The 282,755-nt window shown below is 38.8% G+C and overlaps 1 protein-coding gene across 1 annotated transcript; it reads right to left on the bottom strand.

Annotated features, from left to right (window-relative positions):
• Positions 1-143,203: 143,203 nt before the first annotated feature.
• Positions 143,204-275,786, bottom strand: ADGB (androglobin). Its single transcript, XM_067294750.1, has 35 exons — positions 275,768-275,786; positions 256,449-256,605; positions 253,388-253,480; positions 249,478-249,549; positions 248,234-248,422; positions 243,531-243,670; positions 240,972-241,058; positions 239,077-239,288; positions 237,026-237,154; positions 231,220-231,314; positions 228,517-228,691; positions 227,593-227,683; positions 223,890-224,034; positions 218,903-218,948; positions 211,268-211,436; positions 208,596-208,659; positions 206,778-206,880; positions 205,821-205,962; positions 203,160-203,274; positions 201,495-201,662; positions 199,263-199,401; positions 192,194-192,328; positions 188,808-188,901; positions 183,165-183,299; positions 182,805-182,958; positions 174,836-175,023; positions 172,919-173,103; positions 164,040-164,239; positions 162,726-162,837; positions 153,916-154,094; positions 152,211-152,366; positions 149,696-149,810; positions 146,659-146,761; positions 145,110-145,293; positions 143,204-143,395 (listed from the first exon to the last, which is right to left on the bottom strand). Exons 2-35 carry the CDS (start codon positions 256,596-256,598, stop codon positions 143,204-143,206), a joined length of 4,656 nt encoding a protein of 1,551 aa, XP_067150851.1. The 5' UTR covers positions 256,599-256,605; positions 275,768-275,786.
• Positions 275,787-282,755: the final 6,969 nt, after the last annotated feature.

The following is a 282,755-nucleotide window of genomic DNA, read 5'->3' as shown; positions in this document are numbered from 1 at the left end:
CTTAATGAAGGAAACTTGCTGAATTTCTATAAATGCTTGCCTTACGACAGATATCCAGAGTTACATAAGACTGCCATTCATGCAATCGGCTTTGGCAATATTTATATTTGTATTCAAATCTTCTCCCTTGTGAAAATGAATAAATCAAAACCTTGTAATTGCCCATCAGACAATTACCTGCATTTTGCAATGCATATGGCTACCTCAAAGGTAAGAACAGACTTCAAAAGCTGCTTTCAGGTTTTCAGAGCTGGTCTAACCCACAATGCTTTTCTTCCTGCTGTCTTCAAAGCAGATGTTGCCTTTGTCTTTAATGAAACAATGCAGATGCATCATAAATTTATATAACTGTAATGAAAATTTAAAAAGTGGATTTAGATACATTCTTGTCTGTGTGGCTATGTGGCAGGTACAGATGTACTCACACTCCTTTTGCCTGTACTCCAAGTTCTCTGGAAACCATGTAGCCATGTTAGCATGGCATTGTACCCAAGCTATGAATCTCTGCTAAAAAGAAGCATATGTTAGCCTGAGCACATGTTCCATGTTAACATTAGCATACTGCTTCTGCTCTGCATCTCCACATTCAGCCTTCTGGGAGCACCTCCTGCTAATCTCTCTTCCTCTTCTGAAGGTAGATGGGAAGCAAAATTGGCAGCCGGTCCCCATTTTAATTGCTCCATAATGACAGTACATGGTATGTCAGCAGAATCAGTTAGCTACTCTTATATTGGGTGATGCCCAAAACTATCTACAGTGGAAGCTCATGCATGTTATGCTATTGCAAGGCAACCGTTTATGCCCTAATATATTAATTTTTACATGATCATTTTTTATGTCCTGTGTGCCTTTAAAAACTGAGTCTTAGAAATGACTGTCTGCACTACCACAAATGTTCTTTGAGGTGGCAGGAGACATGGGGTCTTATTTTTAGGATATTTTGAAACGATTGCTTATCTGAGTGGGGTAGCACCTCTCCACTAAGCTGCCTGATTCCTGATGGATTTTAGCAAGCACCATGCTGGTTAGGCTCCCATGCAGTGCACAGGAGCGGTTACTGCCTAGTTTGCCAAGCAGGGAGCTGTCATCTGCATTACATATTAATTGATCAGTACTTCCCTATTGATCTCAAATCTAAAAGTCTACAAACATTATATAAAACTTACGAAAGCTAGGGCACATGCAAAACTCATAAGTCTCCTTGACTGTGAGGTGATGGGTGAGAGCTGTGACAGAGGTGAAGTCTGTCAGCCTAAGCCTCAAAGAATGAAGCTGAAGCAAGAATTTTTACCATACAGTAACACTCACTAGAAGCAAATGCAGGAACAGCTACAGAAGAGTAATTTGTAATACTGTAGCAAAATCAGATGGTATGCCTGAGCCCTTAGTAGCCTGTGTCCAGCAGTTGAATTCCTCTTGCCTTACACGTGATATTTTGCAGAGGTGCGCTGTGCTACCTGTACCTCTCAGCCATGTTTTGATGAGTGCCATACTGCCTTTCCACCCACTGGCAGCCCACAACCAGGCCTTTTCTAAAAGGATCTTAAAATATTATCAGCTTAGCTACCCAGTTACACAGAAATCATGCCAAGGTTATTCACAGCCAAATGTTTATTTAGTATACGTTAAGCTAACCTATGCTTTGAGACAATAACAGCTTTGATTCAGTAGCATCCTAAAGTGCCTCTCAGCTGCTCTTAACTGCATTAATGCTCTTTCTCTGCTGTTTCTGCCCAGTGCAAAACTCTCTTAGCTGAGATTGCTGCCTTACTGCAAGCACTCTACCATGTTGCTCCTCTGGTCTATCCCAGTGCAAAATGGGACAAGTAGCGTTCACCCTAGAAGAGAGCACAGTAAGCACTTCCATAGGCAGGGAAAGACCTTTCCTGGAAAGTGCAGGGCTTGAGCTTTTTTTATGGCATCTCGGATGAGACTGCTGCCTCAGTTGTGAATATTTCTCCTTCACTCCATTTCAGGGCAAAGTACCAGTGATTTAAAACAAGCCTTTGAGGGCACAGCCCTCAACAACAATGGCCTGTTGCGTTAGGAGACGATTTAAGAAGTTGCTCAACTATTAGTTACTGGCTCCTGGGTGAGAACTCTTAAAAGACAATGTGAGTATTTCTAGTCCTTGAAGCTGGCTTTGCCTTGAACAGACTGGGTTAGTGAGGCAGTTAGGTGGAGAATAACAGTAAGCAGAGAGGCAGTAAACAGCATAATCCTAAACATCTCTCAGCTGCACTTCTCCAAATTACAGTTTTACTCCTCCCTTTCAGCATCCCCATGGCAAGACACATGTTCTTGGGGCAAGTGTTGGTACATCTGCTTATTTATGGTGTTTGCCCGCACTCCTACTCAGAGATACATGGCACTGGTGTGTTGTCCTGTCAGTTCTCTGAGTGTCAGGCCTCAGAATGAGGCTTTGTGCCAAACTACCAGGGTATGGGACATACTACAGGCATCAGATATGACCTGAAAAACAATCCAAACCTGTCTCCCGACTAGCTTAAGATCCTTTAGCATCTTCAGGGCTAAGGCTCTGAGCAGTTTGTGAACTGGGAGGTGGAAGCAGCATTTAGGCTGCTAGCAGATGCCAGCAGATGGAGAAAAAGGATATGTCCATAGTGCAAAAGGGAGCATGGTCCATAGTCTAGCCGTGTCTGTACAGTGCCATTCAAAGCTCATTAGCCCTGCTGAGATACACAGCTTATTAGTTCATGCACATTGGCTTCCTATCACAACCAGACTGCTTCCTGAGGCTAAACTAGCATGTTGGCACATGTGCTACACCATATTGTCATACTAGCTCAGTTGACAGAAGTTTGGACAGCTATATACTCCTTCTCTCATGCACTGTAGCTCTACTCTTAGGCACCTAATGAGGGTAACTAGTGACTGAGCTGTGCCTTTGAAAGTGTCACTAGTACTTGCATGATACTGGTAGGCATCTATGAGCCTGCCTCTCTTTAAAAATCTAGTCCTAGATGTCTGTATGTTTCTAGAGTTGATGGATTGCTGATAATAGCCTGATAACTGCAGGAATAGTCATTTCTTCAGCACAAGATGAACAGATTCTCGTAGGCACACTGGTATAGCTTCGTTTACAAGCTGTGAGTCACTCTTTCCCAGCTCACATTAATGCTCTCAGTATAAAGGTGTGAGTGTGTATATCTAGATAGTGTGACCTTCCATTGACACCTGTCTTAATGAAAGAACCATGGTACAATTAGTCTCAGGAGAATGGGCATTTTTAGCACAAATTCTGGAACTTCTTTTTAGCCTTGTTTGTGTTTAGACTTAATTATGCTCAAGCGCCTTCATTTTTTTTAGACACCACCGTCTATAGAAATATCCCAGCAGCTGCGACTTTAGCAGCCAACTGCTTGATAACTCTCCTTTTAGGACCTATATGAAATACCTGCCTCTAGCTATAGCTGATGTTCTTTCTACTGTAAAAAGTCGAATTGGAGTGTGCTGTTCTTCAAAGACCAAGAGCCAAATAAATAAAATACATAGAGTCAAAAAGCCACATACTGGGCCACTAGATACTTTCCCATGTTTCCCACAGACTGTCCTTTCAGTTCCCCTCTACACCCTTCAAAACTTCCTACCTTCAGCCGTAATAGCCACACTCCCACCATCTGTTTCCCCCATTCTCCTCACATCAGCTCCATGCAGCTCAGGAGATGCCATTTTGCTACCCTAAAATTGAGTGTTATAATTTCAAAGTTTTATTACTTGCTGCTACTGAAGGTCAAGAGTTTTGAACCACGAATACGGTCAGTTATATATTACGATTGCATGTGGATCATAACCATAAGCATTAGGCCATGTAACTCTTTCCATTTATTTTGTTTGTTTTTGTTTTCCTCTTTTGTTCTCATTACTTGGTCTCTTCTGTCTTTCCTCCTCTCATGTAAAAGAAAAAAGGAGATTGCCTCAGAATTTTTAGAAAACTATTCCAAAAAAATCTTCTGTACTGTTAATTTCACATCTGCAAAAACAGATACCAAGAACCTCTACCACCCGCCTTTGGTCAATAAACACTGTTACTGAAAACAAGCATGAATTGTAGAAGCTGAACAAATCAAGATGCGCTTTTGACAGGTTCCTTTGGCAGTGTAGGAGGATATTCTACAATTCTAAAAATACATTCTATTTTCACAGACATTTTGAGATGTCTCTGTAAGTTCTCTTAGAGAAGATGGCCCAGAGCCCATATGGTACAAGTCAATCTGACAGATGTTATATAATAATCTTCCTTGACTAAACTAGTACAAGACATTCTCTTCTCACCAACCAAACAACAAGCAAGAAAAAAACCCATCCACTCGGAAATAAAACACTGCCAACTGGGCAGAAATGATGTAGTGAGAGACCTTGTTATAAAGAATGCTATGGCACTCCTTTGGGAAACCCTTGGCCCATGTCATGGGAAGAGTCCATTATCAGATGAGGTAAAGTAACAAACAGGACTTATTAGTTCTAGAGTTTTTATCTGTGTTTTTATTTTGAAAGCAAAAATAGGGATATAGAACAATATACACTGAAATGATTCTTTAAAGGGAAAGCAATGGGGACAGAGGAACATATTATTTGTTATAAATACCAGCACTGACAATAGTGTAATTACTTTGCACAGAAACACTGATGGCAACTCAGTTACAGAGAAAATTTGCATAATATTTTGTGGGAAAAGAAACGGTCTTCAAAGATTCTGTATCAGACATTACAGGATTCATTTGGAATAGGAATATGCTGTTACTTTTTGACTACATGTATACATACTGAGAGCATATTGGAATATTTCCCCAAAGGAGTCTACTGGAGTGCCCTTAGGCATGTAGCATCTTCTAGGATTTGTTGCAATGGCTTTAAACATTTAGATGTATTTTATGTTTGTAACATGTATTTTATGTGTGTAGAGCTCCACCATATTGTGCTATGACTTGGACCTTATTTTGCAAGCCTACTTTTTTGTTATTTTATTTATGTTAGCAGTCATATGGACATGATTATAGTTCGTTACTCACATGAATAAATCTTTACAGAATTGCATCTTTGGTCTAGATCCAATAAGACTAAAATTAATGGACATTTATACCATAATGCTTTTGTGGATCTAGAACTTGGTTACTTTTTAGGAATTTCTTTCCCTCCTTTTCCCTCTCAGAACAGTTAAAATACTGGTAAATCATGCATTTTCACAGAATCACAGAACCATTGAGGCTGGAAGGGAACTTTAAAGATCATCTAGTCCAACTCCTCTGCTTAAACAGGGTCACCTAGAGCAGGCTGCCCAGGACCCTGTCCAGATGGCTTTTGAATATCTCCAAGGATGGAGACTCTGCAGTCTCTCTGGGCAACCTGTTCCAGTGCTCAGTCACCCTCACAGCAAAAAAGCTTTTCCTTAGATTCAGACAGAATTTCCTGTGTTTCGGTACATGCCTGTAGCCTCTCATCCTATCACTGGGCACCACTGAAAAGAGTCTGGCCCCATCCTCTTAACACCCTCTCTTCAGACACTTATACACTTTGATCAGATTCCCCCTCAGCTTTCTCCTCCCCAGGCTGAACAGTCCCAGCTCTCTCAGCCAGAGTTTTGCCAGGAGCATCTTGTTCATCCATGCAGGTCTCCTGCCCCCTTAACTGCCTGCTCATTATGACGGACCATTCTTGAGCTTGGAGGAGGTAATCCCTATGACCCTATCATATGGGATACTTCCAAACAGGTCCCTGAAGCGGCCAAAGTCTGCCCTTCTGAAGTCCAGGGTTGTAATCTACTTTTTGCCCTGCTCCCTCCTCACAGGATCCTGAACTCCATCATCTTCTGGGCACTGCAGCCAAAGCTGCCTCCAACCTTCACATCTCCAGCCAGCCCTTCCTTGTTTCTAAGTACAAGGTCCAGCAGAGCACCTCTCCTCATTGACTTCTCTCTCACCTGTATCAGGAAGTTGTCACAGATGCTCTCCAGGAACCTCCTGATTGCTTGTGCCCCACTGTGTTGTCCCTCCAATAGATATCCGGCTGGTTAAAATCCCCCATTAGGACCAGGGCCTGCAAACAAGAGGCTGCTTCCAGCTGTCTGTAAAGGCCTCATCTACTTCCTCTTCCTGACCAGATGGCCTGTAGTAAACACCCACAACAACCCATATTAATCTGCCCCTTAATCCTTACCCATAAGCTCTCAACCAGCTCATCATCCACCCCTAGGCAGAGCTCCATACATTCTGCTGCTCTCTTACGTAAAGGGCGACTCTCTCTCCTCACCTTCCTGGCCTGTCCTTCCTAAAGAGCATCTAGCCATCCATGGCAGCACTCCAGTCATGCAAGCTATCCCACCATGTCTCTGTAATGGCAATGAGATCATAGCCCTGCAACTGCACACAGATCTCTAAGTCTTCCTGTTTATTCCCCATGCTGCGTGCATTTGCGTATAGGCACTTCAGAATGGTGCTTAAGTGTGCTGGTTTCTCAGAAAGGGTGCAAGAGGTTTCCCCATAGTGTTGTTTTGTTCCTTGCCTGCATGAAGATGCTTGAGGTGCCCCCACTTAAGCTCTGTTTTGTTGATTGCATGCTTCCTGTAACTCTCTCGTTTTATAAGCATAAAACCTCATGCTGCTGTTTAATTGCTCAAAAGTGTGTGTTTATAAGACAACATCAGAGGCTCAAGATAGGACCCCCCCCCCCGCCTTGTTTAGTGATGTAGTGCTATATCTTATTCAGTGCTGTTGCTCTTCATTCTCAATTTCATGTTCTTTCTTCTGATGTAAAGGCATGTAAATATGCAGGAAGACTCCCATTTATTTTATTGCTCTCAGGATCCTTTCCTAAGTCTCAACTAAAACAATGATCTGCTGTTCATCTTATTGTACCAAAACTCCTGGGAAGTAATCACAAGTCTACTTTTATGACAAAACAAGCATATTAAAAGTTTACAAACTGGGCATGTGTTTACTTTCCTTAGCTCACATATTGTACTCTGGAGTATTGTTCATATATGTAAACAACATGGCAAATAGAAATTGCCAAAGTGGCTTCCCTGTTGTCTGAAACAGCTGTTCAATGTGGCAGTTACTTCATCTGTCTTTAAAAACAAATATTAACCCCCCGAAACAGAATATTCTCTTTCAAGTGAGTAGTGCAGTAGCATACTGTAGTAATTATTTTTTTCATTGAAAATTTTTAGATTTGAAAGTAAGTCTCCGTTCATGAAATGAATGCTATACTCACATTAATTCAGCAAAATAAAACAGGGGCCTAAATTAAAGCACTCAAGGGGGTGCACTCATATGCTTAATACTAAGCATGTGTTTTAGTATCTTGATAACAGTCTAATGCATCAGCTTCTCCTGTCTAGATGATTATGCGCTTCCTTATGAACAGATGAATATAAATTTAATTCTTTGTTCTTACACTCTATGTTTTGAACCTTGAGGTACACTTTTGTCACACTTTGGAAGGCTTTTTGTTTTGTCTTTGGGAGTTTTTCAAACGCAAGGATGAGGTATGTTTTCATTTACTGAAATATAGAGAAAGTCACATGTTATCTGGTAATTCCAGGAGACTGGATTTAAAATAAACACCAGATACTATGAGACTCGTGATAAAAATATGATTTGCAGAAGCAGGGAAGGGTGCCACTGCTAAAATGCAGACAAGGAGAGAAACAGTTGTACAGATACTCATATATGTATGTGTGACTAGCGTATGCACAACACACTGGGTGCACTAGTAAGGGACAACTTCCCTGATAAATCTGTATGTCTCTGGGAACACTCAAAGTCAGCAACTACTTTCACCTACTGCACTGTTTGAGGACATAGAGAACAGTGGTGGAGAATGCAGACAGTATGTAAGAACCATCAGAAAACAACAGCAGGAGAAAATTAAGATTGAAGAACTCTTATCCAGTATGATTAATCTCAAAAATTAACCTTGGCATTCTCCATACTAATTCTGTGGTAAGAATGAATATCTGTCCATTTTTTGCATACCAGTTTGGACAGGAGTAGTTTTTACCTAAATAGGAATTTCAGAGTTGAAGCCACTGAAAATTAAACATCTTACCACAAAGAGATGATTGAATAGATGTTAATGGATACATATTTGGTGATAGAGTAGTCCAGTGTATACTGTAGGTACTATGACATCTATACCTTGTTCCAAGCAATCTGGAAAACCTCAAGTACTTTAGAACAAGTAGCATTATCATTAAAATATTAGAAGGATTAACTAGCACAGTTGAGCAAGGTCTTGCCCTTGATATGGAGGGTGTGGTAGATATATTTAAACAGGCACTCCTTAAAAACAGTCCCAATTGTAATCGTAGTGAGCAAACAGGCTTGACTCACCATATTTGTCAAACTTTAAAAAACTATGTCAATAGTAGCACGCATGTTGTACCTGATTTTGTCAGGAAAAGAATTAATAAATAGTCATCATCAGTATTACTTTTCTTGGTTATTGTTGCCTACAAAAATCTTTCCACCGACTTAGAAAGCTCAGATCAAGCCCAGTAAGAGAAATACATAATCAAAGCTCCTGTATTTTCAAAAAGTTGTTAGAAGGTGATCCAAACAGTGAACAATGGCTGAACTCAATCTAGCCTACATAAGGCTTCTGCCTACCCTGTCATCTTTTCTGCCACAGACTTAAAACAGATGAGGAGAAGGCCATCATCCGAATTCCTACTGCTCTGTGTAGGCTCTGGGAGCAGCAAGGCACGGCCAAGAGGCTTCCAGAAACAGTCTCTGGTTTCCAGCATGGAAAAGCAACCTGCACCAGTCTGCTCCCTGACTAATGCTAGGAAGTGCTATTATTGTGCTTCCTCGGTGTCAGAGCTATAAACAGAAGGAGTCTGTCTGTCTGTAAGAAAGGGGATCTCAAAATGGAATACACATGTAGCTTGTACACAGCAGGTTCTCTGTCCTGTTTTCTGTCATGAGTGTTAAACTACTGTTGTTTCTGATTCTTTTTCTGGCAACATTTGTTTTCAATTTTAATGACTTCAGTTCAGAGCACAGCCTAGCTTTCTTCCTGAGGAAGGGCTGTGCTGTCATATAAGTTTGAACAGACCCTAGAGTGTTGGGGCCTCCTTGATTTGGCCTCTATTTTGTACCATAGCATATATCTATGGTGTACGTAAATAAAATGAGCAATAATAATCATACAAAAATAAAATCATATCGTCAAAAGTGTATCAGTATTTTGTATTATTCATAATATTAATAACACTACAAATAAGATAATACAGCAACACACAACTTTTAATGTAATATTTTAAAGTTAATATTATAAATAGACTGCATTGTGTACATATTAGTGAAGAAATTTACATTAATGCACAGAAAACTATAGAAAGAGAACTGATGGAGCTGTACAGTGATCTGAATATATCATTTGAAAGCTATGATTATAAGAAAAACCTTGATGAATGTGTAATTTTACCCAGAAATCCACAGACCTTTTTTAAAAATATGTTTTAATGCCCTCTGGGGGAAAATATAATATCAGACAATAAAATAAATGCATATTTATATTGTTCATATGTATGATTCCTAAAATCCAAGAATATGTTCAAGAATAATTATCTTCTGCACAGCAGAGATGACTCCAATATTTCAGCCCTCCCCTCACATAAGAAGCAAAAACCGTGATCAGACACTTCTGAAAACTGCCAAGAATATTCTCAAGCACACATCATTTCACTGCTTTGCTCTGGAACAACTTCATTTCATGTTATTTCCAGACCCATTGTCTACATTCCTTTGTAGTTTCGGCTGCAGAGGTTGTTTTCACTTCCCCTCATAAAAATGCTACGGCTTAGTACTGTTGACACCATGTAGAGTGCTGCTAGTGGGGGAAGATGGTTGTACTCCAGATGTTGCTGAGTGGCACTTGTAAGTGAAGGACCCTGTACAGACTCTGTACAGATGCCTACACAGACTCACCTTTTTCAGAATAGAAAGCCTCAGTGTATACAAATCATTTTCAGCAGCTAATTATGTGGCCAGACTGGGGAAAATAAGCAGTATACTCAGAAGGATTTCTCAAGAAGAATCATTTCCCTTCTAAATTATAGCAACTTATGACCACTTATTTTAAAGTCTGATATATTGAAATATTAATATGTTTTAATACAATATAAGCGGCTTCTGTTTGCTTTCCCCTTTCACTCAAAAATGATGGCCTCCCCTATGCTCTAATTTTGAGGAGTAGGAGAAGACAGAGAACATAATTTTGACAGAGACGGAGCCTTAAAGATTTCAGACTGAAAGATTTCAGAAAGTGAAAAGTAAATAAACACTTGGGTCACAGTGGAAGTTATTTTTTACAGCGCTGCACTGCCTGAACATATTGAAAACGACCAGGAATGACTTACAACCTCTCCTGCTAAAAGAGGAAGTACTGTTACCCCCAAAAGAAGGAATGCACAGATTAGTTGCAATGATGTGCCCAGAACATTTGGGTAGAATGAAGTTTGAAACTAAGACCTGGCAACACTGCCCTTGCACAGTCATATACTTCCCTCAGAGAGTCAGTGGCTAGCATGCAATGAGATGTTCACTGGGAACTGAACTGATTATTTGGAGTCTTAGGCCATAAAAATACAAAACTTTTAGACTCAGATATCCAAAAGAGCAAGAACTCCTTTAAAAATAAAAGTGGGACCAGGCATTTAAAAATCAAGGAAAATTTGGTAGCAACGGGAAATCACCTATGTGTCATATATCCCACAACAGATATTTTGCAATGGTGAAAAGAATGGAAATCTTCTGATGCTCTTTGAGGTTTGCAAGTTTTTAACATACTTTTTTTTTAACATTTAAAAAAATCAGCTTTTCCTACTGTGCATAAAGTGCTAATAGAAGGCCAGACTGCATATTTATCTTCTTGTACCAGGGGCTGTTTCACATAGACATCCAGGAAAGTAGAAGTGGGATAAGGTGGTGGTGTTATGAACTACTGTAGTTACTCTCTAGAAGAAAACAAAAAGCTTATTTTGTTTCTTTTTTTAAGGGTGTCAAGTTTATGCATTCTTAGTCTAAGGCTAATGGAGGTAAACTGAGGAGGACTCAATTTTGGGTAGAGAGATAAATCTTACAATTAAAGTTCTTGTAGAGAGGCTGATGTGAAAACATTGGATAGTAAAACAGTAAACGCTAAACAGATTTTTCTTCTTTCACTCAAGGCTTCCTTAAATAGAATTTCTTCTAGGGTTCTGCAAGCAGTATTTGGTTTGCTACACTGATTACTTTTTTAAGTAAAATCTGTAGAGGTTTACTGGGATTAGAGTGTGAAGTTTTTGAAACAAAAATATTGCTCATTTTTAAATAGAAGTTCTGTTTTAATTTAGAACTTCTTACTCATAATTACCTCAGGTTTTCAAAAACCTTTCCTGAGAATGTCCCTCACATGTTATTTCTCTCTAATTTCTGAAAGAGTTGCCTCAGAGTACTTTACTGTGGCACTGACTTGGATAGCAGTGATATGTTATTTTCCTCAGGAGTTTCTGAAATGGAGTTTGGTCCTAATTCAGTGTCAGACTGCACATTTTCTCTTGTGAGACCTAAATCTAATTGGAGTGCATGCAGTTCAATCCATGGAACTGATTAGAATTTGATTTCTTGAAACAAAACCAGAGGTATAAAAAATCTGAGCAGAGAAAAGCAGATTAGTTCAAGTTTATCACCACCAAGGATTCAGCTCTGGATGAGACCATAGGGGAAGTAAGACAATAACCTTCAGTGTAGAGGTCACTGAGTCATCCCCAAACAAGGACATTTCTGTAATAATACCATGCTGTTTGGGTGTACCAGTCTGAGTCTGATTTATTCACATGGCTCCACAGCTAAGCTAACAAGCATGCCCAAGCTAATGAGTGCAAAAAGGACATGAAGGACATTGAGGTACTGGAGCAAGTTCAATGGAGGGCTACCAGGATAATTAGGGGCTGCGGCACATGGTGTATGAGGAGAGCCTGAGAGAACCGGGCTTAAGCTGAGAAGGCTCAGGGGACACCTTTTTTCTGTCTACAACTAGAAGTTGACTCTTCTTGGAGAAGCACAGTAGAAGGATGAGAAACAATAGACACAAGGAGGAACATGGTGGAACATGGGAAATTCTGATTCAATATAAGGAAAAAAATTATTACCGTGAGGGTGGTCAAACAGTGGAATAGGTTGCCCAGAGAGGCTGTGGACTCTCCATCCTTGCAGATATTCAAAGCTCAACTGGACAAAGCCTGAGCAACCTGCTTTAATTGTCCCTTTGAAGAGGAGGTTGGATTAGATGACCTCTGAAGGTCATGTCCAACCTATGTGATCCTGAGATTCCCTGGCCTCAAGGTGTAGAATTGTGAACATGTCTATCCTGCTTCAGGTCCTGAGCTGTCTTGAGTACTTTCCTCAGTTTTTGGACCTAAATTGCTTTTCACTGAAAAGTACTTTTCACTGAGTGATTACCTTTCAAAGACATCAGTTAGCAGCAGCGTGCATTTGGGGGTTTGTTGCTTTCTAAATGATCAGTATTTGTTATGCTATTGGAGCAGAGGAATAGTGTGATCAGAAGCTTTATGCAAATATGTCTGTAGTGCCTGTGCGCTTTACAACTATCACATAAGAATTGAATGGTGCGGGAGGGAGGGGGAGGAAAAGAGGGAAAGAACTTGATGGGCCAGCATTAGGCCCAAGAGATGAGGACAGACAAATGGAGCTAGGATTTCAGCTCTTACAAGTGGGGAATTGACTGAAAGAGAGCACTCCAAGTATAGACTTTGAGGCCACAGAATGATACTTTCTGGCTGAGGGAGCCCTCATAACCATCTAGTAAGTATCCAAAAAGAGAGCTCACCAGTCTGTGTGACAGTGAAGTGCCTGGCATAATGAGGCCCTCATCTTGGTCACTATGAATGTGATTCCTTTCACTTAGATGTGTGAAAAATAGATGGCTACATCTGAATTGGTCATCTAGACTCTTTAGACTCAATGAAGGGAAACAAGCTCTTGTAGGGCATGAATATTTGGGGTATCTGTTTTAGAACGAGATGAAGGCTCCTACTCCTCCCGAAGACTTGCAGCTGAAGAACAGGTTTAGTGCCCTCCAGGATGAGGAGGAGATTGGCATGGCTGCAAGGGAAGTACCTGGGAAAACAGACCCTGTGCCTTGCCGGAACACCCGGAAGAAGTGGCAGGTGATTGTTGTGGGGGACTCCCTGCTGCAGGGGATGGAGTCACCTGTCTGCCGACCTGACCTCATGTCTAGAGAGGTTTGTGGCCTGCCGAGGGCTCGTGTGAGAGATGTCGTGGAAAGACTGCCAAGGCTCGTCCATGCTTCGGACTATTACCCATTGCTGCTCTTCCATGTGGGCGCTAATAACACCAAGGGCAAACTGGAGACCATCAAGCAGGATTTCAGAGCTCTGGGGATGGTGGTCAAGGGTCTGGGAGCCCAGGTCATCTTCTCCTCAATCCTGCCAGTGAGGGGGGTGGATGAGAGGAGGAGGAGACGGACTTTCCAAGTTAACGACTGGCTGCGCCGCTGGTGTTGGCAACGGGGTTTTGGTTTCTACGACTATGGGACCCTGTTTGAAGATCGACAACTGATGGCGAGAGATGGGATCCACCTCACAAGGCGGGGCATGCGGGTCTTTGCCAACAGATTGGCCAACCTGGTAAGGAGGGCTTTAAACTAGGAAAGATGGGGGAAGGGGAGAGTTATAGTGCCAGGGTAGCTGGCAAAAGACAGCTCAAGTCAGGATGCCTCCAGCAGGTGAATGCAGCCGGGGAAGTGCGCATGGGATGTGGCTATCGAGGATCCTCTTGCATCCCTCCTGGGAAACCTGCATGCTCGATCACCTCCCTGAAATGCCTGTGCACCAATGCACGCAGCTTGGGGAACAAACAGGAAGAACTAGAGATGTGTGTGCGGTCACAGGGCCATGATCTCATTGCAGTTACAGAGACATGGTGGGATAGCTCACATGACTGGAGTGCTGTCATGGATGGCTACGTGCTTTTTAGGAAAGACAGGCCAGGAAAGCGAGGTGGTGGAGTTGCTCTTTATGTGAGAGAGCAACTGGAATGTATTGAGCTGTGCCTAGGGGTGGATGAAGAGCGAGTCGAGAGCTTATGGGTAAGGATTAAAGGGCAGGCTAGCATGGGTGACACTGTTGTGGGTGTTTACTACAGGCCACCTGATCAGGAAGAGGAAGTCGATGAGGCCTTCTACAGACAGCTGGAAGTAGCCTCACGATCCCAGGCCCTGGTTCTCATGGGGGACTTCAACCACCCCGATATCTGCTGGAAAGACAACACAGCTAGGCACAAACAGTCCTGGAGGTTCCTGCAGGGCATTGGTGACAACTTCTTGACACAGGTGGTGGAGGAGCCAACGAGGAGAGGTGTGCTGCTGGACCTTGTACTAACAAACAAAGAAGGACTGGTGGAAGATGTGAAGGTCGGGGGCAGCCTTGGCTGCAGTGCCCATGAGATGGTGGAGTTCGGGATCCTGCGAGGAGGCAGCAGGGCACTAAGTAGGATCGCAACCCTGGACTTCAGGAGAGCAAACTTTGGCCTCTTCAGGGACCTACTTGGAGGAATCCCATGGGTTCCGGCCCTAGAAGGAAGGGGTGTTCAAGAGAGCTGGTTAATATTCAAACATCACTTCCTCCAGGCTCAAGAGCGGTGCATCCCTATGAGTAGGAAGTCAAGCAAAGGAGGCAGGAGACCTGCATGGATGAGCAAGGAGCTCCTGGCAAAACTCAACCAGAAGAAGGAAGTATACAGAAAGTGGAAAGGGGGACAGGCCACTTGGGAGGAATATAGGAACGTTGTCAGAGTATGCAGGGATGCGATGAGGAAGGCCAAGGCCCATTTGGAATTAAATCTGGCAAGAGATGTCAAGGACAGCAAGAAGGGCTTCTTCAAATACATCAGCAGCAAGAGGAAGACTAGGGAAAATGTGGGCCCTTTGCTGAATGGGGTGGGTGTCCTGGTGACGAAGGATGCAGAGAAGGCAGAGTTACTGAATGCCTTCTTTGCTTCAGTCTTTACTGCTCAGGCCAGCCCTCAGGAACCCCAGACCCTGGAGGCAAGAGAGAAAGTCTGGAGAAAGGGAGACTTTCCCTTGGTGGAGGAGGATTGGGTTAAAGATCATTTCAGCAAACTTGACACCCACAAATCCATGGGCCCTGATGGGATGCACCCACGAGTGCTGAGGGAGCTGGTGGACGTTATTGCTAAGCCACTCTCCATCATCTTGGAAAGCTCATGGAGAACAGGAGAGGTGCCTGAGGACTGGAAGAAAGCCAACGTCACTGCAGTCTTCAAAAAGGGCAAGAAGGAGGACCCAGGGAACTACAGGCCAGTCAGCCTCACCTGCATCCCTGGAAAGATGATGGAGCAGCTCATCCTGGAGGCCATCTCCAAGCATGTGGAGGACAAGAAGGTGATCAGGAGTAGTCAGCATGGCTTCACCAAGGGGAAATCATGCTTAACCAATCTGATAGCCTTCTCTGATGGAATGACTGGCTGGGTAGATGAGGGGAGAGCAGTGGATGTTTTCTACCTAGACTTCAGCAAGGCTTTTGACACTGTCTCCCATAACATCCTCATAGACAAGCTCAGGAAGTGTGGGCTAGATGAGTGGACAGTGAGGTGGATTGAGAACTGGCTGAAAGGCAGAGCTCAGAGGGTTGTGATCAGTGGCACAGAGTCTAGCTGGAGGCCTGTAGCTAGCGGTGTCCCCCAGGGGTCAGTACTGGGTCCAGTCTTGTTCAACTTCTTCATCAATGACCTGGATGAAGGGACAGAGTGCACCCTCAGCAGGTTTGCCGACGATACAAAACTGGGAGGAGTGGCTGATACGCCAGAGGGCTGTGCTGCCATTCAGAGAGACCTGGACAGGCTGGAGAGGTGGGCGGAGAGGAACCTCATGAAGTTCAACAAAGGCAAGTGCAGGGTCCTGCACCTAGGGAGGAATAACCCCATGCACCAGTACAGGTTGGGGTCTGACCTGCTGGAAAGCAGCTCTGCGGAGAAGGACCTGGGAGTGCTGGTGGACACCAAGTTAAGCATGAGGCAGCAATGTGCCCTTGTGGCCAAGAAGGCCAATGGTATCCTGGGGTGCATCAGGAAGAGTGTTGCCAGCAGGTCGAGGGAGGTGATCCTCCCCCTCTACTCAGCCCTGGTGAGGCCACATCTGGAGTACTGTGCCCAGTTCTGGGCTCCCCAGGACAAGAGGGATGTGGCACTACTGGAGCAAGTCCAGCGAAGGGCTACAAAGATGATTAGGGGACTGGAGCATCTCTCTTATGAGGAAAGGCTGAGAGAGCTGGGCCTGTTTAGCCTGGAGAAGAGAAGGCTGAGAGGAGATCTTATCAATGTGTACAAGTATCTGAAGGGAGGGTGTCGAGAGGATGGAGCCAGACTCTTTTCAGCGGTGCCGAGCGACAGGACGCGAGGCAATGGGCACAAACTGAAACACAGACACTTCCATCTGAACATGAGGAAAAACTTTTTCACTGTGAGGGTGACAGAGCACTGGAACAGGTTGCCCCGAGAGGTGGTGGAGTCTCCTTCTCTGGAGATATTCAAAACACGCCTGGATGCAATCCTGTGCAATGTGCTCTAGGTGACCCTGCTTGAGCAGGGGGGTTGGACTAGATGATCTCCAGAGGTCCCTTCCAACCTCAGTGATTCTGTGATTCTGTGGTTCTGTGAATCATGCCCTGGAAATGCTATTTTCTCTCCATTGATTATAATAGAATTTAATGAAGCTGCAGATAGATTAGATAGAGATTTTTAAGCCTAAAATTGAAAACAGTAGTGTGCATAACTCTAAACACTGGCTACTGCAACTCATGCTGTGGAACTAACTCTCAGATGACCAAAGCATAAGTCTCAGAGCTCCAGGGCTGATGCAAAGGCCCATTGTCACCTTTGGAGTGAAACCAGCGGTCTGTGCTCCAAAGAAACAAGCAGAGGGAAAGGACCTCTTTTATACCCCTTTCTGTGTTCTTCATGCTTGTAGGGATCAGTCAGGACCTATTCTTAACATGGATAGTCTGCTGGGCATTTGACTTTATATTGCTCTATGCTCTTGATGAGCTATAAACTGCTGCAAGGAAAGAACTATCAACAGTATGGTCATACATACAAATCAAATGTAAAAAAGATTTAAATAATTTCAGGAATTTTTTAAAAGATCTGGGGAAATCACAGAACATGACACATTTGCACAACATTTTAGCTTGTCTAACATTTTAGAGAGGCTGCTCCTGGAAAAGACTCTTATTCTATAAGTCTTTTTCAGTTAGAGCCAATCAAGCCCTGGAACTACAAAAACTGTCCTTTAAAGATGATTTTCTCTCCCTTAGTTACTTATGCTGTTATGGGGGAGGTGCAAGTTCTATATTTTCAAACACAAAAATACCTGAAAATACATTGGCAGAAGACTTACTATTTATGTATAACAACCTCTGTATGAAATCTCACTTCAAAACACCTTTTCAACTCTACCTTGCCTACTTTATGTGCTCCAAGTTCAGGCACTGTTGTTTAAAAAGTGTGATTCAAATCAGCATTAGCATTAAAATATTCGGTTACAGGGATAGACTTTTTTTTTTCCCCAAACCAGTTCTATCATTCTCTGAAGGCAATGTTTTTCCAAGAATGAAATACTGCTATGGTGTGATCAAGGGTATTCAAGAGGATCACAGGAATGTGTTTCATTGGAAGGAAAAATGAATGATGAAAAGACCCCTCTTTCCATCTTCTCCCACAGAAAAAAATTAAGACTGTTTTCAGTAATGGGAAATATACAGTGGTTCTTTTTTTGTTGTTGTTCCCTTATTGTGCTATCTTAGATTCTATTCATCTCCCTCAAATCTAGCTCTTACTGTGCCATCCCCATGTATATCTGCTACCATGCTCTGTAATTTGCCTAGAGGCAAATGCTCTTCAAATCAATCAATAGGGTTTAAATGCTGTTATGAATTCAGGCTCATCTCCATTTTGAATCCCATTTGCGTTACTCCAATCACAAAAGGAAAAATGAGAACTCCCATTTTATCAGCAGTTTGAATTTTTACTGCTATTAGGGATTCCTCAAGCAGTGTGGAGCTGCTATTGGTGCCTCCCAGACCATACATTCACACCTCTCCCATTTTTTCAGACACATCTGATTCAGTAGGGGTAGGACCAGAATACCTGCAGTCTAACAAATACCAGCTGATGTCTAAATTTGATACAGTTCCAAGGAATTCAGAAACTACTCCCCAATCTGTTACTGGTAGAGCAAGCAAGCAAAAAATATTCCTTTAAAAGAGAGTCCTAAATAGTACTGTTCTCCCTTGCCCCTTAAGCCTTCACCAACTAAAGGTGCCGTTCAAATCTATAAAAAGAAGGAAACCAGAATTTCAGAGTTATTTAGACCTCCAGATGAGGGGGATTTTTAAAAGTATCTAAGTGATCATGTGAACTTATAGATTTCCCTGGTGCCTCGCTGTAGATGATCCAGAAGATCCAGTAAATCTGAGTCTAGGAAACCAACTTGCCTATTAAGCAATAGTAATAGCAGTCATTCAGATGACTGTGTGATTAAAATTTCATTATTACTTACTTTATTTCTCATTAAGGTTATATTTTCATTCAACCTTCATGTAAGCTACCTACTTAACTGCGGACAGAATATGTATGAACAAGTCCTATAATAAAGCATGTGTTCTGGATTACTTCTTATGCAGACACAGTGATAGCAATAAGAAGAGGTAGTAGTGCCACGAATTAGGGTATGAAAGACGTTTGAACTGACTGGCTCAGCAAATGGTGCTAAAATTTTTTCTCATTAGGTGGCAAATATTTTCAAAAAGAACTCAGCAGAAATCAAGTAGTATCTTTATTGCATTTTAAAATTGCGTATGTGTTTATCCAGCATGTTTCAAAGCATATTCTTAACATAATAGCTCTTCTCAGTTACTACTACCCTGATTTAATCTTTGGACCAACTGCTCTGCTACCTCACCTAAGTTACATGACTGCAGAACGTTCTCTCCAAGCTGGTAGTCTGAAATATAGAATTAGAAATAGATCTTGCATGTTATTCTATTACTAAAAAAATATGCTGTCAGTTGGACAGCTCTGAACTACAAATCTGAAGCATAAATAAAACTCAAACACCCCCGTCTCCTCTTTATTTCAACATCTCTCACACACACATCATCTTGACCTTACTAACATTATGAAATAATGGGTGTTGAGCTGGGCTTATAGTGTGGGGGTTCTATAGTGTGAAATTAATGAGCTGGATGGGATCCCTTATATTTGGGAGGCAGAAGGAAGTTCTGTGGGGAGGTGTGAAGTCTACTCATGTCAGTGGAAATGTGTTGTGTGGGCACTGAGGTGCCTTTAAGAGGAGTTCCGTAATCTGACATTTTCTTGCTTTCAGGAGTTTTCTCTGCATGGATGTCATATTTGCCCAGCATTAATTGATTCTAAAGAAAGTTTTTCTCTATGGAAGTTTTAACAGTGAGTAAGGAAGACTCAAAGTGAGGCTGGTAAAACTAGTCGTAGATTCTGACGCCACAGGAAGCTAAATTCGTCATTGATGTGAGCAAGCCTCAAATGTACTGACTTAAACCTAGTCCGAATTTGGAGTAGAAATATTCCATTAGTCGTCATTTGGACACAATATATTCACCGACTGCTACCTGGCAGTGTAGCACAAGTGGAACTAGAGGTGTTCCAAAACCATCATGATCATCTGGAATTACGTAAAGTTCACCTACTAGGGCATTTTTTGGTGTCTGTTTTCTTACGGTCTTGAACGTCAACTGTACGTCAGCATAAAGTTCACAGCACTTCAGAGTAAATGTGGGCCCAGTAAGGGTATGTGTGTATGTCAGCAGCATGACTGTGTGGGTCTGTTGATAAGTCAGTTTATGCCTTCTGGATGGAATTTTACTTGGAATTTTTAAATTTATCTTATTTTAATTGCTAAACTTTGATGCAGACTTTTTTCAGGTAGTTTATGAATACAACATAAAGAAACAGCTGGCACAAACCCCCATAATTCAAGGGAGATTAGCACCACTGTAGTAGGTACATTCCTCATCCCCCATCTCTCAATATTCACCTTTCCTTTCATCCCAGAAAGGAATATCATAGCCCAATATGTATTTGAAATTAAAATACAACTGGGTAGGTATCAAAATAATTTAGCCTTGTTAGGCTTTTACGTAACTACTAAAATAGGAGAATTGAAGAACTTTTGTGATTTTGTGCATTTTAATTCACCGTCTGCAGATAAGTATTGAATAGGTGGATACTGCAATTTTGGGGATGTTTTTGTGCAGATGCTTACAGGATGGGTTACCCTTACTGCTAAGGATTTTAGTAACTTTTAATACTGTGTTACGATTATACTTTGATAAAACCTTACATTTACTTCTGCTTCTTTTTCCAGTTAGCACAGACCTTAGTTACTCTCACCTTATACTAGCCTGTTATTTAATACACCTCCAGCAAAAGCTTTGGTTGAAGAAGCATAATGATTTCCCTTTTTATTCAGTTTTTCTCAAACTCTGAAAAATTCAACTCTTGGCTGGAGTATTACTTGCTTGGTTTCTACTCAAAAAGGATTTTAAAAATGTTTGATCAGAAATGCGTTTCAGAGTGTGAGCATGGGAAAATAGACAGACATTTCTCATTATAAAAAAGGTGCTGGTGTTATTTTGAACATCTGTACAACTGTAATGGAGAGATGTTAAAAGCTGAAATTGAGTGAAAAATTGTTTTGATTTGCTTGAGCTTTGGCTTTTGAAAACAGGACTCTGTGCTTGGTCAAAGCAATTTTTTTTTTCACTGTGTTCATAACATAGCATGCTGTGATGCTTTTATGGGCTAATATGCTAAAGAGCCAGGGGCTGGTGGAGCATTTCTGAACATTTTCAGCTGGAGCTGACAATAAAAAATCTGCAAAATGGAAAATGGCTTTTCAACAAAAATAATTTGCCCTTCACAGAAAATGTTCATTGAAATAAAACCAAATCCAAATGCAATAATTTTGATTCTTGAATTAAAAAAGAGGTTTCTTTTTGTTATTGTTGTTGGCAAACATCTGAATAACTCTTAAGGGAAAAAAGGATAAACCTCAAAATGGAATGGGACTTCTGTCCTAGTTGTAATGTTCCAGGAATCCAAGAAACAGTACTGTTACAATCAATTCTTTCTGTTTACTGAAGGTGTGCACAGTTAGATCTTCCCGTAATGCTGGGTATTATTTAGGAACATGGGTTTGGTGAAACTAGAGCAGATCTGAGGTATATTTCACACAAGCTTCCCTCTGTCAGCTGAGGCGAAGAAACACCAGAACAGGCAATTCTGAGGCATCTCAGGAAAATTCTTCCAGGCTTAAGTAACTACAGGTTATGCCTAAGGGTATGCAATTTAAGATTAGATGTAGGTTGTATAGCTCTTACTTCTGCTGAATTTATTGAGATGTTTGCCTTGCAAAAAAAGGAAACAGGAAAATTTTGATATAACAAGTTAGCTTGGCGTAAGTAAATTAATTTTACTCAAAAGAGGCAAGAGTCGATTAGTGGAACAGAGCATAATATATGAAAATTTGGGGTCAGAATGTATGAACTGGTAACAGAACTGTTTTGATACCTGGAATTTTAATACGTCAGCTGCGAAGTAATACCGTACTAATAATATGAAAACATAATTTTGTGATAGGTGCTGGCTTCAGTTTGCTGTAATTCAAAGTCACTAATTTGCATAGCCAGTCAGGTTCAGGCATTGTAAGTGGGGCTAAGATACATACAGGACATAAATGTGCAAAGTAGATAGAGTAACAAAGTATAAGCATATTGAAGAGAAGTAATCATACCTGGAGGGGTTAGCTTTCTATATTAACGTTAGGCTGCCCTCTTAAATAAAATGCATGAGCAAGGTTTTGAGCATGGAAATATATAACAACCTGCCAACAGATTTATATGGATGCTTTGATGGGAGATAACTGTTGATATTATTACATGAGTTGACAGTGAGGTGGACTGAGAACTGGCTGAATGGCAGAGCTCAGAGGGTTGTGATCAACAGCGCAGAGTCTAGTTGGAGGCCTGTAGCTAGCGGTGTCCCCCAGGGGTCAGTACTGGGTCCAGTCTTGTTCAACTTCTTCATCAATGACCTGGATGAAGGGACAGAGTGCACCCTCAGCAAGTTTGCTGACGATACAAAACTGGGAGGAGTGGCGGATACGCCAGAGGGCTGTGCTGCCATTCAGAGAGACCTGGACAGGCTGGAGAGGTGGGCGGAGAGGAACCTCATGAAGTTCAACAAAGGCAAGTGCAGGGTCCTGCACCTAGGGAGGAATAACCCCATGCACCAGTACAGGTTGGGGTCTGACCTGCTGGAAAGCAGCTCTGCGGAGAAGGACCTGGGAGTGCTGGTGGACACCAAGTTAAGCATGAGGCAGCAATGTGCCCTTGTGGCCAAGAAGGCCAATGGTATCCTGGGGTGCATCAGGAAGAGTGTTGCCAGCAGGTCGAGGGAGGTGATCCTCCCCCTCTACTCAGCCCTGGTGAGGCCACATCTGGAGTACTGCGTCCAGTTCTGGGCTCCCCAGTACAAGAGGGATGTGGCACTACTGGAGCAAGTCCAGCGGAGGGCCACAAAGATGATTAGGGGACTGGAGCATCTCTCTTATGAGGAAAGACCGAGAGAGCTGGGCCTGTTTAGCCTGGAGAAGAGAAGGCTGAGAGGAGATCTTATCAATGTGTACAAGTATCTGAAGGGACGGTGTCAAGAGGATGGAGCCAGACTCTTTTCAGTGGTGCCCAGCGACAGGACGCGAGGCAATGGGCACAAACTGAAACACAGACACTTCCATCTGAACATGAGGAAAAACTTCTTCAGTGTGAGGGTGACAGAGCACTGGAACAGGTTGCCCAGAGAGGCTGTGGAGTCTCCTTCTCTGGAGATATTCAAAACACACCTGGACACAATCCTGTGCAATGTGCTCTAGGTGACCCTGCTTGAGCAGGGGGATTGGACTAGATGATCTCCAGAGGTCCCTTCCAACCTCAGCGATTCTGTGATTCTGTGATTCGCAGTGTAAACCAACATTACCAAAATTTCTCTGAAGCAAACCTAAGAACTTGTAATTATTTCAGTGATATTTAGAGACTAATTAACAGAAAGTAAGAAATATTAAGTTCCATCAATTTCTGTTTATAATGGTGCACAACTAAAAGCTTTTTAAAATTCAAAATAAATACTTTTTTTTAAATTTCCTTGGCTTCTGACCTCTGTAAAACTGTGGAAAGCAATTCCTTTGGCTTTGTTTTGTGCAAGAAAATTCCACAGGTGAGATAGATCTGATTATACAATGGCATTATATTATTTTCTATATCATTTTCCATCCCCTTTTGAATACAATTTTAACATTTGTTTCATTTTAAATGCACACAGAGTACAGATTTTCATTGATTAATAATTTGTTGTTGATAATATATTGAAGCAAAAGGAGTTTCCCATGGAACTTTGATAAATGCCTCTCTTTCTATCATGTAACCATTTACAGTGATTAAAAAGACCAGTTTATTTTTACCCTTTTCTTACTCTCATAACATTTTTTCCATAATAATGTATTGACTTATTGCAACTTAACTATTTACCTTCTTTGCAGACCCAGGCACATTATATAGTACCACTGCTTATTTCTTGTTTATTTTTAAACATAGATGACTGGCTAATAATAATGGAGTTATTTTGCCTCTCTGAGTCATGGTATCTCTTATTGCAGTAAAAGAATGTTTGACAGATAGTGAGATCTCTTCCTTCATTTAAATCCAAATAAACTATTAATAATTTGTCTGAAAGCACTTTGCTTCTTATTTTTGGATAAAGTTACTTAGTGTTCAGCACTGTAAGAATACCTTCCAACTCTCTCACCTATAACTGCAGAAATAAAACCAAAACTATTGGCTTGTTTCCATAGGGCCTTTAATTGCTTAGCTGCTCAGTGCATGAGGGGTTCATTCATTTTTTTAAAACACAGCACTTCTGGAAGTAGAAGAATACCTGGGAAGGGGGTCAGAAACTTTCAAGGTGATATGAAAGTTCAAAGTGATGCAAAGTGTTGCAACCTTTGAAGTTTCAGAGTTTGTTTTCATCCTGCACTGAAACAAACATAAAACATTTGGGATATTTTTGCAAAATGGAATTGTGCACAAATGATTTTGTATTGAAAGGAACACTGTCTGATTTGGGGGATATAGCAAAAGATTCTGGCTTAGAGACTTCAAAGTTTTTGATGAGAACTTGAGATATCTATTTGAAATGTTAAAGTTTTGACCAAAATGCCAAGCATAGCTTAATCAAAATTTCAGATTTTGTCTGCTTTCATTTTAATGTGGCTTCTAGTGCACAAATGAGCAATAAAATGCTTAAAGGAGGTGAAAGGGCTGGTTTTCAGTTGTCTTTCAATATTTTCAGGCATGACTTTGGCACAAAAGGTAGGAGAATGCTGATGAGATCTGCTGATTCCATGAAAATAGAAGGCATCAAACATATAAAAGAGGCTTAGAATATCACTCCTAGAAGGACTGCATGACCTTGAAGCCTAGCTGGAAAGAAATATGATGAACTTCAGTATTAAAAATGCATACTCATTTAATTAGGGATTAGTAACATGAGTTTTTTTTCCTGAGTTAGGAACTCTGGTTGGAAATAAGTGAAGAGTGACTAGAACAGGGTGTGTGAGTTGATTTAGCCTTACCTCTGTCATGAAAGGAGGAAGGTACGATACGCAAATTTTGGCAAGATTTCGTCTGAAATACTGCATGCAATCCTGATTACCCATCCTGAAGAAAAGCTGAACCAAAGTCTGAAGAGGTACAGAGAAGGACGGCAAAGATGTTCAATTAAACTGGAAGCTGACTGATGTGAGACTAGAAGAACTTGGTTTTCTTAGCCTAGAAAAATTAAGACTGGGAAGGAAAGTGATTGTAGTTTAGGGTACTATCAGGTAAGCTAATAAATGGTAAGTATCAGGAAAATGCCAGAGAAAAGCACTACTTTAGCTACAGGTTAATATTGTGGGAGTCTGGAGATGATAGTATGGGACTCACTTTTACACTACACAAAAAACACAAAGGAAAAGAAAATCAAGGTCATGAATTGTTTGTTTATAGATGTTTCCCTGAACTAAATGAAACCATAAGCTTTATATGGACATGTTTGAAAATGACTGATTCATGTGTATGGTAATCAACTTAGTTTTATATCATTCCATACTGTACATCCTTAAGAAAATCAAAACACTATTGACTAACCAGTTTCAGAGGGTGCAGATACCATAAAGTGCTATGATGATTTTTCAGACTTCAGATCTCAGACAGGAATTCTACATGACGATAAAAAGCCTTTATATGGTAGCATTGTTCTTTTATTTACCCCATGTAGTATGGCAACTGCTAGAAGTTTAATCTTCCCAATCATGTACAAAGCATGCTCATTAATCTTTAGGATGATTCTGTCGTCATTTAAAGAACTACACTTGGAGGGTCACTAACACCACTGGATTTACAGATATGAAATGAAATTAGGTTCCACATCAAAACTGAACATGAACATTCACTGGAATTCCAAAATTCCCCTCATCTACTTTAAAAATGCACAGCTGCTTTATGAATTTTTAATTTGCCCCTTTTTATTTCAGGCTTTATTATTGTTCTGACGTTAGCCAAAATACTATACAAACAGCAATAGATTACTGCAATATACTCAGCTTATCTTTAATTAGTTCATTCTGGAGATGGGAGATTTTCCAAATAAACCTGCACCATTGCAAATGTGATGAAACTCACATTTACTGCACTGACATAAAGGAAAGGAAACTACGAATTTCCTCAAACCAAAAAACCCCCATCCCTTTTAGGTCATGGGAAATTACTAGACCTCAATCTTTCATTTAAAATAGACCCTTCTGCCTGTGCAGAATGCAACTGTTTTTCTTGGGACCCTTTATGCCTGTATCTCTGTCTGATTCTCAGTGTGAATAAAGGCTAAAACGTATATTATTGCTGAATAGCTACAAGTATGAAGGTTACTTGAGGAAAAGATTTCGTTTAGTGTTAATTACCTGAAAGTAAGTGTGGATTGAAATATGGTTGTGGCTAAAACCTGATGGCAGTTCAAGAAGTGCAAGTGTTCCAAGATTTCTGCTTGCAGAAATGTGTCATGTAATTTGCTACTTATTGCTACCATCTGCTTGCCTCTATTAGAAAAGGGACCAAAGTCTATTCATCAAGGAGAACAAGATTCTTAGATACTACTGTTGGGAGCACACAGGGAGACAAAAATTCCTAATAATACAGTAAAATCTAAATCACATATAGCAGATGTTTTCATACACGCTTGTGTGTGCACGTGTAGGGGGTGGTAGTGCCTTTTACCTTTAGAGCTGCTGCGTACTGTGGATTAAAGACTGTTTTCTCAGATACTTAGAATTTTGCCATACTTAGCCACTTACATGACAATTTGCAATTAAAAGGTCTATTTCCTGCTGAATTTGGGGGGAAAGTTAAAGTAAGATGGGCCCATCAAAGTGGGAGTTAAGGGAAGTTATTGTTTTACTGATGTTAAACTATTCCTAATGATTTCATGTTGACAAGTTAACCCCAAATCTCCTTGTGTGACCCCATAAACACTGTACGGGAGAAACAGTAGGATAAAATGCTCTAATATCTCACACTGTGAGGTTCTTTGGAAGAGCAGAGAATATACTTGTCAAGGCATTTTGGGGAAGAATGGGTGACCTTTGAATGGGCTCAATCTATCCCACAAGTAAATTGTATTTCTTTAACAGTCAATAGAAATAAAAGCTCTTTGGAACTAAAAATGAGCACCTTCCAAAGAGACGAAAAGAGTCCAAGGACGAACAGACCTGGGCCTCCACTCTTTCTTTGTAATCTTTCCTTAGAAAAAGGAAGTGATGAGACAGTACAGTAATTTCTAGGGTTAACACTGAGAAATGATTTAGTGAGTAATGACCTACCCAATGCCAATTTAGTGAGACTGGTGATTTGCCTTCTTCCTTGGGAGAGGCATTAGTGAGCTTCATTCATAAGCAGTCCCTGTCTCCAATGACTTTAATCAGAGTAAGGCACATGGAGTCCCTGCTCACAGATGATAGACTGCATCATTTCAGATGCAGCCAAGTCTCCACAGGTGGAAGAGGATGAGAAAGAAATCTGTCCCCTTTGGCACCAGTGAGTTGTGTAGTGTGGTTTCTTCTTTGTGTCGTCATGGATATCTTTTGGAAGAAATTGGATTATCTCCAGTTTGGTTGATTTCTTTTGGAATAGTAACTGAAAATTTTCTAAGAGAGAAACAACACTGTCAATAAATCAAGGTAGCTGAGTTAATTAGATTGCTGCCAGTCCAGACCTTTTCTCCTGGTACGGGTTTCCTGGGTATTAAGCTGGGTTGCTCCTTCACATGTCTTCTCTACGCTATGGTGACCTGCAAGTACTGTGCAAGATCAGGAAATGAGGAGCTTTATCAGTTACCTCTTCCCCTAAAATTGCAGTGCCCAAAATATGAGCATCAGAGCGCTCTGATGGCAAATCCCACAACACTTTCTAGACCTCACTAGGTTTGATCTTTCCCTTGAAAAGGTATATAAAAGGTCTTCGATCTCAGACAGATTTTGCTATCAGTTGGGAGAATGCATATTCTTATTATATTGTTGTGTAGAAAACTATTCCCACTGTTGTCTCCTTATCTGGATTCAGAGCACGAACTGAATTACTATTATGGATTTTGTTACATGTCCTGGATGATAATGACTGTATTAGCTCCTGAACCAATATAGTAGACATTCTCTGTGTATAAAGTAAAGGCATGAACAATGAAAAAGCAGGTAAGCTGGTAACAGAGTCAAGAGGGCATCATGGAGAATAACAGGATATTACTAAAATTTCCAAATTCAGTGAGTTATCCTGAACTCACTTGTTGGTTAGGCACAATGAGTGGAATCCCCTCTTGTGAATATACAGCCCCTAGAATTGAGAGCAGGTGCCGTAAGCTAGACATTTCTCTTCCCTTCTTCTCACTCACCCAGAAGCACACAGAGTTGGTTGAAACTGAAATTAAAATAGGATTTAGCAAATAAACCTGCTGATCCCATCAAAACTTGCAAAGTGGTCTGCATGAGCTAACTGGTGTCATGATTAGTTCTGCTTTTGAACACTGGTGAGGACTAACCATAAGGTTGAGAACATTATTTAGAAGGCAAGCTACACGTAGTATAACACTAATTACATTCTAGGAAGATTTTTCCAAGGCATTAGTGGGCTTTACCTCCAAATCTTTCTGACTTGTGATGAGAGGACACCTAAATCCCATTTGTTTCTTTTGCAGTCTTCCTGTAGCTGGCTTGAGCTACCCCTTATTCATAAGACTGATCTGACATTGCTGAAGAGGTTTTGCACTGAATTTACAAATTATGATTGTTCTATTCCTCTTTAAAGTAAAATGTGCCAAGGATTTGTGTTTATATATATATATACAACACAATGCACAATAATTATTTCACTGATTAGAGCACTGGATACATTGGCATGGATTCTCAGTGCCCATATGCATTGTTACTCTATTAATCACATGCACTACAAAAGAGTGTTTACTGTCTGCCAACTCTAATTTTTTTGAATAAAGAAGAGCTTCTCTCTTCTAAAATTTACTATTTTAAAACATGTTAAAAACAAACAGTTATCTGTGAGAACTGGCTTGTTTGATTCTTTTTTTTAAGTAAGGCCATTTTTGAGATGGCTGAGTGCAAAAGCAGCACACCAGAAATTTCACTAATGAAAATCATTTTTCCTATACTGAACTCACTCAGGAAAATGGCCAAATGGAATTTTACCAAATTTCATGAAGCATTCACCTTTGAGCTGAGAAATGTCAGCACAAAAGAATATTTTTCTTCCCTAAAAATTATAAGCCCTTAATGGTAGGGATTTTAATGAAGATGTCTCATCAACCATAACATGTTTTAATTGACAATCTGCTTAACGAAGCCTGAAGCCAGAGAACATAGAAAGAACATTAAATTGAGGAAGGGTCCCTAATGATTTTCAGTCTTGCAATCCCCATCTGAAGTTGTGACTCAGAAGAGGGATGACCTTTGTTCCTTGGAAAAAGGGTCCTCAAAAAGCAGTTTGCATAGCTTTCCTCTGAGAAGAGAGATAAAGATGGTGATTAAAAAAAAAAAAAAGTGTGATCTCTTGAAGCAGACAAGGACTCTTCCTGCTAACTGCGTATTTGTTCTGGTCACATGTGTTGCGATAGAAACTTGTCTAATTACAAGTAAATTACTTCCTCCTGTAAAATCTTTGGTTAGACTGGCAAGCTAAAAATGTCAAGACTGAATTTGGGAATGGATGGAAAGAAGATTATATTTGATTGACTATGATTCTATTAGTCTTGAATAGTTTTATTACTTGTGTCTAGGAATGGTAATTGTCATTTGGAGGACTAGAAATCTCATTTCCATTTGAGCATATGAGATGAGCTAACCCAAAATATTGTTTCTTGGTTGGGACATCCTGCTTACTTTTGTGGTTATTTATGACACACTTGTGATCAATGGCAATGATTTCTCTTTGAAGAAAATGAATACTTTCAATATCTTCTCTGTTTCTTGTTTTGGAAGATATGGATTGAATGATACAAAGGAAAAGAGGAATATTGAAATACAGAGAGGTGAGAGAAGAAAGTGAAAGAAAAACAAGGAAAGAAGGAAAGAAGTTTAGATCTATAGGAAGGGGAAAGATCAAAGGAAGGGGAAAAGAACCCTAGGGAGGTCCATTTAGAAAAAGAAGAGCTTGAGATAACAAATAGAAAGAAAATCATGAGAAAAATGAGAGTAAGGAGAATATTCATATTGTATAAGGCTTCTTAGATATGAAATGGTGCATTCGCAGCAGCTGAATGGTGAAGAAATTTGTATATCCTGAACTGCATTATTTCCATAACAGATTTGCCTTCCTCCTACGTAAAACAAAAGACCTGCGTTTTATGAATGCCCAACTCAATATGTCATAAAACAACACCTTAATTTCATGTTGATTAACCCACTTCAACAACTGGCAATTCTTTTGTACAGGTTTTTAAGCAATCCTCTAGTTTAAGGCTTGGGATGTGATAATTAACTACTCATTCAAAATATAATGAAATTCAATGTATGGCTCAGGACATTCAGATTTTGAAAACAGTGGGCCAGCTAGGATAAACTGGTACATTCTGAAGACACAGTAGTTTTGCCAAATTGTACAAGCCAAGGATTTGGTCTATAGAAAGGAATAAAGTTGTTTTGTTGACTGCTCATTGTTTTATGTTGTTTTAAAAGTGGTGGGTTTGGGGTTTTCTTAGTATAATTGTGTGTTCTATGAGAACAGCATGGTTTCTCCCAAAGTAGGGCTTTTAAAATTAATTTCCGAAGATTTACATAAATTCTCTGAGGGCAAATCATTTTAATTTGAAGAAAGAACCCTACCCAGCTGTGCTGCAGATTTTAAGTAAATACAGTTTTTCCAGGGGTAGTAAACAAAACAGATCCATAACAAAATTGCAAAATTAACACCATAAACAAATACCATTTCTGAGCACTCTGATAAGGCCCCGGTCCCTATTACTTCAGATAGAAATCTTACAAGTCATTATAACTTCAACTGTGTTTGATCAAAAGTAGGAGAGACTTGCCTACAGAGTGGGAAAATCATTGAATCTGGAGAGCTTGATAAACAAATCCCTCTATAGATAATTATGCAGATTTAATACACATCACAATATTAAACATATACAGCGACTAGTGCTGTGCAAAAAATAAGGTCAGGAAGAGCTAAACTATATCAAGACCTAACCTCCTAATAAACTGAGCTATTCTGAGAGTAGTTCATGATTAACACAGGCCTTGATCCAGCAAACTGTAAAGTACATACTTAAGTATGCGAGTAGGCCTTTTGAAGTACATGTTCCTGTAGTTAAAGTTAAGAACACACTTAAATAGTCTGTTGGCTCAATGTCATTAGTAATCCCTCGTGTTCCTTGTAAGCCGGTGATGTAGACTGAAAGGTTCACCAAGGGGCAAAAAAAGAAACTCTAATTTACAGGTTAGGTGATTCCTACCTTCAGAAAACTCTGTTCTTTTCCCATCTTTTATTTTCCTTTGCATCCTTCTCTATAAGCCCAGTATTAGGTACCCCTCACCTGAATGGCTAACCTGTCTTTCTCAGCTTCCCATACAGTTAAGGCAGAGAGAAGCTCCTTCACAGGGCAATTTGCAGCAGGAGCTTTGTCTAGGCAGTTTAGCCTTTGGGAACAAAGATTTCCTCCCTCTTGTTTACAAAGGTTTAGGGAGATTACCAGCTAACAAAGATGCCTATATTTGAGTAGCGTAAGTGTGCCCTCAACACAGCTTGAAACCCCAAAGAAAACTGTGAACTACTGAAAAAAAGAAAAAGAAAAAGTCAGCCCTCAGCAATAAGAGAATGGAACTTTATAAGTCACTGACTTGTGTAATAGGGGTTTTATGGAGTTTTCTACAATGCATAACCCTGTGTGAGCATAACAGGACCTTCACATTCAGTGAATTTGTATAACCAAATGGCTTTTATTTTTAAATCCAGTGACAGTTTTGCTAGATTAAGTTTGCTTTCTAAACATATTTTTTGATTTTGAGCATGTGTGCATGTACTGACAATTTGAGTAGTATGATTTTCCTACATTTGTGTAATATTTGCAGAGATCCACATTGTATTTTTGTATTTTGCAGTGCCTGACACCAAGGGTACATCATATTCCCAAAAGGAGACAGAATGTTTTTCCAGAATAAGTTACACTTTGGCTATTTGCAGTAATTCTGCCTTTGGGATAATAAGGGAGGGTTTGAAGGCTGCTTCCCCCCTGCCCCAAGCAGATCAGCCAGAATGTGTTGCTGCTTTTAGCAGTCCTCTGTACCCTTCTGCTTGCCTCCATCACAGCACATCACACTGACACCAGATTTTACTCTCTCCCTTCTTTTTTTCATCACTATGGAGATATAGTGCAAGATGCCATGAACTGTGATAAAGACCTCAGTCTTTTCCATACCTTGACCCTCCATGACAAACACGCACAGTTATGAGTCCTTTCCCTTCATCTCTAGCCCTGAAAAAGTAGGATGGCCAGGACCTCCCTAGGGCATATGATGCTAACCCATACGGAGAACCCACGTTTGTCTTAATCTGATAGGGTAGAAATACACACTCTTTTTGCTCTTGTTACTTCAGCTAACACAAGGACTACCTCAAAGTTTTAGCAACTGTTTAAACATAGAAGAGTATTCCCTTGCTGGCTTGTGCTGCTACAACAGGAAATTTGAAAATCAGCTATTAACCATCAACTAGTTGGATGGCTCCTTTGTTTTAGTTCATGCACTTTTGTCGCCATGAGGATCCCATCTCTTTCAGCTGGTATGTTCTTATGGCCAATGCTGTGGTATCTTCTAAGTCTTTGTCTCTAGTTTACTGCCTCAGGATTTTTTCTGTCCCAAGTATGCTGGATTTGTGGCAGAAGTGTATTTTTCTGGACCTCCAGCAAGTAAAAGTCTTCATACCTGGAGGAGAGGACCAGACCAGGGAGGTGTATGCTTTTAGATTAATATAATTTCCAACTGATAGACACAGCCCATCTCTTCCCCTTCATACTCTAATTTCTTCGAGGGTCTCCGTGACTTAAGGCTTAAGAAAAGCTGGATCTGAATAGCATGTCACCGATATGTACTTTCGCACAAGCTCACTCCTCATTTCTTTACCTTTATCAAGTAGACTTTCTCCTCATTCCTTCCAGAATCCTAGAGATCCCAACCTGCTTGCTCACACTTATAGTATGTACAGGGCTAGCTGAAAAAAATCGCTAAATCAATAAAATTGCTATCCTAGAGAAGAGCAAAGAAAAAAAAATTGTTCTGGGAAAGCAAGCAATATTAGAGCTGGTCAGAAACACATATAGAATATTTTGGAAAGTCTTGCTTGATGCAACTCTTCTTCAGCTGAGTCCTGTACCAGAAACAGAAATGAATTGTTTTCAGGGTATGTCAGAATATATCTCTGAATACTTTAGTTTGCAGACTGATATAGAATGGAGGTCCTATAGTAGACATAAAATTTTTAGATAGCAAGTGCCTTGACTCTCCAAACCCAAACTTGCTTACTGAATGCAAACACCAAATATTTAGCCATTAACCCAGATGACCATTTGTCTGGCAGTAATACGCAAAGGATATTTTTAACCACCAATAAATATGAAATTATTGGCCTGGTTTGCAAATATCTTTAATGCCCCCCAAAAAGCCTAATACAATTCATCCATGAATCAGCATATATCCTTTGACCAGATCTACTTACTATCTAGATGATAACCATCTCCAAAATTATGTGAATGACACAATAGTTTGCAGCATATGATGAAGTTTCCTTGTAACATGATTTTGCTTTCTCTTGAAAAAAACAAGGCCCAGAAGAGAACTTGCTGATTTGGCTAGTGTGGCCACTCGTGATTACCTGCACTTCACCATGCTAAGATTAGTGGAAAGAACAATTTTTCTGAAACAAAATATAATATACTGCTCACACAGTGAGATTCATATGGTCTGAACTTACTTAAAATGCTACAAAGGCCATTACCATATAGATGGCTTTCAAACAATTGCAATGAAATCACATAGATGGATGTGACCTTTTATATTAAAAGCTCACACTTCTTGCATGAGAACAGGACATCCATAGTTTGGAATTGTTTTCAAATAGTCTGTTGCCAAACCACAGTGCTAGTGAAAATCATGGCAGAACACCAGAAAGTCAGTATTTCTGCCATTCTGTAAGGTGACTTACAATGTCAATACTTCTGGGATTAATATTAAAAATATGCACCTGAGAATCGATACAAATGTACAAATGTCACTTGTCTTTCAGTGTCTTGAGGCTCAATTCATATTGGCTCCTGGGGAGCACTTCCATCTTCCTATAATCCCTCTGTGGCCCTTTATATGGGCCAATTCCATATTGACCTTATAAAGGCAAACCCAAATATAACCATATGCGTTAACATGAACATCCACCTGGCAAATGGGCTAGAAGGAAGGTGCTCTGACCACATCAAGTGCTTGGATGGTTGGGGTTCAAGGAGAGCTGCAGAGTGCTCCCACCTCTCAGTTAGATGCTACTAAAACCATGCTGCTTCTCAGGATGGCATTCACCTCTCTGTTGAAAGGATAGCTCAAACAAGTAAAGGGAGTAGCAAATTGAATTTGGAGCAAAACATACAAGTGTATTGCACTCAGCCTAACAGAAGCATCTCTGGTCAGCTTTAAATTGAGAACTTCTTGTAGGATCCTGTGTGCTTTGGGATCCTGAGGGCTTGCAGGGGGTGAAGGCCCATAGCATCTTCTGAAAACACAGAGGGCACCCATCAGAGTATCACATTTGGTCTTTGGCTCTGGAAGAGCTCAATGTATTTTTATTTGTATAGGAGAAGGACGGCAAGTTTTTCTCAAGTTATTTCAAAAAGAAAACATGGCATGTCTTGGAAAACATTCATGGACTGAGATTATCAAAGTAACAGTGGAGCTTGCCTCTCCCTTAGGTTTGTGCAAACGAAAAATGAAAAATCTACATAAGAAAAAGAAAGATATGATTTTTTTCAAGATGGTTTGACTTTTCTGTTGTGAATAAACTTCCCAAATTCAGTGTTTTCTCTCTCTCCAATGGATGTTAAGTTTGTAAACTCAGCATTATCATTAATGTCACTTGTGAAACATTAACTTAGTCTTCATGGTTAATGTCATCCTCAGCCCAGGCCATCTTTGCTCCTGTCTCCTATCAGCTTACCCTCATCTGTCATTTACACTCCCTTCCTATACATTTGGATCAGGTCACTTTCTTTCCCTCTGTACTGTCTGGACACGAAAGCAGAGACAGCTGCTTTCAGTCCCTTGTCTTCCCATGCCTCCCGTCTTCACATGACTCATGCCAGAGCATTTCACAACTCAAAATGAGCAAGTGCAGACATTCTACTTATCATGAAGCATCCTGAACTGGATTATGCTCAATGTGACAAAATGCTATGGGTGTTTTAGCTGAAAGCCTTGAAGAAATTTCCATGGAACGTGCACATTTTGAAAGGCTTTTAACATCTATTTGAGCAAACTTTTCCTGAGGGACAGCTCCTTTGCTCCTGAGTTGGCCTCCTTGTCAAAGAGGTGGTATCTGAGTTTCTTAATTAAATGATTGAAAATGTATTTTTAAAACTGTAGAGCATCATATTTTCCTTTAGTTTCAAGCTCAGAAATAGCTGACCTTTTTTCCCCCACTAAACATTCATTTAAAAGCAGACACCCACATTATAAAATTATAGTATCATGGTAAAAATTTGGCACATCCATAAAAACTTAAAAGGACGGCCCTGTGCTGGAAAGTATTGGGCAATCTTCACTTAGAGATTGCTGGTAGCCTCACTTGTTATATATATTTCCTGCCCAGCATTTATTATGTAAACCCATGCTTTTCTCTAAAGCTTGGAAACATTTTTAAAAGAAAGCATATCCTCAGCAGTATATATTTTAAGCTTAGTGCTCTTAATTCAGTGAAAAAACAGGCAAAATATTCATGTTCAGTTAATGTCTTGCTTTTATCTGTTTTCTGCTAGGTATTATAGTTGCAATTTAATTTTAGTTGCAATTTTAATTTTTCGTATAGACTAAAATAGCAAAAAATGCTATTTCATGGTCCTCCAAGGTTCTTATTGTGTGAATAGACCCAGTGATTCACCTGGGCTGCTCATTGATATGAGGATGCAGAACAGTTCAGAATTAGCTATGCAGCTTATATACATGTGCTATCACAGCTTAATACGCATCTGTTAGGAAGTGGTAAGACTGCTGGACTGATCCTCATATATTCAATGCCAGTATTCTTTAATACTTTTATAGAACACCAAATTAAATGTCAATAAATAATTAATGATAGTATTGCATGCTGAAGAAAATAGCAATAGAATTTCAATCATAGCAAACATTTTGTCTTCAAGGAAGAGAGACAAGAAGTCTTCAGGAAGAGAAAAGGCATCCTTGTCTCAGAATTTATGGGTCTCATAGACAGAGGTAGAGTTTTACTACTTTGGTAGTGTAAAAGAAATGAGGGGGAATACAGGCCCTATGTGGAAAGACAGATATGTTTGAGGAGGTGTCATTGTTATGTAACTTTACTGACAGAGCGCGTCATAATGTGTGACATGTAGCAGCAGAACAGCTTTAAATAGCTCTCACAATCTTTTCTCCTCCTGAATTTTTGAGGAAAATTTGGTTTTCTGAGTAATGTTTTTTTCTTTTGAAAATCACCTGATAATATGGATGAAACACCACTAGCGCACTGCCAGTACATCCCTCTGGATTGCTGGAGAGTTTGGGGGTAGGATGAGAATCTTGCTCTTTTGAGTTCCGATGTTAAGACCATATACCTGCTAATGTGGAATAAATACACTTTAATCAATCCCAATGTTAAAATCAACCAATGTTCCCTCATGACGTCCTCTATAACAGAAGCCAAGGGCCTGAATAAATTCCTGCTTGCACTAAGGCTGTTATTAGAAAAATGTCCAACAATGACTATAAATTTTCCAATGATAAAGGATCCATTACAAAAGACATATATTTTTTACAGTTAATTACTTTTTCTACTAAAAATTTGAACTTTATGTCTGAAGGTTCAGGAATTTGTCTGGATTCATCATTCACTCAGGATTTTGTTATTCATTTGTCTGCTAGACTACAGAGCCTTTATTACCACATTTCTGTTCTTCATTCACTTATTACAGACTGTGACCAAGTCACTGTTTATCTTTGTAAGCTAGATATATTGAGTTTCTTCAATCTTTCTCTCCAGGAGTTGTTTCCCAATGATCCTTATTGCTCCGATCTCTCTCTAATTTTTCTGTGAAGTTTTTGATCTCTAACACCAGATTTGGACAAAGTATTCCAGTAGTGGCTGTGCAAATAACAAACATGGTGGAAACATAATCTCAGTAATGGTTCTTCGTATTCCCCTTTTACTCTTCCCAGAACTGCATTAGCCATTCTGGCTATACTTACACATGCTGAGGCCTCATGTTCAGTTCATTGGTGCCTCGAGTCCTTTTCAGAGTCACAGCTTCCTGGGACCTCCTTCCTGTAAGCATGGCCTTCAGTTTTTGTTTCTAGTTGAATGACTTTGCATCTGACAGTTTTAAAATGCACACATTAAAATGCCTATGCCTAAGAAATCTGTGTTCCACTTACCCATGCCCTTTGTTATTGACTGCACCCTAGATTTTGGTGTGAACTCAAAGTTTCTGTAAGTTGAGGTTGGCTTCCCTCTTGCTGTGCAGAAACAGCCAATAACCTCCCCAACTTCTGCTGGAAAACCCCGAAGCTCTTGGGATTCAGCCTAGATCCCCTTTTTGTCTGGAGATTCCTGCCCTCTGAACTGTGCTCTTCCTTCAGGAAGAAAACACCCTTTGTCCAACACACTGCTTCTCCAGATCTTGTCCTGAACCACATTCACATCAAAGATCAACTTTTATTACAGATCCTCAGTGGGAAATCTTCCTTTTATCTCAGAGCGAGCTTTTTCAGCTGGCCTGCCAGGCCTTCTGAGACATGACCCTGTGAAAGATGCCTCACTGCTGATTAGACCCATTCAGAGTTAATGGTTTGCAAGTAGAGGCCTTCTTATAATGAAACCGATTGTGCTGAGATTTAGTCCTTCCCCACTATTTCAACCCTGGGTATCAGGACACGTGGCACAATTTGGATTTCTGATCCATGTGCAGCACTTCACGTCACCACGTGGAGGACAGGGCATCTGTTGTGCCTGTCAGCAGTCTCTGCACACCAGAGCCGGGGAGGGCCCAGAAGCGCACTGATGATGCTTGGGGTTTAGGGCTGAAGGCGGGAGGGTAGAAGCCAGCCTGGAGGAGTCTGCTGATTTACAAGCTGTGGCTCTGTAGGCAACAGGGTTGTGTGGGATACTCCTAATGAGGCTGTGGACAGTAACTAAGAAGAGAAGGGCAACTGCTGCATGGGTGACAACCATCTCGAATGAAAATATTTTGGGGAACAAATCAGGAATTAGTCACTGCAAACTCAGAACAGAGATCGAGTCAGCTATAGAGCCTTGATGAGCCTGAGCTCCCACCCTCCCTCCTTTTCTCTTATTTCCCTTCTTGTCTAACTCAACATATGCAACTTTGTCTCCAGGCGCTCCTTGCAGACAGCATCAAAGCTGTGCAAGCAGAAGGAAAAGGACTTCTGGAAAACAGCCTGTGGCTAAATTACCCTGGAAAAATAAGTATATTTTCTCTGTGTTGCTCCAGTCATTCAGCTACTTAGGGATCTTATTTGTCTATTTCTGACTCTTTCCTCCCTTTCCCCTAAGACTGGCTTCAATGCAACACCACTGTCTTTTATAGCAAACATGAAATGTAAGAAATACAGCAATGAAAAAAGAAGGCAATATCTTGTTTGCTTCCAACTCTTCCTACCACTGCCCCCCAGCTTTATTTGCCATGCAGCAGCAGTCTCTTTGTAAAACTTCTCTTAATACACTGCCAAGTGAATAAGCATTAATTAAAAGAATAATAATAAGATGGAGATCCATGTTGATTTATAGACAGAAGGCAGGGAGAAGACAGAAGACTGAATGGATAAATAGTTCTGAAATTAAATCTAGATCTAGAAAGCGCTTGAAAAGAAAAGAATGAAATATCTGTCAGGGCCTTGGAGCGGAGAAACGCCACATTCTGTTTGGACCCAGGACCGGCAAACTCTAGTGAAAGGACAGGATCTGCAGGATCCTGGTGATGATGACAAGGAGGATGGGGGTACATCAGGAGCAGTCAGTCTCTTCCCTGGGCTATGTTTTATACCTCAAATTAAGAAAACTTTTCCCTCCCAAAGGTATCGTGCAGTCTGCAAAGGGCTCCCGGTGATTTCCAAAATGCATTCCTTATAAGAGCTTTTTCTCCACCTCTGCCTCTATAGGTCCCTTCTTCCAAACATTGAAAGAATTCTTATTTCCAATATTCCCTTCTCATCAAAAAAATATAATCTTGAGCTGATTCCTTCCAACTTTTCCACCCATTTCTTTTCCTCTGTAATCCTTAGTAGAAAATTGACTTCAGAATATGACACGCTTCCACTATGGTATATGAATGTCATACAGAGGGCAGTGCTGCGTCTCCACAGGCTCTCCTGCTTCCAAATGTTACACTGCTCCTTATGTTATCTTTTTAGCAGGATTTGCTACTTTTTAATCCAAAGAGGGATCCACTGCAGGAATAAATTTACAGTAGCCTGATGCCACCTCATCTTGAGTATCGAGACACTGAGTTTAATATTTTTGAGACAAACTGTAATGTGCTATAGGCAGTATGTAGCTTAACTTCTAAGGGAGAAGAGAAGGTGTTTGAATGAGGATAGTTTAATGGTATTTAAAAGGCAAAGACATAGACCAGCTAAAACAAAAATACCCCCTCTTAAAATGCAGTGGAAAAGATTTGCCTTTTGCTTTGCAGAAAAGAGTTTTTCAATGGCAAACTGGGCTGAATTCTGATTCTCAGTCACAAAGCTCATGATTTGCACCAGTGTTTGGAGCTTGAACATCCATGAAGTAATGACTGAGTAGGCATAGCAGTAAGTTTCCATAACTCTCTTAATGTTATATAGTGCAGTTTCTCCAAGGGAAATAAGAATTTGCACTGTGAGAGATCCCCCAGCCACTTCAAGTACAGGTCCCTGGAGGCCCCATTAAATTGTCATTACAATGAAACTTGGGCTGTGCTGTTCCCTCCCCCGGCTCTCGTGTGTTTTGTGGCTCCTCAGCAGGCTCCCTCATTATTGTGGAGGGAAATGCAGTCAACAGATTGAAGATCAAAAAGGAGTCAAAAGCAAGATATGAAATATCAGCCCAGTCAGAATCAAACAAATCGCTTTTGATTTTCTCTGCAGAGGAAGCAGTCTAGCAACAAACATACAGCTGTGCCTACTGTTTGGCACATATTGGGACGTGTTTGATCACTTTGGTTGCCTACTTGCCCATCAGCTGTTAGATTTATTTTCAGGGCAAGGATAGGGGAGCGTGAGGGGAAGGTCAGAGTCACCCTGAGCTGTTTCAGAGAAAGTACAAGAGATAGGCAGAGAATTTCCCTGTCTGCTGGCTGTAATTGGTTTCCTCTATTCAAAGCTGGAGTCACAACCCTCCTTTTCCTTTCTTATATCTCCAATTGCTATCACATTATGTTCCTGTGTGCCAGTTTTGCTGGACTGTAAAATAGATGTTCTGGCCTGAAGTCAGACAAACAAGGAAGGTGCAACCTGCTCCACAGTTTCAGTCACAGCAGAACTGGCCCTGGAACAGGTCTTCCAGGGATATGCAGTGACCATAAGCAAGCAAGTAAATAAGTAAGCCCTACCTCGGCTCTTTGTCCAACCAACACCACCTTTATGGTTTTCCAGGAGCCCCTTATGAGTGCTGAGGGAGCTGGTGGATGTCATTGCTAAGCCACTCTCCATCATCTTTGAAAGCTCATGGAGAACAGGAGAGGTGCCTGAGGACTGGAAGAAAGCCAATGTCACCCCAGTCTTCAAAAAGGGCAAGAAGGAGGACCCAGGGAACTACAGGCCAGGCAGCCTCACCTGCATCCCTGGAAAGGTGATGGAGCAGCTCATCCTGGAGGCCATCTCCAAGCATGTGGAGGACAAGAAGGTGATCAGGAGTAGTCAGCATGGCTTCACCAAGGGGAAATCATGCCTAACCAATCTGATAGCCTTCTATGATGGGATGACTAGCTGAGTAGATGAGGGGAGAGCAGTGGATGTTGTCTACCTTGACTTCAGCAAGGTTTGACACTGTCTCCCATAACATCCTCATAGACAAGCTCAGGAAGTGTGGGCTAGATGAGTGGACAGTGAGGTGGATTGAGAACTGGCTGAATGGCAGAGCTCAGAGAGTTGTGATCAACAGCGCAGAGTCTAGTTGGAGGCCTGTAGCTAGCGGTGTCCCCCAGGGGTCAGTACTGGGTCCAGTCTTGTTCAACTTCTTCATCAATGACCCGGATGAAGGGACAGAGTGCACCCTCAGCAAGTTTGCTGACGATACAAAACTGGGAGGAGTGGCTGATACGCCAGAGGGCTGTGCTGCCATTCAGAGAGACCTGGACAGGCTGGAGAGGTGGGCAGAGAGGAACCTCATGAAGTTCAACAAAGGCAAGTGCAGGGTCCTGCACCTGGGGAGGAATAACCCCATGCACTAGTACAGGTTGGGGGTTGACCTGCTAGAAAGCAGCTCTGCGGAGAAGGACCTGGGAGTGCTGGTGGACACCAAGTTAAGCATGAGGCAGCAATGTGCCCTTGTGGCCAAGAAGGCCAATGGTATCCTGGGGTGCATCAGGAAGAGTGTTGCCAGCAGGTCGAGGGAGGTGATCCTCCCCCTCTACTCAGCCCTGGTGAGGCCACATCTGGAGTACTGTGCCCAGTTCTGGGCTCCCCAGGACAAGAGGGATGTGGCACTACTGGAGCAAGTCCAGCGAAGGGCTACAAAGATGATTAGGGGACTGGAGCATCTCTCTTATGAGGAAAGGCTGAGAGAGCTGGGCCTGTTTAGCCTGGAGAAGAGAAGGCTGAGAGGAGATCTTATCAATGTGTACAAGTATCTGAAGGGAGGGTGTCGAGAGGATGGAGCCAGACTCTTTTCAGCGGTGCCGAGCGACAGGACGCGAGGCAATGGGCACAAACTGAAACACAGACACTTCCATCTGAACATGAGGAAAAACTTCTTCACTGTGAGGGTGACAGAGCACTGGAACAGGTTGCCCAGAGAGGTTGTGGAGTCTCCTTCTCTGGAGATATTCAAAACACGCCTGGATGCAATCCTGTGCAATGTGCTCTAGGTGACCCTGCTTGAGCAGGGGGGTTGGACTAGATGATCTCCAGAGGTCCCTTCCAACCTCAGCGATTCTGTGATTCTGTGATTCTGTGACAGGAGCTCTGATAGCTGAAGGTGAGCTGACTACAGAGCTGTGGTGACAGGACAAGAGACAGTGGGCACAAACTGAAATACTGAAAACTCCCTTCAGGCTTCAGAAAAAACTTTTTTCACCATGAGGGTGGTTGAACACTGGCGCAGGTTGCCAATGAGGTTATGGAGTCTCCATCCTTGGAGATATTCAAAACCTGACTGGACACGGTCCTGGGCAACCTGCTGTAGCTGACCCTGCTTGAGCAGGGGGGTTGGGCCAGACAGTCTCCACAGGTCCCTTCCAACCTCAACTGTTCTGTTTTTCCGTGTCCTGAAAGAGAAGTCAGACCAGGTGGGATTTACTGTACTCAACAGTCTTGAACTGATTTCCAGCTTTGGTAAGTGCTGCTACCAGTGTTTCTGTAGGCACAAGTAAAGAAAAACTAAGTGTAGAATCAACACTTCAGGATTTTTAACAGGCTTTCCCATTTAGTAATATAAGCATTTAATTTTTCTGCTTGGCAGCTTTGTACAAACAGGTGGAGAAAAAGGCTCTGGGCTGGATTTACTAGTGTTTTTTGACACAGCCAAGTGTCAACATTCAGAAGCGTGCCATCTGAATGGCTCCAGTTTTGAGGAAGTTTGCACAGATACAGATTTTACAGATGGCTTCTATCTTTATAATGAGCTATTAAAGGCCTTGGGGCTGAACATTGCTGAACTTCAGTAAAGTCTGGAGCTGCACACTTCAGACTGAACTCATCTGAAAATTTATGGACAAGGGAAAAAAAGCAGTAGTTGCTCCCAAATACAAAAATAGCCTTTCCTTGCACTGAAAACTGATGTTATCCTAATAGTCAGCTGTTCTTACAATAATGTACATACTAAAATGTCTGGCAGAGCAGGAAAAAGCCATTCAGGTGTGTCAAACACAACCTACAATAAACAAAAGGGAAGATGTCATTCCACCTTCTAGCTAGTAAAGGTTCACTGAACACTAGTGATGGATTTTGAAGCCTTTGGATGAGGTCATGAGCAGTGCAAGTGAAAAACAATTATAGCAATAACAAAATAGCGCTCCCTGAACAGTCTCATGAGCAACACAGAAGACAAAAGGAAGAATATGAGCTACAATTTTTGAATTGCCTGAATCAGGCAATTCAGAAGCTGAGAAAAAAATCTAGTTGCCAAAATCCACTAGTTTCCCCTGCACGAGCCTTATGTACAATAGTCTAATGTGAATTAGCTTTTGTGGAATTCCCTGTGCCTTGAGGCCATGCACATTAACAGCGGATTTTGCGTATGGCAAAAAAGAGTTACTGAGCTATGCTCCCACACTAAAGACTCATTTGAACACAGGGTTAGTTTCATTCCAGTATGTAGGTTTGTAAAGGGATAGAGGTAAAGTAACACATCTACATGCTAGGACACATATGCCCACAACCAAATGATAGGGATGCAGTTACACAGTTAAGTTAATAATAGCTTTTTATAGGCCAGGAGTTGTACTGACCTTACCATCAGTAAATAAACTCATTTCTTGACCCTAAATACATATTCTTCTGTAAGAAGATCAGTGCTGAGATACTGGAAATGAACAGCTAGGGAGAAAGGCTGGATCACACAATCCAGATGTTAGAGTGCGCAGTCCAGATTCAGCTCCCCGATCCTGTAAGTCCCTGTGCTAACCCCAAATTGTTTTGCACAAAATCATCAGGAGTATAAAGGTGCATGTCTCCTACTGATTTCAGGTGGTGTTAGCAGGAATTAAGTATCTAAATATGTAGTTCTTAGCTTTTGAATACATCATTTTCTCCACTAATAAATAAGAGTAGCAGCATTATATGTCCTCACGGCACAGTTAGAGAGTAATTGTGCTAAAGCTTATGAGCTTCTGAGATGGAGGTGATGGACACTGCACATGTATCACACACTGAAAAATCTAATGGGATATTATTGCAACCACTTCTTACCCACACCCTGAGGGGACTATTCACAGAGGCAGCATGTCAGTTATGTTAAACCAATCAATTGCAAAATCTGCCCAGACAAATCAAAATACTTCCTCCTGGGGTTCAGGGGTACAAGAATTGTTTTCCTTTAGTTCTTCATGTTGAAAAATCACAACACTGAAGAGAAGGTAGCTTGGTAAAATCTGAGTCCTGACACCCAATAGCATTATTTTGGGGTTTTTTTTGCCCCCCCCCCCCCAAAAAAAAAGAAAAAACCTCCACCATATTGCCAGCTGTGAAAGTCTGTGTGGCTGTAGTCACATGAAGAATTCTTCTTCCTTTCTACTGGTCAAAAGCTGGTGATCATCGGCTTACGGTTTGTCAATCTTTTTATTTGCAAGTTATTTCAGCACCTTAGAATGCCTCTGAATAAGGACATCCTGTAGGCAGCTTGGATACATCCATTCTGGCTCAGTGATGCCCATTTAATTATCACATTTCCTGGCCTGCAGGCCACCCTGCTTCCATCATGACAGCCAGAAACTGAACACTCCTTTGGTCTCTTCTTGGCAAAGTTTCCAGCTTTTCATTTAGGATCCTGTGCCATTGACCTATACATCTATAGAGATGGCAATTCACTGTCTTAAACAAATCAGGCCTAACACATATTTGTAACCTGAATGAAGTACTTTAGAGGACCATACATTAGCTTTTAATCATGCTGACTATACTTTGTACAATCACTACCATAGGATAAAAAATTCTGGTGGCTAAAAACTGTGAGATATGACAAGCCCTCCTATGTGTCAACAAATAAAGCAATTCTTTCTGTAATGCATAAATACAGAAAGTTAAAAAAACAGAGAGATTATCCTTCTAAACTATTTCTAAATTTCTAATAGCAACTTCATTTTAGCCAGCATATCTGACCTCCCTTGTTTCCATCTCATTCATTCATCTGATCAATCATTTCTTACACATAGAGTTGCTAAAAAGAAAATCCTCACTGTAGTTAGGGGGGACATAATGCATTTGAGAGTGAGGACACTGGTACAGGAAGCATAAGAAACCTATGTTCCCAGCTTGGATATTTTTGCATAGCTTCCCTCAATCCCTATTGCTACTTTATACTTACAAATAAGCCATTAGACTGATTCTTATTATGAGGAATAGACCCATTTTCATTATAACTAACCTAGTTCCTCATTTTATAATAAAAGTGGATCAGTGTAAATATGTTAATCTGAGGCATGCATTTCAAGAAAAGATAACTGAGGTGTGATGTACATTTTGAGTCCAGAGCTTCCTGTTTCAAAGTGTGCACAGATTTCTATTTTTATAAAGCAAAGAAAAAACTGATGAGCTTTAGACATAAAACATTTGGTCCCATAATGCAGCTGTTGTATGCCAGAAATGCTGACAAACCGGTTTCAATGTCTGCAAGAACCACATGACACAGTATGATTCACGTTCATGTTGACCTTTGTCGTGTTTGTGATTGAAAACAATTAAAATTACCAGAGTCAACAGAGTGCAAACTATGTAGAGTAATTGGGTTTAGCTATCTTTGCCTTTAACTGTGTTTCTATGTTTCATCATTCTGGCTTTCATGTACACAGAAGCTACTGAACCATTCATGCATGCTCATGTGGAGATGTGGATTCAGTGTGTTTGACAGCTCAGGAAAGTCATAAAGTGATGTTGTCAAACAATCGCACAGAAGATGCAAGAGGCATTAGCTAAACTGTCAATAAGCTACAACATTAATGTAAATTATCAAATCAAATTTGTCAAGCTATCCCAGTGTAAACATGCATTTATCTTAATGGAACAGCATTTGGATATTTGATGATTAAGTTCTCTTCCAAGACAGCAGGCTAGAAGTATAAATCATATTAATATTTCCCTTATTAACTCAGTGCCTTTAAATATTTCTTCAGGCATTATTTGCCTAGGACACCTTATTTTTAAGTAATACCTTGACCACATGCCAATTTCTTGCTTGCTCACACGATTTCCTCATCTCAGGTGTCCAACACAAACACACAGTGAGGTGTCCCAGTGCCACTGGAAGGGTGATGACAGCCCCTAAGCAGGATAAAAACAGCTGGCATTTTTGCCAAGAGGGAACAACAGAGTTAAGGTGTACATCAATGTACATAAGCTAGAACAAGTTGATGGTGTTCAGGTGGCCCCAGTCACCTGAACACCATCAACACCTGGCCCATTTTTCTATATTTGCATGATAGAAGGTCTGGGGACCTATTTCATGACTAGGACTTCACAAACTTTCACAGTACAACATATTATTAAGAATAACTACTCATAGTCCTTCAAGTAGACATTTATCTTCTTATTAACAATGTTTTCAAGATTCAGATAGTCTGTGTACAGGTAGTTTTTCTTTAAATGAGAACTCAAAGACCTTTTCTTAATTTCATCTATTACATAATATGAAAAATGCAAGAAACAGCAAGTCTAGGTCTTGTGCTTCCCTGAGCAGTGACGCTGCATTTTCCTGAGGTGAGTTCAGTGCCGGAGTTTGCTGCCATTGGCCAAGGGTGAGCAAGTATACAGGCAGTCTACAGTCTTCAGATATTGTACCTTTGAATGCCTCCCTACGGTGTCAGGAATCTCAAAAGCAAAATTTGGTGCTATTACAATTATCTAGAAAATAAATAACACTGTCCAAAGTAATTTATTTCAGTGTAAAGGGGTTTTGTTACCACTTCTTGATAGCGGGTTATTGGATTATGTGGCGTAGCCAAAAACAACACCTCTAGCTCAGGAAGTCCCTAAGCTCTTCTTAGCTTGTGATATAACCCTTCCAAAGACGTTACACATGACTAGGTTACAGGCACACACTAGGTAGTCTAGCCAAACAAGAGACTTTGCACCAGGTCAGAAACTTCATGTTAAGAAAACCTAAAATAAAATCAGAGCATAAGGAAGATTACTGACATGAAAAAGTTCAAGATTCCTTAGTACATCTGAAAGTATTGTAAGGGAAAGTAGCCTTATAGATTTCTTTCTTTTTTAATTATTTGTTTTTTCTTTGGTTTCATTGTTCTATGGAAAAGACATTTCTTCATGTTTGAGAACTCTTCTGAATGTGGAATAAATTTGTAGTTAATCTCTCTCTAGTTTCTATTAAATAATACTACAGTGTCTGGATTATTAACTGTAAAATAGTTACATCCTCCTACTAATACTGGCTTTAAATATAGCTCTTCAGCTTTGACCTAGAATATTTTTCATGGCAATCCTGTCTTTCGTTTGTTATTTGTTTATGTCCTTTTCTTTTAAGGATGTCTCCACACATGCTGACATTTTGCATTTGTCATCCCTTAGACCCAGTAGTCTCTTTATTTGGTTCCTAGTGCCATGTGATTCATTTATATAGGCATTTCTTTCTGTTGCTATACATTCCTTACACTTTTCCATCATGTTTCTCCCTGTAGCATTTTAATCACTTACAGAAGAAAGTAAAATCTTCATTTTTACAAGAATGTCTAAGCCATCATCGCCTCAGGTACTTTTCTTCTTTCCTGCAGGAACTAGCAATGACTATTCATGTCATGAGTATAGTTTTATCTTCCACTTACTGAACTTATCTAGGTTAATATCACTGTCTCCTTGCTAGTACTTCCACTGCTTTGTCTGTAAGTAGTGTCCAGCTTATTTCCTAATCTCCGTTCCAAAGTCACTGACCCTTTCTGTTCTTTGCTTCTTGAGCTTTTTCCTAGTAAATGAGGAAGAGGCAAAAGAAGGAAATGTATGATAAAACAGAGGATTTTTCTTTTTTTTCCCCTTTTAGTTCTCCCTTCTTTAAAAATCTGCAAAGCCAGAATTATAGTTATGCATACAATAATTTACAGGAAGGATTGTTTTTCCTGTGAGAAGCTGAGTACCATTAGACCTTTATGCTTCAGGATATAAGCCAGTGATGAACTGACAGGATTAAAGAAACTTTTTACCTTTAGTTTTTAACAAGATTTTCCTCTAAGAGTTTTTCTAATATTCCCTTGAAGCAGCCGGTAGATTTTACGGGGCAAGACAAACTATTAATCTGATATGAAGGGGGATTTCCTTGAGAATATAAGATGGAAATGTACAATGGGAAATCCCAGCACAAAAGTCAATCATGCCAGCTTCTTTAAGATTTTAGCATGAAAATGTCCTAGAACATGTCACTTCTTAATCCAAGCTCCCAAAGTGCTGTTCATTAGTAGACACCTACGGGTAGGGAGTACAAGTCATCGTTTGGAATACTATCAAACTTTGGTGCCTTATTCATGGACAAGGATCCATTGCCCTTGGCACTGTGGAAATGGGGAACACAAGATACATCATCTCTGCTGTCACAGTAATTATATTAACATCATGCATTTTTTCATTGTTAGTACTTTAATAAAATAACTGCCTTTTTATGAATAGGTATTAATCACTACCTCTCTCTAAACTGAGAAGGTATCACTCCACCATGTACCTTCACTGCGTACAACTAATGTTACCAGAATACGTATGAGAGTGTATTTTCTATATATATGCAAATATACATATATAAAAATACATTTTCAAGTGTTAATGGTATCTGAATAAAAGTACATCAACAGATCCTTGTTGAGGAATCCCACTACCTGAGCACATCCGTCCTATTGTATAAACTCCAGTTCCCTCATTAGGTCTTAGAAGTATCAGGTCAGATTCCCTCTTCAGTCCAGATTTATAATGAATGGCTATCTCAAATTTTTCTATTTGTGCAAATGCAAGGGTCAGTGAATGACAGAGACTGGCAACTGCGCTGATACAAGAAAAAGATCAGGAAGTGTTCTGATAAAAAAGCAAATGTCTCTTGGAAATGGTCCTATTTTCAAACTTGTGAAATAAAATAATTTTAATGATATAACAGATTTCCTTATTCTCCCTCCTCCTATATAAGATAAATAAAGGGGCATTCTGTAGCCTGCACAATCAAGTAAAAAAGGCTGGGGTTTTGTTTTGCAAATCTTTAAAGGTACATCCATTCAAAGGACAACTAAATCAAAATACTCTGTGTACAATGTTCTGCTTAAAATTATACTGTATATAAAATATGCAGTATTCTCACTTATGCCTTAATAGAAGCCATCATAAAAACTGTAAGGGAAAGGGGAAAAAAAAGACTCCTTAGGTGGCATTTACCACCATAATATGATCTTTGTTTATAGAAAGGTATGAAATACTGTAAAATAGTATCAGTATTCAGGAGCAATAATTTACTAAATATATCAACATCTGATATTATTCACCTCAACAAAACAGGTTTTGTTTTTTAAAGTATTTTTTAAATGGAGCAACAGAAAAGACTTATTTTCATAGACAAAGAAAAAAATTCCTTTTCATGTTTTATTAACTAAAACTTGGCAAGCAATACTGAGGTCTAGAAACCCACAGAGACAAATTTAGCAGAGGAAGATAATTTTCAGCTTCGATAATGCATTATTCTGAAATCAGCAGGGTCTGTGAAATATGATGCTTAAGAAAATATCGCCCCAAAACTGCAAGCAGTTCTTTTGTTTCTCGACTTTCAAAATTGCAAGATGTTGCAAGTGACTAGAAGAACTCTACTAAAGGTAGAACATTTTTAGCTATAAGACCTGAAGAGTAAAGTACACTCCAGCTCCTGCAGACTAAGTACGTAGTTAACTCTGAAGTTATGATCTGTGCTAGAGATTTTGATGGGACTATTCAGGGGAATAAAGTTAAGTATATGCCCAAACACTGGCAACACGGGAGTGAAAGAGATCTCAGCATTCTCTAGAACAAAATTTCCACAATTTAAGAAAATCTGAGTTTGCCTTTTCTAACGGTATTTCCCATAACCTTTAGGTTTTTTGCCATGGTTTCAGAACCTATGAGGGAAATGGAGGATTAAGAAATTCTGGTATACTCATTTTGTTTTAAAACGCTGATATAGATGTTAAGACATATAGTTAGACATATATTTTGATAAATTTGGAACTGTTGTCTTTCCCATGCTGTTTCTCAGATGACACTCATATTGCTTTCAGAAAGTACGCAGTCATCAACTGCAACATGAATTGTCCTTAAAAACCTGAGAAAGTTTGTGACAAAGATCCTGTACAGACAGTATTTCTGCAGCACTGAATTTCCTGGAAAAAGAGTCTGCAGCCTCAGCATGTGTAAAGTATGTATAATAGTGTGCCCTTACTGACTTCAATGGGGCTGGTGAGCCTTGCACCAGGTAACGAACTGGCCAACTCTAACTGCTTTGGGCTGGGGAGGAACAAATGGAAAGACTGGAGAAGAAATACATTTTAAAAATGCACGTGTGGAGGGGAAGATGAGTATTGTCATGAGGCGGAGGTGCTGAGTCAAACCTTAATGGTATCAATTAGCTTACTTCTATGTAAGCCTGGACAAATCACTGTTTCCTCAGCTCCGGAGGTTTGTTATGGTAACACTCCTTTCCCTCCCACATCCATCCAGCTTGTCTATTTTAATTGGGGCCCTTTGGGGCAGAGGCTCTCTCAGGCGTTTGAACAGTGTCCAACTTGACGGGGCTGATGCTCTTGTTGGGACTCCAGGGACCAGCCTAATAAGCCATTAGTGTGCTACTCACCAGTCAAATTGAGCTTTGTCCACCCCTGCTCTGAAACAGGCAGTGAATTGGGGATGAGAGCTTTAAGAAAACTGTAGCTGAGAATTACAGTTGACAAAACAAAGACAGTCATGAGCCACGTCTCTTCTCTTCCACTGGAGGATGTCAGGGTTAACTCAGTTAAACATAACTGCATTACACTGAAGCAAAGGAATGGAAAATCTGGCCTGGCATATGCAAAAATGAATGTTTGGCAGAGGAGCAGGAACCCAGACCATGTCCAAATGGAACATTTCTGGGGAGGTAGCAGCAAAGTAGTTTGAGATGGGATGTTAAGTGTGAGACGAAGGTCAGACTGAATCAGAGTATTTTTAGGGAGACCATTAAATATGAATGAAGGGGCAAGGTGAGGACAATGCAGATTAGTCTGTGGAGGCAGAACTGATTATACTATTTCATCCATCTTAAAGGGACACTAGACTGGTAGGATAGGTACAAGATGGTTTCTTTACACTACCAAAAAACAGAAAAGTCCAACACATCCATGCTAAGCAGTGTATAAATGCTAACAGGTTTATAGCCACACATCATAGAGCTCATTTTCATGGTATCACTTCTTTAGTTTATGGGTTCTTTTTAATAGAAAACACTTCCCGTATAGATGTGCAGATATTCTCTCCTTCCAAAATGGCTTTTGAATGACACGGTTTCACTCAGCTCTGAGTTCACTCATTATCATAAAAAGTTTATTTAAAAAATATATTTCCAAAGCTATGAGTGCCTCATGGAGATTTGAAAAGCACCCAGTTCAGAAGTGTTCTTGTGTACCACACCGTCCAGCCCACCTCCCCTCAGCAAGTCGCATGCCTGCTTCTGCCCATGGTGGCGTCAGGGCCGAGTCGTGCCCTGGGTTATCACAGCATGTGTGCTGCTTCTCAAATACCCCGACACAGCTTCTCAGACAGACCTGGTCTTCTTGTAGGAGAGCACATGGAAGGTGAAGGGGGTCTGCTGAGGGACCTCAGCCGTGGGTCCTCTGTGTGCTCGGGGCAGATGCTGCCGAGTGGTGTAACCAACCCGGCGATTCCCCATCCTGGGGGGAACCCGGCCTGCTTGGGGCACCGTGTGGGGAAGGACTAGAGCTGATTGTTCCAGCTGGTCTTATGGGCTTGAATAGGCCATGGAAGAAAGACTGCCTTTTCATTTGTGAAATGTTTTTTTTGAAAGGCAGCTATCTCACAAGTAAAGTTTGTTCTTTTGCTCTTCTCTTTCCCCTTCCAAGTAGAAATACTTCTTAGTGCCGAGCTGCTGTCTAAAGGTATCTATGCAAACCCCATCCCAAACATACACAGTGCTTGTGACTCAGTGACATTACACATGCCAAATACCGTGAAGGACTCCTTCATCAATAGCTTTCCTCTGACCCTCTCCATTATGCCTGAACCTTCATGTCTGTGCTCGCTAGATGTTTTCATATAAAACACGAATTTGTTCTGTGTCAGCTATTTTAACGCAGATTATGGTGGTTGTCATAGGTGCTAATATATTGCCAGTCCTACAAGTGCAGAACTCATTCTCCAAAACTTACGTAGTAACATATTATTTGTACTATTGTATTGAGGCAGCTGTCAGAAACTCACCCAGCAAGAGGGCCTCATCCTACAAGGTAGAGTACATGTATAGGAATTTAAAACTTTTAAAGTGTAAGATGAGCAATGAAAAATGTCTGCTGAAACCTTGGTTTCAGAAGAGAAAGATAATGATGACTGAATTCTAGCCAGCCTGAAACAAAGTAACCCCAGCTTGTCTGCAGCCTAATTTTTAACAAGCATGTGTTTTTTGCCAACATTAAGACAAAAGAGAGTTTCAAAGGATGGAAACTTCTGGAGATCTCTTCTTATGTGAGATGAAAGTATAAAAGCTCAGCTGAATACCTAAGAAGCAAGTGATAAAGACTGGTATTTGCAAAATCTGCTCAAAAGCAGATAGAAGGTGATAGTTTGGACAGGTATTTTATAGTGGAGAAATGGAGAGAAAGGTGCTGTAGAGGACCATGGCTCAACTGACCATCAATGCTGTGATAACTTTTTTTTAGATGCACTGTTCATTCTTCCAGTGAATGCAACCTCTCTGCCCTCCTCAAGACAGTACTGCCAAGCTAGGAAGGAAAAAGATCATTGCAGCAGCCTTCTTAATAGTCATGGCAGGAGAATAAGAAATTTATCTGTGAGGGCAGAGAGGAGAGGTAGCTGATTTTTGAAAGGTTTTGCAGGAGATAAGGAATAAACTTTAGACCTGATGCAGCTTTAGGATCAAGGAGAGAACCTTTGTAAAGAAAAGACTGACCAAGAAGATGGAGCAGTTTCTGCAAAAGAAAAAAATGGTCTTGGGAGGGAAAGATTAGGAGTCTGCTTTGTGCCTGTAGGTGACAGGACATCCATGAAGAGAGTAAGAGGCAAAGGCTGGCATTAAGACATGATGAAATAAACAGTAATTTCAGGTAACCAAGGCAAGAAAAAGAGATTACACAAACTAGGTATGTGCCCAGTTTCAAGGCTGCAAGTGATTTGAAGTGATATAAACAAGAATATTGCTGCAGTTCATCTGCTCCATGCCTAATTTGTCAACTGCGGTCATTACTCTCCATGGCATCATCACAACCTCCACAGCAAATGACTTCAATTTTACAGACTGAAACTTATACGAGGAATAAGCAGCAGGAAAAGATTAATCCATCATTAGCAATCTTCTTTTTTGGAGTGAATATCCCTTGAAATAAAAAATTTCTATTCACTGAATACATACACAAAAAATGTCTTTACATGCAGTATGTTTTATCTTTTCAGGAAGGCATTGTTCATTTTCTTAAGGATGTTAGTGAAGAGTTTTATCTTTACTGTCTCTCACTGACTTCTGTCTGACTGTACTCTGTCAGCCCAGCCAACATGAGCTCTAGCACAAAGTAAATTGTGTCATCTGCAGCAATAAGGACCATCAGCTGACATACAGATAACTGCTCTCTATGGATTACAGTAGAGCTCAGCTCACTTTTCCACAATGTGTTGGTTTCACAAATGAGAAAGTTAGTAAGAGCTTTTTAGGCAGGGAAGATATGCCAATGGAGAAGAATCATTCAGTGAGAATTATGTACAAGCAGCACCAATCACTTTCCTGACCATAAATATATTCTGTGCTGTACATATGATCAGTACAAACACAAACAAAAGATGCAATGCTAGACTTACAAAATGAAAGTTCTGCCCTGAAAGACTTCAAATGCCGCATTAATTCCACCATCTGAGCAGGCAAAAGTTTTAAAGACTGTGAAGGAAGTAAACTCTTTTTCAGGAGAAATTTCATAACTTTTCAAAGTCTGAAAAGCAGTTTCTATTTTTTCTGTGGCAAATTATTTCTTTGGAAATAATTTCTGTTTGTGATTTTTTATGCTTTTCAGTTTTGGTCCGCCTATCCAGTTATCAAAGAGGAAATGAATTAAAATGTCTTACAATTAGCAAATCAATTCTTTTAAAGAGCTGCAAAGCTGATTTTGTTCTGTGTATTCTCCAGTTAGTGAAGGAGCCAACTTTCAAAGTTAGGTATACCTTTCTGCAGAGGAGCTGCAGATTAAGATGTGTGCAGGCTCTTACTGAAACTCAATGATTTGTATGTCCTTGAAACAAATTGTCTGGCAGCTGCTTGCAATCCAGCAAGTGTGTCAGCAAAAGTGACCCATACGTCAACCTTTCCCTCTGCAGCCGTCTGCTGATTGTGAAATTAGCGTGGACAAATTCCAAAAGGTTCCAGCTCCCTTGCTTTAAGTACTGCCCTGCGTGGGCGTTTAAGATCTACAAGTTCTTGGGCTATCAAAAAAAAAAAAAAAAAAAAAAAAGTGGAAATTTTCATGAGGACAAATATTTGCAAGATTGTGTAGAATTCTTTCTTCTCTGGAGGCCAGAGGTTTCACATCAGGCACCTTACCTAAGGAACAGTGGACATCTTTTAAAGTGCATCCCTTGTCCTTCTCATTATTTATGACATTTTAGGATGCCTGTAGCTAGGAAATAACATTGAAAACTGTGATTTTCAAAGGGTTCCCTTGTACTGCAGTGCCCAGTCCCAAATGAAATCGGATCTGAGTGCCTAACCTCTTGAGATGGTTGTACTGGATTTTCTAATTTGAGTCCCAAGTATGTCCACATGGAGAAATACACAGGAGCTAAAGATGGAACAGGAAATAGCTTTTTTTTTCTCAAAATTCAAGACTAGTTTATTTAGATTCTTTGCATTTTTCTTCAAAAGCAGAAGGTAAACTTTTAAAAATTTCTGCACTTTAACAGTAAACTGTCTTGTGGGTATAAATATGTATAATTGCTGGGATCACACTGAAGTCAATTTCTCAGCATAAGGCAATTTCAAAAATTAACAGATGTAAGAGTTACTTTTCTGCTGGAATTATAGAATATGAGTTTTGCAGTATTAGTTTTCTTCATGAATTACTGTGGCATCTTCTATTATGAAGGTTGAAGTTCTGAAAACTTTGGAAATCTTGCTCAGCCTATTTGAATGAAAATATTCACAGACATGGTCTAATTCCTTAAAAACACAGTAAAACTACTAGAATCTTTTCAATTTCTACATTTTTACTTTGGTCTATGCAGGGTTTTTTTATGCAGATGGCATTGTAGACACTACACAATCTCTTTACAGACAGTAAATTGCATCCTGTCAGCAATGTTCGATTGTAGCGATGGCTCATCAGGTTAGATCTGGTGACGTGCTGGCTTTCACATATGCACATTTCAGACCAGTATTGCATGCAGGGGACCTCAATTTACAAAAGAGAGCACTGACTCTGGTAATGAGGAATCACAGAAATGGTATATCATAGATGGTACTCTCTTGCATATGATGTACAGAACCAGTTCAACATGGTAAGATGCTCTTGTGATAAAAACAGCACGAATGAAGTGGCACATGAAAGAGTCACAGCAACAAGGTGAAGTAGAAGTATTATTTTGGAAGTTTGGTCCAAGATATTATTACGAAAGTGGGTGGGTTTGTTGCCTCACTCTCTATATCGATGGTACTTTTGGGGACTGCATATTATTTCTCAAGATACAAGATGTGATCCTCACAAGTAGATGAAAGGTTATTTTCTGCCAGCATGTTGACAAACACTAACTTCTCCTCCATGAGCTTATGATTCTTTCTGTGAAGCTGTGTTCTTACCAAATGCATTGCTGGCCATAGCAAGACTAATCGTAAAACTGCTGCCATAATGTATGCAAAATTGAAAAAGTTACTTTGCCCTTTTTGGATCTTTTCTACAGCAGCTAGGAGAACATCGTTTTTTCCAAGAGATTTTATCCTCCATTCTTTTTTTTCCTGGAGCAGTTACTTGCTCTGGCTGTATCACAGTAATCATTCTGCATGGATACATCTGTGCCCCTGTGAGAAAGGTGAGCAGAAAATGGACACCCATAAATTCTATTTAAGGATCAGCGGCAAGGAATAAAATGAAAGTAATGAAACTGGCCAGAAGGCACTGACATTAGAAAAGAGTCTTAATATTCCTCCTTCCCTTTTTCTCACTGAAGAAGTTTTAAAGACTTGGAAATTGTCCTTCAGGATAAGTTTTATGAGCAGCATGTAAGGGTTTATCCACATGACCCTCATTAGCATTTACAGGGAGTTGTTCTGACTCCAGTCCTGGGACTCTTGCTGCTGGAGCCTGTAAAGTACAGGTGTAGAGCACTAGCCACCCAGGTGCAAGGGTGGCAGAAGCTGCTCGCTGTCTTTCATCTGAGCATTGATGGGCAGGCTTTTATGGGAAGGGTTTCCTGGCATTGCTGCTAAAGGAGCCATTGTTTAGTAACTGTACCTCCAAATGATTTTTTTTAAAAGCAGATTACAAAGCACCTGCCAGTCCGAAGGCAATGGAGATCTCACAAATATTCTAGTCGAAGATGCAACTGCAGCTCATGTAAACTGCTTCTGAGCTAACTACAAAAAATAAACCACTCACAGAATATCAATGAACATAATGCAGGATGCAGAAATCTGCTGGGTAATTAGGTGGTGAAGCTTGCCCTGAGCTCCACGCTGCCCCAGGAGCACTCTTACCTTCTCAGCAGCCCAACTGTCTTGATCTAAGAAATAGAGCAGGGAGAGAAATCTAAGAAGGTGAGCCCGGAGGGAAACCCTGGAAAGACATGGCAAAAAGAGCAGGCAGAAACAGCAGCTTCTAACGATAGGGAGAGATGCTTGGTCTCTGGGAAGTGTTTGGAAGGAGCTGTATGAACACCATTCCTATTCCCCCTCTTCTTGGCAGGTGTCACACGTGTGCTGACTGCATTGCCACAACCGCTGATTTTTGCTTGAGAGAGAACAGCGGCAAGGCCCTGACCTCCCTCATGGAGGGTCGTAGCAGGGTATCTGCCTAGCGAGGCCGGGTTCCCCCCACACATCACAACTCCTCGTGCCTTTTACCTTCCTTCCTTTATTCTTAAGGACTATTTTTTTATGGGCTGAATATAGGATTAGGAGTGCAAATGGACTCGAGATTCATGGTGTTCAGTATAGAGAAACAGAGTACCCATTTTCTTTGCATCCTACTGTAACAACATCTTCTCACTATGCAATAGATGAGAATGGAAGATTAAAGGCTAGTTTGAAACTGTGTCTGCAAGTCACTCTAAGACATTGCTTTTAACATATTGCTTTTACATTAAATTATCTTTTATTTTGAATTCATACTACCTTGCTTCTAGAGTTTGTAAGTCACTGTTCCAGCTGGACAAAAGATACAATGCTACATCCATGAAAAGAAATCTTGTTTAAATTATATTAAAAAAAAATAGACCCTCTGCCACAGACTTCTTGCAGCCCAGACATTCTCTGTTGCTCTTGTTAAACCCAGCTAACACACACTCTTTGCTGGTGAGAATTTTATATGTGTAGAAGGTAGAAATATTATGCTTTGATTTGTGAGTAGGGACCAGGATAAAATTTTCCAAACTACTCACCTGAACTATAGTTCCAGAGTTTTTTGATAGTCCCCATGGATATCTAAAACTTACTTACATTTTTATGAATGAAAATATTTGGCACTTTGAGATTTGTGTTTGTGGTTATTTGCTGGGCTTGCATATGTGGTTCTCTGTGGAAGAAAATTAATTTAAAATTTCATGGCATTATTGGAACTACCTGGGATTTTTGTTTTTAACTTTGGCCTTTAAAGCCAACAACTAGCCATCTGCTTTACAAACTTAGCATTATTAGTATCCCATGTGCTTGTGACTCCTTGAAAGTTCAACTTTTTTTCCTCTCCAGTTATTTAAATATTTATTCCCTTAATCCTGACTCATTCTACTTAATACACTGAATAAAACAAAATATTGCAAGATCACCTTCACATAAAATCCAAATAGAAAATATCCCCAAGGCCTGGAAGGTTTCTTCCCAGTTGCCATTTAGACCAGGTGGATGGGTTGTGAACCCCTTTGATGTCATAATTTGCTTTGCTGTTCCACCTGAAAAAGGAATGAGTCTGGGCAGCTTGCTATGTGACGTTATAGCAGGTGATACTTCAGCAGCAAAGTGGCAGAGAAAGAGGAAAACTGAGGCATCTGCAGTCAACGGCACGATGGGAAGCAGGTCCCCACACTGGGGATGTGGTGGCACCCTCAGACGGAGGTTTGTCAGACGGCTCCCCGGCCGTGCTGCCCTGGGCTAGAGGGCCAGGCTTCAGAGCCAGCACTGGCATTTTCACCAGTTGCTGCTGGGAGTATAACTGGTTGGAAAATTTCTGACAGAAAAATGTTTCCACTAAAGAGACAGTTCTATTAGAATTGACACATTTCACAGGAAGATGACAGCACTGATTCATTGGGACTTTTCCCGTTTAAGAGATGAATCTTCTAATTTCAGTTCAATGCTATGGGAACAGTTCATGTTAACCTGACCACTTTGATTTACTGTGCATTTAAGTATTAAATGAGATATTATATACATGTAATATGTATTTATATATGTATAGATAGATAGCATTCTGACATTAAAGGAACCTAGTGATTTAACTTTACGAAAATGTTTCCACATTATCAAAAGCAAACATTTTAACAGCAGACTTGCACAGCGGCTTCCACAGCATCTCATCACGGGAAGCATGAAAGACAAGGCTTTCCAAAACAAAACAGAATGAGAAGTCAGATTTGCCTGTGCAATGGCTAGTCTGTTTTCTGAACACCTCTGTACAGGATCACTGACCTCAGCTGTCCTGTTCTGCAGGGCAGGTGCTGATTTCAGGAGGCTTGATCACTGCCCACTGTTAAGCTAAGGAGCCAGCATGACTACTGCTTTCTTTCCTCTCTGCTTGACTCTAGTGTCAATACAGACTGCTGTGCTGCAGAGCCTGCAAGATGCAGCACTGAGCATAGCTGCTCATTAGCCAGCACTCCTGTCCTTCTCCCTCTGGTGAATTTTAAATAGGGATGCAGCCTTTTAGTTAGTGACTGACCAAACACAGCTGTTGCAAATGTGATGTCGAGGCAAGTCTGCAGGACCCAGCAATGTGGGTATAATTAAGCAATAATGATTGAGGTGTAGGACATTTCCTGGGGAACCGATAACCAGCTGGGAGGAGTTAATGGCCCACATTGTGCTTTGGCTCATTAACTGCCAGCAGATATTAATCCCCAGAGCACATTCCTTGTCGAAGTTGTTGTTGCTATTTGAAAGGGACAAGTCTGTATTTTGTTTTCTTTACTCCTACCTGTTTGTTGCCACCTGTGCTATGAATCTGGCAGTGATCTCTTTATCAGAGTGAGCCACAGGGATCCTAAAGCTCCCCCATATGCTGTAGTAAGGGTCTTGAAGTTACTGGCTGGTACCTGGCTGTTCCTGCCCAGCAGTGCATTGTGCTAACTACTCGCCCACAGGACCAACCCCAGATTACTGTGTTGTAGCTCAGTTCCACACTGGTATGGGAGTTTCCTTCTTTTCCATCAGCAATTACAATAGTATGAGAAAGGGAAATGGAGAATAAACAGCTTATGTTGTCTCATAACTTATTCAGAGAAATTTTGTTCAAGGAGTCCTGTAATTTATAAACTAAAATTAATTATTCCATAAAGGGAGCTGTCCCACAAACTGTTTCTGAGAAGAAAAAGATGCAAAGCAAAAAACCCAGCTATTTTTAGAAGACATAAAATATAGTAAGACAAGTTATTGATGGGTGTACCTCTGTCAGAGAAGCTCAATAACATTATCAACTAAATCACGTCCCCAGCCTTTTACAGTTTCCCAACAGTAATGGAAGCTAGCTTCTTATTTTCAGTTAGTCCAATAAAAAGAGATTGCATATGGTTTTATGTCATTTTGTTTGTACATTTTAAAGTTACTATTTTATTTTGTACTCAGAAGGAGAAATACTTACTGGAAGCATCCTACCGAAAACATCCAACCCCTCTCCTAAAAACTTCAGGAGCACCAGTTGAAATAGCTGCTGTGGGACATAAGCCCACTGGGAATTGCGCTGAAAGTCATCTCTTGTGAAACTTCATTAACTGTGATAAAATTACACCAAAGGTGAATTTGGTCCTGGTTACAAGGAGGAAAAAAAGAATCACTGTGGCTATTATGCTACATACATCTGAATGTTTGGCATACCAATGGGTTTGGAGTTGCTCTCTGTATCTGCACTGGGAACACAAGGGAAAAACCATTAATGGCAGGAGGAATTAAAAAGACAGAGGCTAAGGGCTGCTATCCAGTGAGATACAGCCATTTTCTACGTGCCCAGAGCACTTGCTGTGAAACCATTTTAAAAAATGCACTATTTTATGGCTGGTGCTTGAGAGAAATGCTTATTTGAATTACTAGCATTACTAAGGAACTTCACAGCAACAGTGGTTTTATATTAAAGGGCAGATAAACTTAGGCTCCTGTTCTAGAAAAATTCCACTCAGTAAAGGAGCTGTCGCTGAAAGACAAGAGATTTGAAAAGATTTTTTGGTTCAGTTTCCTTGTACTTGGCAGGAACAGACAAATTTGGGAGGGTTATGCTTATTTGATGAGAATGATGTGGTTGTAGCAAGTTGGAGTGGACTCTAGGTGCCCCAGGTGCACTGGGTATGTGCACACAGGAGAACAACCAACGAACATGACTGAGTACAGGCAACTTCATGAGGGGAGCTGTAGGTGTGCGGTGAATGCTTTATGGGTAGAATTTTGACTCTCAATAAGCCAAGCAGTTATTAAGACTGGGACTGTGGGCCACTCTGCTGATGCAATGGGTTTTGTCCACTTTTATGTATATAACTACTGTATATTTTCCAAATAAAGTCATTTGCAATTGCATCTTCTAAAAGACTCTCTTGTGCTTGCATAAGGTTGAAGAATACCTGGAAAGCAACTAGGAAGGTCACAGCTTAAGTCCCTAAACCCTCAGAAGAAACACATTTTTTGGACAGGAAAGATTTAAAGCAAGACCGTTGAGAAAACGGAATCTAACTCTGACAGTAACTACTGACGCCTGGCATAAGGTTACAGAATAAAAAGGGAAACAGACAGGAACATATGACTGCTATGAAATAACTGATATTTTGGCATGGTGACAGGGTGGAATAGTATGAGATGAACGTTCTTACAGCACGAAAAAATAAATTGACCACTACTCTCAGTATGCTGTAAAATACAATAGAGTAGTATTCTCCTCCATTAAGCTCTGTAAATGTATTACAAGTAGGATGAGGACTGAACTTGAATAACAGAATAATACTTTAAGGACAAATAATAAGAAATTGGCTTCTTTACTGTTTGTGTTATATTATCTCATATCCCTGTTATTGTTTTTCCCATAAAGTGTATCAGGGCCTCAATGTGTGTGCATGATACCAGAATGTGCTCTGGATTTAAAATTAATATTCCATCCTTACAGCAGAACAGTCATTCAAAAATTGTCATAAACGATATACCTACTACCATAAAGCAATTCTGAGAGTGGGTGAAGTGAGGGCTTGAGGCTACTTTTTCTGTACAATATTCTTGGCTACTTATGGGGCTCCCACTGCCACAGAATCTTAAACCTGTGACTTTACGAATTTATTTTCATGATACTTAGATGCTATTATAGCCAATTTACAAATGGGAAATGGAGGCCCAGAGAGTCCAAGGAGCAAGTCCATGAGAGGTAGTAGCTTGGAGTCCTAGAGTCTAGACTGTGCTCCTCAAGCTCTCTGCTTAGTCCTTTGGGAACTTAAAAAGTAGGTATTTTGCATTTTCAATGTTATCTAAAGTTCTGCTTTTGGCTTAGCTACAGAGCAAGTTCTCACAGGCCCAGCAAATTTATTTAATTCCCCAGACCGTGCAGGCTCCACAATCTAACTGTTTCTTGGCCACAGTGAACTAGACCCAGCTGTCATACTAGACCCAGCTGTCATCCTCAGCAAACTCTTAAGAGAACACATACATAGGTAGGCTTGATCCTCCCAAAAAACAGTGTTGGAAGTTGCATTCATTCAAAGGTAAGGAGAAGGAGAGAGGAAGAGAATGACATTGGATAGCCCTCCCTCCCCATACAAACACACACATTCCTTCATGTATAGCATACTAATTATTAGTTCATTCACACAGGATTTGCTCTCCTTAGCCTTGGGAAACACAGAACCTCTCAACCACCAGGCCAGAGTCTATTTCATCCTCCCATCCTGCCTCTCAAAGATGCTCCATTATACATATAGGAGCTCACTGGGACGCAAGAACTCATCTAAACTCTCAGAGCATTAACTGGAGACTGGTCCCCTCTCTAAAGCCTGTTAATGATTTTAATTCATTGACAATTTGTTATCAAATACATGCCTGCCTAAGGTTAGTCCATACTAGCAGGTTTCTTTCAGGGACAGGTGTTTTAAATAGAAAAGGATTATGCTTTCTGAGCCTTCTAGGCTCTCAGCTCCAGGAGGTGATCTGGGACTCCAGACAACTAGGCTAAGTAGTCAGACAAAGATTTGGAGGCCAAAATCAAGTGAAGCTGTATGTAACTCAGCAGATGGACAAGATTTAAGTTACACACTTGCATCTGAAGCATTTCCTGCTGGCTAGTTCAATGCTCAAGCAAATATCACACCAAGGTGCCAGTTTCTCCAAGGAGGAGAGAGAAATCCAGGTAGACACAGTCTAAGCACTTAATTTACGACTGCAGCTTTAAGCTGAGAATCAGAGTAATGACAGCCCAGAAGGTGAGTCCTTTTGCAGTTCTAGCTCTATATGATTTTTCAACTGTCTCAGCTGGGCAGGAAGCCTACATCCCAGCAAGATATATGCCTACTTTAGGACAGAGATGGGTCATTCACACTAAGGAAGAACCACCTTGTCTACTGTTAGTCATGTTAAAGTTATATATCTACTATGGTCCTATAGATATTCCCTTAGCTAATGGAAAGCTGTAAGACTGAACAAATTCCTCTTAAGAGGTGCCTCCATAGTCTGTGAAAAGAACTTAGATGAATGACCTGGAATAGCTGCCTAACTTTTTGATGACTACAGCTGGAATAGATAAATCCTTTTTCTTTGTGATTAACATTATCAAGAGGAGATGCTAAAACAATACTGTCAAACACCTGTTTTTCATCAACAAGAAATGTACCATTGACACATCAGAGTCATATGTATGCTTATTTAGGCTGATAGCCAAATGACATGGCCATAAAGTCAGAGATATCTATCTAGTAGGAAAATGACCTCAGTTTAGAAGTGGTGATAGGTTAGGTAATAGCACCTGAACTAGTTGAAATCTTACTGGTTTCTTGAACAGAAGACATAGAAATGCTTCTTTAATAAAAGTCAGAAACCTGTGTTAGGGAACCAAAGAGCATGTTAGAAAAACCTCCTCTTGAAATATGCACAATACACTCCCTTGAGTCTTCACCAGACAAAAGGGGGGTGTGTGTGTCTGCGGGGAGGCAGGGGCAAGTATTTTGCTTTCACACATGGTTTGTATATAATGTGAGGGTAATTGTTAATGACAGCACTTAACTGGCTGAAAGGATGTGTTTTACCAGTGTCTACTTGCAAAATTCTGTTTTCCAGAAAACTCCTTAGATACCGAAAGTCTCTCAGAATAAATGGATTGCCAAAGACCATGAAAACAAAGTGACTGTCACCACTGATTAATGAAAATAATATGCATGCTGGTAGGCGCATACTCGCTAATCACATTTTCCATACACAAGCCCTAATCATATATTTACATTCAAAAAGACTTATTTTGCATAAAAGAGAACAACAAAAGAAGCTAAAAGTAAATACTCCGTGGGAGAACAGTCTGCAGCTCCTCTGCAACAGCCTGTGTCTGAACTGAAGACACCATGGTAGCAGTCTCCAGCTGATATCAGATTCCTAGTGACTGAATGGGGTTATACAGAGAAAAGAACATCATGATATTTCCTACACATTATCATAGTCTTGAATTCTCCAGACCAGGAAAATATTACTTTGATCAAAGTGGGAGGTAACAAATTAATGAAAGTTAAGCATGAGGAAGTAACTCTTTCTTTGCTCTTGTAGCAACATTAAACCCTCCAGCTCTCTAAAACAGACAAAGTCAGAAGGACAGGACTACGTGTAATTCACTATTTTATGTATGTTTAGACACCACAAATTATACCCAGCACAAATTCCAGTTACATGCTTCCAGACCTAGACTCGCTACCTTTCTTCTTTGATAACAGGCTGAACAACTTCCAAAAGCTGGGCAAGCACTGTCCGTAGCTAAGAAACAACAAAAGCGGGCAGCCGTACACACAGCACAGTGGTCATCCTCTCTCCTTCTCCCTCCTCTTGCCATGGGCCCCATTGGCACCAGCCATCTCCTTGTCCAGATGGTGGCCTTCCCACTCCTCCCGCAGTCTTCTCTCTTCCTTGTCACTGAGTGCCAGCTTTCTGGTGAGAATCTAAATTAATTTATCTAGTAGAGTGATGTCACCACTTCAGTCCTATTGTGAAGCACTGGTGAATGGAAAACAAAAGGAAAGGAGTCAAGGCTTGAGGAACGTGTTTTATTTCTTTATCTTCTGAATTCTGCTACAAGCCTATGGGCATACAGCCTTAGGTAAATGAGTTAGGTTTAATGAGAGCTTGCACCCAGACATGTATTTGTATGGCACACAGCAAGTAGCCTCTTTCATCTTTTCAGTATTTGGCTGAAACACGGTGCATACGGAAATGACAAGCACTAATGACTGGGCAGCCAGCATGTCCATAGCTGGTTACACGCAAAATCTTTTCCTTACTTCCATACTCACAGTGTACCTGAATCGAAATCTCAGATCTAAACTCCCTCTTGAACTTTGCAGAGTTAAAATCTGGTGCTGAACTCTGCAGTGGTAGACCAAAGGGAGCAAACATGATTAGGAAAGTCTTGTCATATCCTGAATAGGTAAGAAAAGAGCCCTATGACACTGCAACTCAACCCATGGCAGGCACACAAAATATTTTGCTGTAGGTGAGGGGCCTGGTTTTCCTGGTGAGTATGAATTATCGTTATCTTTCGGTACATGTAGGTAACTGGGTTTGTGTGTCAGAGAGGAGTGCAAACAGCCCTCCTACCAAGGAGTCACAACACACACCTCCAGTATGCTACCACTCCTGCCTGTTGCCTGAGCCAGCAAAATATGGCTGGCAAATTAGCTGCCTTTGGCACCACTTAGGTTCTCCACTGTAACTTCAAATTATAAAAAAATGTAAATTTTTGCAATTTATGTAAAAATTGCAATATGATAAAGTGAGCCAAGAAACGTCCAGCTATCAAGAAGGTTTTTCTCCACCCTTTTAATAAACCTATGTGCACATTTAATACTTTTTGCCAGCTTAGGAAATTATTCTTTCTGTTTGGCCCCAGAACCTTTGCAGCAGAGATTGCTGTTTATACATAATCATATATTTGACCTAAGACAAACTCCGAGAGTACATGACTCCTAGTAGGAACGATCTATTCATCCTCAGCTAGCAAGGGCAGCAAAGACAAAGAATTCATGGGGGAAGTTTCTTGTCCAGTGTGGACACAACAGGGGTGTAGTGTGGAAAGTTCAGCTGCCCTTTGGCAACACAGCAGAGGCGAGTATTCCCACTTCACATAAATCCACATACGGGCACTACATTTTCCAGCATCCAGTTGGTCTGAATTCAAACTACAGAGGGAAGAGCCTGGACCTAAATTTCCTATTGCTGAGCATCCATCAGTCATTTACAGCAACTGATTGCAAGCAGAAAATAATGGTCTACCTTTTTGCAAATAACTACCCGAGATATAAGCAGCAGTGGAACAGGCTCTACGTCTCACGCTGCCAGCTATTCAGCTATATAAGATATCAGGTTTGGGAGCAATTATACAATTAAGACTGCTTTTAATTTGCACTTATAGGAGAACGTCAAATTCCTCTGTTTTTAGTTTAAAAAATAGTTTCATATTTGGCACAATGTTGGGGTTTTTTTTGGATGAATTTGCTATTTCTTCTTCCTTTTTGAAAAGAGTCTTGTTTTCTCCATTTCTTTGAGCTCTTCTGGCTTAAAAGATAAATGTTCATGGCTTTACATTTCAAATAGTAATTTTTCTTTACAATGCTTGAAACTCAGGCAAAAAGAACAGGAACATTAAAGTTCTAAAGAACAGAAATATTAAAGATCTAAAGTTATTGCTAGAATTTTTCATAGATGAGTTTCTCAAGGAAAGCCAGTATCAAGTAAAGATTCTTTCTGTCTAACCACATTCGATTTTGGATCTGAACTCCTTATGGAAATAGTACTGAAAAATGATCAGGGATTTTGGAAAGCGCAGGCCATAAGCAAAGGAAATAATTCAATTTTGAATAGGAAGGAGTTAGAAGAACCTGAGTAATACAAAGAGATTAGCAGAAAACCTGGCAAAGGCAGTGAAATGACCCATAATCTGCTATTTTCTCTTTTCAATAGCCAGCTGTTAGGAAAACAACATTAATTTAATTTGGGTCAAAGCAAGAATACTGAGTCACTCTCCTTTTGCAAAAAATCGACCATTATCAGTTCTTTAAAAAAAACCCATCAACTCAAGCACCAGGCAACACTCTAGGTCTGTGCATGTTTAACCTTGGAGTTGTTTTTTAAAATAAATACTAAAGCTTTATTCCCTCTTTCACAGTGTACATCTACTTTTTCATAAGAAACCTCATTTTCCCAGAACTTGAAGTTTACGTATTTAAGTGAGAATTAGGGCCACTGTATGTGTACACACCATGAGACAGAGGAGGTGGAAAGGAGTGGGAATTTGGTTATAGAGGCTAACTAATGGCCTGGAGTACATGTGGTCATTGCTCCATTGGAGGTATAGGAAGGGCTTGGGAATATCCTTTTCTTTCTCTCTCTTTGTTTTTGGAAGTAAACAATCATATGCATATGGCCATTTTCAAATACCAAAATAAAAACAAATAGTTTCAAAACCTGGTTTAGTTACTACAAGCAAGAACCTCATCTTCCTCTCCCAAAAGTATTTTTTCTTTCTCCCTTTCTTTTTTGTAAAGATTTATTCATTTTTAGCTTTAGATCACATAATTCTTAATGCTTTTCTGCTCTTTTAATTCATCTGTTATTGCTATCTTTCAAGTAGCATTTTCAAGCAGCCCTGCATGCCCTTTAATATTGTCTGTTCAGCGTAGGCTCTGTGACTTTAGTTTTTTGTACAAGTATTTTCCAAGTGAAAACCTTTCACCATCCTTTGTATCTTAAATTGTCCCCTCTTCAGCAGGAAGAGGGTATGAGCCAGTAAGTATGACAGTTCTAGCTTTCTCAGGTATTTGCAGTCAGTGTAATTTTACAAAATGTGAAAAGCACTTGGGCAGAAATTCTACGAGCATGCAGAGAGCGTAAGCTAGGTAAAAAACTTTGAGTTTGCAGTGATTGCATATAGCAGCAATATGCTACCATGACCTTTTAAAAGCATTGAATACCTACAGAAAAATACCAAGCAACAAGGATGCCAGTCTTTTACTGTTTTTGCATGTGGCTTCTCTTTCTATAGGAGGGAAAAAAAAGAAGTTGTTACCTTAAAAGCAATAAGCAAAGCAAAAAGCAATAGGATGCACTCTACAGCTGTAGCTGAGCCATGACTTCTCTGTTTAAATTAGATAGTAAATTTCTGCAACTACCTAAAGCGATAAATGCTGAATTTTAAACCTTATGTAGGTCTTTTGTAAACTATTTCTGTTTTTCTGCTTTCAAGGAGCTTTAGCTTCTCTATAACCACCAGAGCATGGAAGGAAAAGCACAGCACAAAGCTGAATTCATTGATTTTGACTCCCATGAAAAAAACTGTACTAGAGCTGCAGCTAAGTAAAACAGAAGCAAGAAAAAGGATAGGTTTAAGCCGAGACTTTTTCCAGGATCCTATTTCTAGCCTTTCCATTTGAGACTGAGTATTTGTTAGCTGGGTATCTTTGAATTCAGTTACAGCTGTCATAAGGATCTGGACTTTCAAAAACCATTTGCACTGGGCACAGGAATTCTGAAAAAGAAATATCTGCAGACAGTACAAGTGGTATAAACATTGTCTATAATACATGATAATGATTGGTGTATGTGCATAACGGCAGCTGAGGTTGCATCTAACTAACCCTGTGCTTTAGCTGGGGAAAATCTTCTACCCCATTACGCATGCTGAGCCTGCCGGACCCTGCTCGCTGCAGGTGTCTATAGGAGGGCAGGTGATGGCGGCTGCCCTATAGCTGCGACCGCGGCCCTGTGTGCCCGGAGGCAGACAGTGGGCAGTGTTGCAAGGACACCGGCCTGGCTCGCACTGGCTCAGGCTAACACCTCTTCTGACCCGTAGGGATGGCTCCTCCTCACCAGTTGCTGGCACCTTCCCACATCCTACTCTGCTTGTGCAAAAGAGCCAAACCGGTTCCTCCGCAGCTACAGAGGAGAAAGCTCTGTTCTAATAATAGTCAGAGGGTTAGATTATGCTTTCAGTGGGCTGTATTTTATTTACACATTTCTTTTCTTGCGATATATTTTAAACATTAGCCCTCAGTGATTTTTTTAAACTGTTTTACCAAAATAGATTCCTGCTCTACCACTGGCATCTGTATCAGCCCAGCAATTGCCTGTGCTTTCACCGTGCGAGCTGCACACAAGGTTGTTGGTTAGTCTGTGGCCTGAGAGCTAAGCTGCTTCTGATATTTTATAGGAAGATTTCAGTAAGACTCTGACAGCTCAAACTGGTGTAAAGCGCTGTAGTCGTACTTGCTCCAGGTTAGCATATTCTCCCAGCTTTGAAGTCCTTAACCTGTCTGGCCTGTGTTACATGTGACACGAGCACTGCTGGCCTTCCCTCAAGGCAGTGCTCAGGCTCAGCGGGCTGCTGGCTTTCCTGATGTGCTATGTCACGCATCGTGATGTGCTGCTTTGGGCCTGATCCCAGTTTGAAGTTCAGCTCCTGTGGGTTTAAGTTTAAGGCATTTTTGTTGTTGTTTGTCAAGTCTGAAACATTTTCCTTCCTGATGTTCTTGAACTGACTTCTTGTCAGTGCATTATCACTTTTTTTAAAGAGCCCCAAATCCCTTGTTAAAACCACTAAGAACTGGTTAAAAACAGTGCTAATATTTTTACAGAAACATGCTTACTTTAATCTGGATCTTTGTACAGAAATGAAACTTCATGAAAGAAACCAATGATTTGGGATGCCTCCACTTCTGCACTGGCGACTTGTCAGATTAAGGAAGCCTATCTTTCCGAGGCTGAGCACTTCCTGAGAAGTTAGGCATCCAGAAAGCCTCCAAATACATTTTGAAAATCTGAAACTGTTGTTTCCACTAAGATCTCAGTCCTGCAAGTTCTTAATCAGGATTCCCTTTCACTTTAGCCAGCTTCTGATATAATGCATGCTTTTCTTTCCCTTCTTCTGCTTTTTGCATCCATAAAAATTTTAAGCTCCTCAGCACAGGACCTTTCTTTCTGTACTCATACACTCTTCGTAGCACACTTTGAATGCTTTAGTTGTAAATAAGACAAGGATCTTCAGTGGTGCCTAGGTCAAACCTCCACTAAATCATTTCCAATATCAGGACACTGCTTGAGAGCTGTTGCCAAAGACACCGTTCTGATGTCACAAGACAAGCTAAGATTTTGGCAGGAGAACTACCAGCAGGAGCAAATGCAGCCCACAAGAAGGAGGATTATGCTTCCACCAAATTGGTTTCCTCTGCCTGCTCTGTACAGCTATGTTTGCGCAGTATCCTTCCTCGCTGTTAACCCCTAGTAAAGCTGTTCCCTGATACTTTAAGTGCTGATAACTGTGTCACTGACCAGCTGGCTTTTCCATGGGACTGCTCCTTTCTCTCCTGCCTTCCACCTGAACATGCTATAACCTCACAGAATATCTGCAATAATACAGCTGGTATAGCACAGCACCCCCCCCCCCAAACAAACAAACAAAAATACCCAGCTACAGAGACAAAGCTTTCACTATAAATAGTGTCAAATGGAAGAAGACATTCTGTGTGCTTGTTGTATAGGATTGCCCAGATAGATTTTTTGACAGGTTTTTCTTGTGGAATCAGCAGCTCTTTAGGTTGTATTCCTTTCAGAGGCACTTTATTAACACTAAAGCCCATGCTTGTTGATTTGGCATCCTGTGCTGCCTTTGCATTGAGATGTTAAGCATGTTTCCGCTTCAGCTGTGGTGCCTGTACATGTGCAGAAGCAGCGAGAGCTGGAAGGCGTGACAGCCCCTGCTGACTGCCAAGCGCTGGCTCAGAGGTGTTCTGCTCCGCTGCTGCTGGAGGCAGCCTGCTGCCAATCACAGCCTGCAGAAGTGTTTTTTTTCTGAAGATCTGACTCAGCAGAGCAGGGGACAGGGAGCCAATTGCCCAGAGACAGTGAAAACAATTGCAGCAAGAACATTTTAAAAGTCACTGGAAACTTTTGAAGCTGGATCTTGCTAAAAATAAGACAGGATAGACTAGTACCTAGAGAAGATGACTTAGAGGAAGCCTCTACCTCTTCACTGATTTCTTCCTGATTCAAACCTCATTATTTCTCACATTTTCCCTCAGCATCATTACAATCCCTCCTCTTGCCTCACTGTTTTCTGGAGATATTGCATGAACTATGAGGATGAGACAGGAAAAATCCCCTCCTCTCACTAATATTGCGAGATAAATACTGGCAAGCCTTTGCTGGGACATATTTGCCATCCACAAGCATTTCTCCTGTAAGTGTCAGGCAGAGGGGTGCAGGAGACCCATAGCAGCATTCAAGAAGCCAGAGATCATCTTGCTGTGCCTGCTCGCGAGCAGCAGGGTAGTGCAGCACCTTCCACTTTTTGCGCTAACCCCTTAGCTTGAGAAAAACAGCTTTTCAGGAGGTGCAGAGGTGACACCTTGCAGCCTGGACAAGGCGAGGGAATGCACACAGCTGACAGTGCCCCAGCACTGCAGCAGAGGCAGCCGTGCCTGCGCCGCTGGGGGCAGCAGCGTGGCATGAAGGGGGCTTTTGTCTGGCTGGCACAATGTGTGGGGCCAGGGATCTGCCAGATGTTGGCACCTGAGTGCAGATGTGCTCTAAAGGGCCACACGAGATTTTAGGGAGAGGGCAGAAGTCTGCACTATCTTCATCCCTACAAACACTTTCTTCTAGTCTACGTTGTGGTTCACATTGGCAAATCAAAGCTCCGCTTATGCCCCTTGCAAGCCTGCTCCCTCCTTAGCAACTTGCACAGAGGAGCTCAGTGGTGGCCCCCAAGCCCCTGTGTAGCCACCTGTGCAGGAGGCTGCAGGGGTAGAAGGCCACCTGTACTTCCCTGCTGAGGGATACACAAACCTCCAGGTGCCAGAGAGAAGGAAGGTGTCACATCTGCTTGACTGGTCTCTCATGTTGCTTATAGGCCCTTGAATAAACCATGATTTTTTTTGGACGGACCATTTAGAATAATGCCAATCCAAAACTGAGTGGAATTTTCCCACTGAAATCAGGGGAAGAAGTGAAGTCAATAGGAAAAGAGTTAATCTTATGAAAACCACAACTCATTATGAGACTGGAGAGGCTTATTTCAGCCTAGCTAATCTTAAGAAATGTTATTTTGTTTATATTTGTGTCAGATGCAAAGTGGAGAGGAAGGAACTTTGAGTCACAGCTTGTGGTCCTGCCTCAGAAAAAAATATTACCTGCTATGAAGAACCTAGTGAAGCACAGGTTATCCAGAATATTTGAAGATAGCCTGTTTTCCAAGTTTTATTCAGATGCCCTTGTTATCTGGGAAGCGTGTCCTTCTAAGAGATAAAAGACTCTTATTCTTTCAAGCATTAAAGCTGAACTGAAAGTGAGTCAGAACTGAGATATTACTGGACTGCATTCAAAACCAAATTAGAGGTTTTGCTGAGGAATGGCTTAAATTTGTAATATGGAATGTGGCTTTTTAGAGGATGAGAAAATTCTTCTCAGAAAATCTAGTCTTTTCACCCAAATGTCCCGTTTTTGACCTGCTACCTATTGTGTGCTGCTCTGACTAATTTATGCCAAAAACTTCTGCTATGGGTCACTTAAGGCCACTTTGCTACAGCTTTTCTACGCAGTGCTATGTCATGTCAATGTGAGGCAGGAGCCCCCTTACGAAGAAGGGGTAGTGAGCAGTAACTCTCCCAGGGCAGCAACAGGAGCCCAGATCATCCCTCAAGCCCTGAATGGAGACCAGTTTACATTTATGCCCAGAGGTTCACTGGCCACAGTTTAATGTTCTTTTAAGCAATTGTGGATCAGTCTTGATCATGCCATCACTACTGGGTACTCATCCAAGCCTTTGGTCACATTTAACTAGCCACTTGCCTGGTTCCATCAACATACGAGCATTTTCCAAGTGTTCAAATATACATACATCTCTGAACAGGATCTACTTTAAATTCACCCTTTCCCTTTTCTATAATGTCAACTCACTGCATGTCCACAGACATCTTCAGAAAGCTCACTAGGGAACAGACAGTCAGTTCTGAATATAACATTTCTCCTTTTGTTTGAAATGGAAAATAACCTGAAAGCCTTTCCCTGGTAATAATCCCAGCTCTGTAACATACATTTTTAAAAGAAAAAAAAATGGTTTGGAGTATTCACAAAGAAAGAGACCTCAACATGGTATCAAAAATAATGCATATTCCTAAATGCAAAATACAATAGTATGCTCTTTGATAAAAAGGAATTGCTCCATTTTTAAGCAGGAAGCACCTAATGACATGGCCTGGCAAAGTGAACTCTTGAAATATTTGGATCCCAGCCTCAAGTTGCCAGCAGGTTTTACCCACATCGTATTTCAGTATATGCTCACAACTGCTAGTTAGATCAAATTTATCTCCTTGGCCAACATTTTATCCTTGTTCTTCCTTATTGGTTGCCTTACTTAAAAATGGATCTTTGTTTTATTCTTGGACTGTGTTACTCAGTAGGGAGAGGAAGTGTTTTGTTGTTTTGATTTGTTAAATTAAAAGCAATCTGTCAATGAACTGTGGCACATTAAAGAAACAGGCTGCAGCCTTCTCCTACACTTTAATGCATCCTATTTTCTCTTCCAGCATGGGAACATTTCATTTAAACTTAATCACAAAAAAAACCCAAATCAGAAAACACATTTTGTTAGCTAACCACTAAAGCCATTTACAAGGCCATTTACAAGAGATTTCACTTGTGTAGGAGAAATTTAGGACTCCACATGTGGAGGAGGCCAAAGGTGTGTGACAGCCATCAGGCTGGTAATTTCAGCATTGTCTTTGCTTTAGAAACTTGCTGTTCCCTTCATGTTGTATCCTCAAGCTGGCTATGCTTTCTGTTACATATGCTATGAAGCATTAGTCTCCCTTAAGTGACTAGCAGTAAAATATGATTTCAGCAGTTCTTGGGGGGGTGAGGGGAGGAGAGCTTTATAAAATAGTCTAGACTAATTTAAAAAAAAACAACAAAGAAAACATCCTTTGCTAATTAAACATGTCTAATTTTTATGTAATTACTAAAACTGGCTGGAAAATTTCACCAAAACCAAAAAAATCTGATTTTGTTGAATGACAGAGTTTTAATGAAATTTGGAAAAAAAAAAACTTAGAAATCACAAGGCCTACACTTTCCATTAAGATCTTCATTTGAAGGCAGAGCTATTAAAAATAAGTGCAAAGTTTTCAATTCTAATAACAACAAACCCTGAGGTATTTCCCTTTTCACAGCACGAGCTCATGCATAGTACAATCAAACTAGATGGAAAAAAAGGAAAGTGAGGGATGTGACTCAGTCAGGCATGTCATATCTATTATTCTTTACTTTTGATATTTCCCCAGTTCCCATGTATAACTGTGTTTATGTCCTTAGAAATCCTGATTCATCTCATTTGTTTAGATGCTTCAGTGCCATACCTGATTTATGCATATAATCACCTCATACTCCCTATATAGTCTCTGCCTCCTTGAGAGAGGGAACTCACCAACTTGCCAGTAGTAAACTGGAGGTCTGATGCATCCTTTAAAATGTGTCTTTCTCTCCTGACTAGCTATACAAGGAGCCTCAGGTTCCCAACCCAGCCCCCTTGGTAACAAGATATGATTCTGCAGTTTTTCTTTTTCCCATGCTATCAGGCAATACTGACCTTGTGAGAATCTCACATATATTTAGTTCAGTTCTGCAGACACACAGTATTTAGATATTTTAGAGTTTGTTAGTCATGCATTAGATATCCAGGTTATTTTCCTTGCTCCACTATATACTATTAAATATATATGCAGTTCACCAATCCCAGGATGACAAGAATCCAATGGCATTTTCAAGGAAATGTGATATTTGTAGGGGACAGAGACTATTGTTCTTCCAAAAATTTAACTTATACTGAATCAAAAGTAGGAAAAAGGAAGATAGGAATGAAAAACCTGAATCCAAGCTTATATAAGTTTGAGATGAGCTGACAAGTATTTGTACACATGTCCAAGACCTTTTAAAGTTATTTTACTAATTTTTAACTCTTCTGTCATAAACAGAGATGCAATTGTCTGATCTTCTTTCATAAATTGGATTTACTGTAGCATTTGCACAGCCTTAGGTCAGGTTAAACCATGATCCCTGCAGACCATGCTATTAAATGAAACTCATTTCTGAACTACTGTTAACCTGTTTTCTGGATGGGTGCAATTTATTTTGATTCGCTGGGAACTTCAGCTTGTCTCTCTCTTATCATGCTACAAACAGAAACTTCAGAAACCTTATGATTCCCCTATCATTTTAGGTGTATCATGTCTTGGTTAAGGAATAGTGGAGGCAACTGTCCTTCATTTCTTTTGTTTACTTGTGAAGAGTCAGCTAAGACAGCGTCCCATAACTCATCAGTAATAAAGATCAGGATTTGTTCTTCTTCCCTTCAACTACTGCTCATCACAAACTGGGTTAATGTATGGCAGTTTTTATCAATGTTATTTGAGCTTCAAAACTTATGCAAAGAGAACCACCACAAGAAGTTTAAAAACAAGTCCAGTACAAGCTCTTATCAGCTTCAAGAGTGCATTGCCTTTGTCAACTTTTGGAAATAAAGGTATGTGAAATTTAGGCCAATTATTATCTGACTTTAACAACAAAGACACACTTCTGTTTTTCACTGAATGAAAAAGGGGGTTTCTAAACTCTTTTGAAATCCTAACATTGTCAAGGGGAATAATTTATTTTATGAAACTTAATATTTATGAAAATGTTTTATAATACAGCCCCAGTATCAGACTTTTGGAAACAGCACCACATTAGGCCAATGTGCTTCTTGCAGATGCAAATAACTGGAGATAAAAGAGATGTCATTTTAATGCCAGGACTATAGACATTCCAGTGACATTGATCAACTCACAAACAGCAGAAAAAAATCGCATGCCTCTTTTTTAATGCATAGTCTCATAAGTAACATATGCGAATGTGAATAAATGTAATAAATGTTACTTTTCTCCAAGCACTCATCAACTGATTTGCACAGTCAGGAAAAAGAGTCTCCTGGAGCTATACACACAAAGTATTATATTGCCCCTGTGCATGCTCACCCAGTTTGCACAGTGGTCTGGGTTATCAAAACCTGCTAAGCCAAGGAAACAGATCCAATCATAATTTCCCTGGGAAAGTCAAGCCAGATGGTTTATGTCCCGACAACAGTGAAAATCTGCCTTTAAGTAAGAAGCACCTGCACGTACATCCTTTTCCAATTAAAGATGCACAAATGGGAGCTTGGCAAATAAAGCAGCAGTTCCCCCACCAACAGCACTGTGCAGCCATCCGTACCTGCTAAGGGCTTGGAAACCCCTCTCAACGGGGTGCCCAAATGGGACTGCTCGGGACAAATCTTCTCGGAAATCTCTCAACATCTTACTTATAGCAGCTTTTGAAGTAGCTCCCTTCTGCCTTTTTGGGAACAACACTTTGCAATTCATTTTTTTAGAGTTAATTGCAGCACACACTCAGTAGCACTTAGATAAAACACCTCCAAAGCTCCCTCCAGTTTGCTTGACAGTTCCAGCACTGCTCCACAATTCAGCTGTGATTCACCAAGAGTCACAGCTTTATGATGAGATCAAGCTAAATTTCAGTGAAACTGCAATATACTTCCAGGAAAGGTTGTGGTTTATGACTGCAAGGTCTTGGTGACCATGGCTGAATTTTGATGCAAGCTTTTGAATTTTCTTACTAGACCCTGAAGAAAAAGTCCAGAATAAAATTTTCAGTACTTCTTGAAAGCTGAGATAGCAATGTTTCTACTAAAGCTACTGTTTCTTGTAGCATACGAAAGAGACTTAATATCAGCAGGGTCCCTTCTGGCGTGCTGTGGATTAGAATAATTCAAGCGCACCGTACATTGTGCAATGGAAAAACATTTTCCTTACACCTCTACAAAGTGTTTCTACCTTACCAAATAGCCATTCAATGAAAGCACTGATGACAGCTTTATATAAGGTTGTCTTTCTCTACCTCAGGTCTCAGAAAGTAAGAAACGTGCAGAACATTAGGAGAAGAAATAGCGAGTAAATGTATCAGTAAGGCAGGATTCAGGATGTTTTAGATTTTGAATGCTGTAATTTTATGACTTAAATCTAACATCGAAGTAGGTCTGTCTTAACAGACAAACAGGCAAAATTTCTTCTGGACACGTCAGTCTGTGGATATGCATTCTGCTCATTTCTTATGCGTTGTACTTGTGTGTGTGTGTGTGTGTGTGTGTGTGTGTGTGTACGTATTGCTGTGGCATAAACCTTGAATTTATACCATTTGCTTCTTGTGGGTTATTTTATGTTCACAGCCTAAAAGAAAAGATCTGATAGTTCACAGTGTGAGGTTTCCTGCCTTGTTAAATACTAAAGTATTAAACCCTTAAAGAAGAGTAATGGCACAATTCATTTTTCTCTATCACATCAGAGTTGAATTTAACCTAGAAATTTCAAGTTAATTTAAGGCTTCCAAACATTTTTCCTCCAAATTCAGGAAGCTCCTAGCAATTTTGTATCACTGTTCACTCCCCTGCTTGCAGATTTGTTCTTATGCATCTACTCCATGCAAGAATGCAGCCTTTTGTCACTTCCATTAAATTTTCATTCCAATTTTCCACAGTGAAAAAATATTCTGACTGTCCAGTGTGCTCAGTCAAGCAGAGTAAGTTCTCATAACTGCTGACAAAAAGGTCACTTTGCTAGCATTTTGTTATTCAGTGTCTATTCTAAGTCTTGATTTTTAACATGACAGTAAAATAAGTCATTTTGTGTTCCGCAGGCCTCAAAGGTTGCCAAACTGTTTTTTGAGTGTTTGGAATAATTTATTTTGAAGGTGATGTCTGAGACTGTTTGCATGTACTGAAAATACTGAATTGTTCTTATTTTGATGCTAAGCCATGGAAGAGTGTGCATGCTTTCCCTTCCTCTTATGTCCTAGATACAGGTTAAGATAAAAAAATAAAATGGAAGGAGCTACTTTTACTAAGTGAAATCAAAGCTCCCCATAGGGAACCAGAGTTTGTTCAAAACTGTAGTCTTTAAAGCAATCTCACGGTACTTTTCATAAAAGTAAGGTACTATCTCCATCACTTTGGTCAAATTCCTAGGCTTGTTTCTTATGTTTTTCCTGCTCATTTCATAAATAATTTTCTACGATAGTCAGTCTCCACTCCCCATCCCAAAAAACATTGTGGCTGTTAGACAGTTGTGACTGGGATCTCTTCAGATGAAATGCACAGCAGATCGACAGTGCAATCTGTGCTCATAGTCTTGTATATCATGCTACTTTGCTGAATCTTTTTGTTTCTCCAGAATAGAGGTTTGCAGTAGAAGCCTGTAGGTCTTTTGGTTGTATTTGTAGTAGCATGAAAATAAGCAACATCTGTCAGTGCTCATTTTGGCAAGAGAGGAGTTCAATCTTGCCCTCCCAGAGGGATGTCAGAGAGATTGCTCCTTTCCCCCAGATGTTAGGCCAAAAAAGGCGCTATTTTCACATTTATCACTTTAAGGAGATCATGGGTAGGCTAAAAGCTTAGTTTATCTGGGATTATCCAAGTTGAAGAAGGTTTTAGAGCTTCTCAGGGTACTATGCTATACTTGTATATGTCTTTTCACTGCAAACTAGTTCAGACTTTTGAACCTGTATGCCCAAAACTTTGCCTGAATGAATGGTGTGTGGATCAGTTTGCATGACTGGGACTTTTATTTAGAGTACTAGAAAAGATACAGTCTCTACCAGTTATATGCTGGAACAGATTACAGCTTCTGCTTGTGTTTATGCAATTATGGAAGGAGAGAGTGAATTGCAGACTTATTTTGAGTGGCACAGACGCACCTACTGTCTCTCATTGAGACTGGCACCAAGATATAATGGCATTCTCCCAAAGCAAGACAGCATCTGTCCTCAAGTGGTTTTCCTCTTAAAAAAAACCAAGATTCTTTCCTTCTTTTTTTCACTCTCTGTCCTTCCTATGTTAAGGCTGGGAAAGGTTGACATATGGGCTCTTGCTGCCTACCAACTTAAGCAATGATTGCCAGGCAAATCCCAATAAAAATGGGTAGAAACAACAGCCAGTGCCAGGCTTCAGGTTAGATACTTTCAGTCAGCATGGAGTCGAGAAAGAGAACCTCCTACACCTGTAAATGCTTTCAGGGAATTCAGTTTCCTCTGGGAATCTCCTGAAAGATGTGCTGTTTAAATCCATCAGCTGGGAATCCTCCCTTCTGCTGGCTTGGTGCCTACAGGGGACCAGCTGCTTTCCTGAGCCCTTACGGGGCCCATTCAACCTGTTAGAGAGGGTCATTTACAGTAAATAAATTATAACTGTGGCCCCAAACACTTTGGTTCAGATTTCCATATTAAAAAAAGCACAAATGGGGTGCTATTGGGGAATTATAGAGATGAAGCGTCTATAAGCCAGGTACAAGTGAAAAACGCAAAGAATGTGATGCATTTGAAATGAAGGCACAGGACAATTCACTGCCCAGAGTTCTGGAAGAACCAGCATGCAATCTGCCGGTTTAACGTGGGAAGGTGGGAGTCATTCGTGTTATCTGACTGGAGAACAGCAAACAATACCTTTAGCTAATAAAGGTACATAAATTGTGTTAGTGGCATTGCAGCTGCATGTCTGGTTTTGCTATTATCAATTTTAAAGAAAAAAATCATTACAGACATGCAAAGGAGTAGAAAGTGGGACAAGACACAGTGTGCGTTGCCAGTGTTAGATTAGACTAGACTGATTTTTTTCTCTGGTGAGATAATTAGTTTTCATACAGGGAAATATACAGCTGATCTAATCTACCTGAACATCAGAAAATTATTTAAATTACTACCACATAGGAAGTTATTAATTAAACTGGAAAAGACAGGGAATACCTATGAGAACAGTAAGCCGTAAGAAACTGGCTAGAGAAGAGGGTGGGTTGGAAGGAAACAAGAAAGACAGTTCCTCAGTGACTGGTCTATTGGTCTCATCTCACATAATGTTCTTATTAGTATATAGACCATGCTGGTGAAGTTTGCTGACCCTACGATATTGGGAGGCTTTGTAGAGACATAATAGGGTTAGACAATTGTATTGGAAGAAATGGATGATCTTGCAGACTGAAATAATAGAAATTATATTACTGAATGTCATTCCACATAGAAAGCTTATGCATTTCAGGACAGACAGCAAAAATTTCTGCTTTGAAGGACATTTATCAGCTAGAAATGATGGGAGAGGAGAAAGACCTGGTTGTTTCAAAGTTTGAGATAGTCACTGTCTTCTCTGTTGGTTAGGAAAATCCTTTCTGTAACAGTCAGCTATCATTTGCAATAAAGCATAAAGTTTGCTCTATCAGGTCTTTTTCACACACTCAGAGAAGGAGCACATTAGGACGCTGACATTTAAAACACTGTGATGGGGCCCTGTGATAAACAGAGCAGGTCATTCCTCTGCATAGCCTTTCTTTCATATTCCTGAAAATGCAAGTAGACATAGTGCCCCAGTGCCACCACTATATTGGTTGTACCTAGCTTTTAGATCATTCTCTGTAACTATATTAAAGACACTTCAGAAAGAAAAAGAAATCTTAGATTCTGGTAAATGAGATGGCAGTAAGAAAGAAGCGCCTGTATGCCATCCTATGTTAGGCCAGCTGAATGTGAGCCTGCAAGGAAATCATATCAAATCATTTTTATACATCTGTTCAGTATGTCCACCTTGGAATTAATTCTTGGGTGCCTAGTTTTTTCATATGTCCTTTAATTTTTAAATTCAGCTTAAATAAAAGCACAGAATGTCAAAGAAAGGCAAGCTGCAAGGTGTGATTTTATGAATTAGTAAAGATAAGGGATATCACAGCAGTAGCACTGGCATTGTACTTCATGAGGATGTTGCATTAAATTTTATGAAGGACCAGACTGAAATTGGGGAACTCATTTATTCTGAAATGAACTTTTAAAAAAACTTTTCTGCTTCCAAGGCAAATGGAAGATCTATCTCTTGAGCTTGGACTTCTGTAGCACAATGATGTAGTAAAGCAAATACTAATTCAACTAAATCTAAAATGTCACCCTAAAATGCCTTCTCCTTTACTTTACACCAAATCAAGACCCTCCACCCGCCCTCAAAAATAAACTTTCTAAGCACATTTTTATCTCAAGGGAGAGGGTGAAAAAACAGCAATTCAATAGGGATGATCACATTTCTTAATACATTATTAAAAAGATGCTTAAAGGAAAAAAATATAGAATAAAAAAAAAACCTCTTCAGGACACAACCAGAGATTGTATTGCCACCTAGCAGAATATGTAAAAACTGATAAGATGGCAAAAACAGTCTTTTTTAGCTTAGTTAGGAAAAGCTCTTGATTTCCCAACATGAGAGGAAAAAACCCTGGAATTTTTAATGAAGCTGGGTGATCTTAAAAGATGAGTTCTGGGTACTGACTACTATTGAAATTGAAAACAGGCCTGCAGACTCAGATGTCTCACCCTGAGTGTGGCTACATTCCAAATTTGGGAGAAGACAGTGCACATAGAAAAATACAACTTTCATTGTAAGTACTGCCATTGGGACAGAGGATCAAAAGTTCCTGAGTTCTACCTACCCCAGGGATATCCTATGACCAATTTCACATCAATAACTTCAACTTTCAAAAAGTTTCACAGCTACTAAGAGATGGAGCCTGGTGAACTGCTTAGTCAATGGAAAGATTAATCTGGTTTCTACTAAACAGTCTGGAAAAAAAAAAAGGAAAAGCTAGAGAACGATTGCACTGTATAAGTACTGAACTAATTATCTGCATTGTTCTGACACGCTTTTTTCCAAAATTCTTGTTCAAAAGTTTGCAACCCCAGCAGACCTGAGCAGATAGCAGGCTGTTCAGGTGCAGACAGAGATGAGTTCTGCTCATCTAGTCTGCCACTAGCAAGCTTTGCAGGACATGGGAAGTCACGGCTGTAGCAGTCAGAAGAGTTCAGATCTCTTGGCGATGGACTACTGGGAGCGCAAAATAGCCTGTGATGTACTGTCTGCTTTGTCATTACTACAGCCCAGGACAGTGAGGCCGATATCACTTCTGCTGTCAGGGACGATTCAGGGCATGCGGGTCATGGCTATTGCTGTAGCAGCAGCAAGCTCTCCCATTCCTATATCCCCTACTCTTTCAGCACTGGAAGGAGCAGTAAGACTAGATCTCCCAGAGCCTCCTGCAGCCCTCCATCTCAGGTCTGCTCCTCTCTTTACGCTCTCCTCCCCACCCTCTTCCAAGAGCAGCAGTGGCCTCGTTCCAGTCCCTCAGCCCTGAGGGAGCAAAATCCAGTTTTGCGTACTTTAGAAGCCCGAATGACTGCAAACTGGGCCTATGGGGTTTGGAACAGAATTAGTATTGGTATAGACTAATGACCTTCGGTTCCTCCCAGGGAAGAACATGACTTTCTAAACAGACGCAAAGGGAAGGGTGAGATCCAGTCTTAGGGAAAGCCTGCAGGAGTCTCAAATAGTCCTGGGATCAGGAAGGTTTGAGTTGTCAGAGAAGAGGCAGTTGTTGGTCTCGGAGGACATGGCATCATCTCCTCCACCAGCTTTGTGCTGGTGCCTTGTGACTGTCTCTGGTAGTTTTGGGAGTGCATTTGGGGTCAGGAAACACAAATGTTCCAGAGCCCAAATCACTGCTGCTTTCTGTGGGGACTACAGGGCTGGGAAGGGCCAATTTCCTTAAATGTCCTGCAGCGGAAAAAAAATTATTTCCGCTTATATAAAATGCTAGGTTGAGATTCAGTCTAAGAACAACATAACAAGAGCCTAAAGTATTCTTAGGCTAAAAAGACTGAAAATAATTGGGAAAGACTTCTATTTTCAAAGAGGTTTGGTGTTGGTGCTTGATTCTGGAAGCAGAAAGCCTCTAGAGCCCAAGTCATTGCTGCTGTTGCTTTTGGGGGTAGAGAGGTAGCATGGGGGTCAGTATCAGGTTGGGCCTAGGACTTTAGGAGTATTTAGGGTAGTACTGTGACAGTGGTTATATATTTCTAGGGTCTGACCTAGTTTTGATCTGTGCATTGTTTTATTACTATTTTGAATGCCCTGTATCAATTTAAGAAAAGAGAGAAAGGAAGAAAACATAGTAGAGATCTAAGGTCACTTCACTGCTAAAGTTTTTTTCCCTTAATTGCACAATCTCCTTTTACTTCTTGGCTATTCACTTGTGCACTGAGATGCAAACCATAACTTGGAAGTTTGGGGAAAAAATGTCATCTAGAAAACTTAACATAGTTTTCTATAAAAAAGAAAAGCTTTGCAAGGCATTTTTATTAGTGCTAAGATTACAAAAGAGTTACTGCTCTGCTTGTTAGGAGGAAAACAGTCAGTAAAAAACTGCAGTAGGGAAAAACACAGATGAACGTCATCAACAAAATGAATAAGGAATAGTGTATGATTTCTGTCTCTGACCCTGCATAATTCAAACATGTTGAATAGATACATTTGCCAAATATGCTTTACTAAATTGTCATTAATCTAAACAGAGTAATTAACAGTCATGCTGAGTCTCAGAAGCAACCTTCATCTTAATGGGCTGGCATACTCTTCAGTTGTACCAGGTAGTGTAGAATAAACCAGAACTGTCTCAGCTCACAGTCAGAAATTTTTGATCAGAAAGAGGTTAAAACTGGAATTAAAAATACAAGTTAAATTTGTGCTTAATGTGGATGCATGTGGAACATGTTGAAAACTAAAACATACTGACACTGAGCTCCTTTTCACCTAGAGCTGAGAAAGTTGCATACATTTCATACACAGACATATAAACGATTATCAACACACATTCAGAACAAAATGCCGTGATCAGTGTGAGTAAAAGATGGACTTGGAAAACCAAGTTTCTCAGATGCTTCTGAAAAATCTCAGTAAGCATATACCTTCATGTCTACTCAGACCTGTGCCTTTGAAAAGTCTGACCCCACAACTCATTTGGGATTTGAGAGTTTTGCAAGTTTTACCTCTCAGCACTGTGTATCAAATTCAGACTTCCCTTCTAATCCTATTGTTTCAAGTTTTACAGAAGTTGTGGTATCATTGCCATTTATGATCACATTTGGCTTGAATTGAGCTTTTGAGTTTCCCTGTGGCTTGGCAGCAAAGCTCAAGCAGCAGAATAAGGACAGCAAAGTTGATGCATGTGAATAGACATTTTCAGGAAAGAGATAAGAATGCTTTACAATTCAATAGCATGCTCACCTGGGTCTGGGGTTTTGATTATGCTGAGATGTCAAGTGATGCAAAACACGATTTGTTTCAGTTCTTTCTCCTCAGAGACCTGCACTGTATGAGTGGGATTACAGCAAAAGCCTTGGGTTGTGAATCATTTATTTGAAGGATATCATTAGCAACTTGCTGTGTTCTCAGTTGACCACCTGTTCCTATCTACCTCAGTATTTGTTAGGGATTGTATATTAGTTTCACTTTATAATATGCCTTTATATATCTGTCTGTAGGAAATGAATTTGCCATGCATATTAGCCAGATTCTTCAGCATTAATATACATTAGTTCCAGCTTCTCTTCTAAGTGATGGAGTATGACAACAGTCTTTTCTCCCCCACACTCTTTTTTGGGGGGGTTTATACAATTCCTTGCTTTAATTTTATATGCCATTTATGCTTTATGATAGTCCTAATGCACAAGAAGACATGGAGAAGTTGAATATGGGTCAGCAATGCACCCTCATGACAAAGAAGGCCTACAGTATGCTGGGCTGCCTTAGGAAGACCACTGGCAGCAGGTCGAGGGAGGTGATCCTCTCCTTCTACTCAGCCCTGGTGAGGCTGCATCTGGAGTACTGGGTCCAGTGCTGGGCTCCCCAATACAAGAGACAGGGAACTATTGGAGCAAGTCCAGCAAAGGGCCACAGAGATGATGAAGGGCCTGGAGCATCCCTCATATGAGAAAAGGCTGAGAGAGCTGGGCCTGTTCAGCCTGGAGAAGAGAAGACTGAGGGGGGATTTGTTCAAAGTGTATAAGTATCTGAAGGGAGGGTGTAGAGAGGATGGGGCCAGACTCTTTTCAGTGGTGCCCAGCAATAGGATGAGAGGCTATGGGCATGTACTGAAACACAGGAAATTTTATCCGAATCTAAGGGAAAACTTTTTTGCTGTGAGGGTGACTGAGCACTAGAACAGGTTGCTCAGAGACATTGTGGAGTCTCCATCCTTGGAGATATTTAAAAGCTGTCTGGACACAGTGCTGGGCAGCCTACTGTAGGTATCCCTGCTTGAGCAGGGGAGCTGGACCAGATGATGTCCAGAGGTCCCTTCCAACCCCAGCTATCCAGTGATAGGTAAGAGAGCTTTACTTGCAAAAGTACTCTGCATTTTTATTGTTGTTGTAGTAACACAGTAACAATATCCAAACTCTTTTGGGGTCAGTTTAAACATAAAACTGCACTTAAAATTAGGACCTCTTTTTTCCTTGATTGAAGTTCTTGGAGCAGATGCAGAGCCCTAACACATTTGCACTTTGGTTGCTGATACATAGAGCAGTCCCTTGGAAGTACATGCCTATAGAAAATGGGTAGCAGCTCTTTAAACAGATTGTAATTCTTCTGCCCTGCTTATCTTCTGTTACAGAAGCCATAAAATCTAAGATAAAAACATTGCACAAGGGTAGCAAGACCTTGTCTTTGCACACAGTTCATTTCTGGGTTTCTCACTACAGTGATAACTGCAACAAAAATATCATCATAAACCTTAAAAAAAAGAAGTATATGCCTAGAGCATGATAGCACCCAACTCTCAAGGCAATGTACTTTTCAGAGTCAGAAAAAAAGATCATGAACAGAGAATCTGCAAGCCCTGACTGTACAGCTGCTGCTGTACAATTGAGGCCGCTATCCAGCCCATACTTGGAGCTGTACTACACAGGTACCTTACTAGTAGTAAACAGCATGTGAGATGGAGACCAAATTTAATGAAGCAGGTTTGAAATTCTGCTGTGAATCTCTCCTTTTCAGGAGCTGTATTAATAGAATGAATGAATGCCTAGGAGTATTGCAAATTAGTTTCTCTGTTGCTGGAGAAAACCAAACTTGCATGTAGACACTGAAATAGCCATTTAAGTGACTACAATGTGTGTACATACAGCTGTAATTTTATTGCACACTAAGAGTTTATTTGCATGTGTGGCAAGTTGCTTAGCTGGCCTTGAACCAATACGGATGTATGTAGTCTCAGAAAGAATATGATTTTCGTACACTGTTCACAAAGAACTTCATAAATAGCAAAAGAGTTTAGTAAGTGTGATTATAAATGTGATAACATCATAGTGCCATTCATCTAGTATTGTCTCTATCAGCTCCAATGCATACATTTCCAAAACTGCACAGATATTACATGATTATGTTGAACATCAGATTATCCAAGTATCTTTTTCTATGTATAAAGAAAAGCAGGAGGAGAATAAGGTACTTTAGAGGAAGATTGATACAAGTTTTTTGGAAGTGTTTGAAAGTTTTTATCTCAGTATCTTCTCTGAAGTGGTAAGATGAACAAAGGGCACGCACACTCTTCACGCACTTCCTTAATGACTACAAAGATTTGTTTAGCTTTTAAAAATCTTTCCAAAAACAATAAATGGATTTCAGTTTATCCAATTCTAACATTAGCTTTTAGAAATATGCTATTTTCTTGAATTATTATTGTACTGGATTGAACAAAGGGATACCAAGTAGATGTGTCACACAGTTCAGAGAGAAGAAAATAACTCTCTAGTGGCTGCCATTGCTTTTGTGCTCCCAAAGAAGCAAGTGTGACATGCTTGTATGGAAATACACAGTTGCGTAGACACACTTTTTGCAAGTCTGATATCAAGAGACTCATTCCCTCTGGGAGAAGGGAACATACAGGATCAGCTCTATCCTTTAAAAATGCTTCTTCTATCAGTAGACATTACAGAAGGCAATTAGATGTCTGTTGTTTCAGTTGCATATTAGACTGCTGGGCAGAATTTGAAGCTCCTCCAATTGCCTGTTCTTTTTGGACTGAAGGACAAATCCTGAAAAATTCTGGCAAATACAGCAAAACAGGAACATTACATATTTAATATGGCTCTGCAAACAAGCTGTGGATCGTTCACACTGCTTCGGTTTAATATGTCGAATAGGACTGCCATGGCCACAAGGTATTAATTATATCTCTGATGAGATAAAAAAAGTGAACGTACTGCAAAATGAAGACCAGTGAGTTTATATGTACCAACTGAAGCGAGGTTAGAGAGGAATTGTCTTACTGGAATTTTTATAGAAAGCTTGGGAAAAAACAAAGTACTCCTTCTTGCCCTCCTTTCCCCTAAATATGACTTGAACTGGTTTGATGGCAAAATTTTCAGTGCTGGCTGATTATATATTATCTACCAGTAACAGGTTAATCAATACCTCAAAACACTCATCTCTGCCCTGTCCATTCCTTTGGGAAACATAGTGGGGAAAATCTTGGCTCTCAACATCAATGGCAAGACTACCATTAACTTCATTGTCTACCTCTTGACCTTAACTAGCTAAGACAAGGTCAACTCACAAGTTCAGCTCGCCTTTGAGCGAGGAAAAAAATCGTCATTTGGTATTTGTGCTAAAATGACCATTCCAAAGATACAAGGGATAAGAGAAGGAAGAATACTAAGCACAACTCAGACAGGCATCCTGCACAGAAAAATGCTCTTGTCTTTGCTACATTAGCAAATGCAGAGTTTGAAGTTGTGCTCAACCTTAGCTCCTAAAGTGAAACGTCTTTAGTTTTGTTTGGTACTGTTTAAGGAGTTTCCAGTTCTGTCTCAGACAACCACAGCGATGTCAGAGCAGAGTTCAGGTCTGAGTTCTAGTCTGGCCGGAGGTGCCAACAGCTGCCTCTGACTGTGCTGTGAGCTTTTCATTCCGTTAATCGATTTTGTTAAGAATTGTCTCATATTTGCCACATTCATTTGAAGGAGCCAAATGGACACTGGAGTACCTTTATAACTTTGGGTTGGTACAGCATCTTCCTCATCCAGTGGAAGTACCTAAAGCCTTATCAGGATGAAGGGTAACTGCCTGGAATGAATCCTGGTAGGAATCTCTGGGAAACCCAGATGAACTTCTGACTGTCAATGCAAAATAAATGAACAGTAAGTTCAGCAGAAAACAGCATGAGTGTGCACATATGTATATATTTCTTTAGCAAAATACTAGTCTTCCTTATTCATAACATACTTGTTTAAAAGTGATTCCCACATTATTACCATATTTCTTGAGAATAGGGCTAATTTATCAATGTATAAACAAGGATCAGCAAAACAAGTCACCTCAGGGGCTCCCAGTCCTAGTGTTAGTCCTAGCAAGCTCCCAGTTTGCTTCCAATTAGGAAAAAAATGTTGTTAGCATGGGAACACAGGAACTAAAAAGCTCAAAACTGAGAAGAGCCAAACACTGCCACTCCTAGTAATTGATGAGAAGTGAGAGTTTGCCAACTGAAAAAAGTCAGAGGCTCTACCTACTGAGCCATCTGGGCAAAAAGTTGTGCCATAAAAGCAGCTTTGTAGAGCTCCACATTAAAATGTTAAAATGCAACTCAACTTTTCACATTTTTTGTATTAAACACATGTATATATTTCCATGTTTAATTAGAAACAAATACTTGAAAACAAATTTATGTCATCTTTAAGTGGTATGTGATCTAACAAGCACATCAGACAATATAACAGGGTGTTTGAATTACCTGTTATCCACAAGTGAAATTCAATTATTATTCTTATGCAGTACTATGGTTATATAGGTAATATTTTGGTGTATTGCACCAAAAAAGGAAATTAAGCAAGAACAAGCAGGACTTTCATATGCTACACAAAAGTTCTCTCTATGCTAAAAATTGAGAAAAAATAGATGCATACATTCTTGTATTGCATAAATATGAATAAAATAGAATAAATGACCTGACTTCAAAATGTCACTGAAAAAACTATAACATGTTCATTGAATTGCATTTTTTCCCCTCTGAATTTCTTAAAACCATTTCTATTTGTTTGTTTTTCCCAAGCTGGGAGCCAGAGTTCAAGTGTGATGACTTGTGAAAAAGTATTTGGTCACAAAAAATCAAAAAGGGAAAACTGCTGTATTAGACAAATGAGACCTGCCATTTGAAATTCCTTTCTCTTGAATGCTCCACCAGATCATGATCAGTATAGTTAATAACAGATAGACCATCTATGCCTTCTTCCCTCTGAACAGAGGGATTTCCAGTGGCTTTCAGGTCCTCTTGGCTTTGTGACAGAGAATCTGTGCAAGGGTCTTTTGGGACCACAAATAGTTGCTATTCAATTGGTAAGCTGAACTGGTCAAAGCACAAATGCAGGTGCTGAGACTTTTAACAAGCTGAAGTTTTCCAAGAACAATTTTCCAAATAAGCAGACTCTGGGAGCAAATGGAGGCTCTGTATAGGTTAATTACATTGCCTTGGAGTTAACGGTTTTTAGGCTTCTTTTACAAGCCAGGCTGAAGCTGCACCAAGACCTGTGTTACAGGCTACACTGAGATGCCACATCAGCTTGCCAGGATGCACTGCTGCACTGTCATGAAGCATAGTGATAATATATCATTGAAGCAATCAGCCCTACTTTCAGTGCAGCGATGTTATATATTAACTCTTGGGCAAGTGATCCCCAAAGGGAGGCAAACATAGGAAACCAATTTGTGCATCAGGCAGCTTCAATAGATAACTGCAAGCAGAAAAAGCAAGGATGCTGTTCTAGTTACTAATTTAAAAGCATCTGGTGAAAAAGTATGTGGATGAAGGGGTTATTTTTCCCTTACACCTAGGCTGGAAATGTGCCCATTAGAGTCCAAATCCAGAAGACTGGCTGTCTCTTGTTCCATTAAAATGACAAGGAGCCTGAAATTCTAAAAGCATATTTCCTCTCCCTCATTACTCTCAGATTGCACTCTCTAGCATGCAAATTAAACACAATGTGCTTTTAAATGCTGATGTAAAAGTTCTTTTATGGGTGGGTGGCTAAATTAATTAGCTTTATACTGTATCTGGACTCAAACCAGCCGAAACTTGTTCACTTTTCTCAAGGAGGACCCTCTGAATTTGACAGCAAAGAATTTGTGAAAAGTGACCAAATAAGCCATATTTTGTTCTTATCAAATATATCAAGTAGTGCATGGAAAATTAAGAGTCTATATTACAAGCCTTCCTCTGTCTTATCAACTGTCTTGCACTTGTGACATCAACTATTTAGTAAAAATTGAAATTTTGAAATATAATTCGGAATTTTATTCCAAAGTTCATAAAGTCTACTCTCTTTTCAGGTCTGACTCATTCTTCCCACTTGGTAATAATCTTGCAAGAGTGACTTGATTTGCAACCGAAATACAATTTAATTTACATGTAAATTAAATAAAGTATAATTATGTTTCATAATTACCACTGGCAACTGAAAATGTCTCTTTCAGAAACTCAATAGAAATAATTTTCAGCTATTTCTTCTTTGCAATTAAGAGAGACTTGGTTAAAAAAATAATCCTACTAGCTAGATATGCCTTTTGCAGACAGTACTTGCGTATGAAATGATATCATCTGCATCACTCTGCACAGTAATTTAACTTGCACCGTTTACATATGCCTTTCTGTTTTTGAGGTTTCTTGCCAGTTAATTTGCCTCAATATTGAGATGATTCTATACAGGGGGAGATTAAAGACACTGTGTCCTGGTTTTTTTTTAAACTCTTTGTCTGTACTATCAGACATGCCAACCCCAACCCAACAGAACTATTTGGAAATGATCATTTGTTCCATAACTGGGATTACGGAAATGGAAAGAAAAAACTGCATTTTCTGCTAATGATTCCTAACTGCTGTTAACATTTCAGACTGGAAAGAGTGAAAATTCTCAGGGCTGGCAGGTGCTGTGGAGGCCATTAGATAGTTATTGCTGAAGAAGAGCCACATAGTTAATCTTTTAGGAGTTCACACTCCTTCCTGAAGGACATATTAGCCCAGGTCAAGGGGAGCAGGAATTGTTTTGGGCCCTGCAAAACCTCCTGTGAAGAGGGTGAAATTGTTTCCTTTTTCTGGTCAACTTGGTGTAAGTGATAAGATGCTTACGCATATATTCTGTCTCCTCCATTTCCAACCTCCAAGTTTATTTGTTGCATTTCAACTTTGAGGTCATTTATAAAATAATAATTTCAACACTAAGTAACTGGAGGACTGGAAGGAGAGGGGACAACAAAGAAGGAAGCTATCAGGTTGTAACATTGCAATGTCATTCAAGGCCAAATTATGTTTGTATACCAGAAGCTGAGGTGGTGGAGATGATCAAGGTGGGAATGCAACTCCTTAGAGGAAAAAATGAAATGCACCTCAGAATGCCTCTCAGATAGTATAAAATGTCCTTGACCTCTTTTCTCAAGAAGCAGCCCATACTCATATATTTAACTCACCAGTCACATTTTGAGAGGTCCTTTCAGTTTATACACAGTTTGGGATGCCTCCCATGACTCCCCTCAGCACCACAGCCTCTCAATGCTTGCAGTCCCGTTGCCTCATAAGGGAGAGAATTTTCTTCCCATTAGGCTTAAACCTTAAGTTACTACCTCAGAAAGGCCATTCACTTGGAGAGTAGAACCTTCTTCCAGAAACAGCTTAACATTTTACGAAGAGAAGAATGATGCAGCCATACATCAAGAGAGCTGAGACATGACACATTAAAGAGAACAGGGATATTGATGTGGGTGACCACTTTATATCAGCAGTTAATAATTGCTTGCTTATTGATAAGGCCAACAGAACAAGATGTTGCTTGTAAGAAAGTCTTTTGTGGATTACACATTAAGAACAGAGGGTAACACTGATCCTACACAGATCAGAAAAAGCAAGAAGATGGCATAGCATCATCACATGCTTGAGTAGACTGCACAGCATAGCTGGCCAGTGAAAGAAGCAGAAGTCTCTTGCCCTACTTGCGGAGACAAAACCTACCAGAGGTTTGCTGAAGTCCTTCTCAATAAACCACACTCCTGATTTTACACACTCTGTTTACAGCCATTTATAAGCTGGACATCTAGCCAACAAATAATGAAGGGCCGCTCCACTGGACAGTCTGTTGCACTCACATGGAGGCATCCTCAATGTACAGAAAGAATCCAGCACTGGAGATACTTTCTCTGTGCATTGACTCTAGATGTCCAAAGCGACTAGCTTTGATTAGTTTCAGAAAGCAAAGTTCAGGCAAAATAAATCCTAAATCTCACCATATGTAATGCATCTCATAACGAACAGGAAAATTTAACTTCACTAGAAGTCACATTCAAGTGACTGAAAATACCATCATAGTTTCTCATTGGTCTATCAACAGCTGCAAGCCATCATGGCACATGAAGCAAAATTAAACAATCACACTGAAAAATAAACTATTCCTTGCAACAACATTTATGGTGATATTAGAGCACAGAAGAAATGCTAAGTACTGATTCCACCACGAGCAAAAGAGTTGTCCTTGCAAGTTAACATTCAATCAGGGAGAAGAAAATGAAAATAAGACAGTGATTGCACAGCTCTCCATGAATGCCTACATGCTGTATTATATAATATAGTGTATGTACATGGAAGTGCTGGTCATATTATGTCAAGACTTATTTACAGGGAACGATCATATTGCCTCTTCTCAAATGACAGCGGTAGCTGGAGGAACTCGGGCATATTTGCGGCAGTTTGGCACTGTTCTCAGAGGGGTGCCTGCAGTGGGTGTCCTTTGCATGAAACCCTGCCTACTATTCTGGTCACGACATAGTACAACACAGCATTAAAAACTGGTTCAAATGCTCAATGTTAGAAATTCTATTTTAGTATAAGAGAAGAGCTCACTGGATAAAATTGAACTAAAATGCCTCAAACTTATCACAACTAAATTGTGTTTTGACCTTATTGAGATTAAGTTTTTCAATAGAATCAGAAAAAAAAGTTGCTTTTGCTAAATGAACTTTTACTTGTTTCATGACACAGGGATTTTGCATTCTGAGAACTTCTAGTGCACAAACATGGCACAAAGCTTGCTGCTGATGGGCCAGTAAGGATTATAGCATTACATGTAAAATCTGTCAGTGCTGGGAAGACAACAGCATGTCTTCCTTCGCTCATCTTGTTACTAGGCATTTTTCTTTCACAGGAAGACAAGGATAAATACGGAGTATACAAGAATGTGCCCACAAATCAGCTCAACTTCTAGCATTAGCAAAACGAATATACAGTAAGGGTTTTGTTTTTGTTTTTGTTTTTAATAATTACTTTTAAAACTCATCTGCAACTCTTCTGGTGTTTTAACCAGCCTTAAAGATACCGCTGCACAGAACCCTTTTTGTCCAAATGGATAGGAATATTTCTGGATGCCTACACGCAGAGATTTGTTACTAGCAGAAAATATTGCCTGTGTTTCTTAGTAACTGATAAAATAGTTAATCTGAAAGCAGGAAGTCTCACTGAGTAAGATATGCTCCGAGACATACCACATATGACTAGAGGAAGGAAAATTCAGTTTAGCCTACTACTCCCTAATTGCATGTTTTAGAGTAATAGAGTCAAACAGCTTTAAAGCAAATGATGCAGGTTAAGGATTAAAATAATTTCTTGTGTATTTTTAAATCCTCAAACTTATCTTTTCCTTTTTCCTGGAGGCCTGCTTGGTGCATAGCAACTATGAGCTATCTGAACTGCTCATTGCAATCACTGCCATCCAATGAGAATGATTTAAAGAAAAATCCAAAGGTTATGGAAGAAGCTAATCAGGAAATCATTTATTTCTGTGAAGTCATAAAAATGATCCAGAATTAGCAGATTCATCCCATGCAGTGCTACTCTTAAAGAATTCAGCACAAGTTCCCTTTTATATATATATTTAGTATTCAGTGGGTACACAAAGGGCCTAAGTGAGTATGTAACTATTGCTTATACCAAGGACAAGTTTGAAGGTTAAAAAAAAACAAAACAAGCAACCACCCCCCCCACACACACACAAACAAGAAACCAACCCCCTCACCCGATTTGAAAAATTGAAGAGTCTTCCTCCCAGCAGAAAAATTACTTGTAAAAAGTCAATACTCTCTATGTAAGATAAAAGAAAAGCTCATTAAAGAGAAGCTAAAAGGAATGACTAAGAAAATTACATCCATAAAGTTGAAGCTATGTAATGCCATTGCATTCAAAGCAGGGGTCTGACAAATACCATCTATTGAGAAAGAACCAAGGAGTCATGCATTGCTACATGGCCTCTTAACAGAGACAGCCCTCAGAAAGCTGAAGAGGGGTGTCCAACTGAGAATAAAAAGGATCACAAACTCTGGCAGATTAAAACACAAATACGTAGTGAAGCAGTCAAAAATAATTTTCTGAGGGACAATTGATAAAAGGTATGTGTAACAATAATAATAATAAATAAAAATCTACTTTTAAGCATATTGGGAGCAGAAAACCTGTCAAAATCTACATAGAGTCAATTGATGATCATAATGTAAAAGGAGAAACTTTTGAAGAGAAGCTACATTACTTTTTGCATTACTGTTCATTCTGGGAGAAGCTGAGGAGATTCCCATGTCAAAGTTTTTTCACAAGGGACTCATCAGAGGATCTGCCTGAAATTGAAGAGACTGTAGAAGAGGTTATGGAACAAATTGACAAAAATGAATGTAGCAAATTGCCAAGACCAGATGGTATTCACTCAGGAGCTCTAAAGGAACTCAAGGATGAAATAACGGAATTACCAAGGAGAACACGGCCTCTCATTGCATTGATATCTGAGGAAGGTGACAAATGCGATGTCAGTTTTTAAAGAACTGTTTTCAAGGGAACTGCAGGCCTGCTGACCTACTGTTTGTAGTGGGCAACTTAGTGGCAACTCCAATAAAGGATAGAATTATTGGGCATCTGAATGATCAACTTGAAAAGAGTCAGTATGGCTTTTTAAAGGCAAGTCATGCTTGAAAACCAATTTTTTGAAGGGGGGGAAGGCAACAAGTTTTGGGTAAGCATGACAGAGCTGATATAATCTGCTTGGATTTCCAAAAGGCTTCTGAAAAAAAGGGTAGAAACAAGCAACTATAGCATAAAGAGGGAGGTGTTGGCATAAATAAGTAATTGGTTAAAAAGACAAAGGATAGAAGCAAACGACCAGTTCTTGCTAAACACTAATTCCACATGGATTTGTGCTAGTTCTCATACTAATGAATGACCTATTAAGGGCTCAGCAATGGGGTGAGAAAGCTTGCTTTTTTTATAAATACTAAGTTATTAAGGGTGAAGACTCACAGAAGAACAGCAGGACCAGATAGCCAAGTACCTGAGCATAAAGGTGCAGGGGAAATTCAGTGTAGATGAATATATAGAGTGCACAGAGGGGAAAAAACACAATCCCAGCTTCACATACAAATGATGGCCATTACCACTGAGCTGACCAGTACTACTTAGGAGTAATTTGGATGTAATAGGAAGCTCCATGAAAACACCAGCTCAATACTCCATAATGCTTAAAAACTTTGTGTTTGGCATTTTTAGGAAACAAACAGAGAACAAAATAAAGTCATTATGGTTCATTGGGATCATGAATATTATGTGCAGTACAGTCCCCTCATCTCTCTTGTGAGAGTCTGGAACAGGTGCAGAGAAGGAGCAAAGAGCAAAGATATAGGATGTTTTTTTCTTGAGGAGAAAATAAGCAAGCTAGGACTGTTCAGTCTGAAAAAAAAGATGACTAAAGGGGGATACAGTAGAGATCCACAAATTGATGAAGCTCATGAATGGGTTGAAAAGGGCCTGCTTGTTACTGTCTTTGCCAGTAAAATAAATAGAAGACATTAAATGAAGCTTTTTGGAGCCAGGTTCAGTGCAAACAAAAAGAGATGGTTCATCACACAACAGTCCCTACACCACTAATGGCTGTAGCTGGAAGAATATTCAGGGTTATCTCTATTTGTGCTGTTGTTACTCTTCCAAAGGCATCCATCTGTGGCCCCTTTAGGAGCTGGGAGAGGAAATGGGACGGCTCCTCAGTCTGACCCTGGAGTCTGTTTTACATTCTTATATTAAGAGCTGCAACACCTTACTTCTGGATGAATTTAAATACATCTGATCTACAGCTTACCTGGATTTCAGGATAAATATGGACACACAAATATTTTCCACAACAAGCAGCTCTTCAAGAAGCAGGTATCACGGATCTGAATACCATCCCTACGAAGGCTTGCATGTAACAACGAGATGAAGAGATCTTAAGAGCAGAGGGATCTCTTGAAATCAAAAAAGATAATTGTTTCACTGTGCTTCCTCTTGGCAATAAACTATCATGTTTTCAGCAGTTAAATATTGGCAGAGCTTCTGTCATTTCACTGCAGCTCCCTAGGAACACCCAGCTAGGGGTCTCTCAGAAAGGGAACATTGGTGCTGTCTATACTTGCTAATTAAATAATACTTGGCATCTTTCCTGGACATGGGAAAGTGATATTCTACACAGTTATGTTGTTAGCATGGTCCTATTAAATAGCACTGTACCAAAAACTAGCGCACAGACTGGAGCTAAGAAGTTGCAGGGACCATTCCCAGGTCAGTTTGCATATGGACATCCTATTTGAAGCCAAGGGAGGTACTAGCACAGAACTTTTCCAAAGAAAAAGGCAGTGGGGGAAATAAAAGGTAAAGACATCTTTATTCCCTTATTGTCATGAATCAGTACTCAAGCGTCATGCTACTGTCCTATTTCCCATGCCATTTACTCCCATATCTTCTTCCCTTGCACTCCTGCCTTAATGTCTGTCTGAGCCCTGTTCAAATCCTTTGCTCTCCCCACAACAGGTCTGTGTGTAGCAACTACTCAGGTATTGTACTTTTTCAAGTCCTGAGAGTCTCCTCTTTTCTTGATTCTCACACCTTCTGCAGCCTCCCCAGAAAAGGAAAAGCTATGGTTATATAAGAGAAGGCCAATATTTTCACTTGGTGTTCCTCGTACAAAGACTAGGAAAGCTAGCAATTTCAGGAATATTCCAGTACTTTTAGAGTTTCAAGAATATTTCAGTATTTGTTCACATGAGGTATTATGTAGACATGATTTTAAGATAAATCTCCATTTAATGAAATACATTTTCAATTTCCTATTGTCCCTTGCAAGGAGAAACTTAAGTCTGTAAGACTTCCCTGAGAGCATGTGCTGCATAACACACATGCTACGCATGCAAAGCCTGTGAAGCAGGGGAAAGGCTGGGTACATGGCTGCCACCCACCCCAGGAGAAAGCTATGTGACTGTAAATGGTATTTCCTTGATATGTACTAGAGAGACAAGAGGTTAGCAATAATCTTTGAAGTGTATTTCTTTGTTGCAAACAAGCATTACATGATCTGCTAACATAAAGGAGCTGTCCAAGGCTTCTCCCCACTCCCCAGTCTGTAAAAATCCTGTTCATGACATTAGAAATGAGTGATTCCTCTTAAGTCAGTGGGAAGCTGTGGATGAAGAAAGATGTGTTTATGATTTACACTTTCCAGCACTTTTGGCTGCAGATTTGGTCATACTGGAATCATAAGTGTGATGAAGACTGAAGTCTTTACACTATTTAACATTTGCACTGCTTATTATGCAATAAAATATTAATATATTAAGCTTTCACAAATGGGTGAAAGGGAGACAAAGTGTGTTCGGTCCAAACCAATTAGGTAAACTTCAGGAAGAGGAACAACACACACTATAAAAAGCACAATTAACAGATGAGATACAGAAACATACTTTGTTTCCAGATAAAAACAGTGACAAATATCATCCCAATAATACTTAAATATTGCTCTCTAAGGAAAAAAAATCCAGTCCTAGATTCTGTAGTAGAATCTTACTTTTTTTACTCTCATCTCATTAGAGGATCCTAGAAATCTTTCTCTTATTTCAGCCTTACTTATCTCAGTGACTATTCAAGCCTCTTGGCTCAATTGGACTAATGTTGAGTCAATGTCCTTCCTTCCATCTCTCCTGCTCTCTGCTATCAGGAATCTCTACCCAGTTAGGATAGCTTGGTTAACAAGCATACAAAGCCATTAAAGAGCATTGAGCCTTTTTTATTTCTCACATGATGTACTCTGGCATTTACTTGTACATGATGAAAGACCCAGTGACACACTACTTGAATACAAATATTCCAACCAAGGATACAGAAAATCCATACCTTTTTAGCTGTCTCAGAAGTAGCATCAATTACTGGTTCACTCCTAAATTGTAAGGCTACAGACACTTAAAAGTTGCACTAGCTGAGTAAGGAATTTACCCCATTCCCACATACGCTACTGGTTAAACCTAATATAGCCCAATGCACAGGCAAGACCACACTGCCATTGCTCCCTCCACTGCTGCAAGCGCTCTGCTCTGAGCAAGTGCTCTGCTCTGAGCATGGCCTCCATCGGTCCCTGCAGCACAGAAGCGTGCCTACTCTGGGAGAAGGCTCTGGGCCCATATGTAGAGGGGAGTTGAGGCACTCATGGCAAGGGTGCCACTCAAAACCTCTTTGTAACCTTGCAGGCAGGGAATCCAGTGGAAATCCCTAGCTGCCAAAAGCATTGCTTTGCATACATGTACACATACACCTTGTATTATATGGTTTTTTCAGCTTGAGGACCGATTAATCCACTTCTTTGGCCCCATCTCTTCCCATTCTGGAGAAAGGAAAGTCCAAAGACCCAGCAGCTGGCTAATCTTAGGGCAGTCTTCTCTCCCCCTCCTGCAGCCGCTGTGCTTCAGTAGAAAGGCTGGTGAGGTAGATCCAGCTTTTAGTCTGTCAGTTTAAGGAAAAAAGCAAACCAAAAAGATTATGCTTTACCATCTCAACAATCAAAGTAAATAATTTTTCTGCCAGTTTTATTTTATTAAATGGAAATGCTGAAATGGGGACAGATTCAAACAGAATCGACCATGTTACATCAGACTTCAAAATCTGTCAGCTTTGCTGTTGGCACATGAACCTATATGTTTACCTTTGGATGTTTTATTTTTTGCAAAGTAAACAACAGTTGGGAGATTTAATTCCAAGGGAAGTGACATTTGTTGTTAAGCTTTCTTGCATACAGATTCTTGAAACAAACTGAAGTTTAAAGACAATATTTTCTTCTTGGAAAAATGGCCCTGAATAAAGATGGATGAAATTTGAAATAAGAATAAAGTTGAGATTTACACAGAAAAGATAATACCAGTCCCTCTGAAAGAGTTTGAAGATGCCAGAATCAGAAGCAGTCTGTATGTAAACAGAGAGTGAGATGGGAAGACCAAGTATCTACTCTGTGCTGGGTAAGGGGTATAAATCTCTCTTAATCAGAGACTTGACACAGTCAAAGAATAAATTGTCAGCAGTGGAAGTGTGGTATTAACAGAGAAGACTGAGACTAGATAGAAAAAAATATGCTGTGAGTATAAATAAAGACTAGGTCCCTTCTAAAAATACTCCTAAAGAAAAACAATTCACCTCCATATCAGCTGGATGAGTCTTGAAATGATTGTGTATCCTTTTTCCTTTTGAGAGCAAACTTTTTTTTTTTAAATAAATAAAAATAAATTGAGAGATACTGGCATGGAAGTCATTCTACCATATTAACTTTACAGTAAAGTTAATATGAAAAGACTATAAAACCACAGAACTATGCTGAACATTAAGACAGGTTAGGGAAATTATCATTTTGGAAAAAAATGCAGTCCCTTCAATGAATAAAATAACTTAAACATAAGCAGGGGCAAAAATAAGCCATTTACTTAGGGCCCTGTATCTGTGAGGACTGAGCTTCTGCTACAGCAGAATGCTTTTCTTCCCCCATGAAGAAAGTGCTTTGGAGTAGCATGACTTAGCCCTCTGAATACCACCCTTAAAATAAAGAGCTTCATCATCGCGTGATAATCTTTGCAGCAGTGCGCTGTAAAGAAGCAGAGGCTTCTCATACATATCAGGATTCCTTTCCTTGTTACCCCTTCCCAGAAGTTGCCAAGTGTTTAAAAAACCCCAAATCCTACAAGCTCCCCCCAAACCACATCTATTCAGGAGGTCTGAGAGCAGGATGCACATGCAGAATAAAATTGCAAGGAGTAACTGCCAGGAGGGCAGAGGCAGCACCCGGCAGCCTTCCCCAACAGTGGTCTCAGGCTGGGCCTGTCCCCCTGCCAGGGTGTGCAGCCCTATGGCACCCATGGGGAATCACTGCACTGCCAACACAAATTGCAGAGGTTTTCATAAGGAGCTTGAGGATTTCCAGCTTGTGTCCATGGGGTGCAGAGAAAAACTAGTGGAATGTTTGGGAAGAAGTTTAGGAATTAATCCCATTGCAATGTCTTCTTAGTAATGTGATATAAAATGGGGTGCAACAATTCTTCTCCATTTCAGAGTGAACAATCCCTGCTCCACCCATCTCCCTCCCCTCGAAATTACACTCACAAACAAATTGTCTAGCTAGAGCAGAGAGCCTTGGCTTTATCTTCCAAAAGCTTTCTGGGCACAGCAGCACACATTTAGGTGCCTTTTCATTAAGGCAGCAAAGGTCTATTAACATATCTGTCCCACTGAGATTCTCTCTTTGCCAAAGCACAATTACCTTGCACATCTCTGAACTGTCATCCAGTCTCACAAAAGCATCCACCTGCATGTGCCCCACTGCTGGCCCAAACCATCGGAGTTTTCTAAGGGAATAACTCAGTGTGGGGAGGTCAAGCCATCACTTCAGTACAGGATCAATTCACTAGAATAATTATTTTCAGACAAAGCATGGAGTTTATATTCATGTCAGCTGAGATCATTGTCAACATTACAATCACTCCTCCTAGGAGTCACAGCCCTGCTGTGCTGGACACGCTACAGTACAAGTGACACAGGCAGAATACAGAGTAAATGGGGTCCAGGTAAGGTGCAAGAGAAGGGGACAGAAAATAAGCATGTGTTTTTATTTCTGTCATCCAGGAACTCTAAGTTGCATGTATTAATGAAGTATGTGATTTTGAAATGCCACACTATTGGGGTTATACTCATCAAAACAGACAGCAAACCAAGTAGATATTAATGAGACAGATTAGGTCACCTGCCTACACAAACAGGAATTCTGCCTGGTTTGGCCCAGTGCTATTAATGAAATCAAGACAGGAAAGACTGGAATGGCATATGGCTGGCAGATGAAAGCATGTAATTTGATGGTGCAGTGGAAAGAATTACTCACTACATCATTATCAGCTCAGTCTTTTCCAATTCTTTAGAAGAAAAAGACCTTACCTCTGGTTCAGCCGTTTAGAGGTGAACCTTTCCATGACTGAGTGTGCGCGTGTGTGTCCATTGTTTTTCAAACATAAGCTTTATGCATAGCTTACAGCACTACAGAATAATAGGGTTGGAAAGGACTTCGAAAGGTCATGTAGTGTGTGCCCAGGACCAGCTTCATTCTTGTCATTCCTGATGGACATTTCTCCAACTGTTCTTACAGACCTCCATGACTACTCCAGTCTATGATAGTTTCTCTATCTTTACTCTTGAAAAGCCTTTTATCTAGCACCTGTACTGTGATCTGCCATACAGCAGCACAATACTGTATGCAACACCCAGGGATGAGAGATTGTTGAGCCTTTCTCAATTTGTATATACAACTGTGTAACCTGTAGTGAGTTTTCCTTGTATGACTCATAGGCTTGATTTCCACACATGCACACCCCCCCTATTAACAAGCTGCCCCCACAGGGAAGAAATAGAGAAGGAGATTTGGGAATGTTTCTGCCTCACTGAATTCTGCACATGCTCCTGACTCAAAAGCATTAATGGAAGAGAGAGTCTGGAAAGCGCTTTCACAAAGCTGCCTCTGTGCACTGGTTCACCTCGCAGACGGGTAGGTCAGGTATTGCTCTTGTTAGCTGTTACTCTCCACAGGCTGTAACATGGCTTTTTCTGACCGCTGCTCACATTTTGGCAACTACAGAAAGAGGCTACAACTGGAGCTAATGTTTAAATCTGAGAAACAGCCTTGAACGAATTTGCTTGTTTTGCCTTCCATTATAGCAAATCAGATTAATTCTAGTTTAAGCCTGATGATTTACATTAACATGTCATTTGTCTACATACCATGAAAAATGTTCCTGAATTTGGAAGAGGGCCATGTTTGGGGTCACTAGTTTCAAAATCTGGATATGAATCAGCAGTTTTGAAATTACACAGACAGAACAACCAAGTATTGCAGCAAAACACAGCCCATGACAGCTTCTCTCTACTTACCTCTCCTGTAAATACCATCATGAGCCAAAGCTCCTGCCTGAAATCCTCAAGTGCTCCAGCAGAAGAGAGCTGATTTGGGATCACGTACCCTTAGGCTGAGGTTTGCAAAATATCTGAAGATACAAACCTATGCCAAACAGAACAGCTGAGAACAAATCTTCCTCAGGAAAGAAAAGAGGATTAATCATAAAGCCACAGAAACAAGAGCAGAGCCCTGTGCTTTTCTCCTAAATTTATAGGATACCTCCATGAGAGTTCTGGGATATTCTGCAGAAAGGCTCTTCCTGAATGGTCTCTTTAGATGAGTTAGCCCTGTACTTTTGCTGGTTGCAAATAAAGATAACTTACTTTTAAATGCCTAACAGAAATGTTGATAGCAGGAGACAAGTTCTGTGTTAGGACTGCAAAAGAGCTACCAGTTTTTGAGGCAGCAGTCTCTGCCTGCACAGGTCTGACGGAAGTAATCATGGGAGGTCAGGGACCCACAAGGCATGCCAGGCCTCTGATTTTTATAAATCATAGGCCTGGGCCTCCACACTTCACACAGGGTCCAAGGTCCTTCAGTTTCGCAGTGTCCCACTTCCTTGCCAGAGGGGATTCCTGGCTACTCCACTACCGCTCGCTTTCCACAGGAATGTATCTTCATACCTTTCTGAAAGCTTCCAGGAGACAACAGCAGCCTTCTCAGTACACAACACTGTTTTGCTCCAGCCAGCTAGAATATGCTATCTGGGGACATAGGAGGAGAAGAGTAAAATCAAGTCCAAAAACACATGCCCTGTTCAGCCTTCTAATTGCAATTAGTCAGTCAGACGGGTGTTGCTCAGCGCAGATTCAGCCTCTGCAGTTAAGAACGCGGTTCTCATTTGTACCCTCCTACATCCAAAAGCTTTGTCTTATTTCTGTCATGACTGTTTTATCCATACTGTTCCTTCCCTCCTCACATTAAAGGGGGATGAGACAAGGCAAGATAATTTAAGGACTCCCCTTTAAACTGCAAGCTAGCCAGTCACATTAACCCAGGCATATCTATCCGATACACATCCAGTCAAGTCCTTGCCTATTATACACCATGTCTCAGCTCTTTATGCCAGTAAGTAACAATCCAGAAATAAGTTGGAGGAAAAATAAATCATGCTTTTTTCAGAAGAGTAATGCAGCCAGTTCTTTCATTCTGCATGCAGATATTCCCTCTCAGCTATTATACCATAAGCTGGCAGCTATAGTGAAAGGCCAGATAACTGGTTGGGCTGGCTGCTAGCAATGCGCATCTATAAGACAGCAGAAGAAACAATCGAGTGAAAGCAACAGGAAAAGTGACATAGACTTTGCTGATTCCCAACTCATAATATTTCAGGAGATATCAAGGAGCTGCTACACGATAATGTCATGACTTTTTTCATCTGTTCCGAAACATAGGCATTAAAAAACTTAAGCATTATTACTTTGCAATTCTCATCCAAATGAATCCAGCAGAATCATTATCTATAATAGTACACTACTATAAAAATAAGTGTGTTTTTTCTGTTCATACAGGTCTCTTCATATGGTCTCTCTTTTTATGCACAGGAAGACTGCATTTATTTCAACAAGCGTACTGAACCTCCCCAAATTAGGTAAGAGGACAAACTTGAAAATGGACATTGACTAAATAGGATTTTAAAGGGAATTTTGTAGCTCTTCATTCATTGAAAGAGAAGATAGAGGTGCTGAGAGTTTAAATATGTAATTGCCTAGAGGCATATGAAGGAATACATGCAAGTGACTTGTTTCCAAATAATTTTAGCAGTTCTTCAACCCCACAGCTCTTACTGAACATATGCTCAGCAAGTTATACAGCAGTGCTCCTCATATAATTTTGTAGCCTGTAAATAGGGATCTATCTGACTTCCAGCTCCCACTCTCTAATGCCTTGGATATAGTTTCTCTCATTAACTCAGATATGAGTTAAACAAAGAAAACTTCACAGAGAAACTAATGTAAGAAAACTTCAGTTTGCATATAAAAACCCATAAATGAAAATAGAAGCCTATTACATGGCTGTATTTCTCTTTCCTTCTGTATACTTCAGCTCAGTCTGTGTTTACCAATTTCCCTTATTGCCCACTCCTCCCTAATCAATAACAGAGCAAACATTGATTAGCCCAGGCAGAGCTAGGACAGATGAGAAGCAAGTAATAGATATTTTCTGCAAGTAGATTGAGAACAGAGCCTGTGTTCCTTCTGCATTTTTAAAGGCTTTTTTTTAACATTTTGATTTAATAAATTTCATAGCTGATGAACAATTTGGCTGCAGAATCACAGAAAACCAACAGCCTAAAGCATAACATCAATCAAGTTAACCATTATAGCAGTCCTTATTTACTTTTGTCTTAAAAAAAAGAAAACCAACACACACACAAAGCTACTACAATGTATCCTGTAAACTAGAGAAAACTGCGGCCACTATGGTAACAACACAATAGATTATAAATAGCTTTTTTTTTTTTTTTTTAGAGCTCTGTGTTTCTTAATTGCCTTTAAATTTACCCAGTGGTGAGCACTTTGTGAAGACTCTGATGCACACATGCACTCTCTATATTTCCACAGGGCACAGAAACTCTGTATTATATCTTGTGGATGGGATACTGACACCAACTGACAGAAGAAGATATTTTTAAATGAGAAGGGAGAGGAAGGAAGGAAGGAAGGAAGGAAGGAAGGAAGAGCCCCTTTAGCTCTCCCCCCCTGCACCTGAGCTTCACCTTGCCCAGTGGGGGCTCACAGGTGTGAGGAGCTGAGGGCACCCGTCGAGCTGCAGCCCTGGCTGAATTTCAGATTGCCTTGAGTGGGACCTGGATTGTTATGAATTTGCATGTGTCAAAGAGAATTCAAGCCAAATGGGAATGTCCTAGTGGTAATTCCTAGAAACCAGCTTTTGTCCTCACTGGACATAAACCCTGTTGATGATTTGTGCAGGATGCAGCCTCAGTCAAATGATAAAATCCCTTTCACCATAGGAACAGCCATTCTGAGACAAAAAGTGTATGTGTGTCTGCATCTGTGTGTCTACTCATCATTAAGAGACAGATTGAAGTGACTGATGTCACAATTTTAATAAGGAAAGCCAGAAACACCAGCAAAACATTGACAAGTAGAATTTGTCAGCAGAGTTTTGCAAGACCCTTAGGAGAAAATGCAGCCTTAATGAAGACAGATGCAATTATCAAGAAAATTACTGGAAGTTATATAGTGTTTCTTTTGGTCCAATGAGGTAAATACTTCAGATGGGACCAGCCATCTGCTGGAAAAAAGCAGAGGACCTGCTTTTTCTTAGGGAACTAATAACCATTGCTGAGTGCTCTTTGGCCTTCCCTTGCTGGCCTCCTCTGCGTACACTTCCCTGCCACCCTGTGGGACCTGTTCGTAGGGCTGTACTGGCCCTTTTTGTTTTTCTCTGGTCTTGCTGCTTCCACAGCACTCAACACTTGATGGTACCTTGGCTTTTCTAGTGCTTCCACCAGCGTCTTCAAATTGCTAGTGAACCTCCTCTTGCATCCAACTACTTCTCCCCAACCTCTAAATTTCCTCACCTTTACCTCAATGCTAATTGCTAATTTTCTTTCCTAACTAGCCTCTTTATACTGTTTTTGTGACCTTATGGTCATGCACTTTTGAAAGTAATTTTCTTCCAGAATGGGTTTGTGTAGCTCAGGGAGCTTTGTACGCGCTTGGTTGTGCAGTGCTCCATGTAGCCTCTCCGTTAGTACTCCTAGACTCTTGGCTGGACTCTGTAGGGCCCATGCAGCAGCATCCCTGAAAGTATCAACTTTCCAGCTGGAGATAAGTCAGTAACACAGGGCCTTGGTATTCTCTTAAAATTATTCATTTATTTACTCCTTTTTTTCCAACAGAGGTAGTCAGATAGCATGCGAACAGCCTTCTTTTTCAGGAATTTACACAGTTCCCTAAAGCCAGATCTGTCTCAAGTATTTTCTTTGGTTTGATAGGTGAGGCAGGGAGCCAGTGCCTAGGTTTTGGCCAAGGACATTTTACCAGAAAATGAGCAGCAACGCGGAATTTATTCAAAGATATAGCAGGCTTTGCACAGCTGTAAAAAGAAGTTTTATCACTATGAGTAACAGTGCCATCTGCTGACTCCCGCTATAACCATATTGGGAGGGTTCCATAATAGATAATTAAGCAATAAATTTTTCCAAAATCCAATATCTTTTCACAGAAAACAGCTGCTGTTCGGTTTTTCTTTCAAGTCATCTTATAGGATTCTAGGGTAAAAATACCTTTTCATTATGACTTCTGAAGTCAAGAAATCCTCAGCTGCTTTCCTAAGGACCTGAGAGACAGCAGACTCTTTTATTAAATGTTTCTCTGACCTCTGTAGGATATTTGGATTCTTTTACAATATTACACAAAGCTTTGCATAGCTTGTCATGTCGTTCCCCAATTCACCATCCCTCTAAGGGATTTTCTGGGCCCAATCAACTGAATGCCTGCCTTTTCAGAGGGAAGCCCTTGAGGTCCACAGGCACACTCAAATCAACGGTAACTGAGCTCAGCTATTTGGAAGAGAAGCTGTAGCTTTTGGGGGGGAAAAAATCCTAGTTAGTCTGTACATTGAGCCTCCCAGCCTCGGTAGGCTAAAATCCAGCTACTGCTCCCTAGGGATCCAATACAACAGGGGACTAAGTCTGATATGATCTGTTTTGTGTGCCAGTCTCCAAAGTCCTGATTGCAGCATTCTTCATGTTCAGGCACATTAGGTAATTTTATTATTATTTTCAAGCTAGTGATCAGTTATTTTTCAATTAAAATGTGCTCGATAGAGCTTTTCTTTTGAAAGAAGGGAGACACTTGTATCACCCTTGTTCTTGCCAGGAGAAAGCTTTTTGTCTGCTGTTCATTTTGCCACAATTAGTTAATGGAAAAGATTTTAAAGACAAGCCTGTAAGAGAAAGAGAAGGCGAAAAAAGCAAAAGATCCTGGTGCGGTCAAGTAGTATAGCTTCAAGACCTGCTGAGTCAAGCCAAATCCTCACTCAGGCAATGCTGTATCACATAATTCTTAGCAGTCCAGAAAAATTTGCCTTTCAGCCGGCTATTGCTAGGCTGATGGGGGTTGGTTGTAAACAGAAGATGTGACTTTCATCTTCTTCAGATGGTCCTTTCCTGCCATCCCAGACGGCTCAGTGGCATCTACAGCTCACACACTATAGACACCTTTGCCGTGGAGCTGGCATCACAGTGTAAGAGTATCATCAATTTGAAAACACTATCCTATCATCATACCAAGATTGCTAGACCCAAACTGCCAGAAAATGCAAACAAAGCAGCTTTACATGTCTCATCTTTATTTTGTGCTAATATGACAAAGCTTGGATGGGCCAAGCATATGTAAATAAAAAGGCTGAGACAAAAAGTGCAAAAAATATAGGGAAGAAACAGCATGCAAAGTCTATCTTAAAAAAATGGTATAGTATTGGGCTTGTACAGTGTTGGGCTTTGTGTGATACAGCCAAGTTATGAGTCTTGTAAGCTGTTCTACAGTGCTGTAGTGCCTGGCAGCAGAGAGTAAAGCATTGGCTTTTTTACAGGTATCCATCCCCAGAGCATCATGGAGCAATGTCGTACCCAAGCCAGCTTGGCTTCCTGGCTTGGGCCAGGCAGCAGCAGAGCAGAAGGGGCACCAGGCTCAGCCCAGGCTGCAGAAACCACCTGGAGAGCTGAATGCCTGCGCTGAGGTTATGCGTCCCGCTGCCAGGATTGGCGGCTTGGTGATCACGAGGGTATGTCTGCAGCCGTGAGCATCTGCCGTGCAGCCAGGGAAGCACAGGCAAACCCCGTGTGGGGCAGGACCAAGGGCAGCTCTGCCAGGTTGGTGCTGGCCCCCAACAGGACACAGCGAGGGGCACCGTGGAGGCATAATTAAATGAGAGAAGACTGAAATTAATAATCCCATTGAAGAGAGTCTTTCACTGACTGTGTAGCCGTGCACGCTGCTTTGCAAGTGCCTTGGAAAACCCTTATGTGGTAACCTGTTCTTCTGGTCTGCTCCACTCACCTCAAGGAAAGTTTTGCAATTCCTTTCAATGGGAATGGGGCAAAACTCATCCAGGGCCAATGTACATATGTGTATAATGCTGCTTCCATCTGGTAACATGAAAGAAGTCTGTCTCCTTTTCTTTCCAGACTGGAAAGGGGAATTTGGAGGTAGATTGAATTGTCATGGTCAGTTTGATGGTAAAATGAGGAAATAGCACCAATAGCTCTGGTGTGACTCTCTCTCTTTTCAGTACTATTTGCACTGCACAGAATTCATAACTATTTATCAGTTTCTCTTGTCAGCTGGTTTGTTCTTTGAAACAGGGGAGTAGGGAGGGTTTTATTGCTTACAGAGGCCCAGTTGAGCAAACACTATTCAAACACCCGCTGCCAATCCAGCCAAGGACCACCTCACATATCTTTCAGGCCATGCTCCAGTACATACACCCCAGTTTGATATATGCCATTTTCCTTTCAGTGCGACGTTTCCAGTTCCTGGTCAGTTTGTCACCCACGGAAATCACTAGCAGGATTCTTCTCTGGATGACTGCTGCTGATGCAAGTCATATGTATTCCTGTATTTCTGCCTTGGCCAACGTTATCCTTCCATATTTCATTTCATTGCTGGGGTAGGAGAGGGTTCAATTCATTTCTTGAGTTTTTCAAATTAATTTTGATTTCTAATCCTGTTCCCTGGCATACCCACACTCCCTCCCAGCCTGAGGCAAACTCAAAATTTAATATGCTTATGATGATGCAATCTGGGAGAAGCATGCTGCCCAGAATGTCGTCTCTGTTGTCATCTGAAAGATTCAGGTTCGACTGCCTGTGAAATCATTTACAAGGCCAGGAAAGACCATCGCTATGATTCTATAGTTTGTACTGAGGTTTATTGGGCAATTTTACTGAGGTCTGTTCAGTAGGAGATAATTGGTAGGATCCAGTTCTGCCCAGACAACCATATGTTTGTTATATGTTGCCTTTGTGCTGGGAGCTGTGGCAGGGCCCCTCAGCTGCTCCACAAGAGAATTGTTGTGGAATTTCTCCCAGGAATGCAGGAAACATCATATATCTGCACTTTGGTAAAATCCAGCTCACATTTACTCACAAGACAGATATACATCATTCTGTGCTGTATTATTCAGCAATGACCCTGGGACCATGTAGGCCGGGTGTGGAGGGTGGCTCTTCCAGCCAGATGTGGTGAATGTGCATGGAAACAAACACAGCTGCATGCAGTTTCAGTTTAAGATGGAGCTTAATGGAGCTATGATGGAGCTACTTTGATGTAGATACACAAATAGTCTAGAAATATATTTCAGCTCATCCTAAAACAGACAACCGTTTTTTGGTCAGCTGAATAATTCTTCAGGCTCCATTGCCTGAATTGACTAACTTTCCATTTACCATAATTGAAGTTTAGACACCCAATTTACATGCGGATGCCTACACTGAGGTATCTTAATCTGAAAATTAATCCTACCCCTTTCATCATAACTCTGAGCTGTAGGCCAGGTCACTGTGCAAACTGATTGGTTTGAGTATGCCTGTTGGTATCCGACTGCCCCGACACTTGTCCAGGTGTGGTCTTCAATGGCGCCTTTGTTTTCCTTCTTCCACTATAATCACAACCACCGCCTAACCAAAGCAATTCTTTCCAGGGCGTACCCATACCAACATGGACTAATTTTACACAGCTTGACTTTAGTTGCCTTCCCAAATTCATGTCAGTTTTTATTAGGAGAGTGTTTCTCAACATCTTCATTTCCATGATGGAGTGTATAATGGCTCTCATTCTTGGGGGGAAAAAAAAAAGTATCTTAATAGGATGAAAGACAGGTTTACACACTTGACTTTTCAATTTAAGTGTTCCCTTTTTATTCCTCACAAAAAGCTCCTTCCTTCTAGAGGCACTTTTTTACCAAGCAGCTTCAGTGTTATCTTAAACATCACAGTGCCATCCTCAGTGTCTCCTGAACCAAAGCATTTTAATCCCTTTACACTTCAAAACCTCCCTTCTGTGATAACCTTTATAGTGGGTCCACCTCCCTGCTTATAGTGGATAAGATGTTTCCACGGCTCTGATCTTACTAGCATGTACTTCTGTCAGTCATCTACCCTGTTTAAAGCTGGCTTGAAGGACATCATAGTATACTGGCAAGTATCAGGAAGAAATTAGTGAGCAGCCACAATGGTTATAGGTACTGGTAATCATTTTTACTCATTAAAAGAGTTTCTTTTTCTTGAATGAATTATATCCAATTATATGAATATAAGATAAGAATATAATATATATGTATATCTATAGAATATATGAATTATACCTAATATCTATATATCAATAGATCTATATCTATATCTCTAATAATTCCTTTTGTTTAAACCAAAAGTAGAACTTAATTCCTGTGGACCTCTTGTTATCTGAAGACTGGACCACTTCAGGCTGGTTTACATGAAGAGCAAAATTAGTGCAGTAGTGGGAGAATGAGTTTTAATACTGTAATCTGAAACAGGCTCTTGTGCAGGCTCCTATTTGCAATATAAGTGGCAATATCAATTCTGTCTGTACACAGTAGGATTTTTTCTGTGGAACCCGTATAGCAAAATACTTTTTTTCTCTAATTTCTATGCCAAACCCTGTGGCCATATAGACACAAAAAAGTGTTCAATGAACAGGTAAGTCTTTGTGTGTGTTGCCTAACAACATGATGACTTTTGCTCTTCTGAGTAGACAAAAACTGTTAAACATGCAACATATCACTAAACCGGATGCCGGAATCTCCTTCCAGAGCTGTGGTCACCCTACGCACAATATGTGGAAAAGCAAAGGCTTGAGGGGTTGGAAGAGGTTCACATGTGGATCTGGAGTTCCAGTCCCGCTGCATATTAGTATTTTGATGCTAGATTACAGTTTTGCCCATCATGGAGATGAAGGAATTTGGAGCTAACTCTGTAGTCTTTGTTTATGGTCTTTATTCTGAAGACTGAGATGTACCAGCCTGGGGGAGCTTTGTTTGGATCTCAGATTCTGAGTTAATCCCGCTTACTATTAGCTGAAGCTGTGCACTTTTCCAACAGAATATTGCAGTGGAGAAAATACAAAAAGACAATGCAGCGGTCAGTGTGCTGCAGAAGTGCTTTTGTTCTGACACAAGTTTTGTTTTATTTTTGGCTGTTCACTGAATATACCCTTTTGCACTTCACATTATGCAACACACAAAGAATCAGCAAGCTGACATTCTTCACCTTTAATACCTCCGTGTGATTTTTAATCCCAGAATTTCTATTTATAAAACCAAACACAATTTAATCAAAAGGAAGAGACCACAACTACACAGATTAAGAAATTTGAAAAAGCTATTTCAGCTACTTCAGGTATTTTGGACTAGAGCTGAGAAAATACTTAAAACTGAAACCAGTGTATCTAGTCCATGTGCAAAACCCATGGAAAACTGTAAAAACTATCTGTTTTTATCCTGCAGATTTTTTTAAAAAAATGAAGTGAGTCAGAACTATTTGCAACCCTCCTGTTAGCTCATTACAATCCATGTGTTTGGGGTCTTTGTTTGTTAGTTCTTGTTTCTGTGGGGCGAGACCGGGCGGCCCCGGGGGCCGTGGGGGCCGGGGGAATAGCCAGCGGCAGCGCCTAGGGCTGCCAGCCCGGCCCTACGGCACTGCTGCCACCCTGTGAGACAGCAGCCTGCGCTGGTGGGGACAGTGCCAGGCTGCCTCGTCCCGGGGTGGTGTGCGGTGGGGTTAGTCGTGTGGCTCGGCACACGCCGGCCGCAAACACAGCGCTGCTCGCCGGCCCCTCACTGCAGGCTCCTTGTGAGGTGGCCCAGATCTGAGGCAGCCGGGGCCCTCTATTTTTGTCCCTTTTCATTTGCTGGTGAAGTCATGAAAACAAGATTATTTCTTCAGATGTCAGCAATACACGATGATTATTCCCCTGCTCACTTATAACTGTTTAGTAGCTGAATCACTTCCCAGCTAGCAATTGTGAGCTCCGAGATGCAGGCATCTGTTCACACAAACTGAGGTGTGGGAACAAATTAACTCCGGGTTGGAGAGGCAAGGGGGAAGGAGAAGGCTCTTTAAATACAAATACCTCAAGCCCTAAGGCAGGCAAGACATTGCAGAAAAATACCACACACTGTCCTGCAATGCTGTTTGAGATGGATTTTCCAAAATGACACAGAAGCAATTTTTGAAATTACTAATCAAAAATCACAAACAGCAGTAAAACTGCAGGGTTGCACCTAATTACTGACTGTTGCCACAGTCCAGTTCAGTTTTTCATTTCGTAGCTTGGTCCAGATAGTTTACCAGATTCTATCACTATATGTGGCCATATGATTTGACTTTTCTGGTGCAGAAAAGCTTTCAGTGGTGTGAGATGATTAAGGACTCATCAGTCTGGATTTGCTGGGTTCTGCTGGCTGAGGTGCCCCTAAACCTTTGAACCACTAAACAGAGAGCCCTGCTGATTTTTCCCCATTTCTTTTGCTCTCTTATGTGTCTGGCCGCTGTATTTCCTAAATGCAACAGACTGCCTCTCAGCATCAGAGCTGGCTTCCTACCCCTCCTTCTCTGATGGAAGCCTATTCACAACCATCCTTGCAAGCCTTCCCCAATGCTGTTACGGGGTCTGATAAAAGCTTCATGGACAAACACACAATCAGCCACTTAAAAGCATCTTTTCCAGGGGAATACTCTGCTCCTGATGGCAATTTTCCTGAGGTTAATTAGAATATGTCCAATATTCATTGTATTTCCATCATCGCAGCTTTCCTGCAAGCTGCTATAAAGCAGCACAGACCTTTACAGCTCTTACCTCTTGCAGCGACAGCTTTAGACTTGGCAGAGGGTGAGCAAGGAGGGGAAAGGAAGAGGGAAGGGGAGAAAGGAGAGTGGTCAAGTCTGAGGCAGAAGCAACAGTGAGGGTTTGTAATCCCTCCGAATTCACCCATGAGCCCAACCCCTGCAGTTTTTCAGCCCAAACCTTCCCCCCAAAACTAATCTTCCCCCTCAGCCAGAGCTAGATTAAAAAAAAAAAGCCCAACCCCCCAAATGAACAAAAAACCTAAGGTCTAGCATAAGTTACAATAAAAGAATGAGGCCTCGAAATCAGATTTTGAAACCTCTGTTTCTTGAAACGTGCATGATCTGAATGGCTTCTAGCCAAATTCAGACTCTTAAAAAAAAAAAAAAAAAAAAAACACATATAAGTCTTCAACGCATAATAACTCCCATCAGTGGATATGTGTCAGCATTCCTGCAGTCTTTTATATCTATCTGCATTAGCTTCAGGAGCCTGGAGTGGATGGGTAATGATTTTTGCAATACAGTCTAATGTCTCTGAATCCACAGGAACTATAAAACATAGCCATTGTGCAGTGTGGTTTGGACTTAGGTTTGTACGTGCGGTGCTTTGGGTCTGAATTTGGTTAGGTTTGCTGGCCTCTGGACACCAGGAATTAGAGCAAACTGCTATGCTCGTCAGCACATGCACACTGCAGTGCAATTAATGGTTACCTTCCTTTTCCTTCGAGGTTAAGTGTGAGAAGCAGTGGAATAAACATTGCTCCACTGCTGCCTTTTCTGAAACCACAGGAAGGCTTGCACAGGTGGCGGACTCTGAAAGACTTTTCATAGCAGTTACCGAAAAAAGGAGAAGAGCTGGGTATTGGTTGTTTGTCCAAATAAGGGTTCAGGAAAGAGAAGAGTTAAGCAGAAGCACAGGCCGTGCTGCTGGAGAAGCAGTTGCAGGAAGAGTTCAGCTGTGTTTGGTGAGGAACAGAAAAGGCCCTGGGGTCATCTGGCTCAAAATGAAACATGTAAGTGCTGCAGTGCTGACCCTCTTCCACAGAAACCGTGGGCCAAATTTTAAGCCTGCGCTTCTCAGTGAGGCAGCACAGCTGTAGGATTTGATTTTAGTGGTGTGACAGCCCTGTGAAAGGCAGGCATTTGGCACACGTGGACCTGGAGATGAAAAGTTACTGTGACTTATTATCTTTCTTTTTAATTAACTGGCAATAAGATTAATAAATGCAGAATAAATGTTGCCCATCTTCCCCCTCCCTTTCTCCCTGAGTAGGCCATAACTTCAGTGACAGCACAAATGTCTCTTTACCTAGCTGATGACTTTGAAAGCATATAAAAACTCCGTTATTTTTGAGAGCTCCACCCCACCATCAAATCTGGCTGAAACTGGCCAAACAGTGGAAAGGTCATGGACGGAATCACTAACCAATATGCAGGCATCCAGGCCTTGTTTCCACAGAAAACTAGGTTAAAGCTCTCTTCTGTGTGACTCAAGCATGCTCTAAAACTGAACCAGAGTATCTGTGAGATCACACCTGAGTTTTAACATAGTCATCAAATTTGGTTCAAAACTCAAGACAATTCCAGATGCCCAGATATAAGATGACTCAGGAGTTTTGTAAAGTAGATAGATACAGCTTGAAATGACATCCTACAGATGAGGACTTGGCAAACAAGCAGTTCTGAACTTCCGTTAGCTATTGCGAATCTATTTTGAGGTCAGGCACTGGGGTAAAGTCAAGGGAGAAACAGAAAATTCTTTATAGGCTTTTCTTCAGAGTCAAAAATGCAGAGGACTGGTATTATAAAAATATATACAAAATAATGATTTTACTGGTACCTAGATACTAAAGTGTTTATTCATCTTCCACTTTTCATAAAGTTAATTAAAAGATCTCAAGATAAATGGTTTGGTTATTTACAGGAGAGCTGGATATTTATGTGATAAACACCCTTGGTATTCAGATTCAGTTGACCAGTCTTTGGAATAAGTTGTGGCACTGAGTGAGTTGGTTGAGGTTGTCATTCTGGGTGGTGGTCTCTTCAAGCTCAAAATGTCACACACACGCCAATATGCCAGCAATCACCAGGTAAAAAAAGGAAAAGGAATTTAGGGAATGAGAAAGGCAAGGACTGGGTAGACCTTACAAATCTTTTTTGTCAGGAAAAGAAATTTATAGAGTTTCACCGTGGTATTTTAGGAAAGGTTAACAGTTAATGAAGGCAAGCGAAACTGCACTGATAAGCAGTAGGAACAGTACAGCACTACCACAGTCAGAAGAGCAACAAAAAACGTTATCAATTCTTAGGAAGCCTGTTGTTTGTAAGATTTTTTAGAAAGAGAATGATATCAGAAAAGTGGATCAGAGAGTTTGGGAGTTAACACCAGAACAGAATATAAGAAAACTTCCTGGTTCTTGCCTGCTCTGCAAAAATACTGTGGTTTCCTCTGTCCTGATCAGACATATCACAACTGCTTCAGCTGCAACTAAACTAGCAAAAAAAAGAAATGCAGAAGGAAGCCTTTCTTTGATGTTTTGACATTCTGAACGTACATTTGGAGTTGCAGGAGACAATCACTGGGTGTTTTCAGCTGTTTCTGAAGCAGCTGTTTAAAGAGCATTCCTCATCCAACTTCTTAGCTGGGCAGAGTCAGGAGCCGAGGTTTAATTCAAAAGGTATTTCTGCTGGTCACCTCTGTTTTCTCCCTTACATCTGACTGCAAAACTTGTGGAATTTTGCATTTTAGCAGTTCACTTGCGAGCCCCAAAGACATTTTTAACTGTTTGGAACTAATAAAATATAACAAACCAGAAGTACCAGAGTTGCGCTTCACTTAGTATCTCCTAACTTTTGTCAGCTAGAGCAGTGTCACTGAGGAAGGGATGTGTTTGTGTTTTTTTTTTTAACCACAGTAAGTCACTTTTATTATAGGATAACTGAGCATGGTAACTTGCATGAAAAACATTACTGAGCAAAGAGGAATGCTCTTCTCACAGTGTGGGAAGCTTGATGAACTTACAGAAATTTGTTTTATTAACATGTCTGTAACTTGCAATTGAATCAGTGTAGACAGAGCTGTTTTATGTGGAAAACCTCCACTGATTTTGAATGGTTTATATTTACATAAGCCAAGCAAAAAGTAGGAAGAAATTCTAGAACAAAGAGTTGAGATTTTCAGCATCAGAATACTTATTATATGATCTCTGTTTATTTGATACATCATCTTGAGAAGATGTAACTGGACCAAGTGAAGCTACATACTCTCAACACTGGGGACGAGTAGGCACTGGAGCATGCTGCTAGAGGGCTCGGCCAATTCTCTGTCCCTTGGCATCCTAAAAGCAGAAGGGAAGGTCTTTCTGCACAGAACTATATGAAACAAAAGGAAGTAGATGCAACACAGGAGTAACAGTAAAATTCTGCAGTCTGAGTCGTGCAAGGCTGACCTTAGACTTATGGAGAGGTTTGAGATATTTCTCCCATAAAAAAGCAAGAGCTGAAATGTACCACAATGAAGAAAAGTCTCATATGACAGTCACCTGGCAACTAATTGAAATTGGTGAAGCTGGATCACAGTTACATTGTGTTTTGGTCTTCAAAGAACAATAGATGTGAAAGGATTTACATCAAAGTTGTCAATCTAATATATTTCTGTGTTAAATAAAACTGCTTATTTCAATACACTCAATAAAAATATTTAGGGAATGAGAAATAATAAAAATATGAGCACATACCAGGAAGACTCTTCAGTTAGGAATTTATTTTAGTTGTTTCCTGTTGTGTTCTATTTGGTTCTTTTAGGGAAACAAAGACCTTCTGGGCACTAGACAGCTAAACGGAACAGTACCTATGCCAGTATTTTTTGCCAAAGCAAGTATTTCTACTAGTAAAGACTAGGTTACTATAGATTTGTGCAATACAGCCCCAATTGCCTTTGACCATAAATATTTCTCAGTGCCATAAATATTTTCCCACTTCTTTCATGCTGTCAAAAAGATGGTTGTCTGCATCTGTCCATATGACATTCCTCTCTTGACATCAGATGTCACCAGCTGACAAAATTACCCATGCGGCTAAGAGAGGGTAGCTACTCCAAGTCCATGTTATCATGGAATCACCACAGAGCACAAAGCATCTCTTAATGAGTTTGAGATCACCTTTTATTGTTATAAATTAAGTAAATGACACCCATTAGTCAAGTGTATTCTATCAAAGCAAATGATTAAGCAATTGAATAAAGAATTGAGAACAAAGAGCTTTTTAAATGGAGGATCTTATCCTTCCTTGGTTTCGAGACTCAAATATGTCCCCTCTCTGCCTTAGTTTCTCTTCAAATACATTTTCATTGCCTTCTTTAGAAATAATTTGTTATGGGAACTATGAATTGGAAAACATCTTATTTAACTCATTACTTTTAACTCACTTTAAGTTTGCATGGAAAATAAACAAGATGAGTTAATACTACAGATAGACTTCCTTTCTCTCAATACCCTCCTCTCCTCATCACTGAATTTAGGGGTCCTGCCATCGCATACACTGCAATATCCTCAGTCCTATCTATCTGCTGCACTTCTACTTTCCTTTCTTTGCCTCTACCCTGCTGCAGGTTTCTCTCTCTCTTATCCGGCATCCCTGCAATCCCTTGATGCCCTTTCTGTGTCCCCTTCTGTCCCGCTGCCACACATAGCCTGGTGTCATCCCACCACTTTACCTTTGTTTGGCCTTTTGGCTGTATAAAAAGCAGCAAATACCGAAGAAACTGGGACCTGTGTGTTTAATGAGTGGCCAGGTTAGGCAGCTTAAACAGTGGATAAAGCCTGTCTTTCCTTCAGTGAAGGCACTAGTATGGTTTCTTTCCTCTACTTTTACTCTAATTTTGGCAAAAACTGTAGTAATGTAGTATCTCAGAGATATGATCTTTCAATTCTTTTGCCAAAATTGGCTGAGTTGAGAGAGGTGACTGAAAAAAAGGGGGAATGGAAAGGAAGGTTGGCCAAAGAGAGACAGGCAATATGGTCACATTCTCTTCATTTTGTTAGGAAACTGGACTATAGTCCCAGCCAACTCTGAAAATAATACAACCTCATATGCTGTGTTGTGTTCAGTTTGTCTTTTCCTTTCCAAAAATCTTACTGAAAGTGAATAACCAGAGGAGAGGCAGTTTAATTAGCCACATTGAAGGATGTCAAGAGAAGCAGCTCTTCAAAACAAAATATATGCTTATCCATTCACCCAACATTCATCCCTGACATATTTGAATGAGATGCAACAATGACTGGGCCTTAAAATATCTTTCACATATACAAGTGATCACAGCCTGATTCCCTTCACCACACAAGTGTTTTATAATGTGAAAACAAGCTGTTCAGTGTCATGACAAATACAAGATGTCAGATTCTGGTTGCACAGATATTCATTGTTCTGTTGCCATTAATACTCCTAATTTATGTCAGTGGAAATGATGTACTTGCATTAATAACACATGAACCAGACGACTGAGAGGATTATTACTAGCAAGGCACCTGCTCCCCAGCTCCCATGGAGATTGCCTGGCTCTCCCGGAAAGGAAGTGCTCACAAAAATGTCCCTGCAGTGTGCATGAAGGAGCTCTAAGTGAGGTGTGTTTTGAGGCAGAGTAGAGAAAGAGCTTTCAAACATCAACTATCTTGGCATTTAACCATATTGCTCTATTTTTCCATTATGGGTGAAGGAAGCCACTTAAGTTCTCCTTAGAGCGGTGCCTGGGAAGGACAGGACCTTGTTCTCATGTTGTATGTGCCCAGTTATTGCTCTGAGGGCACCAGGCATCCTGGCACATACAGAACAGGTCTCTGCACCTTTCCTCTTCTGTTACAGCTGTTTTTCTGTGCTTGTAGTCCAAACTTCTTCCTGTCACCCTTGGTCTGGCTCTTGCTGAGATGAATCACACGCTCTTTGCATACTGCACATCCTCAGGCAAAATATTTCATGGAAATGAAACCACAGTTTAGTCACAGTTTGAATTAGATCCACTCAGGCACACACTATGGGGGGGGGGGGGAGTTGTTGATTTGTTTGTTGCATATATATTGGCTGTTAATTTTTATTGCTTGTAAACTTTCTCTCTATAAAATCTGTGTGAAAGCTGGACTACGATGTTAAAGGAGAGTTACCAGATGGGGAAAATATGGTTGATTAAAGTGGCTGTTTCCATGTTTGCTCAGTGTTGTGACACATCTTCACATTCGGTAAGGTGATTGGCAGAGAAATAACAGCAGTGAGCACTGATGAGTGTATGCGTCATGTATAAATGCCTGAAGCTGACTAGGGTTTGGGTTTTGCAAACTTCACAGAGCTCCTGAGTCTGATTTATTGTAGGTTTTGCTGTAAAAATGAAGAAATAAAAAATTTCAAAAAGTAAGTGTCACAGTTCCTGCTTTAGACTACTGAATGTAAAATAAGAAAAAGGCAGGGAGACTGTCTCAAGCAGGGAATTAAGGTTATTTTAATACTAGAAGTATTCTACAATCCTACTTATTTTTGTGTATTGTCTTCCTTCCTTCCTTTCCAGGAAGGATGGATGGTTTTCTAGTTAACCCTGACTTCTCTAACTTCCCAGATCTATCACAGACTTCCAGTATGGTCTGGAACTCATTTCATTTCCTGTTCCTTCAGCATCTCTACTGTAAAGTGGGGATAACAGTCCCTCTTCTAGTTTTGACTCTTGCATGTTTAGACTGCAGAGTATTCCATCTGCGTGTGTGTGTGTACACATACAGAGAAATATATAGAGATATATTCAGACTGGTCCCAGTGACCTCAGGCTCTGATTTTGCCGGCCTCTGACCAGTAAAATAAAGTGAGAAAAAATAGCTTTTATTAAGGAGTGAGTATAATGGACAATTCCTTAGCTCACTGGTCTACAAATAGACACCAGTTAGACCTGTGACGAGCAGTTCATATCACATCCTGCAGGCAGCAACAGAAATGCAAAGGAGAAGATTTGCACCTTGGGATTTTTGAAGATTTTGAAACAGCTTGTTTCATTAGAGAGAGACAGGATTGTTAGCTATTCTAGCCACTGGGATGGGAAACCCGAAATTCAATCCTTCCTAAACTGTTTCCTGTGCTTAGAAGCCACTGCAGCAGTTACTCAGACTCTGTCTGATATCTTGGCCCCATGATACAGAAGGACTCTGGCAGCTGGCCCCATCCTCAATATATTCCTTATGACAAGCATCACTTCAGTCCTTGTGGATGTTGCACCAGCTGGCTGCTTGTCTCATCTCATACCCATTCTGAAAAGCCTATTGACTACCCAGTCATTTTCTTCTCCCTTCATCAGTTGCCTCTCTCATCCTTTAAGTCTTCTCTCAACCCAGTCATTCACAGCAGCTAACCTAGAACAGTCTGTATTTTTCCTCAGCCCAAAATATACTTTGATGTCAAGGCTCTGAGATCCACTTTCTATTTGCTGCAGGCATAAGGCAAGGCTTGTTTCTGTGGGGTTCCTACACCAGGCACCTAGCTTTCCCCATCTTCTTTCTTCCACTGAAGCACAGGATTCATAGAAGGCTCTAACTTATCCAAGGATAGATCTTTTTCTGAGCTAATGTCAGGATAGAGAGGGCCCTTCCTGGCTGACATGTGATTGCATGGGGCTGAGCATGGATGCAGCAGGGAATTAGAGCAGAATCACAGAATCACAGAATGGTTGAGGTTGGAAGGGACCTCTGGAGATCATCTAGTCCAACCCCCCTGCTCAAGCAGGGTCACCTAGAGCACATTGCACAGGATTGCATCCAGGCGCATTTTGAATATCTCCAGAGAAGGAGACTCCACAACCTCTCTGGGCAACCTGTTCCAGTGCTCTGTCACCCTCACAGTGAAAAAGTTTTTCCTCATGTTCAGATGGAATTGTCTGTGTTTCAGTTTGTGCCCATTGCCTCGCGTCCTGTCGCTCGGCACCACTGAAAAGAGTCTGGTCCCATCCTCTCGACACCCTCCCTTCAGATACTTGTACACGTTGATGAGATCTCCTCTCAGCCTTCTCTTCTCCAGGCTAAACAGACCCAGCTCTCTCAGCCTTTCCTCATAAGAGAGATGCTCCAGTCCCCTAATCATCTTTGTGGCCCTTCGCTGGACTTGCTCCAGTAGTGCCACATCCCTCTTGTACTGGGGAGCCCAGAACTGGACGCAGTACTCCAGATGGGGCCTCACCAGGGCTGAGTAGAGGGGGAGAATCACCTCCCTCGACCTGCTGGCAACACTCTTCCTGATGCACCCCAGGATACCATTGGCCTTCTTGGCCACAAGGGCACATTGCTGCCTCATGCTTAACTTGGTGTCCACCAGCACTCCCAGGTCCTTCTCCGCAGAGCTGCTTTCCAGCAGGTCAACCCCCAACCTGTACTGGTGCATGGGGTTATTCCTCCCCAGGTGCAGGACCCTGCACTTGCCTTTGTTGAACTTCATGAGGTTCCTCTCCGCCCACCTCTCCAGCCTGTCCAGGTCTCTCTGAATGGCAGCACAGCCCTCTGGGGTATCGGCCACTCCTCCCAGTTTTGTATCGTCGGCAAACTTGCTGAGGGTGCACTCTGTCCCTTCATCCAGGTCATTGATGAAGAAGTTGAACAAGACTGGACCCAGTACTGACCCCTGGGGGACACCGCTAGCTACAGGCCTCCAACTAGACTGTGCCACTGATCACAACTCTCTGAGCTCTGCCATTCAGCCAGTTCTCAATCCACCTCACTGTCCACTCATCCAGCCCACACTTCCTGAGCTTGTCTGTGAGGATGTTATGGGAGACAGTGTCAAAAGCCTTGCTGAAGTCTAGGTAGACAACATCCACTGCTCTCCCCTCATCTACCCAGCCAGTCATTCCATCATAGAAGGCTATCAGATTGGTTAGGCATGATTTCCCCTTGGTGAAGCCATGCTGACTACTCCTGATCACCTTCTTTTCCTCCACATGCTTGGAGATGGCCTCCAGGATGAGCTGCTCCATCACCTTTCCAGGGATGCAGGTGAGGCTGACTGGCCTGTAGTTCCCTGCGTCCTCCTTCTTGCCCTTTTTGAAGACTGCAGTGACATCATTGGCTTCCTTCCAGTCCTCAGGCACCTCTCCTGTTCTCCATGACCTTTCAAAGATGATGGAGGGTGGCTTAGCAATAATGTCTGCCAGCTCCCTCAGCACTCGTGGGTGCATCCCATCAGGGCCCATGGATTTGTGGGTGTCAAGTTTGCTTAAATGATCTCTAACCCACTCCTCCTCCACCAAGGGAAAGTCTTCCTCTCTCCAGACTTTCTCTCTTGCCTCCAGGATCTGGGGTTCCTGAGGGCTGGCCTGAGCAGTAAAGACTGAAGCAAAGAAGGCATTCAGTAACTCTGCCTTCTCTGCATCCTTTGCCACCAGGGCACCCACCCCATTCAGCAAAGGACCCACATTTTCCCTAGTCTTCCTCTTGCTGCTGATGTATTTGAAGAAGCCCTTCTTGTTGTCCTTGACATCTCTTGCCAGATTTAATTCCAAACGGGCCTTAGCCTTCCTCGTCGCATCCCTGCATACTCTGACAACGTTCCTATATTCCTCCCAAGTGGCCTGTCCCCCTTTCCACTTTCTGTAGACTTCCTTCTTCTGGTTGAGTTTTGCCAGGAGCTCCTTGCTCATCCATGCAGGTCTCCTGCCTCCTTTGCTTGACTTCCTACTCATAGGGATGCACCACTCTTGAGCCTGGAGGAGGTGATGTTTGAATATTAACCAGCTCTCTTGAAGTGGCTGGTGCTCTTCTACCATGCTGCCACCACACTCTGTAAGGATGAATCTGCAGAGGTGGCTGAGTCCTGCACCCAGAAATTTCCCCCTTAGGTAGACCTGCATTGTTGGGCTCACTGAAAGACACTGCAAGTAATGAATTCAAGAGGAAATTAAAGGAAGAACTAAAACACTGGTATTAAAGTGAGATGTTTGATTAAATATGAGTAATGACAAGAATATGGCTTGCTGTAGGCAGGCAGGGACAAGCAAGGTCCTGCTTAATTCTACTGAACATATCCATGAAGAAAAGATGCATAGGTGATAGCCTCTGATCTGCTGAAGAGTTCATCCAAACTGCCAAGAGAAAGGAGGACAAGAAAACTCTTTACCGGATTTTGAAAATAAACACAAGAATACAAAGCCTTTTGACAAGGCAGCCACCCTGATTCCAAGGTTAGAGGGCGGGACACACACTACTTCAGCCTTAGAAAGTAGAGGGAAGTAACCCCAAATTGTGTTTTAGAATACTTGCTAGAAACTGTTATCTTTCCTGCGGTCACACTTGATGTCATTGTGATGTGACTGGAAAAAGGGGAATGATCTTACTCTTGCCATGGGAATTAAGGAAATGTTTGGGCAAAAGTTTCTTCTGTTTGTAAGAGAGGAGTAAGGTCACCATTAAGCTTTGTCTGACTCTCTGATTCTTGGGATCAACCTGCCATGAAATCCACTTCTGCAGCACCAAAGGCTATTCTAACTTTTAGCAGCTGGTTACTGCTTCCATAGGAAAACCTGCACACTGCTGAATTCACTGACAAGAACATTTCCCACAATATGGTAATGAAGTGAAGCTCAGCTGAAAGACTGAGGGGCCAGAACAGCTTTTGAATTTCTCAAAAAAAATCAGTCAAATAAGGACAAATAAGCCAGAGTATATCATAATACTAAACTAATTCTGACTTGATTATTTGCAGACCTGCCTGACTGTGTAAATATGAGAGACTTTTGCCGTTCAGGGAAGATGGTTATCCTGGAGGCTGGATCAAAGTCTCTTATTCCCGCACACCCCAACGGCAGTAGAAGCAGCAAACAGATGGAGGCAAAAAGTGGGCACTGAAGCTGGCACTAGTGCAAGTCATGTCTTTCTGAAGAACACAACTTTCTTTTCATTCCTGTCTCCAATGCTTATGTTCCCCTAACCCTACTTGATACCCAAACAGCTAGACAGTATGGCAAAAGGCTTTGCAGTGCATAACTGTTTATAGAGGATTCCATATGCAAGTGCCAAGGTGCAATCCTTAGGATGAATTTTATTTTAAATATACTTACAAATGGAAGAATAATCAGACTGGCTCTGGCTTGATAATTTATGAGCTAGCAGGCAGGTAATAGCTTATGATCTTTCCTTAGAGGGCATGAAGTGCTTTCTGCCAAAATGAACAGTCCTGAAGTCATTTTTTAACTTGTCTAAGCTAGACTTTTCCTCTCGGGCTTATTAACGAAGGATGCCTGCCTACTTGATGCACATTCTAAAAGAGAAAACACAGTGTGGAATAATTTCTGTGCAAGAATATGAAATGCAATTTGACTGGGCAGCATGATGTCAGGCAAAATAATTTGTTTCAAGGGAGGCTTTGCTGTTCCAGCAGTTGAATGTTCAAAAGTAGCTACTAGCCAAGAATTCCACATGTGACCAGTTGGGGCCCCCCTTTTCAGATTTACCTTTCAGGGCCTGATACGTAGAGGACAGGCACTTTTGCCTTGGCAGTTCTCCATCAGTTGCTCTGAAAAACTTTGGTTTCAGTATCATCTTAATAGTCCTTGTTCTGTTCGTGGCCAGTTAACTAAACAACTACAATAGCAACAAAAAAACAGAAAAAGAAAAAAAATGCAATTTTTGGACTTTTAAAACAATTGTTCATTGCTGGACTTCACAGAAAATTTGGAGATAACCAGGAAATGTATGTCAAAATAGAAAAACATGGGCTTAAATCATTAGCCCGATTAGTTCTAGATGTGCAGACATGACGTAGCACTCTTAAAACCAAAAAAGCTCATTCTACATTGTCATACTTGTTCCTTCCCTGTTTCCATGAGTCACAGTTTTCCAAATTGACACTTGTGGTTTGCAATTCTGTGGTCAGTCTAGTGCTGACATTCTGGACACTCAGCTTTCCTGCAGAGGTCACTTTTTGACATTTAAGAGAACTGGTACGTAGCGCACATCACTGGACAATTCAGGCACTGAGACTGTGATGTGTGCCACGTATCCGCAGGACAGTGCAGCATCTGTAGATAGACGATGAGCCTGATTCTGCTCTTAGAAATAGCCTAACTGATGTGAATGAGTTATTTCATCTTTTCCCAAAGTTCAGAGCACAATCTGTTCTGTTGCCAGGTCTATTTAGGCTACACAGATAAAGACTTTGCAAAATGTCCTTTAACTTGCCACAGTGTTTTCCTGATCTTTACTGAATTTCGATGAAAAGAGACACATTCTGCAGCTGAATGAAAAGGGACACATTCCCTTCTTCTGACTGGTAGAAAGAAAATGATGTTGCTCTGGTGCTGGCAGTGAGTAAAACATTGAGGTTGATTAAAAAAAAATCAAATTAAATTTGAGTTTTACAGCACCACAGGAACTGATTAAATGTATGCCTTCTTTTGATATAGTACTCTGTTTGTTCACTCTGCTGACTAGGGAAGTATCATGGACTGGATTCCAGTTGGCAGCTGCATGGTGAATAATGTTCCTCACATCACCAGTACCTCCTCTGGTTTCAGTCATATGGTCTGGGAGGGGTGGCATGCCCTCATTAACAATATCCTCATTGGGAAAAAGTGTTTCAAATCTCAGCCTTGAGGTGTGTGACTGAACACCTGTGATAAGCAAAGCTTTCTGCTGCTGTTCAGAAGAGGGGAAGCCTGCACAGTGCCAGTGCAGACCTGCGTGAGTCAGCAAGCCTTCCCCTGCCTCTGACCAGCTCTCCCCTGTGGAGAGGGGGGTAATCCAGCATTTCAGCCCACTTATTTAGCTGCCCTGCAGCAAAGCCCAATGCCAATTGCCATGTGGAAACTTGCTCGCTAGAGGCTTGTGCCAAACCCTGCTGAAAGCCATGGGAGACCTGCTACTGAGTCCATGGGTCCCACATCTTTCTAAAAATATATTCCCTTTTAGCCCAAGACTATCCCATCTGAGGTCTTTTTTTCTGATCTCATTTATTTCTCATCAGTGTGCCTGCAATTACTCTCCCTCAAACTCCCCCCACCCCTTGCCAGCATGCCTTGCCTAATTCCTCCCAAGATGTTATCGGCTGGGGTGCTCAGCAGCTGAGATCCCTTTATTAATACTGACACAGGCAAGCTAACAAATGAAAGGGGTCGCAGGGTCAGCTTTTACAGGGAAAAGAGAGAGGGAGGCTGCCTGACAAATAGCAAGACTTGGTGGCTTTTGATTACCATTTCCTTTGTTGCTCCGAGAGGACAAACACACAGGGAAAGACCCATATGTTACACTTCCCTTGATTTGCCAAGAAGTTCCTGGCTACCTGGCTGATCAGAGCCCTGACCAATGTACTGTGTTATGCAGCCAGCTGGCTGCTTTGCACAGGAATTCAATTCTTTTTATTATTTTTTTCCTTATGCACTCCCCTAGGATAAAGAAACATGCATGTTTTAACTACCTAAGGCCTGTTTTAACAGAAAATGCTGCGTGGCCAGTGTAAGGTGAAATGCCATTGGAGGAAGATGAAGCATGCCCTTAGCTTCTTTTTCTAGAAGGCTTTTGACTGGATCCTCAAATCTTTCCAGCATTGGCCCTCTGACCACAGCATCTTTGGGGTCAGGAGCAGTGAGCAGCCAGGGCATGGTTTGATTCTGCTGGCTCAAAAACCTGCTGCTGATACAATACAGGACACACCAGAGGATAGAGCAAACCTAGGATTAGTGGTGCTCCTCTTTGCTCGACACACAGAGAAAGCACCATAGTTCAGGAGGAGTGTAACTGTATGATTGTAGGGTGACTTGCAGACATTCAAAGTCTGTTTTTTCTCAGAAGACCATCACAACAAGACCATCCAAGCTCAAGATCAGTGCATGCCTATGAATAAGAAGTCAAGCAAAGGGGGCAGGAGACCTGCATGGATGAAACTCCTGGCAAAACTCAAGCAGAAGAAGGAAGCATACAGAGTGTGGAAGAAGGGACAGGCCACTTGGGAGGAATATAGGAACACTGTCAGAGTATGCAGGGATGCAACAAGGAAGGCTAGGGCCCATTTGGAATTAAATCTGGCAAGAGATGTCAAGGACAACAAGAAGGGCTTCTTCAAATACATCAGCAGCAAGAGGAAGACTAGGGAAAATGTGGGTCCTTTGCTGAATGGGGTGGGTGCCCTGGTGGCAAAGGATGCAGAGAAGGCAGAGTTACTGAATGCCTTCTTTGCTTCAGTCTTTACTGCTCAGGCCAGCCCTCAGGAACCCCAGATCCTGGAGGCAAGAGAGAAAGTCTGGAGAGAGGAAGACTTTCCCTTGGTGGAGGAGGAGTGGGTTAGAGATCATTTAAGCAAACTTGACACCCACAAATCCATGGGCCCTGATGGGATGCACCCACGAGTGCTGAGGGAGCTGGCGGATGTCATTGCTAGGCCACTCTCCATCATCTTTGAAAGGTCATGGAGAACAGGAGAGGTGCCTGAGGACTGGAAGGAAGCCAATGATGTCACTGCAGTCTTCAAAAAGGGCAAGAAGGAGGACACAGGGAACTACAGGCCAGTCAGCCTCACCTGCATCCCTGGAAAGGTGATGGAGCAGCTCATCCTGGAGGCCATCTCCAAGCATGTGGAGGAAAAGAAGGTGATCAGGAGTAGTCAGCATGGCTTCACCAAGGGGAAATCATGCCTAACCAATCTGATAGCCTTCTATGATGGAATGACTGGCTGGGTAGATGAGGGGAGAGCAGTGGATGTTGTCTACCTAGACTTCAGCAAGGCTTTTGACACTGTCTCCCATAACATCCTCACAGACAAGCTCAGGAAGTGTGGGCTGGATGAGTGGACAGTGAGGTGGATTGAGAACTGGCTGAATGGCAGAGCTCAGAGAGTTGTGATCAGTGGCACAGTCTAGTTGGAGGCCTGTAGCTAGCGGTGTCCCCCAGGGGTCAGTACTGGGTCCAGTCTTGTTCAACTTCTTCATCAATGACCTGGATGAAGGGACAGAGTGCACCCTCAGCAAGTTTGCCGACGATACAAAACTGGGAGGAGTGGCCGATACCCCAGAGGGCTGTGCTGCCATTCAGAGAGACCTGGACAGGCTGGAGAGGTGGGCGGAGAGGAACCTCATGAAGTTCAACAAAGGCAAGTGCAGGGTCCTGCACCTGGGGAGGAATAACCCCATGCACCAGTACAGGTTGGGGGTTGACCTGCTGGAAAGCAGCTCTGCGGAGAAGGACCTGGGAGTGCTGGTGGACACCAAGTTAAGCATGAGGCAGCAATGTGCCCTTGTGGCCAAGAAGGCCAATGGTATCCTGGGGTGCATCAGGAAGAGTGTTGCCAGCAGGTCGAGGGAGGTGATCCTTCCCCTCTACTCAGCCCTGGTGAGGCCACATCTGGAGTGCTGCGTCCAGTGCTGGGCTCTCTAATACAAGAGATATGGAGCTACTGGAGTGAATCCAGCAAAGGGCCACAGAGGTGACGAAGGGTCTGGAGCATCTCTCATGAAAAAAGGCTGTGAGAGCTGGGCCTGTTCATCCTGGAGAAGAGAAGACTGAGAGGGGATCTTATCAATGTGTATAAGTGTCTGAAGGGAGGGCATCAAGAGGTTGGAGCCAGACTCTTTTCAGCGGTGTCCAGCGGTAGGATGAGAGGCAACAGGCACAAACTGAAACACAGACAGTTCCATCTGAACATGAGAAAAAACTTTTTCACGGTGAGGGTGACTGAGCACTGGAACAGGTTGCCCAGAGAGGTTGTGGAGTCTCCATCCTTGGAGAGTCTCCTTCTCTGGAGATATTCAAAATTTACCTTCACACGATCCTGTGCAACATGCTTTAGATGACCCTGCATGAGCAGGGAGTTTGGACTAGATGATATCTAGCGGTTTCTTCCAACCTCAACCATTCTGTGATTCTGTGACAACACCTTGAGCTCTGCTTGCTGCATTGAAATTGCTGTCATGAAGTGAAATCAAAAGTATTTTATATAACCAGCCAGTATTTGCCCCTCTTTGTTTCCTGGTCAGCTAACTTTCCCTGTATGTTCCTCCACTAGTGATGTTCTTGGTGAGATGGTGTCTTCTTCATTTCTATTTGACTGATTAACAGAGAATTGCTATCTTTGCACTCTGTCTCACTAATGAATCTGGATTTGTGTGTGAAAGAAGGCAAAAGAGTTTGGGAGAAAATGTACCTAAAAAAAAAAGTAAGGACTTTGAATATCCATTCCCACAATGCAAACTATAAAATTACACATTACAACAAGTAAATAAAGCTTTAAACAGCCCTTTGTCCTGTAAAGTTCTCACTTAACTCCTGGGGAGTCAGGCTAATGTTCATGGTCATTTTACCCAGGCAGATCTGAGGTACAGATATTTCTGTACCTTATTGTGGAAACAGAAAAACCTCAGGCAGAGAGCCATTAGTGTCTGCTGCTTGCTTAACTGTGGTTGGCCCATATTATTTTCCATTAGCCTGAGTAAAATAAATCCCACAAGAACAAATGCTAAGATAAGCATTACTACATACATTCTGCATTAGGTTGTTAAAGTACAGCAGAAAGAAAATGTGTCACCCATGCTCCACGTTGACATCAATGGGCAGATGGTGGCCTCTGGGGTGTGACTGTGTGGGTTTGTCTCACCACTAGATGGCACTCATGTCTATTGAAAGGCTCATGCTGCCTCTGTCACTGGCTGCAGGTAGCAGAAATGTTGAAATCTGAGATTATCCTGGAGTTTCCTCTCCAGGTGGGGAGCTCCCTGAATGCATCTCAGACACGGTCACTGCCTGATTAACGAAAGTTGTTGCACATTAGGAAGACTCATTTTTTATTTTGCGAAAATAAGGTGAGAAAAAAGGATGAACTGACTTCAAATTGCAGGAGGTTTCCCTCCCAGTAGAAGGAGGGTAATGCACTTTTGGTGAGATGGTTTCTCCTGCAGAGCTCTGGAGCACAGCTATGGATTAGTGAGAGAAGGCAGTTGACTCGTGGTTAAAAGCATGGGGTGTCCAGGGTCCAGGTCCTGCAGGACCCCAGAACTCTTGTGAAATCCTGGCTATGCTGTGCCTCTAATCTAACAGCACTTTCAGGAGGCCACAGTGTTACTATAGTATCACTGTTAATACCCAAGTTGCTGTCTGCAAAACTAGGACAACTCCTTGCCACCCAGGGGTCCCATGAGATAGAAACCATTCTTGTATACAGGTGTTCAAATACTATAGGGTGACAGGCTGTAGCCACCACTGCAATGAAAAACATTTTGAGTGATACTCTGTTCTGTTTCGGTGCTCGACTCTAAGTATTTGCTACTGCAAATTTTGGACAGAGTAGTCAGTAAAAAAAGCCCTGAGATTGGTGGTGTGGCTTTAGATTAAAGTAGCCCCCACTGCAGAAGAGGAATATAAAAAAATACAGGTGGAGCATGGTGTTTAAGGACAATTGTAATTGTATTTCTGAAAACACTCCATGGAGAAATGGCGTTTACTTCTGACTTACTGCTCAGTGTAGCTATACATGCTTATTGGTGCCCAGACAAATACTGAAAAAACAAAGGGGTGCAAATTCCAGTTCTCCTGGAAATAAGAGAATACAGCATTTAAACACAGCCTGAGATTGCAGCCCTCAGCCCTGTCCTCTGATCAATATGAACAGGCTGTTAGGCCCATGCAGAATCCCCCTGGATTGCACTTCCACAGATCTGCTTGCAAGATAACAGATTTATGTTTTTTACAGCTTAGCAAGTGATTATAGAGATAATGGTGGCAATTTGTTAGCAAGCTAACCTTTACAGAAACTTCCTAATGTGAAGATCTTCTTTTCACATTGTGCATCTTAATATGAATAATGATAGTCTCATGAATTTTTCCATTTCAGGTTTTCCCTGGCTTGTGGTCTCTGTTTCCTCCTTTTCTACAGAAGTGGAAAGCTGCTTCCCAGACACAGGCTTTCCACTATACGGACTTGCAGTTCTGGCCAGACAATTAACAACTTTACCCACAATCAATATGCAGAGTTTTCCTAAGTGTATAAAGCAGTAGGTAAGGAGATGAAGATGGATTTTTCCTGTATCCACAATAAACCTGGGTATTTACTTGTCTTGCAGTAAATATACTTACCTCCTTTTAATCATGACAATGAAATCGATAAAAGATATTTTACTTGTCTGTCCAAAAATGAATAAGGAGAAGATTTACAAGCAAGCAGGGTGTGCTTGATAAATTATCAGATGGAGACTCAAGGGAGCTGGCTTAGCCCTTGGATCTGCGAATCCGAACATTCTAGTTAAGACTTTTGTAGAGCTGGACAAGTCTGAAAATTTTCTGTACTACTGGTCCCCTAGTCCCTACTTTGTTACTGTGGCAATAGAACAAAGAAAATGCTATATATCTGATTAGAGCTATTATCATACAAAGGGGGAACCAGACCATATTAGGGAGCCAATTTACGGGAACAGCTTGTTTACTTTTGGACAAACAGTGCTGCCTATGAGAGCTCAGTCTCAAGCACAGCTCCTGCTGACTTCAGTAGGAATCTGGTATGAGTCAAAAGTGGAGGCTCAGCAGTGCTCGACAGAGAAGCGTAATGATAATTATAACAAGGATTATAATTGGAGATTTCCAAAGTCAATCAGACTGCTTCTCTTAATATCAATAGCTGTCTTGTGGCTAAATTGCCTAGACTAATTCTTTTTTAACACCTCAGCCATAAGACTCATCATTAGACAAATGCCATATCCTAATATATACTGCAACTTAAACACAATGAGAGCTTCAATCTGTTTTTTAATCTCTGTGGTACTCTGTCTTGTTGCCCACGTACTGGGGAAAAAAAAAGTTTATTGTAGGCAGAAGACTGCATGGACTGTTCCCTATCAGAAGGTCTGCAGGCTTCTTGGCCCTGAAAAATGATGGGCTCCTGCAGACCTGTGGTGCATACTGAAATTTGAAAAATAAGCAATAAACAAAAATTAAAACAAATTTAAGTGGTTTGCTGCAGTTCTTAATGCCGCAACTCAAAAAATTTACTGAAAGGAAATAACATACTGAAATATAACAGATTGATAAATGAAAGGAAAAGGTCAATCAGCAGTGCAAAAACTTATGCAGTGCAAAAATTGGTAGTCTCCAGCCAACAGAAGAAAATTGCTATTGCCTTAAAGAGTCCTGTAACCAGCAGTACTCCATAAAAAACAAACTATCTTCTTCCCACAAACAACAGCAAAAATCCCAACCATCTTGTGAAATGGATATCGTGTAATTTTCTTCAGTCATATACCATGGAGGAATACAAGGTATAACTTGTTCTTCCCACGTGGAAGAAGGCTCAGTCCCTGAGCTCACTGATCATAAGGGGCAGATGTGATTGATCGTTTGATCCTCTAAGGTTTAACCTACTCCTTTGTTTGCTTGGGCACCAGCTTTTTAAGCTTTCTAGGAGCTGTTTGTCCATAGATACCCTTTGTCTGTGCCTTCTTTTGAAAACTCATGGGAAAGGAGAATGAGTCTTACACATAGTGGAGGGGTGAATATCAAAATGCTGAGAGACTACATTATTAAGGACTGTGTCTACACTAAGGCCTTAAGCCCATTCACCATCTCTGAACCCAGCTGGCACAGTGTGGCATGCATTCGTCCAGCAAAACCCTCTTTCCCTTCAAATGGGGTAGCTGTACCCAGCCAGCCTACTGGACACTGTTCCTGGCCCACACTAACACTTTAAACATGTTGGGGTGTTCTTTGGACCAGCACCAACTGGCCAAGTCAGGGACCATGGTAGCAATGCACAAATACGCCAGTGAGGGCATGGCTGCTGGTGTCAGTTAGCTTACTTGTACAAAGTTAACTCTTCAGCAAGAGAACTTGGAGAGCAGAAAACAGATTCTTGCTTATTCCAATCTCCCATTTCCCTTTTGCACAGAGCATGAATTTGGAGTCCCAGCCAAAGAACTTGTTCAGGGTCAAGCAGATGCACATCCTACAGAGATGGCAATGTACTGTGTCTTCATTAATGACAGGGACCTTCAGGTCATACTCCTTACTGGCGTATACAGGGTCAGTGCCACTGAGGAAGTACCCTGAAGTTGTCTGGAATATTTTTATGCTTGTTCATTCTCTGGATCTGTTTTAAAAGGAGAGTGTTGTACTCAGAAATAACAGCCCATGTTTTCAGAGTTAGAATGCACCAGCAGTTAATTCAAACTGGCCTGATTTTCCATACCCCAATTTGAAGCAAGCTCCTCAGCGCCTCACAAAATCAAGCCATTTTTAGTTTGAGACCTACCTTTCAGTAACTGATTGGGAACATTATGACCTGCCTTTAAACTGTAACGTATTACAAAATTACAGGGGCAATTTATGGGACAGCAGATAGTTCCCTTTGCAAGTAACTGACACCCCAGTGCATTATATCCTTATAATGAGTCAATAAAACAAGTCACAACTACAGCACAATGAATGTCAAGAGGCACAATGGACAGCAGGTATTTTTAATGATTTAATCTATCAGCCCCCTGAACAAGCACTTGTACTTTTTGGAAGTTTACTGTACTACACTGTACAAGGTAACTGACTATCAATATTTCAGCTGCACCTCTTGTACTGCAGTGAGATCAATACCATGTACCACCATCAGCCTTGCTGGAGGAGAAAGGTCAGCTGAGCTGTTATCTGGCCTAAGGACAAACACTGAAAACAAAAGGTAGAAAAGTCTTCTAAGTCTCAAAGGCTTGAGGCAACGAAAGCCAGACACAGAGAGTGTCTGCATTCATGGGGGTTTATAGCAGTGCAGATTCATCCACTGGTTAGCCCAGCTGTGTCTGAGGTTTATTGTGGAATAGTTACACATATGGTCTTTGAATGGACAGAGGGATTGAAAGCCACACAAAATCCTTCCCATTCACCCAAATTCGTTCTCCTTGAAAAGTAGAATAGGGCAAGACAGGGCACAGCTTTGAAGGGCCTAGCTGAAAGCACTAAGCTTTTGTTATTTTGCAGACCAGTGCCTTTCAGATATTATTTTTTATTTACTCTGTTTATTTATAGCACTACTCAACACTGAGTACATATTTTGCTGTGGGGTGAATAAAAGACTAAAAAGACAGCTATCCCTGCCTATAGTGTCTCAGCAATAAACCCAGGTCAACTAGAAATTCAGCTACACTTTTGTAGCTGTTATTTGCTCAGATTCTAGGTTTGGGGGAGCTTGCCTATGACACAGGTCTGAACAAGGACTTCCCTCCGCTTGCCGCTCTCCCCCCATTTAGCAGTGTGGCAGCTGGATAAATGTGGAAATGGCATGTTTGTAAAGGAGAGAGCAGCACAAGTAACCTTCAAACTGCCGGTGCTTCTCCGATAGGTTTGTGGCTGCTTCTGCTAAACACTAAAGAACATGGAGTCAGCTTTTCTACTTTAAAACAAGGCTCATACAGAAATATCTCCCTCTAGTGAAGAGATGTAACAATTGCTAGTGTATTTTTCTGGTTGAGGCTCTGCCTTGATACGGTTTTATGCTCTGCAGTACACCTTTGCTTCTGAGCTTTATATTTGCACTTAGTTTATGTCCACTCCTTAAAAGCAAAGGGAAGGAAATTCGTTACCACGTCCCCTGTGTCTCTATGGGGGAAGCCTGCCCTCGCAGGAACCCAGAGCACAAGGCTGTCAGAAGTGTCAGCAAGTTGAACTTGGAGGTGGGGGGGGGACAGCCCTTATGCCTGAGGGTTTTTTATAAATAACATGTTTGGAAGAAGAGATGTGCATCTGGTCCAGGATCTTGGTGAGCCTTACACTTGTGCTGCAATCCAGCTAGTGGTGGAAAGACACTTCTTTTTACAACTGCTCTGAAAAAAGAGAGATCTTCAGTATGACAAAGAAGCACTGAGAGTGCTCTTGGATGTTTGCCTGGACTGTGTTTTTATAAAACTAGGAAACACCTGAAATGGGTGGAAGGTGTTAAGACTCCTCAAAATGACAGTAAAGATGTCATATTTTGTTTTAAAAAATAAAATGCTTTAGATTTTCAGCAAGAAAACAGCAGCATCAGGACTATAAAGAAATTTACAAATAATTTAGTAAGCTAAATACGCCTTTAATTACCTCATTCACAGTGTATATTACCTGTTGGCATTGACACAATTCACGTGTCTCATTTTAGCTATTTCTCCAGGCAACAATCATCATTATGAATATTTAAAAATGGCTGAATGACTCAGCCTCCAGATTTATCTGGCCAAAATTATGCATTGCCTGTATACTATCTGTACTATTTTTGATAAAATGTGACCATGGCACAATGTTTCTGTAGGTTTATATTTAAAGTCATTTACATTTTATCCATATTACTTCCCCACCTAGCCACACTACTAGATTACCAGGGTGGCAATATGAATGCAGCAATGAAACCAGTGGAACCCATAGGAAAGGATGGAACAAGGAGACTTTGGGTCCTGTATTTTCTGGAAGCAAGGTATTTAATTAGATTGTCAGTGGTATTAATTCACAATACCTTACCATAGTCCATCCTAACAAATCTACAGCTGAATTCCTTAGAGCAGAGACTTAACCTCATAACATGTGTCACACCTGATTTGCCATCATTCTATACTGCATGTCAGCAGAGTTGTATCAGTGCTGACCAGGTGTTAAATTACAGAAATGATATACTCAGCACACGTGCTAATAGATACATGGGAGAAGATCCATTGATGTCTAGCTTTTGCTATGGTGAGAAGACTGGAAATAGAATGATACCTCATCTTGACATGCTTTTCTGTGCGTCCAGTTGGTACATGATATGATAGGGAAGTAGATTCTTTTCATTTTAGGCAGATTGCCCGATTTTCAAATTTTTGTTTTGGTGGGAAATAAATCAGAGACTTTAGGAGAAAGTAGATAAGGACATAGGCAGGCAAGAACCCTAAACAGCACTTGAATATCTTTCTCAGAGTACGGATAAATAGTATTTCAGAGGAGCATAGCAGCTGCAATGTGTTAATCCAGTAATATTTATGGGGGAAAAAAGAAAATGGTCAAAAAAACTAAGTTGCCAATGAAATCTTTGAAACTTTCGATTCCTAATAATTTAGGTGAAAGTAACTTAGCAAGTACAAGAAATGTGTTTTCTGGAAAGTAATCTATTGCCCTTTGGGAAACTTGCCCTTTGGACTGGAGCAACAGAAAAGCAAGGAAAAATGCTTTTGAAGATGACAGGGAAATGCTGTGAAACCCTAGAATCAAGAGTAAGGAAAAGGTGAGAGGAAGCAGCTTCTGATGCCTTCATTAGCTGAACCTCAAAAGCCTTCATGCCACATTTCTGTGGCATAAGAGAGAAAAATATAAGCATTGCTTTAGGCACTTGTGATTAATCTCTTGTCTCTTATCCAGATCTTTTCCCAGTTCCTAAAAGACGTATTGTTAAGAGATATATAAACCCCTATGACATAAAAATTCTCATCCCCTTGTCTACGATGGCTGGGAGTGGGGCAGCTTTAACCTTTCCTTTAACTGCATTTTTAGATCTATAGTTCTAGCCTCTGCAAACAACTGCCCTCAGATCCAATTCAAGGTTTCTCTGTAGTGCAAAAAAAAATTGAATTTTGTTGCATTAAAGCTACATGGGTTGAGTTGAGTTGTGGTGTCTGGCATGGGCAGAATAGAGAAAAGGCAGCATGTATTTTTTACTGCCCTTGGAGTCTCTTCAGGTACTTCGCACTTTCTTTATGCCTGAAGTAGTTCTGGTTGCTCCAAGTCATGCCACAGCTGATTGCCTCAACTGCCTCTCTACCCTGTCAGCTGGTGCCTTCTATTTTTTGCTTTTGCAGTCACCTATAAAATGTTCAGCCTATGTGGAATGGAAGTTGGATACCTAGGACACTCCAGGCCACAAAACAATGCTCCCTTTTTGGCAAGACACTTTAGTAACCTGGCATATTAGCAAGTTAAATCTTATTGACATCCCTGAACATACAACTGCTGTATCCCTCCTTCTCCCATGTTCCATCTTTGCGGCCAACTGCTTCAGATATAGAGTCAGGCTTTCTCTTGCTTTCCTCTACACTTGGTCCCATGAGTGTTGCACGATGGCCCCAACTCAAGGGTTGCTGGACAAGATGCCTGTTGTGGCCTGCTGAGTGGAGCTCATTCCCATACAGTCCACGTTAGCTCTCCCAGGCTGAGGACAGAGCAGCCTGACTATCCCTTTCACAGATTGTGCTGCAACCCCTGGGCCACCATGTGGAAGGCAAGCACCTCTCACTTGTGTCTTGGAAAGAATAATCATTTTGGTGCTTGCCTTTATGGAGAACTCCAGGTTTTTGGCAGAGATGTCCAGGTTTCAGACAGGAGTGTACCTCCAGACCTGACCCAAAGTAACATGTCCTGGGTCACACTGGGATCTGTGCACTATCTCATTCTTAGATTGGCCTGCTAATCCTTGAACCACTGTCCTGAGCAAATCACTACCCACATCCTTACTGCCATGGAAGTCAGAGGTCCTGAGTTTTACCTGGACCACACACACACATCTCTCTTTCCTCTTAATTCAGTTAGTAACACCTTCAAACCACCTTTCTCTTGTGCTATTTAGTCTCACTACTATGCAAAGACTGTCTTCTCTCTTTCCCTGACTTTCTGCTTCTTTCCTTTGTCTTCCTCTGACAAGCGCGTCTTGTTTTTCTGAAAATAACAAGAATGTTCAAGTCACTGAAACATTACCTGGACTGCGAATCTATTAGGGCTGATTCAAGAAGTGAATGAGAGGACAATAGGGCTCTAAAAGTGAGATTTCTTTCATTCTGCAAACTGCTGTGTGATTATACAAAGCTGTTCCCTTATGTTTTCTGCCAGACAAAATATGTAGACACTTTTGCCTTTTGGAGGGGAAATGCTGTGCATGTGCATAAATGCTGTATCTCCTCCTTGAATTAAAATGAGACCTTACATAGCTAGTAAATTGCACATTGCTGGGGTGAGCAGACTAGCAGCTCAGAACAGAGTCTCATTTCACAGCACATTGCTTGTCTCAGCAGCAAGGCATCCTGGAATAGGCTTGGTCTGGTTTTTGGTCTGTAACTCATTGTATAAATGCCAGCCAAATTAAAGCAAAGCAGATGGGACAAGTCATTTGAAGATAAATGAAGCTAGCTGCATTAAAAATTAACTTTAGAGATGTCTTTTAATGGAAAAGATCCTTCCTAGCTCATAATAGCTGGTCAAAAGTAAAGGGTCAAGCAGTAAAAACAGCCAAAGCTTAGCAAAACACACCTACAAAAAGTTATTGAAAATGATAAACTCTTTACAGACTTAATCCCCATTAAACTCAGCTAGCAGTCTCAAAGACTTTTATTTCTTTCCTAGGTTCCTATATTGCTTTGTGAACTTTACCATTTCTCTTAAAATGTAAAAGTAGAGCGAGTAAACACTAAAGAAGTAATTCTTTAGTGATTATTCACAGTGCAGTCTACCATGTCATTTATAGTTGCCATCAAAACTTTTCAAAACTTCTGCTGAGCAGTGTCATTTTACTTTGTATTACTGGCTATATTTCCTGTGAAAGTGAAATGGCTATCAGGAATCAGTACTGCAAACAAATTCTTTTTGTTTTACCTCTACAAAAATGTAGGCAAACCTGTCCCCAGAAGTGCCCCTTTCCCTGCCACTTCACCGATTCTGGAAACTAGTACTCCTTGTGCAAACCCTCAGCAATGATCAGATACTAAAAGACTGTCCTATGGGGTTTTAAACACAGAGATAGAAATTAGCTGCATATTTGGTCTATGAGTTGGGGGTAATAAAGGTGTGGCAGAATCACATAAACACAAAAAGAAAATCTTAGCAGAATATTGGCAACATAGGCTCTGTGAATAAGAAGAGCACAGCCTTCTGACAGAGACAGGCCAGGATTTCTGAAGTATTGGATTACCCAATCTATCCACCTGTGTACAGAAATGGCAATTGCCATACTCTTTTTCCAGGAGTAAGACTTGGCATTTCAGGGGAAAAGTACCTAAATCTCCAAGTCAAAAGATAATTAAGCTGCAACATTTAGAGATGGACTTGTTATCTAGGCTGTTCTTTATATTGAGACTCTTCAAAAAACAAAAATTGGAGGCTGTATAAATGACAAACTGGGCAAATGTTCTCAGGGATGATTTTCTGTAAGTAATGTCAGAGGAGACTATTCAAAAAAAACCCAGCCAAAACCACCCTCTTCTTCTAGGACTTGAAGCCATCAGACACCTGGTAAAGTATGCCTTCACACAGCCATTCCTCTGAGAAGACTCCCTCTGAAAAGACTGTCATCTTAAAAGATCAAGACAATCATGTCTTCATTCAGAAAAGCTTTCCCTATCTTTTCAGTTCTTTAAAGAGCTTGAGCCCATGTTTCAGTCCCTTGCCTAAGTGCTTTACAAAAGAACATAATTTAAAGCTTTTTCTTATGTCCTTACTGAATCTGGGCCTGAATGGCCACTCTGAGCATTAAGTCTTGTATAAACAGGAATGATGACTATTCCACAGCTTTTATTACAGGAAACCCTGGGAAAATATGAATGTTTGATGTAGTGGCATATTTCTGAAATACACAATCTGTAAAAATAGAATTTGAGTAATTTCTTGTGCTGACTACAGACAATAAAGTCTTTTAAAATAAAGGAAGATAAATTTCATAAAATTGTGGTGCTTAAAAGCTGTCTTTATCCTAAAGGGCAAAAGGGAAAAAGGACAAAAATGCTTTATCAATATGAACATAGAATTTGACTTTTGTCCAACTCGATCTACAGATTGCAGGCAACAATCAAGTCAATTAAAACACAATAGATAGATAGTTTTAGATTTTTTTTTTGTTCTCAAGGTAAAGTGCTAAACATTATGGCTTCTTAAACTACTATAAATGACATATTTTGAAATATACTCACATTTGGTTGTAGTCTTTGTACACCCTTCTCCACTTACAAAATACTTAGCCTTATACTTGTATACTTGTAATATTTGTTATGTAACTTATACTGTAATACACTGCACTGAACTGTTGTATTGATTCATTAGATGTAAAACTGATGCATAAGAAATTTCATCACTCATCTGTTTCTGAGTCCAATGAATGTAAATTCTATGGCACACTCCAGATTAGGTGTTTTGTCTCCCAGGCTCTATAATAAGGTAAGTAGATATTTTGCTTTCCTGGAATATGCACAGGGATTCTATGAAATTGCTACTGTGCTTCTCTGAAAACATGCTATACTCCAAAATGCACTCAATTAAACAGTGTGACAGTAATTCACTCCATCATCATATCTGCATGGTTGAAAAAAGTGAGCCAATAGAGACATTCATGAACTACACAGCAGATTCTGATTATGCCACATTACTCTTTAAAACAAGGAAACTATGAAACTTAGAATTGTTTGTAACATTACTAGGTTTGATCATGTAGATTTGAGTACACTGTATCTGAGTTTAACTCAGTTTACAACTGATTCCATGCAGGAATGGATTGTGATGATGCAAATTATTAGCTGAATTTTTTACATTTATATGTCTATTATGATGGCTTTCAGAATCGGATTGATTTTTACAACAGAATGTCATTATAGCACTTGCAGTGACATCAAGAACAGAACTTCAGCTTGATCTTCTTCTACAGAAGCTCGTTACAGATTCACATAAGAAGACAACCAACACATGCTATTGCCATGGAAACAAGATGGAATATCATGAAGCAGTATAGCCCATATTCCAAAACAGAGAGGACAAAGTCAGAGCAATTATAGCACAAGACTGACAGGCTTTTTATTTCTAGCCTGTATGGGTCAAAGCAAAACTTAGCTCCTGCTCTTTGAAACAAAAATCTTCAGTGCAGTTTTCAGGCTCTGGTTTAATTTTCATATTTGCAAACATGAAAACTCAAACCAGCTAGTTTAGATTATGTTGTATGGGAGGATGGAGGCTGAATAGAGGCAGAGACATCACAGCAGTTGTGTAGGTGTGATGATGTACAAGGAACAGACATCATAGAACTGACTGAGGAGTGAGTCAAGTTCAAGTCAACCAGTGGGGTACTGATAAAACAGAGGTAAGCAAAGCCAGCAGAAGCCTGAACAACTGGTATTTCATTAAGATATAGAAGAAGAAAGGCTAATCCCAAATGCAATGGCTATCTAATATCAGTGGCCAGAACACAAAGGAAAACATTTCTTGTGACTAGCATTGAGTAGAGAGCTCTCACAATTTCTCATGCTGCCTAGACATTCAAATACTTTTGGACATCCTGGACATATTGTATGTGTACTATACAGGCATACCTCGTTTTATTGTGCTTCGCTTTATTGTGCTTCGCAGATATTGCATTTTTCACAAATTGAAGGTTTGTGGCAACGCTGCATTGAGCAAGTCTATTGGCGTCATTTTTCCAACAGCATGTGCTCACTTCATGTCTCTGTGTCACATTTTGGTAATTCTTGCAATATTTCAAACTTTTTCATTATTTTATATCTGTTATGGTGGTCTGTGATCAGTGATCTTGGATGTTACTATTGTAATTGTTTCGGGGCGCCACGAACCATGCCCACATAAGACAGCGAACTTAATTGATAAATGTTGCGTGTGTTCTGACTGCTCCACTGAGGTTCAAAATATCAACATTAATGGGAGTTTGGAAGAAGTTGATTCCAACCCTCATGGATGACTTTGAGGGGTTCAAGACTTCAGTGGAGGAAGTAATTGCAGATGAGGTGGAAATAGCAAGAGAACTAGAATTAGAAGTGGAGCCTGAAGATGTGACTGAATTGCTGCAATCTCATGATAAAACTTTAATGGTTGAGGAGTTGCTAGTTATGGATGAGCAAAGAAAGTGGTTTCTTGAGATGGAATCTACTCCTGATGCTGTGAACATTGTTGAAATGACAACAAAGGATTTAGAATATGACATAAACTTAGTTGATAAAGCAGCATCAGGGTTTGAGAGGATTGACTCCAATTTTGAAAGAAGTTCTTTTGTGGGTAAAATGCTCGCATCGCATCGCATCCTACAGAGAAATCCTTCGTGAAAGGAAGAGTCAATCGATGCAGCAAACTTCATTGCTGTCTTATTTTAAGAAATTGCCACAGACATCCCAACCTTCAGCAACCACCATCCTGATCAGTCAGCAGCCATCAATATCGAGGCAAGACCTTCCATCAGCAAAAAGATTACGACTCGCTGAAGGCTCAGATGATGGTTAATAAAGTATTTTTTAATTAAGGTATGTACATTGTTTTTTTAGACATAATGCTATTGCACACTTAATAGACTACAGTATAGTGTAAACATAACTTTTATATGCACTGGGAAACCAAAAAATTCATGTGACTCGCTTTATTGCAATACTCGCTTTAATGTGGTGGTCTGGAACCGAACCTGCAATATCTCCGAGGTATGCCTGTACGTAGGCAGTCTAACTTCTCAAACTTCTGCTTGTGACTAGATAAATTGAAAATTCTTTTAAGCCATTTAGAACAGCTCTGTCTGATCCAGAAAGAGTTTTGACCATTGTCTCTGACTACAGAGTGCTAGCTAGTGAGTATAAGTACATGTATTTTTTGTGTTGGTAAGAATACCAAAAAATAATAGGAATTCTACACTGATGGAAGCAAGAGCTTAAGGGGAATATTTTATCTTTCACGTAGAAAGCCTGTGACTGCCACTTAATCTACCTTCTACCTTCAAGAAACAATCTCATATCCCAACTGAGGGTCTACGAATTGCCCTACTGGAATCACTTTTAGCAAAGCAGCTGTGGCAAAACATGGCTTGGAAAAGAAAAACAGTAATACGATTTTAAGGAACATTCAGCAAGCCTTGGAAGGTTGTGCCATGAAGGTAACAGTTTGCCATGACAGAGGGTTACTATGAATTTCAAAAACATTTAAGAGAATGATGCCAGATGTGAAAGGGAAAAATAATACAGTACGCAGATATCATGTGAGTGTGCTTAGTAAACCAGGCTTTGGGAAGACTTCCAATGCCTGAATATGAATGTGTGGTATGCCACTATTTAATTATTATAAACTCACAAATTGTCATCCACTTCAGGAGCTCATGTTTCTGCCAACTTAAATGTCTGCAAAACTGATAGGTTAAGCTCAGTTTCAACTCTGGTTCATTCTTGACTGGTTCTGTTTTGATTTGAAAAACAGGATGAAAGACAGTGAGAATTTGGGAGAAGAATCTGAATACAATATGAATTTTCAATTCAAAATTTTATTTCCAGTAAAACATATAAACTTTAATAGTAGTGAGTACCATTTATGAGAGCAAAATACCAAACACTGCTAAAAAGAATACTGGTCAGATTTTGCAATAAAACTGGGCAAAGAGATCAAATTTATTATTACAAAAAACACTGGAAAAGAAGTAAATTTTTTTCTTCTTTGTATATAGATTTTCTTTTCGAAACAGTTAAGTACGAGTCAGTACAGTCAGCAACTCAAGTAAAATCACTTTTTTTTCCCTAAACCTTTTCCTTGCTTTTTTTTTTGTGCATCTGGGCTTTTCTTCTCTTGCTCTGCTTGCAGGACTGCTTCACCAGCTGCCAGCGCTTCTTGTTTCCTGAGCTCAGCCTCGAGTAGCTTACTTCTGTACGCTTCCCGAATGCCGAGAATTCTGCCTCGTGTTTCGTCTAAGGATGCCTAGCCAAAAACAAACAGCAACACCCCCACCAATGCATGAATGTTGATTTCATCACAAGGAACTGCATCCTTTTTATGTTTCTGTGTTTTCTGCATCCTTTCACTATGTTTCACATTGTGTTTCTGCTATATGATTTTATAGGGCTTGGTAGGGCATCTCTGCTTTTCTTTTTACTTGCTCATGCATTTTTATTGATTGTTACGGTAACACAGTCAACTTATATGTCAACTTTTTCACCATGAAGAAGAAGAGAAAGTTCATGAAAATCCTTTTTAAATTGCCGGCATAATAAGCTAATTGCGTAGGAGGGAGGATAGGGCAACAGATTGGTTACCCATCTGGATCTAGTCCTGATTCAGTTACTGACTTGCATTGTCATCTTAAACAAATCCCTTAAGATCTAATTTTCAGCAGTACTGAAGTGTCTTAGAAGTCAAAGTCCCATTTTGAGAAGACACTAAAGGAGCCTAAATCACACTGACCTTCAGTGAGACTTAGGCCAAGTGGGACTTGGACGCTTCTGAAAGCTTTTCCCTTTACATTTCCATCCTGGACAATGGGGAAACCTGGATACCTTTGTACAGTTCTCTGTGGTCTACAGATGAAAATACTGTAAAAGTGCTGATCAGCACAGTATAGATATTCACAAGTAACTCTGATTCTAAATTCTTATGTTATAACATTTTAAATGGACATGCTTTCTAGAAAGAGTTGAGGCACTATTCTTAAAAAAGAATTGACCTTCTAATATATAATATGTTAGGCACTGAAAATCATAGCAATATCTGAAAACCTTGACATGTATTATTATTAGGGAATCAGTAAGTAGAAGTAGTACTTCTACTAGTAGGAGTCTACTAGTCTAGTAGAAGACCCCGGCTCCTTGCAGGCTTCTAGTTAAGTACCATACATCAGTCTGTCTGGGAACTTGTTAAGATGCTTTCAAGTGATTGCTGTAAATTAATTGACCTAATTTAAACTTATTTTTACTGTCTCTTATCCAATTTTAAGAGCTCTGGACAGTGGCCAGCCAATTGTTAGTGGTTATTGTTTCACCACTGTGTAACAAAAATGTTTCTGTTGGCTCTCAAAGCATAAGCCAATTTTGTCAGGATACGTTCACCAATTTTATTGCTTGAGTTAATGCCAAGGATGGATCTTACACAAATGCTATCAAATTTACTATTTGTAGCCATGTTTCTTTAAGGATTAATAGTTCCAACTGTTTGTTTATTAGCTTTATGCATGTTCCAGGAAGACTGATACTGTGTGCTCTATCTGTGCTGTTAGACATATTAGGAGGGGCTCACGCTTCTACATAAATTATCTGTTTCCCTATTACTTTCCAAAACAGCATATACAGTTCTACAACAGGAAAACGGCCAAACTTTATCTAATATGCATCCGGTCATATATACCAAAAGCTCAGTTTATTTTTATTTTAAACTATGCTGTTATGGTGATATTCTTAAAATAGTGCTGTTGCAAAGAGCTATACCAGGAAACGTACTAAGAATATCATATTAAGAATGTTGCGCAGCACTATATTTTTTTCTAGAAGCTTCAGTTTTAACCTTTTCCCAAGTGAAATTTCAAGCTTTTACACTGTTTCTAGTAATTGGGACTGAATACAAAAGTCTTGAGAATAGTTGATCTACTTTAAAACAAGATATTTGTGCTAGTGCTGGATATCACAGTAACAGTTAAACCTACCTGCAGATTCTCATACATTTCAAGTATATTTTGCTTCAATAAAGTTCTAGCGTTTTGTTCTTTTTTTCTTTCTTCCAAAGCCAGCTCTCGAAGTTCCCTAAAATGGTTGATTTTTTCTGCTTTATGCACCTCTTGCCGCTGAATGATAGACTCAGTTCTTAGAACAGACTCAGACATTGTTTTTCTGTAGGAAGTACAAAGACGTTTGTCTCTCTTCAAATAAAGTTTTGGGAGGTGTATATGTGACTTAATACCTATATACATACATTCGGCTTATATACTGCAATGCAACCATTGTGATGTTAGATACAGTTAAGCAGTCACTTTTCCTCTGCTTATAAAACCCTAATGAAAAAGTAATTCCTGAGGTCAGACCTTTTCATATCTGAGTGTCTATTTTAAAATGTTTGTAAAATCATGCTCATCTTTGAGCATATGAAAACTCCTGCCTATGGAGCTCATTTTAATTTGCAAGAAACATCTTATTTTCAGAAGTTTTTGGTATTACAGTAATTCAACATTGAGATAAACGCAAATTTCTTTTTGCTGTTGGCATAATGGCAGCAAACTGGATAATATATTTTTATAATCTGACTTAAATGACTTGTGTAAAAGTTAAGGATTTGAAGACAAATGAAATGCTTACAAGACTTAAGCCTGTGGAAGATATTTTGTCCTATTTTCCACTGTTTTAGTGTTATTAACTTCAGTATAAAGCTAGTTTCCCTTTCAATTTAAAATTGAATTTGGGAATTACTCAGCATGTTCTAAGGGCTTTTGAGAATCAATGAGCTGCATAAATGCCACCCTGAATACAAATGGGCATAAACATGAACTGGGTTCTAACTGCAGTATGGCAAACATGGAGATGCATGCATGTTAGGTAAATAGCTTTATAATAACACATAGAATAAATAATATAATTATTTTGAATAAAAATGTAGTTAATATAATTATTTCAGTTATTAACTATGATTATTAATTGCATTGCATTTGTTAAATATATTATTTGCTTCTAGCATTACATGTTGACAAACTTCGTATGCACTTATTTCAAGATGAGCACTGAAAACATACTGGACAGCACATGCATTTTCTTCAATTTTTTATGTCACATTCTCATTACAGACAGTGTAATAATTCAGCTCCTTTGACATATATTATGTTAAATAAAGGACATAAACTGTAATGGGATGTATGAAGGCACACATATTAAAGGAACTCAAAGCTAATAACCACATCTAGATGACATCTACACCTCTGCATTCTCTACTATGTGATTTTGTGTACACAACATAAAGGACAGATAAAACATGGACCAGGATTTTCACAGCAACTTTAACAAGCATGTGACAGAATTGTAGCTCACACCAATGAAATGTAAAAGAAAAGATTAACATATATAATAGCATATACTGCATCCAGTTAAGAATGAGTTACAATTGCATAAACAATATATTGCTTTTACAAAATCTTATATATCAAAATTCTTGGCTAGTCTTTCATTTCTGTGTTTCACTGGGATTTAATTGTACTTGCTGCAATTTACCTCATGTAGACACTACAGTCTATAGGCTCCCATTCCTTTTGCTGCATTTGTAAGCTTGAGTCCATAATTACTTGTGATGGTTTCTTTTCAGTGGTAAGAGAATCTATAACAAAACAGATTAAACTGATTATTCAGCTGTGCCAAGAGTCTCCTTCTATATTCTTATATAGTTTTTTCCTGTTTTGGCTCAGCAAAATACATTATATGTGAGAATATGGGTTAGAAAAGATAAAATATTTCTGAATTTTTATTTCCAATACTCATGACAGAATCAAAGAGGTTGCAAAAAGTATGTCAGAGAGAAATATATATATGTATCTTAGCTAAATCCACACTACTCATGAGGCAGTGTAAATATAATCAAGTATAGCCAATTTTAAATGCCTAAAGAACATGAGAACAACTTTTGATCAGTAAGGAATCATGTTCTGTTAGAAAAAAACATAACAGCATTCAATTAAATCTGAATGAAAAATCCTGGATATAGTTTAAAAATTTTATTAACCTTTGGGCAGAGATCTAGCTTGGGAAATACCAGTTCAAAGAAAAAAGGTCCAATGTGTAGGAGTAGATAAAATGAAAGGGTTATTAAAAAATTTTTCAGATGTCTATGATTACAACAGGCCCCAAACTAGCATAAACTCAAATTTCAGTTTTAGAATTAATCCCTTCTTTGTAAGAGATGAGTTCAAAATCTTGATTGTAGCTCCCCTCAGACTACATGGTACTGAATTCCTGACAGAAATGTTGTAGCTCTGGCCCATCTCTAAATTTTAATATTTAGTGTTTAATAAAAAGCTAGTCATTACACTGAATGTTTTTCACTATTTCTACCACTTATATGTGTTAAACTTTGAATGAAAAAGAACTGTCAAATCAGCAACTACAGTATAAAAAAGGTAACTGGAAATGTTCTGATTTAAAATTGACAAGCTGCAGTTTTAGAATTTATTTTTAACCACATGGATAGTAACAATGTTATGTATCCAGTAGCTGAGCCTTTAATGTAGCATTCTCACAGTATGATAGCTTATCTGACATTAAGCTTGCCACTGTATTGAGCTGTATTATGATATTTCAAGCTTCCTTCTTTCAGTTTGGCTGGATATGTTGAAAAGAGTCTGTGAAATTTGATGAGATTTAATGATGATCACAGCAGTTAGTTTCCATGAAAATGCTCCTATTACCCTATTTATTATAGTAATAGATGAAAACCTTTAAAAATATTATTGGAATTTTCTCTCCAGCAAGAGGAAAGAGAAGTCTAAGCATTAAAAAATTTTACTCCTCTCATGAATGCGTTTGCGTCAAGGTTTGCAACTAATCTTTCTGGTTGTTTTTTTTTTAGAAGCACTTGGAAATGTTTCACATGAAAAATTATAGTTAAGTGCAGTTGGTTGCTGTGAAAATTAGTGTTCACCATTTTAGTGCTCTAAAATTGTGTCTATAGAGACAATGCTAAATACTATCAGTAAGTGACAAGAAAGAAAAATAAGTAATATTAAATTGAACTTGAAGGTCTAAGTCACAAGATTATAATCACTTTTAAGACATCTCTTTTTCCTTCAGATTCAAATGGAATTTCAGATTTGAAGATCCATTCACAGAGAGTACTCAGTGCCTGCAGTGTTGCTGGCGAGGATTATGAAGGGTCATGGGAGATCAGGTTAACAAACTAGTAAGGTGAATTAAATACTAAATGGGACTACTAAATGGGGACTACTTATGGGAATACTAAATCTATTTCACTTTAATAAATATAAATAAGTCATAGTGTCTTTGCACATGCTGACTATTTCAGATGCTAAACAAATTTTTAGTATTTCTACACTAATGACCTTTCTTAACAAACTTGGAATTGAGGGAGTATTTTTCAATGAATTTCCAAAAATATTCCAAGTTAATTTAGGGTTAGAATTCTAGTACTAGAGGACTGCCTAAAGTTTGCTTAAGAGTAACTTGGCAGTCTCCAAGAGTCAAGAGGAACAATGCAACAATTAAACAAAGAAGGGATCACAGAATCACAGAATGGTTGAGGTTGGAAGGGACCTCTGGAGATCAACTAGTCCAAACACCTGCCTCAAACAGGGCCACCTAGAGCATGTTGCCCAGGACCCTGTCCATACGACTCTGGAATATCTCCAAGGATGGAGACTCCACGACCTCTCGGGGCAACCTGTTCCAGTGCGCTGTCACCCTCACAGTAACAATGTTTTTCCTTATGTTCAGACAGAACTTCCTGTGTTTCAGTTTGTGCCTGTTGCCTCGCGTCCTGTCACTGGACACCACTGAAAAGAGTCTGGCCCCATCCTCTTTACTCCCTGCCTTCAGATATTTATACACATTGATCAGATCCCCTCTCAGTCTTCTCTTCTCCAGGCTGAACAGGCCCAGCTCTTGCAGCCTTTCCTCCTATGAAAGATGCCCCAGCCCCTTAAGGATCTTAGTAGCCCTTTGCTGGACTCCCCACAGTAGCTCCATGTTTCTTGTATTGGGGAGCCCAGCACTGGACCCAGAACTCCAGCTGTGGCCTCACCAGGGCTGAGTAGAGGGGAAGGATCACCTCCCTCGGCCTGCTGGAAATGCTCCTCCTAATGCACCCCAGGATACTGTTGGTCTTTGCCACAAGGGCACATTGCTGGCTCATGGTTAGCTTGCTGTCCACCAGGACTCCCAGATCTCTATCCCAGGGATAGAGATCACAGAGACAAAGCATACCAGTGTGCGCTAGGACACCTTTACCAGGGCTATTCTTTCCATTTACCACCAGTATTTCATGCAAAAGTCTTTTCTAATGATCTGAACAGTCTATGAGGAATGCTTAAAAACCTATTGTTTAACTTTGCACCCTATACTAAAACACAGGCTATGAAATGTATAAGTTATATTTGAGAACGAATGGTAGGAACTCCTGAACTGTGGTGGTTTACACCACTTTAATTTGTGGACATTTTATTCTTCAGGTGACTAATCTCTTTTTATGTATTTAAATAACAATGCTCACAAACAAGATGAAATGCTTGACAGAAAGCTATACTCTTACCTCTTTCTTCTGGACTAGGTGTTAAACTTCTGATCTCAGTCTCAGCTATGGGCTCCTCTGAACCTCTCACAGTATACTTATTAATAAACTGCATGCGTTCCTGAAAAGCCTAGAGATCAAAGTTTTAATACAGATCAGAAGACTTCTACTGAATACTTTAAATCCCAAAGAATTCTCAAAAGTAGGAAACTAAGTGGTCAATAAGACAATAAGTCTTTGAATCCAGTGCACGTTTCACACAAGTTGAGATACGATACTACATTTTTATTACTGGTGAGTGTATTTCATTGGTAAGATCTATGAAAACATCATCCATGACAACAGGAATACTTTCAGTGAGCCACTGTGAGGTAAGGGGAGGAGCGAAGATAAACATGGGAGGACTGTGTTTCATGTCACAGTTGTACTCAAGACATCTCTGGAGTAGGATATTTTTTTCTGAAATAATAACTTGTCAATATTAAACATCCAATTTCTCTAGTAATATTTAGGAACCTTTTGTTATTTAGTTTTAATGTGTTGTGTTGAAGAGAAATAAATTAGCATTGGTAATTTATGTCAAGTGCATCAAGAGTATATGAATAAGAACACCTAAGTCAACCTTTGTGAGGTGGTAGTTCAATAAGATGAAAAGTAGGCAATACACTTTCAACTGTGTCACTCCTTTCATTGCAGGCTGGCTGTATTTAGTACATATCTCACATGAGACAGTGATGCTGCTGATAAACATAAAACTCTGCCTGGGACAGGAATCAGAAAAGATGGTAGGGTTCCCATAAAATCAGTTTGCCCACATGGAATACTTACACTAAAGATCATTATGCAATGAACTGCTGGGAAGTTATGGCATTCTGGGCAATTTAGCATAAACTTTAGATTAGAACAAACAAAATCGTGGAAGCAGGGCCTGTTCCCTCCTAGCTGAATGTGTGGTCAGACTCCCTCTTGCAGCATCTCCTTAGGGAGATACCACTTTCCTTCCTCCTAGGAGCTCCTATAGCTTGGTGGTTTGGACTTCCTCCTGAGAAATGGGAGCTAGGGCTGCAAACCACTTCAGGCTTCAATTATGTTTGATGCCAAAAGCAGGCATCACCATATCACCACAGACTGCCTGTCTTTTTTAAAAGATGATCTGAGCTTGCTGGGCTTTCTCTTAAGGGCTCAGACTGCCAGAATGGACAGAGGTACCAAGTGTCAGGTAAGAGTCAGGCACCTAATTCCCAGAGCCATAGGGCACATGACCCCTGAAATGGGCAGACATTTGGGGCAGGGAGATCAAGAAGAAAGGAGAAGGGAAATTACTTAGTCCAAATAGCAGACCCTCAAGTTAGACATCCATTTTGTTAGCATATTACATGTGGTTGCTGCAATTTTATTGATGATAACTGTTTTAAAAAATGCCACAGACATAAGAGGCTTTCAGAATGGAAGTCTTCAACTGCAATTCAATTGAATTTCTGAGCAAAAAAGGCAAACAGGGTAATAGAACCAGCATTTTGAAGAGACTCTTTACACATCAAAGGAGAGTAATTTCCAGCTAATCTTTAGGACACCGCATTTGCATTTTCAGTCTCAGCACAGGTAATCAAAGCTGCAGGGTAAGGCATTCCTCCTTAGATCAAAGTTTAATACAGTGCTCTCAGAAAATTTTTGGAGCTTCAGATACACTGAACAGAAACAAGAAAATCTGAAAGTGGGAAGACCCATGACTGGGGTTCATTTCTGAAAGTTAATAAAAAGACAAAATGCTCCCAAGCTGGGCTAATGGTCATTGGTGATGGTGGTGTAAGGGGATGACTGTTAGGTATACTCTAAGACTGCATTCTTCTATTTTATTTTCCTTTTTTGCTAATGGTCTTCCCGTTCTGAATCAGCAGTTTAACCTTTTGCTTTGCTAGAAATAACTTGTATTATTTTTCCATCTTAAGCATGCCTAGTGTTAAAAATGATCCCAGGTGCAGTGGACACATCTGAATTAGTATTGCTTCTCCAGAACAGTGAATTCATACAGAGAAGCATGTATAGGCTCAAGAGTACCTGATATCAAGAATGAATTTGAGAATCCTGGTTCCAGGGGACAATTTGAGTAATGATATGGCCAGGTACCAGTTCTTCAACAAAAATCTTTCTGGCATGTTTATAATGAAATATACTGGCATGTTTATAGCCAGGGTATTTCTGGCTGGAAGCAGCTAAACAGTCAACCTGTCAAGAGCGGCAGCTTTGCAGTTGTGTAGAGGTAGTGGGTTTTCTGAGGAAAAACTTTTCTGTTTATTGAAGAATCTAAAGTCTTGGTGATCTGAAGAAGTCTAGAGTAGATGGTCTGGATTCTTGCCCAGAATTCATGCACATTAGCACTTTTGATTCTTTAAGCTGTGTAAAATCCCCTGCCTTGCACAGAGTGATGGAGAACCACCTGAAATCAGATCCACATTGTGGCAAATGCGATGCCTTCACAACAGCTCCTGGATTGTGTAACAATGCTACTGCAAAGATTAAGCTCTATTACCTTGACAGCTCTTCCTGGCTCTGCAGACTCCCATGCTTGTTTCATGGCTTTGATCTCATCTGCTCTCTGGGTGTCCTTCTTCACTTCCAGAACTTCTGCCTCTCTCTGTTCACTAACTAGGCGTAAGGTCCAGTATGGTTTGCTTGGAGCAGCTTGCTGAAAGTAAGTGAAGTATAGTAAACATAAGTCAACTAAATGTATTTACTGGTCTAAATCTATTACCACTATTTAGGATAAAGTTATGTTTCTGAATCATGGTAAGTTTCATGAGAGACTGACATATATTACTAGATAAACAATGGCTGCCAAAGGGAAGGAGAATTACTTCACATCGTCTAGAAGCTCTTTAAGATATTTTGTCTACATGCCTTTCCCCCCCGCCTCACATACAGCACGCTACACACTCCCTGTTCTTCTCAACTGCCTGTCTGAACAAGAGTATTTTGTAGTAATTTTTCATGCAATTGTGTTATCTTCCTGTCAAGGTTTCTTCCACAAGCTTTTTTACCAGAAGTCCTACTATTTTTAACTGGGCTTCTTGTGTAGAAATATATCTTGCTCTGTCTTATGGGGCATGAGATTCTTTCCAATCACCTCCCAAATCTCTAAACTACTTTGAGGCATGGCTTCCCCAAAAACATACGGTTTGAATAGTGCCTGATGTGTGGGAGACAATGCTCCTGTCTGACTGATGAATGAGATATTGTGCTGCATACATTTCTGGGAAGTTTAGCATCTACAGAAGCTTTAAGCCTAAGATTTGGAAGTAGAGAGCTCAGCTTTTAGTTGAGACTAAAGGTAGGCATATTTAACTTCAAGCATTGTCTCATCTTGAATTTTGCATCTGTTGTAGTGGCAGACTGAAGAACTCCCAAGAGCTATTATCCCAGCACGATCAGCATACCCAAGAACTGGAGCTGAAGGCAGAAATCTGACATAATCTGAAGTTGCATCATGTTTTCATGGCCAATAGGCTCAACTGCAGCAGCCCTGACTGCTCTGAAAGAAGGGCTAAGGCACTGTTCCAGAACTCTGTATGATCAGGTGTGCATGTGAATCATAAAGAGGCTTGCAGGTTTAGTCCACCAAAAATTCAGGAGAGATTTCTTCATGAAAAACTTTATGGAGATGCCCTCCTCTTGATCTACTTCCCATGAGGCAGCAAAAATCCCAGCAAAAGCAATATCATTAAAGGAGCAATTGTCAGTTTCTTCTTGGCCTTCCATTAATCTGTGTGCAGTTCATATGGTCAATTATTCTTTTTAATGCATATACAGTAGCCTTTTGGTCAACCACAGAACACTCAGACCATCCTAACACAGAGAAGAAGAATTTGCAAGCAGGTTGGTACCATTTTTTCTGTCACTGTATACCCACAAGCTAGTGACAATGGTAACAGACACTGAAGATGTACAGGATAGGAACTTCATCTCTCTGGATTCCTGTGAGAACACCTACAGTGAACAACTCTAATGGGTCACCTGTATGGTAAATGCATGGAACTTAATATACCTGCATAAACAGAAACTAGACCTCAAAAAGGAACAGACTGTGGTTTGCTTCACACTTAAGCAAAGAAAAGAGCACATTACATCTCTAAATGCATGATGTATGCTTTACATCTGTAGTTAATGTTTCTCAGGTGTAAGACTAGGAAGGTGGCAAAGAGCATAGAAAAATATACATTTCTTGGATCTGTTCTCACCTGAGATTCAGATTGAGATGCAGGTGATCCTTTATCTTTGTTGCACTTTTCTTTTTCTGTCTTCTCAGTTGCTTTATCTTTTGGCTTTCTGTTTGGTTTAGGAGTACTTGCAGGCTTTTGTCCTTCAGAATAATCAAGCATTAGGGGAAAATTGTGCTCCTCATTCTTTTCCCCATGTACTATTCATATGTAGTTATGATGAATGATGAATTAGAGGATATCATCATCATCCATAAGTATATTTCCCCATATAATATCCAGGGTGAAACAACAACACAAACCAGCCATATGGAAAGAAAAAGAAAAGTCAGTTAATAGTTGCTACTGTTAAGTACTACACTACAATTCATTGTTGGACTAAGAAAGAATTTGGGGACAAAACAACTTTTAAAACCAGAATTTCAAGGTGATCATATTTTGACATCCTTATTTGTCCTAAATAGCACTTTACCCAAGGATTATCTGTGAGATTGTCATGATCCCTGCATATCAATCACTGCATTGTTGCCTTGTGTATGAGTCAGTCCAAAAGAAGACTGTAACCCACAGAATCACAGTGTAAGTCTTAGTTCTTTTACATAGTCTGCATAGAATCTCTGTCAGTGCTATGCACCAAGGCAAGTGAGAAGCTCAAAGTAGGTAAAGCCAATGTTCCCTATTGTCTCACACTTTAGTGAGCCCAAAAGAGTGAAGAGCAGAAGGGAAGATGCACCAAAAAGGCAAGGAAGTGAAGGTAAAGAAACGTATTTGAGATTTGATACATAAGAATTTCAGAGTGATCAATCTCAGAACAGTCAGAACATGATTTGGATTAATTATTTAATTAGTACATGTACACGCTATATGTATGAGATATGTTTAAGCTAAGGATGATGAGAACTGACATTCCTAACACTTTTATTCTGCCTTATCTTAGCTGGTGGGAGCTGTTAACAAGATTATTTGCATGACATATTCTTGTTTTAAAAAAAGGAATAAAGAAATCTGCAACAGCATATAGCTTTAATAGCATAGGAAGCATGTCAGTTGAAACAACCTGGACTGGACCCACAACACTACAAGAAAGATTAAAGATCTGAGTCTGAAATTGCAGTTTCACCCCAACTTCATATTGCTTGAAACATTAAAGTAAATGCTGAAAACCTATAGTCAGTACAAGCAAACAGGTGATTTCTCCTGGAAAAATAGGAAATGGGTGACTGGTTTAGAATCTGACAATAATTAAAATGCACCTTTCACTTAATGCTATGCTCTTCTAATCCCTCTTCACTGTTGTGCAAGATTTGATCCCAAGTTCACTGAAAATTTTCTATTGACTTTAATGAGCTTTGGATCAGATCTACAATGTCATGCCTGGGGCTATATGAAAATACAAAATGGTAAATATAAAACATAAACAAATATGTATTTATTTATAATGCACATATAATACACATAAATATGATATATATATGTATTATATATTATACATGTATTTATACATAAATTATAAAAATATTATTTTTATCTCCTCATGCTCTTTAAATAATGTATAATGGCACCAACATGCTAAGCTTAAATGGATTCAGTGGTACAAAAGCATATATTAAAGAATGAAAGCAAAAATTAAAGTGGTCTACACAAATATTAAAGATAATAAAACAACTGCAGAGGAAATGCAAATATAAAATAAATACTGATGGCATTACTTGAAGTTACAATATCATTATATAAATGGCTTTCCATTTAATTTCACATTATCACATTAGCACAATAAATCAGGCTTGTGTGTATGCATTATTCAGTGAATTATTAATTTTTAAAGATAAATTATTTATTGTTTATACAAACACTCAAGAGAATTCAGTGTCACTAGTGAAATGATATTAGACAAAAACTATCTATGTCATAGGATACCACAGACTTTGGCTGGCTTCTATAAGGATTTTATAACTCTAATTTTTAACATTTTGATGCTCTAGGCTTATCCACATTGGGAAGTTAGTAAATAGCAAGTGAGCATATGAAATGACACGGCATGAGCCATTCTGCTTTAATTCCTGGTATGGAGGCTTAGAACAGGATTCAGTTCAGCTATCTTAGCTAACATAGGCTGCACTGTCCAGGTTCCCCTGGCTGTCCTCCCTGCCTCAGTAGAGAGGGCAGTCCCACCTGTTTTGGGATCACCCTCCAGAGATGCCTGCACTGACTGCAGTTTGGTAACACGGCATGCAGCCCACTCTGACGTGAGGGAGATGTGAGTAGTTCCTCGGGGCTTTTCCCAAGGCCAAAGCCAGGCAAATGCTTCGTACTGGGATGTGATGAGGTAAAAAGAAAGGGGAGAGATGATAATAAGGAAAGTAAAAGGCCATAGCTGAATTCCAGCTCAGAGCTTATGCAATGATCACTGCAAACTCTCAGTGGCAGTTATTTTATATGGATGGCATCTAGGAGGGCTTGGGCATGGCATCAATTGACAGTGATGACAAACAGCTGGTAGAAACTCTTATAATTAACTTTTCTACAACTTTCCATTCATTTATTCAGAGATTCATTTACTCTAAAATCAGAAGGGACCATAGTGATCATCCAGTCTGATGTTCTGTCTATGACAGGCTAAATAATTTCACCAAGTGACTCCTATCTGAAATTTGTAACTTCAGACTGAGATACAGCAATCCTCTTTTTAGGAAAGACAGACAGCTGCTCCTGATTTATGAAATTCAAATGACAGAGAATTCACCTCATTCACAGGTAGAATACAAATGAGTCTCTTGAAGTTTTCTTTGATAGCATATCAAGCTCCCTTTATCTGAAACAGGCTCTAAGCATTTGGTAGGAATAGTCATCAGGTGACAGATATGACTGTTACTTGGCCCATGAAAGACTTTCAGATTTGGCCATTAGATAATTGAGAAGCTCAGATGTTGCTTTACCCTCTCTGACTGCGCCCTCAGAAGGATTCTGGATGAATAGCAACATTAAAAATCTTTCTGAAGCTGGGCTCACGCAGACACCAAAACTGCAGTAAAACTGCACCAGGATCACAGTAAACCACCAGTGTGGCTGCTGCAGTAGGGTGGGTTTAGAACATGGCCTAGAGGTCTTCACGTTGTAAAACTCTAGTACTGTCATTTATCCTTGGTAACCCATTTTTTCCCTGCTTCATTGAACACCACAGCAGACAAGTGATCACTTACTATGGAAAGGTAAGATTGGAAAGAGAAAAAGAGAGGGAGAATTGAACATCTGATTAAACATCCCATGAAATCCTGCCTCTGGTATGAGCCAGCAAGTTCTCCTGTGAGAGGACAAACCCTTTGAGAGAAACTTTCACAACTCCGGGGAAAAAAAGGAGTATCCCAAAGAAAACTGCCTTTCACCTCTTTTCAAACCTACTTCTTCTACCTAGGCTGCATATCCAGGCTCCAACTGCTCTCCTAGATGGACAGTCTTTTCCCATCAACACCTAATACTCTTGAGTTGACTAAAGCAATATGTAAAATATGTACTACAGTCAGTGTTCAACCCATACTGACAATTCAACTCTGGTTGTTACAGTTGCATATCAAAACATTTGACCTTACTAAAACAAAAGCAAAACCAAAAAAACAAAAGACAATGGCTGAAAATCATATACACAAAACCAATCTTAAAATAATTTTGTTTGCACAAGTCAAATCTGAGTCAACAACTCAGACTGGTTTTAGCAGTTGAAAGGTTGCCTGTTAATTTTTCCTCTTTTGCACAAGCATTGTGATCCAGACCTTATTTTTTACTGTTTTTCCATAGAAGAGTTGCCTCATTAACAGACCACAATGGAAAAAAAAAAGAATTAAAATTGTATAAATAATAACCTACCTGGCACTTTCTAATTTTTGTGCACTTGGGTTTTTCTGGTTAATGCCTTTTAAATGTTTTGTTTGTGCAATACACTATTTAAAAAAACATTCAATGAGATCTCATACATAATAATTATGACTAAATATTAGTCATGATGTACCTTTTGCTAACACTTCCAGTTCTTCTTATTGAAAACAATTAATGCCAAAGTGTAGTATTAAGGTTTTGAAGAAAGAGAAGAGATTAACAAAGACAAAATACAAATTATCACAACATCTGTATGCCGGAGAGCTTATTTTCTTCAAAAATATTCTTAATAATTATTTATATCACTGTGTGTACTATGGGTCTTCATCAAAAAGGAGAATAGTTTAAAAGACTTCAGTAAATGCTACTATATAAAAGGAAGATGTTTTTGCCATGATTAGTTAGCTTTAATACAAAACTTACTCCAGGTGGCACTGTTGTCTTATGTGAAAAAGCAGTATCTGAAATGGTGAAGATTTATTGCAGGAATTTTCCACCTGGCTCACTGCAGCTTTCTTAAAAATCACATGGTGAGAGGATGTCCTTTTGGTTATGTGCCAACATTGCTATTATATGAATTGTGTGTTTGAAAACTGGTGCTGACAGAACAGCCTTAAATGGTAAAGCACAGTTTTCAAATTGCTTTCATACTGGTTCACAATCAGAAAAAGATTCAATGATTAAATGCTGTTTTGTTCCAAAATATCTAGTCTAAAAGTTTTCCTGCTATCTATAGTAAGCATTTCAGATAAACATTACTGTTAATAGGGTTATATAAAATAAATGCTAAGTAGTGAATACAATAAATATTAGTGTTTATACATTGTTTTTAAACTCTGTTGGTGACCTTTAACCTGAGCAATCTGTTTTTTGTTCTATGCGAGGACAGTATATTGGTATCCTTGTATAAACAGAAAGACCCAGTTAATGTGAAATGCAAAATGGATGTGGGTTGCTTTGAAAGGCAGTAATTATGAGAAGATACAAATCTCAACCCTTAAAAAGGATCCTAAGAGAAGAGGGCTCCTTATCACTGACTGCTAGCTTGAGTCTGGTTGATGATAAATGAGCCTCAATACCAGTTTAAATGGTGAAGGGAAACAGTGAACTGGAATGCTGTTATATTGAAGTGAACATGAGAGTACTCACACTGATAATATGGACAAGCTTCAGTAATAACAGCTGAGAACTTGCAAAGAAACTTGTAGTTTAACTAACCTCAGACGATGGTGTAGTTATACGAAAGGATATACACCAGTACCATGATTGGTATGTTAAGTGCAAGCTGTTACTTTATAACCAGTTTGGAAGTATAACACAATGTAATAGAATGCGTATTATATAAAGTAGTCTAGCATTAAAAGGAAAATGAGAATAAATGTAGTCATCTAGGAAGCAAAGATGATCTTGTGAAGAATGTAACTAATTAAAAGCTAATGAAGTAACTGCTTAAAAAGCTGTCTGTATGCAGGTCTGTAAGGCTACATGACATAGCTCCTCAACTATTATGAAAACTGAGAACTGAGTAGGGACTATAGTAAACTAACAATATACATTTTTGTAAAGTTCTGGACCACTAGCTGAAAAAGGCCTGGAAAAATCTCAAATGCCACACTCATCTGTTAAACAAGAAAACAAATAATATATGTCAGCAATTATTGCTGATATATCTAACTTCAGTCCTAGGGTAACTGAAATAAAAAATTAAACCCAGCCATTTAAAAAGAAGTATATCACCTAAATAAAAGCGAGAAATTCCACTCATGAATAAAGATCAAATCTTCCTGAGCAAATTTGAGCATGCATATATTTCTGAGACAGCATAAAGCAAACAGTGACTAAGAAGAATTCAGTAGATACACCATATCCATTTTTACCAAAAGAATTCATGACATATTTCTCATTATCTCAGATTTTAAAAACTGATTTATCGAACTTTAATATTAATGACATGGAAAATTTACTGAATGGTGGAAAGTATTGTTTTAGGTTCTGCAGGAATTGTCATTATGATCTGGGAGAAGGATTAAACTATTAACAAAAAACATGCCACAATTACCAAATTGACACACACAAAGAATAACTACCAGAATCCTTACCGACTCCTTGGCACCCCAAGCCTTGTATTTCATCCTTATCATCTTTGAGATCACTAATGCTCTGACATCTTGAACTGCATGTTTGTTTATATTATGCCTTTGCTTGATGTTTTTAAGGGTTGAGATGTGATGTTAGCCCTTCAGCTAATTTTCTTGTCACCTTCTCATCTTCCATAGATCTCTCAACTGTCATGGGAGATCACATAGAAGTCTATATTTAGCTTTATTTTTCCTCCTTGTATTTCTTTCTCTCTCTGATTTATTCCTTTCATGCACAAGGCTTCAGTAATAACTCACAAATTATCCATTTTGCCATTCATGACCTGTCAGTTGTGATGACTAACAAATAATAAATCTAGTCCTATTTAAATCGAACCTGAAAGCATGTCTCCTTCCAACCAGTCTACTTATAGGTGTGTTCTTCTGCCTTCTCTTACTGGGTGTCAAACAAAACTTAATTTTGGTAAAACTGAACTATGGATATTTGCTTGCAGTCTTCCCTACAACTCTTATTCTTTGTCACTTTTGCCAGTGGTACCATTCATCATACCTACAAATTGAAAGTCGTCTTTGATTCCTCTCTTTTCTCTTCAACACAGCCTATGATGTATGCTGCTGACTGTTTCCAAATGCTTACAAAATATCTGACAGGGAAAACTTTCATCACTCAAGTCATCCTATGGATCTCACATCTTCTTTTTTCTTTCTACTACTCAGATTTGCCCCTCTTGAGTCTACAGAGCTTTCTGCTCCACAGAATATGCAAACTCTTTCTTCTAGCTTCCCTGGTCCTTTGCAACTCTGCCTCCTCTTAGTTAGCTACTGTTTATTGTCATTACTTCAAACACTTCATCTCTACTCTGCTCTAAATAAAAATAAAAGAACAATGGGCATCCATGATTTGATGTAACCTGCCCATTTGCACTCAAGCAGATATTCATAAGTTCCCATATCAGCAAGCCAGATATCAATCTACATTTTTTGAGGCCTAAATTCTGAATCCACATATTATGAGACTGATACTGTCAGCTGTGATGACTAACAAATAATAAATCTAGTAGTATTTAAATGAAAACTGAATGCATGAGTTTATAAGCAGAGTTTGATCCTGAAACAATATATTATAATGAGAGAGATATTTTAAATATATTAAGGAGAAGGTTAATGTGGCTTGCAAGTAAATACAATATATCTTTATTTAGAAACACTTGTCAACAAGCAAGTAGAAAACTGAAAGAACAGATTTTCATTTAGGCTAGTCAGAATTTCACACGCATAGTGATGTAGTCAGTACTTAGGTGGCATCTTATGTGGCTTTGTTGGACAATATAGACCTTACGCTTTGCTACAACAAATTATACGGTGGGTCAGCATTACTCTGTAAGTGTTACTCTAAGTTCTTACCAGAAAGATGCCTTCAGACTGTGTAACTGAAGGTGAAGCCTCAGCTCACAGTTTAGTCCTTCCAACTAGTATCTTCCATGCATTAGCTAACAGTATAAATTGCTAACACTGAGTCCAGAAGTGCTGCATATATGAAGTGTGAAGTTTATTCTTATATGGCCTAACCAAAACAGCTGAAATTTCATTGTTCTAGGGAACGTCTATAGCTTCGTGACTGCATGGTGAATTTTGCTCAGAGTGACAAATTACTACATTAAAATGGGTCAGAGTAAAGGGAACTTTTCTAAAAGAAATACATTAAGAAGTACAATACATTTCTTTGGCTTCTGGGGTGTGTGTGTGTGTGTGTGTGTGTGTGTGTGTGGAGAATCCTAAAAATTACTAGAAAAATCCCCTGCAACAAAAGATTCAAGCAGTAACTTCACAAGTAAAAGCATCTTTAAAGGAGGTACAGAGATGCAACAAACTTGATAGAATAAAGAAACCCTTAAAAAAGCAATTTTAAGAGCAAGTCACCGGTCTTCAGAAATATTACTGCCGTTAAACTGAAATCAACTGCTATAGCTTTAGAAGGCTTTAAGTTTGTAAGAATTCCTGATAAATAACACTTTGGTATTAGAGTATCTTAAAGTATGAGAGATGCTCATAAGTTAATGTATTGACATGTACACACTGAAAAAAAAATCTTTAAAAATTCCATTTCATAACCATTTTCTCTAACCAGTAAGTGCATCTATATTTAAATCTAAATCTTTTTGTGCCAGTCCCCCTGGTTATAGGAGAAGCAAATCTAGGACGTTTATCTCATTTCTAAGATACTTACTAATATCCTAATTATTTTTGATTTTTTTTTTCTAACACTTAACAAGAAACTCTAAGAGAATCTGGAAAAAAAAATTCTGTAATTTCTCTGACTCTTCCTGACTTTAATACACAGTTTATACTTGAGATCTTTCCTAGTCTTGCCTCCTGCCTGGATTCTTCTCACAGCAGTACAGAACTAATACACATATCCCAAAACAACAGGACTTTTTTCCCTCCTGTTAGTGTATTTTCTTATATAATCAGCAGGTATGTTTCTCTAGTTTCAGTAGCAACCTCTATATTTGGATGCAGTTGTCAGAACACTGTACCTTTATATTACACTTGACAAGTCTTTCTGACTGTAGAAGCAGACATGCATCTACACGTATTCTAGATGACTTCCTAAAGCTAAACCTTAAGAACCTCATGTACATTTTGCAGACCACACTCTGATTTCTGTCAGTTGTGAACTGAAGTTACAGAATCACGCAATCAAGCTTCAGTTCTATGAACCACAGAGCAAATAGCTTCATTGCTTAATTATTTCACTTAAGCAGTGAATAAAAGAAAAAAAATATTGTATGGTCTTGGCTTGCAGCACTATAACAATTTTTTAAAAAACAATAACATGACACATTTGATAGAGTGACATACCTTTGATTTCATTTTTCTCCATTTCTTTCAGTTCCTGAACAAACAGAAACTCACTCTCAGTAAGTGGCCAACTATTGTATAACACCAATGCTTGTATAATATACTTGTGAGACTGTGAAACAAAATACAACATGTTAATATGCTGGTGACATAACAATTACAGTAAGCATTCAAAAGTCCTATAGGTTAGTAAACTGCTAGCTATTGAACTCAGCAAATAAAAAATGTAATTAATTTACAAGCTTTCACATTGCAGTATTCACAGGAAGCTTAACAACACAGTATTAATGCCACAGTATTTTATTTTAGTTCTTGTAGAATTAAACAATTACATGTTTAGCAAGTGGAACTAAACTGGGTTGTCGCAACTACATTTCTTTAAAGATGTCCATGCAACTTTTTCCTAGGTATGTGGTGTGCTGAGACAAAGACCTTTGTTTTAGATGTTAAGACCTACTACAGGGCTTAGAGCACCAATGCTAGTGCTCAATTCTGACTCCATTTGCAATGGAGGTAACAGGGTCAGTAGGTTATTTTATATATTACGTACACTGAACAGGAAATGACTCCAACAGTCTTTTTAAAAATTGTTTTCCCACTCTAAAGCCAGTTCTGAGTCCAAGGAACACCCCTGGAAATTATATGTCAATAATCATTTTTTTCTTGGAATATTTTGTTGAAATTGAACTCAATTTCCAGGAAAAATCACAGTAGAGAAATTTTTGGAGATAGAGAAACAAACACTTTTTAACAAAAGAAATTTCATTTTTCCATGATATATAAATAATACTAGGTGAAGTCAAGGGAAATACATGATTTTGATGTCCCTCTCTAAGAAATTGTGGGTTCAAGTAGAAGACTTTTTGTGTGTTATATTAAACAGTTTGGCTAAACAGATTGGCAATAGGTGCTTCTCTAGTAAAACTATTAAAGTTGGCATTCTCTTACATTAATATTTCAAGGACAACTCACACTGAAGCATCAGAAGTTCAACTTTATTACTGATGTTTCTTAGCCCTTAGTTGAAAGTTATGTTAAACTTGAGTTGGACTTGGCAAATGAAGAACATTTAAAGATGGAATAAAGGTCCTCGATTTGAAAACAAAAATGTACCTATGACCACTTGTTAGCTGGTTATTCATACAGGCGTATTACCCTCACTCCATTGTCCCATTTGGAGGCTGCTGACAATCTTAATTTTGGATTCCTTGTTCTTCTTGTCTCAGGATATCAGAATTCTACATTTATTAAAAAAATTATCAATACCTCTTCATTACTTTTCCCTCCAAATCCCTATGATATGCAATCTCTTACTAGCTGTGGACTTTCATCTTTCTTTTCAAAGCTTGCCAGAAAAAAAGATTCATCTTCTAATATAGCTGGACCTTCTTGTACAAATCCTGGCTTTACAGAAGTTTTGGTACTCTTTGGAGATGGAATATAACCTTTTTTTTTTGATCCTCCAGTTTCTGATTCCTTCTTTGTACTGCTTTGAATAAGCTGGGCTTTGCTTGCTGCAAGAAGATAAAAATATCAGTGTTACATTTCCAGAAAGTCTATGAATTATTAGCATGAGGCAAACAGATGACACCAGAAACTATATGAAAAAAGAATTATTATAGTCAGTTTTCTCATGCTGTGTTATGCTTACAAGCTTCCCGTTAAAATTATGCTCATACTAAATACCATCCTGATTTTTTCTGCACACAAATCACAAATCTCTTCAAAATAAATAATGATAAATTTGAAAGACAGTACATATAATTGTTGCTACTGTTTATAATGTTTATAAAAAAATTTCCACAAAATCCACACCTCTTTCCTGCAGTAAGCACCACAGCATCATGCTATATATCACATAATATAGAGAGTCTTTTTGTCTGTATAATGGGACTTCTGTGGAACTCTTCTAATTTAATAAAATATGTGTATGTACGGAAGAAGGGAAGAGGCGCAATTGCCATTTCTGATGATCTCTACCCTTACAGAAGTCTTCTATGTCAACTTGACACAAGGATCATTTCTGGCTAAAGTTTAAAAAAACTGATCTTGAAAAGAACTCTAGAACTAATTTGTGATCTATCATTTATAAAGTTATACCATTGTTTCTTAAGGAGGATATTAATGTGGAAAAGCTGTGAAGCCAGAAACGTGCTAAAGAAGGGCTATGATAGAAGTATTAGTCAAGAGAACTTAAACTTGTGTTCAGTCACAAGAAAGGAACATCTTTAAAGGCGAAGTGAGTAAGACTGGGTCATTCTTTCTCAGGCTAGAGAAGACAACACTGTTGTGGAATCTAGGTGAAACTTGCAGCCATCTGCAGAGATGGATAAAAGAAAAATATAACCTTAGGAATTCTCAAAGCAAGTGAAAATAAGTTGCACTAGCTGAATACTCAGTCAGATAATTGAGACAAGGCTCTGAGATATCTAAGAAGAATTCTTATTGTTAAATATAGTTTTAATAATGTTTTATTTTGTTTTATCCTTTCATCACTTTTCGGGGAAAGTGCTCTTTTGTCTCCTTTTCTTGTCTTATGATAAAATTGACTCCGAGTAATTTGTCATATGCTAAGGATATCACTTCTTTCATGATGGTGTCTCCATTATGCAAACTGCTAGTGTGTCTAAGTGTCTGTAATGACCTGTGTGGCTGGCCATATGTACGTGGGTATTGTACATATGTGTTTTGTGTGTGTACCTATTGAGAATACCTGCTCGGCCTTGCTGGTTGGACGTGGGGGTTTGGAGCTACAGCAGCTTCACCTCAATCAGACTACCAGATTCAGGAAGCCCTAACAATATAGATCACCATCTCTAATATGATCCAATATGATATTGTAATATCTAATATCATTATCTATGATACTATCTTACCTGAATGGCTACAGGGAAAGGAAAGAGAATTCTAAAAGGGAACATCTCATAGGAAATTGAATAAGGGCAAAAAAAGCAGCTTCACCGGAGTTAAAGTAACAACAGCTTGACCATCAACAGGGAAAGAGATATATTTTTGACTTTACTGAGGACAGAAGGCTTTACTTTTCCCAAGTCTTACTCTAGAAGCAAAGGATGATACTGTATCACTGCAACACTTCAGTATAAAAATAGACTGTTTCATGTGTGTTGAGGAGATATCCTGGGAAGTTTGCGAGAGTTGAGAAAGCTATTAGGCCAGATTCAGCAAATTTGATAGGAGGCATGTCAGTGTATCAATGCCAAATTAAAGGTTAAGTGTGCAGCTAGAAACTTCAATGGAATCAGGAGACATTGTTTCTTAAGGAAGTCAAATGCCACAGATCACTTAGTATGTAGTATCTTTCTTCTATATAAGACAGTGGTTCCTATTTCCTAAGAAAAAGAAAATCTATAGGAGTTGGGGACTGAGATTCAGTGATGTTTCTCTGAGATGCTTCCAAGATGCATCTTTCAGGAGATGCTTCATTCAAGATGTCTCAAATTCCTAATTACAAACCATGAGCTGCTCTTCTGCATGACATTCAAAATCTTTTGCACCTGTACCATAGGTTGCTATCCCTGTGGTAAGGAGGCCTGAGGCAAAGAGCACTGCAAAAACATGGAACACCATTAAGTCACTTTTGCCTGGGGACTTGAAGGAAAACAGTAGTCTGTTCTCTCTAGCCTATTTTTTGGAGTGATGCAACTCAGTGGATGTTGCTGTGGAACAGCTGTGCCTGAGCAAGCCTGCGTCTGTGGAAGACTTTCTCACTCAGATAGAGCCTGCTGAGCTTTTCAGATATCAGTTACCCTCCCAGACTGTGAAGGTGAGAGAAGACATAACCCATAGTGATTAGATTATCAAGTCCTTCATCAGAGGGAACCACAATCATGGGGCTGTCATTCAAGAGAATTGCACTCAGATGACGAAGAAACTGAGATTATTTGGAGATCAGGATCTTTCATGTTCCTCTGCACCTGAGTGAAAACCTTCTGCAAAGAAACAACTCAGATTCTAAGTGGAAGAATAATTCCACATACAGCCTTTTCCACCAAGTAATTTGCCTTTAGTGTAGCATTTACGATATTTGCATGGAAGTTTTTGATGAGCAGGAATTCCTCAAAACCTCTTTAAGCACTGTTATCAAGAGACAATGCAGAGAACTCACAAGAAAGCTTTAAAGCTGTGAGACCAACTAAATATACTCCCTCTTGTAGTCAACAGAGAGAGATAAGCTCCTCTCAAGGAGGACTGGATTCTGGGTGTTAGGAGCTCTGAACTGCCCTCTGGAGGAGTCTACTTCTGTCCATCAAGGTAAGAGGGATTTAAGGGATGTTATCTTCATTAAGCTATAATTAGCTTTTGTGAATACCTCACTATCCTCCTCTTCTCTCTCTCTCCTAAATCTGAAGAGCGTAAGCATTTAAGAATTCTGTAGTGGTTTGCTCAGAGGATGATCCTGCCATGAGAATAACTCAGCTCTGAAAGGTGGAATCCCGTGCAAGACTGTTATTCTGCCCTTGCTGGAAAGAACACTTATTAAAGAAGTTTCCAAAAATGCATACATAAGCACAGTAATAGTTCTAGCAATTGTCACCAGGTGGTGCTGTAACACCAAATTACTTTTTTTACTGCATATATAACTATTCAGCCTTGGTTTTGCTAAGTTTTTTTTGCTAAGCTTTGCTAAGCAAAGCTCTGACTAGAAGGACTCTGTAAGGAACAGGAGAATTCATCCCTGCCTTGATTTTAGATTCATGTAAGTGTCGAAACGAAAACTATATACTTTGAAACTGGGTTGTGTCAGGCTGATATTATGAAAAAAAAAAAGGATTATGAGGTTGCTGTTGCCCATCTCTGCTGTCCCTCTATAAACAAGTCACACTTGCAGCATTTCAATATGTTTCTCCTTTACTGGCAAGCCAATGTTTAGGGCCCAAGTCATCTGCTACATTTCAGTATAAGTAAATATATTCAAAATCAATTGGCTGAATGTAGCTGGTGAGAAATAAAAGACATTTATAAGACAGCTCTGACTGTAGATGAATTAATGGACTGTGGGTGGGAAAGGGTGATAATGTTTTATTGATGATGCTTGCACAATCATGTCATTTAAGAATACTTCTGCCAACATACTAGTCAATTCTGCCTGCCTATGGCAGGCAAAAGTAGAATATGCATGATACTGAATATGCTTCAAATGTGAGAATTGTGTCTTGGTTAACTTACAAGTTTGGTACTGTGGTGCAGTGATCGTTTCTGAATATGCTTATTCAGTGAAAATATACTTTTTAGAAACTAACTAGCTACTGACAGTATGAACCTTGTTGCATTGGCTATTCTATAAATCCCCATCTAAACTTGGTGTCAGCATTTATGGAGGTTCCTGTATTATTATTGCACAAACCATAATTTCTGAGCACTTCTGGCAATAGCAAAGAAACATGCTTTTACAATGGTGCAAAATGCACCTACAGACACCCATCAGGTTGGTTAATATGATACTCTCATATTGGTTATATTGAGTACATTTCATAACCTTTTCATTTAGTTTGGATGTTCTGAAAAATTTAGAACATTTACATAAATGATTTTCTTTATGATATGCAGCATGCATATATATAGGAAGAGAACTTTAACATTAAGGCCACTTGGTCTACTATTTTTTTTTTAAATCAACAAACTGTTGAACAAGCTTCACAGTCACTCCTTCCAAATGATCATTCTCTATGCACTCAAACAAACTTAAACGGCACCATAATATTCATGCCACTTTCCAACAGATTCTAAATCATAACATTCTTTTTTACTGTCATTCTAATGTCAGGTCTACAAAATTTACACTCCCTCCGTAATAAACTACTTTTCACCACCACTTTTTCCAGTTAGAAATCAATCATTCCACTTCTGGAGAGGAACCTGATATGACAATCTTCCTATTTGCAATCACTTTAATATAACAGATATTTTGTTGACAGATTCACATTGGATTAAAATGGTTTAAAGCTAACAACATATTATTTGTGCCACAGCAGAATAAGAAGGCAGAATAAGAAAGAAAAGTCTAATGTTTGTGTCTGATTTTATATAAACTTTCCAAGGATTTTTTGGAAAGTTCCTCCCACCTATGCCCTCTGCTACACTGGCAAAGACAAAATGTCCCTTTTAGTCATTCTGAACCATTTGCTCCCTTCCAGCATCTGCTGGAACCCACTTCTCCTCCCTTTCATCTGATTGTATCTTTTAACTTATTTCAGTGTTCAGTCTTCAGGCTATGATCTTTACCAACGAGCTAGGTTACTGAAAGTTTCTTCTCTTTACCGAGGGTAACTTGGCAATTTATTTCAAGTATCTGTGATGCTGACCCTAATCTGAACCTTTCTGCTTCTGTTTCCACCAGTCTGTTGTTAAATTTATTAATCCATTCCCACATTCTAGTAACAGTAAACAAAAATAGCTATTGATTGACTATCATGGTAACTCAGTAACACAGTCATTAAAGCTTTTCCACCTCTTCCATTAAAAGCAGGATATTGTCATCTGATGGATTATAATTTAAGAACATAGTCTCTGTAGTATTTAATGTCACTTTTTTGGGGATAACAGTGTAGTTAAGACAGGAATCATATCGTTTTACAAACATGACAAAATTAGATATTTTTTCCACACAGCATCGAAAATCTATAAAAACAATCATTTTTTAAATATGTTAGAAAACTATACAGCTCAAAATAGTGAAGGTGAATGCATGAAATATGATGTTATTTTGAGCTTTAGCAAAGCAACAATCCAATATCTGAATGATGAGTCTTTGCTTCAAGTTCTGAACATGCTCCAACACAGGCAGAAACTGATTGATTTATAGAAGTCTCATTGTTTAAAAGTCTTCATACAAGAACTTATGACTTTAATATCTTACAACGTTGATGCATTGCAGTATCCATGGACAGTGCAGTAGCTGACTTGCTTATAAACTACTGCTTTATTTCAGCAAAACTGGAATGCCTATGAAAAATATACATTTTCAAAATGAAACCCTTAGATGCACTTCAAAAAAACTTAAAAACTTCAAAAATGTATACAATCTTATAAGTAAAATGGAAATGGCTTGATTAAGAAATGAAGTGTATAGAATAGTGGAAAACAACTGAAGATTATACAAAGATATTATGACTGGACTGCAGCATCACCCAAAGTCTATTAGATGTAAGAAGTATAGTGGAAGCAGGTAGGAGGTGCTTGATTTTTCATTGAAAATGACCTAAGCACAGCAGTGACAAATGTGGAAATTTTCCTAAGAATCATATACCTCATTTAACTGTATTCATTACTTCCCAGCAGTAAAATTAAACACACTTAAAAGTCAAATGTCAGTCACCTGACTGAGGAAGCCATTAAGTACTGTACTTTCAGATGGCAAAATTTTCATTCCTTTTTTTTTTAAGCTTCCTTAATAGCCCAGCTAAACCTAATGTTATCAGACAATAAAAACGCCATTAACAAACAGCTGATGGAGCTGATGGTAGCTCCTGAATACTGAGTTTGGCAAAACTCAAACTTCTGAAAACCTAGAAGCATTAAACATATAAGAGCATGTCCAGACAACCTATCTCTGCCCTCTAGAACATGCAGAAAATTATCTTGCTACGTTAGAGGGACGACAGGAGAGCATTGGTACAATCTCAAGCTGAAGACTATCACTATTCAGTCCAATTGTAAATGAATACCTGTTTATTTGGACAGCAAATTATTTCACAGAATGGTTGAGGTTGGAAGGGACCTCTGGAGATCAACTAGTCCAAACACCCGCCTCAAACAGGGCCACCTAGAGCATGTTGCCCAGGACCCTGTCCATACTACTCTGGAATATCTCCAAGGATGGAGACTCCACGACCTCTCGGGGCAACCTGTTCCAGTGCGCTGTCACCCTCACAGTAAAGAAGTTTTTTCTCATGTTCAGATGGAATTTCCTGTGTTTCAGTTTGTGCCCGTTGCCTCGCGTCCTGTCGCTGGACACCACTGAAAAGGCCCCATCCTCTTGACACCCTCCCTTCAGATACTTATAAGCATTCATAAGATCTCCCCTCAGCCTTCTCTTCTCCAGGATGAACAGGCCCAGCTCTCTTAGCCTTTTCTCATAGGAGAGATGCTCCAGTCCCCTAATCATCTTTGTAGCCCTTCGCTGGACTCATTCCAGTAATGCCATGTCTCTCTTGTATTGGGGAGCACAGCACTGGACCCAGCACTCCAGATGCAGCCTCACCAGAGCTGAGTAGAGGGGGGGAATCACCTCCCTTGACCTGCTGGCAGTGCTCCTCCTAATGCACCCCAGGATACCATTGGCCTTCTTGGCCATAAGGGCACATTGCTGGCTCACAGTCAACTTGTCCACCAGGAATCCCAGGTCCTTCTCTGCAGAGCTGCTTTCCAGCAGGTCAGTCCCCAGCCTGTACTGATGCATGGGGTTATTCCTCTCTAGGTGCAGGACCCTGCACTTGCCTTTGTTGAACTTCATGAGGTTCCTCTCCGCCCACCTCTCCAGCCTGTCCAGGTCTCTCTGAATGGCAGCACAGCCACTCTTCCCAGTTTTGTATCATCAGGAAGCTTGCTGAGGGTGCACTCTGACCCTTCATCCAAGTTATTGATGAAGAAGTTAAACAATACTGGACCCAGTATTGACCCCTGGGAGGGTACATCATTAATCAGAAAAAAATGTAAGCCTTACCCACTAACTGATATCACATAATCACCAAATGGTTAAGGTTAGAAGGCACCTCTGGAGATCATCTGGTCCAACACCCCCCTGCACAGAAGGGGGTCAGCTAGAGTAGGTTGTCCAGGACCATGTCCAGTAAGGTTTTGAATATCTCCAAGGACAGAGACTCCACAGCCTCTCTGAGCAACCTGTTTCAGTGTTTGACCATCCTCACAGGAAAAAAAGTTTTCTTATGTTTAAGTTGAATTTCCTGTCTTTTAATTTGTGCCCATTGTCTTTTGTCCTGTCACTGGGCACCACTGAGAAGAGTTTGGCTCCATAGTCCTTACTTCCCTGCCCCATCAGGTATGTACATGCTGCCAGGCTTGGACATAGACTAGATTCACGGATTTCCGGTTTGCTGGATTACATAAGAGTCAGTTTTTATCTCATGCCAGCTGGATGTATGTCAGGTACAATCACTACTAAGTTTCAAAGCACTTCAAGAAAATATGTGAATTTTTGCATACTTAAAAATGCTGACCTTTGAACACACACTGGTTCTTACCATTAACAAGAGCTGAGCTGAGATGACTGCAATGTAGTGAATGGCAATAAAAGAAAAAAAAAGAAAAAAAAAGATGTTTGAGCAAATAATCTTCTCTCTCAGATTCATACGTAGGCAAAAATGAGTGTGATGTTTGCTATAACTTTGAATTAAATTTTTCTCAAAGGAAATTTTGTCTAAATTGAAGTGTCCCTAAAGGATAGCTTTTTCTCAGTATTTCAGTTGCTATCATAAAGAATTGACAATACCATAATAGGCATTTCTGAGTTTGGCAAGTCTGGGGCAATTAGCTGTTTCTTCACTGTCTTCTGTTTCCACGAATAACACTGTGAAGCTGTAGGAAAGATGGAGTCAAAAATAGAAAGTTTTGCTGAAAGATAAACACTGTATCATTTATTCAAGAGTCTTTTGCCTTGCTCTGTGGATCATATGATAGATCAGAAGCCAATAACAAGTATGCTGCTGCTAAAAGGGGTGATGCTTAAGATGACTCATTTAAACCACTGGGTTCCTCTTTGAATTCTCTACCATGTCCCACAGTTTGGAAATAAATGTATTAACAGACAAAAAACACCTGAACTTTAAGATGAAACAAATAAAGGCAAGAACTTGAAAAGAAAGTATATTTCAGTCCTCAAGGACAAGGCAAGCATATGCATGAAATATTCAGAAATGACAAGCTACTTCAGCTTTCCACACAATTCTACTCAGTTACAGAACAAGACCAAAAGTCAGAGGTAGAAAACAAGGCTGGACACTTTATTTCAATCAATCCTTTTAGTACCTTTCCTCATTGCTGAGGATCCAAGGATTCCTTTTTCAAGAATGCAGCTGATTTCACCCAATCACAAGGAAATGAGGGATTTTATGGGAAAAAAGGGTAAAACATTTTTCTGTGATTACCTAAAACCACTGTAAGAATGTATAACCCTTAAGTGAATATAAGTATCAAATACAGAATACAATACTTACATGAGGAACTCGAAAGCCTTTCATTACTCAAGAAATTAAAAGCAGGGATGACCGCATGTCCCTTTCCAGTGGCACTCACAATTTCTTCCTCATTATCTATGACTTGTAGTTTAATGAACACGTCAGATTTAGAGGTTTGTACTTGCACAGTAGCAATATGTGATGCTGTGACTTTTACTGAATACCTAAAGAGGAAGAAAAAATTATAGCAAAACAATCAGCTATACCAGATTGTTCTTGTTTAGAAAAGTACCTAAACATATGCTGACTTGGAAGCACATACTTAAAATTAAGTTTGCGGTTAACTTTTCCTGCAATGCGATGGGCTAGGTTTCCTCTACTGGAGTTTAGTGCTGTGAATCCATGATCAGTATAGGCATGATTTGCTGTAAATAAAAGGGTGGTCCTGTTGTTTTCATTTTTTGCTCTCTTACCATATGTCTAGATGCACATTCTCCCTCATGCTGTACTAGTATTTGCTGAAAAATATGGAAAGCCAGATCAGGGAACTGATTCAATTAAAAAGTAATCCAGCAAAGGAAAAAAGAAGGATTTGCTTTCAAAAGGGTAGAGCTATCTCATTTGATGGCAGCTGTTACTCTGGTCAACTTAAAATATTGTGGAATTAAAAGACTGCAGAATTAAAGTCTTAGGATGAAATTCAAAGAATATTTTTATTGCCACTTATAACTTTATGTATTAGTTGAGGTTTTAGAAAAACTCTAAGTATGGAAGTTTCTTTTTCTTTAAGTTCAAATTGTTAGACTAACCTCAGTTAGCAAACAAACAAGCAAACAAATGATAAAAAATCCTGTCTCCTTAACTTCAGGACATCTCAAGACAAAAACATATTTATATTTTTAAATAAAATTCTTAAAAGACTGTTGACAGCTGAAGGGAAAATAAAATCAAGGGAGAGTCATAGTTTACAGAATTTCAGTGTATTTGTTACATCTCCATTTCAAATTTTCTTCACTGTAGTGAACCTGATTCCTCATGTTGAATAGACTTTACCCCAAGAATAATCCATTGATTTGAAATACTGATGTAAGTTGTCATAACACTTGCTCTGCCAGGAATCACGGCAAAATGTTAGAGACATATCCTTCAAAATCTACATGTGATCAGCTTTAAGCACAAACCTGTTCTGGTACAGTGTGCAGTCCTTTTGTGTAAAAACTTAAGCATAGTAATTTTGTAACAAAACTAATAGCTTTCATAGTACTATGAGATTAACTTTGTATTTGTTTAAGCAGTAAAACAAGCTAGCAATTAATGTTGAATAGGCATTTGTATAACTTCTGAAGGTCAGTTACTCAGCTAGAATAAAATGACTTCAGTAAAATTCAATCAACTAAAAAAGGATTAAGAACATTAAATCATCATGTTCTTATTAAATATGTTCTAAAACAATCTGCATGCTACAAAAAATGTATATAGTTCACGATTAAAGTAAATTTTTCTGCCAATACTGCAAGATGGAAATTGGTCTGATCAATCAGGAAAAATAAGTGTTGTATTTCTTGATTTTATTTCTAGCTTTGTCTGACTAGCTGGAAAACTACATCAAACTCCATGCCACCTTCTCCCCACCTGCAGTCTCTGTTTTAGTGCATGTTTAATTCCCCAAAGTATTATTGAATTTCAGTAACTGAAGCACAGATTAGTTTTCAAGATTAAGGCTACAGAAATGCAGAACACTGTTGTTATGATTTTAAAGTTACAGTCTGTGTACTTCATTAAGCAGTGGTAGTATTTCAGAAAATTACACATTCATTTATGAAAGTGATGAATTTAGTATCGAACACCCAATGGCCCATGAAATCCAAATGTTTGTTTTAACACCTTCTTCTTCTAAGGATGTTGGGGTGGTACATATAAAAAGCTGAATCTAGTCATTCTCCTTTCAATATTTACCTGAATATTATATGCTTGTCATTGGGTATGTAATAGTCTTTAATTTCTTTAGTAGAATAGAAGTTGTTTACAGCCTCACGAGAAAGGAAAGGGAGTGGAATATGGGAACCAATGAGCCGGAGCCTCCATCTCCCAGATGCCATAGATAAGTCACCAGTATGTGCTTCAGCCATGAAAGTGTATCCTTTCTGAAAGTAGAAAACAAGCCATTTTCACTAGGAAATAACACTACTCAAAAGGCACTCTATGACTACATGCAGCACACTTTTTATCCATAACGAGATGTGCTTCATAAGCAAGAATCTCATAGTATCTCATTAATTTCTTACTTACAGGGCACCTCTTATTACAGCAATTTGCGTTTGGCAAAAAGTTACATAGCAAGTAAAATAAAAACTCACCTAACTTCAAAGTTGGCCTGATTTTTGGTGTGTGTCTGTAATGCAATCAGACAAACTTTTGAGGCCCTTTTTTAACTAAATTATTTTATGATTCTAAGTAATTTAATAAAGTCTAATTTATCAAACATTAATGAGTTCTCGTTCTTTTATTCAGGCATGTGCAGTATTCTACTCTGAGACGTCTTCTTATAACATGACAAAGTTCAATAAAAGTAAAAATACATTTATCCAATAGGTTTTGTTACTTGGTACCTCATACTACCATACGAACAGCTCCTACATAAATCACACCTATATATCTTTGGGTTCTGTATTTCTATGCTTTCTAGCAAAACAACTAGCAATAGTAGCAATCAAATTCATTTTATTTTGTTTTTTTTTGCTCTTCTTGATATCACACCAAAAATATATGTTGTAGCAGTAGTACTAATCGTAGATATAATGAAGAAAGAATTCATTATGAAAGACTTTCATAAGCCAAGAACTTTAACTCCAAGCTCAGAGCCAGACACATCAAACCCACACTTTACTCCTGCTGAGCAAACAAACAGCAGTGAGTTACACTTCTCAAAGTCATTCTCCAGAAGTTGAGCTTTAGGGATACTTTGTGTAAAGGTAATTATTGTACTAAGTTGTTGCCATAAGACAAGACAACACATTATATCAGTGTAAAAGAAAGTAACAATCCTAGGAAACACTTTTTGGTTGCCCTAAATCTGCGCAGAATTTTCAGGGATACTTATTGAAGGTTAAATTGAAAAAAAAATAAAAAAATCAAAAGGCAAAGGTAGTCCATAAAACTGAATCTGAAGTAGCAAGTCTGGAGTTAAGACTTGCCTGGATACAGAGAGAAGAAGGAATAGAAAGTCAAACATTAGAATCAAAAAGAAGAGTCAAACAAGTTGTTGAATGAAATGAGAAGAGATATATAAAAGATAAATAAATCATGATGAAGTTAGATTTCTGTGAGCCATATCAAGCAAGACAAATGCAGAAGTCTTTTCACTGACATTAAAGGTAGGATTTTTAAACTGAACTTTTATATTCTTAAAGTAGCAATTTTCTTATACAGCATAATAAGAAGCAGAATGCTCTTACTTAGGCACAAATGCAGATTAAATATTCAAAAATACAAATACTATAAATAAAACATCTACTAGAATTTAAAAATTCTGGTCTTGTGTCAGCAAATTTAGCACAGTTAATCTCCACATGATTATGTCACCTATTAAATGCTATGATTTTGATTGAAAAAGGAAAAAGAAGCTGTTGATGGTGAAGATTAAAATGAGTGTTCTTCAAATTACTTAAAGCCTTAGGTTTCTTGTTTCCCTCACTTGTATTCTGAAAGACCCTCATATGATATCTTGGCTCCTTAAATGTCTATATTTTTCAGCTGTCTTGAATTGTTTGCATAATTAGGACTGTTTTTTTCATTGGAACTAGGCAAAATGACTCAGCTCATTTCAGCTGTTGTTGAAAATCAGAAAGAGATTGCTCCAGAAAACAACATCCCTTTCTTCACTTCTGAAATAACAACTTTTAAAGTGTGATTTATAAAAAAAAGTTCCCCTACTGTCTAATTCTATTCCCATTGCAGCTGATGAGAATATAACCATTAAATTCAAATGGAATAAAGTGAAAAGCAAGACTGAACCCTTTTGAAAGTCCACCTTGCATGACTTATTTCGCAGCTGCAAAGTCTCAGCATTGCAAACATCTTCCCTTCAGTTACTTAGACTTCAGATCATTACCCCTTCTCAATCAGCACTAAAGAGGGTTGCTTTATTGTCCGTCCTCTCGCTCCTGGATATTGAAAGGCAAGAAGTAAAAAACCCTGCAGTGCAAAAGAGATTGACACAAATCAGTTCCAAGAGGCTACTGATACGGATGGGTGTGCCATATGAGCTTGTCAAATTTGAAATAACTGAACCTTTGATTTGCTCCAGAATATTAACATACAAGGTAGGAGATATTTTCCCTATCAGCTGTAAAGGAAGATGACCATGAAGAGAGAGGAAATAGGATTTCGGGAAAGGATATCAAAAAGGGAGTTCCTATCAACACTAAGGTGCAGGAGGTAAGTCATATCCAGGAAAAGCATTATTCCATTAATTTATTACCCTTACGTGAACTGAGGAGTTGCTATATTCTTTTTTTAATGCTGTGTTGAGAAGACTGTAGGAAATTTCATATCCTGTAGAGTAAGGAATTCTTAAAAGATGCACCAGAGGAAAAAAATCCCCTGGGGTTTTGCTAAAAGAATTACTTAGAAAGGCTAATTGGTGTGCTTTTGCCTGTACACCATATATAAGAAAGAGGTGTGTTGTAAAATGCTGATGCATCATAATTTGAAACTGTGTAAAGATTTTGAAATGCAAAATGAGAAAAAGGAACAGTCAAGTATTTGAGATTATAGATACCTTTAACTTCATAGGTGACCTAAGCTAAGATGAAGTGACTAATATTTTTGGCAATTCATGCACAAGATACTCAGAAAAAGCTACCAGTCCTTGCATATATGAATGCAAATTTAGATAAACTATAAAGATGAAAATAACTTCATTCACTGATAAGAACAGAAATTGAAAAATGTCCATTCGTACTGGAGGCACTGCAGAAATATGAGTGAATACAATCTGCTGCATGGGAATTTAGGGATCAGATTAATTCTGCCTTAAAATCCTAGTTTAAATTAATACTGTCCCTTTTATCCTTACTTTTACTACTATCATTGTAAATAAAGCCCTAAATGTAATGATATTATTCTTATTTTTATGAAGATGTTGATTTAAGAAAAAATACTTCTGGTATTAAAAAAATCAAATTAAAAATTTTAAAAAAAAGCAATACAAGATGAATCAGCCTGATACAAATTTATCTTGTTGTTATGGATCCTGTGAAGGGCAACATGGGAAACTAGAACATAACTTAAAAGGTTTTATAATTTCCATATATTTTGTATTTTAAAAAACAAGGCAATATGAATGTGGCCATTTAAATAGCAGGGGCAAGTGAAAGGGGTATAATGAGAGCAATGGTCAACTGTGCCTGGGAATGCCAGTGAGTCTCCAGCATGACTGGGGAACTCAGGATTAAGTCCTTTCTTCAAATTCTCCAAACTAGGCCTAGCAACTAACTATTTCAAGCATAAAATTTCATATTGCACCCAAGAACTAGTCCAGAAGAAAATCTGTTGAAAAGTTTTCCCTCTAGCTAGTCTTCTGCTAAATTTCAGTTAAATGAAATCAGTATTTTCCAGTAAAAATGTTCTGTTTGAAAAATTCCTGACAATACGCAGGGTTGTGATTTCAGGACTATTGACTATTTATAATGAAATTAAAAGAAATGATTCATGATTCAAGTTTGTGCAATTGTAACTGTAGGTCATTTTACTCTTTTTAATCATTATAAGGTAAGAGCAACTTTTCAAAGATATCATTCAGGCGAACTCGCCTTTTTAAATATGCAGTTAAGCATGTACTTAAAGTCCCCCTGTCCTTAACAAGTTCATTTGTAAACAGAGTGATTTAGCCATATATTCAAGTGCTTACTGGCAGCATGGTGCACGTGAGAAAAACACTCTCTTTTGTGGGTCTATTTATAAAGATAAGGTTCTACAATCTGAATGTTCACAATACCTTTGCAGAAAACTTAGAATTAAAGTTAAAAATAATTGGCTGAGTGGGCATTTCAGAACACCATAATTAATTAGAAAGCACAATAACTGAATTTTGGGGCTGGTAAGACCATCAAGTAATCATCAGTCACTACTGAGAAATAATCAAATGTATCTAGACAAGCCAGATTTATGTCTTATTCTTATAAACCTCCAATAAGAGATATCATTAGGTATCTTGTTTCAATTCACTATCCCTAAAATCAGAAAGTGTTGGCTTTTTTTTCCTAATATATCACCTAAATTAACTTTTCTGTAAAGTAAGCTAATTTCCTTAGGTCTTTTCACAAGTAGTCAAGACAAATAACTGATTAGTGTCTTTGCCTACTTAGACTTATATTTTCTAGACTAAATAGATTGTAAATGATGATTACTTATCCTCTTATTACTGAGCTGAAGTTTGAGGAATACTTATCTCTCTATCACTTTCTACAATGTGTTCAAAAGACTTGTGAATAATAAAGTGAGTAGAGGAAAAAAAACCTTTATCCAGTAGTAGAAAATATGACTACGGAAGGAGAAAATCTAATGTAGAAAATCCAAATATTGCAAAGCAAGTAACTAAAGTCTGTATCTAGATTGTAATGTCTGCAGCAAAAAGACAGGTTTTATTGCTAGTCTGCAGATTTTTTTCTTAGTGTCAATCATTTTGAAATGAACTTTAATGTGTTCCAGGAGTGGCTGTGGCAGCAGAATAACAATACCCGCTGCTATATATATATATTTTTAAGCTCTGCTGAAAGTTGCTGATTCATAGTTTTGAAGCAGAACACCTACATGGTAGGTTTATTTCAAAAAAAGTACTTGATCTGTATTAACATTGACACTTGAAATTCAGACATACTGTATAATTTCTTACCTACTGTATTATGTTGTTGACTATTTTTTTCTTCTTTTTACAAAATACTACTAAAAGGAAAGGTAACAGATTAAAATAATACCACTGTATCCTGTATTTTAAAATAATCACATAATGTCTTGTCAAAACATCAATAGAGCTTTTGATAAAATGTGCAGGCCCACTGAAATGGTAATGAATCATTTATAAAGAGGAGGGAAACAAGCTAAATTGTACAGTATAAGGTTATATTTTTATTGACAAACTCAGCAGCAGAGATTAAGAAGAGTAATAACAACAAGTAGAAAAATAGAGCATAACTACACCATTCTGTTCTAAATCAAAACTAAATCTAAATCTCCTAAATCAAAATCATTCTTTACTGATATTAACCATATTTTATATTATAAAGTGTAAAGCTTAGAGAATAACAACAACGTCAGCTTTAAGTAGGGAGTTCTTCAACATGGAACAGGAGTAGAAAAAGGTCTATTTTCATTAGCTGACAACAGAATCACTGAGGTCATCATGTGCTGTACCCATAAAAAAATATGATTCTAGAAGGTAACCAGTGGGGTAGGGTATAGCAAAAGGAGTATTTCCTACAGTAAAACCACTGTACTGAACAAAAGTTCTGGTAAGATCTTATTTGTAATACTGTGTACAGTCTTGGATATTTTTATCCAAGAAAAGTATCTTACATAGTAAGAGGTCTGAGAAAGAATTAGTAAAATCAGGGAAATGGAAAGCCTGTCTTGCAAGACAGAACTAGACAACTGTAGCCTGCTAAGCAAGACAGATGCCGAAAGGGGATCTAGAATATATCTGAAGTTGTGATTGCACTCTCCACAACCTGTCACTTTCTTTAAAGGCAGTAAGCTATGTTCACCATTGAGATTTCTTTTTGCATCCTGCCACTTGCCACTGTCACTGTTTGGTGGAACACGCACCCCATCTCTGAGGATCCCAAATTAGTTGTGAGGACTAATTTGAAGGACCTGTCTGCAACCCTGCTTTTTTAAGCACGTTCCTCCAGCAGTAGCCATCTTTACTTGCCATATTCAGCCAGTATTTACTTTAAACACCAGATAAGGGAAGTTCAGTCTAGCAAAAAAATCTTATTGTGGAAGTAAAAATTGGAAGTAAAGTTACAAAACAAAACACATAGAAGAAAACTACTCCAATAATGTTAGACTATAGCTGACATCAATTCCTTGATATTGACAGATGAGACTGAGGGGGCTAAAACGTGAACCTGTTTTCACTAAAAGGTCAACTGTGAACACATGAATAGTATATTTGATATTACTGATAAGAGCAGGCTAGAATAGGGAAAGGAGTAGCAAATGATTATATGGATAAATTAAAGGTTTTTGGTTTAATTAGGTCTGATGAATTTCTGAACTGGCTGAAGGATAACTAAATAACAGGTTAAAGCAATCACAAAACTTATGTCTGATTATGTCTGATAACTGATGGAGGACAGTTAAGGTACTGGAAGACTACAGAACTGCAATTTTGTGATTTTTTTTTTTTTTTATGGACAAAGATCTGGAAAACTATGAGTCAGCATAGCCTCAATGGCTGAAAATATTATGAAATAACTAATAAAATGAACTATTCACAACCCTCTCAGCACAGCAAAAAGGCGAGTAATAGCAAAAAAGGATTGCAAAGAACAAACATCAAAGCAATCAAACTTCCCTCTATAATAGGATAGCATGCTATAGTGGTGGAGAAGAAACAGCAGACAGTATCTACCTTGATTTGAGTAAGGCTACCGACATTGTCTCTCTGGTCATTCTTCTAAGTCTAGCAAAATGTGGTCATGATGAAAAGCTAGGTGGCTGTTGGCTTGATAACCACATCCAGAAAGCACATATCCATGGCCACTTTTAGAATGGCAGGATGCAACCAGTTAGATTTCATAAAGATCTGAACTTGATTCCATTAAATATTTTTATTAAAAAAGTGGATGGTAGAATGGAGGATATGTATATTTAATTAGTCAATAGCTCAACGCTAAAAGGAATTGTAACTATACAGCAAGACAAAATAAGAATTCAAAATTATTTTGAACTAGGGAAATGGTCTGGCAAATAGCATAAAAATCAAGAGTGAAATACACTGTTTTTAGGCAAGAATAATAAACTGCACAAATATAGGACTGGGAACAATCAGAATTCAATCCTTTAGGAAAGCATCCAGGGGTTACAGCAGCACAAGTCAACAATGTTGTTGCAACAAAAGGTAAACACCACAGATGCATAAGTAGAAGTAAGGCCTACAAAACATGTAAATTAATCATTCCTTACTCATCATTTGTATGGCCTCAAGTTAATCCTTGGTGCACAGTTCACTCTGCACAACAACACAAATCATAAACAAGAAAAAAACAGAGCATTGGAAAGAGTCCAGAGGGGAGGAGAGACATAATAAAGAGTGTAGAAAACATAACTTACAAGGAAAGACTGAGAAAACTGTTTGTCTTCTTTAGCCTAAGGATGAAAAGGCAGGAGGAGGGAAAGTTGTGATAATTATTTAATAATATAAGTATTTTTTGGAGTGAATTAAGTTTAATACACTAATGCTTCTTATGTTTGAGGGGGGGGAGGATATATAAAGCTGTATTTGGCATCCGTGCTGCAATTATCACTCTCATTTGAAGAAGCATGTTAATTATTGTAAGCATGACTTACGTAAGGCTATTCATGCTTCATTCTTACTACGGTTTCTGATTCTTCAGGGTGATCCTGCCAGGTGGACAGCATCATCAGCAACCATATTGCCATTGATTACAAAAGTACAGAGAAGTTGGAAGATATGCATCCATTTAGAGATAACCACAAATATCAAGGAAAATTAAGACCATTCCTTCAATGTAAAAGATTTCTCATGGAAGCAGCTCAGTGATTCTCTGATCAAACTTGCTAATAAATACTGGTGTGCTCCTAAGCAGAACATTATGACATGGCTAAAAAACTCCACAGAACTTGGACGACCATTATTATCTTTAAAATGATACTTTTCACAACCATTATTTGCATTTACCTTATTTTTGGGATAAACACAAGGTGTCACTTTGAAAAAGACATGTGGCATTTCCTCCAGTGTGTCATTATCAATTACATGGAGTCTACAGGTAGGGATAGAGGTATACATCTTTGGCACTATAAGCATGTCTTCTGGAACATAAAATATCTCTCTACAAAAAAAAAAAAAAAAAGGTAAACTCACTTGAAAATATTTCAAATTTCTTTTCACTAATAAAATGATTTCTGTAACACATGGTAATACTTTCCTGAAATTCTAATGGATGCTAAAATCATATTTTTATAGCAGGTAAGTGATAAACCACAGTGTATCAAGAACACTGCTTCTCCATAAGGGTTATATAAGGCATGAACTCACCTAAAAACCACAAACCAAACATTTGGTGGCTGATCAGCATATGTTACAACATAGTCAACAAATGAGATCTTGGATGATTCATCTTCATAACAAGGAAACTTTTCAATTGACTTACAGTTACTTTTAAACATTTCTCTGGAAGGCAGAAAACAAGATAAACATTTAAATCTAATCAAGAGAAGACATACACCTTGACATTATTATATGCTAATCACGAAAAACACTGCTTTGTGTGTTAGTGTAAACTAACGGTACAAAATGTGTTACCAGTGTTTATTTAGTAGCTGTTTACCCTCAAAAATGGTAAATCAGGTAGGGAAGCTGCTCTTCCGGTACAAGAGCTAATGACCTGTAACTGCCAACATGAATATTTGTATCAGACAATCTATCCATAAATTCAACTGCTTCTAGCAGCCAAAATATTATGGCTTCTATAAGATTTCTTTGAATTTTTTTAATCAGATAGCGTAGCTTCAATTTTCTCACATTAAATTGTCCTCTTAAACCTGCACCTCCATTAGGAGATTTTAAAAAATCCCTTTTTTCTTTTTAAAACTTTTTTGAACAAGAAGGGATTATATAATACAACCATATAACTTAAAGGGCAATTTAAAGGCCTTAAATTTAAAGGCATTCCTTCCACACATGAAGAAACCTAAGACTGTAACTTCAAAAGTTGCTAGTAAGGTAAATACTATATTCTATGAAATCAGACTTAACCTGACTGGTGCCTAACTGACACCATGAAGTTTTATTAATCACCTGCAGTATCAAAAATATTCCTTTGGACAAAGCAACATGAACACCAGCATACAAAATTCACTGTTATGTGAACAGGAGTTGAATAGTAGTCAGGTGAAGGGTAGGAAGAAGATAATAGCTCTCACTCCATATTTTGGCTCCTTCCACTGGTTTTTCTCTGCAGATTATAGGAGAAAATACAGAGGCGAAGGTGAAGAGATCCTTCTCCCTCCCACTGCCTCTGTCTTGAACTATTCTTTAACTATCTGCTTTCAGCAATAAGTAAACAGTAAATCTCTTCTGCTATCTTTTCGTTGCTCTGTCTGATCCAAAGTTTGGATTACACAGTTTATGTGAAGTGGATAATTTAAAGAAGCCTTACAACATCCATTTTCAGTGATGCCTGTCTTCTTTTTGTGTCAAATATGAACATGTTCAAATTGTTTAACTATGAAAGTTTTATCCACAAAACTTGGCCAATCATACTTTGATGTTTTGTTATTCCTAAATATTAATATGAATTAGAGAAAAAATTCCCAAATTCATGTTTTTAATGATGATAATAGCCAACCTTGACATTTAATTAAGGTGAGAGCCACAGAGTAGATCCAGACATTGCCAGAAGTAATTTAAAGTAGGACAATTTGAAACCTTAATTCTTGAAGTTTTGCCAACGTTCCTTCCACCAGTGATAAACAGCACACAGATGCACACAAAAAATGACATCAGAAAACCTCAAATTTGTGAATTCATTAAAAATTACAAGAGGAACAGAATCACAGAATCACTGAGGTTGGAAGGGACCTCTGGAGATCATCTAGTCCAACCCCCCTGCTCAGCAGGGTCACCTAGAGCACATTGCACAGGATTGCATCCAGGCGCGTTTTGAATATCTCCAGAGAAGCAGACTCCACAACCTCTCTGGGCAACCTGTTCCAGTGCTCTGTCACCCTCACAGTGAAAAAGTTTTTCCTCATGTTAAGATGGAACTGTCTGTGTTTCAGTTTGTGCCCATTGCCTCGCGTCCTGTCGCTCGGCACCACTGAAAAGAGTCTGGCTCCATCCTCTCGACACCCTCCCTTCAGATACTTGTACACGTTGATAAGATCTCCTCTCAGCCTTCTCTTCTCCAAGCTAAACAGGCCCAGCTCTCTCAGCCTTTCCTCATAAGAGAGATGCTCCAGTCCCCTAATCATCTTTGTAGCCCTTTGCTGGACTTGCTCCAGTAGTGCCACATCCCTCTTGTACTGGGGAGCCCAGAACTGGACGCAGTACTCCAGATGTGGCCTCACCAGGGCTGAGTAGAGGGGGAGAATCACCTCCCTCGACCTGCTGGCAACACTCTTCCTGATGCACCCCAGGATACCATTGGCCTTCTTGGCCACAAGGGCACATTGCTGCCTCATGCTTAACTTGGTGTCCACCAGCACTCCCAGGTCCTTCTCCGCAGAGCTGCTTTCCAGCAGGTCAACCCCCAACCTGTACTGGTGCATGGGGTTATTCCTCCCCAGGTGCAGGACCCTGCACTTGCCTTTGTTGAACTTCATGAGGTTCCTCTCCGCCCACCTCTCCAGCCTGTCCAGGTCTCTCTGAATGGCAGCACAGCCCTCTGGGGTATCGGCCACTCCTCCCAGTTTTGTATCGTCGGCAAACTTGCTGAGGGTGCACTCTGTCCCTTCATCCAGGTCATTGATGAAGAAGTTGAACAAGACTGGACCCAGTACTGACCCCTGGGGGACACCGCTAGCTACAGGCCTCCAACTAGACTGTGCCACTGATCACAACTCTCTGAGCTCTGCCATTCAGCCAGTTCTCAATCCACCTCACTGTCCACTCATCCAGCCCACACTTCCTGAGCTTGTCTGTGAGGATGTTATGGGAGACAGTGTCAAAAGCCTTGCTGAAGTCTAGGTAGACAACATCCACTGCTCTCCCCTCATCTACCCAGCCAGTCATTCCATCATAGAAGGCTATCAGATTGGTTAGGCATGATTTCCCCTTGGTGAAGCCATGCTGACTACTCCTGATCACCTTCTTTTCCTCCACATGCTTGGAGATGGCCTCCAGGATGAGCTGCTCCATCACCTTTCCAGGGATGCAGGTGAGGCTGACTGGCCTGTAGTTCCCTGCGTCCTCCTTCTTGCCCTTTTTGAAGACTGCAGTGACATCATTGGCTTCCTTCCAGTCCTCGGGCACCTCTCCTGTCCTCCATGACCTTTCAAAGATGATGGAGAGTGGCTTAGCAATAATGTCTGCCAGCTCCCTCAGCACTCGTGGGTGCATTCCATCAGGGCCCATGGATTTGTGGGTGTCAAGTTTGCTTAAATGATCTCTAACCCACTCCTCCTCCACCAAGGGAAAGTCTTCCTCTCTCCAGACTTTCTCTCTTGCCTCCAGGGTCTGGGGTTCCTGAGGGCTGGCCTGAGCAGTAAAGACTGAAGCAAAGAAGGCATTCAGTAACTCTGCCTTCTCTGCATCCTTCGTCACCAGGGCACTCACCCCATTCAGCAAAGGGCCCACATTTACCCTAGTCTTCCTCTTGCTGCTGATGTATTTGAAGAAGCCCTTCTTGCTGTCCTTGACATCTCTTGCCAGATTTAATTCCAAACGGGCCTTAGCCTTCCTCGTTGCATCCCTGCATACTCTGACAACATTCCTATATTCCTCCCAAGTGGCCTGTCCCCCTTTCCACTTTCTGTAGACTTCCTTCTTCTGGTTGAGTTTTGCCAGGAGCTCCTTGCTCATCCATGCAGGTCTCCTGCCTCCTTTGCTTGACTTCCTACTCATAGGGATGCACCACTCTTGAGCCTGGAGGAGGAGATGTTTGAATATTAACCAGCTCTCTTGAACACCCCTTCCTTCTAGGGCCCTAACCCATGGGATTCCTCCAAGTAGGTCCCTGAAGAGGCCAAAGTTTGCTCTCCTGAAGTCCAGGGTTGCGATCCTACTTGGTGCCCTGCTGCCTCCTCGCAGGATCCTGAACTCCACCATCTCATGGTCACTGCAGCCAAGGCAGCCCCCGACCTTCACATCTTCCACCAGTCCTTCTTTGTTTGTTAGTACGAGGTCCAGCAGCACACCACTCCTCATTGGCTCCTCCACCACCTGTGTCAAGAAGTTGTCACCAATGCTCTGCAGGAACCTCCAGGACTGTTTGTGCCTAGCTGTGTTGTCTTTCCAGCAGATATCGGGGTGGTTGAAGTCACCCATGAGAACCAGGGCCTGGGATCGTGAGGCTACTTCCAGCTGTCTGTAGAAGGCCTCATCGACTTCCTCTTCCTGATCAGGTGGCCTGTAGTAAACACCCACAACAGTGTCACCTCTGTTAGCCTGCCCTTTGATCCTTACCCATAAGCTCTTGACTCGCTCTTCATCCACCCCTAGGCACAGCTCCATACATTCCAGTTGCTCTCTCACATAAAGAGCAACTCCACCACCTCGCTTTCCTGGCCTGTCTTTCCTAAAAAGCACGTAGCCATCCATGACAGCACTCCAGTCATGCGAGCTATCCCACCATGTCTCTGTAATGGCAATGAGATCATGGCCCTGCGACCGCACACAGATCTCTAGTTCTTCCTGTTTGTTCCCCAAGCTGCGTGCATTGGTGTACAGGCAAACCACGATGAGTTTCTCTTAGGGAACATAGGACATAATGTGAAACAGGTGTCAACCCTAGCACAAGCTTAGAAGTTTTAGGGCATTTTGAACTGGGAGTTTGTGTTGTAAAATAGTACTGCTTCTGGACCCTTCTAAGTCTGGGATTAGAGTGAGGAAAAGCTTCTACTCTAATAATAAATACCACAATTCCTACATGTCTGTCAACTGTAAAAAAAAACCACGGAAACATGATTTTCACACTCAGATGTGTCACCTTAGACAGTGCCTAAGAATCAGGCCCATAGGTTCTAAAAGCAGACTAAAAACTGCATCTGATCTTTGCTTATTTAGAGATGCTGCAAATCTAAAATTCAGATTCTAAATTTCTAAAATTCTAAAAATGTTTGGAACTAGGCTGTGGTTGCTGTTCCTGTTCGCATGCAAATGTTTTACTGGGTATAGTTATGCTGATTAGAAACACTAAAAACTGAAAAAAATTATACCCCATGAGTATTCCTCAAATTGCTGTTTATAAGGAGTGAGGATTTATACCCACAGCCAGCAATTATTGCCAGTTCTTACTTCTCAGCCCTGACACAACTGAGCTACTGCTAGAATTGTGTGAACACCTGCAGAGGGATTTTTGAAAGACTTCATGAAGACACATGATCTCCAAACTGTGTCATGCTTGCAAATAATTTAAGGAACACTGCTGTAATTAATGTAGCTGTCTTCACAAAACCCATAATTAAATACCAGGGAAAGCATCCACCCAGAAATATAGCTACTTTCCTTCAAGGAAGTGGTACAAACAAATCCTTTGATGGTAAAAATTGTGTTACAGTTAAATAAGGGTTCTGGCATAGCTATCACCTCGCTAATATTGACCAGACTTCCCTAAAAGGACAGCATGAATCCAAATGCTTCTTTAAAGTAACTGGTTAGGTGCTTAACCAAGGAATCAATATCAGATTTATATTTAGGAAACAGTTTATAGGATATGAAAAAAATTAAATACAGAAGAAAGGCAATATTCTAGCTCAAGCTGTAGGAAAATAACCTGTACATAGTAACATGTATAGCTAAAGATTAGATTTGCCATACAGTTTTACTTTTGTAGGATATACAGAATAAAGCTTGCATAGCTTATCTTCACTGAAAGAATCTCATTCTTTATAAGTTTAATTGAGTTTTGCAATTTTAAAACTAGTAATACTCTTGCAATATTTACTTTGTGAACCAGCAATTTATGGCAATTCTATGGAACAGGCTGCAATAAAAAATTTAAATTTATTAAATCATTACCTCAACAAAATTACAGCACACTGTTCAAAATTTAACTCAATCAGAGCCCACAATTTTTGCAAGGTTTCTTTGACATCAGCATTTTCTTTAGTACCTGAAAATAATGGAAAGAATAAAATAAGTTAGAAAATTTATATAATATCTTTTTCTTTTTCTAAGTCTATGCCTGACAAATACTTGTGAAAAAAGCTACTCACACAAGTCACTTGTCTTATGAATCATTGGTTTATTATTTGGAATTTTACAGAAGTCTCACACAACTGAAAGCTAATCTTCTCTGATAGAGGAAATTGCCTTAATTATATTATTGCTTTGCGCTTATCAGCATTCCTACTATTGCAAAAATGATGAGATTGATACCTTCTCTAATTTACAGATCTTCCTTGTAACATGCTGTATCTTATTTGTGATAAGAGGTGATTTCTGTCCTCAGAAAAGACACAGTTTAGGTTCCAGCAGCTTTTATTTGCAGATACTACTAAGGGGTATGTAGTTGCCTAGGCAATCTCTACAGCCAATAAAAAGAATCGGGCAGCTCCAAAGGGTAATTCATTCTACCCATGTTTGATACCTCTCAGAAGACAGGACGTGTTGCCTTCTCATGGTGTCTAGTTCTATCCACAGAATAAAGATGAAGACTAGGCAACTAGTTTAGATCTGATGTTTAACTTCTCATGACTAAACTCAGGCAAAATCCTCCTCTATTGTATAATCAATGAATGACAGAATTGAAGAGGAAAATAAAAAGGAGGGGGAAAAAGTACGAATACAGTAAGGACAAGTAAGAAAGTAAGAAAAAAGGAGTATAGGTAATGAGGAAAAGGAGCAGAGAAGCAGTATGACTGAATAAAAAGATGAAGCACTGGAAAGAAAACATCAGAATAAAAGGTAATGGAGTGGAGATAAATCAGACGAAGTTAAGAAAGACGTTATAGACAACAAAAGAAAAGAGTTGGAGTACTCAGTGCTTAAAACATAACAATCTAAACCTTCAGAAGAGCAGATTCTGGGCTCTGAGATTTGCAAGAAGTAGTAACACTAGTGAAAGTTTTCTGAAACTCTCCTAGTCTACATGGCACTATACAAATAGAAGGGCACTATATTTGGTGCAGAAAGCTTAAGTAAAACTAGGCTAGAGGTGATAGTTTAGGAGCAAGACAGCCCTGGAATTACTGATGAGGAGATGAAGGTAGGAAAGAGAGCTTGAAGAGCTCAGTTGGTGCAGGTAAATATAAAAGAGAAGAAACTCCAGCAATGATGATAATTCAGAAGGAACCTCCAAGAGAAGGGGAAGAGCAGTGGATGTTCTCTACTTTGAATTCAGTAAGGCTTTCCACATCACCTCCCATAACACTCTCACAGACAAGCTGATAAAGTATGGGCTAGATGAGCAGAGAGTAAGGTGGACTGAAAAATGGCTGAATGGCAGAGCTCAGATGGTTGTGATCAGTGGCACCAAGTCTAGTTGGAGGCCAGTAACTACCCGTGTCCCGCAGGGGTCAGTACTGGGTCTGATACTGTTTAACTTCTTCATCAACGACCTGGCTGAAGGGACAGAGTGCACCCTCGGCAGGTTTGCTGATGATACAAGACTGGGAAGAGTGGCTGATACACCAGAGGGCTGTGCTGCCATTCAGAGGGACCTGGACAGGCTGGAGAGGTGGGTGGAGAGGAACCTCATGAAGTTCAACAAAGGCAAGTGCAGGGTCCTGCACCTGGGGAGGAATAAACCCATGCACCAGTACAGGCTGGGGACTGATCTGCTGGAAAGCAGCTCTGCGGAGAAGGACCTGGGATTCCTGGTGGACAACAAGTTGACTGTGAGCCAGCAATGTGCCCTTATGGCAAAGAAGGCCAATGGTATCCTGGGGTACATTAGGAGAAGCACTGCCAGCAGGTCAAGGGAGGTGATTTCCCCCCCTCTACTCAGCCCTGGTGAGGCCACAGCTGGAGTGCTGGGTCCAGTGCTGTGCTCCCCAATACAAGAGAGACATGGAGCTACTGCAGGGAGTCCAGTGAAGGGTTACTAAGATGATGAAGGGACTAGAGTATCTTTCATAGGAGGAGAGGCTGCAAGAGCTGGGCCTGTTCAGCCTGGAGAAGAGAAGACTGAGGGGGGATCTTATGAATGCTTATAAGTATCTGAAGGGAGGGTGTTAAGAAGATGGAACCAGACTTTTTTCAGTGGTACCCAGTGATAGGGCAAGAGGCAATGGGCACAAACTGAAACACAGGAAGTTCCATCTGAATATAAGAAAAACATTTCTTTTTTACTGTGGGAGTGGTCAAACACTGGCACAGGTTGCCCCAAGAGGTTGTGGAGTCTCCATGCTTGGAGATATTCAAAGCCTAACTGGACATAGTCCTGGGTAACCTGCTCTAGGTGACCCTGTTCTGATCAGGGGGTTTGGGGCTAGATAATCTCCAGAGGTCTCTGCCAACCTCAACCATTCTGTGATTCTTGGGATGACTTACTGAAGAGGGAGCGTATCTCTCACAATGGAGCAGTTTTCTTTGTCAAGCTCCTCAGACATTCGTATACTGTGAGGCTAGAAGGAATCATTGGGATCTTCCAATCTGACTTGCTGTGTAACAGTCTTGTTACATATTAATTGCTATTTCATCTTATATAAATGATCAATTAAATCCTTTCTGAACTGCACAAATCTGTTTGATTTTAAAGTTTTCAGTGATGGAAAACCCAACACAAATCTTGTGGTCTATTTTTATCAGTGTTCCTTTAAGTCAGTATAAAACTCTTGAAAATACTAGGCTTTACCAATGATATTTAGAATTCTGGGATTCTTCTAAATTCATACTGTTAAATATACTTTACTATATACATTAAAAAAAACCAAATCCACAAAACATGAGTGTGCAGTATGTGACCAACAACCCCCCCCAAATTTCTTACTCTCTTACTTCCTTATGATTCACTCATCACAGATGTTCATATATTTTTTCTTGTAATTTCTACTTAATGTTTCATCACAAATGGGTATGACAATGTTAAAATATTGTTCAGTAAAACACATACAAACCTATTTGTGGCAAAGACATAAAAGAAGGACATATATTTAAAACTTTCCAAATATCAAACATTCAGCCCAGTTCTGAGCTAAAACTGTATTAATGCTGGTTTAATATCCACCGAAATCAATGTGGTGGGTCTTTCCTCTACCTCAGTCACTTTTTAGTATCATATGTGCTTTGGAAGGAGTTAGGTTGAACACTATTCTCAGTTTTTTCAGAGATTCCACTATAATGTTCTATGTATTGCAGTTCATTTTAACCACACATTAATTAGTAATAAAATCCTTAAAGCAAATATTTGAACAAGGTGCAAAATGAAACATTTTTTAAAAAAGTATTTTTAAAGGACATACCTGGTTTTCTGCCATTTATCACTTTCCTAATGTAGGTCCCTCTCCAGCTGGCTTGAAGTTTGAGTGCTGCTGCTTCTTCTTCAGAAGTGGGACTTCTGTTCTGCCAGCTACTAAGGAAAGGTATGTTGAAAGCCTCTGAAAGAAGAGAATGACAATGAATGACAACAGTGGAAATCACATAGCTGCTTGCTATGAGGTTAAAAAAAATTGAGAACTATATTCCATAAAAAGAGTGGTTTGTTCATAAAACTTCCATTTATGACAGAAATAACACTCTTACAATTTTCCTCTATAAAAAACAACAGAAATTAAATTCACTTTTTTTTTGTGATAAAAATAGATACAATTTACTGTGTAATTACACAGAGTTATCATGTAACTATTGTGCTAATGCCAAAGGCTAAATCATTGAAGCCTTACTTCTCCTTACAAACAGTTATTGCAGTATATTTTTTAAATTGTCTCCTAACGTAATTTCAAAATATCTTTCCAAACATGAATCAAAAGAATTTAATACACTAAAGCCTGATTCTGAATACATCTTAAAAGAAGAGCTTCACAAGATTTTAAGTGTTTCTATCTACCAAACTGATCATTTTATTAACTAACAATTTAAACACAAACATTGTTCAAAACGTATTCAACTTTCACTAAGGAGCCATGGAATAAGGGTAAGATCCTCAGTAAAGCTGTACATTTATCTGACTATGATCTTCTGTCACTGATGAGATTGGGAGTAGAACAGAAACTGGTTGGTTCTGACAGGGTTACTGATGAGCTCTTTGTGGTAATCCTTGGCAGTGCCCAGAACTGGCATTCCTGGGAGCCATCAGCACCAGGATTTAGTGGGAGGGTTTGGGCATGCAGCACTACAAGGAGGCGGAGCCAGGAAGCCAGTTTGGAACTGCACAGAGGTTGAATAGGGCAGTGAAAGGGAGAGGGAGGAAACAGTGCTCCAAAAGGAAGTTCCAGCAAACAGAGATGAGAAGAGTCTTGAGATACACTTGAAAAAGGGGACAAACTAAAGGAAAGATTGCTATCTTCAGCCAAGAGATTACATATTTTAACCTAACTTCTACTGAATGTTGTTAAATTTGGCTGTGTTTCCAACCCTCATTACTGATTACTATCTCATTTCCAAATCCCAGAAAGCATCTTTAATAATTAGTGACTCTGAAAGGTTACACAAGACCACTTCAACAGACAGAAGATTAGAACTCAACAATATGCATGGTACAACCACTTTTTATAAAATGGAAGCATAGAATCATAGAATAATGTAGGCTGGAAGGGACCACTGGAGGTCACAGGATCCAAGCCCATGTTCAAAACAGGAACAACTTAGAGCAGGTTGCTCAGGGTCTTGAACAAATGTCCAGACCACTTTTTAATATTTCCAGGGATGGAGATTCCATATCATCTGTGGGCAACCTATTTCCAATCTTTGACTAGCCTCAATGGTGGAAAATGTTCTCCTATATCTGATTGGAATTTCCCATTTTCTAACTTGTGTCTCATCACTGTGCATCTCAGAGGAGGTCTGGCTCTATCTTCTCTACACTCTTCCATTTATTTACCAAAGTAACCTATATTTCAAAATGAATTTGTCCCAGCTACATACTTGTTTATTTTACAATTAAATAATCCAGTGGCAAAGCATTGTGTTATGTCTTTTGACCCTACTAAAGTTTTTTTTCAAGGAAAGGAATCAGCAAATTTCTATTTCCTGCAACTGTTTTAGATCAAAAGAATGTTCTGTGCTGCAGAGCTAACATTCCCCATATAAGGCAAAATAATTTATTATAAAGTAATTAAAACTTGTATACCGTTCAGGTGATCACAGTTACACACACTAAGCTAGCCAAGTAATAAGACCCTAACGCTGAACTTGAATCAATAATATATAACACTGTGACTGTATCTAAATGTTACTCCTATTTCATCTAAGCAGCTCTTGTTCTTTTTGCCTTTTAATCACTAATCAAGTAAAGTACAACATCCCCAAGAAAGCACTCAACCAGCGCAGATAGTGCCACCTGCACTGTGGCTTCAGAGGTAAGCAAGCGCAGAAAATATTAATACTGTGTAAGAGATTATATAGCTGCAAGGTAAGTCAGATCAGCTTGCTGAATTAACAGAAATTCCTCCCCTCCCCCTTTTTTTTTTTAATTTCATGGCTTAGCTTCCTGACAAATCAGCAAGTAAATCTGATTCTCCAGCATCTGTACAACTGCTTAAGGTGGGAGTGCATGGCCTGGAATGGGAAGGGGCGCAGGACAACACCTCAGTAGTAGTCTTCATTGAAGATGCACGTTAAGGTCTAAACACATCAGAATGTGATCTGCATTATCAATGACTCCCAGTGTATTCTGTAATTTTGTTGCTGGCTACAACGTTTATATTACCCCGACTGTAAATTGTCTTTAAGTGTCAGCAGAGACTCAAGCTGTGTTTCCAGAAGAGACTAAAGTTGACTCAGGTGCCACGGTCCTAATTTTTTCTTATTGTTGAGCTGTATTTCTGCCAACTTAGCATGCTGAACCAGCTCAGCACAGGGATTGTTGAATGTTGGAGCTGCAGGAAGGGTGAGAAGGAGACTGCAGCCTGCAGTTAGATTGGCTTAAGCTGCTGCGGAACTCAGCACTGGCTTCACTTGGAAGAGAGGGTAAATATTTACGGCTGTGGCCACCAATTACAGCTGAGTCTTATTCTTCTACTCTGGAGGGGGTTATTCAAAGACAAATGAGCGAAAGGGCTTGCATTTTCTAAAAGCTGAAAATCACGGTGCCATAAACTCTTATGAGAAAACTTATGCTTTCATATACTGCTAATCGATTACAGAACTGTTCACCTATAGCACTTCAGATATAGCCTACTCAATACATTTACATGTTTCCAATCTACATGGCCTTTATACAAGACCAGGTTGGTAAGTTCAAATTCCAGCTCGCTTGCCACTGAACCAAGACTTCATTATCCCCATTAGTCCTTCAGAACAGAGTTACAAAATGCTGATAAGGGAATGTACGAAGAGTGTTGACTTGGTATTGCCCTATGGACAAATGGAGAAGTCCACTGGGGATGTCAAGCTATTTCTACCAACAAAAATAAATGACTATCACTAGAAATAAATACATGGCATTTGTGAGACTAAAAGATATATGGATATACAGTCACTTAGGTAAATGTTATTTCTAAACATACAAATGTAAAAAGTAGGATGCAGTGTCACACATGGAACTGAAGAAAACTCAGTATCTAACACTTCTTCAAAACTGTCAAAAGGTTACCCCCAGTTCAGGCTGAAAACTGGAAGCAATGAAAATTTTGTGAAATTATATATTCCTAAAGATTTAATACATTTTGTTCTAACTTTTAAAATACATTGTCATTAAACAAAAATATTTTGATTTGTACGATACAAGTCAAAATAATAAAGTCAGAATTAAATATTTGGATCTTTAAAAAGTTTTGTTTTAACTTAACACTTTTTTTTTCTTCTTAATAAATAGACGTTACTGTGAAATGATCAGATGATCCAGCATTAACTACTGGATGCTTCACATGATCCACATTTGATAATATAATTGAAAACTGCTTGGTCAAAAATTTCTGATCTGCTTTAATTGTTAATCACAAAATATCCTGCTAATCATAAAACCAAAATTCTCAGAGTGACCTAGCAAGATTTTGTTGACCATAAAACAGTTGCATTTCTCTTCTAATAGTGTGGACACAACTACTGTATGTAATGTAATGTAATACTTTTTCAAAAAGGTCTACTTTGCATATAGTACTGGAGAGGCATTTTATATATTCCAATTAATGGCAAGTTTCCCCCACCTAAAGTTCAAATTCAAATGAAGTTCAAGAAGAAACTAATGTCTAGAATCATTTCTGCAGTCCCACAGAATAACTGTATGATCACTGCTCTGATACCATGTTTCTAGAGGAAAGAGAAGCTTATTCTGAAGAGAAGAAAGCAGGAACAGGGCTTCTAAACTATGTCTTACACAGAAAAGTAAGCTTATAGTCAATAGCTTGACTTCAAGACAAGATAAAATTTCAGACAAGGGAGTTCTTACAGAACTGTACACACAAGGTACTCTACAGTTTCAAAGTTGGAACTCATCCATGAGAAAGAAATGTATCCTTTGACTTATGCCCAGATGATTGTCAGGCAACTGAGGCTCAAGGCTTGGAAATCAGTCCACAGACCTCCAGTGAGATAGTGAACTTAACTGGCTCCTTACAGGGCTCAGTGAAAGCAGCACAAGGTAAGCAGAGGCAAGCAGCAATGAGCCATCAAGACTGTCTCGCCTCACTTGCATAACCTCATGGTGATATGCTTCCTTTCCCAGGAAGCATCACATGACTCTGTAAATTCGGCATCTTATGACTGCCAAAAGTTATGCAGAGCCCCTTTACCTTCTCTCTTTTCAAATGACTATAGAAGGGCTGTGCCATGGAGAAGCACTCAGCTTAAGTAACTTCGATCTTTCTAACATGTTTACCTGCCATGATCTTCTGTTTGTTTCTCACGGCCCCTGTGCTAGCTGTTCCATGGGGGTGGGCAGTATTTGGTAGACAGATCAATGTTACTAGATTGTTTTCAGGCTGGCTTCTCAGAAACCTTACCACGCAGACCTGCTGGCTGCAATATATCATAATATCCTTGCTCTGGGCAAATCTTGAGATGAATTCATCAGACAGTGCAAAATGGATACGCTAATGTAAAATGGAGGTGGCATTTCAAAAAAAGTTCAGATTTGACTTGATCTACCCTTCCCCTCCTTTGTCACACACAGACAAGAAAAAGATTTCATTCACCTCTTATGGTACTTTACACTGACGCTTGCTATTTTCTGAAGGTTTATAACTCAAATCTTGACAAGATCTGAGCAACTAACCTGACAATGCTGCAGTGCTAATGTGGGCCAGGTAAATTAGGTGATATCAGACCTTTTAGACCTTCCTATAATGCCTCTCTCACCTGTGTTTTCCTCCTATCTACCTATTTTTTTCCACCACTTAGCTTCCTTTCAGTTTTTTGAATGCAGATGTCTCCATTTAAGTTTCTGGGATAACACCTGAACAAAAACATTTATTTTTTCCCATGTAAACTTTATTAAGCAGAGCAAAATACATAGGCAAGGTAAATATAGCTAAAATGAAACAATGCACTTTCCAATTCAATAGGAACTTACTGTAATTAAGTTTGTAATTAAATAACCTTTCCTCTGGAAAGGAAAACGAATTTGAAAGATAAATTAGACACTGGAGGAAACCAAACTAAAATAAAACTCTTCTCCTCCACACATTTTTTCCTTTTTTTTGATTCTCCCCCAAATCCTAAAAATACGCTGTCACAGTGCATCTCATGATTAACTATCATATATAAGGTCCTTGCTCCAACATGTCAACTGCATATATTTATCTGTGTTGATTATTCAAGTCTAATTAAAAAAATGCCTTCTCTTCTATTGCTGACAAGTATTAAGTTTTCTTTGGAATACAGAAATCAGTAGCGTAGTCTTCTTGAAAAATGTGACAGGTGTTGGCGAATTTTTCAAGTGGCGTAACAAATGTCACTATGTTGACCCTTATAACCTATAGTCTTGCTATAGGATATAAATCTGTAAAAAATACATTGAGTTATTCAGTAATTCTGGCTGATTCTTCATCTCTGATGTCTCACAGAAGAATAACCTTCAGAAGAGAGGATGTTTGGTGGAAAGTCTGCATTAAAGTGTCAAATAAAGAGAAGAGTATATGTGCTTTCTTAAAGAACAAGAGTCAGTATAGACATTTCCGTAAATTTTAATAAAGTTTGTTTTTAACTACTTTCAAACACAAACTGACTGATGAAAGGAAATCAATATCATTCTGCTTCACCAAGAACAAAGAATTTATGCCATAGGTTTATAACGGCACAAGGAGAAGTGAAGTCCCCTTGAAAGAATGGTCTTCAAATGGTGACAATGTATCTTCCTGCAAATTTTTCAGATTATTTTTTTTTCTGTTTTAAATCATACATAAAACCTCTATTAATAAATTAATATTTAAAAGTTATACAGACTGCAAAATAAGCCTCTTAAAATAGAAAAGAACTATGTATTTAGTTGCCAGGCAAATTTAATTCTAACACCTTATGCCTACAGCCTGCATAAACAATAAGGAATGGAACCTTCAGGAAGAGAATTATTCTGAGAAGTGGAACCAGTGAAGCCTGCACACCTTATGCCCTGTTTAGTGACTCCAGACTCCCTGTCACCTTCCCTACAATACCATATTCTTATCTCTCCAACCCCCACTTATAATACCTCCATTTGCCTCCCAGTGGCTCCTCCCACAGTCAGTACCTTCAGGTACCTCATGTACTCTAATTGCAGCCTGGACAAGCCAGCTAGCTGGCCAACCAACATGATGATTAGCCAACTATTAGGCTGCAAAACAATCAAACAAAAAATTAAGCAACAATTGAGCCTTCAGTGAAGGTACTAACTTGGGTCTCCCTTCACTCTCATTTCATAAAAATTGCAGGCACTTAAGGTCTTTCCAAACTCTGTCCTTCTGTTCAGTTTGGCTGAAACTGGCCAAGAGCTTCAAATACGAACTGAGAATGGGCACAGGTAACAGACTCATGAAAGGACTGGTCATTTGAACAAGAGCCATGATCTGCAGGACACCAGAATACCTGTAGGCAAGAGTTGTCTTTTTCACTTCAGGGGCATAATTCGCTCGATCAAATGTAGATGTTTCAATTGGATTATTTAGGCATGCTTGCTAATACTGAGAAATGCAAGTCAAGGAAGACAAATGGCAATTTTATAATTCAACAAAACATAAACAGACTTTCCAGAAAAAGAAAAATATCATTTCTATTCTGAGATCTGTCTCACTGAGGAATTTCAAAGACTTGCTGCCAACAGTAGAAAATTTAGACATCTCATAAGATACGAACCATGCTTGCCTAAGCAAGAAAATACAAGATTGTTGAAAAGTTAATTCCCTCTAAAATAATAACAGGCAAATACATTTAAAGTGACTAGCAATATCGGTACAGTACCTGAAGACACACTGTCATCTTCAGAAACCTCAGTGGCTTTAAAATCCAAAGTGAAGGATCTGAAAGCAAATCCATAACTGGGAGGAACCTTGTTGCCTAATACATGTTTGATCAAATACCAAAATGCACTATTGAAAACCTAAAATGAAAAAGAAGAGCAATCAAAGAAAGATTCATTTTTAAAAGCTGATTTATATTGCTTTTCATTAATGTTTCAAACCTTGTTTGGTAGTTTTCTTTTTTTCTGTAAAAATGCAGTCTATATTTCTAACTTCCTCTAACAAAGATAGTATCTAAAAATTAGTCCTCACTGTTGGACTAAAATGCTTCAAGCTAAGAATGAAGACAAAACTTGTTTCATACTTGGGTTATTAAACACAGAACAGATTCTACAACAAAAAGTTATTATCACCTGAAAGCATCTTAGTGGTTTATATGAAGTGAGTTGATGGTCTCAGTCCAGAGGATAGAAGAACACATCACTATTACCATCACGACAACTGGCTTTTTTTGTTAGAAGTTCTAGAACAGAGACCAACAACTGAATGGGCGTGCTTACTGAATAAGGAGATGGCACCATTAGCAAAAGTACAAATATATTGATGGACAAAAGGGGAGGATTTGGTGTCCTACTTTTGTGACTAAACTGATGGTTCTGCTTTTAATTTCATCATACTGATGCCCTTTAACAAGCAGAAATTCAGTCTCCCTTTTCTTCTTCCACCAGCTGGAAATTTTAGACTGTGTTTTTCAGAGCCTGTATCATAATTTGAATTGAAGAAAATGGTAATAATTTAACAGAAAAATATTTATCAGATAATTTTTCTCTTTCTTTTTTTTATTTTCAGATTGTTCTGCTTACTGGAAATATTTTTATCCTGAGTTATGTATGGTAATGTTAATAACAACTTCCTTTGTTTTGAAAGATTTAATACTAGTGAAGAAACAATCTACTTTCTTACGCGCTTATGTTCAAAATAATTTTTCATTGTTTGTGTTGAAGATAGATCACTTCCACATTTTCATGCTTGAACGAACCTCTGCTAGCTAATTCAGTGCCTCTCATTTGTCTCATTTGAATTTTGTTTGTTTTGTTATAACTATAAACTAGTTTTCCTGGGGGGATAGAGGATACACATGTTCACTCCTACTGAATTTTTAAGTCTCTAAGTTTTACATATATTTCATATGAGCATATACACTTAACATTTTCACTATCCATTTTAGAGAGGCCAAATTATTTTTCACATTGGACTTGGCATGAAAATTAGAGCTTTTGTGAGAGATGCACCTGGAACCAGTTGTGACTTCTTCCTTAGTTTTGTTGTCTTGCTGAATTTTAGCCTGGTGGCAAGCCCATATACAAAAGTAGTGACTTATGTGTGCTATTTTTTAATATCAGTGTTCATAAAAATACAGATCTCCTTCTTTTATTCAGTTTTCCAAATACACAGTCTAAACAGCATGAGCTTTCCAGTACTTTGATAAAAGTAACTGAAGCTGAAATATAAATTGACTGCAGAAAAATAAAGTTATAACAGTACTATTAAGATGTGCATATACATATAAATTAGCATATCTTCTGTATCACTTGTTTTAGTTGTAATCTATTTATGATATGAAGAGCTACACTACAGAGATTTACGTAAAAAGCATAACTGTTTAATCATGTATATAGAGACCTTTGAATTCATCATGCACAGACAGCATAAAAGCTAAATAAGACTAGAGCAGATCCAAAAAAAACAATGGAGAAATACTGTGACTGTGAAAAAACCTCAATACTGCCTTCAGTAATACAAGCTGTGTCAATGTTATGCTGTGCCATCAGTATTGGGCACAGAAAGGAACCATGCTGTCTTTTTCTTTCTGAATTTCAGGTAGTGTCTTTCAAATCCCAAATTAGGTGATAAAATAAAAAAAAATATTTTTTTATGTTTTAAGTTTTATGCCTTAAGAGTGTGTCACACTAAATTAAGAAAACAAGAGACTCAAATTTAGAATGTGGTACTCTGAACATATTAAAATTTGTTCATACAAAGAGAAGATACAGTACACAGTTGCAAATTCTGTCATTTGTGCTTACACTTAATAATGAATGCCATATTTGGAGCACTCAGGAGGTCCTTTTTAAAAGTGCAGTCACTGATTTGAAGAGGATAATGACAATGTTAAGCTGTTATCCAACTTCCGTAGCCTTTAGATACATGTTTATTAAAATTGTTTGTTCACCTTGAAGTGTTCTTCAACTATTCTAGTACCCTGGAGGCCAGGAGGACAGTGAGTTAGTTCCAACCCCTTCAGGGCTCTAGAAAGTTCAGGTTTACTGCTGAAATTATTTATCACATTTCCAATAGCTTTCAGGATAGCTGTAGCCTGTTCTATAAACCGGTAGCTCTCCTGGGAAGAGAGAAGAAAAGCAACCATTGTTAGCCAGACTGTCTTAAGCTTTTCTATCGTTTTCTTTTGATACTGTAACAGTATACAAAAATTTTATCTGTGCTAAAGTATCAAACTTTTCTTAAATCAACCGATTGCTATTTTATTAACTGTCAAATTGATTAGGTCTCTGGTATCAAAAGCATACAAAATTACACTGATTTTAGCTGTTGAAATGAAAATGATCCAACACTAAAACAGGCAGCAAATATATCTGTTACAGATTTTATTTTTCCTTTATCACTAGTCCTAGAACATTTAATCAAAAATAAGATGCACACAGAGACTTCCTACTGCAGTGAAAGTAAGACTGTTTTTAGCTGAAATACACAGCCTTACTTGTATTATAAAAGGATGCAGATGAGTATTTGTACCCTGCAGAATACAAGGTCCAAACACATGATGCCTAAAGCATCGTTAATCTTCACCAGGATTTCTGTGAAAGAATGTGGATACCATTCTGCGAAAGATGCTCTGGAGAGAAACTGCTATCTCAACAAAGAAGTGCATATAAGACTCCTGGATACAATTCTGCTTTATTTTTATGACAAGGAGAAGCCTTTCTTCTACAATCTGAAGAGAAGGGGATAGTCTAGACACAAGTTATTTTTTCAGTGGCTCATCTTCTCGTATTTAAACTTCTTTCCTACAATAAATACCATAAATTTGCATGAGCCACTTTACTATCCTATTAGTAGGACCCTGAAACTACACTGCTATATAAATTGCTGTCAAACTCACCTTTTGATAAATTTTTTCACAACTATGCTCGAGAAGCTATACTGCCTCCCCCAATGCCCATGCCAGATATGTGGGCCTACTTCTTGCCAAAGAAATCTTGAAAATACGGATGGCAGTGACATCTGTGTGGATTGTAGGCAACCAAGACAAAAAGCTGTAATAATTACTCCCCAGGGCCTCTTATCGCAGCTATGCAAAATTGTTTGAATCAATTTTTCTTTTTAGGTATAAAAGCTACCCTGGGACTCATTGAGTAATATGTGATCTCATGGGACAAAACAAAAGTTACTGATGTGACAGTTTATGTTACTAGCTGGTATTTCTGAATATAGATTGATATCTGTACATATATTTTATCACTCTTTTATCAATTGCTTCAAAAAGAGAGCTTATATACTACTGACATAAGCATTTTAACAAGAGTGTTTTAATATTCCATGTCATCTTGCTGTTGCATGTGAACCACAACGACACCCAAGGCTTGCTTATGCATTTATGTTAACACAGCTACTTCAAAATTCATCTTAGTCCCTTGCCTGGCCCTGCTGTCAAACACACTACTTTTATCCAAACAGTCATTCATTTCATATTGAAATTAATATTATACCATTAAATATAGCAATTATAAATCAAGATATGACAATATTTCATTTTAAAACTAAATAATAGGCAGTGACATCTTTAGCACAATCCTTGACTAGTTCTGGCTACACATACCTTCTCAAGATTTGGCATCACAGTATCTTCTTCTCCAAAGACACATGGCACCATGCTACACAGATGAATATGATGTCCTATGGGAGAACTTACAGTGAAGAGCAACACATGTCGCCTACATTAAAGAAAAAGAAATACAAAAATAACACTTTCTTTTTTCATAGAGATTCTTAAACTTTTCTTTTCATACAATGACTTGGTAGAAATGAAATCCTTTCCTGGATTCACTTGCTCTTCAAATCCTGCACTTCTAACTCCTTGCTTCTCAAGAACCTCCAAATATAGGCAGCAGATGAAATCAGAAAATTCACTATTTTATTTTTGTTTTTTGATTTAAGTTTTGTTTTGTTTTGTTTTCTACAGGAAAAATAAGTATTTTCACTATTTCAGATGGATACAAACTCAAGTTTCCTTACTCAGTGACTATTTACAAGCAAAAATTAAAAATAAGGATTATAGTCAGCTCGCTTAAAAACTTAAGAACTTATTTTTTCTAGAAAGCTTGGCGTGAAAGTCAAGTGTTCTGGTCATACCTAACTTACATCATAATTGCCATGTTTGCATAGACAGTAATCAGAAAAATTTAACACATAATCACATCAGGCTAGAGGAATACTACAGAGTGACCATTTTATGGAGCAACTGTGGGCCAAACCGTTCAACAGTAATCTTTCTCAGGTGGTAAACCACAGAAATTCAGTATGCTTAATGGGGAATCACACATATCAGCTTATTCTTGTTCACCTGATTGTACTTTTCAACAGATTCCAACTATGAAAAAAACATTCTTAGATGTGGTTATTCAACACAGGAGACTCATACTCTTCTCTCCAGTGAACATTCTGCAGCGCCGTTGAAATACTTGAAGAGCCTGCTAATATCAAATGGTGGGGCTTCACAGTCTTACCTCATTGTCAGAATGGCATTTAGCTGGAGAAGTTTGTGCAGGTCACAACCTCAAAGAGTTCAACAGAGGTCGAGAGGTGAGAATAAGGAAGGGAGCCTGTAGAGTTTCTCCTCTACACATGCTCTTTTTCAATTGCATCCTTTTGTGAGTGAAACCTGAAATGCTCTCTGGCAACTAACAAACAGAGGGAAGAAAGTGCCTTCCTGGCTTAGCAAGTCATTTTTCATTTGGAATGAAATGGAGGAGCGGTCAATAAGCCCATTTCTTTCTCACACATACTGTAAATTAAAGCTTGCTGAAAACCTGCTGGCTCTCCCTAGAGCAGGGAGAATCAAAGGATAGGGTATTATCTCTGGTATTACCTCTGGTAGCTCTGAAATCTGCAAGTGCAAAAAGATACTTGCCTGGCTTCAGACTTGTGTTAAAGGAATATTCACCCACTCAAAATTTCTACAGTGAAGTCTCCTTATAGGACAGATATGCCACTTTTGGAAACTACACAGAGAAAACGCATATGCTGACAAAACTAGCCTATAAATGTAATAATTCTTCTGGTTCTACTCTGATCTAAAGACAGAAGGAATCACTCTTTAAAGGTCTTTGACTTAGTATCAACATGTTGGTCTTGCAGTATTTTCCTTCTATGCCTATTTATTTGAAACCCTCCCTCATTTCAGTTTGTTTGCATGGACTTAAAATATATGCTGATACATACAATTCTATTCAATTTTCTGAAGTACTTTTTGTTGTCCTGTAAGTATCTGAAATATGTTATTGATATATATTTATATTTTAGGAAATATACTGTCCTAGAAGAAAAAAGTTGGAAGTTGAGTTCGTTACTTTTTAAATACATTTTGTGTCATCTCTTTGAAATTAAACTGGTGATTCTCTATTTTCAGAAAAGGAAAAGGCCACAGTGAATTAGTCAACAATACTATGCTTGTGGCAAGATATTTCGATGTCATCTTCCTTTCTTCATTGGAAGCATTTTCAGAAACTAACAAATATCCAAAGCTTTTGGTATTTGTTATATTTATTATATTTAATTTCATTTAATATTTATCATATATTTATATAATATTATTTGTTTTAATATATAATATATTTTGCTATATTAAAAATAAATTAATATATTAATAAATAATTAAATCACTATATTTATATAATATTTATTTAATATTTACTATATTAACCAGGCTCTAAACTGACTATCTGTAGTTACATGCAAGGAGAAATAAATCATATTAAGCGCTAGTAATATGGTTTTGAAACAACTTAATTTTAGAATGTGAAGTAAGCTATGCAAGGCTATTTGTGCATTACCTTAGATTTTTTCCTTTCATGTTTCATAAAACCTATTTCAAGAAGAGCTATGAACTTTCTGCAGTATCATCATTCTTGAACAATTCAATAAAATCCTAATCTTTGGATTGCTGTTGATACTTTGAGAAACATTTCAAAACATAGTTCTAATCAGAATTTTAAGTATAAATTTGTATTCTGGTTTCATTTTTAGAAAACCAGTGTAATTTTTCCTGTTACTGTTCATCAGTAAAACTAAACAATTCATAGTTTTTATTAAGATTTTGGTAATTATTTTAAATTCATAGCAATTTTGCAGTCTTACCATATCTTAGCTATTGAACGCAGTTATGTATTAGGAAACAAAGTCTTAGTTGCTGTGTAAACTAAAAGATCTTTTCAAGCATTAGGAATAATGTGTTATGACAGAAATGAAGATTCATACGTACCCAACAGGAAGATTTAACACAGTAGCTTTGGTTGCATATGTATGCATCTTTAACACAAGTTGACCCAGAGCCACAGTTTTCCAAGAGAAATGTTCAACCATCAGCACTCCCTTTGAAATATCAGAGCCTTCCCCTTGAGTAGCTGCAAAAAGGAAGTAAAAATAACAACTGGGAGGAGGGAATAAAAGTACAATTAAAACAAATACATTCATGCAGAATTTGAATCTAGTTCACAGCCATAAAAGCCTCCATTTAGGCTTTGAGCTCTCAGAGAAAAGAGCAGTTAGTTAAGATGTATAGGTGATACAGAATATGGTTTAATTGCACTATCTACTAGAAAACCATGGTTAATACAATGTGTTAGGAGAATGTGTAAATTGGACATCTTCCGAGTCACCCAAGGCCGCTCTAGAACTATTTAAAAAATCCATTCTGTCCACATGCAAAAGAAGCAAATCGCCAAATACAGCTTATATTTATATTATAGTTATTTTAATAGGTTGGTTAGTTTCCTTTTCTTTTACACTTTCTTTTGGCTTCTATATATTTAAGAGCTTACTGTGTACCAGTATAAAAATCGTAATAAAAATCTACTTACATTGCTGACATTACTGAGTTTTGGTCAGATCAAAGAATAAAGCAGTTTGCAAGAATGGAAATTATGTAGAAAAAAACTAGGAAACAAAAGGAAATCCATACCAGAAAGATATGGATGAAAAGTGTGCAGCAAATGATAATAAACAGTAAAGGGATCCTATCGGGAAAATATTCATCATCAACATGAAATAACAGGAAAACACTGCTTTGACATTGGTGTATTTCCTAGAATCAATTCATCCATTTAATTCTAAACTGCAGAACTCTGCCAAAATAATACACAGCTAAACACAATAGCACAGATGTATTCAAGAGTGGGAAAACTCAACATTAACATACACTTTTTTGTGTTGGCCTTACCTCCAATGTCACCCCAGCGTACTAATGCAGAAAAGCTAATCAGGATTTCAATGGGCTTCAGACTGTCCACAAATAAGTAATAGAAGACTCGATCATCAGTAGACTGCATAGAAAAACAGACCTTCATTCACCTTGCATTTCTACTGAATATTGTCTGAGCAGACCTTTATAAAGTATGACTTAGAATTCAGTTATTGTGGCCCTATATATAGCAATGGGGACTAAGTAATTGTCACTACTGCTTACAAATTATGGACATTTGAGCTCAGAGAGTCATGCTGCATCTACAAACAGTAACTTTCAGTTAAGAGAAAAAAAGGAAAAAAAAGTTTCTTGGGTGAGACTATATCTACTTTCATATGCTTTTCTTCATATGTACCTCAGTGTAGTCCTACTTGTCAGACAACATTCAACAGAAGACCAAAAAGTTTTTGTTCTGCAGCTTTCTGATTCTAATTACAGTAAGCTTCAAGGAAATAAGCATTCTCTTAATGTGTTACACTACAAAAACTGCATCATTATTAATAATTTTTTTAAAAAATATAGGAGGCAGCATTTCTCACAACTTTGATACATAATTTCTATGCCAACACTAGAACTATAAAAATGGTTCTACTGTTCCTAGAAATGCTTCAAAATTTGAAGTAAAATCTGAATGAGCTTCATTGTTTCAGAACTGTTTTAATGCATGTCTTCTTACAGTTTCCCAGAATCACATCAGTACATTTTTGGTATTTGATTCTGGAATACTATTACTATTATTTTGATAGCATAACATAAAAGTGTGCTTTTAGAAGTCTGATACAGAATTCACTTAATATTATAAACACCTCATGGGAATCAGTGTAATAAAATATAATGGTATATATAATATAATACAGCAAAGGGTATTAGATAAGTATTTTGCCACACTAGCATACAGGCATACATTGTCTTGATGTTCATTATGGCTTGTGGAAGTATATCACACACTGATTGGGAAAATTTCCTGTGATCTGATTATAATACAGAGGGGTGTGAAATCACAGGTATACCACAATTACAGAGCATAATCCATGTAGTTAACTTTCTCAATACAAAATTTTATACAGAATTCATGCCTGAAGTTTACACTTCTATACTCTACAATTATTCTCCAGTTACAGTATGAAACTAGAGTTGGAATAACCTTCTGATAATATGAACAGTCAGGTAATGGCAGGTTAAAAAAAATACTGTAATTGCACAGTAACTAAAGTGTAATTCTAGTCTCTGGAACAGAATTTCACATATATTACAAAAGTACTTAGCATGTAAAGAGAAAATGGAAAGCTAGGATACACAGCTAGACTCCTGATTTGGGTTTTAAGCGACAGGTGAAGAGGAGGAAGGAAAGTTGAAGGGTGGTTTCTGAAGCTAAATCATTACTGAATTCAATTTAGAGAAGTCCCTAAATTGCTATAAGGCATATTTAAGGCAAGATAAAAAGAGGATGGAGATCTGATCCACTGTAATACATACTTTCACTACAAACTTTTATGATTTACATACTCAATATATTTTTGGATTACTGTGCAACAACAATCCATAACAGTTTTGTTTATTCTCATCTTAAAAACAGTGAAATTCTTCTGGGTAATTGTTAGCAAACATTTAATTGTAATGACTATAGTAATCTTAAGGATATCCACACAATGTTTGCATTACTATTTTTTCAGTCATAGTAGTTCTATGTGATGTACTAATGACATTTAGTATATATGTATTATCTAATTAAATAAAGGTTTCTTGACAAAGATAAAACAAATAAATATATAATAATTTAATACAACCATATACCTTAAAATCTGCCTTCTGATAGTTATAAGCATATGTATGTGGTTTGTGGAAAACATGCAGGTTCCTAGGGAGAAAATAAAATAAATATATATGTAGGAAAATAATCTTCACATTAATGATATATTTAATGTAAATATGTTTTTCATCGCATATGATACTGACTTTTACTTAGCAAATGAATTAAATTTTCATAAATTAGACTCCAAGATATTTCTCAAAAATGGTACAACATTTTGAGTTTCATAAAAGGTGAACACAATCCATCTCCAGTGAAAGCAGCTGACATTAATTCCTACTTTTGCCACATTTCTGTATCTTTCTGTTGGAGGTCAGGCCATTAATTTTTCCTACTTGAATCTCTAAATGGTAATAAGCTACTATTACTTTAAAATTTCCATGCCTACCTAAAATTACTTTAATAAATATAAGGTATTACTGTAAGGAAGAATTCTTTTTATATAGCTTATTAATGCTTCTTTTCAAATTTTCAGTGTTTGCATATCTCCAGAAAATCACTCAAAATTTCTGACAAAATTTTTTCTGACTTTGATTTAATCAAAGGCAACATGAATGGCTTCAGCTTTGACTGGGGACAGAATCTGACACAAAGTCTAATGTTTTATGTGAAACAAATGTTTTGATTACTAAGAGACTTTACAGGCATCCTGATCCATTCTTGACATACCAATTCTTAAAAAAACTAAAATATTCCTCCTTTCTCAAAGTCAATACAAACTTGGAATATTCATCTAATTTTCACTGTATTTGAGATACAGGCATATCACACAAGGAAATGCTTTCAATGGAACGGACTAGTATAAGGAAAATCTTTGACTGGCATCTAAAATCTTCTGAAAGATGAAATCTTCACAGGTTAATTGAGATGTTTTTGTGAACAGCTGCATTATCAGCTTAGTGCAAAAATAAGGAAACTATCTCCCATTTAGAGACAGCAATATAAGAAACCGACAAATGCTTCATGTGTTTAATATTACTGCAGTCTTCAAAAGACCAACAGTAATTTAATATTAGACAGAGAAGTTAAAAAAAAAGTTCATATTTTTAATTCTCTCTGTATCAGATTGTAAGCAGGACTTCGAAAGGAAAGGGAATGAATTTGCTTGTAATTCTTTTTCCTGAAGGCAGTATCTCCCTGATCCAAGGGGTCCTGAAAATGAGTCAGACAAGCCTTAACAATCTCTAGTATGATCTATGATCTTTTATTGGTAGAGTTCCTGTAGTGCTGCTGGTGTAAAAGGTATACCTTTGCCCTCATCTACTCCCCCTGAGTTTAATATCTCCTCAAGAAAAAAAATCATTTATGAAAATAGATTCACAAAGAAATCTGTTACAAAGGTAAAATGAGAAAAATGGGGTGAATTTTCTCTGAGAAAATTACTTCCCTCAGAAATACAGGATTCTTTAATAGATCCATATTTCTTCGGGTTTCTTAAACCTGAAAGACAAGCTAAAGAGATTCCCCCAAAGGTGGAAAAAAAGCAAGAATTGCAGCAAAAACAAAGATGTGTGTAAATGATAAGCAAGCAAGGTGACAATAACAAGATGGTGATTTGAAAGAACAGCAGAACAGGTTCAACATTCTGTTAGTCCCCAATCCATATCTGAAAATTAAAAAGAAAAAAATCAGCTACATGTTTTTTTAAAGAAGAAATTTTAAACTGGTGAAAGAATACAAAGTTTGTTTTCTGGAGCAAGCTTAGAAATAGTGGGAAAGCTAATCTGATTTAAGGATGGATGTGGAAAATGGATGTTGCATCGATCTTGAACTGACTACTCTGTGCTTTACATGCTACACATGCATAATGCCAAGTGCTAAGTGTGAAAGTCAAAACATTATGTTTCTAAGCGTCACCCCTGCAAATGCAAACCATTGTCTACAGTCCCCTATTTTAGAGAATTTGTACCAGTGCAGCTGAACAAACCTTGAAATATTAAAATTACAGATAAATAGCATCACTGAATTAAGTTAAATAGCTTAAATTGAAACTGCATCAAATATTCTCACACTATACCCAGCAAATTATAGGCCGTTCTATTGACAAGCTGAATTTTGTCATTTATAAAAGCACTGCAGGCAAAGTTAGATCCTGACTGACATCAGTTCAATTGCATTATCTTTTTTTATGTTTGCAGAGGTATAAATGCCTGGGAGCTTATATGGTTAAGGGAAGGAAAGAAAGCATCTAGTTGACCAAGATGAACTATGCTGACAGCAACAGAAGATTCCAACAACTTTTTTTGCTTCAGAATTATGTTGGTTGGATACCCCAAACACTCAGACTTTGTCTGACTAGGAGCTGATGGGTCAGGTGCGTGAGCGCTGTAATCACTGCATGCTCCATGACCCACTGTCTTCTATCCACATTACATTCTGGCACGTGCTGTATGTAGCTGATGGTTGTGTCCCCCTGTGTACTTTGGAGGGTACACTCCAGACACAGTCTAGGGCTGTACCTGCAGGCTCACTGTCAATAGAGACAGTAAGCATGGTCTGAAGGGTGGCCACGGGATGACCTTGAAAGGCAGTATAGTTCTATCCATGCAGAGAAGATCTGTTGAGAAGATGCTGTTTTTATATACTCATTTTTCACCTTTTACCTTTGTTATACTTCGTATTTTAAAGAATAAAACCCCAAACTGCTGTTCCTTACTGGAAACAAATACAGAAGTCTTCAAAGCTAATCCAGGTTTCCCTGGAAACAGAATTCTTTTCTGACTCAATTTCTTCCTTTGATTTTTTCACCATCTGGCTGTTAATACCAGTATCAGCTGTTTCTGACGTTTGTGTTGCATCAAAACTAATATTCTCATGTAATTCCTCTGCAGAGATAAGAAGACACACAGATTCAATGCAGTGACAATGTGCACTTTAAAGTAATATCATTCTTATACTGAAAGATTATGTTAAAATTATCAGGTTATTTTCCATGCACCTTAGAGTTTAAAAATAAAACTAAAACACTAACCTAAATGGCTCAAAAAGTGACTGAAACAAATCTGTATAGATTTTAATTGCAACTGCTTAAGTATTTTGCTATACAATATGCATATTGCACTGTGCATTAAAACCTTTCATATGAGCACGTTAGGTGAACATACATACAAATTCTGCAAACCTGAAGTCATCCACATAAAGAAAAATACAACCCCTTTTCCAAAGCTTCTATTCAGAGAGAAGCAGATGTGGCAGAATGATAAAATTTTTATAATCCTTTGAGGATCAAAAATACACTGAATTGCAGAGGACACTAAGACCTATAAAGACTGAGGTGTATCCTTGCCTCTGCTACTTAGAGCAGTCCCCTTGTAAGGCTCCTCACACAAGTCAATCTACGTACTTCTTAAGAGAAACAGATGTGAACAATATTATATGAATTTTCTTGTAGGAAAATCAGAACCACCACCATCAGATTCATAATAAACTATCAACACAGAAATATACATATATTGTGTAGACACATTTTGCAATTATTTAATATATATTTTTTTAATTTGTGCTGAAATGCCATCTTCTCTGCCTTTACTCTGTGAGATTCATATGAATCATTACTGAAGATGTTTAACCTGGTCCCTAAAGAAGTTTTGAGAATAACTGTAGAACAGAACTGCTCAAACATGAACAGATAGCATCTCACAATGTTTGCTATGGAAAAAGATGAGGCAACCTACAGACAGGTATAACAAATGGGAAAGCTAATTAGAAAAATAAATAATTCATTTTTAAATGTGCTTTGCAATATTTCATGATCAGTGAAACACAGAGTGATCTGGATAACTAATGAGTTTGTAGGATGTGGGTGGCTCTAAATTATTTTGCAATTATTTTTTCAAGAATTAAAAAAAATGTAGTGTAAGGAAATGTGCCAAAGACCTTTTCTGCTCTCTTACACTCTGGAAAAACTACCTGAAAGCTGTAAACTCTAGGCTTTTTCTTAGATTGAAGTTAACATGGATTTTAGGCCTCCAGTGAAACAACCACAGTGCCTGGCTTACAAATGTACATATCCGGGGGGTAGGATGCAGGCATCACCATAGCAGAGCTATGCCCCAATCGCCTTCCTGGGGCTCAATGCTGCTATTCTTTGTTCATTCTGACAAAAGCACTATCAATAGACATTGTTCAGGATCTATAGGGTCAACAGATCTCTGCAACCTTCAAATAGAAGGTGGACTCCACCCTATTCAGAAGTTAATACATAAACTTCTCTGTTGATTATGTATGCAGATTAGAGTCAGGGGGGAAGGTATTTCTCCCAGTGCACCTAAAGGAGGGCAAAAACAGTGTCAACAAAATGGCTGAATTTTTCTCACTTCTCTTTGAAGAGATAGTGAAAATCTTGTGAGAATGTCATCAAAAAGCAAATTTTATCCTTTTGATCTACTTATTCCAAAGACAGTGCTGTTCAGAGCTCCCTGGCACCATACAGAAATATTATTAAAGAAATAATATGACAAGCTGCTATCTCTAGTTTACCTGATATGCAAGAAGTACCATCACCAGCTATGAGAAACCACAAACACTGGATGATATAATGAAGATATGATTTACAGAACAAAACTATAAATAAAATGTGAAGTAAATCTCTTAAGAGACGTTCAGGATAAATTAGTATTTTAAGACCAACATATGGAAGACAATTTCAGCAAATAATTGTCAGTAATTAACACAAAATTTATTCTTTGAACAAATCCAAATACTAATCAAATACAGAGGAATATGATATGAGCATATTTTAAAACTAGACACTGCAGAGAGCTTCATAAAAGGGCAGAACATATTTGAATTCAAGGATTTTATGCTAGCTAAAAGTCAAAGAATAAAAATTAATGTAACAAAATTAAGACCAAGAGGAAAAAAGTAACTTGATGAAGAAGGCAAAATACTCAACTACAGAAATAATAATAAAACATTCATTGCACTAAAGAATAGAAGACAAAGAAAAAACCAGATCAATAACTAGGAACAAAGCAGCACAGAAGCTAGAATAATTAAGGCAAAAAGGGAAAAAGGAAAGAGTAGTAAGTGAACAGTATTAGCACAGTTTATCACATTACCCTTTATTCTTATGATAAGGAAAACCTGTACTGCATGAAAACCTGATAATTACTAGAAAGAATAAAGTTCTTTACTAGAGTGAGAAGACACATTTTCAAGAGAGTTCAGCATCAAAAGCTGTCATTGATTTCAGTAACTGCTCATCATTTTTCTCTGGATCTTTACCGAGACGCCTAAGTGGAAACCAAGGTCCTTCATCAAACTGACTAGAGTTTTGGGTGCTAACACTTACTTAATATCTGGACATTTAGTGCCTGGCTCTCTACAGTCCTGAGCTAGCTCTTTTGGAGAACATGAGAATGAACAGTTAAAAGGTTTGCTAGCCCAGTAAATGAAAAAGAACAAGAAAATTGTACCTGGTGGAGGAAATGTTCAAAATGGTTCAAAATTGAAATGAGTCCTTTGCCTCAGCATTCAGAAAGAAGGGGTACACATGATGACTTATTGGAATACATGTGCATGTGCATCTATTGCACTAATTGTGCTATTTACTGGCCATTATAAAATGGGAGAAAACACTAATTAAAACATACTACAAAGCTACTAGAAGATACAGAGCTCTTACTACTAAGAAACACAGAAAACAAGACAATAATGAGGAAACACAAAAATCACAAATACATTCCAACTGTAAAGAAATATGAATATATGGTTCCTTACAATGATCATGAAAATAATATGAGGAAACTAACACTGATATTCAGTTAAAAGTCCTTTTTTTTTTCTTTGCAACAGGTTTTCCAGATTCATAGGGACCATGACATTGATAATTATTATGAATGTTAGTTTAAAATCTCAGATATACTATGAATCATCTAAATTAAACATTTGTAACAGGAAATTTCTCTCCATATTAACTGAGAATTCAGCAGGGAAAAAATACATAATTTAGTTCCCTTTTTATGCACAGAAAGAAACAGTAGTATCACACCTGCCTCTGACTTAAACTGAATTGTACTTTCCTTATGGAACAACTGTTACCTAATGCTACAAAGCTGGAGGTAACCAAATCTGTTAACTTCAGTTCCATTTTAATAGAACTTCAAATTCTAGCTACTTTTATGGAAAACATAAAGGTTCCCTGAATGATCAAAGAAAATAACTTCTTTAATGTATACAGTTTCAATAAATCCTGTATGTACTGTACTATAGTCATACTTAATAATCATAGCTTGCTCCTTTGAAATTTGGCTTGCTCTTTTTGTCATTTTCAATCTCTATTTTAGTGTTGTCATCTCTCTGGATGAATGCAGAAACAGCAGGATTTCCGTAAGATAACAAACAATCAGGCAAATAATGTGATAATTCAAACTTTACCTGCATCAATTACATCAATTACAATAACTGCACCACTAACAACTGGGAATCATAGAGAAACATTGTGTCTTGAGAATATAGCTGTTGCATTGTAACAAGTGGGTAGAGAGAGCTAGTGTAAATGTATGAATTTTCATTTTACAACAAAGCTCAGTTAAGTGTAATTATATGTTTTAGGACAAAATTTTTGTTCTAACAGATTTGAAAAGCTATGATTTCCTACTCTGAGGACATTTGAAAGAAAGTCAGTGCTGATGCACTACAATATTATAAAAAAATTTCATTGGATTTAGTGTACGGTGCTTGTGAAGAATAAAATCTCTCCACATATCATGAGTTTAGTTTTCCAGGAAAATTCTGCCCACTCCCATAGTTACCACAGCTTTATGTGGACCAAAGTACTGGGATTGCATTGTGGCTGATCCAGTGTCCTTAAGAACTTTTAGAAGTTTTGCTACTGATTTGAACAGAAGAAAGTCCGGACTGTTTGTAGATATCCACAGGAAGTTTGATATGTAGGAATCTTCAGAAAGATCACATAAGGAAGATCACACAAGGAAGCTGCACTGACCAAAACTTTCAAGGTCTACACATGGGACAAAATGCAGAACCCTGACACTCAGAGTAATGACAGCCGAGCTGTACAAATCAGTGCTGCTGTTATAAATAATTAATTCTATTTCTAATTAATAATAAATACAGAAGCCTTGCAAGTCTGGATCTAAAATGAAACAGAGATACAATATATACTACAGCAAGTGCTCAAAATTTTAGGAGCAAAGTTCACTTAAAAAGAAATTCACTCTTTGTTTACATACTTACTTGCAAAACAGAGAAAGAACTGGGGGAACGAGGCTCCACTTCACCACTGGGAGTAATTTCACATCTGATGTGATGTTAATGAAATAAGAAGTACCTCACATCATTTGACCCATTTTTTTCAGAATTAAGCCTGACAGTCACACCAGATGTTTTTATATCAAAAAAACCCATCAATTACATAAAACACATTTTAGAAGATAATAGTGACATAAATGGTCATAGACGCTTTTCAAACATCAATAAGTTCAAACTTTCAATGGAATTAAGCAGCCTAAGAACTTTCATGTGAATATTTAACTAGATTTTTTTTTAAAGCAAACACAAGAGGACAGGAAGTTTCCTAAAACAAAAGGTACAGAAGATCAATTATATATCCAAGAAACAACATGTTCAGATGTATCTGTTTACTTATAAAATACCATTGGTCTCAATAGGAATACTTGTGAGACATTTCAAACCTGTTTCAAGTGAACAGAAAGAACTTTTCTGGTATCAGACTATTCATATGTTTAACTGCCTAATGGCCTGTAACCAGACTCCAAAGGGATAAAGTTATTTATTCCCACTCAAATACTTTGCAAACTTTGAGCAATTTTCAGCCATAGGAAAAAGCACATTTGAACCCCCCCCTTCTCTTAAATAAAACATTTTCTAAAGATTTTCTTCTCTCAGTTTTGGTCCATGATTTATGCTATGACATGTTCTGTGGAGTTGAAAGACTCATAATAAATTGGTTTGAAGTAACAGGAATCTGAAGTAACTCATACAACCTACAGTGAGTGACAGCGCAAAGCATTAAATCAAGATATATTACTAAGCTTCCTTCCTCATGGTTCTTCTGAAGAATTTCTGAAGATGGGCTTAGTTAATAATTAAGATGTTAAAAGGAATTGTACTATTTAAAGAACAGCAATCATACCCGTACCACCTAAGAGGAGTGCAGAGTTCCAGTCACTGAATCCTGTGATAATTAGTAATGTTACATTAAGCTGGAGTAAATGGATTTTGCATGGAGAAATGAGAATATATGGGTTCAGATGGCCTGAAGATTGTGAAAAGAGAACCAAAGCACAGAGGACTGTTACAGTACTGAAGTAAATTGTTAGTACTGTAGGTCAGAGGATGGTAGAACACAGAACTTACTGAATGATCTTTTGTTGAACGGACTTACACAACCTATCAGTATAGCTACCATTCAGCTTTCTCACCTATTCCCATGTTGCCTGCTATGCAGATTCACAATAAAGCAAGAAGATCTTTCAGTAGATGATATGCACTAGATACCAAGATGACTGATTTGCACAAAGGAAAAGTAAGAACGGGAGGAATCTTCTCCAGCTTAGCTAAGCCACTGAACCTTTTCCAGCTTGCTCTCTTTCAACAACAGGAAAATTCTCTGAGGATGCAGCAGGCAGAGGATGCAAAAAGATTGTGGGATTTTTCCCAGAAGAATTAAAACTTAAAAAACACCCAGATTTTGGGAGAAGATGATCACGCACTCTCTAGTTCTTTCAGCTTTAAAGCTCTTAATTTTGTACTGTTTGAATGTCTTGACCAGTCAGGATATGTTGCTGAGTTTCAACAAAGATATCTCAGTTTTTCATGATTCTAGCCACTTTAACTGCCAGCAATCTGATTTTTACGCATTTTGAATGACACTAGTATGATAACAGTTTGTTATTTTGCCATGTTAGTATCTACCTACACTAATTAATAATCTTTCCTTGAAGGGGTATTTCTTGAGTAGAGTTTTGAGTAAGCAGAAAAAAGAGCAGTCTGACTATACACTAATTTCAGAATCTATTGATAGTGACTGCTACAAAAATCCTCCAAGATCCCAATGTATTTGTGACAGGTTTTGAAGAGTCATTTACTGCAAACTGCTACACTTATATTAGGTTTTGGGGTTGAGCTAAAACAGATACAGAGCTGTGAGACAAAAACTGAAGAATATCTTTCCAGCTAAATAACTTGTAGAATTTTGACACAGTGGGTATCTTCTATTTTGGTTCTTTTTTTACTGGGATAACGTTAATAAACATAATATTAAAGAATTCAAAAGAAAAGACACTCAAGAACTATAATACTTGAAACTAGTATCAGTTCTTAAAAGCACAGATGTTTTACAGAGAACAATACAAAAAATATTTTAAAAACACTACACTCCATGCCTTCTCCTCTCGTGAGAACCAACCTTCAGAAATGTTTAAAAACCAAAGGTGCAATTTCATGGGTTTCAAATGGACTAAGGAGTTGAAAGACAAAACAAGATTAGCACCCCATGTATGACTCATGATATTAATAAAGCATGAATCCTATTGACGTGTTCCTCTGCTGTGATTCACTTTCAGAACTCTGGTAAAAGGAATGGTATTTCCTAGCAAGGAAGGTCTAAGAGGGGTTTGTTGTGCACCAAGCAAATACGGTCACCTCTTTTAAAAAGAAGGCTCTTACTAACTTCTCCTGACCAAACCCTTCACACATTCACTTAATGAAATTTTTAAGTCATCAGTACTTCAGAATATTAAAACACGGTCTGATCATAAAAAGGAAAGTGCCTAATTGCTAGAGTATTTTCTGTCCTCTATGAGGACATAGCATTCCTCTGAGAAAAAAAATACTCAACGTAAAAATGAATTTTGAAAAAATGACTAGGTATTTTCTGTCTGAACACTGTTCAAACATTAATCTCAAACACTCTAAAAGGTAACATTTACTAGAATGGAAGTTGTCCTTCTTTTCTGTCTTTTACGTCAGAAAAAAGTATTAATTCACAATGATCAGAAAAAGAGTTCTGCGTACAAAATCCAGTACAGTTTATACACAGAGAGTAACTCCGTAATGTCAGAAGTGCCATTTTTTTCAAAATATTCTTGTAAAGTAAGGATTTTGTAATACCAGTCTGAAGACTCTACTGTATGAAGTCATACATGGAGCTGGTATAATTGTACGTTACACTGTTCTTTGAAAGTTTTTGTTGTAAAACCAATACCCATAAATAAGTAATGTTGCTACTCTACATGAAGATTAATGATGAGGCCAAATCATATGAGAACAGCAGAAATCTGAATATAAATTTAAACACTCATACCTTTAGCGGGTCTCTCTGCATTATGCTGCTGAAAGAAGCAGGTCTCCTATAAGTGAAAAACAATGGTGTGGTGGTGATAGCATTCCATTATTTTTTAAAGAACAAAAATAAAGAAGATGTTTATTTTTGTGTCAGCCCTTCCTGGGTTGGAGAAAAAAGCTAGTAAGTTTTCACTGTAGTATAACATAAAAAAAAATCATAGAAATACTAGAATTCACCATAATACCTACACACACATCACCAACTGATAGATTGTTTTTCTAAAAACTGGAAAAATACATGTGATCTGGAGTCTAGGATAAAAAAATGCCTACTCCTCTATTACTAAAAAATGCTCTTTGATATTACTGTTCTTTGACAATAAAATGGTTCTAAATACTTTCCACTCCAAAAGAACAACAAGGCTCCTTTTCAGGTAAGCATCTACTTCTTTGCTTGCAAGTGTATACAACTGTCATTTGAAACAGCATGCCTCATTGTTACAGCATCTTGTTTTATATCAGCAGCATAAATAAAAAGTTTGCCTGTTCGGTTTTTTTTGCAAACACAGTTTTATTGTGGTCATCATCCCCCTTTCCAAGCTAGAGGAGCTGCACTAATCTGAATGCAATATCCACTTAAGTTTGAAGTTGAATAAGTTTACAAGCCTTTCTGAAAGTCTGCTTATTAAATTTATAAGAAAGGTGTGATCTCTTTCTTTGAGAGATAAAAATCTTCAATATGGTTAAAAATGTGTGCCTTATTTCTGACTTACCTCTTACCCTTGATATGACATACTCTGCACAAGACTCACTATCATTTTACGAGGGAGGGCGGCCAAGTGGGGGAAATTCCACAGTTCCTTGCATATTTCTTACTTGGATATGGTACTATTAATGGGTTAAATGGTCTAGCTTAAACTTTGCACAGAAAAATATTAAAGCCTAAGAAAGCTATTGAAACTAATTTGCAAACTTCTTTTCATGGCAGCTTTCATTTTACCAAGCATTTGTATTCTTTCTCCCACCCAAACTCCTCATATATACCCTTTTTTGACATGTGTCAAAGGTGATAATGCTGAAACTGATACCACTGAGCTGGGCAACATCTGGACATAAATGGTGATTTTCTGTTCTGCATTTCAAAGGGGAAGCTTGGGGGCTACACTGACCTGGAGCTGCTTTTATGCTTTTCTCAGTGCAATCTAGAAAGCTGTTTTGATGGGCAGATTGGCATAATTTAAACAGTCTAAACCAGACTAGTGCATGACAGATGACAATGGTACCTAAAGGTTGCACAATGTCATGTGCTGTAACTCCACTTCTGCTGTGATCCTCCTATTATAGGCTCCCCCTGCATACACAAGATGCTGGAACTTATAAATGCTTCCTTAAAGGAAAGTCTTATGGCTTTCTACTTTAATTCCTTGCTGCAATAAGATTCTTTCTGCAGCATTTTACAGCATGTTCATGGCATAAAAGGCCCAGAATAAGCTCAGGAATCTTGCCACTTTGTCAAAAATTTAGGTATTTGATCTTCTCTGAACTAACTAAAGAGCTGAGACAATAAACTATAGATTTAGGAGTCTCTGTCCCAAACCAGGAAGTGCTTCTACCAAATAATTTAATACTAATAATTTAACTGCATTACTACTACATTTAATTAAGAGAATTTGAAAGGACCATTTTTGCGCAGAAAAGATCCTAAATTCTATTTCAAATCTATTTTTTAAAGAAGATTCATGAGTCAAAACTGGAGATAAACCTAATACAAACAGTAATTAAGAGAAAAACATACCGCTTTTTGAAAGGGTTAACAGTTTGCTGAACAATTGGGTAATTGAAATATGTTAAATTCTTGCATGTCCCTTTTTAGATATATACCTAGCTTTTCTAGAGCAAATGCACTGAAGAGGACATAAGAGGATTTTGCAATTAATGACCCATGTACTTCAGTTCCTGTTTCTAAGCTTCTGCACATACAACTTTGCAAAACAAAAGACAAACTGAGATCACTTCTCATGTGACATTCACGACTCAGCATTTGGGGCTGAAAAATCTCTAGTAACATCTAGACTATATCTCCCCTTCAAATCTTAGAAGAACCCACACACAGAGCTGCTGTATTTCTGCATGGAAGTCTACAATTTGCAAGATTCCAGTATAGGCAGATTTCTTCTGGGATTCACAGGATTTACCAGACAGGTACACATCAATTGTACAATTTCTCAATTGTCTCAGAAATCTTGAGCATGTCCAAAGTATATGTGCTCCACACTAGATCTACTGTACAAGCCTTAGAGACTGTCATGTTTGCACCATGAGTCTAACAGTTCCTCGCAGACTCACTATTCATGGACGGTACACACGATCCATGCTTCTAGTATGGACACGTGGTAGCTTAACGTAGATTTTTTTTGCTGATTAAGATTTTGATGTGTAGAATAAATAAAATTATTCATCAAGTTAAAAAACGTTATTTACTTCTGCAATCAGTTTGAATGCAGTTCTATTTACATACTTCAGCTATTAAGAGGCCTAGCATTTTTCAGCTGAGATTTAAATTGAGACAAAAGTATCCAAGTATAAGTCAATTAGCTGCTCACGACTTCTTACGTTTCATGTTTCAATCAGATTACTCTCAGACTGAGTCACACTCATGTCTTCTTCGTACCTTTCCATTTTTATCAATGTGTGTCTCTCATGTGTTTTCATACTTGCCCTTGACTCTCCTCGAATACATGGCAGATCAGCATTCTACAATCAGAATGGTTCTTACACTCATGGACTAGAGGAGAAAATCAAAGTGATGTTCCAAACTACTGTTATGCTTTTAGCACATAGATGTCTATCACTTTGTAATTAACTATATCTATATTTGTACAGCTAGAGAGACTGAAGTCACACAACTAATAATTATCATACATTGTAAGAAGCTACTTACAGCTTTTTACCCTGCTGCTTTTGTAATGATTTTCATGACTTGCAATTGTTAAAAAGACTTTAAAAAGGTCATGAAGTACTAATTAAACTATTACTTGTGGATAAAATGTACACAAAATACATAATAGCTAACAATATAGTCTATTGCAAAGAATTTTCCTTCACTACAGAATTGTCTTATTTTTAATTCATAAGTACCCAATAATATATCCCCGCACCTGCATACTTTCTATATACACAGTAGATAGATATAAAAGAGTTTAAAACAACTGAAATTCAGATCTAGAATATCAAAATGGCATTGTAATATATTCTGAAGAGGAAATACATAAATAGGCACCCTAATGTTACATAGAAAATGATTTTACTTCAAAATTTACTAAAAAATTATTGTTTTCTTTGTTCATAAACATACCTAATACTATCCTCAATTGTATGTTTGTGGTCTCCAAATATTTTTTTAACCCTATAGGCAGTCACTGTACATCAATCAAATATTACAAATATTATCCCCATTTATCCCATTTATCCTCATCCAAGAAAGGCACAGTAGAATTTTTAAAATAATTGGGTCATTACTACTGCAGCATTGTGACTGAGCTCAAGACTTTGTTGCTGATTTTCCTTTTGAGCACAGCACTATGGAAGAACAAATTCTATAGATTCTTTTAAGTTACCTTCTATATTGCTATCATATTGAACATAAAAGATACAGAAGAAGCATTCACTCTTTACTTGGGATAGAAAATAAATGTAACGGGGAGAACTGCAGTAAACATTTACAAGTTGAGACTAAGTCTTCCCCAAAATCTGTTTATTAGCTTATTGAGTAAGGCATTACTGAAAGGCATTTGCATATATGCTAGACCTCTTTTTTTCTGGAAGTAAAAGAGATGAGCAATATTTGCTGCAATAACTATGAAATTCAAGAGATGTGGTGGCTGACATGGTGGATTCTTTTGTAGTTGTGCAAATACAATGACATCAGTGGAGCTCTGATTCTCTGCAGCTGTTGAACATTTCAGTCTCTAATTCTCTAAGCTGTGAATGATTTCACCCTACAAAATATCTTGCATTATCTGGTTTAGTGTTCAGAAACTGTTGGTTTGAAAGTTTCCTTCTTTGTTCATCATCTAAGATTTAAATCCCACATTGAACATGTTGTTAAAGGTTTATCTAGAAGCAGACTTTGGTAGCACATCTAAATAACAAAGTACCTTCCACTTAAAAAAAAAAAATCAATAGTTAGATAGATTTGCCAAAAGTCATCCAACCAATATTTTACGGATTTGGGGTGAGATTCATTTTATCTAAGTAATCTATGGTGGAAACATCTACCCTGAGCTGGTAACTGCTAGTGATGCCACTTTCCTTTTGTTGGGGCATCTCCCTGGCTAGCTTGGGCAATCTCTGATCAGTGTGCTGGCTTCAGTGAATCTGTTCTGAGGAACTTCATTCTCTCACTGCATTGCTCAGGGAGCAATGGTTGAGGATTTGATTAGAAGGCAAGGCTTCTAAAATTTAAGGGCAGACAAACTCAGCATTGAGGCCTTAATTCTTGTTTTACATCTAGCCCGAAGTCTTTCAATTAAGAACCAAACAAGGATGGAATTTTAAAGTGTGTGTTTACAAAGTTTACATTTTTCCGGTAGCCATGGGCCTAGGTACATCCTTCATCATAGCTGAAATACAGTTAATTAATCCATGAAATACACATTTATTTATAAAGGCACATGACTAACTTGTTAAGCTTTTCTTCATCAAATTGATTTTAAAGAGCACACCCAAAATATTTTATAGTGTTAGTAACAGTGTTGTAAGAATCTGAGGAATAAATGATGAAAAAATGTTAAAATGAAAAATGTTAGTAAACATTCCCCACCCAGCAGGCCTCAATATAACTATAAAATGAAAAGAACAGGCAAGTGTACAAAAAGAGAAAGAAAATCTTACTAAAAAGAGTTTTTTAAAATCCATATTTAAGTACTTAATATTTTCTATTTTGTCTTTCACTATCCTTTGCAACATAAAATCAGGTCGTGTTAAAAAAATAGGGAAATTATTACCTGAGAATTATCTTCTGCTTTTAAGTGTCTCATACTTTGATTCATATCCACATTAATGTCATTTTCATTTTCATCATTTTCAGTAACAGAAGGGAGAAGGCATATGGAGTGAAATCCTTTTTTGATGGTAGCCTTTGGAAAGTGACTAAATAATAAAATAAAAGAAAGTTCAAATGCATCAATTCATACATTTGCTTTCAAACCACAGGCTTCATAACTACTATTTTTAACAATATTTTGTCAAAAAATAATCTGGGCCTCCTTTATTTTGACAGCTTAATAGGGCAGCGTAAAACCTTATATTCCTTACCATTACTGGCAATACATTCAACATATTAACAATATATTCCTTATCATTACTGGCTTACCACTACACGCATATCTATGCTTAAGAAACCTGAACTGTTGTCCTCTTAGCTAACCCTCAAAAAAACAGGCTCCAAGTCTGCTGAGCACAGCTAGATGACACAGTCAGACGTGAATAAATTTCTATGGCCCCTAGACAAAAAAAAAAAAAGTACACTACCTAAATGGAGGTAGGGCAAAAAATTGTGTTCTGTCAGTTGAATAGTTTTATCTTTTCTGTCAAAATTGATCTCCATGGCTACCAGACAGCTAAAATACATGAAAAACCAAGGAAACCTGTGTAAGGCCTACTCCTGCTATAGAAATGGAAGCTTTGTCTCTGACTTCAGTGGAGGCAGAAGTAAAAATAACTGACAGAAATATAAATTACTGTTTGCTTGTTAAACAAACTAGAAGAACTAGATCAAAACAATGTTGCACACATGCAAATTAGATGAAAATGTGTAATTGTTTTATTATAGCAATAAAGATCAGAGAAAAATGTAAGCATGTTTTATCTAGTCCTTTCTTAAAGACTGATACAATGAAAGATCAAGAGCTTCAGCAGTAATGCTGTCACAATTATCTTCCTTTTGAGTGCTTCAAAATATTTGATTAGAATAAAAGCAAGAGATTAAAAACAGTTTCAGTCCCAATTGTGAATCTAAGTCCCTTATGTTATTTATGCAGCTATATTACTTTAAGAAAATGTTAATTCTCACTATATATTTTTGTTTACTACCTGTTAATTAAATCACAAGACTAAACTAGCTGATTGTCATGGAAACTTGCACATTAAGTAAACAGTCCTTGAAAAAATGGGATAAGTGGACCATGAAGCAATCTATTAAATATGAAACCATAGTTATGTAAATATACAAATACTGCATTTTTATTATTATTCACTCATTATTTTAATAAATCTATGGGTATTGCTTAAAGCATTTTTGCGCATTCTTATGTAATCCTATGATTTGAAAACAAAAAAGTAAGTAATTTAATGTGTTTCTAACCAGTAAAATGCAACTTCATCAGCAAAGCTATGATATTCCCAGAATATTCCATAATATTCTGAGCTTATTTTTTCCATGGACAAATGCTGCTGTTCAAAAAAATCTAACTGGTTTATTATAAATCCTTCCAATTACTATGATCAAAATGGAGAGCCTGTCAGGTACATAATTTATTTAGATTACTTAGAGAGGTACTTATCAAAAGATGCATACATGTTAAAAACACACCCAGACACACCCCCAACAATATACAAACCAGACTCTGGTTCAAGAAAAGAAATATCCTCCAAAATAACATGAACCTTTTAATGCTCATTCAGTATATACTTCCATGCTTCCTCTGCTAGCAGTTCAGTCAGAATGAAAGAGAGGAGATAAGTAATTCTAGTGGTTTCCACTGAATATTTGCATTATTGGCTGAAGCCTGACAATAAACTCTTATGCAATGAGGCACAGGAAAAAAACCCAGGGACCTGATACACTTCATGGCAATCCTTCTTCTCTTGTCTGTGAGCAATGTATTGTGCTGAATATTGAATATTGACTAGAAGGGGTGTAAACACCAATTTCTGAAACTGCTTGCCTGAGACTCCCTCTTAAAAGACCCTGGTTTTCAATGGTTTATAAGACCACCAAATGGTCTTTAATATAGGGCATTTATGCAAAGCTGTGTTTTGAGCATGAGCTTATTCAGCTAAACTCTTTCAGGCTGCTTGTAACAACCATAATGAACTGACAGTAGACAGAGTTTTACTCATAAATCCATGAAAATTCAACTATCAACAGTATTAATGGTGTATTGTTCCATGCAATCAATGTGAAATCAATGAAAGTACTAACTAGCCATTCAATGATTCCCTCTTCAATCTAGTTAACTGACTGTCACAGTGTTATTTGCAAGAACTGAGCAAGACCAATAACTTGAGGCAAAACTTAAAAGATATCTAAGAATATTTCTATTTCTGGTTAAAGGACCTTTTGGATGTTCTACTCTTTGGGGCCACTGAGTAGAGAAACTGGCAAAATGTTTTAAAAACAAAATAAAATCTCTGAGTCAAGTGATAAACTTTTGGGATATAATTGCACTTTCATTTTCATTAAAGATACCTGATCCATTGCCTGGCTGGCACATCTAGTGCTAGAAAGCAGAAGTAAATTGGGATTACAATGTTTTTGCTTCATAAATAATTTCAAACAACAATTTTATGCTGAATTCTATGATTCTGCTCTACTTCAGGAAGAATAAAGATTCAGAGGTACAAAATTTTCATGCATTCATGACAATACTCTGTAGAAAAGGCAAATGCTAAGACATTCTTCTGTGACTACCAATCAGGTGAAATGTTTCCAGTTCACTGAGCAACATCAGCAAATAAATTTAGGTAGTACAGGTACACAGTGGTGCTTGCATGGCCATCCTGAGCAAAATGGCCTGGATACCAGCAGCTGTTAAGACAGGAATGTGAGTGTACACAGTGTCTGTGATCGAAATACACAAAACAGTCTGTGAGGGCACTTGCCCCAAATCAGACAGATTAAACAGAACCAGGGAATTACACAGAGACTATTGAAACAAAAGGATTCAGGTTGAAAAGAAGTATAAAAGAATAATAAAAACATGCAACAGGGGGGGCGAGACCCTGGAGCAGAAACAGCAACAGTCAAAACCTGGTCTGATGATACCAGAGGTTGCCCTGCCAGCCTGACAACCTCTGCCTAGGCCTGACAGAGCTGTTGGCTGTTGGACACCCTAAGGAGTGTGCATCCAGCCAGGGGACTGTCAGTGTAGGGTGCAACAAGAAGGGACCACCCCTCAGGTATGCTCAGTTCACCTCCTGGGTGCTTTCTCACTGTCGTGTGGATTAGCATATTGTAGGGAGCAGCTTATAAAGCTTAGAGCACCCCAACTCCAATGGAAGGTCTGTGCAAGTAAGGGAACCTGCAGTCCCAGAAGAGGGGGTGTGCTTGTAACCCACAATGTCAGAGGGTGCATATGACTGCATGTGTATGTGCGTGTGTGTGTGCATGTGTGTGTGCGCGTGTGATTAGAACTGGTTGTTGAAAGGTGTTCATAAGTTTGTAGGTGTTAAATAACATTTTATAAGTGTCTAGCATCATGGTTTATCTGTTGTATTGCTGATACTGATCCTAAACATACAGTTCACTGACTCCCAGTTAATTACGTGTCATCAATAAATCAATAGATTGCTTTGATCTTGATGTGCTTTAAAATACACCAACCAAGCAGTTTTTCCTGTGACACAGATAAAAATAAGCCACTGCATTTTTACAGTGTAATTGACTGACAGTATGATGTGAATTCTGAAACTACATTGAATACTTACGTGTCTGTTGGTATTTTGAGAATGTTGATTTTATAATTCAAAAATGGGCTAGCAATCTCAACATGTTCTTCAGGTTTCTTTATTACAGGCTCTGGAAAAAAGTAACTTATTAAAGATATATTCATATGAAATACTTACTACTACTTAACACTATAGTTTTCCCTGATAGATAATTTCCATTGGGCATATTCACCCTAAATAATTCCAAAAAGACTTCAGGAAAGAATCTCTAAGTATCATCTCATACACTTGAATGGAAGAGAACAATCTGGGGTGGCTTTAGATGAAGTATCATGAAAAAATAAGTGCTGAACACTGATCCTAAGCCTGCACAGTATTGAAACTGGGCTTAACCTATATGTAAAGATACCCAAGTTATCTTAGAACTATGGTAGCACATTCTGCCTTTTCTAATTTAATCTGTTTCTTATTCCAGTATATTTTGCTAGCATGTGTGTAAAGCTTTCATATCCATGCTACCTCATGTCACTCATGTAACTGTATTATACAGTGTAGACAAACCCTAAAACAAGTGTTTACTCCTAAAATTGTGAGTTGTTACAGCAGGACTAGTCACTATTTCAAATATTTAAAAGGTGTTTAGAAGCTTTCATGGTTCTGCATCAGAGAGCTCCTGCAGTGCTCTCATTATACCCCTTTCTAATTTTATCCAATAGAGAACTTTTTTAGAGACACAGTAAGACACTTCTCAAAGTATTTAAGAAATAATAGAACTGAGGGGAAGTATCACACAAAAATAGCCACCCCCCCAACCACCCCCCAAAAAAGAAGAAAAAGTAATCCCCCCAGACAATTCTACTGAAATTATGCTAAAAGATGATGATTGTAAGTATGACCCTGGGAATGTTTACAATGATTCAGGTGTAATTACAAAATTTATTCTGAAGGTTTGAGTAGACAAACCTTGAGGTTCAGATGTCACAATAGTTTCTTTTTTCTGACGGAAAAGCTTCCAGCGAGGAACCAGTGGTGGTTGCGGTGGTGCTACCAGAGGGCAGGACCTAGTTCTAGTAACCAGGACAGGATGGCTATGTAGGTGGGAAAGTCCATATTGCCTCAGCTTCTCTGAAGAATCAGCCTATGAAACATGGAAAGATAACCCAAACAAGGACAGCTCTTCTTTCTCATCACCCCTCTCTCAAAAACCAACAGCATGCGCACAGAAGCATCTAATGGTTTAGGATAATTAATGAAACAAGAACAGTTCACCTGACAATATAACCCCAAAACATTCTAAAAAAGATTGTCATTCAGCAGAAAATGTACAATGGAATACTTAGAAGTGTATACATGTATTTTACTTTTCGTAATAGATTTATCACTTCTTTCAACTTATTTATACAACCGTATGGTTTGAGGTCTTATAGACATACAAGTGAAGCACAGTGAATAAACAAGAGAAGAGTGACACCATTTTGTTTTAAATATAGATGTTCTAAAATACTTTTTCTGAAGAACAGCCCTTACATCATGCTGTCTTTAAAAAGTGGCAGAATTCTAAAAGCAACTGGTCTTTTTGATAGTCTGTGAAATCTTCATAATGTAGTATCACTTTGAACGACTACGTCATTAAAATTAAGCCTTTTATCTCCTGGCTAATTAGGAAAACATATTACAGACCCATATAACAGAGCCCTTAGCAGTGGGCTTAAGAGCAATTATAAGTGTGGACATTGAGTGGTGCTCTTCCCATTAAAATAATTATGGTCCAGTACTTAGGTATGTTATTTCTTCACTACTGAATGTTCTTTTCAAGATTTGTGTATCCTTACTTTTTATTTTAAAAATACACCTTCTGTTGCTTGCTAAATACATCACCCATTACTTATTTCTTTAACATGCTTATCAACAAGTCTCTGATCGTTCCTGCTCACTGTAAAATGTTCCTGAGACTATAGTTATAAATTCTGCAGAGAGGACTGTAGTTGTGATGATTGGAGTGATTTAAATGGAGAGGATCAAATTAAACATGTTTGTTAAGATCCAAAAGTGCTTTATAAGGTTCATTTGATCTCAGAATTTATATGGATAGGTCATAGGAGTAGTAACTAGTTACACACACATTCAAACATCTTAAAAATCTAAGTAAAACATCTGAGACTGGAAAGGATTCTGAAGAGGCCCAGGCTAGCTGCCATAAGGGAGATATTGTCAGATAGTTGCTGAGCAGGAGACACACTTGAATGACTCAGTTGATTTTTTTCATCTTATTTGAGCAAGCTTAAGATCATTAAATTCTAGCTACATACATACAAGAATATATGCACTAGGAAGCACAGTTACAATGGAAACTGCAAAAATCCTGGAGGGAAATTCTGACATGACTGCAGTCAAAGATAAAATTTCTACTGAGTCTAGGGAGCCACTCTTATCCTAAACAATTAATCTACTCCTCCAAACTTTAATTATTTCCATAATTAAATACTACACCAATTGGTGTAGTATTTCTCAGCCCCCCAAAAAGCTTGAAAAAAGGCTTTCTTAACTGAGGCCCAAAAGAAATACACTATACTTCTATATTTACCTTCTGTCAGCTTCTATTCTTCTATCAGTCTTTACCAAAATACTGTTTTAGACATATAGATTCATCTGCTTCATCCTATCTAGTCTGTCATGCCTCTTTTTCAAAAATCTCTGTGCCCTAATGGACTGAGGCCAAGTTTGAGATTCAGACTCAAGGCCTTACACAGCAGGAAAGATGTAAACCTTATGCCACTGCTTCCAAATTGCTTCTTGAAGACTATTACTGCATTATTAGCAAAGAGACAATATTGTCTAAGATCTTAAATTATATAGAATGAAATCACAGAGATCAAGCTGGTCTTTAAAATAACATAATATACACAGTGCAATTTTAAGGAAGAAAATAGTGCAAGAATTAATTGCAGTTAAGTATAAGACCTGCAAAACATTTTTGGAAATGTTCTTTTTTTATTCTAATGAAGCCTACCAGTTTCCTGAGAAGGCAGCTTAAATTTTAATGTTCTAATTATGTGAAATATGATTAAAAATGTAAAGAAATCAAATCTAATTAAGAATCTAATCAAGAAAGCCTGCTCTGATATTATAAATAGCTTTTTGTGGAGGGTGAGTGGCTAAGTTGAAATTTAAGCATTGTTTTTTATCCCAGATGCATGTACACTATTCTCCAGCTGCTTTCATCAGTTACAATACTAATGATATAAATGTACAAAAACATGCTATTTCTTATAGCACAACCAATCAGAAAGTATGTATCAGAGAAGCCCTGAACTGTAATCTGAAAAAAACCCTCGTAATTCATGTTTTTCAAGTAGCTCTTACAATAACTAGTCTTGCTTTTTTCATTCATAAATATCTCATGATGATGCATTTTTTCTCCTTAACCAGAGACTTTACCTCCTGGGCTCCAGCGGAAAGGGAAGTAATACTGAAGAATGACCAGGGTTATGGCAGGAAAATGCATGACCAGTATTTGGAAGAACTAAAATATAAATTTCACTGACAGTCATTATGTGGGGACTGTTTCACTGTGCTGTACTTTTTTACAATGTAGTTGTTACAAAAATAAACATCTTAATAATAAAATATAGAATATTTTCTTGTCTGGAGAGTACAGTATCTTACCATCTGGCCTAATGAAAAAATCTTCTCTTCAAACAAATGTAGTGGTATACAGCTAGCATACACTATCATTTGTGGCTGGGTTGACACTAAGGAATCTAGAGAGAAAACATTAATATCTCTTAAAACAAGACAAACATTAAATAAATTTTGTGGTACCTCACTCTAGCTTATTTTATTCAAAAGAGGAGCTTATTGTAAAGTACACAGAAGAGGAGCCATGGCTGGAAAAAACATAGCGTTTTAATCCTTGTCTATTTAAAGCATCAGAAACTTTTACATATTTAACTCTCTAACAGAGATGAATAACAGAAGCTACAGCTTAGAAATGCAACAGGTCAGAGGTAGCTTTGGTCATTGTTGTTTTATTTTTCTTCATATATTAAAAATACTAGATACTAGAATAAATAACACATCATCAAGACAGATGAAGTGAAAACATACTGATTGGCCAGTACTAGCTAAAGGCTTCTCAGCAGTGAAAGCAAAATTGGATTTTGCTAACAAAAGGATCAGAAGCCAGAGCTGTGGCCACTTCTGCCAAGGAAATGAAAGTGAAGACAAGGATCTTTGAGACAAAGAGTGCTTGAAAACCAGGGAGATGCTCTTACTGCTGTCAAGGAGATGGAAGAATGGAGGTAATGATGGCTGTTTCAGAAAGTGTGAGGGGGTGACCCCTTGGCTCTTCTCCCACACGCCAAGCCATAGGCAAGGCGGAGCGGCACAGCCATGTTCACTTTGCTACCCCTAGAAATCTGTTGCACTAGGCAACCATTCAATCCATGTGAAAGACCTACCCGTTGTTAATCCCTGAATGAAAAAAAGGAAATCAAGGGCTTTTTGGCTGACAGCCAATTCACTCACGCTTCAGGAAAATTAAAAGTCTAAAAAATATCATACTTGAAATATTGTATAGGTCTGTGGTCTGACCTAAAAAGCAGCTCAAAAAGAAAGGTATCTATTTCTCTATATTTTCATTTAACCATCTGAGAAAGCATGTGAAACAGAATTTCAGAACATAGGTTGTGACACCTGTCTTTCATTGGAACGTTCTGTTGTTGTTCCTTTCAGCTGCACTGCAAATGCAGCATCACTGTCTCCTAGTATTTCCTATGTTCAGTGAGTATTCAGCTGCAACTTGCTCTAAGAATAGGTAGCTGCATTGTATTTGTGAAACAGAATAAAACAATGCTGCTTGCATACAAAATTAAAAAAAGGGAAAGGAAAAGAAAAAGAAAAAATAGGCAAGTGCCTGGAAAATACAATTTATCAAATATTTTTAAAATCCATTTATTTAGAAGGTACGCAATATTTTTTTCTCAAAGCAGTAAAACATCTCTGTATATTAAATATTTTTCCAGAAATTCAACTTCTTAATCAAACATAAGCTGATGGTAAGTTAGAATTACTTCCCAGTAGGTTCTTAATATCTCTTTCTCTGTGCTTGTGATTTCCATGTTAACCACAGCTCTTGTGTTAACTACGGGTTTCAACTTACTCAAAAGCAAGAATATAATTTAGGTTTGATCTCAGTTCCCTGCTGACACGTCTGATCTGCTACAAATACAGCACTAATAGCTACGATGTACAACATGTTACAGAACAGTACATGCCACAAGCCATACTGATCTCATCTCATGTAAGATTTCTCAAATACAAGTATTTCATCAAACACCAGGTGGAACGTAAAGCTGTCATATTCAGTCCAGATGGGTTGTGAAATAAAATGTCTGCAGGGCACTGAAGAAATTATTAGAGCATGCAAATAATCTACCAGGTACATGGTATTCATTTTAATAATATTATTAGAATAGTAAAAAGATTTTGTGCATTACACCAGTGCCTTTTAAAGATAATACATTACTTGATCATTTTTCACTGTACCAAAACCGAGGAGGATGCATGCAAATTATTTATCACAAAGTGTACTGTTGATTAGTGTGAACTCAGTGTCTAGGGAATCTAGTTAAAACTGATAGCCTTGACAAAATTGTATTATTAGGTGAAAAATGTTATGACATATGGTACAACAAAACAGCTAGATTCAGCAAAGCCTATTATTTATATCCATCAGTGAGGATTTAAGAATTCTGCAGCAGGTTGTTAAAGATTTTTGGATCTTTGTAGCTGTCTAAGTTTCACACTTACTGTTCTGCAAATTCATTTACAGACTGAGTGAATACTACACAACCTGAAGAAACAATTCAGTCTCCAGAGAACTGAGAAAGTACCAGTGGAATTGATCTAGGTAAAATGCATAAACTGTATAAAACTGCAGGCAGTCAATTAAAAAGAAAGGCCAAGGATGAAAATTGTTATGTTTTGAATAAGTCTTAATGATCTAATTAAAAAAAAAAGGTTTGGAAGACTTGCAAAGCATTTTCTCACTGTAACATGAGGCTTCTCTTAAATATTTTTTGGCAAACAAGAGCTGATGTTGAGTTATAACTGCTTTTGCAAACTCTTCAGCCGGCCTTTAAGATCTTTCTCCTCAGGTGTGTTAGGTATGGATTAGCTCTGGCTAACAGAACATACTTTTTTGTCTTCAGAAAAATGACCTGTTTCAGGATTTACATAAATATTGCAGAACGACAATATGCATTTGAAAAAACATTCCAAAATATCAGATTCAAATCCCTACTTGTACATAAAAACTCTTTTTAACAGGGAAAAGGAAAATGGAAAGAACTTTATGGATATTTTCATAGGTATTTCCTATCTAATTTACTCTAACAGTTAACATTACAGATCTACTTGTATGACTTACAAATTTTTAATATAATTATATTCTCCAAACACTACTGTGATACTGAAAAGTGACATAGAAGTTATTATTATTATTCCTAACTACAAAAGTGGCATCAAGGCACAGTGAGACTTGGTAAAAATAAACAGCTGGTCTGTAGAAGAACAGACTCCCAAATTCTGGCTAATGCCCTCTTCACTAGAATAGTATTCTCCTTCCAGCAGCTCAGAAGTTATTAGGAAATAATTAGTCTAGAAGTGTATATGGGAAGTGGAGTGGTGGCTTATTATAGGAACAAGGGGCCTAAGTGGCACGTATCATCATATGTCCCTGTCATAAAAATGCTTTATTAGAATGAATGGACTCCCTAGATATGAAAGGAGAAATAGTTACCAGAAGAAAAGGCTGATGACTGATAAAGTACTGATTATGTGCTAAGAAGGACCTGTAGGAATGTAATAATTGCCTGCAAAAACTTCCAAGGGCCTGGCCAGCTGATAAGCCACAGGATCGAAGAGCCAGTTGCTCTCAAAAAGAGCCCTGACTGATCAGCTGAAGAGCCTGTTATTCTGCTGAATCCACAGAACAGGATGAACAGAGGAACAAGCAGGTGTAATGCATCAAGAATCCTACAACTCAGATCGGACTTAGAGGGTGCGGCAGGCATTGGTTTGAATGAGCAAAGGCTTTAGAACTGTATTTATACATTATAATCCCTACAAAATGAATGTCTATAATGGAACAATGTGCCCTTGTGGCCAAGAAGGCCAACGGTATCCTGGGTTGCATTAGGAAGAGCATTGCCAGCAGGTCAAGGGAGGTGATCCTCCCCCTCTACTCAGCCATGGTGAGGCCACAGCTGGAGTGCTGTGTCCAGTGCTGGGCTCCCCAGTATAAGAGAGACATGGAGCTACTGCAGGGAGTCCAGCAAAGGGCTCCTAAGATGATGAAGGGCCTGGAGCATCTCTCTTACGAGGAAATGTTGTGAGAGCTGGGCCTGTTCATCCTGGAGAAGAGAAGACTGAGGGGGGATCTTATCAATGTGTATAAATATCTGAAGGGAGGGTGTAGAGAGGATGGGGCCAGACTCTTCTCAGTGGTGCCCAATGACAGGATGCGAGGCAACAGGCACAAACTGAAACACAGGCAATTCTGTCTGAACGTAAGGAAAAACATTGTTACTGTGAGGGTGACTAAGCACTGGCACAGGCTGTCCAGAGAGGTTGTGGAGTCTCCATCTTTCGAGATATTTCATAGTTGTCTGCACACAGTCCTGTGCAACGTGCTGTAAGTGACCCTGCTTGAGCAGGGGGGTTGAACTAGATCTCCAGAGGTCCCTTCCAACCTCAACCTTTCTGTGATTCTGTGAAGTTTCCAAATACTTAGAAGCAACTGATGTGCCAGGATGACTTTGGCATACATTCTGAACATACAGTTGCGGTTGGCCTCTCAATTATTTCTCCAATTTGGCAACTATGAATGGCGTGACTGATTTTATACACACACACACACACACACACTGCATAAAATAAGTATAGAAACTAAATGATGTAATGAAAAACACAAAAGTTTTTGCCATTTTAAAAGTAAAATATACACTTCTCAAGAATAGTTAAATACCTCTTTAGAAGTAATTCACATTTATTACAGAAAGAAGAGGATAGCAATTTCTTTAAAGTCCTCATACTCAATATTGAGTGAAAGTAGAGTAAAAGCCTGCAGTAGCGCACTTTTATGGTGCTGGAAATGAGTACTTTTCAAGCCCCTAACAATAAAAAAAAAATTTGTTGCATTAAGTAAAGTGACTGTTACAAGAGTCCCAAGAACAATTCAGAAACTTTCTGCAATCAGTCTCTCGAGTCTGAATTTGAACCTAGCCCTAGTTTCAAAGTTTATGCACAAAAAAAGTTCTACTATCCTTGACCACTATTTGCATGCCATCTATCTCATAAAGCCTATAAGTTTTTCACTTGTGGCTACAAACATCCTCACAAGAAAAATGCCAAGTCAGTATTTTGTGAAATTACAATTCTCCTTCTTTCTTTGCCACCCCCTAATCCCATGTCTGCTCCCTGTCTCATTGCATCTGACTTTACAATCTCCAAGTTTAATTCTATTCCAATTCTTAGCAAGTCAGTACTGAGATATCTATCTCTGACTTTTTCAAACTCTTTTTTGGTTCTTTTTTTACACGCTTTGGTAATGTCTGAACAGAATCCCTTCTTTTCAATGTAGTCTTTTCAATATACATGTGTAACATCTCAGGGTTCAAAAGTTTTAGTAAAATTGAATCACACCTCTCTTAATCCCACTGACAGAGAGAAATAACTTAATTCAGCAAAACATTATCTTGCTAACTTTAATAAAGGTTATGGATATTCTATGTCTTTGGAACACCCGCATTTCATCTTCTGTTTATGAAATAGACCCAGGACGAAAGAGTTCTCTGATCACCAGACCTGAACTTGTCCTTCTACATAACCTCTTGGCACACCATTAACTGTCTTTAGGTAAACAAAATAAACTGTCTTTTATAAGGCAGAACAAAGACCAAAATGTCATGTGGTTCCACACTCTTTGATAATTCTTAATGCCCTTTCACTGATTTAGTAAAATTTCTAGAATTCATCACTTAACTTGGATCCTTCTGCTTCTCCTTTGCTTTCTTTTCCTCCTGACATACTTGAGTGTTCAGTCATGCTCTCTTTACACTCACGTGAAATGCCTCATTTTCTATTCCACAACTACTACAATTGAAACAGCTATGTTCCTTTAATAGATTTGAAAATTTAACCCCATTAGTATTATAAAAAGTAAGAAGTCAAATGAAGAAACCTTATAATATTTGCTAACGACAAACATCAATATTGGATTGATATAAATCAAATAATTTAAACCACCAATTTTAATCAGGATTTACATCAAAAAGCAGGAAACTGATTTAAATAAGTATATTTAAAACTCCCTGCAATTTAAATTAAAAAACTCAAATTAAAAACAAAATCCTTTTCTTTATATGCATCTCCTTGCTTGTATTTCTAGCTTTGAAAGCACAGGACTTACTCTCAGTTAATGCTTGAAGAGAGCTTTGGACATCTGCCAAGACTCGTGAGGACTGAAGCGATGACTTGTTTTTTTCTTTTTCTCCATCTCTGCTTTTCTTCTTTCCAATTTCTTTCTGCTCTGCTTTTTCTATCAAACAAAATAAGGATGACATATTTTTGTTTTTCAGATAAAAACTTTCAGTCATAGAGTCTCATACTGGGCAAATGGTATAATGACATTTTAGATAAATTAAAAAAAAATTCAGTGTTCTAGTTAGAAGCACTGAATACAATGAAGAGCTATGACATTCATTGAAAAAAGAAAAAGTGGGATTTTCTTAAGATGTAAATACAGATTTACTGAGAGAGGGCTAGGGATGCTCCAGTCCCACCTCTGAGTTACAGCACAACTCCTACTTTCCCACTATAAAGTTTGGAATTCCTGAATTCCTGGCAGAGTGTCAAATATTTTCTTCAAGTCCCTGATCCCATGCACCAGTAATTTCCAAAACAATCAGTCAAACAGGGTCATAGGCTCCCAATGGACTACTACTCAGCAATTGCTGTTTCAGGATATGGGGGCAATAGATATTTCAATAAAAGGTCAACAAAACCATTATAAATTTTCAAAGAAAAAAAAATCTTTATCGCTATTTTTTTCTCAGAAATTATTAAACTGTTCTGGGCAAACTTTTCCAAAACAAACATAGATAGCCAGCAAGGAAAATATCAGCCTAAAGGAGGAAAGTTAGCAAAGTTTTATGGGTCAGAAAACAAAGTCTTACATGGGAAGTATTGAGCAACATAGAAGAGGATTCTGTCAGGAATGCTTCTAACATCACATGGAAGAAAAAATCTTCCAGAATCAGAACCCTTTTTCCATCTGTGATACTTATTTTAAGACTATAGGAAAATGCACTTCTAATTTTTTAAAAAAACAGCACTCTCATAAAGGTTCAGAACACAGCTTTGTGGCCTCAGAGTTGAAGATTACAGGGCTTTACTGCAACTTAATACTTTCCTGATTCTTAGGTGTTTCAGGTACTAAAATAATTTATAAAGCTTAGGCAAGGATTTAATTTACAAAGCTGTATGGGAATAAATTACATCGCCCTGCTGGACAAATGATAGTGCTGTTCCTAGTGGCAGCACACCTGTGCATGTACATCCTAGCTCTGAAACAGCTTCTACACTGGTGGGCAGGTCTTAAGAAGATGGCAAGAATTCCTAAGCAAAGAGAATACACCCTCTGCCAGGTCTCTTGTAATATATTTATGCCACTTTTCACATTAGTACTTAGTCTCTGGGATTCAAAGTGGGGGGAAACAGTTTTTTCAAAATCTAGGAAGAAATACAATTTTTACTTTGTGATTTGTACTCTCCATTAACTTGAAAAGTGTTATGAAATTGCACCTATGCCTTCAAGTTAAAACAGCAGGTAACAAAAATCAGCCTTGAATCTAAACATTACAGAATAAGATACTGGGACAGATATGTTTATAAGTGTTAGTATTTTCATTTAAATGTAAATAAGATTTTGAAATAAGCTCTTGAAAAATATTAATACTTATACCTTGGTAGCATAAACAGAAGTTATTAAAACAATGTAGGTACACATTAAAATATAGTTGTATAGAACTCTCTGTAGGTAATCACTTTTTGTAACATCCATTATGATATGTATACTAAATTCTGTTTAGTCAGAGCAGTGTTGGCTCAGTTGCCTTTGAAAAAAATGTAACCCCTATGACTGTTATCCTTCTGCAATGAACCACTCTTTAGGGAAATGCCTCTGTCCCACAGAGCTGAACAAATCTCTGTCACGAAATAAAACTGAGTTTTCACAAAGTCAGAGTCTGGTACTGCTTCTAATGAGGTCTATAGTTAAAACAGAACTTCTTCTGAATTTACACCATCTCAACATGTTCAATGACATAAATGAGAGAAAACAACAAACCTACAGACTTGCATGTGGCATAATGAAGATAGATAGACAAATTTGTACCTGAAGATGATGTTTAGTTTACTTATGCTTGGCTTACAGAGATAACAATTCATACAGTTACAGACCTTTGCCAATTTTATCAGCCTTCTCTGCTTTCTCAGGTTTATCTGACTGCTTATTCCCAGGTGATATTTCATTTTTTAACTCAAAAGTTTTGGTCTCTTTGGGTTTTGTATGTGGCTGAGGAATATAAAGTTCTGGAGTTTTCCCATTTGGCAGCTTGAATTCTGGCACAATCTCTTTCAAAAAGCCCCAAACTTTATCCAAGTAACCATACCTTAAAAAACAAACACATGTAATCATTAATGATACTAGTATTTGCAATAAGATAAGAATGTGTGGTCTTCATTTGGAGAACATTATACCACCACTGACATTCCAACTCTTCGAAAAATGATTAGGTTATTCTAGTATATAAGCAACACTTACCTGATTTTGTATACTGGCAGAAACATAACATGGTTTGTTAAAAGAGGGGTCCCGAAGATAGAGATGTTGATTAGAGAAGCTAGTAGAAACATTCTTTCCTCAAGCCTTTTAGCAGACAAAATTATGGCACAATATTAGTACTGTTCAATCACTGGGGCAAATTTGTAGACCACTTTGCAACTGTATCATATAATAACTTGATCCTGGCTTTATACATTAAAAACTCTTCTCAAAGGTACTTTCAGACTAGGTTTTCCTAATTGTTTCAACACGTGTAGTTCCATGACTCTTCCACTGATTCCATGAGCTAAAACAGCTTTTTGATATGATGGTAGATGCCACGCTGTTTCTCCACAGAAAATCAGTGATTCCAGAAATAAACTGAAACTGAATGAATCATTCAGGACCATGAATAAGTTTCATGCAAACTAACTGCATGCTTATTTAAATAATTGGTTGTACAACAAGCTGAAGCCATCTTCATACTATTACAACAATAATTTTGTGGTATTCACATTTTCCCACTGCAAAAGTTAATAAATTTGCAATAAGTGCCAGATTCACGAATACTGGTTTTTTTGTTGTTGCAACTGTAAGAATGAACTGCATAAAGAACCTAATTTAGGTTACTTATACCTCCAAGCCCATGGGCTACAGGCAAACTGTAGGACACAGATATCTCAAAAACCTAAACTGCAAGCATAACAGGGGACAACAAATTATGACTGCTGAAATGAAGGACAAAACAGGGCATGACTGAACTTATTTTATACTGAAACACTATTATACCTAAACAATAATATGTAAACAAATTATACGTAAACCAAAACAACCGTACCTAAACAATTTATTCTTTTAAAATGTATTCATCAGAAGGTGAAAAAGTGCAATTAAAAAAAAAGTTTATATTTACAGCATAGATCCCAATCATTTATTAAATAAAAAGAATGTCAGGCTGGAAAATCAGAATATCTGTCCTTCTAGAAACATGAAATGGCCTTAAATACATAGGAAACAAGAAAAAAATATTATTACAGGTTGGAAATATTATTTTTTATTTGAAATAAAAGTATACCGGCTGCTCCAGTTTAAAAAGTGAAAGCACCACACTAGCTGAATTTAAATACTTCCAAATTCACACGATGTAGTATACTTTCTATAGTACATTCACATATAAAGTTATTACTGTTACTGCCAGACAATTTATAGTATCTGTATACTAGGTAAAACATAAACTTATCTAACACTGTTTTCACCACTAGGTTTAATATCAATTAAAATATAAATTAATTTTAAGAACAATAATAATCAGCTTAACATGTGAAATAGCTTTACAAGTATCTACAAGAACTGCAAAGAGAAACACAATAAAATTGGGTTCCTTGAAGGCACATTTTTCTAGTGCTAGAATTAAAAGCCTTGCATTTCCCCAAATTGATGCTGATGAATTTTTCAGGTTCAGCTTTATTTTTCCTTAATGCCTTATAGAACTAAATAACTAATATGTGAACTTTTTAATAGAAGAACTTACTGGATAGGAATAAGTTCTGGTATCCATCCAGTCAGTGCATGTAAAACTGTAAATTCCTCTAGCTCTCTTTTTCCACTTTCATGTATACTATAACACAAAAGCAGATATATGGAATTATAATATATCCAACTCATAGTCAACTTTACAGTCAATACTGCTTTCCGTAGGAGCAGGACCGTACACATACAGATAAGCAAACTGCGGAAAAACAAGCCATTACCGGCAATTTTAGAAGTTCAGGCCCATTACTTTTGTGTTCCTTTCTGTACAATGGCATAGTTTCAACATAAACATTAGCAAGTATACTATATTCTCACAGTACAGGCTCTTTTTGCAGGGTTGGAGATGCAAGTTTGAAATTCCTCATGCTATAAGGCGGAAATGAATCCAGAACTTCCACCTCCTGAGCAGGTCCTCTAACTGCCAGATGATCATGCTAAAGTTGGCTGTATTTCCAAGGTACCATACTTGACACTTTCAAAGGGATATGGGCTCCTACTCTATGAAGAGGTTTCCATCTGTAGATCCTGAGAGGACCTAGGTTAAAAGTGTCAGCCTTTAGTCATGACTTAAGTCCTTGTGCTCTGGAGAAACACAAGATTTCAAACACATTCCTGCAAACAGCATTTTCTATTGGGCAGCTCTAGGCAACTCCCTGCCCAGTGTGGAAGTACTTTAGATCACTCTTCTGACAAACCTAACTGTTGATGTGAGTGGAAAGGGAAGCTTGGTTGACTAGCTCTGTGTGTTAGTTCTTTTCTGAAGCTTAGTCATTTAAATACTGGATGTTCGTTGCCCATCTCATAGGAACCTGTGTTCATAAATGTCAGTCACTTGCACTGTGGGCCACAGTTTACTTTCCAGGTCAGTTTTGGAATAGTGGATCACCATGCAGCCCACAAAAACTGTGTTGTGGCAAAAGTATTGAAAATAACTTAAAATATTCTGTTTTTTCATACTGCATTTTAAAAACTTTCTCTCTTTCAGGCCAAAGATCTCTAAATAATACCTTATTTTTCAAAGAAATGATGGTAAAAACATTCTGCAAGTATTTTTGTACATTACTATATCATATATTTACATCTATAATGTTGATTTTTGTTAGCATTTAAAATAATAGCCTTTCTGTATTTCATAGTTTGATTTGTACAATTTGTCTTTTGAAGAAATAACATTAATGTATAAAAAAATGTAATGATAAAGCTTACACATGAATTATACAAGACCAGACCCTCTTCATAAAAATGCACCAAAAATACAGATTGCAATTCGAACAGTACTTCTTCATGATGAACAAAATCACACTCCACTGCTTTCCTTCTTTTTCCTAATCAAAAGTGTTAAATATTTGTAAGGATCATTTTCAATTAAAAATTAGCATTACTTTCAGAATTTTAAACTGTACAAAGTACTTCTAAACAATTTCCTTTTTTCCCCCAAGGTATATTTTTCCTCAACAGCCCTGAGGGCCTTCTTCCTCTTGTCTCTGATTTATATTCTATTTCCACTGTGAGTCTATTCTCCTTTAAAAGTGAGCTGGAACAGACAGAATTCCCATCAGAATGCATTGCTGCTCCTCTACAGCTGGGTGAAGGAGCTTTTCCTTCCTGTCTCTGCAAACAGGAGCCCCTTTTCTCTGCCGAAGGAGCCAAGCATTCTGTCTCTGCAGCCTTTCAACTTTTCCACCTAGGATGTAAGTCACAGTCCAAATAGGACAAACATGAAGGACACTGCAGATTACCACCATCAATCCTGTTGACTCGAACTCCATTATATCATGTTCCCTTCCAATTTGTAAAGCCTATTCCTAGCTATTTATTTTAAATTTTAAATCTACAATAACCAGTACCTGGATGTATTAAAAACCTATTTTTTAAATGGTTTCTAATTTTTTTCATATAAACATGCAATATATTATATATGCAATATATGTGCAATATATATCATATACATCTACCATACGTTATATGTATATTACAATATATTATATTATATATATATATAAGTAGCCTTATCATATTTGAGACATTACTCAGCAGAGTACCACCTCTATAGGATATAACATTTAACATCAGACAAATGAATAGAGAAACTACAAATTCTGAAAAGAAGAATCACCATATAATATAATGATACTGTGTCTATATTTCCTTTTGTTTGTTCACACAAACATCTCCATTCCTTTTAGACTGGTTAAGGCTGACAATTAAAACTGCAGTAAAATTTCTTGGACATTTCTGTTTGGCAAAAAACAGCATGTGAGTCTTTTCTGGAATAATGGCAGACAAATAAGGCAGATAGGAAGCGGCCTCAAGTTTCTTTGTGAAGTTTTCTGTGTCTATATACACATAAACACACATATAAGAAGGAATCACTGTACCTTCTATAATCACTGAGGACCATGCTTTACTAATTTACTGTGTCAGCTTTCAGAAAAGTGTGTATTTGTCATTACAAAATTTTTAGCAAAATATTTTTCTCATGCACATTAAAACCAATTTTTTTGTAAATTCCATGTGACTTCACAAAACAAACTGAAAATGGGCTGACTAAACATACTCAGTATTTGCAAGCTTAATGATAGCTTTGGACAGCAGCATTGGCCAAAGTTCAGTTTGACAGGTTGTAGCCGGTAGTAACAAATTATCATCTTCATCGAAAGGCATAGTGTCATCCACAATGATCTTTCTCCAGCACCCCTATGTCAGGGGAAAAAAAGAAAGAAGAACATTGAATTTGTGGGCTGGAAACAGAATGCGCATGTAGGAGAACTCATATGCTTTCCCAAGAATCCAGTTCTATTGTAATTTGATTTTAATTACAGATGGCTTTTAAAAGTTCTCATATAATATCTAAGAAACATGGAAGCAGTATTTGCAGCATTTCATTACTGCTCTGATTTATCTATTTCATAGATTAATCTAATTGCAACTATTAGCAGACATATTTATTCTTTTACGTGTGGTCTACTGTGTGTTTGTCACACATTCACACACCATTGCTGTTTCTTCAGCTGCCATGACAGATGCCTAACAATAATAATATAAAGAGACTTAACTAAGATACCACCTTTGCAAATGTCTCTTTCCAAATTCTTGCAAATATGCTTTTCTCCAGGATAAGACCCAAACATGTAAGACAAGACACTGATCTGTGCAATGCCAAATATTTTATTAGTAAATTGAGTTAGTATCCCACAAAATGATGGGACCAAGTGCACCCTCAGCAATTGTGTAGATGACACAAAACTGGGAAGAGTGGCTGATGCACCAGCAATCTGTGCCGTCATTCAGAGGGACCTCGACAAGCTGGAGAAATGGGCAGAAGGGAACCTCATGAAGTTCCTCACAAAGGGTAGTGCCAAGCCCTGCCCTGGGGAGGAATAACCCCATGCACCAGTACAGGCTGGGGGTTGAAGGCAGCTTTGGAGAGAAGGCCCTGGGGGTCCTGGTGGACAACAAGTTGACCATGACCCAGCAATGTGCCTTGTGGCAAAGAAGGACAATGGAGTGCTGGGTCCAGTGCTGGGCTCCCCAGTACAAAAGAGACATGGAGCTACTGCAGGGAGTCCAGTGAAGGGCTACTATGATGATTAAGGGGCTAGAGCATCTTTCATAGGAGGAGAGGCTGTGAGAGCTGGGACTGTTCAGCCTGGAAAAGAGGAGACTGAGGGGGAAATCTTATCAGTGCATCTAAATATCTGAAGGGAAGGTGCAAAGAACACATTTTAAGGATAGGAAGTAATGTTGAATATACCATTTCCCTCAAAAACTCTTTTAATATTTAGTTGGCTTCACTTCTAAATAATGACATCATATTTTGGATTGAATTTGTCCAAATTCAAATTACGGCTATTGGATCTTTCTGTCTTTGACTGAGAAGTTCTCCACTAGGAGTAACTTTTCCATGTGTAACTATATGCAATGCCTCTATAACCTATATTAAGCTGGAAGAGACTTGAGTTAAATACATGATATTCTAATGCCTAAACATTTCTGAGACTTTGGATTAAAACTCAGGTCTTAACCTTTGCAAGATGATCAAAGCTGTAGTCATGGAACTCTCCCCTCTGGAAACTGAAAGTTTTAGCCTTTAATGGCTGAGAAGGGAAGAACATTCAAGTCTTCCACTCCTTGATAAGTGGTCTAACCATCAAAAAGAGGAAAAGGAGAGGTGGCAGCCATCTGATAAAAGGTATGAGTTCAATTTCCATTTGTCCTGCGCTCTCAGCGAAGGACCTAGTGCTCTGAATCTGCATATATTCAAATACCTAATACAAAGCCCTAAGTTAGCTCCTTAAGCTCCAGGATAATGCTCAGAAACTCTGAATGTTTCTTATTCACTAGTTCTGGCAGCTCCTCACTCAATAAGGTGGAGAGACTTAATTACCCATGAAAAAAACTATCCCCATTAACAATAACAGACAGCTTCAGCATCAAAATCTAGCTCCTCAAATTCTACTGCTGGAGACAGTTGGTGTCGTGATGTCTAAAGCAGGTATCTCAAGCAGGCACTCTGAATCTGTGGGTTGCCTGGATCTACTGATTTGAAAATGGTTAATTTGAGCAGCTGAAGCCTCTAAAGCTCCTTTGCTAGAGACGGTTATTTTTTTTTAATTCACAGTGTGCCAAGGGTGAGATACATCTTTCTGATCCTTCCAACACACAGAAGAAATATCCATTGAATAAGAGTTTGTTGGGTTTTTTTTTTCTTTACCTTGTTGTTCATGGTTTTATTATCAGTATCTTGCAATGGCCTGTCTAGATTTTAAAATGTATTAATACTATGAGCAAGTTATATTTCATTAATTTTTTTAACTTACCTTATGCCTGCATTGTCTTAGCTGCTCATTTGTATTCATGAGCACTGATATTCCCTTTTTCAGCTTTTACACATCCCTTTTTATGTTTCATTTCTATTTTTAAGCATAACTTCTTTCTTCGAGTCATAACTTTTTAGAAGTCCAGTGGGATGCCACTGAGCTTTCATTAACACTTCCCACCTCATATTTTCAACTGTTACATCAAAAATTTTTTCAAGATTGGGCAACTGGAAATTTAATAGGGTCATTTATACATCTTAGTGGTTTGTGTCATATTCTGTTTGCACAATACAAATGTAACTAGAACATTATCATATAGAAAACTTCTAACTTTTAGGTCAGTGATTAATTCTTTGTTTATTGGTATTAAATTAAGTATTCCATGATGACTGTAAAATTTGTTAAGAAGTTATTATCTGTTATCTTTAGAAATTCCATGGAAGTTTTGGTTTTGCCAGTACACCTTCTGTAAATGACCCTCATACTGAAAGTTTTTAACGTTAATTATCTTTAAATATAATTGAGTACAAATACCTATGTAAAGTCAGCCAACTGAGTTACTTAAACAATAAAAAACAATCTTAATTCTAGTACACTGGAGGTGTGGACCACTTGTCTGACTCTAATAGACATTTGTAAAAAATCTCCATACTCTACCATTCAGTGCACAAGAACAGAAATATTTTACATGGTATCTCAGGGAGTTTTTTACAGAAAATAATGCATTTAGGTGCATTATTACATTATAAGAATGATATACTACAATTTTATTATGGCAAACTAATTTTTTTCTTTATTTTTTGGTTTCGGATCACCCCCCCCATGCATTTATCATTGTTAATTTTCTTGCTTAATTTGATAAACTTCAGAAAAATATTTGAGTGTATACAGATATTTGAGCATTATAGAGGAGAAACCAAATTCTCAAAAATATGCTGAATTTTATTTCAAATAATCAAAATACTTAAGCACATATTACAGTACTACAACTGCTCTTGTTCTCTAAGAAAAGGGAGTTCCTTCTGGTGTCACTTCTACCTTCTACTGGGAGTTTTACTTACACATTGAGGACTATTTTGACTGGATCCCAGTGAAATGGGGACTCATTAGAAGGAAATGCAAATGAGATTCTCTTATATGCTCTTGCAAGCCTTAGGAATGCCATTGGAAAATATAAATGGCTACGCTAAATGAGTCAGAAATTTTACATTTTTGGGGTGGAGGAAGGGAGAGAGGGAGATATACCTTCTAAAAACAAACAAAAAATAAAACCAAAACGGAAATAGGAAGCATCTGTTTGATCAGGCTGGAAGGTAATACATGTAATTCCTGCAGTGGTGCATCAGTTTGATCAAAATAATTAAAGCATATATGGAAAAAAACCACAATTCAACAGCTGAAATTAAGACTGAAACAAAAATGGGGTAAAAGTTACGGAGTAATGGTTTAGCTCATGCAGTTTATAGTATACTGGGGACCCCACAATCAATCTTCATATTTATTTATCTAGCAAAAATGAAATGAAACATACCTTCTTATTTAGTCAAAGCCAACCAACGGTGAGCATTCAAGTGGCAAAAAGGACCTTTGATTAGGAGAGCACACATATATGATGCTTTGTATTAACATTTTGAGACCCAGAGTAAAAACCAAAAATATCAACAAGATGTACTCTCATGAAACAAAAAGGTGTAAGAATGAAACAAAAGAAAGAAAATTTCTCTAACTGTGCCAAATCAGAACAAGTTTCCATTGGACTACAAGAGGACATATGTGATTTAGAAATCAAATCCTGAAAAAACAGGGTCTGCCAAAAATCGCATTTCTACCACAGCTCAAAGAAATTACAAATGGTGAAAACACATCTTGTGATAAAAACAACATTGTTTTAACCACTCGTTTCATAATACAGAATGATCTGATTTTTTTTTTCTCAAATGTAATGAAATTGTGCTTTGTGCTATGGAATAATATAGAAAATTGCTGTTTGAGACAAAAAAAGTCACAAGTATCAGAAGAAAAGCTCTTTCAGTAGATGGTTTGAACATACATGAAACTTTAGCAACTAGCATTATTGTATCGTCTTTCTACAAAGTAAGAAAAAAACAAATGCAAGCATAGTATCTTGTTGTACAGCCCAGAGAAAATACACTTCTTAGCAAGCTGAAAATTCTATGTAATCTACAAAAAGTATACTGCCTTCTGAAATAACGGCTATGTTTTAATGTCAAAGCTTAATGACTGAGTTCTAAATTGTACAAAAATCCCATGGAATGCATTTTCATCCTCATTCACCAACAGTTTGTCAATGCTTTTATTTCTGCAAACATCTATCTTTTCTAACCATAAAAACTTACCTTAATTATTAAAAATCTGGCATGTTGGCTGCACAAATTGTACAGAGACATAATGTTTTATATTACTGGAAGCAACTACTCACCATCCAATACAGTTTTACTATATATTTTCCATAGCTATTGTACAGTGGCATGTGTCCCCTAGTAGCTTTACATAAGGCATAAATATGTTCCCATGGTTTCCAAAAAAGTGTGGTTGTTTCACTAGTTAAAACATTTCCATTACATATTCTCCAGACTGCACAAATTTCACTTATAATCCATCTCATCAGCTGAAAATAAACAGAAATATAGAAAGAAAAAAATATTTCTACTTACATCTTTTAGAAAAATAAAATCAAATTATACTATAATGATCAAGTGCAAAAAAAGAGGATATTTCAAAGTAAATTATATTATAGTATTTGCAAACTGATACTTCTTCAATCATTTAATACTAGATACAGCTGCTAAAAATTAGTATCAGCTTCAATACTTGATATTTTTACTCAGTAAAAAAATACTAAATTTTTACAAGTATTTAATAATTTTTTAAATGTAAAATAGGAGTTTTAACAAATAATGCTCTTTCAAGTATGTGTCTTTCTAACATACAGATTTATGATGTATGCTAGGGTTTCAATAGCATCACCAGACTTTGCTACAGTGATTTATAGAAACAAGAATGAGAATAAGATTTATTATTACAATGAATTTGCCCTAAAAACAATTAGTGGTTCTGTGGATAGCAAAATTTACAGCATCTGTTTTTTGGTTACTCCTTCCCATACAGTTTCTCTGGCACTTAATTTTGAATTTTCATTGAAGCACTGAATGAAGCTGAATTTATGAAGTAACATTACACCCAGTAAGGCACTCGCTTAGATGCCTTGGTTCCACCTGCTCTTATTTTCCCCAAATCTGTAGAAATTCAGTGTCTTTGATACATCCATTCTAATCTGGGGAGAAGAAAAAGGCTGGCTGGTTGGCAAAGATGTGCATATATAAGCAGGCATACTAAGAATATGACTTCAGGAAAGCTAGAATAAAAAAAAGAAATTCTCTCTAATCTGGCTTTTATTTTCTATTATCTTTAGAGATTATCACTCCAGTAATAGTCTCCACAGCTCAGAACCTGTATATTTTCTTTAAAAAAACGTTTGGAAAACCTCTTACCAACACTTTTTAATTTTACAAATTCTAAAAAATGTAAACATAATTTTACAAATCTAGATGCTTTTTCATCACTTTTTTCCACAATTTATTTCTTCACAGCAGAAATTTGGAGTGAAATCTACCCTTAAAAAAGAATGAATATAAAAAAGTACATTTATTTATTTCTACCTACCTTGCTACAAAATATATGCTCATTTGCTGAAAAAAGGTCAAATGTGGTTTCATTTTTGACTACCACAGGAACCTGGGAGAAAGTAAATTAGTTAAAAGCCCATAGCTATATTATCCACAAAAAAATAAATGAACAGCAATATTTAACAGTAGCAACATACAAATATTACACACGTCAGAAGTCAATTAAAAAGCTGTCAGTTTGCAAGTCTTTTATCTGCTTTGGTATTTCCTAATAAATTCTCTTCAAATGATGTTCAGAAATCAAAGGAATCATTATTTTTATTGGATGATTAAAAAGTATCAAATGAAAAAAATTACTATGTAAGTATTACTATACACTAATTACTATATTAAGTATATAAATTGAGATTTGCTCAATTTTTTCATAATATTTGCAGTTCTGCATTAGAATAGTGATCATAACATCATCTCATACTTTGGGACTTTGCTGGCTCCCACCAGGATTCAAAGGGATTATTTTCCTTACGTTCAGTCAGATAGAAGTACTGTTTGCTTGTTTTCTTAATTTCCTACTGAATGATAAAAATTTGCTCTATTTTGATATTGCAAGAGGCAAAACAGGTACCATCAGGCAGTAGGAAAAAAAATGTCTGCCTAAGATGAGTTTTCTTCATAGGTGCAGGCTCAAACCAATCAGCAGATTGAAGTTCAAAAGGGAATTTTCCCTCTAGTCAGGCTGACAGGTATCTGATGTTTTTCTTTTATTTCTTTGCAGCATGCATTTTTTTCTAGGATCACATCTCACCTAAACAATTTCCTGCTATTGCAGGGGCTTCCAGCATTACCAATACATCTTTATGTATTATTCTCTGCCTGTGACACATAACAGTTCAGCAATTTGAGAACTGAAATTTTTGAGATTAACTAAAGTCATTAGTTCATTACAGCAATATATGGGTGAATTTTAACTGCCTGTGACATGCAAGAGGTTAGACTGCATAATAGACTGTATCCCTTTCTGGTCTTATATTCTGTGATGAAGGAGGTCTATAGGAAAAATTTCGTCTAACAAGGTCCTTGCTTCCATAGTTATCAGAATCATTTTGAATATAATATTAAAAAAGTGCAAAATAATTACTTTCAAGTCAATGTATCAAAAGCCATTATAAATAATTTCTCAATACAATTTTAAATATGCAAAATATTACCTAAGTTTGAAATATATTTTATTTTTATAAATATGGTCTGAAAGACCATAACTGTTCCCAGTGAAAGCCTTAACTGTAAAAATACAGTACATGAGGTTAAAAAGTTAAGTCAGAAAGATCTGAGTTATTGACTAATGTTTTACTTTGCAAACAGATTTTACTGATCACTAGTTAGCTTTTTTCCACTGTCAAGACATACTTCAGAAGAAACTGATTACTAAACAATTACATTTTGTACACTTTAACAGTAAACAGATAAACTGACTTTCTCTAATTGCCTTGAAATCTTGATAATGTCTTTCCAGATGCTACAGTAATGTGTGCTATAAAGGGAGGCAGTTAAAACATCATGTTTTCATAGTCACCACTCAGTATGTAGTCACAGTTGTCCTCAGGATAATTTATCTAAAACCAGTGTTTAAGGAGAACTTGAGCCTAAAGAGTTAGGGTTAGGATTCACAGGATGGCTGAGCCAATTCAATGATTTGCTGTTTCTGAAAGGAGCTGTCTTACTCCCCTACCCTGGCCCAGGTTTTAACTACGTGGTCTCACCCTTTTTCTTGTTCAGTGCTGGAATTTGGCTGATCCTCCACTAGTTGTCTCAGCTCTCTAAACTAGAAGACATTCATTCATTTTTTTCTTTTTTCCATTTTTGTTGGCTTAGTTTTCTGCTTGTTTAGCAAGCTGACTGGCTCATCAGAGCTGATTCAAAAGAAGAGCTAGAGCGTGGGGCTGGGATCCACAGGATGGTAAGCAGAGCAATTTCAACACCTTTGAGTGGCAGAGACCTGTTAGATGGGCTTAGACGTCTTGTGAATCCACACTCTCAATGAATACTTTCAACAAAGAACATACCTAATGTGCTCCCTCCTTTTTAAATTCTGGCTTTTCATGTTCTATCATCAATGCAAACACTTCAAATTTCCTAAAAAGGAGCTGAATGTACTATGCATATATCTCATCTCTTGCACTATTCAAAATTCTGCAAAATAATTTAAAGATATGTATTTTATGTAAATAATGTCTCTTCTCTGTATCTTGAAAACTTAAAAGTGAAACTAGATAAATTTGGGGATTTTTTTTTGACAAAAATTTGTTCATCATTAAAAACAAACTTGTCAAACTGAAAAAAATCAGTCTGAAGATTATGACAGATACCTCAGGACTAAATCCTGGCTGTCAGCAAAGCCATTCTCCATCTCTCTCACCCAATCCGCATCTGGGGTGGGGTGGGGGTGGGGAAGAGAAGAAAATGCCAACAGAAAGACTGAAGACATAAACTGAAGCCTAATTTGCGAACGGACTTAAAATTGAGCCCCCCACATCCCAGGCAGGAGTCCAAGATACCAGGCTATTGAGTACTTTAGGGGGCAAGGCTCTTGCTCTTATCATTTTTCACATTTAAAAAATTAAGTTCATGTCCTATGTGAAATGAAACCATACAATGAAATCTAAACACTTTTTTCAAAAAACTCAACTCTTGACTTCTGGTTGACAGTATTAAAACTACCAACTCTGTATCATTAGACACAAGACCACTCAGATAGAACTTGGTTTTTGATGTCTTTTCTCCTAGCAAAAACTCATGTCTGACAGATGTCTTCAACAGTCCAAGTCAAAAAAAAATTATGGATTTTTTTAAGCAGCTATACTCATGTATGAACTCAATCTTGATAGTACTAATAGAAATATAAGCATTCAGTTAATATGAACACTGGCTTTATCAAACCTTTGACTTTATTATATTGTTTTCATGACTGCTACTAGTGAAAACAGTCTATTTTCTTATTGTAAGCAATTTAGAAATAATATGCTAGGATTACAGTATATTGAACTAAACACCGATGATCACCTCCATGGCTTTCTGGGCTGCCATATCTCTTGTCCTCATCTTTCAGGTACCTCTACTCAGTCTATGTATTTTGGCAGCATTTCTCATCCAATCTGTCAGTCTTGTCAATTATTCTCCTGATTCCCCCTCTCTTTCCCCCATTAAAAATTAAACTTGGAGCCACTTAGTGTATATTTAATAAAAAATGAAACCGACAAGCTGGCAAAAGTAAAACTGACAAGACTGATAAAGTTGGAAGGGTGGTTAAAGTGCTTTAAAACTTCAGCATTTCATCTGAAGCAAAAATGCTTTAAAATTCTAGATTAGCAGCAGAGACAGAGAGCACTCCAACCTTTGATATGGTAGGCAGATTATTTTCTTTGTAACTTATGTTAAAAAGCAACTGAACAAGAGCTTTGCACAATTATAAAATGTTACAGTTACTTTCCAGACAAGTACTGTCAAAGATAGGGACATGTTCTGTGTGCAGACAGGAGAAGTAAAATATCTGAAGTGGGAGAGGGTGAAAAAGTACTGTACTTTTGGGAAAGCTAATCCTTGGTTTCAGGATAGATATTTACTTCAGAGATCTGCTGAAAGGATGCCTCAATTGGAATAAATAAATTTGTTTCAGGCTCTGTCACTTAAATTTGTTTTGCCATAAACCTGATTTTTAGAAGTAAGAAAACAGGAACACAAAGGAAAACAGGAGGAGATCTCTCTGTCCAGGTGTCTTCTAAATTAAAGTGGAAGAAAAAAGCAGAACAGAGCTAAAAGGATAGACTTCCATGGGCACATGGATTTAAAAACATACAAATGGTTTTGTCTATTGAATTAATTCTCTCTACTCACTTGTGACATAGCTAGGCAAACAGCATCTTTTCATTATGACCTTTCTTGTTTCTTACCTTATTTGTTAAAAACTCATGTGGACGTTTCCATGAATTCACTTTTAAGGACAGTGGCAATTCTATTTTCCCTTCAGGATCCTCAAAGACAGGCTACATAAAATATACATATACAAAAATTGAACATTTTTAAATTAATTATACTATTGGATCTTCCACAAGATTTAAAATGTTTCATTGCTCACATGATAATTCACTTAAGAGGAAAAAATAGCACAAAAAGGAACAAACAAATCTGTAACTCTCTGAATTAAACAGTGCAAAGTCCAAACTGAAGATCCAGCACAAAAGCTGCTTATGCTGTTCAGAGGAGGCCATCTGATCTGTACTGTCTAAACAGATATATATAAAATGATTCCTTTCTTTTCCATCTTTCAGGAAAAATTTCCCAAACCTCTGTTTAAGCTTTTAATTCATAAATCCTACAGACCAGACAAATTGGACAAGGGCACCCTTCTACTAAGTGATTTCTAAGTACCTGTTCTAACTCACTCATTTCTAAAGTTTTATAACTTAAAGACTGAGAGTAAATACCTAAATCAATATTTAGACACAAACAAAACTGAGGATAAGCATTTTAAACTGCCATAGAAATCAGAGAGTTATAATTATACAGCATCATAAATTAGCCCATTAAATAGAGGGTCTCATATGATCTTCAAACTTCCATTTCCAAAGTGATACTTATGTAAATAGAAGGCATCAGGATATATGAAATCTGTTTAATTAATAGTGCAGAGATGAGATGGTTCTGATATGGCTCATGCTGACTGAGAAACTAACCAGTTATATGGCCTTTGATTTGTGGCCAGAATTTTAAATAGGTTTTACACATGTTATGCATTTCTGTGTGTTTTGCAGACCATGATGTATATATACTATTTATCTTCTACAGAGCAATCAAGAGAAAGAGTTTCTGGGGAAAAAAAAACAAAACTGATGCTTTGAGCACTTACTGATCATGGAAGGCAAAAGAAAATATATCACAAAAGTGTAAAAAACAACAAAAACCACAAACCAAAGCTCCTTAAGTAGTATTCTGCCCAGACTTTTTCTCATTTACTTCATTGTATAAGTGTCTTCAACATACCAATCTGCAACAAACTACTTCAAGTAAATAAAGTTTACTTAATTATACTTAATTTTCTGATAGCTTAAAGGAAGCCTTGTGTCCTGGACCATAGAGAATTTTATTGAGAGTTCTGTATTCTGCTTTGAGACATAAAAGTCTGACTATGCAGCTTAAAAGGAGAGCTTAGCTCTTAAACACTCCGTAAGCCAGGAAAAGGAGTCGGGGAGAATGATCTAACATTGTGCAGAGCACTAGAGGAAAAGGAGAGATACACATCTATTTAGTTTTACAAGTGAAAAAGTACTTTCAAAAGGGATAGTATAGGCTGAGCTAAACTTGGCTGACACAAATAGGTTCAACAGAAATCTTTTATTTAAGGTGGCTATAGGGACAACTAAAACAGTATTTCTTCTTGAAACATTGCCAAGTCTCAGGAGTTCATGATCTAAGAGGAATCTCAACCACAAATTCTTCCACAGAAGGACAGACAGGCAAGAAACAAGCACAAGCAAAAGAGACAAGTTAAAATGTGCAATCTCAACAGCACAGGATAGGGGTGCATGATAAAAAAGCTTTAGAGGCACAAGAAAAGAGAGCACTTCTGATTGATTCTTTTTCATGCACAAGAGAGTAGGACTGTGAATATTCTTGTGCTAAGTGGAATTCTCAAAGGTACCAGATACAATCACTAATTTCGCTTCTAACTGAAATACCCCATAAGATGTTGAATTCTGCTTGGATCAAAATAGGCCATTTTAGAAAATTCTTTAGATCTGTAATCACATCTAGTGTGACCAACATCTTTAACAACTCCTTTAAACATGTAAAAAGAGCAGTGTGTCATATAGCTTGGTAGCTGAAGAACTGAATGGTCTGATAAACAGGTCAGAATGCTCTTATGCTAAATATTTTTACATTTTATCTGTTACAATACCATCTGGCAGACCTAACAGATTAGCATTATATTAATGTTTAGAGTACAGCCCAAAGATACCAATTGTGGTAATGAAACAGAAGAAAGACACAAAGGAAAAATATTTATCCAGCAAGTTAATGCAGCGTTCAGCAACAAAGCTATAATTTCAGTCAAAAGAATACTTTGGCCCAAACAGGCTACAAGCTTGGGATAAGAAAAAAGATCTACATATATAAATATGTATGCTAAGATATACATAACACACAACAGTACATACGGAACAACTATAAGAACAACATAGAACTTATATTTAAAATAGATGATCGAGCATGGTATTCAATGGATTTAAAATATCACTTAAAAATGAAGAGTTTAAGAAATTCTTTCTTAAAAGAATTTTTCTACTATGCTGCATAAAAAGCAAATACATTCTTTAATGCCAGGCAGCTTTAATGAGAAGTAAAAATCCTGAGGAAATTTAAAAGTTATTCCAAAATTAGAAAGACTTATGAATTTTTCTGAATCTGGTAGGCACCTACCCTTTGCAAAATAATTGTATCCCCTCAAACCACTCTCTGCACACTAGAACTGCAGCCTGTATTTCACATGTCCAGAAATTGAGGTGTGGGGAAGAAAAGACCTCAACCTGCTGTTTTTCCCATAAAAACATTGCAAAGATGGATGCATTCAGCCCTTTGAGTCCACAGAAACTGCAGTGCCTAGAGAAGGGATTGCTCTGTTATACTACAACAGTTCAATTTGTTCCCACATCCCCAGTTTTACTTATGATATGAAATAGGTTTTGGGGTTCCATTTTTTTTAACCATTAATGCATTAATAGCACACACATATTGAAGTGTTCATTTAAGAAGCAACAAATAAACAATGCACAATATTTTTAGTTAATTCATCTAGGATAGTAGGAAACTACTTAAACTTATTGAAAATATATGCTTGAAAATTAATGTTTATCAGCAACAAATTATTTTGAAGTTGTGACAAAGTTACTCTGTTAAAGACAGGTGCCAAAATTAAGTAGAAATAATAATAAATTTGTGTCATACTCTACTTACTAAAATTGGACTTCTTCCAGATTTTTCTTTCTCTTTTCCAGCTTTTCCTGCATCCCATTTTTCTGCATTGATATCTGCTTCATTCCATTCTGGCCAAATGGAAAATTTCCCTTTCTTTGACTCACCGGCCGCACCTATTTGGAAAGACATAGTCCTCCTGGGAAACAACCAGAGGCATGAATAAAAATGAACACTATATAGGCAAGGGAAATAGAAAGACTTTTAGTTCATAAAATATTCATGTTTTTAATGTAATTTAATAAAAATTTTAGTGTTAATAATGACAATAACTTTTTATCACTAAAATAAGCTAGCCTATAGAATTGCTAGATGGCATTATAAGGTATAATCCAAAAAAATACTTAAATACATTCATATGAGCAATCCTGCTGAAGTAAATGGGCCTACTGAAGCAAAGAACTGGAATCCTAGGGCACAGTTCTCTTCTTCTTCCCCTGCTTCAAGCCACTAGTTCTGCTTCCTCTCTTGTGCCAGCCCTAGCACTCATAACCCAATTCATCTTGCTCATGCAGACAAAAACTTTCCACTTTTTTCTTTCTTCTTCTTCTTCTTTTTTTTTTTTTTTGTTGGCTTATTGGCTTGAACCAACCAAAGGGAGCTTGCCATGTGGAAAAGAAGTACTGGGGAATCAGACCTCCATTTGTAGGCACATGTGAGGGGCTAGGTCAGTTAGTCCTGTCTCAAGTTAGTTTCAGTCTTAGGGTTTCTTGTGCTACCAGCACTCTCACATTTCAATACCCTCTTGATGGGATTTACAACTCTGTTAAAAGGCTGCCAAGACTGCAGTAGTATTCACCAAGGCTAATGTGCAAATAGCTACCGACTAGCACAAGTAGTACTTATGCACATTGTTTCTCCAGTGCATACAGACAGTTCAAAAAACGTGTTAGCTAGACTGAGAATACAGCAGCTCCTTCCCTTTAACTATGCAATCTGGGAGCAGATACAGTATGTGCAGGTCACGTCTTAATCAAATTCTCCCAAACCCACTGACAGCAAACTGCGGATGTCATCCATGAAAAAGAGCAAGGAAAGAGGCTGCAGGGACCTGAAAAGCAAGCTGGCACCCAAAACTGAGCAAAAGGGTTTAAATAAATCTTACTGCAGAGAAAACATGTCTACTTCAGCTAGTTGGAAAAAAGGACTCAGAATTCCCTCTTTGATACTCATCAGCGTGCTAGAATCCATAAGGCAGCAGAAACACAGTATCATAGAGACTTTTGTACTACTGGAACCTAAATATAATTTACATAATACTTCTATTTTATTACATACAAAAGCTATAAAAAGCTAATGATATTGTAATTCTCCCTTTCCCTTTCTTATATACCACACCCTTTCCATTTTTTTAACAGGCAGCAGCAGAAATCCTAAAAAGATTTCTGTGAAATCTGGAAGATAACAGGGTATTGGACTACAATTACAAAGCTATTTTTGCAACCAGGTGCCAAAACTATAACAACCCTTTTTAAAACTAAAAGCTTAATTTCTTCAGAAACTGACATCTTCAGGAGCCCACATTTGAAAGGGAAAGATTCCTATTTTTGATATCTGAGAACAGTTTATTTAAGTCCTGGCCATATATTGTATATCTTGGCATGCGGATATTTATCCTGTATAAAAAGCACCAATGATAATATATAAAGGCATGCTCACATTTTAAGTTTCAGAATTATAGCTTCTTCCTGAGATTTTGGTGACTCCACAAACCAAATGAACTCTACGTTTATGACTGATAGCGTCACTCAGATTGTGCAAAGGATTTTGCATTTCAGACAATATGGTCGTGGTGTCATAATTCACAGTTGTTCTTTTTTACTTTGTTGTGCACAGTACTAGTTTATTGTTCCTTATAGGTGGCACATGACTACATTTTAATGACAAACACAAACTGCATGAATTAGTAGTCTGGCTAGGGAAAAAGAGCGTGTAGGAAGTGAGACCAGAAGATGCTACTAAGCTCCTACCTTCCAGAAGATGGAAGCAGGAACAAGTCACTTGTGGTAACAGAGACACTGCTCAACAGTACAGCAATAAAATTAGAGAAATTAAAGCTCAGCTGAAGTTGAGATAATCAAGGGATGTGAAAGGCAACACAAAAGGCTTCCATAAGTATACTGGAAGCAAAGGAAGGCTAAGGAAAATGTCCACTGCTTAATGGGGTAGGGAAACTATTGACATAGAAAAGGTCAAAGTACTCAATGCCTTTTTGTGCTTTGTTTTTTATTGGCAAGTCTGGCTCTCAGGCCTCCCAGTCCATGAACCTACTAACAGGGTTTGTGGGAGTGAAGTATCACCTGTGATGGAGGAAGAGAGATTCAGGAAACACTTAAGCCAGCTGGACATACACAAGTCCATGGGACTAGTTGGGATGTATTCAAAGGTACGGAGGGAGCTGGCTGGTGTCACTGCAAGGCTCTTCTCTATCATCTTCAAAAGATCACGGTGATCAGGGGAGGCTCCTGATGATTGGAAAAAGGCTCATCAGACTCATCTTCAAGAAGGGGAAGCAGCAGCATTTGCGGAACTACAGGCCAGCTAGTCTCACCTAAATCTCTGGGAAGGTATGTAGCAAATCCTCCTAGAAGCTATTTTCAAACACAAGAAGGACAAGAAGGTGATTGGAAACAGCCAGCATGGATTTACCAAGGGTAAATTGTGCCTGGTTACTAGCGGTGCTCCCCAGGGATCAGTACTGGAGCCGATACCATTAATGTCTCTGTTAATGACTTGGAGAATGGGACAGTGTGTATTCAACAAATTTGGGGATCCTCCAAATTGGAGGGAGTGGTCAATATGCTGGAGGGCAGGGCTGCTATTCAGAGGGATCTCAACATGAGAGAAATGGCCTGACAGGAACCTTACAAAGCTCAACGAAGACAAATGCAAAGTCTGGGATGGGAACCCAGATGGAAGAAACTTGGGATGGAATAACCATATGCAGCAGTACAAGCTTGGGCCAACTGTCTAGGAAGCAGCTTGGCAAAAAAGGACTTTTGGGTCCTGGTAGACAACAAGGGGAATATAAGTCAGCAGTGTGCCTTTGACGTGAAGAAGGCCAACTATATCCTGGGCTGTATTAGCAAAAGTGCAGCCAACAGATGAAAGGAAGTGATTCTTCTCCTCTATTCAGCACTTGTGAAACCACATTTGGAGTACTCTGTCCAATTTTGGACTCCCCAGTACAAGAAAGAAATGGACATACTAGAGCAAGTGCAGAGGAGCGGCTAGAAGATATTGGAAGCTGGAGCACATGAGATATCAGGAGAGGCTTAGAAAATTGAGTTTGCCCAGTCATAAAAAACTGTGAAGGTAGAATCCCACTGCTGTCTTCAGCTATCACGTATAGAGAAGACAGTGCCAGAGATGGGCAGCGACAGGACAAAAGGCAACAGATACAAGCTGGAATATAGGAAACATTGATTATATATAAGGAAAAAAATGCTCACTGTGATGGTGGTAAGCACTGGAACAGTTTTCTGAAAGAGGCTGTGGAGACAGGACAAACTTAAATGGACAAGACCCTATGCAACCTGATTTAAGTTGGTCCTGTTTTGAGCAAGGTGGTTGGCTAGATGACCTTCCAAGGTCCCCTTCTATCAAAATTATTCTGTGATTTCTTAATACCTTGTTACTAGCAATACTAAGGACAAACAGATGGGCAAAAAAAGATTCCTTACTGTTTAGTCGATAACTACATTCATCCACACTACCAGTAACTCTTACTGGAAGAAAGCTGTGAAAATTCAATACCATCTGTGCCTTCTGCTGTGCAAATAAAAAAGTAAAGCTTCTACCATTCTAACAAACTGGAAGAAAGATGTATTCTCTGGAGTGATATTTTGCTTTTCTTTACCATCTTTGTCAACTCAGTCAAGCGCAAACGGCCTCCAGCCTCTCTCTATAATGTCTGATCTTTCATTAATGGGAACATTTTTTCTACAGCATTTTCTTGGAGACTGTCTTGGAGACTTCATTCTATATTCAATAACACTTAACGAGCAAGTGAATACCCAAAAGTGTTTATGGGAGTTTCTTTGGATTACTAGGTATGTCTACAGCAGTTAGTTACAGTTATTTCAAAGAATCTGCTGCATCTGCATTAACTGCATGTATGAAGAACAACAAAGAATAGAATGCTAGCAGTACCGATGATTTCACTACTTATGACATTTTGAACCTTTGTCCCTTTGAACATTGACTGAAATACAACACCTGGTAGCTTCTTACATATACTTATGATCAAAAAATAAAAAGTCACAAATTCTTACTTTTTTCTTAATTTTCTTATTTCAGATGAAATATGAAATATGTAGCAATTTTAAATAAATATTCAAGGACTGCTTCTAATTATTTTATGTCTTTTTTTCTCCTTCTAAGAGGATGCATTTGGTCTTTTAAATATTTATGGAGAAGCATGGAAGATTCATTCAATAATAAAAAAGATGTTCAGAAACCATTCCAAAAGACAATTAAAAATAATTGCAAAGTTCAGAGTCCATCATTAAAGGGTATTAAATAAAACACACACTCACATTGGGAAGGAAAGAAAGAATTTTAACCAATATCCCCCAACAAAAAAATGAAAGTTGTATGTTATTCCATTTTTATTCTGTGTTTTATACTCCTATAAATCTTCTGTTATATCAAAAATAACATAAATTCCAAGAAATAGTCTGGTTTAAACCTGAGAGGCAACATTTTCTAATACAAATCTAACCGCTTTGGAAGAATAATGGAATAATAAAAAAAAGCACACTTGCATACTTTCTTTCCCCCCCCCCTTTTTTTTTAAACATGAGGACAAGGAAGGACTTGCCTAGCAAGTCACACTAGTATAAAAAAATATTTTCCAGTACACAATGACATTATAGAACACCCTCAACATTGACAGTGTGAAAGAGATGGAAACAATCCTATATGTAACTGAGATGTCTAAATTAAGTTGTGCTAGCTCAATAATCCTGGTTCTCAAAAAGAATGATTCAAAAAGCTTTTGTGAAATTTTTAGAAAAAAACATAAAGGATTGTAAATTAACTGGATTCCAAATATAAACGAGTAAGTGAATAAAGACAGCAGAATTTATTTAAACACTATATCTGAGTAAGGTATTAGGAAGTTCCTTTATTACAAGAATCAAATAATGTAATTTATTGAAAATTCTTTGAAACTGATTAACAAATACAATGAGAACAATGCAAACAATTACTGGTATTTTATGCTCAAGCTAGAGGACTTCATATGCAAAATATTTTAAACACCAATTTATCAGCAAACTTCTTTTTAATCCTATGCTAAACCCTAAAGGAGAAAAAAGAAGAGTGAGTTGCCAAGTGGGAGAAAGACTATGAAGTTGGCACTAATTCATCTCTGAGCAGACTCTCTAAGAAGGCTGGTATAATGCTTTCTATAGAGTGTTCATAATAGTGCCAAGAGGGGAAATAGGGACAGGAAGGACAGACAAACACAATAGGAGAAAACTGGGTACAACCTGGAACTTCACCTTTTGAGAGACTTCAGATTTGCTAGAGAAACAGGAGAGCTCACTGGGAAACAGTCCCATAAGATATCAGAAGCACCCATTCTCAGCTTAAATGTAGACATTGAGACTGTAGACATGCACACTTTAGATATTCACACGCACTCTAAGCAAGGGAAACCAGTCAACATAGTCAATGGAGTCTAAGGACCAATTATTCTCATTGTAAAGTATATGAGTCTACCTGCAAACTACCTAACTGGCCATTCTTCACAGAGGGAACCTAGTAACATTGAAATGAGTCTAGCCAAGAGAATTATAGAAAAGAAAGTATTGGTATTTAATTCAGAAATAACACGGCTACTCCAGCTTCCTCTCCCAGGCTCCCTAAACAGCACTCATGTCATCCTGGCTCACCAGATAATAATTTGGTGACACATAATAATAAAAAAAATTGATGATCTTTGCAGGATTTTTATAATTCAAAAAGACACCATTCTATTTCATTCTGTCCTCAACCACTTTCATTTGTACCTCAGTTCATAAACTTAGATAAAGGTTTAGCTCTCTCTTCCCTAGCCTTCCCCTGCAAAGGTTACCTACAATTTTGCCTAGCATTTTGACACAGTCACTTTCCTAAAACCCCCCCAAATCCTTCTTTGGCTTTTATTGAGATGAGCAAATCTGAGAATGGACTTGAAACTTCTTCTGACAGTAATTTTGACTGGGAATATTTGAAACAGATGAATTCCCCAGGGATTCCACGATAGCCGTGACTCTCCTTCAGGGTTTCTGATTAGATATTTGCATATGGACATATCTAAATTTTTTTTTTCTGAAATCCTTGTCATTCATTGTGACACAGGTTGCAAAGACTATACTCTTTTGCAGCACAAGCCTGCTTAGTCTTTATTTTCTCTAAGCCTTCATTGCTTTATTTCTATTAAACCTTCTACTTAAGTTTCTAGATTGGTTAAGATCTGCTTTATGTTATATCACCACAAGAGAGCTGTAGGGAGGTTTTAATGCTTTCTTCACATTCTTAGGAAATAGTGCTGGGATCTCTAACTGGGACTGAGAAGCACAATTGAAATCAAAGTTTTCAGTGGCTTAATGAGTTACTGGCTAGCAGTTGAGCTATAGTTACTGACTACAGATTTATTCTTCACTAACTTCAAATGTGCTTTAAGCAAACGCATACTTTATTCCACATTTTGGAGAATGAAAAAATGAGTATTGGCACCTGTAACGGCAACTGTTTAAACAAACCAGCCATGATACTTGTGGTATGATACCTAAATGGTAGTATGGTATGATTAGATATTTGTACGCTAGCCCTTTTGCAGACACAATGACTGTGAGTTTGGTTTCTGGTCTTCATTTGATTCATTCTAATAACTATCTGTTTATCTCCACAGCATGGCATTTGTTGCTAAGTAACTGTCTACAGGCTGACACTTCATCCCATCTTAGTCTTCCCTGTATGTGTTTTAAATAGTCACCAACATTACCCTAACACGTTTTAAAAGTAAAAAATAAACCATAAATTTGAGCGTAACAACACCCCAGCAGAAGACAAAACATTTGGATTCTCATTATTTTCATCTTCTCTCCTGGAGAGTGTTGCCAGTCTAGAGTTAAAGCTGCCAATCTTTCTTCTTTCATTAAATACTATCTTTTTTTTCCCTGAAATGTCTACAACCATTACACTGTAGCGTATGATTTCATCCAAATTCCTAAAACCCAGAAAATACACTATTACTGTGTACGTGGTGTCACATTAACTATGGTTCCTGGGATGGTTAATAATTAAAGGAAATGATTCAGTAACAGGACATGATATTTAGACAACTTATATCTGGTATGACAGTGATTGAGGCTCAGAGCTGAAATTTTTATCCTTCCTTCCATCTTTCCTCTGGACACTCTGATCTCCTCTATACATACAGAAATAGGAGCAATATGAAGGAAGAGATGTGGTGAGGAGTAGTTTCTCACATATCATATTCCCCATTAGAAAGAGTGGCGGGGAGATGAGAATTTTGGACTCTTTCTGCTTACCAGGAAGCAGTAAAGAAAAATAGGTCCCTTCCCTTGGATTGCTCAAGTAGTCTCTGAACACAATTTTTGGCCTCAGTAAAGGGTTTTATACTAGGAGGGACAGGGCAAAGCACAAACAGATGGCTCAACTTCTCCTCCAAATGTGCCCTGGGGAAAAGCTACTCATTTTTTCCTAATCTCTTCAAAACTCTGAAAGAGGAAAGGTCCCTTTGAAGATCCTATTTATGGAAACATGGTAGAAAGTTCTTTAAAATTCTAATCACTGCAATGTTTTTTCAAAAGCAGCTTTTGAATACCTCAGAAACCCATGCCTGAAACTACTGCAACACCAAGTTCATAAGCATCTGGAAAGAATATGAAAAAAATTGACAAAGTATCAGTAACTTGCAAAATGATTTGCTCTTTCTGATCATACCTGGTGTCAACCTTCAGAAGAGGAATGAACAGAATGCATCATGTTCTGACCACCTCATAAGCAGCTAGGGCAATGCTCTGTTACTCTCTATTACTAATATACTCAGCAACATTTCCAAATTAAAACCAAAATACGCATGTGTTGTTTACAGTAACTTACCGTTACACTTATATCAGAAATTGCAGGCAAAAATTAAAGGATTCCTTGCAGAAGAAAAATACACTAGTTTACACGTTCAAAGTTCTCATGGATAGTGGCTGAGATTTGCAGCACAGATGCAGTGCAAGTAAAATGAGTAGAACGAATAACTGTAAGGCATATAAGCTGTAAAGACAGTTTCTTGTAAAATCTATGGCAATAGATTTTGTTGTCACTTCATTTTTGTGTAATGGGGTAAGCCTTGTCGAGGACTTCTTCCTCAAAAATAGGGAGCACGCTGCGTGAAGGAAGATCAAAAATGCAGAAAATTAAAGTGATGCTAGAAAGAAATGATGAATACCAATCAATTATAGGCATATTTTTAAAGGAGTCTGTAATACGCATCATTAATTTCAAGTATAATATCCTCATTTCTAAACATAACTGAAATCCTTGTACTTGTCAGATGAACCACTAGTAAATTTAAGTAACTTGCCAAGATTGAGATTATGTCAACTAGTTGGTCACATTTTCTAAGAAAGAAGGTCCACCCAACCTCACATACAGTAAAGCCTTGCCTGCTAAAAGTCTGCACTTTTTCTTGTTTTAGTTTGACTGCATAGTAATGGGATGGTCATTTTTTTGCTTTCCAGGCTATAGAAGGGGAAAAAAAAGTTACATGCCAAATACCTTGCCCAAATTGTACACAGTGTGTTTCCTGGAGATTATTTCAAAGAAAAACAGACGGAGGCTAGTAGCCTAGAAGCACTGTGTTCTTTAAAACTTAGGTTTGAGTTTGTTATCTTTATTTTCAGCCCAACTCCACTTGTTGCCCTGTAAATATTTGCTAATGTCAGCTGAACTTGAATATTGTTCTTTAAAAGTTTGGATCAACTCCTTCATACCAGATGCCACTCAGGAGAGAATAATGATCTATGGTTATTGGGACAGCCTATCCCAGGTAGCAGGTAGCACATCTGTTAAACCCAGGACAAAAAAGAACAAAAGGAATGTATCACTCACAAGATCTTAGTTCCATTTCATCAGAGCTCTGTGTGAAAAACCGCTGACAGCACAAGTCCAACTTCTGTGTATAAACAGTAGTATCTAGATTTAATTGCTTCCTTACTGGGAGAAATAAAGCTTTGAAATTAAAAATTCTGCTCTTACTATTCAAGCAAACCTACTATATATCTTGGTTGTTTGGGGCATGCCTTCTCTTTACCCAGAAATCTTATCCAGGTAGAAAAGAAAGAACTGAGCATTTGTCTGGGATTCAGGAGATCTAGGAGATAGAGTAGAAGCCATGTGCAGGTCCCACCAAATGGCCATTGCAGTACTGGACACCCATATTTCCATAAAAATTTGATGATAACAATTTGGGAGACTAAGATTTAGGGGTCAAGGCTATGATAACATGTAGTGACAGTGACTATTTTATAGCTAAGGGGACACTATTCGGAAAATAACTTTTCAGCCTGAAAGCTTTTTTTTTTTTTTTTTTTAAACTCATTGCTACAAATAAAATCTCTGGCTACTGAAACGGCACTCTCAAGGCCAATCACATTTCCCTATTACAGTTTCTTCTCCAGACTCATTTCTTTCATGAATTTCATAAGAAATAGTTTTCACTGGAAAAAGAAAAAAAAACAGCAGCCTTACAAATGAGCCTTCAAGATGTGCATATACCTAAACTTGTAACTATATGCTCTCACTGTCACAATTTTCTTGGTGTCATCCCAGCCTTAGTGTTCACTACTCTTATTGTCCCACTATCTACATTTGGCCACAAGAATTTCTGGACACAGTTCTGAATGACTGAATATGCTAAAACCACAAGAGGATTTAGGCACTGACATCTTCCAAACCTTCACGTAGCTTCATTTACTGAATGCATATTATGCACAAACTTATCTTCCCACCTATGTCAGGCCGCCTAGTGTCTTAGTTCAAATGAGTATTCCCGCCTCTTGTCTACAGCAATCAATCAACACTTTCAAGTGCAACCTGCACCAAACAGCTTGGGGAAAGACTTAAGGAGACACACAGCATCTGGGTGTTCTGGTTGTCCTCCAAAGCAGGAAGCTGAAGATCTTTTGTGAAATCCCTCTTTACTGTACCCGATTCAAAGAGAGAATGTGATGTCATGTTTCCTCATATACCCATACACCACCCTAGACAGTAGGGACCAGTAGCTTTTCTGAGTTTGTGTCTCCCAATCTTTTCTGCTAAAAAGATCAACCTGGCCTCAGATTCAGCTATAAGAATCCTGGGAACACCATAGCATCTCCTTCCAGACTGGAGTTTGGTACTCAAATACCATTAAAGAGCACAACTTACATTTTGTTCTTTCCTTTATTGTTCCTTCCTTGTTGGCTTCCATGAATACTCTCCCTTTTGTATGGCACCTGGGTAATTAACTCAGAACTAAAAATCTCTGCATTACAGAGAACCTCAGTACTTCTGTAGCTTCAGGTCAACTCATTTACAAAGTACTTAGCACAGCTTGATAAGAGCACCAAGAAAGTCCATTTCTTCAGTGGTGAAGTTACACAGGGCTTTCAGAAGAAGCTGAAGACTACTCTGCTTAAGCAGGTGAATATTCCATGGTGAACAGAACATCTGACATAAGATTTTAAAAATGTCAGACTACAATTATGATTCTTTTTCTTTTGACAGCATCTATTTTGCTATATAGCTCTCCTGTTTTTCTCTATTACACATTTCATAATAACATAAGTCAAGTCATATATCCAACTGTGTGGTCTCTGATCAATGGCCCATGGACAATGTTTGCCTGCAAGGTTCCCTGACATTGCTTTGAGTTACAGGGAAAGTAAAACCTAAAACTGAGACCAGCAGGGAGCACAGCATTTAGTGTGATATTGTCGTTGGTACGTTACTTAATGTTTTCATGTCCAAGAGTCAATCAAAGTTGAGGGCTACAGATCAGGGCAGGCTGAGTTCTCAGGGGCTCATTGTTTTAATTAGAATTAACTAGAAAAAAAAATTTTAATATATATTTTCCTCATTAAAATGTAATCTAGTTAATCACAAATTGAACTTACTGGTTGGCTTATATGCTATTTTAATAGATTTGATCATATTAATTTGGTGGAGAAACCCATTCTCCTACCACAAAGCATGAAATTAAAAAAAAAGGCTAATTAAAGGCAGAAGGAAAGAAAAAAATCATTAGTACTAACAAACTGGCTATACAGTTTAAAGTTGTATACAGTTTACACACTAACACACAACAAAGTTTACACTCAACAAAGGAAACATAGGTGCTGAAATCAAGATCTTCAACTTTTTGGCCAGAAAATGCTTACATCGAACAAAACTTCCAGATATGCTTAACTAACTTTCTTTCTGAGACAAAAAAAAAAAAATAGCCTCAGAAATATGAGTTATGTGTAAAACAAGGAGACAATAAAAGACAACAAATGAGACATGAATGTTTTATGCTCAGGCAAGACAATGCAAACTTGTCAGGAATGGCTCTAATTTTTGTTAGATTATAATTTAAGTATTACTGCAATACTACAATATAGTAAAAGAGTTTGCAGATGTGCATCAATGCAATAAATGGAGGAACAATCATGCACCAAGGACTTTCTCCTAAACTGAACCCAAGATCGTAACATATCTATGTAGTAATATTACTATGTCTGGGGAAACTAAGGAAGCCCATGACGGTATCTTGCGCCCAGTGTTTCTGATGGTTAAACTTTAAGTTACACATACACTTCTCCCTTTGGTTCTGCAGTTAGAAGTCCTGGAATCCTGGGACATTACATATTTATGTTGCTTCTGAACTGTTTGAGAGAATAGGAACTGCCTTGGTATATTGATATTGCAAACAGCCAATGCATCCTTTCAAAAGGCTCTGGACAATTATTTAAAACATAAAAGAATTCTGTTCATCTTAAGAGTGATTGTAATTAACAACGTGGTTCATGAGACTCTCATATCAAAATGCCTGTTCCTCAGGATTATCAGGATGTTGGTTGTAAATATGAAATGAAGAACTATTACAAGTCACTTCCAGACTCCTGTGAAGCCCTAACTGGCTTTGGCTATGGATGCAACTAGGATAAAGTATAGAATTTGAATCAGAGATAAAGAGCCTCCTGAGTTATCCAAAGGGCAAAAATGAGACTTGTAGACACTGTCTCGTAATAACTTACCAGTTTCAGTTGAAAGTAAGGTGAAGGAGGGTTTAAAGTTCTTCATGTAAATCTTCTTTGCCTTGCAAAGTCCATTAATAAACACAATGACTGAGTCCAAACAATGCTAGTCATAGCCACAATTTCAAACCTAACTGTGTTTTTAAAGAAAACCCAGTTTCTGATAAATGTTTAGGCCTAATCCCAAAATTGCAAGCTGTAGGCCATTCAGCAATAATCTGGACCAGTATCCTCAATCCAGGTTGTCCAAAATTTTAACCTGTTTCAATCCCCAAGCAGAGCCCACCAAACCATGCCCGTCTCTGAACCTCACATGAGGTCATAAACACACATAAACATCTACATACAATTCCAGCTAACTTTTACAATAATACAGCAATCGCCTCTTTCAGTAACATATAGTTAACACAGCATACCTCATCACACTTATGTTGCAGGACTTAAAGATATACCATTGAGCTGCTCTCTTGGACCACAAACATAAGAATGAGAGCGCTGAGTCAGAGCAAAAGCGAATTATAGTCTCAAACACTACTCAGAAGCATATGCTTAGAGAAGAGCATAAAGACAAATATAATACATTCCTCTAAAAGTTTGACAGTCTCCAACCATTTCTAGCTCATGCACTTCCTGAATTAGATGTTTTCTTTTTATTTAGCAATCTTCAATGAATTTCTCTTCCACGTACTTGTCCCATGACCCAATGTAATTTTTCATCACTCATTAAAACTTACACTAACCAACACTAGCATTCCAACACAACACTAAAAACAGCTCCAAGTTCAATCATCATGCAGTTATCTGTAAGACATTAGGCTTACCATTCCCAAAGCTCAGTCAATCTAGCTGGCCTCAAAGGAACCCTCAAAAAGTGAATCTGTTCAGTCTGTGTTCTCTAAACCACTGCTGTAGCCTAAGCCTTAAGAATATTTGCTTCAGGAACACAACAGCAACAGATAAAACCGCAATCGTAAGCTTTGCTGACTCCTTATCCTAGGCCTATGGGAACTCAAGGATGAATGAGCAATGGAGCTCTTTTTTCCTGTTATTACTATCCCAAGCTTTAACCTTAATAACAAACACTAGGTAATCCCAGGCTTTGGTGCAACAACCCACTGTACAGTAGCAGTACAGCAACCTGCTATTGATTGCAATCAGGCACAAAGCTAAGCACGAATCATTTCTTCTGGACAGTCCAGGCTTCATGCTGTCTCTGCAGGTCTTGAAGGATTCATCAACAGTAAATATCGCTCTTAGCTACTGCTCTCTCTAACAAGAGCTCTAACACCACTCTGACCTTCCCCTGTGCATTGATGAATCCTGCCTGTGCCACAATTATCCTTAAACCACTTGTTTCTTGGCACTGACCATTAACACCTCACTATGAGCCCTGTGGGAACAAGCAATAAGCCAAACTCTTTATCCCTAATAACCCAAACCTTAATTCAGATTTATCTTCGTGCTGGCAGATGCTGACAGCTCACGTTTAATTCAGAAGATTGGGGCTGATGGCACAGATTTTCATCAAATTCATTTTAAAAGCATTTTAACTCATTACAATTGTTACTAGCCAAAATCTCTTTTAGTGCTGACAAAGACATCAATTCCAGTGATTTACTTTAGCTGCTGAAACCTGGGAAAGATCAGACACTCAGTATCCTCTAACGGTGCGATTAAGAAAAGCTACAAGGACAGTAGCCTTGAGCTCTTCAGCCTAACTGTCCTCTCTAGCAACTGCTTAGCTCCTGAAGGGTATCGCTCCCTAATTAGAAGGCAGTAATGAAGAGAGCCCCAACAAAGCATCCTGTAGAGACACCTATGTAAAGTCTGTGTTAGCAAGTCTGAAGGAATTTTCCTGCTTTTTGTATATGGTTCTGAGATCCCATTCCAGCATGGCAATATAATCTACCAATAATCTCAGTTGATTTTCCATGGTTCAGATGTACTATGCTGACTATTGTAAGCAATCACTGGAAAAAAAAAAAAAGAAATCTGATCTCACTAGAAATCCAGCAAAGTAATTTAAAGGTGATCAGAATATATATTCCAGATGTTTGTACATGTTAGTCTCAAAGGGCTTCTGCATTAATGTTATCCATAAGAGAGAAAATCAAAATGCTGTAATTCTTTGTAGTAAGTATTCATAATTCTCAAGGTTTCTTTTTACAAATGCCTATTTAAAAGCTATTAATCTTTCTTCTTTTTTATACTAGTGATAATTCTATTCAGTATTTCAATCATTGCAGACATATGATAATAAATGCCATTTAATAGCAGGAAAACAGTAATAGATAAAAGGCAAAATATTTTTGGCATTTTTATCCCTGCAACTGCAGGCTGTGTTTAAAAATAAAAGCAAGATCCTCAGGGAAAACCTACCTTGCAATTACCAAAGAATACTAAACTTATGAGACAGTATTTTCTCAGGCAGCTTGCGAACATCCATTCCCTTTTTTGGTATAGCGACAGTAACATGATGTAAGCTCTTATAGACAGACTTACACAAAATTTGTACACTAGAATGCCATAAAGTTATCTCTGTCTCACAAATACACTGAACAAGCACAATAACAGAATGAAGATAAATGGATGTCAAGAAAATATCTAATAAGTAATTGTCATACACCCAATGAGCACAACTCCAATCTCACAGTGTGTGCATAAAGCGATTTACTTGTACTCTCCATAACCTACTAACAAAAAAAAAAGGTAAACTGCCCTTGATAACTAATCTAAAATATTCACCATCAACACTAGCCTATTATGATGAGATAATCATTAATTGAGGAAATAGAGCAATCTCTCCAACACATAGATTGCCAACCAAAAGAAGACTAAGTCAGGGTCAGAGGGCTACACAATAAAGTTTTTTTATCACAATGTTCAGTATTTTTTTCCTCAGAGACTGTAAATATAAGAGCCAGCAGCATTAATTATTTTGTTCCAGGACAGACTCCTGCAAAATCAACTCTGTGCTCTGCTGATTTTTTTTATTACAATAATGCTACAGATCTAGCCTTAAATCAGCACAGAAAATTGAACATTCTCTGCATTTGGAGCTGTAATTGTAGTTCTTAGTAAGCAAATAGCATTTGTGCATCTTCTCATGGACCTGCAAACATAGAATATCTGTGTTACAGAAAAGATATTCCTTATTATAAGGAATCTTTCTACTTCCAAATAAAGAAATAACATGGATCTGTCAATCTGCTATCAATAGCTTCAATTTTTGACCATGAGCCTGATCCAAACAGAAAGCTTTGCATAGGCTTTAACAGACTGTAGTTCAAAACTTGAACCTGCCTTGTTGCAAGGTATAAGCCTCGTGGCTTATGCATGGCTAAAGAGAAGAGATATATTTCAATATCTCAGTCTTTTCAAAGGGACTAAAATGCTAAAATATCTTTTTGATATTGAGATGGGAATTTATACCTCAAACCATTTGAGAAACAAGGGCCCTTAGCTTGCGCTACAAGCAAGATGAAAGACTGTTCAAGGTGTCAAAAATGTTCCATCTCAAGGGTAAACTTTTAAAATTTAAGTCCCACTACATTCAGCTCCCAATTATCAACAACTTGCAGTGGTTTGAGCATAACCAGACTTCCACCCTGATCTTTGACTAAAGAACACTAAGATGCATGTGGGTTTTCACCAGGATGAAGATCTTACTAAGAATAAACATTAGCGCCAATAGTCACCTCAGAAAGCACATACAACTTACAAGACATGCAAAACAACATGACCAGAAGCATACCAAGTGCTGAATTTAATTTTAGTTTTCATATGTTTTATAGCACTATTCTCTACTGTCTCATGAGAAAAGGGGGCTACTTTTCCTGTAAAATGTTTGTTTCAAGCTAAAAATTTATTTATTTAAAATTTTAGAATAACCTGTCATTAGCTTTCCTTGATTTAAATTCATTATCCACAGTTCAATAGATGCTAAAGAAAAATCTCTCCTGTTGGCTTAAAGAAGGCAGCTTATCAGGTAGTTTGTTCAACTAGGCAAGACATGTGTTGTCCTAAACCAACATTTTTTCATCCACACACCGAAAAGGCCTCTGTCATATTTCAGGATGACAAAAAGCAAACAGGGATAAATTTGTCAGGAAACTAATATCAGAGTTGCTATGACTTTAGATTATTTGTGTCATAGATTCCCTGTTTCCCCTTTTACATTACCAGGATTTCCGGTAACATATATCAATGCCAATAACAGAGACAAATAGAGATAGCTCTGTATTCTAAAAACTGACCACACAAATCAGATTAACAAAAAAGTCACTTCGTATGTCTGAACAAAGTTCAACAAGCCATCACATGGAAATACAGCATGTATACAGGAACGTTTAGACATTTAGTGCTAAGACTTACTCGCTTAGAACAAGGCCACTCTGTACCGCAACGGCAGAGCAGATGAGCCCAAAAGACACGCTACAGTTTATACAGAAGACATAGACTTGATGAAAAAATTAACACAAACTGTATATTCTGTGTTATGAAGGTTCTGCATTACAATTAGGTTATTGTAACAGTTTCTTCTGTAGTCTAGTAACATTAGTCACTAAGCCACCATTAGGACATCTTCAAGCTACTACAGTCTGTGTAAAATAGCCTAGTGAAATGAGTAAATGTTCCTGTAGTCTGATTCGGCTAATATTGAATTAACATCGGCATATGCTAGGCATTAGTTCCATTACAACTAGCTGATAATGCAGGGTGAGAGATAAATCATATCTCATGTCCTTTAGGTCCAATAGGAAACTTCAAAAATAATGTGAGCATTTCTCCTTCTTGCATTTCAGAGATGTTTCAGTAGGATTTGATATCATTCAAACAGCTTGTAATTAAATATTCTTGTGTCTCTACTTGACACCGGGAAAACAATTTTCTAATCTGATATGTCCACAGTGATCTCATTTAATAAAGCCTAAAGCAGCAATAATGTACTGAAGAAAAAGACAAATGCTATTCTGGATATTCTGATACAAATAACTCATTTCATATGAATGATTCTTTTATAAGTTATTTTGTATGATGCAGGAGAGAATTAATGATTTTACTATATAAAACGTACATAGTTTTAGAATCTTAAAAAAGATGCATCTTAATTTAATGGAATAACTCAAAAACCACACATTGTAAGAATGCCTAAAAAGGGATGAGATCTGAAATAGTAGGCAAAATCTTATGTATGACAGTCCATTCAGTTTCACATACACTGAAAAGTAAGAAAATACTTCTTTTCCTCTAATTGTGCTAGAAAATAAAAATGTCCATGACAGCTTCTATACAGTCCTAAAAATTTCACTGTACTGCTTGAAGTGGTAAATACGAGGGACTGCATGGCTGTGGCTAAAAGGAGAAGAAAAAAGTTACTAAGGAAAGGGGTGCAGAGAGGAAAAGACAGGATTTAGAGATACTAGTTTACTATGACCAAAAGAAGTTATCAAAATATAAATCAACCAGCCTCAACAGGCAAAACAATAAAATATTGTGTGGCAAAGGCTGGGTAACTGGATATGACTGACACTTTTATTTATGGCAGGAAGAAGAAAAGAGCATAAGCACATCTGTCAGTGCCACTAGTGCCTTTTTCATCCTGAATCCTGCCAGTGCCAGGAATGCAGGTTTACTTACTTTAGGATGAGGAAGTTGCTCAAAACATAAAAACTTAGAAGTCATAGGACAATAACAGAAGTGAGAGAAAGAAATTCATCCTGAACAGTTTAGTTAGTTTAGTTCCTCTACTTGACCAAAATGGAGGGTACGTATTCCCCAAATTATTAACCCAGTTTACAGCTTTGGGGTGCTTTTAAGTCCACAATAACCACTTCAGATAAAACTTACTTCTGTGTGCTCCTGATTGTAAGTCTTAGCTGTGGCCAACATACTGCCCCTCATACACAGAAATGGAGCCACACCACAAAGCAACCTACCAACTTATAGTGTGCACACTATAATCTTGTCCTTCCTCGTATTCTGCTCAAGGTCCAGGACACCTCTGCATGTTGCACAAGCTATGTTACAAGACATACGTTCCGTTATGCAAAACCTTTTCGGCAGGGTGAGCCTGCCTGACAATTCCTGTCTTCCCCTACATTTATGACCTCCCACAGAATACGGATGACCACAGGAGGGCTCAAGAGGAAGAAAGCCTAACTGCCACCTCAAGGTAAGCCTCCTGAAAAAAAGCAAAACCAAAACACCTGTCCATTGAAATTACTTTTAATTAAGCATCCACTTGAGCAAGTACGTCCACCCGCAGAGCCACGAGGGCCCCGACGCCCAGGCGTGGGGCAGCGCCAACCACCCCGCCGTGACAGGCGGCCCACCGGCACCCGCGCCTTAACGGCCGCCTGGGGGCGTTAACGGCTCCGCCGAGCCTCAGTAACAGCGGGGCGCAACGGGGGGGGCGGGCAAAACGCCACAGCGCCGCCAAGCAGGGAAACTCAGGGGAAGTTCGGAGCGGGTCCGCCTGGCCGGGTGGCTGAACCCCGCCGCCCGCCGCCGGGGCAGCGAGGTTCCCTCCGGCCCGCCGCGCCCCGCGGGCTGCTCCGCGGGGGCGGCCAGCTCGGGCAGCCCTTCGTCCCCGGCTCCCTCCCTCCCTCCCGGGGCTCTTACTCTTTGATGGGGGCGCCCAGGAGCCCGGAGCTGCTGCGGCTCAGCAGCTCCTTCTTCTTGCTCGCCTTGGAGGCCATCGCTGCCGGCTCCACGCCGCGTCCCCCGCGTTGCCGGGCGACCCAGCCCGCCTGAGGCAGCGGCGCCAGCGCCGCCCCGCGGCCCGGGGGCTCCCGGGGCCAACACGCCCCCGCAGCTATTCTCCTCCCTCCCGGCGGAGGGGCCGCGGGCAGGCGCGCCGGCAGGGCGCGGAGCTTCCCCGCGTGTGAGGCGGGCGCGGAGGCCGCCCTGTCGGGGCAGCCCCGCGGCGGCGCCGCCGCCATCGCCGCCTCAGCGGAGCGGGCAGCACGCGCGGAGCGAGGGGGGAAACCCAGCGGCCGTCCCCACACGCACCTTCCGTTTCCCGAGGGAAGCCAGGCACCCGCTTCCCGCCACTGCGCGGTTATTTTCGCGCAGGCGAAAGGAGCGGGGGAGACGTAACCGACTGTCTAAATCGGGGACCCGATCGCCCTGCGAGGCAGCGGCTGATGCAGCCCGCGGGAGCTTCCCCGCTTCATACGTACCCTTTGCACACCTTAGCCGCCTCCCTGCTGGAAAACGGAGTCACAGCAGGACACGGCGCGGCCTCGCCGTGCGACCCAGCCGGGAGGCCCGGGGGGCGCGTTATTAACGGCGGCGGGGGGCTGGGGAAACCTATAAACGCCCGATTCTGCGATATCCTCCGGGGTGAAACGGCTCCGTCCCGCGCCCCGCGAGCAGCGTGCTGCAGCGCCCAAGAAACAATCCTTCCCCACAGGGCAAAGATAGCACCTGTATTAAAAACAGCGGGAATTTTGCTACTTAGTAACAAGGGTATGACCATCACCAGAGAAAAATGACTTTAGAAGAATATCTATATTTACACGCATTCATTACAAAACTAGCTAATCAAAAATCTGGCACAAAATTCTTTTTGTACAAAAAGACTTGACGTTGAAGGTGATGAAATACTGTTTTGTGAATTTCTTCAGTAGTTTCAAATATCTTTCTAGAGACACAACATTCAAAAAAGCTAAGGAAGCTACGTTAAAATAAACTACATTTTACAAATATTCTAACTGCATGACTAGGTTGCTGTGGAACAAGTAAAGCGCAAGAGTGAAAACGACCAATTTGAAATAGTAGCGTGCTTTGCTCACTTTATACTAGTATACATGAACTACATTAAAAGCAAGCAAAATCAAATTAGTCCTTGGGTTTGGGGAGATTTTAGAGCTGAAATGTGTAAATACTTATCTTTTTTCATTTCAAAATAAAGGAACTAATTAATTCCTGATATGAAGCCTACAATTACTGAAGTGAATAAAGATCCACCAAGGTCAGCTAAACCTTACATTTACCAGCTAACTTGTGGATTCAGTAAATACCTGACTTTAACTAAGTGGACTTTTTCACATATATTCCCCCAAATTTCTATTTTCTAAATAACTCAACCTATTTGCTATTTCTCAGTCTCTAGTACCTGATGAAAAATTCCTGACAGAAAAAAACAGACCTGTTCACTCAGTCTTATTCGAGCCAAGTCTTTCAAGAATACGAATATCAATGAAAATTTGTCAAATCACAAAGGGCATGAGTGGATCAAAAGATAAAATGAAAAAATATGCACAGCTGCTACATCTAGAGACTTATTTTAGACAAATATCAGATCTTGATTTATATCAAGATGACAGAAGGCCAGATATATTTTAAAATTTGCAAGTGGAAAATTCTTCAGTATCTTCACATTTCCTGCAGCACTATGTCTAACAGCATCCATTTTAAATAAGGTACCTTGGGATGCTTCTCGCTTGAAGACCCTGAAACATTTCAGGTTTATTTATTTATTTTCAAACTGAACAGCTAGTCTTCCTCCAGACAATTATACCACCAAATATTGATCAGGACATGCAGATGAATAATGGTAGACACAGAGGTGAATTCAAAAAGCTGGCTGCTTTAGCAGCCACACAAGTCCTAGCCTTTTTTTTTTTTTTTTTAACTCTGAGGGAGGCCGGAGAGATCGTGGAGTTGCTACAATCCATCCTTGGAGACCCAGCTGGACATGGCTCTGAGCAACCTGCTCTGGTGGAGGGGGTTAGACTAGGCAATCTCTATAGGTCCCTTCCAGCCTCAGGAATTATGTGATTATGGGAAGTTTTCCATGAAAAAATGGTAAGACCATAGCAACTTTTGTAAGAACAGATGCTGTTGACTTCAAGTAGGAAGTTGCTACAAAACTAGATAGGAGACAAGGGGGATGAAGAGTGTTTTTTGATTTTTTTGCTTGAGTTTTGGGGTTTTTTTGCATTTCTTTTATTAAAGGATAAGAAAATACAGGTTCTGAAATTAATTCATTTAGCAGATTCAGAAAAAGGGTGCTCCAGCTTCCACTACTCTCTTCTGCTTATTGACTAAGTGAAAGAGTAGAGAATGAGGAAGGTACAGATCAGTGGAAAATTATGAATGGGGGAGGACAGTGGTGAGCTGGCATTTCAGGAACAGCAGGTAGTAAAGGGTTATCAGAAAAAGAGGGGGCATGAGCAGAGATATGGAAGACCCAAGTGTTGGCAATGCCTGAGAAAAAGGAAACGATGAAGTGTGTAATAGAGCTGGGAGAAGCACCCTGTTTACAGAGTTAGGAAGTGTTGGCCATTGCAGTTACTTATAGGACAGGGAACTGAGCTTGAGCAAAACCATCCTCCAACAGACTGACTGAAGCTGTTTGCAAGGAGCTGCATGCTGTTGAGTCAAAGTGTGAGATTAGGGAGCAAAGAGGGAAATGGATTATATGAATATTTGGGGTAAGCTGATGGAGTAAGACAAGATACAGGAACAAAATTGTAAAGAGCTAAATGACAGAAAGCAGTCACCTCCTAAGCACAGGACCTTCTGCCCTCTGCCCTTTCAAAAATCTCTAATGATACTCAGTTGATCTAACCCAGGACATGCCTTTTCTCGTATTCTAGTCTCCCTAGAAAGAGATGAAGAACTCACTTGTATTACTACTTACACTTACTGTTTTGTCATATATTCTCTCTGCTAGAGCACCTTTTGATCAAAATGTCATGACACAGCCCCGTTTTTCACCTAACAGCTCATTTGGGGGCAGACAGTCAGGCACTGGTAAAACATTCAGCAGGTGTCCAAGCTCAGTTTAAATATGCCAGTACCATCTAGTTCTATGGGACCACTCAAAAGCCCATATTTAACTTTAAGCCAAAGTGTTTTCATGGACTGGGGCTTATGCCTTGTTCCTCTCTCCTCTTCACTTAAATATTTGTGAAACAGAGGACAGAAAGAGTAGGCAGTGGAGAAAAACAGAAACAGTTCACAGAACCAACCAGTACCATTGTCTGTCTTTCATAAATTTATGCTGGTGATTCACAAGAGGAAAATCTTGCTATGTCAAAATGAAAAACATCCTGGCTTTGAGACAGTGTGAAAACCCTAATCTGAAGTTTGGAGCTGAGGGCGATTTTGATACTCTAGCTATTGGAGTCCTTAGAAGATGGGGATACCTACAGAGGAAATTTTCTAAATCTTTGACCAAAAGATTTTATGAAATTTGATTGTATCCTGAGATACAATTAGCATCAAGGGACAATTCTGTCTTTAAAATTAGAATACACAGTCTTAATGCAGTGTTAACTGTTGAGCTAGAAAGACCACTAAATCTCTCAGTACACTATTTTACTGTAGTATTTTGCTATTTACAACTTTGGATGTAATGGTTGCAGAAGATTTTAAAAAGTTAAGCCTTGTTTGTTCTAAGTCAAGGCACGTTGCAGATCATAGCAAATCCTTTCTAATAGCGATTAACTTCAGTGCAGTTTCAAACAAATGTTTTAATGTGAATGCAATTGTTTATATAGGCTGAAAGCAAAAAGCTATACTCTTTTAAAAATGCAAAATATAAGTTTGCTAGATAAATATTTTAAAATATATTAATCATATTTCAAGCAAAGCCATGAACAAAAACCATAAATAGGTATAGCTGTAATATGTCAAGCTTTTTTTTCCCAGTCTACCAAGTAAAAACAAATTATGTTCTTTAAATAAAACTTACTGCAACACAGCTTATATTTTCTAATTTCTGAAACACAAAAATGAGGCAAGTCATTATGACAGTTTCAGGGATATCAAATTGTACAGTAAGAACAATTGGAAATGGCTCCCTAATACTTACTACTAGAATTGTCAACATAATTTCTATGAGCTGTATTTTGTCAAAAATAATGCATATTTTCTTTAGACTAAAGAGTGGATAAATACATATGGAAGAACTTCAGGACAACTGAAAAATGGTCAAGAGGCTCATTACTCCATAGCATTTAGTTAAATAAAGACATTCACTGCAAAATAACATTAACGTCTATTTGGTAACTGAGATTTAAAACAAATCACAGAATCACAGAATCGCTGAGGTTGGAAGGGACCTCTGGAAATCATCTAGTCCAACCCCCCTGCTCAAGCAGGGTCACCTAGAGCACATTGCACAGGATTGCATCCAGGCGCGTTTTGAATATCTCCAGAGAAGGAGACTCCACAACCTCTCTGGGCAACCTGTTCCAGTGCTCTGTCACCCTCACAGTGAAAAAGTATTTCCTCATGTTAAGATGGAACTGTCTGTGTTTCAGTTTGTGCCTATTGCCTCGCGTCCTGTCACTGGGCACCACTGAAAAGAGTCTGGCTCCATCCTCTCGACACCCTCCCTTCAGATACTTGTACACATTGATAAGATCTCCTCTCAGCCTTCTCTTCTCCAGGCTAAACAGGCCCAGCTCTCTCAGCCTTTCCTCATAAGAGAGATGCTCCAGTCCCCTAATCATCTTTGTAGCCCTTTGCTGGACTTGCTCCAGTAGTGCCACATCCCTCTTGTCCTGGGGAGCCCAGAACTGGGCACAGTACTCCAGATGGGGCCTCACCAGGGCTGAGTAGAGGGGGAGAATCACCTCCCTCGACCTGCTGGCAACACTCTTCCTGATGCACCCCAGGATACCATTGGCCTTCTTGGCCACAAGGGCACATTGCTGCCTCATGCTTAACTTGGTGTCCACCAGCACTCCCAGGTCCTTCTCCGCAGAGCTGCTTTCCAGCAGGTCAACCCCCAACCTGTACTGGTGCATGGGGTTATTCCTCCCCAGGTGCAGGACCCTGCACTTGCCTTTGTTGAACTTCATGAGGTTCCTCTCTGCCCACCTCTCCAGCCTGTCCAGGTCTCTCTGAATGGCAGCACAGCCCTCTGGGGTATCGGCCACTCCTCCCAGTTTTGTATCATCAGCAAACTTGCTGAGGGTGCACTCTGTCCCTTCATCCAGGTCATTGATGAAGAAGTTGAACAAGACTGGACCCAGTACTGACCCCTGGGGGACACCGCTAGCTACAGGCCTCCAACTAGACTCTGTGCCGCTGATCACAACCCTCTGAGCTCTGCCATTCAGCCAGTTCTCAATCCACCTCACTGTCCACTCATCCAGCCCACACTTCCTGAGCTTGTCTATGAGGATGTTATGGGAGATAGTGTCAAAAGCCTTGCTGAAGTGAAGGTAGACAACATCCACTGCTCTCCCCTCATCTACCCAGCCAGTCATTCCATCATAGAAGGCTATCAGATTGGTTAAGCATGATTTCCCCTCGGTGAAGCCATGCTGACTACTCCTGATCACCTTCTTGTCCTCCACATGCTTGGAGATGGCCTCCAGGATGAGCTGCTCCATCACCTTTCCAGGGATGGAGGTGAGGCTGACTGGCCTGTAGTTCCCTGGGTCCTCCTTCTTGCCCTTTTTGAAGACTGGGGTGACATTGGCTTCCTTCCAGTCCTCAGGCACCTCTCCTTTCTCCATGACCTTTCAAAGATGATGGAGAGTGGCCTAGCAATGACATCCACCAGCTCCCTCAGCACTCGTGGGTGCATCCCATCAGGGCCCATGGATTTGTGGGTGTCAAGTTTGCTTAAATGATCTCTAACCCACTCCTCCTCCACCAAGGGAAAGTCTTCCTTTCTCCAGACTTTCTCTCTTGCCTCCAGGATCTGGGGTTCCTGAGGGCTGGCCTGAGCAGTAAAGACTGAAGCAAAGAAGGCATTCAGTAACTCTGCCTTCTCTGCATCCTTCGTCACCAGGGCACTCACCCCATTCAGCAAAGGGCCCACATTTTCCCTAGTCTTCCTCTTGCTGCTGATGTATTTGAAGAAGCCCTTCTTGTTGTCCTTGACATCTCTTGCCAGATTTAATTCCAAATGGGCCTTAGCCTTCCTTGTCACATCCCTGCATACTCTGACAATGTTTCTATAATCCTCCCAAGTGGCCTGTCCCCCTTTCCACTTTCTGTAGACTTCCTTCTTCTGGTTGAGTTTTGCCAGGAGCTCCTTGCTCATCCATGCAGGTCTCCTACCTCCTTTGCTTGACTTCCTACTCATAGGGATGCACCACTCTTGAGCCTGGAGGAGGAGATGTTTGAATATTAACCAGCTCTCTTGAACACCCCTTCCTTCTAGGGCCCTAACCCATGGGATTCCTCCAAGTAGGTCTCTGAAGAGGCCAAAGTTTGCTCTCCTGAAGTCTAGGGTTGCGATCCTACTTATTGCCCTGCTGCCTCCTCGCAGGATCCTGAACTCCACCATCTCATGGTCACTGCAGCCAAGGCTGCCCCCGACCTTCACATCTTCCACCAGTCCTTCTTTGTTTGTTAGTACGAGGTCCAGCAGCACACCTCTCCTTGTTGGCTCCTCCACCACCTGTGTCAAGAAGTTGTCACCAATGCTCTGCAGGAACCTCCAGGACTGTTTGTGCCTAGCTGTGTTGTCTTTCCAGCAGATATCGGGGTGGTTGAAGTCCCCCATGAGAACCAGGGCCTGGGATCGTGAGGCTACTTCCAGCTGTCTGTAGAAGGCCTCATCGACTTCCTCTTCCTGATCAGGTGGCCTGTAGTAAACACCCACAACAGTGTCACCCATGCTAGCCTGCCCTTTAATCCTTACCCATAAGCTCTCGACTCGCTCTTCATCCACCCCTAGGCACAGCTCTATACATTCCAGTTGCTCTCTCACATAAAGAGCAACTCCACCACCTCGCTTTCCTGGCCTGTCTTTCCTAAAAAGTACATAGCCATCCATGACAGCACTCCAGTCATGTGAGCTATCCCACCATGTCTCTGTAATGGCAATGAGATCATGGCCCTGTGACCGCACACACATCTCTAGTTCTTCCTGTTTGTTCCCCATGCTGCGTGCATTGGTGCACAGGCATTTCAGGGAGGTGATCGAGCATGCAGGTTTCCCAGGAGGGATGCAAGAGGATCCTCCATAGCCACATCCCATGCGCACTTCCCCGGCTGCATTCACCTGCTGGAGGCATCCCGA

The sequence above is a fragment of the Apteryx mantelli genome, chromosome 3 (genome assembly GCF_036417845.1).
Source record: "Apteryx mantelli isolate bAptMan1 chromosome 3, bAptMan1.hap1, whole genome shotgun sequence".
NCBI lineage: Eukaryota > Metazoa > Chordata > Aves > Apterygiformes > Apterygidae > Apteryx > Apteryx mantelli.
Note: the sequence above shows the minus strand (reverse complement) of the source record. Positions and strands in the feature narration are given on the sequence as shown.

Coding starts and splice junctions, on each gene's coding strand:
- ADGB (XM_067294750.1), bottom strand. CDS start 256,598: ATGTCTTTCCAAATAGGTGCGGCCGGTGAGTCAAAGAAAGGGAAATTT. Junction 243,671..248,233: donor TAGTAAAACTGTATTGGATG/GTGAGTAGTTGC, acceptor CCCCTGACATAG/GGGTGCTGGAGAAAGATCAT. Junction 237,155..239,076: donor GGCTGATAAAATTGGCAAAG/GTCTGTAACTGT, acceptor TTTGTTTGATAG/AAAAAGCAGAGCAGAAAGAA.